At 45.8% G+C, this 283,792-nt stretch overlaps 2 protein-coding genes and 1 long non-coding RNA gene across 4 annotated transcripts; 1 reads left to right on the top strand and 2 right to left on the bottom strand.

Moving 5' to 3' along the window:
• Nucleotides 1-2,535: 2,535 nt before the first annotated feature.
• Nucleotides 2,536-132,574, bottom strand: vaspb (vasodilator stimulated phosphoprotein b). 2 transcript variants are annotated; one of them, XM_072269824.1, is made up of 14 exons: nucleotides 132,216-132,573; nucleotides 44,197-44,368; nucleotides 38,957-39,137; nucleotides 35,221-35,284; nucleotides 32,470-32,525; nucleotides 30,034-30,281; nucleotides 26,670-26,788; nucleotides 20,975-21,023; nucleotides 18,423-18,468; nucleotides 15,356-15,401; nucleotides 14,940-15,002; nucleotides 9,482-9,548; nucleotides 6,767-6,824; nucleotides 2,536-4,096 (listed from the first exon to the last, which is right to left on the bottom strand). In XM_072269824.1, the coding sequence occupies exons 1-14, from the start codon at nucleotides 132,218-132,220 to the stop codon at nucleotides 4,062-4,064; spliced, it is 1,209 nt and encodes a 402-aa protein (XP_072125925.1). In that variant the 5' UTR covers nucleotides 132,221-132,573; the 3' UTR covers nucleotides 2,536-4,061. The 2 variants fall into 2 exon arrangements, with proteins under 2 accessions (XP_072125925.1, XP_072125926.1); XM_072269825.1 differs by lacking the exon at nucleotides 14,940-15,002 and having other exon boundaries at nucleotides 132,216-132,574.
• Nucleotides 132,575-147,656: 15,082 nt separating this feature from the next.
• meiosin (meiosis initiator) lies at nucleotides 147,657-255,383 on the bottom strand. Its single transcript, XM_072271149.1, has 15 exons — nucleotides 255,341-255,383; nucleotides 248,781-248,858; nucleotides 248,238-248,368; nucleotides 240,292-240,382; nucleotides 228,489-228,594; nucleotides 225,825-225,983; nucleotides 218,536-218,778; nucleotides 213,674-213,788; nucleotides 210,715-210,809; nucleotides 189,372-189,515; nucleotides 178,339-178,460; nucleotides 166,949-167,152; nucleotides 161,452-161,702; nucleotides 158,433-158,522; nucleotides 147,657-148,171 (listed from the first exon to the last, which is right to left on the bottom strand). Exons 2-15 carry the CDS (start codon nucleotides 248,829-248,831, stop codon nucleotides 148,060-148,062), a joined length of 1,914 nt encoding a protein of 637 aa, XP_072127250.1. The 5' UTR covers nucleotides 248,832-248,858; nucleotides 255,341-255,383; the 3' UTR covers nucleotides 147,657-148,059.
• Nucleotides 241,065-271,895, top strand: LOC140204426 (uncharacterized). The gene is made up of 3 exons (XR_011887606.1): nucleotides 241,065-241,144; nucleotides 264,809-264,974; nucleotides 271,696-271,895. It is a non-coding gene; the product is annotated as an uncharacterized lncRNA (long non-coding RNA).
• Nucleotides 271,896-283,792: the final 11,897 nt, after the last annotated feature.

Genomic DNA, 283,792 nt, shown 5'->3' with positions numbered 1-283,792 from the left:
GAGTTGAGAGTTAAAGGGCAAAAGTTTAGGGGTAACATGAGGGGGAACTTCTTTACTCAGAGACTGGTAGCTGTGTGGAACGAGCTTCCAGCAGAAGTGGTTGAGGCAGGTTCGATGTTGTTGTTTAAAGTTAAATTGGATAGATATATGGACAGGAAAGGAATGGAGGGTTATGGGCTGAGTGCCGGTTGGTGGGACTAGGTGAGGGTAGGAGTTTGGCATGGACTAAAAGGGCCGAGATGGCCCGTTTCCGTGCTGTAATTGTTATCTGGTTATACAGTTATCTATTACCGGTAAGTCAGAAGCACGATTGGATCTGTTGGTGTTCTGATCCTTCCAGGAGTCAGGAATGAAGAGCAACCTTAATTCCAAGGTTTCAGTTTATTTTGGAGTACAAACAAACACGCACATACGAAGCAAAACTAAATAAAGCACTGAGGAACGATGCCAAGGGGTGAATGGATGTGAAGACAAAGGAATAAAGAAAAGAAGCCAAGATGGCATTTCTGAAGAATCCCACACTTGTATAGATAAGCCAGTTAATAGGCTACATAAACAATTACATCACATGGGTCATGTGCTAATACTGAGCCAATGAAAAGTGAGAAAGGTGATGAAACATTAGTTTAGCTGCTATACCGCTTTCTGCCAGTGTGTGGGGGTGAACCACTACATACTGTGAAAAATACACAAGTTTGTTAACAAGTACAAATCTTATAAAAAGTATTATCTTTAAAAAAAACAGTGATTTCCAACAGCACAATGGAATCCTCACCACTTGCCAGGTGAGAGTGGTACCAGCAACGTGAATCCACCCAGGAGGTAACAACCAGAACCAAATGCCCTTTCCTCCCACCACTGGTGCACTGTGTACAGATCCTCCCAGACCATAAACCCTCAACTTACGGGCAGCCCCCTAACTAAGTTCAAAGCATGCATACAATATACAACCTTGAGATTTGTCTTCTTGCAGACAGCCACAAAGAAACACCATAGAAAACGTCTGAAGAGAAACACCTGCACAACAACAGACATCAGATGTGCGGGAAAGAGAATAAATCTCACAACAAAAAGTGAACAAGTGACGCACAGAACACTTAACATCAAACTGCACAATCCCGAAAAGTGAGTCCCCAGCCGCGAGCCGCTGAGGCGGGTGAAGCAGGTCCAGGAGCCGATGGCCGAGTCATCAGGTTCAGTGCTGCGTCGATGGCCGTGGGCCGCAGCCGCGTATCCAGTTCCGTACCAAAACGAACTGGAACAAGCGAGTATTTGGCAGAGAGTGGGGTGGACGGGCATGGGGCATCACAGTCGGCCTTCTCGCCCTCCTGAGCTGCAACGTTCGGGGACCGCATAGAGCCGAGCAGGGTCAGTCGGTCAGTCACTGAGACGGTGGCTGCTCGCTCTCCCGTCACAGGACCCTCCCACCCACCCTGCTCATTCCCAACTCGACCAGGGCAGCACGGTAGCGTAGGAGTTGGCATTACACTATTACAGTGTGAGAGACCTGCGTTCAATTCCCGGCACTGCCTGTACGGAGTCCGTACGTTTTCCCAATGGCCGCGGGGGATTTCTCCCACCTTCCAAAGGTGTTTGCATCAGGAAAAGGTTAGGAAGCCGGGGGCAGGTTAAGCACAGCGACACTTGCGGATAAATCTCCGGGCTGCGTTGGTCACGATCGGAATCAGAAGGAAACGACGCTTTTCACCATACGTTTTCGAGGTACATGTGACTAATAAAGCTGATCTCCTAAAACCGCAGACTGCTCGGGCCACAAACAGTTCTCAGGGACGGAATGTTATCGTAGTCAGGAGACTGCCTGTACTACCTGCCACCATCCACTCAGCATTCCCAAACTCACGACTTCCCACCCTGGAGAAGGAAGGAGGTGGGGGGGGGGATGTGGAGGACACCACCCCCGGCAGGTTCCCCCTCCAAGTCACAGATCATCCTGACCTCTGTCACAGGTCACCCACCTGCGCGAGTACCTTCACCGTAAGGACTGCCGCGGTTCGAGGCTGGTGGCGCCTCCAGGGCTAATGCCGGCCACAGAAGCTGCAGACAAACCAAAAACGAAATTCCTCCTTGGCAACACAGTTGCTTTACTCGAGAAAAGCCCTGCCCGCAGTAAAAGGACGGGGGATGGCGGCTGGGAAGCGCGACGGTTTACAGCGTCAGCAATCCTGTTTGAATTACCGCCACTGTCGTTAAGGAGTCTGTCTGGCCGCACGGGTTTCCTCCCACACTCCAAAGGCGTGTGGGTTAGGGTTAGTGAGTTGTGGGCGTGCTACGTTGGTTTTGGACCGGAAGTGTGGTAACACTTAACGGACTGCTCTCCCCACACATCCTCAGACTGTGCCGGTCGCCAGCACAAAACGACGTGTGCTTCGATGCTCACGTCATAAAGCACTACAGCACAGACACAGGCCCTTCTGCCCATCTAGTCCCTGCTGGCCCAGTCCCGTCGACCTGCAGCCGAACCAGTGAGACAGATTCCGGAATACTGGAATGAATTCAAACAGAGCCACCTCGGAATCAAACCAAAAGCAGTTATATTTAATATAAAGGCATCCAGTGTTTACACTTTATAGAAAATAATGTAAAAAAAACACAAGCCAAAATGGACAACCTACAGATACAGCATCCCAGTTCAAGTCGGCAATCATGTACACGTACGAATCCCCCCCAATCCCAATGTGATAAGCCCGATCCTTGGGTTTTGATTCAGCTTGTTTCTCTCCTTCCCACCAACCTACCCCACCCCTTCCCAAACCCACGCGAGACTCTCAGCTAGATGGGTCTGCTCAGCAGAAGGAAATGAATCTGTCCCTCGGCCCCAGAAAGGTGCATAAGCAGTTTGGGGAGGAGACTCACTGCCCCCAGGGTCAATTTTGGGTATGACCATTCAACAAAGAGTCTTTATTTTGACCTCAGGAGGCCTGGTCCCTGAAGAGAATCCTTCATCGCCACACAAGAGCAGGATGACCCATGGAAGGTCTCCCACTCCCCCCCCCAGTACCCCAACTCATTGAAATGGGAAAGCTGGGAGAGCGAGTGGCCACTGGGGAGCCTCATTTTATCGCCCCGGGGCTGTAACGTTCCCCTGTCCAGTTACAGACGCACAGTCACTGTGATTCATGCATCTGCGTTTGCCCAGCGCCTATTTAAACAGGAGACAGCCCTACCCCCTCGCAGAGGAATATCGAGGACTGGAGACACAAGACCCAAGGGGGTGGGGGAATGGGGCAGCTCAGAGCTCCTACCTAAGCCCAGCAGTTCACTCTCTCGCTGTTGGGGGGGTATGGTGAGAGGATGGGGGGGGGGTGCGTGGTGGGTGAGGAACAGGGGGCGCAAGGGAATGGGAGGGTCGAGGGAATGGGAGAGGCAAGGGAACAGATAATGGCGACCTCAGCAGACCTCGAATGAAGCCTAACCACCCTTGACCATGGCAGATTTCAGAATCAGCTCCACACAATCACGCCAAGGCAGTTTCTCGGATGGCAACACGATTCGGACAGCTCCATTTTACACATTTGGCCACACCAGCAATTCAGTTTGGGCGAATTCGGAACCACATCCCTGGAACACTGATCAGTAAATGAATACTGGTCAAACAGCTCGAGATACAAAGGACTGCAGTCACTTTTAAGATCCATCCCTTACAACTAATGATAATAATGTCTCCCCACTTTACTTGTCTGTCTCAGTCGGTCACAAAATCAGGAAAATAAAATTAAATTGGGAAGTTTCTGTAGCTGGAAAGCTAATGAACAGTCAACAAAACCTTCACCGCTATTTTAATATGAGGAAAGTCATACATACCTTGAGTGATAATCAAGAATTCCAAAAATAAAAGGCAGAATTAATAAAGGCACAAATGAAACAAACAGAAACTCATCGTTGAAACTGGGTTAGAGGTGTGCTTATCATTCCCCATCCAGACTATTTTTTTTTTCCTTTTCAAAATTTTAAAAATAAGTCTTTGTGCTCCTTGGCCACGCAGTGGGCTCATCTCTGGTTGCTGGCAGGATCGACGCTTGCTGCTACTGACACGAAAACTCTTACGAAGTCAGGCGCCGCATCTCTTGCCGAACAGCTGGAAGGCAGACAACGGTAGAAGGGTGTTAAGGAAAGTGGCAACACCGAGCCACTCTGCCCATCGTCTTTGTGCTGGCAGAGGAAAGGAGGTGCCCCGTCTAAGCACCAACCTTACAACAGACCATAGCCTAACGCGGCCCTGCTCTTTAAGTCTATTCCCAGTACTGCATACATACAGCGAGGGCCTCTGCCTCGCCTTCAGGCAGGGGGGGTTCACCCGCCTCTGGAGAGGGGAAATATTTTCCCAATCACAAAATCTAAACCTCTGAGGTGAAACATTAACTCTGTTTCACCTGATAGGAGATCATCAGATATAGGAGCAGAATCTGGCAATCCTCACATCAAGTTAGCTCCACCATTCCATCATGGCTGATGTACTATCCCTCTCAATCCCATTCTGGTGCCTTCTCCCCGTAGCCTTTGGCACTCTGACTAATCAAGAGTCTATCAACATCCGCTTTAAATAAACCCAATGACTTGGCCTCCACAGCCGTCCCTGACAAAGAATTCCACAGATTCACCACACTGGCTAAAGAAATTCCTCCTCATCTCTGGTCTGAAGGATGTCCACGTATTCTGAGGCTGTGCCCTCTGGTCCTGAACTTCCCCACTACAGGAAGCAGCTTCTCCACATCCACTCTGTTCAGGCCTTTCAACACTTGATATGCTTCACTGAGATGTCCTCCCCCCCCCCCCCCCACTCATTCTTCTAAGCTCCAGTGAGTACAGGCCCAAAGCCTTTAATCGCTGCTCACGCACTAACCCTGTTATTCCTGGGATCACTCCCATGAACTTCCTGTTACAGATGCTGCCCGACCTGTTGACTATTTTTAAATTTTAGTTTTAATGTTCAATCTCTGCTGCTCTGCTAATGGAATTAATTGCTTTCTTGTCTCCCCTCAATGCTCCAAAGAAAATTACCCGACCTTAAGGTATAGGAGCAGAATTAGGCCATTTGGCCCATCGAGTCTGCTCCACCATTTCATCATGGCTGATCCATTCCCCTCTCAGCCCCAAACTCCTGCCTTCTCCCCCATCCCTCATGCCCTGACCAATCAAGAATCTATCAACCTCTGCCTTAAATATACAAAAAAACTTGGCCTTCACAGCTGCCTGTGCAAACAAATTCCATAGATTCACTACTCTGTGGCTAAAGAAAGTTCTCTTCATCTCCGTTCTACACGGACACCCCTCTATTCTGAGGCTGTGTCCTCTGGTCCTAGACTCCCTCACTGGAGGAAACATCCTCTCCACATCCACTCTGCCGAGGCCTTTCAGCATTCAATAGGTTTCAATGTGATCCCCCCCTCATTCTTCTGAATTCCAGTGAGTACAAGCCCAGAGCCATCAAACGCTCCTCATTTGACAAGCCATTCAATCCTAGAATCATTTTTGTGAACCTCCTTTGAACCCCCTCCAATGTCAGGCACATGCTTTCTTCGATAAGGGGGCCGGAACTGCTCACAATTGTCCAAGCGAGGACTCAATAGCGCTTTATAAAGTCTCAACATTCCATCCTTGCTTTTAGGTTCCAGTCCTCTGGAAATGAAATGGATGCTGTAAAGTCACCCCTCGGTCTCCTGTGCTCCAGGGGCTGAAGTCCTAGTCTGCCCAATCTCTCCCTGTGACCAAGGTGCTCGAGTCCTGGCAACAATTTCACAAATCTTTCCTGTGTAATGATGCCCAGATAATGGAAGTTGGACACAATACTCCAAGCACAACCTCTCCAATGTCTTGTACAACTGTAACATAACATCCCAAAGCCTGAGCTCAGTGGCCTGACTGATGAAAGCCAACCTGCCCAACACCTTCTTCACTGCCCTGCCCAGCCGGCAATGCCACTCAGCTCACCAGCAAATAGGTTCTTGATTAGTGAGGGTTACGGTTACCTCCTGTACCTATTAAGGTGGCCACTGAGTGTATGGTCATGATCTTCTGCTGCTGTGGCCCGTCCACCTCAAGGTTTGACGTGTTGTGTGTTCAGAGATGCTCTTCTGCACACCACTGTTGTAACGTGTGGTCATTTGAGTCACTGTCAGCTTGAACCAGTCTGGCCATTCTCCTCATTAACAGGGCGTTTTCACCCTCAGAACTGTCGCTCACTGGGTGTTTTTTTGTTTTTCACACCATCCTCTGTAAACTCAAGAGACTGTTGTGCATGAAAATCCTGGGAGGTCAGCAGTTTCTGAGATACTCAAACCACCCCATCTAGCACCAACAATCATTCCCTGGTCAAAGTTACTCACGTCAAATTTCTTCCCTCAGCCTGATGTTTGGTCTGAACAACAACTGAACCTCTTGACCATGTCTCACACACAAAATGCTGGAGGAACTCAGCAGGCCGGGCAGCATCCATGAAAAATAAAAGTACAGTTGACATTTTGGGCCGAGACCCTTCTTGCAAATTTTCTCTTGACCATGTCTGCATGCTTTTATGCATTGAGTTGCTGCCACAATTGGCTGATGAGATATCTGAATTGATGAGGTGTACAGGTGTACCCAATAAAGTGGCCACCGAGAGTCAATCAGCCATGATTGAATGGTGCAATAGTCTCAATGGGCCGAACAGCCTAATTCTGCTCCTATCCCTTATGGTCTGCAGCAAACCAATCTGATCCCATCAGGGCACACTTCCCCAGGCACCTGCATTAATGCACCAAGCCCCTACCTTCAATTATCTCCTCTTTGACTTTCTGCAGTTCTTTCCTCACTTCCTCCAGCAGCTCCTGGACAGGAAACACAGTGGGGGAAAAAAAAACAGAGGATTAAATCCCTGGAGTGCAGGAAAATGAGGGGACGTCTTCTGGAGGGATACAAAATTACGAAGGGTATAGATAGGGTAAATACAAGCAGGCCTTTTCCCTTCAGAATGGGAGAGACTGGAACTAGAGGTCATAGGTTAAGGTTGAAAGGTGAAATATTTAAGGGGAACCTGAGGGGTGGGGAGAGTGTGGAACGAGCTGCTGATAGAAGTGCTGGATGTGGGTTTAACATTGAAGAGAGATTTGGATAAGTACCTGGGCGGGAATGGAGGGCTATGGTGCAGGTCGATGGGACTAGGCCAAACAGCAGTTCTGGCGTGGACTAGATGGGCCGAAGGGCCTGTTTCTGCGTTGTAGTGCTCTTTCGCAAGTCAGTGGTGAAGGGGAGGGAGGGCAAGAGGGGAGGCGAAGGGGCTATGAGGGAGATGGGAGGTGGAAGTTCGGCATTTCCCGAATCCTGGTCTCCGAGGAACTGCAGTAACCACGGCAACGTGGTAGCGTAGTGGTCATCACCGCACAGGGTTCAGCTCTCGCCGCTGTCTGTAAGGAGTTTGTACGGTCGTACAGTGAGTTTCCTCCAGGTGCTCTGGTTTCCTCCCACATTCCAAAGACGGACGGGTTAGGGCTGGTGAGCCGTGGGCATGCTGTGTTGGTGGCGGAAGTGTGGCGACCCTTGGGGCTGCCCCAGGTACAACCCCTGGACTGTTGTCGTTGGATACAAACGCCACATTTCACTGCATCTCTCAAGGTATGTGCGACAAATAAAACCAATCTTTAATCTTTAACTAATTAACGCAGAGCAAGTTCCCACACTGATACTGAACCGGTCACGATAGGCTGGGATGTTGGTCGTGGGAGGAGAAAAATCCTCAAAGTATTGCGGATCCCACATTACAGGACAGACTCGATGGGCCAAACGGCCTAATTCTGCTCCTCTGTCTTATACCTTATGGAAAACAAGTAGAAAATATGCGGGCAATTTAATGTCTCCAAAATCCAAATCAGGTCTATTATCACCAACATATATCATGAAATATGTTTTGTGTGGCAGCGGGTTCCTTAAATTTGTTATAGCCGGGATTGTAGCTTCCCCTACCTATTAAATGCTCCCAGTGACGTGTACCTTACAACCAATAGCCTCTGACAACCAAACCCAGCTCCTGGACTTCACGCGTGTCTTAGCGACGAAGCCCAGCGGAACCGTTTCTAGCTACAGGAGAAGGGGCAAAGGTGGGTTACTGGCTCTTTAAAACCAGTTGTTTCAGGCACCAGCCGCGGTTGGAAACTCCTCCAGGAGAAGGAAAACTCTGATCTCAAACCTCCGCTGATTGGGGCTCTACCCACTCACAGGGAAGTCTTCGGGAGTGAACCCCGAGGGAAAAATCCGGAGCTGGAGTCCCTAAGGCAGTCCTGCGCTGACTGGCAACTCCTGTGACGCTGCTGGTCTCAACCTGTATCGGTCTCTGCCATTTCTTCAGATTCATCGGCTGCATGGAGAGGGGCAGCCCGCTACATGGGCAACAGCTTGATCTCCGTATTGTACTGCCCTGGCTTGTGTATCTAGACAGCTAGGATACAAAATCCTCACTGTGGCAGCGGTACATTATAGGACATAAAATTATTAAGTCACAAGAAGAATATTAAAAAAAATTAAATAAACAGTGGAAAACAGGGTGCAAAATCGAGATGTAGTGTTCCTGAACAACCGAGAAATCTGACGGCGGAGGGGAAGAAGCTGTTCCTGAAAGGTCTTGCTGAGAAGAGAATTTCTCTGACAGCATGGCTCAGCCAGGCTTGGTCACAGGCAGGAGCCTGTAGCCTTGTAGACCAGTGGTCCCCAACCTCCAGGCCGCGGACCAATACATTGCCGCGAAGAATGTACTGGTACAGCGGTAGCCAGAACGCACCCAGCACGTCTCTAAGAAAAAAGCCGAGAAAAACAAGCTAATTAATTAGGTGCCACCCGGCACATAAATGTCGGCCCAGATCAGAGGTGATCGTCAACTGCATCGCCTCTATTTTGGGCCAACGTTTATGTGCCGGGTGGCACCTAATCTTGGCCCGAAACGTCGACTGTACCTCTTCCTAGAGATGCTGCCTGGCCTGCTGCGTTCACCAGCAACTTTGATGTGTGTTACCTAATTAATTAGCTTGTTTATTTCGGCTTTTTTCTTAAAGATGTGCTGGGTGCATTCCGGCTATTGCTGTACCGCTGCATTCTTCGCGGCAATGTATCGGCCCGCGGCCCGGAGATTGGGGACCACTGTTGTAGACGAGCAAGACCCAGGGAGGAACAGCCCCGGGGAGACAAGACAGAGGGGGAGAAAGTTGCCAACTTCCAGTGGGCAACGTAACTTGCCCACAACATAGTAGCCCTAATCTTTGGAATGCGGCGGGAAGCGAAACATCCCGAGGACCCGTAAAGAGTTACGCTAACCCCTGCACTACCACGTTGCCACCAGAAGCATGGTGGCACTTGCAGGCTGCCCCCAGCACGTCCTCAGACTGTGCTGGTTGCTGGTGGAAACGACATGTTTCACCGTGGGCTTTGATGCACAGGTGAGAAATAAGACTAATCTTTAAGCGGGGCAGCGGGCGGCAAGCAGTGAGGGGAACTTCACCTGCTTCATCCGATCGGCATCGCCATCTTCCAAGCTCGCTTCGTTAGCGCTCTGGGCGGGCTTCGCTCTGGGGAGTGAGAGAGAGAGAGAGAGAGAAAGAGAGAGAAATGCATCTGCAAACGCCAAAGTATGACGTACGGTCCAGGGCATCACAGAGGCGCACAGAGAAACGGCGCGAGAGGCACGCGAGCAGTAGGCACAGCAGCAAACTCCACACAACTGAGCAGAGGTGATGGTTACCATGGCAACCTAGTCAATACGGCCTCGGCCTTCCCTCAGCCAAGGCAGGGCCTGGTCTTATGGTCGAGAACTAGGTCCAAACTTCGGAGTCTTGAAGAACAGTGGGGGGGGGGGGGTTGGGACGGTTGGAGAATGAGGAAAAAAACCAGGATTGAATGGTAGAACAGAGTCCATGGGCCAAATGGCCTAATTCCGCTTCTGTATCTTCGGGTCCAAATCTCTTTACCCAGAGGGCAGCAAGTGCTTGGAATTCCCTAGCCTGGAGCCTTGGTTGCTAATTGCATTCAAGAACAAGACTGACAGATTCTTGGGTATGAAGGGAATTGAGGGGCAGAATGGTCAGCTGTGATCCTATTGAATGGAGGAGGAGTGGCCTCACTCCTCCTTGAGTCTCTTACATTACCTGTCCAAGGGAGCCCCAGGAGGCAGTGCTGTGGGAGCCAGACTCTGTGCTTTAACACAATCGATCGAGGAGCAGTTTGATCACGTTTCCCACCAGTGCCAGAGGGAGAACTGGTGAAATTAGCAGACACACTCTCTCTGCCTCCTTGGTTAATTGGAGGCACAAACAGGGGGAAGGACCCCACTCGCTCTCACCCCTTCTCCTCTCCTCACCACCCTCTGGTTCCTCTCCTCCTTCCCTTCCTCTGATGGTCCACTCTCCTCTCCTATCAGATTCCTTCTTCAGCCCTTTCTCTCTCCCAGCCATCACCTCCCATCTCCGTACTTCATCCCCCTGTACCCATTCACCTTCCTCCTTACTTGGTCCAACCTATCACCTGCCAGCTTCTTCTCCTTCCCCCTCCCCACCTTGTTCCGACTTCTTCCCCTTTCCTGTCCAGCCTGCGCCCAGATGATGACTGACTAGCATTTACACAGGGAGCTGAACAGTTTACCTTCTCGCCCCTTCCCTTCCTCTCACCTGCCCATCTCATCTTCCTGATGCCTCTCCTCTTTCCTATCTCCCAGAGTCCACTCCCCTCTCAGATTCCTCTTTCTTCAGCCCTTTACCTCTTCCACCTATCACCTCCCAGCTTCTCTCTTCATCCCCTCTCCCCACTCACCCACCTTCCCCCTCACCTGGACTCCTCCATCACCTGCCAGCAGGGAGGTGTCTTCCTCAGTCCTCTACCATGCCCACCTCCATCTCCCAGCTTCTCACCTCAACCCCCCTTTCCACCCCACCCCTCACCTGGCCTCACCTATCACCGGTCACCTTCTATTCCTCCCCGCCGTCCCCCCTTCCTTTCCGGTCTGAAGAAGGGTCTCGGCCCACAATGTTGACTGTTCATTCCTCTCCATAGACGCTGCCCGACCTGCTGAGTTCCTGCAGAGTTTCGTTCAGTGCGATAGGCTTTGGGAAGGGGTTGGTGAGTTTGGGACAATTGCAATGGAGACGTTGGTGGTTCACTGCCCCATTTGTTATCCTGAACCAGGTCCTGGACAATGAAGTACGTCCAGGGTGGGGTCAACATTGTAATGTCAAAAAGAGACCCACCAATGGATGCACAGCAAGATCCCACAATGGCCGCAATGACCAGACCTCCAGTGAAGCTAACCAAGCAACAATCTCTGGACGTAAAAATGGTTCCCATCTACAGGAGAAAGCAGGAGGGAGGAAGGGGGAAGGCTTGGCTAACATTCTGGCCGAGTGGCACCTCTTCCACCAGGGGCTTGAACCCTCGAGCTTCGGAACCAGGCCCAGGGGTGTAATCTGCCGGGCCCCACCAGCAGGGGATCCCCAGGGTTGAGGAAAAGGCAGACCAAAGCCAAAGCTGTTTGTGCAGAAGCCTTAAGCCTTCCAGCAGAGAGAGACACACAACCAAGGGTGAAATGCCACGAGGGGAGGAGCGCGCCCCTGCTTGATAGCCTGCGACTGAGAAATGCACTGTGGCCTTCTTGCCAACAATAAACTGCCTGATCTGGACAGTGAGTCGTTTTCCCCCCTCCCCCCGCGTGATCTGGACAGTGATTTTCTCTCCCCCCCCCGCCCCATCTATTCTGCATAAACACAGCCCTGGGCGACGATACCAAGTCATGTAATCCCTCCTGCCTGCACCTCGTCCATATCCCCCTGTTGCATCTTCCTGTGTCTGTCTAACAGCCTCTAACACGGGAGTTCCCACCCTTTTCTATGGCATTAAGCAAAAGGGCCTGTGGTCCCCGTCAAATCCGCTTCTATCACCACACCTGGCAAAACGTTCCAAGCATCCACCATTCTCCATGCAAAAACGCTTGCCCCCACACATCTTAAAACGTTTCCCCTCTCTCCCCAAAGCTCTGCCCTCTACTGTCCCAAATTTCCACCCTGGGAAAACCGGATTCTGGCTGCCTTCCTTACTTATGCCTGTCAGAATTTCCTAAACCTCGATCAGGCCTCGCCTAGCCACAGAAAAGAACAGAGGCCTGTCCAGACACAAGAGATTTCTGCAGGTGTTGGAACCACTGAAAGACAGAGCAGGTCAGGCGGCATCTACACTTCACCCAGACCAGCTGGTGTAATTTCACCCCCAGGGCTCTGAACGAGGTGGCCGAAGAGACTGTGGGGGTAACGATCTTTCAAGAATCACTAGGTTCGGGGATGGTTCCGGAGGACTGCAAATATCACTCCACTCTTTAAGAAGGGAGGAAGGCAGAAGACAGGAAATTATAGGCCCTTTAGCCTGACTTCAGTGGTTGGGAAGACGTTGGAGTCAATTAATAAAGATGAGGTCTCGAGGTACTTGGAGGCACATGACAAAACAGGCTGTAGTCAGCATGGTTTCCTCGAGGGAAAGTCTTGCCTGACAGATCTGTTGGAATTCTTTGAGGAAATACCAGACAGGGTAGACAAAGGAGAGTCGGGGGGTGTTGCTTACTTGGATCTTCAGGCCCTTGACAAGGTGTTGCACGTGAGGCTGCTTAACAAGATAAGAGCCCATGGTATTACAGAAAAGGCACTCTCACGTGGATGGAAGACTGGATTGGTAGGAGGCAGCCAGTGGGAATAAAGGGGACCGTTCCTGGTTGGCTGCCAGTGGTAAGTGATGTTCTGCAGGGGGTGGTGTGGGGACCACTTCTTTTCATGCTGTGTGTGAATGATTTGGATGATGGATTGATGGCTCTGTGGCCAAGTTTGGGGAAGATACAAAGATAGGTGGTGGGGCAAGTGGTGTTGAGGAAGCAGGGAATCTGCAGAAGGATTAAGAGAATGGGCAAAGAAGTGGCAGATGGAATACAGCATTGAGAAGTGTTTGGTCATGCATTTTGGTAGACAAAATGAAAGGGTAGACTATTTGCTAAGTGGGGAGAAAATTCAAAAATCAGGGGTGCAAAGGGACTTGGGAGTCCTTGTGCAGGATTCCCTAAAGGTTAATTTGCAGGTTGAGGCAAATGCAATACTAACATTCATTTCAAGACGGCTAGAATATAAAGTCAAGGATATAATGCTGGTCAGACAGCACTTGGAGAATTGTGAGCAGTGTTGTGCTCCTTATGTAACAAAAGATGTACTGGCATTGGAGAGAGCCTACAGGAAGTTCATGAGAATGACCCCGGGAATGAAAGGGTTAATGTGGGAGGGCTTCTTCATGGCTCCAGGCCTGTACTCACTGGAGTTTAGAAGAATAAGGGGGCCGGGGATCTTGAAACCTATTGAATATAGAAAGGCCTGGATGGAGTGGATGTGGAGAGGATGTTTCCAATGGTGGGAGAGTCTAGGATCAAAGGACACAGCCTCAGAGTAGAGGAACATCCATTTAGAATGGAGATGAGGAGGAATTTCTTGAGGCAGAAGGTGGTTAATTTGTCATAGTCATTGGGTATTTAAGGCAGAGGTCGATGGGTTCTTGATTAGTCAGGGCATGAACGGTTACAGGGAGAGACTGGGGTTGAGAGGGATAGTAAATCTGCTGTGCTGGAATGGAAGTGCAGACTCAAAGGGCCGAATGACCTAATTCTCCTCATGTTCTGGGTCTCAGCCCAAAGCGTCGACTGTTCATTCATTTCCATAGACGCTGCCCGACCTGCCGAGTTCCTCCAGCGTTCTGTGTGTGTTGCTTTGCATTTCCAGCATCTGCAGACTCACTGGTGTTTGTGATCCTACACATCCCTCCGTCTGTCTACCATCCACGGGACGTGTTCTGTCTCCCGTGCCCCTGATGTATCCCCCCCTCGACCTCCACTCCCGGCAGGTCGTGCCACGCACCCACCACTCCCTACCTCTGACACCCCATCCCACCTCCACCAGTACTTTGAGGTTATGCTTCACAAAGTCTGCAGATACTGGGAATCCTGAGCAACACACACAAAATGCTGGAGGAACAAAGCAGGTCAGGCAGCGTCGATGGAAATGGATAGACAGTCGACATTTCGGGCTGAGACCCTTCTTTGGGTCCTGGCCCGAAACGTCACCTGTTTGTTTATTTCCAAAGACGCTGCCTGACCTGCTGAGTTTTTCCAGCATTTTGCGTGAGCTGCACAAGTTTATTCAACCTCTTAAAGCTCACACCCTCTAATCCTGACGAAGGTTCTTGGCCTGAAACGTCGACTGTACCTCTTCCTAGAGATGCTGCCTGGCCTGCTGCATTCACCAGCAACTTTGATGTGTGTTGCCTGAATTTCCAGCATCTGCAGAATTCCTGTTGTTTGCCCTCTAATCCAGGCAGCATCCTGGTAAACCTCTTCTGAACGCTCTCCACATGGGCGACCCGCGCTGCCCGCGACGAATGGAGATGTCGTCAGCTATCGTCATTTACACTGGGAGCAGGCCAGTCAGCCCCTTGGTCTGAATGAGGAACAAGTATCCAGCTTCATCCAACCCTCGGCAGCCTCACTATTACACTCGAATGTGATAAGGGATCCTGCCCTGAGTACCCGATCCCCACCACCCCCAGAGAAAAGTTCTAGACACCCACTACCCTCGAGGTGAATATATTTGTCTTCTTCTCATCTCGAAGTCAGGGACTCCCTACGTTTTTTTTGCCATCGACCCAAACCGTTGAGCAAGGTGTCCTTGGACCCCTGGTGGGAACTCCTGCTCTAAACCTTCTACTGATCACGTCAATACATCCAAAGTTGGCCATCCAGACAGGGAGCACATTAACCCGTCTGAAAGTGGGTGAAGAGGGCTTATCAGTGGTTCCCCAAGTGGTTAACCCTTGGTTGAAATGTTCCAGTCACGCTTCTACACACAGTGTCAGCCACAGACAGGGACTTGCACCCTTTAAATGCCGAGTACCTATGGGAGACCGAGCTCGGGGAGCCACCGGGCGAGTCTGCGCTCTTCACAGTGGAGTTATTTCTGAAGGTCAAGATAAAGATGGTCAAACAAGGCGGCGAATGGTGAAAAACCGAACAGATGGGGCTGGGGTGGGGAGAGAGGGGGGAAGCAGGGAGGAGGAGGGGTAGGGTGGCACAGGTGGGTGAAGGTAGAGGGGAGAGGGGAGGGGGTGAAGGTGAGGGGCGTGGGGGGGACAGTGGGGGGCGAGGGGAGGGAGTGCAGGGAGAGAGGGGAGGGGGCACGAGGGGAAGGAGGGGAGGGAGGGGAGGGGGCACGAGGGGAGGGAGCGCGGGGCACGAGGGGGAGCGTGGGGAGCACGGGGCGCGAGGGGTGTGAGGTCCTTGGCGTGAATGCAACGTGACTTTCCCACTCACCTGGGCATCGTGGAGGCATTTCGCTCCCACGGTCTCTTTACCGACTCTGAAATGGATACAACGGGAGACGGTGTTACGAAACATCTTTCTCAGGCAAAAAGAACACTAACAACCCACACCTAGTTTACATAAATTAGTAGTTCTGACAGTAGATGAAGAAAATCGTACAAAGATCAGCTGTGGGGGAGGAGCTGGTTTAAACAGAACAGAAAGGGGCCATGGCCACTCCCTTCAACTACCCAAGAAACTCCAAACTGATTTTCTTCACTCGGACGCCCTCCATCTTCGTGAACACAAACACCTGAGCCTCTAGTTAAAGAAGGATACTGTTCTGAGCCGGGTGATGGGATGGAGATACAGGCAGGGGTGCGGTGGTAGCCGGAGGCTGTCCGGCACCTCTTTAAGTAAAAAGCCCAAGTAAACAACCTAATTAATTAGGTGCCGCCCAGGATGATTTGAGTATCTCAGAAACTGCTGATCTTCTGGGATTTTTACACACAACAGACTCTGGAGTTTGCAAAGAATGGCGCCAAAAACAAAAAAACATCCAGCCAGTGGCTGTTCTGTGAGTGAAAACATCTCGTTAAATCCTCTCGCTGGATTTTTTTTTGTTTTTGGCACCATTCTTTGTAAACTCCAGAGTCTGTTGTGCATAAAAATCCCAGAAGATCAGCAGTTTCTGAGATACTCAAATCACCCTGGGCGGCACTTAATTAGTTAGCTTGTTTATTTCGGCTTTTTCCTTAAAGAGGTGCTGGATGCGCTCCAGCTAGCACTGCACCCCTGGATACGTCTCTACCAAAGGAGGTGTAAGGTGCTCCTTCTCTCCGCTAGCCTGCAGGTCTCCCTCGGGCAAGGTGTAGCACCTGCTTAGTCCCCCGACCCTGATCAGGGTCACGTGGAGCCATGGGAGCAGGTGGTGGATGGTCGTATGAGCAGCCGGTGCAGATCACAAGTCCTGGATATGTGACCACTGACGCCAGGCACACAATCTCTGAAGAGTATTGATAATGGCTGGGGTCACCCGTCTTGTAAAGACACTGCCCAGAAGAAGACGATGGCAAACCACTACAGTAGAAAAATTTGCGAAGAACAATCATGGTCGTGGGAAGAGCATGATCGCCCACGTCATACGACATGGTACATAATGATGATGTCATACGACATGGCCCATAGTGATGATGTCATACATCACGGCACATAGTGATGATGCTGACTGTTCTGAGCAAAAGCCCGGAGAAAGAGGCTGAAGCCAAGAGGGACAGAGGTGCTGCAACTGAACGGCCCTGGATAGAGTGACAGAGTTGAACAGCGTTCCGGGGTGGCACACTGGGTAGAAACGCCGCCTCATGGCACCAGTGACCCCGATTCATTCATTCCTGACCTCAGCTGCTGTCTGCGTGGAGTTTGCAGGTTCTCCGCGTTGCTCAGGATTCCACCCACATCCCAGAGACGCGCAGAATGAGGAGGTTAAAAGCAGAAAGTATAAAAGTCAGGATGTATTGCTGAGGCTTCATAAGGCATTGGTCAAACCACACAGAGAGTACTGAGAGCTATTTTGGGGGCCTCATCGGTGAAAGGATGCTCTGGCGTTGGAGAGGCTCCAGGGGAGGCTCACGAGATTGATCCCGCAAATGGAACAGTTATCACACGAGGAGTGTTTGATGGCTCTGGGCCTGTACTCGCCGGAGGTTAGAAGATTGGGGGGGTGGGATTCTCACTGAACCCTATCGAACATTGAAAGGCCGAGATAGAGTGGATGTGGGAAGAATGTTTCCTGTGGTGGGAGGTCCAGAACCAGACAGAACAGCCTTAGAATACAACAGCGTCCCTTTAGAACAGAAATGAGGAGGAAATTCTTTAGCCAGCAGGTGGCAAATCTGTGGAATTCATTGTCACAGACACTGTGGAGGCCAAGTCATTGGGCTTATTGAAAACAGAGGTTGATAGGTTCTTGATTAGTCAGGCATCAAAGGTTATGGGCAGCAGAGTGGGGTTGAGAGGGATAATAAATCAGCCATGATGGAATGGTGGAGCACTTGATGGGCTGAGTGGCCTAATTCTGTTCCTTGGTCTTGCGGTCTTAACTGGCCACCTGTAGAGAAGGGGTTCCCAACCTGGGGTCTACAGACACCTCGGTTGATGGTAGGGGTTCATGGCATAATCGTGTTGGCACGTGGCCAAGTGGTTAAGGCTTCAGTCTAGTGATCTGAAGGTTGCTAGTTCGAGCCTTGGCTGAGGCAGCGTGTGTGTCCTTGAGCAAGGCACTTAACCACACATTGCTCTGCGACGACACTGGTGCCAAGCTGTATGGGTCCTAATGCCCTTCCCTTGGACAACATCGGTGGCGTGGAGAGGGGAGACTTGCAGCATGGGCAACTGCTGGTCTTCCATACAACCTTGCCCAGGCCTGCGCCCTGGAAACCTTCCAAGGCGCAAATCCCTTGTCTCACGAGACTAATGGATACCATGGCATAAAAAAGGCTGGGAGTCTTTCCTCTCCAGTATGAGTAAGTGGTAGAACTGATGGGAATGCAGGGGGATTTTTTTTTTTAAACAAGGGAAATCCATGGAAATTGGATATCTGTGAACACAATGGGCCGAATAGCTTCCTTCTCGAGTCTGTGATTGCTTCTCACTGCGTCAAAAAAAAAACACTCCCACTTCAGCTCCTGACCAACGTGCCAGTGTGCAGAAGCCTGGCCCACAAAATCTGTCCTCGTAGTTTGAAGTCTTTCGGTCCCGGTGGTTTGGGAGTGGGGGGGTAGATACAGAGATATGAACTCTGCCACAGACGGTCCCAAGGCCGGCTGCAAAATGAGGACTGCTGGCAACCCCATTCAGTAAAACCCCAGAGCTACTGAAACACCAATGAAGCTCCAAAGGTCTCATCCTTCAGAGAGGAAGGATCTTCGAAGATAGCCTACACCTGGGGGCAACCTGAAACGCAGGCCCAGGACAGGGGACTCTGGCTGGCCGGGGAATGGGTGAAAGAGCTGGGGATGGAGATGTTAGTAAAGGAACGATTAAAGCCTCAGTTCATTCAGCACACTCGAACAGCGCTTACCAGTGCTCTGGAGAGCAGGTGCCTTAGTCACTGGGCTGGCGTCTTGCTAAAGAAAGAAAAACAAACGAGTTACACACCGAATCTTTCCACCTGCAAGGTAACAAGAGCACCAGAAAGCAGGAACAGGCCACTCAGCCCCTCAGCCCGCTCCTACCATTCACCCCCGGCACCCCTCCTCTGCCCCTGTCCCACACCCCTCCCGCGGCACTCCACCCTCACCATTCCCAACACCCTTTACAATTGACAAACTCGCTCTCCGCTCCACGTTGACAAATACAGTACTGTGCAGAAATCTTAGGCCCTCTAGCTATAGGTACGCAGCTACACAGAAGGCATGACAGCAGCTATATTTCATTAGGAATTTGAGAAGATTTGGGCTATCACCAAAAACCACCAGCAAAAGCTACCACCAGCGTCTTTACTTCCTGAGAAAACTAAAGAAATTTGGCCTGTCCCCTAAAACCCTCACTAATTTTTATAGATGCACCGTAGAAAGAATTCTTCTAGGGAGCATCACAACCTGGTTTGGAAGTTGTCCTGTCCAAGACCCGAAGAAGCTGCAGAAGATCGTGAACACGGCGCAGCACATCACACAAACCAATCTTCTGTCCTTGGACTCACTTTACACCGCACGCTGTCGGAGCAGTGCTGCCAGGATAATCAAGGACACGACCCACCCAGCCAACACACTTTTTGTCCCTCTTCCCTCCGGGAGAAGGCTCAGGAGCTTGAAGACTCGTACGGCCAGATTTGGGAACAGCTTCTTTCCAACTGTGATAAGACTGCTGAACGGATCCTGACCCGGATCTGGGCCATACCCTCCAAATATCCGGACCTGCCTCTCGGTTTTTTTGCACTACCTTACTTCCCATTTTTCTATTTTCTAGTTATGATTTATAATTTACATTTTTAATATTTACTCATTTTTACTATCTTTAATATTTAATTTTGTAATCCAGGGAGTGGGAAGCACAGAATCAAATATCGCTGTGATGATTGTACATTCTAGCATCAATTGTTTGGCGACAATAAAGTATAAAGTAAAGTAAAACACTCAAAAAGTTCTACATGTACAAACTGGCTGCATCACTGCCTGGAATGGGCGGTGGGGTGGGGTTCTACTGCTCAGGGTCGAAGGAAGCTGCAGAGAGTTGTAATCCCAGTCAGCTCCATCACGGGCACCAGCCTCCGTAGTATCCAGGACAGCTTCAAGGAGCGATGCCTCAAAAAGGCGGCGTCCATCATTAAGGACCCCAACACCCAGGACAGACCCTCTTCCCATTGTTACCATCAGGGAGGAGGTACAGGAGCCTGAAGACACACACTCAGTGATTCAGGAACAGCTTCTTCCCCTCTGCCATCCGATTTCTGAATGGCCATTGAACCCTTGGACACTACCTCACTACTTTTGTGTTTAGTGTTTCTATACTCACTGTAATTCACAGTGTTTTTTCGATTGTCATGTATTGCATTGTATTGCTGCCACAAAGTCAAAAGATTTCACGACATATGCCGGCGATATTAAACCTGATTCTGATATACATGTGTCGAAGACTTTTGCACAGTACTGTACCTTGTTTAGACCACTCAATACAAAGTCATTCCCTCGTCTGTCACACTCCAAACAACATTGATTCAAGTTATTAAGCTTTGCTTCACACAAGCGTTCAGACCATTTCACAAAGTCTTCCATCAATAGCACCATGTAAAACGCCGGAGGAACCGAGTGGTTCAAGCAGCAAATATGGAAGGAAACACACAGCCAACGTTTCTAGGTCAAGACCCTCCTGCACCTGCGGAATGTCAAACATCCACTTCCCTATAAAGCAGGTGTTCCCAACCTTTTTTACGTCACGGGCCAATAACATTAAGCAAGGGATCTGTGGACCCTAGGTTGGGAACTACTGCTTCAAAGACACTGAGTTCCTCCAGTGCTCTCTGTGTTTCTCTAGATTCCAGCATCTGCAATCTCGTGTCTCCTTCACCGCATCTGGACGTCCCTTTGGTTATCCAGTCAGTAGGCTCTTCTCTGCAGGACCGGCCAGCTCAAGGCTGTTGCAGTCAGTAACCACCAGGGGGCAGGCATGTCACACAACTTCCCCAACACCACCTCGGGGGACCGTGGAGAATTACCGGTTACTAATTAATTTATTGACCTGAAATCTTCACTATTTCTCCCTACACGGATGCCGCCTGGCCTGCCAAGCATTCCCACAGTTTTTAATTCCAGATTTTTAACATGTGCGGTAGTTTGCTTCGATCAAGGCCATCAGAACGGAATCAAGACACGGATTCTTGCTGGCAAGGAACCCTAGCCGCGAGCTGGCACAGATTCAAAGGGAGGAATGGCATCCGTCTCTGTCGCAGGGAGGCTCTGACGACGTGCCCGACGCTGCCCACGTGCCAGAGGGACGATGAATTGGGCGCATGGTGTAGGTAGGGCACAATCCAGCAATGTCCCACTGCCAGTGCTCCCACCAGTCCACCACTAGCTGGCCCCCGCGGACAGGTCGTACCAGGTCTACGTTGGCATGGCGCGCTCTCCAACTTACATTTGGTTCTTCATCCTTCTTTGGGGGGGGCTTGTCGGCCACTTTCCTCCTGCGTAGGGAAGGGAACAAGAATGAGCAGAGGGTTGAATAAGATCCCCTCCCCCCCCCCCCCCCCCCCCGGTCTCCCTCCCACCCCCACCTCAAAAGTTGACTCTTGGATCTTCCTACAACCACAAGGATGAGACTGAGATCTCGCTCTTGAGGTGCCACTGGAGTTAACGGTTCAGGGGTACACAGTGGTGGCAACACTTCTGGACTGCGGAGTCTGAAGGATGGTAATGTGCTGGAGTGAGGGGTGACTGCGATTTGTGACTCTTCGCTGTTAATATCACAGGCCCAACAGGAGCGTCATGGTAGCGTAGTGGTTAGCACAATGCCCTACAGTACCAACAGCCCCGACTTCAGTTCCCGCCGCAGCCTGTGAGGGATTTGTCCGTTCTCCCCGTGACCGCGTGGGTTTCCTCCGGGCGCTCCGGCTGGCAGGTTAGTTTCCCATGGTAAACTGTCCCACGATTAGGCTAGGGTTAAATCGGGGGATTGCTGGGGAATGCGGCTCGAAGGGCTGTCAGGGCCCGTCCCCTGATGCATCTCGATGATTTCCTCCTCTCTCCCCTCTCCCGTAAGGCAGAAGACACCGAGATCTGAAACCGCGTCCCAACTGCAACGTGTGGACGCGCTCAGCACGTCACGGAAACCAGCCTCCCCTCCACGGACTCTGTCTACACTCTTGCTGCCTCTGAAAAGCAGCCAGCATGATAATATACCCCACCCACCTTCCCCCTTCTTGTGGGCAAGCTACAATGCCACCAGAATGTGTGGCAACACTTGTGAGTAGGGCCTCGGTTGTGTGTTGGTTGTTAATGCCAACAATGCATTTCACTGTGCAGTCGTGGGTAAGAGTCTGAGGCACATATTGTAAATATATAGCTAGGGTGTCTCAGACTTTTGCACAGAACTGTAGTAATTTTTTTGTATTACACTGTACTGCTGCTGCAAAAAACAAATTTCATGACGTGTGAGTGATGATAAACCTGATTCTGATCTGGTTCTCTGTTGCAGACTGAGAGTGGGAAGGGGGCAGGGAGAGGAGAATCATGGTTGGGAAAAGGGGAAGGGAGAGGGGAGGGAGAGGGGAGGGAGAGGGGAAGGAGAGGGGAGGGAGAGGGGAGGGAGAGGGGAGGGAGTGGGAAGCACCAGAGAGACATTCTGTAATGATCAACAAACCAATTGTTTGGAATCAAATGACCTTGTCTGGTGTCTCAGGGCTGGGTGAGTCTACATCCCCGCCACCCTGCCCCCATTCCTGGCACTCCTTCGCTGCCACCTGTCCCTCAGCCCTCCCACCCCCCACCGTGGTGCCCCACCCTCACCATTCCCAATGCCCCTTCCTCCAGCCAGACTTACAAACTCGCTCTCTGCTCCACATTGACAAATACAGTACTGTACAAAGGTCTTAGGCTCCCTAGGTATATGTAAGTGTCTGAGAGTTTTGCACAGGACTGTATGTTTTGTACACGTGATAAACAAATTTGAATCTTGAATCTCCCCTCTCCCATCGGGCAGAAGATACGCAGCACCAGGCTCAAGGGCAGCTTCAACCCCACTCTTATCAGACTCTTCAGTTGCCCCCTAGTGGATTCTTCACCTCACAATCTACCTCTTTAAAGTTTGTCCTGTATTGTCTACGTGCACTGCACTCTCTCTGGAACTGCAACACTCTATTCTGCACTCTGATATTGTTTTACATTGTACTGCCGCAATGAAACGATCCCTACAGCCACAGTAACCGAGGCAGGTTATTGACAGTACCTCTGTACGTGGGAGAATAACTTATTAAGTTATAACCTTTAAGAGGACCACAACTTTGAGCATGAATCACCAAAGGTTGGTTTGCAGATGCAGCAGGCTATCAAGAAAGCAAATGGAATGTTGGCCTTCATTGCTAGAGGGATTGAATTGAAGAGCAGGGAGGTCATGCTGCAACTGTACAGGGTACTGGTGAGGCTGCACCTGGAGTACTGTGTGCAGTTCTGGTCTCCTTACTTGAGGAAGGATATACTGGCTTTGGAGGCAGTGCAGACGGGGTTCACCAGGTTGATTCCAGAGATGAGGGGGTTAGACTATGAGGAGAGATTGAGTCGCCTGGGACTGTAATCGCTGGAATTCAGAGGAATGAGAGGAGATCTTATAGAAACATATAACATTATGAAAGGGATGGATAAGATGGAGGCTGGAAAATTGTGTCCACTGGTAGATGAGACTAGAACTAGGGGACGTAGCCTCAAGATTCGGGCAGTAAATTTAGGACGGAGATGATGAGGAACTGCTTCTCCCAGAGACGGGTGAATCTGTGGAATTCTCTGCCTGATGAAGCAGTGGACGCTACCTCAGTAAATATATTTAAGACAAGGTTGGATAGATTTTTGCATAGTAGGGAATTAAGGGTTATGGGGAAAAGGCGGGTAGGTGGGGATGAGTCCATGGCCAGATCAGCCATGATCTTATTGAATGGCAGAGCAGGCTCGACGGGCCCAATGACCTACTCCTGCTCCTATTTCTTAAGTTCTTTTGTTCTTAATCTTGCCGTTGGGTTTGGAGGCTTGTGCGCCTCAATGACCCGGAGAGCTATGTTGGCTGGAGTCAAGGCTTCATGCTTTGGCTCTTGGTAGGGTCACTCATGACAAACAGGTCAAAGGGTAGAGGCCAGACTGAGAGTGGCCCACCGGTCCTCCAGGTGTGGGGGTTCAGTTCAGGATGAGCAACCCTGACTGATTAAACAAAACTGTTACAGAAGCAGCAATGAAGAACCCTTCTACATCTGATTGTGATGGTATTCCTGAGTCTCCAGCCGGGACTTGCATGACTGACAGTGGTGAAAACCAAGAGGAAGCTACTGGCATGATGAAGGAAGCCCTGAATCCGACAGAGATGGAGGACCTTCATTGCTGCCCTAAACTCCAGCAGTGTAATGGGCAGTAGGTAAGTAAGTTATCAATTTAGATGGATGGATTTGTGGATGACACAAAGATCGGTGGAATTGTGCACAGTGTAGAGAGCTGGCAAAGTCTACAGCAGGATTTACATCAATTACAGTTATGGGTGGAGAAATAGTGATGGGATTTAATCCAAGTAAGTGAAACGCGTTGCACTTTGGGAAGTCTAACGCAAGGGAAAAGTATACACTTAATGTGGGTAACACACACAAAATGCTGGTGGATGGCAGGATGGAGATACGTCGCTACCAAAAGAGATGTAAGGTGCTCCGTCCCTCCGCTAGCCAGCAGGTCACCCTCGGGCAAGGTGTAGCACCTGCTTAGCCCCCGATCAGGGTCATGTGAAGCCACGGAAGCAGGTGGCGGATGGTCGTACGAGCAGCCGGTTCAGATCACAAGTCCTGGTTATGTGACCACTGACGCCAGGGAGACAATCTCTGAAGAGTATTGATAATGGCTGGGGTCACCCGCCTCATAAAGACACTGCCCAGAAGGTGCAATGGAAAGCCACTTCTGCAGAAAAATTTGCCAAACCCAACCATGGTCAAAGACCTAATGAATGAACGATACGGTTGATGACCCTGGGAAGGAAAGGGTTAACACACAAGGAGCATTTGATGGTTTGGGGGTTGAACTCACTGGAGTTTATAACGGTGGGGGCAGGGGGGGGGGTTTGTGGGGATCTGATTGAATCGTACCAAATATTGGAAGGGCTTGACAGAGTAGATGTAGAGAGGATGAGAACAGAGATAAGCAGAAATATCTTTGATCAAAGGGTTGTGAACCTGTGGGATTCATTACCGCAGGTCGCTATGGAGGCCAGGTCACTGGGTTGATTCATAAAGGTGTCAAAGGTTACGGGGAAAGGCAGGAGTAAGGGATTGAGAAGGGAAATAAATCAGCCATGATGGAATGGTGGAACACACTGGACAGGCTGAATGGCCTAATTCTGTTCTTAAGGGCAAGAACCTTAACAGCAGGATGTACAGAGGGATCTTGGAGTCCACGTCCACAGTCCCCTGAATGTGGCCCCGCAGGTAGATAGGATGGTCCAGGCAGCTTGTGTCTTGCTTCATTGGTCAGGACACTGAGTACAAGAGTGAGGAAGTTGCGTTGCAGCTGTACAACACTTTGGTTAGGCCTAACCTGTGTCCATTTCCCGTCATCCGTTGCGAGGACGTGGAGGCTTTGGAAAGGGTGCAGAAGGGGTTTATCAGGATGCTGCCTGGTTTGGACAAACTTTGGCTGTTTTCTCTGGAGTGAGGGTTCAAAGATTCCATTTACTATCAGGGAAGGTATACAATATATAACCTGAAATTCTTACTCTACAGAGACATCTACAAAACAGGAAAAACCCCAAGAATGAATGACAGGAAATGTTAGAACTCCAAAGCACCCCTCCCACACACAAACAGCAGTAAAAGCATCAACCCTCCCCCCCCCCCACAACTTGCTCCAGCAAAAGGATCAAACCACCCCCCACCCTCCCCCACCATGCAAGCAATAGCAAAGCCCCCAAAGACCATGATAGAAGTTTATAAAATCCTGAAGGGCATTCAGCAGGGTAGAGAGTTACCCTTTCCTCAGGACGGAGATGTCAAATACGCGAGGCCCTGCATCTGAGGCGGGACAGAGGAAGCTTAAAGAAAAGCTTATGGGAGGTGAATTTTTCTTCGCGTGATGTCTGGAATGGGCTGGCGGGGTGTTGGTGGACGCAGATGCGACCGTGGTGTTTAAGAATCTGTCAGACTGACACACACGAGTGTGAGGCACGGATCACGTGCAGGCAAAGGAGATTTAGTTGAATTTCTCACTGTGCTGGGCATGTGACTGATAGGCCGAATGGCCCGTGACTGTGTTGTACTGTCCTACGTTCACCCTGTGACCTCGCAGGTTTTCCCCGGATGGTCCGGTCTCCTCTCCTGTCCCAAAGATGTGCAGGTCCTTTAACATCTGCCGGACGATGCTGAGGATGTTCTACGAGTCTGTGGTGTCCAGTGCTATCATGTTTGCTGTTGTGTGCTGGGGCAGCAGGCTGAGGGTAGCAGACACCAACAGAATCAACAAACTCATTCGTAAGGCCAGTGATGTTGTGGGGATGGAACTGGACTCTCTGACGGTGGTGTCTGAAAAGAGGATGCTGTCCAAGTTACATGCCACCTTGGACAATGTCTCCCATCCACTACATAATGTACTGGGTCGGCACAGGAGTGCATTCAGCCAGAGACTCATTCCACCGAGATGCAACACAGAGCGTCATAGGAAGTCATTCCTGCCTGTGGCCATCAAACTTTACAACTCCTCCCTTGGAGGGTCAGACGCCCTGAGCCAATAGGCTGGTCCTGGACTTATTTCCTGGCATAATTTACATATTGCTATTATGGTTTTATTTATGGTTTTATTACTATTTAATTATTTATGGTGCAACTGTAACGAAAACCAATTTCCCCCTGGATCAATAAAGTATGACTATGACTATAGGTTGGAGAGTTAATTTTCACTGTAAGTAAGGTCGGGATGTAAAGTTAGTAGGAATGTGGGGAGAAAGCGTTAGGAGAAATTTTGAGTGGGGGGCGTGGGTTTGTTCAGTGAGCTAGTACAGGCTTGACGGGTCGAAAGGATTCTTCCTGTGGAGTACCGGAAGACCAGCTACTGTTAACGCAAACCCGAGCCCGCTAACGCCACAGGAAGAGCCCCCACACCTTCGTGCGAGCATGGCACTCATCTCCTCCATGAGGCCTCCTCCTCCTCCTCCGCCTCCTCCACTCCGGCCGCTGTCAATCTTGGGGCTCGAGCTACCAGCCGACGCGTTCTCCTCGGCCTGTCGGAGAGAGGCGCACACACACCGTTATCCTCCGGTCAGTGCCGGGATGGCAGACAGGAGCCCAGGGCTCGCCCCAGAGCACCTGCTCTGGCCCGAGACCGCGGGAAACCGCAGAAAGTCGGGAATGCATTACAGTAACCAGACCCACCCCCACCACCCCACGACAAACTCTCTGCATTTCCTGCGGCTCTGGGGAAGCAGCCAACACAATTGAGGACCCAGCCCACCTGGAACGTTCTCCCCTCTCCGATCAGGTAGGAGATAAAAAGATTTGAGAGTAGGTTCCACTAAAGTCGAGGGCAGCTTCTAACCTGCCGCTGTCAGCACTTGAACAGATTCCTCACATGAAACGGTGACCTCTTGACCTCACACCAACCTCGCTGTGGCCAATGCCCTTGTCCGCCTGTTCTGCACTTTCTCAACATATCACTCTGTCTGTTTTCCTTAAACCTCCTTAGCACGCCCATGTTTGGAGGGATCAGTCCTGGATAGCAGGGTGGAGATATATCTCTGCCAAAGGGGGCGTGAGGTACTCCTTCCCTCCGCTAGCCTGCAGGTCACCCTTGGACAAGGTGTAGCACCTGATTAGCCCCCGATCAGGGTCACATGGAGCCACGGGAGCAGGTGGTGGACGGTCGTATGAGCAGCCGGTGCAGATCACAAGTCCTGGTTATGTGACCACTGACACCAGGCAGACAATCTCTAAAGAGTATTGATAATGACTGGGGGTGTTCACCCGTCTGGTAAAGATACTGCCCAGAAGAAGGCGATGGTGAACCATTTCTGTAGACAAGTTATGCCAAGAACAATCATGATCATGGAAAGGCCACGATCACCCACGTCATACAACACGGCACATAGACTATTATTTAAATGGAGAAAGAATTCAAAGTTCTGAGATGCAACGGGACTTGGGAGTCCTCGTACAGTATACCCTTAAAGTTAACCTCCAGGTTGAGTCAGTAGTGAAGAAGGCGAATGCAATGTTGGCATTCATTTCTAGAGGAATAGAGTATAGGAGCAGGGATGTGATGTTGAGGCTCTATAAGGCGCTGGTGAGACCTCACTTGGACTACTGTGGGCAGTTTTGGTCTCCTTATTTAAGAAAGGATGTGCTGACGTTGGAGAGGGTACAGAGAAGATTCACTAGAATGATTCCAGGAATGAGAGGGTTAACATATGAGGAACGTTTGTCCGCCCTTGGACTGTATTCCTTGGAGTTTAGAAGAATGAGGGGAGACCTCATAGAAACATTTCGAATGTTGAAAGGCATGGACAGAGTGGCTGTGGCAAAGTTGTTTCCCATGATGGGGGAGTCTAGGACGAAAGGGCATGATTTAAGGATTGAAGGGCGCCCATTCAGAACAAAAATGCGAAGAAATTTTTTTAGTCAGAGGGTGGTGAATTTATGGAATTTGTTGCCACGGGCAGCAGTGGAGGCCAAGTCATTGGGTGTATTTAAGGCAGAGATTGATAGGTATCTGAGTAGCCAGGGCATCAAAGGTTATGGTGAGAAGGCGGGAGAGTAGGACTAAATGGGAGAATGGATCAGCTCATGATAAAATGGCGGAGCAGACTCGATGGGTCGAATGGTCGACTTCTGCTCCTTTGTCTTACGGTCTTATAACGATGATGTCATATGACACGGTACATAATAAACAAACACCCTAGTTGGTGCAAGCGAAAAGTCACGGGTTATATCTACATACAAGTGACTATAAACCTAAACGACTACCAAAGCTCTCTGGGAGCAGTGAGATTCTGCTGTAACACAGAAACACTGTCAACAAAAGATTGCACTAACAGTGATTAATAACTGACAGTTCATTGCTGTTGGACGGAGGATAAACATCGCACAGTGGCATAGCAAATGGAGGTGTTGCACCACAGAGGGACAGTCACCCTGTATCTAACCCGTGCTGTTCCTGTCCTTTTTTTTTTTAATTTTTCCTACAAAATTCTTTATTACAAATGTCGGTGCTATACAATATTTACAAACCCAGTGACTAACACATTTACTACACTACAAACAGACAATACATGTTAAACCAATATATTGCCATCCTCATCAATGATGGCATTTACACCCCGCGGAGCCCAACGGTCCCGGAACATCTCGACGGTCGCCGTGGACTGTGCGTATTCCTTTTCAATGTTCACCCGGGCTCGAACATACCCCCTAAACATAGCCGGGCAGTCCGCCCGGGGAGAACCTCCTGCCACCCTTTTCCAGGAGCCACGGATGGCAATTTTCGCCAGCTTCCTGGGAGTGTGTGACGGGACGGTGTAGAGGGAGCTTCACTCTGTATCTAACCTGTGCTGTCCCTGTCCTGGGAGTGTGTGATGGGACAGTGTAGAGGGAGCTTCACTCTGTATCTAACTCGTGCTGTCCCTGCCCTGGGAGTGTGTGATGGGACAGTGTAGAGGGAGCTTCACTCTGTATCTAACCTGTGCTGTCCCTGTCCTGGGAGTGTGTGATGGGACAGTGTAGAGGGAGCTTCACTCTGTATCTAACTCGTGCTGTCCCTGCCCTGGGAGTGTGTGATGGGACAGTGTAGAGGGAGCTTCACTCTGTATCTAACTCGTACTGTCCCTGTCCTGGGAGTGTGTGATGGGACAGTGTAGAGGGAGCTTCACTCTGTATCTAATCCGTGCTGTCCCTGCCCTGGGAGTGTGTGATGGGACGGTATAGAGGGAGCTTGACTCTGTATCAACCCGTACTGTCCCTGTCCTGGGAGTGTGTGATGGGACGGTGTAGAGGGAGCTTCACTCTGTATCTAACCCGTACTGTCCCTGTCCTGGGAGTGTGTGATGGGACAGTGTAGAGGGAGATTCACTCCGTATCTAACCCGTGCTGTCCGTCCTGGGAGTATGTGATGGGACAGTGTAGAGGGAGATTCACTCTGTATCTAACCCATACTGTCCCTGTCCTGGGAGTGTGTGATGGGACAGTGTAGAGGGAGATTCACTCCGTATCTAACCCGTGCTGTCCGTCCTGGGAGTATGTGATGGGACAGTGTAGAGGGAGATTCACTCTGTATCTAACCCGTGCTGTCCCTGTCCTGGGAGTGTGTGATGGGACAGTGGAGAAGAAACGCCAACCACACGTACCTCACCGACCCTCCTGCTCCCCCTTCCCATCCACACACCTTCCCCCCGCTCTCTCCCCCACTTCCCCCACCCCTCGCCCCCGTCACACCTGCCCCACCCCTTCCTTCCATTTCCCAGCAGCCCCCACGCACCTTGGCAGCTTTCTTCAGCTTGGCGGCTTGCAGAGCGGCAGCTAGCCCCCCACCCGCTCCAGAACCATCCCCTCCCAAGCTGGAGGAGGGAGGGAGGGGTGGCGGCGGAGGGGGTCCTCCCCCCGAGGGTGGTGGGGGTCCGGGCGGGGGAGGCACTCCTGATTGCGGTGGTGGTCCCGGAGGCGGAGGAGGTCCCGGGGGTCCCGGGGCCCCCCCAGTAGACATGGGAGGGGCAGGTGGAATAGGCACTGTAGAAGTGAAGAGCAGAAACATTAGGGCAACTCCCCAACCCAGCAAAGGCCACTCTGCCGATTGCCCATGCTAGCACACCACCCTCTCGTCACCCGGCATCCTGTTCCCTTCCCTTCCTCCCCACCCCGTCTGCATTTCTCTTCTGGGACCCAAACACCGAAACCTTAGGTCAGGGATGGCGTACCCGTGTGAGAGCTTGGGCACAAACTGGTAATAATCTGCTTAAAACATTCTCTTGATTGGCCTGGTCATTTTGAGCAGAGATTATCATTGACCGATTAATTAAAGTAATTAAGCATTTACTTTTTCAGGAAAAATACAAGGCCTGTTGCTCTTTTAGTTGGAATTATTCTTTCAGAATTCATAAAAGTTTAAAAATGGAATTAAATGTAGTATTTTAGAAAACCTGTACAAAAGATTATTCAAACTAAATTAACCAAACTTTAAAAGGACGATTGAAAAACCATTAATTAGAACGTAGAGCCATGCGGGCTCCCTGGCCCGCAGTATCGGTTCCTGCGCGCCGCACGGTCTCATCGGCCTACGACCTTCTGCTGACCTCGCCATCAGATTTCTGAACACCCAGGAACACAATCTATTTTGTTCTTCTTTGTTGCACTATTTATTCTTCTTGTAATTTATGGTATCTGTGATGTGTTGCACTGTACTGCTGTTGCGGAACAACAGATTTCGTGACGCATGTCACCTGATTTTGATCTTTTAACCTGCTCCAAGATCAATTTAACTTTGCCCTTCCGCATTACCCTCTATCGTCCATGTGCCTATCCAAGGGTTTCTTAAATGTCCCTAATGTATCTGCCTCTACCACCACCCGAGGGAGCGATTCACACTCCCACCACTCTCTGACACTCCCCCCGATACTTTTCCCCCAAAACACCTTAAGACTCTGCCCCGTTCGTCTGAGCAATAAAGACTTCTTTGTTCTTGTCTCCTTTCCCCCGTTTGCTCTTGGAACCCTCAGTAGCAGGTATAAGCAGCTGGATTTATGCCTCAGTGCTGACTTTCCGGACTTTTGGATCACTGGAACCCAGCGCAGGTTACGTAACTCTGAAAGATCGAGCCATTGCAGCTCTGGGACAGTTAACCCGGTTACAATGCATTCTGACTTGGTCACAACCTCACAGTTGAAACTGCAACGGCCCCCCCCCTCCCCCGCCAGTAAATCACCTCTCAGCCCCTCTACCACCATCCCTTGTTGTCGTTCGGCTCCTCACCTACATCGGTGACACCCAACCCACACAGGCGGACCGCCCCGACCAGCGCCTCAGCTCCGCCCACCAAAAAGCAGAGTTTTCCGATGGCCCCAGCAACACACATCAAAGTTGCAGCAGGCCAGGCAGCAACTTTGATATGTGTTGCTTGAATTTCCAGCATCTGCAGAATTCCTGTTGTTTGCGTTTTCCGATGGCCAGCCACTTTGATTCCTGCCCCCAGTCTCGTCCCGACATGTCGGTCCACGGCCTCCACTGCTGTCACAATGGGGCCGCCCTCAGGTTGCAGGAGCAACTCCTGATATTTCATGTGGGTAGCCCCCAACCTGATGGCACGGACACCAATTTCTCCACCTTCTAGTGCTTTTCGTCCTCCCCCCCTTCCTTCTCCTTCATTTGCCCACTCTGGCCTGTTGCATCTTCCCCTGACTGGCCTATCTCCTCCTCCTCGTGCCCCCTCCTTCCTCCCTTTCTTCCATGACCCACTCCTCTCCAGACCTTGACCTTTCCTACCCACCCTGGCTTCACCTTTCACCTTCTAGCTACCCTCCTTCCCCTACCCCCATCTTTTTATTCGGGCATCTTCCCCTCCGATGAACCACTGACTGTTTATTCCCCTCCACAGGTACGGCCTGACCTGCGGTGTGTGCTTACCTCGTCCTTCCTCCCTGCCGGGAGAACTCGGTGGATCGAGCGGCATCTGCTGAGGGGGTGGGAGGAGTGCTGATCAAGCCCCTACGTTAAGACTCTGGGTCACAACGATTTGACCCGCAATATCTACAGTTCCTCCAGCAGATTGGTAGTTGCTCCGGTCTCCAGCCTCTCTCTCACCACCCAAGTCCCGAAGTCTATGCCTAAATATTCTCGTTTTTTTCTGACAGCCCCTCAGCGGAATGGTGTCCAACCCGCGAATGGTCCCCGGGTCGGAGAGAGGGCCGTCGTGACTCCCTACCTGCATTGCGCCGTTCCTGTTGCTCGCGCTCCAGCTGTTCCTGTTTCTGCTGTTGCCTGGCAACGAGACAGAGACCCTCAGACACCAGGCACGCCTGGGCTCCCACCTCCCGAACCCCCATTTCCCTCCCCTCCCCACACCCCGAGGTCAATCGGTTAACAGTCAAACCTGACTCCCTGCGACCCCATGCCGGTCGGGTGTGGTGGGAGTCGTGCTGCGGGCTTGCCTGTGATCACGGGGACCAACTGGGATTGGGAAGAGCTTTCTTTGCTGAGGGCTCAGTGGGGATTGGAGAACCCCTGGGGATCTTGACCCCTGGGCACGGGGCAGACTGAGGAGCCAGAGGAGGTTAAGGGGAAAGAGGGCCGAGGGGGAGGGAGAGGCGGGGGGCGGGGAGGGCCAAGGTGGAGGGGGAGGGAGAGGCGGGGGGAGGACCGAGGGGAAGAGAGAGGCGGAGGTTGAGGGCTGAGGACGGGGGAGAGGGCTGAGGACTGAGGGAGAGGGCCGAGGCCAGGGGGAGGGCTGACTGAGGGAGAGGGCTGAGGACAGGGGGAGGGCTGAGGACTGAGGGAGAGGGCTGAGGACTGAGGGAGAGGGCTGAGGACTGAGGGGGAGGGCTGAGGACTGAGGGAGAGGGCTGAGGACAGGGAGAGGGCTGAGGACAGGGGGAGGGCTGAGGACTGAGGGAGAGGGCTGAGGACAGGGGGAGGGCTGAGGACTGAGGGAGAGGGATGAGGACAGGGGGAGGGCTGAGGACTGAGGGAGAGGGCTGAGGACTGAGGGAGTGGGCTGAGGACAGGGGGAGGGCTGAGGACAGGGGGAGGGCTGAGGACAGGGGGAGGGCTGAGGACAGGGGAGAGCTGAGGACTGAGGGGGAGGGCTGAGGACTGAGGGAGAGGGCTGAGGACTGAGGAAGAGGGCTGAGGACTGAGGAAGAGGGCTGAGGACTGAGGGAGAGGGCTGAGGACTGAGGGAGAGGGCTGAGGACGGGGGGAGGGCTGAGGACTGAGGAAGAGGGCTGAGGACTGAGGGAGAGGGCTGAGGACAGGGGGAGGGCTGAGGACAGGGGGAGGGCTGAGGACAGGGGGAGGGCTGAGGACGGGGGAGGGCTGAGGACGGGGGGGAGGGCTGAGGACTGAGGGAGAGGGCTGAGGACGGGGGAGGGCTGAGGACGGGGGGGGGAGGGCTGAGGACGGGGGGGGAGGGCTGAGGACGGGGGGGAGGGCTGAGGACGGGGGGGAGGGCTGAGGACGGGGGGAGGGCTGAGGACGGGGGGGGGAGGGCTGAGGACGGGGGGGGAGGGCTGAGGACAGGGGGGAGGGCTGAGGACGGGGGGGAGGGCTGAGGACGGGGGGGAGGGCTGAGGACGGGGGGGGAGGGCTGAGGACGGGGGGGGAGGGCTGAGGACAGGGGGGGAGGGCTGAGGACGGGGGGGGAGGGCTGAGGACGGGGGGGGGAGGGCTGAGGACGGGGGGGGGGGAGGGCTGAGGACAGGGGGAGAGGGCCGAGGTCAGGGAGAGGGCTTAGGCAGAGGGGGAGGGTTTGGGCCAAGGGACAGGAGGCGTGTAGCAGAAGGGACACAGAGACCGGTTACTCACTGCAAGTTACGAGGAGCCTCCTTCAGCTTGGAGAGGATAATTCCCAAGATCACAAACACACACATTGACTATGGGATCAAGTGTCTGGGCACAGGGTGCCATCAAAGCTCAGGATGCAGAGCAGACAGTGCAGCCTGACTCACAAACCAGGCTGGTAATTGGATTAAATTACTAAGCAGTGCGGGCTGACAGTCTTTCCCAGCCGATTACAGGGAATTCTGAATCCCAGTCTCACCGCCACAAATTGACCGGAATTGAAACTGCCTTTATTTCTCACAGCCTTCACATACATAAGGAGTAAAAATCTTTATGTTATGTCTCCGTCTGAATGTGCAATTTATAGTAATTTGTAGTGAATAGTATGTACAACAGGACAGTCAATATAGCATAGAAATACAATTGTATCAGCGTGAGTTAATCAGTCTGATGGCCTGGTGGAAGAAGCTGTCCCGGAGCCTGTTGGTCCTGGCTTTTATGCTGCGGTACTGTTTCCTGGATGGTAGCAGCTGGAACAGTTTGTGGTTGGGATGACTCGGGTCCCCAATGATCCTTTGGGCCCTTTGCAAATGTCCTGAATAGTGGGAAGTTCACAACTACAGATGTGCTGGGCTGTCCACACCACTCTCTGCAGAGTCCTGAAGATCGAGGGAAGTACAGTTCCCATACCAGCCAGTCAAGATGCTCTCAATTGTGCCCCTGTAGAAAGTTCTTAGGATTTGGGGACTCATGCCAAACCATTAAACAAGGAAACCAGACCATCTGACGTCTGACGGGGAAGTCCAGCCTCCTCCTGACAGAGTAAAACCAGAGCAATTTGCCAAGGTTTTCCCTGCTCAGAGAGGTTTCCCAGTTCAAAACTCAAAGTTCAAAGTGAATTTGTTATTAAAGTACGGTACATGTCACCATATACCATCCTGAGATTTATTTTCTTGTGGGCATTCACAGTAAAAGCACAACAGAATCAATGAAAAACTACGTGCAAAAACTGACAAGTAACCAATGTGCAAAAGACAAACTGGGCAAATACGATAGATAAACAAACAACACTGAGAACACGAGTTTTAGAGTCCCTGTTATAGGCGGAGGTGGGAACTGAACCATGACTGGGGATTGCTGGCACCGTAATGCACGCCCCGTCTCATCATCTGCTTACCTTCTCTGCTGTTCCAACTCCTCGGCCGTTGGCCCGTTGTTGACTGCTCGAGGCGGCCCGTGCCCTGCAGAGGGAGCAGAGAGCACAAGGGGTTAATGCCCCCTCTGTCCCGGGGGGGGGGGGGGAATGACTCGCTCCTGCACAACGACGCCGAGAAGTGGTTCGAGGTTCCTCGTGGCCGTGTTCAAACACGTTCCGGTGGGGGGGGGGGGAAGACAGAGGAAGGGGCAGGGGTGGGGGTGGGCGGCAGAGGGTGAGGAAGGAGAGAGCAAGGCGGCTGGGGGGAAGCCAGAGGCAAGGACAAGAGCCAGAAAAAACTTAGAGGGAATTTCTGAGCTGGCCTCCAATAAATACTTAAAAGAATTAATGAAGGGAGGCTACGGACACTGCATTCTCCATCCACAGATGCTGCCTAACCTGCTGAGTATTCCCACTCCATTTTGTTGCTTAACGACAGGGTTCCTTGCAGACGGGGTAAGTCAGCGCTGTTTAGCAAACGGGATAACTTGTAAAAGTTGTCTTATTTGGAGATGCAGCAGAACGAGCCTGGACTGCCCAAATACAGTCACGTGACTAACCAACCTACTAACCCGTACATCTTTGGAACGTTGGAGGTAACCAGAGGACCCAGAGGGAAGGAATTGACCGGGGTCGCTGGCACTGTAAAATTGTCACGCATAAAGGGCACGCTCGCGGCCAAAACTATCGAAAGGAAGAACTCAAAAAAAAAAGTTTCTGTGAAATTCTTCCGAGGAAAAAGATCTAGTGCTTTCCTGGCACATATGATGGCTAAACTCTTCTTGGGCTTCCAGCCGGGTACAGGTATTGATCCTAACCGATGTTTTGATGACAAACTCTGCCATCTTCATCGGGGATGATGCCTGGCCACGTCTAGGCCAGTGTCAGACTAGAGACGCCCAGGCATCATCCCTGATGAAGACGACAGGGTTTGTCATCGAAATGATGGTTAAAATCAATACCTGTACCCGACTGGAGGCCTGAGAAGAGTTTATTCACTCTTCCAAGGAGTTCACAAACTCACGAGGAACTTTGCCCAGAAGATGTGCCTAGTTCAGGAGATTGAAATGAGGCTCTAATTCCGGGGTTCCCAACCTTTTATTATGCGATGGACCCCTGCAAAGAACCGAGGGGTGTGCGGGCCCCAGGTCGGGAGCCCCTGCTCCAATTCCACATCAATTGTAGCGCTGGAACTTCGAATGTCGAAGCTGGTTGGCGCAAATTGGAAGCGCAAGTCAGAGGTGTTCGGGAAATGCCAACTTTTGGACATTCCCGCAGCGAAACCTCACAAGTGAAGTTTCTCGCTTGAAATGCAGAAAGGATACCAGACAGTACGTCAACAGCGGTGTAGGGGAAATCCTCACGTTAATAGTTTGAAACAGGAAGCAGTGAGGATTGCTCTGGGATTCAGGGGGGCCAAGGGAGGAACTGGAAGGAGACTAGCTAAATGTACAGCCGAAAATGAAGCTAAATCCACACCTTCTGGTTTGTGCCAAGGAGTGATACATGTTACAACAGAGTTTAGAACCTTTGCAGCTCAATGTAACACATACAGAATGCTTGAGGAACTCAGTAGGTCAGGCAGTATCTATGGAGAAGTTCAAGTTTATTATCATTTAACAAAACGAAACAACTTTTCTCCAGACCAGGGTGCAGTCACAAAACATATATCACACACAACATATATAAAAAATATTACACAAATAAGTTCATAAAACAGTGAACATCTCGCTGTCCTAGTGATGAGACCTTGGTGGTGGAAGGGGATTCATTAGCCTCACGGCCGGAGGGGCTGGCAGTCCTAGTCCTGATACTCCTGTACCTCCTTCCTAACGGTGATACATCAGAGAGATTGCGGGATGGCTGGCAGGGATCCTCAACGATGTTTCAGGCCCTTCATATAAAAAGCTCCTGGTAAATGTCACAAATGGGGGGGTGGGGGGACCCGATCGTTCACAGATATGCAGACCAGCCATTATTCTGAGCAGGAAACTCTTACATGGTCTGAAAACTGCGTGGCACTTTTCAAATGTTTACTTTTTTTTAAACTTGCGGATCAAACAAACACAAACTACAACTCACAACGCAAATAAACAGCATCAGGCAGTCAAAACAACTGACAGGCACAATGGCAAAAGTAAAATGTTTTGATTAGATGGTGTTGACATTCAGTGGACTGGTAGTTTATTAGCAATGAACTCCCAACTTCCATTTTGTGTTTATTGTTACAATTTATAACAGTGTAACTTGAAACACTGACAATGTAACTATGTTGAAGCTCTAAGATGTTTCAAAGCAAAGGTTGTGGTATGTTTATCATTTAGAAAGTCTATAATTTAGCTTCATTAACATATAATTAATTACAGGATATTTTTCAATTATATTGACAGATATCAAAATTATATTAGCATAGAACCTAGTGCTTTCCCAGCATATGTGATGGATAAACCGTTCTCAGGCTTCCAGCCGGGTACAAGTAACGATTGTAATTGACGTTTTGATGACAAGTTCCTCAGGAATGTTGTCTAGTCCAGTGGTATTTATACCCTGTAGTCTGTCCCTCCTGATTGGTCAGTCCTCATCCAATCAGGCTTCCACTCTTCCACCCTGTTTACAACTGAATTCCTGTTCTTACTTCGAGCAAGACTTTTGACTTTGTTAAAATTCTTTTCCTCTAGTTTACAGGATGGCTACAAGGTGAAGGAAACCAATCGGGGCCTTAAGAGGGCCTACGGAGAAACCAAGAAACCTAACAAGGAGAAACCCTTTACCACAGTTTCCGGAAGGATTGCCAGGATCCTGAAGAAATACCGGATTAACACCATCCACAAACCCGTAAGGAAGCTCAAGTCACAGCTGACGCGGGTCGAAGATGACCGGGGACGCAGGAGGGCTGGTGTTTACAGGATTCCCTGTGAATGCCGAGCAGCTTACAGCAGGCATACAGGACACATGGTGGAAACCCGCATCAAGGAGCACAGGAGGTGTATCTGCTTGGGTTACGTGGTGAAACTGGAGGTAACAGAACACGGCATTCACATTAGCTACAGGATTGACTTTAGCACGAAGCTACTGTGCTGTGTCAACGGTTTCTGGGACCGCCTGGTAAAGGAAGCCATTGAAATGAAACTAGAGGAAAAGAATGCTAACAAAGACGATGGTCTCGTTCTAAGTAAGAACTGGAATTCGATTGTAAACAAGATGGGAGAGCAGAAACCTGATTGGATGAGGACTAACCATTCGGGGGAACAGACTACGGGGGTACAATTACCACTGGACTAGTCATGCCCGGGCATCACCCTCGATGAAGACGGCAGAGTTTGTCATCGAAACCTTGGTTATAATCAATACCTGTACCCAGCTGGAAGCCCAAGAAGAGTTTATCCGTCATATACACTGGGAAAGCACTAGATCCTGAGCTAATATAATTTTGAAATCTTTGCTAAAATAATTGAAAAATATTCTGTTAATTACGAATTAATGAATATAAACCATAAAATATATCAACGAAATTTCATAACTATACTAATATATTCTCAAAATTTTATTAACATAAAGATTTTTTTAGCTGCGTGGCAACAAAGGCTATGTGCGCGGGAGCATTTCAGTTACTGAGTGGCCGTGCACCCACGCAGATAGGGGGAACAGCATACCTTCGCTGATGGGCACAAGACCGAGGCTCCCTCTCTGCTCCCACCTTTGGTCTAATTTCACTCACCCGCAACCGCCGTGCTGTCGAGTATTTCGAGGGCATGCTGCATCCCGTTGGCAAACAGCACTGCGTCCTCCTTGCTCCCAAAGTTCAGCCCCCAGACCTGCCGCATGTCTCTCCACTGGTGGAAACTTGGTGTGGCCTGGTTATACTTGAGGCCTTTGACGATCGGGCAGTTTATCACTACCTAAGAAGGCACCAGAGAAGAAAGGGTTAAGACGGTAAGACAGGAGCAGAACTAGGTCATTCAGCTCATCAAGTCTGCTCCGCCTTTCGATCATGGGTGATTCATTAACCCTATCAAATCCATTCTCCTGGCTTCTCCCAGTAACCTTTGATACCCTGACTAATACAGAATTGAATTGAATTGACTTTTCTTTTTACATCCTTCACATACTTGAGTAAAAATCTTTACATTACGTCCCTGTCCGAATGTGCAATTTATAGTCATTTGTAACAAATAGTATGTGCAACAGGATAGTCAGTATAATGTAGAAATACAGTTGTGTCAGTATGAATTAATCAGTCTGTTGGCCTGGTGGAAGAAGCTGTCCTGGAGACTGTTGGTCCTGGCATTTATACTGCGGTACCGTTTCCTGGATGATAGCAGCTGGAACAGTTTGTGGTTCGGGTGATTTGGGCCCCCAATGATCCTTTGGGCCCTTTTTTCACACCTGTCTTTGTAAATGTCCTGAATCGTGGGAAGTTCACATCTACAGATGCGCTGGGCTGTCTGCACCACTCTCTGCAGAGTCCTGCGATTGAGGGAAGTACAGTTCCCATACCAGGCAGTGATGCAGCCAGTCAGGATGGTCTCTATTGCGTCCCTGTAGAAAGTCCTTAAGATTTGGGGACTCATGTCGAACTTCTTCAACCATCTGAGGTGAAAGAGGCTCTGTTGTGCTTTTTTCACCACACACCCAGTATGTACAGACCACGTGAGATCCTCGGTGATGTTTATGCCGAGGAACTTAAAGCTGTTCACCCTCTCAACCCCAGATCCATTGACATCAATAGGGATTAGCCCATCTCCATTCCTCCTGCAGTCCACAACCAGCTCCTTTGTTTTTGCGACATTGAAGGAGAGGCTGTTATCTTGACACCACTGTGTCAGGGTGATGACTTCTTTGCTGCAGGCTGCCTCATTATTATTTGAGACAAGGCCAATCAATGTCGTATCGTCAGCAAATTTAATTAGATTGGAGCTGTGGGTGGCGACATAGTCATGGGTTTACAGACACAACCCTGAGAGGCTTCTGTGTTGAGGGTCAAAGGGTGAGAGGTGAGCCTATCGTCCTCCACGTTAAATATACCCAATGATTTGGCCTTCACTGCCGTCTGTGGCAATGAATTCCACAGACTTACCACTCTCTGGCTGAAGAAATTCCTTCACATATCTGTTCTAAAGTGACATCCTTCTATTCTGAGGCTGTGCCCGCTGGTCTTAGACACTGTTGGAAACATTCTCTCCACATCTGCTCTTTCTAGTCCTTTCAATATTCGATGGACTTCAATGAGACCCCCTACTCATTCCTCTAAGCTCCAGCGAGCACAGGCCCAACAAGCACCTTGCTGGGGCCCTCAAATCTCACTAAAAAAGGACACATGCTGTGTACAATGTCGCTGCCCACTAAGAATCACGCTCAATGTCAGAAGCCAATTCGTCCAGTCACACAAAGGCTATTAACAGATGTACAAGATGTAAACAGGCATTCGGCTCACTGGGCCCACTCTAACCTCCGGGCCCACGCTAACCTCCGGGCCCACGCTAACCACCAGGCCCACACCAGTCCTATGGTGGTCCTTTTGAGAGGGTGCAGAGGAGATTTAACAGGCTGCTGCCTGGATGAGAGAGCCCATCTTATGAGGAGAACGTTAGCATGCTAGGGATTTTCTTTTTGGAGTGAAGGAAGATGAGTGGTGACTTGATAGAGGTGTGTAAGATGATAAGATTATAAGATATAGGAGCAGAATCAGGCCATTTGGCCCATCGAGTTGGCTCTGCCATTTCATCATGGCCGATCCCTTTCTCTCTCAGCCCCAATCTCCTGCCTTCTCCCCGTATCCCCTCACGCCCTGACCAAGAAGGCAAGACAGCTGGTAACTTTTTTCCCCAGGGCAGAAATTACGAAAACAAGGGGGCATAATTTTACGGTGACTGGAGGAAAGTATAGGGGAGGATGTCAGAGGTAGTTTGTTTGTTTGTTTGTTTTTTTACACACAGACAGTGGTATGTGTGAGGAACGCCTCGTCAGAGGAAGCGGTAGAGGCAAAGAAACAGAAATCTACAGCACATTACAGGCCCTTTGGTCCACAATGTTGTGCTGACCATAACCTACTCTAGAAGCTGCCTGGAATTTTCCTAATGCATTGCCCTCTATTTTTCTAAGCTCCATGTACCTATCTAAGAGTCTCTTAAAAGCCCCTGTTGTACCCATCTCCACCACCGCCACCGGCAATGTATTCCCACCATCCTTACCTCTGACATCCCCCTTGTACCTATTTCCAAGCTCCTTAAAACTATGTCCCTCGTGTTAGCCATTTCAGTCCTGGGGAAAAGCCTCTGGCTATCCACACGATCAATGCCTCTCATCATCTTGTGTTTTGTTTTTTACAGTAGTGGTTTCCTCCGTGTGTCCTTCCATGAACACCATTCTTCTTCATTGTTTTTCTTATAATGAACACATGAACAGAGACTCCAGCAAGTTCTCGAGATTCGTGATGTAACCCTTGGGTTCTTTTCCACCTCCTTCAGCATTGCATGTTGTGCTCGCGTGTGATCTTTGCAGGATGCCCACTCCGAGGGAGAGTAGCAACAGGACTGAGTTTCCTCCATTTGTAGACAATTTCTCTGATGAACACTCAGGTCTTTAGAAATGCTTTTGTAGCCTTTTCTAGCTTCATGCATCTCTACAATTCTTCTTCTAAGATCCTCTGAAAGTTGTTTTGATCGAGGCACGGTGCACATTGGCAGAACTTTCTTGAGAAGAGCAGGTTCTATCAATAACCTGACTTTGTGTGTCTTTCTTTATATAGGGCTGCAACCCACACCTCCAATCTCATCTCATTGACTGGAACACCTGACTCCAAATAGCTTTTGTAGAAGACATTACCGCCGCCCCCCGCCCCCGTTCACATACTTTTTTTGAACATTGATGGTACTCAGTATTGATGAGAAGTATAATTGTTGGCGTGTACAACAGTTGGTGTGTTTGTTATTATTGTGACAGATGAAGATCAGACCACATTTTATGAGCAATCAATGCAGTCACCCAGTAATTGCAAACATAATGCCTTTGCTCATATTTTCACTGTTATGCTGTATGTATTTCATTTTGTGCTGTTCTGTGAGAGCGACTTGTTTCAGCTTATGTTTGGGTTATCGTTGAAGGCAAAAGATGAGGAGAAATGTCTGCCATCCAGTTAGGGTGGTTGAATTGAAGGGGAGGCTTCTCTGGTGAGGGTCACTAAGGTTGGGCTTGGGGTGCTTTTTTGGTTCGCGGGGAGATGAAGAGGGAAGACGCCAGAGAGAAGAGGTTGTAGGATTTGACCCAGAGCAGGACCGTGATTTGATGAAACCCGGGGTGAGACGGATGGAGGATCGGTGACTTGGGGAAACCGTGAGCTCCAACTTGTGCACATTAGACTGTTCCATTAAACTGGGCCCTTTTCTTTTTTGTTCTTTTCTTTACTAACCCTTTAGTCAAATTAAAGAATTATAAAGATAAATCTTTTATTTGGCTGTGCTGTACTGTTTGTTATTTCATGGCACTAATTTATAACAGGATAGTGAATTACACAGCATCTACACAAACGGGGTTCAGGGTGGGCTCACGCCTCAATCCCACACATTGGCAGGGCCGGAGATCGTCCTCCCTCGACTTACGCAGCCAAGGAAACCAGGGTGTTTCACAAAGCATTCACAAACTTTTTTCTTGCAACTGTATATATACACACATAATTATTGTAATTCTCAGTCTTTATTATCATGTATTTCGCTGTATTGCTGCCGCATAACAAAAAAAATTCACAACATATGCCAGAGATATTAAACCTGATTTTGATTTTTATGAAACACGTGGATGAATGACAAATGAAGGTCTACGTGGGAGAGAACTTTAGATCGATCTTGAAGTAGGTAAAAAGATCAGCATAGCATTCCAGGCCAAAGAGCCTGAACTGTTCTATTGATCCCATTTTATCCTCCTCACTCTCTAATCAACTACCCTCACATTCTGCCCCCTCACCCACTGGCGAGGGGCAACTCACCTCCCCCTATCAGCCCGCATATCTTCAGAACATGGGAGGAAACTGGAGCACGTGAGAGGTGCAACACACATCTAAGTTGCTGGTGAACGCAGCAGGCCAGGCAGCAACTTTGATGTGTGTTGCTTGAATTTCCAGCATCTGCAGAATTCCTGTTGTTGCGCACGTCAGAGGTGGGTGGTATCTCACACATTCACGGCAAGGAACGTGCAAACTCCACAAGGTCAACATTGAAGCCGGGTCTTTGGAATGGTGAAGCTTCATGATCATTATGTGCCGTGTAGTATGACATGGTCACAGTTTGAGGATAAAGGGGAAGCCTTTTAGGACCGAGATGAGGAAAAACATCTTCACACAGAGAGTGGTGAATCTGTGGAATTCTCTGCCACAGGAAACATTTGAGGCCAGTTCATTGGCTATATTTAAGAGGGAGTTAGATATGGCCCTTGTGGCTAAAGGGATCAGGGAGTATGGAGAGAAGGCAGGTATAGGGTTCTGAGTTGGATGATCAGCCATGATCATACTAAATGGCGGTGCAGGCTTGAAGGGCCGAATGGCCTACTCCTGCACCTATTTTCTATGTTTCTATATTTCTATGTTTCTATGGCCGATCATGGTATCCATGACGATGACTGTTCTGGGCAAATTTTTCTATAGAAGTTGTCTGTCATTGTTTCCTTCTGGGCAGTGTCTTTACAAGACGGGTGACCCCAGCCATTATCAATACTCTTCAGAGATTGTCTGCCTAGCGTCAGTGGTTGCATAACCAGGACTTGTGATAGGCAGGTGCTACACCTTGCCCAAGGGTGATCTGCAGGCTAGCAGAGGGAGGTAGTGCCCTACCCCTCCTTTGGTAGAGACGCATCTCCGCCCCGCCACCCAAAGCCGTGAAGTAGCAAGGAAATTTACAGTTGAACCCAGTAGACCTTCCCTCCGTCCCTGCCTCCCACTCCCGCCCAGGCAACGGCCCAGCCCAGTACCTGCTGATCCTGCTGGATTTTACGGCCCACCACTCGGAAGGTGTTGTTGCTGGGGTTGTGGTAGATATGGACACGGCTGAAAACCTGTGGCCCGGTGCCTGCCGGAACCCACTTCTTATTGGCATCATCATAGATCATCACCGTGGCTCGAGCCTGGCATATACTGGTTTCGCTGAAACAACCAGAGGAACATAGGTCAGCACCAGAGAGAAGCTTCTGACATTAAACAGAAACAAAGAGGGTGTTCTGAGCCGTCCGGTGAACAGCTGGCTTCAGGTTAAACGGGGAGCAGACTCTCCATCTGATCAGAGTAATCTGTTCCGAGATATATTCACAAACATCTTCATTGCAGAATGGGGGGGGGGGGTGACGGAGGGCTGGGGGAGAAAGAGAAAGAGAGGGAGAAAGAGAAAGAGAGGGGGAAAGAGAAAGAGAATGAAAAAAGAGGAAGGAAAAAGAAAAATGGGGAAAAAGGAGGAAGAAGGCGAAAGAGAGTCCGGGGTGGGGCGGGGGGGAGGGAAGGGAGAGTTTCCCTCATGACCAGCTCCAGGAAGCAGGTGAAGGAGGAGTGAGAATGAGAGGGAGGAACGAGGATGAGAGGGAGGGAGGGAGGGACGGAGGGAAGGAGGGAGGATGAGGAGAGCAGACAACAGTCCCTGCTTTTCCCCCACAACCCAGTGCACTTTGCTACAGTGAGGACGGTTTTGATGTGGAAAGTCCACACAGCCGTCGCCAATATGCACACACGTCCAGTCAACCTTTACACCACGGCCTGGGGTCCCTGCCTTTTACCACAACACCCCGCCCCCCTCGCCAGTCTTGTTATTGCAGCAAACACAGATTTGCACACTGACCTACAGCAGGGCTCCGAATTGTTTCGTAGGCCCAGGTCACTGGGATTCAGAAGAACGAGGGTTGAAAACTATTGAATGGGGAAAGGCCTCGCCAGAGTGGCTGTGGAGAGGATGTTTCCTATGGTGGAGGAGTATAAGACCAGAGGACACAGCCTCAGAATAGAAGGGTGTCCTTTTAGAATGGAGATGAGGAGGAATTTCTTTTGCCAGGGAGTGGTGAATCTGTGGAATTCTTTGCCATAGGCAGCTGTGGAGGCCAGGTCATTGGGTATATTTAAGGCAGAAGTTGATTAATTGGTCAGGCCATGAAAGGATATGGGGAGAAGGCAGGAGATTGGGGCTGAGATGGAAAATGGATTAGGCATGATGAAATGGCAGAGCAGACTCGATGGGCCAAATGGCCTAATTCTGCTTCTATATCTTACGGTCTTATCAGATTCGGAATTCACAGCACCAACTGTAGACTAAATAAGGGGAACAGGAGTCACTCTTACCATTTCTCCTATACAACCGAACTCAAACTGCTTCATATTCCATTAGACACAGGAGCAGAAATAGGCCACTTGGCCCATCAAGTCCACTCCACCATTTCATCATGGCTGATTTATTTTCCCTCTCAACCCCATTCTCCTGTCTTCTCCCTGTAACCATTGACACCCTGTCTAATCAAGAACCTATCAACCTCTGCTTTAAATATACCCAATGACTTGGCCTCCACAGGTGTCTGCGGCAAGGAATTCCATAGATTCACCCTCTGGTTAAAGTTGTTTCTCAAAGGACACCCTCTATTCTGAGGCTGTGGTCTTAGACTCCCCCTCACTACAGGAAACATCCTCTCCACATCCACTCAATCCAGGCCTCTCAATATTCAATAGGTTTCTATGAGATCCCCCTCATTCTTCAACGCTTACAGCGAGTACAGCACAGAGCCATTAAACACTCCTCACACGTTAACCATTTCAATCCCAGAATCATTTTTGTGAGCTTGCTCTGGACCCTCTCCAATGCCAACATATCCTTTCTTGGATAACAGGCCCAAAACAGCTCTCGATGTTCCAAGTGCGGTCTGACCAATGCATTATAAATTCTCAACGTTACATCCTTGCTTTTGCCTTCCTCACCACTGACCTTCAGGGAATCTGCACGAGGACTCCCTTTGCACCAGTGACTTCTGAATTTGCTCCCTGTTTAGAAAATATTCTACACCTTTATTCTTTCTACAAAAGTTCACTGTAAAGATAAGCAGCCTTCACCATGCACAAGGAATACAATGTACGGTACACATGCACTGTGTGATCGTCACAGACTGAAACAGCACTTGGACAATCTTCAGGTACGTGTGAACAGTGGTACAGAGGAAGATTCTTAAAGATTGGCTTTATTTGTCCATGTACATTGAAAAATCAAAACATACAGTGAAATGCGTCGTTGGTGCCACAACAAAGGGTCAGCCTGCTGTGCAGCCATTCTTGAGCTGTAAGCAAAGCGTGCGCACAACTTTGTAATGGGGGAGGAAACCCAAGCAGCTGGCGGAAGCCTGCATGGTCACAGGGAGAACGTACAAACTCCTTACGGACGGAAGCAAGAATTGAATTGATTACTGGTGATGCAAAGCATTGCGCTAACTGCCTCACTACTGCACTGCCCTGAGCATCTCCAATAAGGCACTGAGTGCGTTGCTCTAGATTTCCAGCATCTGCAGAACCTCTTATGATCTCGATAGGTTTTGCCAGCTCTTTCTCCATCCCTTGTCTTACCTCTTTATTTGACCCACCTCCAGTCTATCTTTCTGTCCAGAAGGTCTCAGATCCAACACCACCTGGTTCAGGAACAGTTATTACCCTACAACCATCAGACTCCTGAACCAGTGTGGATAACTTCACTCACCCCAACTCTGAACTGATTCCACACATCAGACTCCTGAACCAGTGTGGATAACTTCACTCACCCCGACTCTGAACTGATTCCACACATCAGACTCCTGAACCAGTGTGGATAACTTCACTCACCCCAAAACTGAACTGATTCCACACATCAGGCTCCTGAACCAGTGTGGATAACTTCACTCACCCCAACTCTGAACTGATTCCACACATCAGACTCCTGAACCAGTGTGGATAACTTCACTCACCCCAACTCTGAACTGATTCAACACATCAGACTCCTGAACCAGTGTGGATAACTTCACTCACCCCAACTCTGAACTGATTCAACACATCAGACTCCTGAACCAGTGTGGATAACTTCACTCACCCCAACTCTGAACTGATTCCACACATCAGACTCCTGAACCAGTGTGGATAACTTCACTCACCCCAACTCTGAACTGATTCCACAACCTACAGACTCACTTTCAAAGACTTTTCAACTCATGTTCTCAGTATCATTTGTTATCATTAATATTAGTTTGTCATCTTTGGCACATTGGCTGTTTGTCATTCTTCATGGGCAATTTTTCATTGATTCCATGGTACCTCTCTGTTCAACTGTGAATGCCTGCGACAAAGCTGATCTCGAGGTAGTATGTGGTGACACGAACATACTTTAATCAATTTACTTTGAACTTTGAAGTGGTTCAGTTTTACAGTACTGTGCAAAAGACAGATACTATATAGAGTGCCTAAGACTTTCACACAGTGCTGTATTTGTCAGTGTGGAGTGGAGAGCAAGTTTTTAAATAAGGCGGGAGCAAAGGATGTTGGCAATGGTGAGGGTAGAGTGCCGTGGCGGGGGGAGGTGGTGTGGGTGCAGACACACCCAGCTCTGAGACACCAGGCAAGGTCATTTGATTCCAAACAATTGGTTTATTGATCATTACAGAATGTCTCTCTGGTGCTTCCCACTCCCTCCCCTCTCCCTTCCCCTTTTCCCAACCATGATTCCCCTCTCCCTGTCCCCTTCCCACTCTCAATCCACAATAGAGACCCACATCAGAATCAGGTTTATCATCACTCACACATCATGAAATTTGTTTTCTTTTTGTGGCAGCAGTACAGTACAATACATAAAATTACTACAGTGCTGTGCAAAAGTCAGATTTTATATATATACACGCACACACACACACATGATTCTGGGCCTTTATCCACTAGAATTCAGAAGAGGGAGGGGTGACCTCATTGAAACCTATCGAATGGTGAAAGGCCGTGATAGAGTGGAAGTAGAGTCCTACGGTGGGAGAGTCTAAGACCAGAGGACACAGCCTCAGAATAGAGGAGCATCTTTTTAGAATGGAGATGAGGACGAATTTCTTTAGCCAGAGAGTGGTGAATCTGTGAAATTTTTTGCCACAGGTGGCTGTGGAGGCCAAGTCTTTATGTATAGTTAAGGCAGGGGTTGATAGATTTGAGTGGTTTGGGCATTAAGAGATACGTGGAGAAGGCAGGAGATTGGGGCTCAAGAGGAAAATTGGATCAGCCATGATGAAATGGTGGAGCAGACTCGATGGGCCAAATGGCCTAATTCTGTTGCTATATCTTATGGTCTTATATGGTTAGTGTGCCTAAGACTTTTGCACAGTACTGTAGTACTGGATGGCAGAGCTTAGTCAAGATGGCACTAAACAGCAACTCCTTTGTTTGCATCTTTGGGAACAGCTCTATTTCCAACTTTAATATCTCTATTTTTCCCTTTCAGGGTTCTTTTGAAGACCCTAACCTGGAGTTACACACTGACTTCAGTTCTTTGTGAGAATGGAACCTGCTCTCAGGGTTTCACGACTGGCCGTTGTCCAACACGACAAGGGCTTGGCCTATGAGCTCAGCTCACCTCTGGAGGCCTAGGACCTCGGTGCTCTGGAGAAGGGCGGATCGAAGGTCAGCGTCCCGACAACACGGTGTGTCATGGGAGCCGGGAGATCTAAGGCTGTGTGCCCAGAGACCTGAGACCTTTGAGCACAGAGCTCAGAATGAGAGATGCAGCGGACTTTTAACATCGTAAACCAGCGAGTTGTTTGTTATGTCTCCCCTCTTGCTGTGAAGCAGAGACACCCCTTTCTCCCTCATTAGAGAGAGAGCCTATGGTACGTCGAACACCGGGTGAACGAGTAGTCTTTGGAGTACTGCGGGTCTGTGTCTTTGCTGTTGGGGTGCTGCACGCTGGCGTGCTCGGCGGTGGCTGCTGATGCCTCTTTTTTGCCAGTGGAGGGAGGGGGATCATTGCTTGCTGTTGCTTGCGTGTGGAAGGGAGGGCAGTTGGGGGGGGACTTTGGGGTTCTAACTGTCATTCACTCTTTGGGGCACTCCTGTTTTTGTGGATGCTTGTGAAGAAAAAACATTTCAGGATGTATATTGTATACATTTCTCGGACATTAAATGTACCTTTTGAACCTGTGAATTTTATGTGTTGCACTGTACTGCTGCCACAAAATTAAAACAAATTTCACGACACTTGTGAGTATTTATGGTATAATTTTGAGCTTTGAGATAAAGGGTCTCTACCCAAGATGTCATCTGTCATATCTCACCCCCCCACCCCATAAATGCTGCCTGACCCTGAGTTCATTTAGATTTCTCTGTCTTGTTCTTTCTGGGAAAATACGCACTGGTGAACCTGCTCCTTTCCAGTCACCTCATTGCAGATTACACCTGCATGATTGCACAGTTCCTACTCGCTCCCTCCCTCGCCCTCCCTCGCCCGTGCAAGCGCTCGCCCGATCCAGACGGGTTGCGCTGTGGCCTGCGCTCGTCCACCGGGCGAATTCCGCGGACTCGGCGACGTCGCGAGCAAGCCGTCGCCCTGATGAATCCTGGCGCCTCCTCAGCACACGGCAGGCCCTGGCTTGCCAAGGACCAAGGCCTCGGCTTCTTTGTGTGAGTGCGCGGACTTCACACACCTCGGCCAACCCAGCGTGCACAGGGATATGCAATCTCCGATTAAACCAGTCACCCAGTCCATCCAACACGGCCGCTTACAATCCTCATACAAGTGACACCACATAACTAGTCCTTAACGCTGCTCGAACATTGTCCGCATCAACACATGCCCTCCACTTCTCCCCAATCCAGAACATAGGGAGAGCATTACACACCAGAAACAGGCCCTTCAGCCCATCTAGTCCATGCTGAACCATCTAAACTGCCTAATCCCACTGTTTTGCACCCGGACCATAGCACTCCATCCCCTACCCATCCCTGTACCTATTCAAACCTCTCTTGAATGTTGCAGCCGAACCCACATCCACCACCTCCACTGGCAACTCTCACCACCCTGTGTGTGAAGAAGTTCCCTCTCAGGTTCCTCCCAAACATTCTACCGTTCACCCTTGACCTATGACCTCCAGTTCTAGCCTCACCCGACCTCCATGGAAAAGGCCCACTTACATACCCCTCATAATTTAGCATACCTCTAGCAAATCTTCCCTCCAGAAAAGAAAAATCTTAACCTAATCAGTCCATCAATCTACCGGGTGCATTACAGAACAGTACAGGCCCTTCAGCCCACCATGTTGTGCTGACCCTTTAACCCATTCCAACATCAATCGAACATTTTCCCCTCCCACGTAGCCCTCCATTTCTCTATCATCCATGTGTCTATCTAAAAGTTTTTTAAATGCCCCTAATGTATCTGCTTCAACCACCACTCGTGTAAAAAAAAAACACCTACCTCTGATATCCTCCCCTGTAATCACCTTCATATCATGTCCCCGGTTTTAGACATTCCTGCCCTGAGAAACGTCTCTGGCTGTTCACTTGATCTGTGCCTTTTATGTTCTACACACTCCTCATCCTCCCCCTCCCCAGATCCCCATCAGCACAATTCTGAGATTCACAGCTTCAGCCTGTTTTCAATCGCACAGGTGGTCACTCCCCTGGGGAGGAACCTACCTTCCCGATCCTACGTTAAGATGTAATTAACGGTGATCGGCTAGCGTGGCGGTCAGCACAATGGCTTTACAGCGCCAGTGACCACCGACTGGGTTTCAATTCCCGCTGCTGCCCGTCACGGGTCAGTACATTCCCCTCACGAGTTTCCTCCCGCCCTCCAAAGTCGTAGGGGCTCGGCGCAGTAAGTTGTGGGCATGCTAGGTTGGCGTTGGAAACACTGCAACTCTTGCGGGCTGCCCCCCACCTCCAGCACACCCTCAAACAGTGTTGGCTATTTACACAGAACTGCATTTCACTCTATGTCACAATGTACAATTGACTTAAGCACAGTCGGCCCCTCCTTATCCGCGAGTTCCGTATGCGCGAATTCAGCCAACTGCGAATCGAGAAAACCCGGAAGAGCTCTTCCAGCACTTGTTGTTTGAGCATGTAGAGACTTTTTTTTCTTGGCATTATTCCCTAAACAATGCAGTATAACAACTATTTTACATAGCATTTACATTGTATTAGATATTATAAGTAATCTAGAGATGATTTAAAGTATACGGGAGGATGTGCATAGGTTATCATGGATCGCGATCGAAAAAGAACCGGAAGTTCTCTCACTAAGTGGGAACAGGTACATCCGGTATTATTTAGCGTCAGTTAGTCAAACGTTTGTCTTAGTATATAATATATATTTTACCTTTCTATGCATATAAAACACTTAAGAAACATATGTTTCAGCGCTGGGTTCCGGAACGGAAGTTCCCGAGTTGGATCCAGTGACAGACTGCCCATTGTGCCGGGTTGATCTGGAGGATCAAAAACCCAAAACCCAATAACTAAACCACTGCGTTGCTTAGTAATAATTGTAGCTTTAATCAGGGCAGGGCCTTTCTCATTTTATCCTTTAAAATTGTTCCGATCGTTGATCGACTGTAGCCTAACACTTTTCCAATGACCGATGGCATTTCACCTCTTTCTGATCACTTTATTTTCAATCGTGATTGTGATTATTTTCACGATTATTAACAGAAACACTGCGGATTCAGAGCTCCGCCGCCAGGTCCTAATGCCCACCGCACTGAGACAGGTTAAATAAGGTCCGGGGTTCTGCTGGGTCCTAAGGTCCACCGCATTGAGACCGGTTGGATAAGGGACTTGAGCATCCGCGAGGGGTCCCGGAACCAATCCCTCGCGGATAAGGAGGGCCGAATATATATCTCCAGGGTGCCCAAGACTTTTGCACAGTACTGTGTTTGTCAACGTGGAGCGGAAAGTGAGTTTGTAAATCTCGCGGGAGCAAAGGATGCTGGGAATGGCGAGGGTGGAGCGCCGCGGGAGGGGCGTGGGGACAGGTGGCAGAGAAGGAGTGTCAGGGCAGGCAGGAGCGTGGTGGGAGTGCAGACATAACCAACCCCGAGACACAAGGCAAGGTCATTTGATGTCAAACAATTGGTTTATTGATCATTACTGATCAATCTAACATTTTCCCTCCTACGTAGGTTTATCGTCACTCACATGTCATGAAATTTGTTTTCCTTGCTGCAGCAGTACAGTACTGCACTAGCTATATGAGTGTGTCTAAGAGTTTTGCACAGTACTGTGTTTGTAACAAATAAAACTGAGCTTTAATCTTTATTATCCAGGTGTACGAGTAACCTAATTTGCACAAATTATCTCACATATTTTACAAGCATTTTTCAAGCTCATAACAATATGTTTTAAGTTATTTGTGATTGACTTGATTCTGAACATATGCCATTATTTCAGAGGACCTCAACCTCAACATCAGGTTTGGAGGCTTGCGTGCCTCAATGACCTGGAGAGCGATGTTGGCTGGAGTCAGGGCTTTATGCTTTGGCTCTTGGTGGGGTCACCCATGCCAAACAGATCAAAGGGTAGAGGCCAGACTAAGAGTGGTCCACCGGTCCTCCAGGTTCGGGGGTTCAGCTCAGGGCATGAAACCCTGACTGGTGAAACAAAACTGTTGCAGAAACAGCAAAGAAGAATCCTTCTGCATCTGAGTGTGTCGGTATTCCTGAGTCTCCACCCGGGACTGGCATGGCTGACAGTGGTGAAAACCGAGAGGAGGCTACTGACACGATGAAGGAAGCCTCGAACACCACCAGAGATGGAAGACTTTCATTCCAGACCTAAATACCAGCAGTGTAACAGGTAGTAACACAGTTTAGTTATGGGTAGTGTTGGGATAGTATAGTGTGGCAGGGTGGAGATACGTCTCTACCAAAGGAGGTGTAAGGTGCTCCTTCCCTCCGCTAGCCTGCAGGTCACCCTTGGGCAAGGTATAGCACCTGCTTAGCCCCCGATCAGGGTCATGTGAAGCCATGGGAGCAGGTGGTGGATGGTCGTACAAGCAGCCGGTGCAGATCACAAGTCCTGGTTATGTGACCACTGACACCAGGCAGAAAATCTCTGAGGAGTATTGATAATGGCCGGGGTCACCCGTCTTATAAAGACACTGCCCAGAAGAAGGCAATGGCAAACCACTTCTGTAGAAAAATTTGCCAAGAACAATCATGGCCATGGAAAGACCCCGATCGTCCATGTCATATGACATGAAACATAATGAATAAACAAGTTTCCGGGAGTGATTAGTGAATTAAATTAACAAATTACAACAAGTGTATGTGGAGCAATTCTCTGGGTAGTTATTGAAAACAAACATTTCTCTCAGAAAGCAGCTCATGGACACAGCTCTACAGAAAGACATCATGGAGAATTTCTGTAGTTGGATATAAAAACCAAAAGTCTCTGTGTTGTCTTTTTTGAACATATTTGTTACGATTCTGAGACCCTGATGGACAGTACGAACCTAAAAGTTCTGCTGGTCTACCGCATCAGCGAGTTGCTCGTTGGCAGAAAAACTGACAAGAGTCGGACCTACAGCAGTCTTAGTCATATTCATACTTTATTGATCCCGGGGGAAATTGGTTTTCGTTACAGTTGTACCATAAATAATAAATAGTAATAAATCCATAAATAGTTAAATAGTAATATGTAAATTATGCCAGTAAATTATGAAATAATTCGGCTCAGGGTGTCTGACCCTCCAAGGGAGGAGTTGTAAAGTTTGATGACCACAGGCAGGAATGACTTCCTATGACGCTCTGTGTTGCATCTCGGTGGAATGAGTCTCTGGCTGAATGTACTCCTGTGCCCAACCAGTACATTATGTAGTGGATGGGAGACATTGTCCAAGATGGCATGCAACTTGGACAGCATCCTCTTTTCAGACACCACCGTCAGAGAGTCCAGTTCCATCCCCACAACATCACTGGCCTTACGAATGAGTTTGTTGATTCTGTTGGTGTCTGCTACCCTCAGCCTGTTGCCCCAGCACACAACAGCAAACATGATAGCACTGGCCACCACAGACTCGTAGAACATCCTCAGCATCGTCCGACAGATAGTGTTATATCAGACCTCAGTTGGACCCCACTTGGAGTACTGTGTTCAGTTCTTGTCACCTCATGACAGAAAGAGTGCAGAGGAGATTTACAAGGATGTTGCCTGGATTGGGGAGCATGCCTTGTGAGAATAGGTTGAGTGAACTTGGCCTTTTCTCCTTGGAGCGATGGAGGTTGAGAGGTGACCTGATAGAGGTGTATAAGATGATGAGAGGCATTGATCGTGTGGATAGTCAGAGGTTTTCCCCAGGGCTGAAATGGCTAACACAAGGGGCACAGTTTTAAGGTGTTTGGAAGTAGGTACAAGGGGGATGTCAGAGGTTAAGTTTTTCACACAGAATGGTGGGTGTGTGGAATGCAGTGCTGGCAACGGTGGTAGAGGCAGACACAATAGAGTCTTTTAGATAGGTACATGGAGCTTAGAAAAATAGAGGGCTATGCGGTAGGGAAATTCTAGGCAGTTTCTAGAGTAGGTTACATGGTCAGCACAACATTGTGGGCCAAAGGGTCTGTAATGTGCTGTAGATTTCTATGTATCACTGATGGGCTGAAGGCCTTGGGCTATATTGTTTTGGCTGACTGTATTTTACTGACATCTTACACCTACTTTGTGCTGTGTGTGACTGTTGCTGTTTTGCATATTGGCCCGAAGTACTGTTGTTTTGTTTGACTGTATGTATGTATGTTTGAATGACAATTAAACTTGAAGCTGAAATGCTGGAAATCCAGAGTTAGACACACAAAATGCTTGCTTTTTTAAATACACACACACACACACACACACACACACACCAGCATCTTCTGGAGAGGAATAGACAACTGATGTTTCCGACAAGATGCTTCATCAGGACTGGAAAGGAAGTGTGTTGGGGGCAGAAGCCAGAATAACAGGGCGGAGGGGAGGGGGAGGAGTACAAGTTGGCTGGTGATAGGTGAGATCAGGTGAGACGGGAGGTGGGTGGGATGAAGTGAGAAACCGGGAGTTGACAGGTGGAAGAAGTAAGTGGCTGAAGGAAGAGGGATTGGTTAACCAGCGAGGCCACAGGGACACTTTTAACCCTGCTGTCTGTGTTGAAGCCAAACCACCAGGTTGCAGTTTAAAAGCAATACGACTGGGCAAATCACAGCCTTTACTTAATCCCAAAACCCACCCAACTGGACAAACCAGAAACAGGAAAGTAGAGAGAGAAACACAGCTTCCTAAATTCCGGGTATGTAGAGTCACATTACCAGAGTGTGAAGGGCTGGACAATACCTCATTAGTTTTGCTTGCTTTTTTTAAATACACACACACACCTACGTCAGCGATAATAGACTGGACTCTGAAATGGCATGGAAAGCTCGATAACCAGAGGACACGTGTGCACAAAATACAAGAGGAACTCAAGCAGGCCAAGCAGTGTCTACGGACAGGAATAAACAGTCAACGTTTTGGGCCAAGACCCTTCATCGGGACTGTTGACATCCCCTTCTGGATGCTGCCTGACCTGCTGAGTGCCCCCAGGGGAAAGAGGGAGGGAGGGAGGACTGGCCCTAAAGAACTGTAAAGAAAGGAGCAGGAATTCTGTTTACACAGTGAGAAAGTGCTCTGGAATGCAGCACTTGATGAGAAGGAGTTGCAGTTCTCAGAATACGATTTGTTGCCACTGACATATTTTATGAATTTTGTTGTTTTAAAGGTACAGCACAGACTCTTCGGCTCATGATGTGCCGACCTTTTAACCTACTCTGAGGTCGATCGATCATTCCCTCTTACATAACCTTCCACTTTTTTGCATCATCAATGCGCCTATCTACGAGTTTCTGAAATGCCCCTCCGGTCTCAGCGTCTATCACCACCCCGGCAGTGTGTTCCAAGCACCCACGCTCTCTGTGCAGACAGCCCACATCTGACATTCCCCCATTCCCTGAAAACGATGCCTTCATGTATTAGCCGTTGTCGCCCTGGGAGAAAGTCTCTGGCTGTCCACTCCGTCTCTGTCTCTCGTCACTTTGTCCACCACTATCAAGTCACCTTTCATCCTCCTCCACTGCAGGGAGAAAAGACCCAGCTCGCTCAACCTCTCATAAGGCACGTTCTCCAGTCCAGGCAGCGTCCTGGTAAACCCCCTCTGCACCCTCTCTAAAGCCTCCACATCCTTCCTACAATGAAGCGATCAGAACGGAACACAACATTCTGAGTGTGGTCCAACCAGGGTTTTATAGAGCAGCAGCTCCTCAACTCAATTCCCTGACTATGAAGACCCTAAGATATAGCAGCAGAATTAGGCTATTTGGCCCATTTAGCCATTTCATCATGGCTGATCCATTTGTCCTCTCAGCCCCAGTCTCCTGCCTTCTCTCCACATCCCTTCGTGCCCTGACCAATCAAGAATCTATCAACCTTTGCCTTAAATATACATAAAAACTTGGCCTCCACAGCTGCTACAGATTCTCCATTTTCTGGCTAAAGAAATTCCTCCTCATCTCCGTTCTAAAAGGACGCCCCTCTATTCTGAGGCTGTGTCCTCTGGTCTTAGACTCCTCTACCGTAGGAAACATCCTCTCCACATCCTCTCGATCAAGGCCTTTCACCGTTCAGTAGGTTTCAATGAGGTCACCCCTCATTCTTCTGAATCCTAGTGAATACAGGCCCAGAGACATCAAATGCTCTTCATGTGACAAGCCATTCAAATGAAGGCCAACACACCGTACACCTTGCTAACCACACTATCGACATGTGCGACAACTTCGAGGGAGCGATGGACTTGGACCTCTGTTTCTCCACACTCAAGAATCCTGCCATGAACCCTGTATCCTGCCTTCAAGTTCGATCTTTCAAAGTGAATCACTTCACACCTCTCTGAGTTGAACTCTCATCTGTCAATTCTCAGCCCAGCTCTGTATCTTTCTTATCACCTTACCCTGCAGCTCTTTAACCTTTCCCACCTCCCAGCTTCCTCTATCACCTTTTAGCTATCCTCCTCCCCCTCCCCAACCTTTTTATTCGGGCATTTTGTGTTGCACTGGATTTCCAGCATCTGTAGAAGCACTCATGTTACTGATGGTCATCATCTTCCTCTGCGTCTCCCCCCTCCTTCCTTTTCTTCCATGGTCCACTCTCCTCTCCTATCAAATTCCTCCTTCTTCACCTCTTTACCTCTTCCACCTATCACCTTCCAGCTTCTTACTTCATCCCCCCCATCCCCCACTCACCTACCTTCCCCCTCACCTATCACCTGCCAGCATTTACTCCTTCCCCTCTTCCCGCTTCCTTTCCGGTCCTGACGAAGGGTCTCGGCCCGTAGATGCTGACTAACCCGCTGAGCTCCCGCAGCACTCCCTGGGCCTTGCTCATAACTGATGTCTCTTGGTTACGTACAGCAGACTCGAGCTTGATTAGCTAATCTGATCAGACACTGAGGGGGAGGATGAAGAGGAGCCATTTCCTCTCCGCAGTGGGAATGCGAGGGCTGAGGACTGCACAAATAGCGGCCAGGCCATTTGGAACTTAGAGAGGAATTACCACAGAAGTCTAGAAGTCTCCTCCGCTGAGGTCAATAATTTGCCTGTGAGTACGTGGAGCGTGAGAATGAGTTGGGTGGATCTTTGTTGGTTGAGGAAGTTGGAAGTTAGTGAATGCTGAACATGATGTTGAATTAAACTCAATCCCTTCTGCCTGGAAGCCGGCCGGTGGTGTAGTGGCGTCTTTGAGGTGAGGGGTCCCAGGTTCGAATCTGGCCGGCTCCGTGCTGGGTCGAGCGTCGAGCTAGCAACTCGGCCTTGTAAAAACAGGAGAAAAAGCTCACGTGCCACAAGGCAGGTTGAGGAATAACACAACTTCTGCCTGTATGGGATCCAGATGCCTCTAGGTGTTGCACGTTCACACGACTCCCTCACCGCCTCTTCAACCCCACCACCGTCTCTGCTTCCAGCACTTCCCCCGGCACCCGCCACTTCTTGTGTAAATGAACTTGTCCCACCCATTGCCCCCACCCACACCTTGAGAGAAATATTCTGACGGTTTTATCGATCGATGCAGGGCACAGCAGGTCCTTTTGTCCACACTGTCTCAGCAACCCCCAACAAACCCATTGTGAGCCGTGTCGTATCACGTTGTCGATCACGGTCTTTTAATGACCATGATTGTTCTTGGCAAATATGTCTACAGAAGTGGTTTGCCATTGCCTTCTTCTGGGCAGTGTCTTTACAAGATGGGTGACCCCAGCCATTACCAATACTCTTCAGAGATTGTCTGTCTGGTGTCAGTGGTCACATCACCAGGACTTGTGATCTGCACCGGCTGCTCATACGACCATCCACCACCTGCTCCCATGGCTTCACATGACCCTGATCGAGGGGCTAAGCAGGTGCTACACCTTGTCCGAGGGTGACCTGCAGGCCAGCGGAGGGAAGGAGCACCTTACACCTCCTTTGGTAGAGACCCATCTCCATCACTCCACCCAGTTCCACCACCAATACCTCCTCCTCCTCCTCCTCCATTTTCTAATGGTAAGCCAAATCTGAAACCAAACTTTCACCTCTGGATCAGCCTATCATGAGAGACCTTATCAAACGCCTGTCTACAGTCCACATAGGCAATATCCACTGCCTACCCACATCAACCGCCTTTGTCACCTCCTCAAATAACCTTAACTTTGCAAGATATGACCGGCCATGCTGGATGAAGCTAACCAGGCCACGTTTCTTCCAAAGTGCTAGTAAATCAGACTCCATGGCAACGTAGTGGTTAGCGCAATTCTGTAACACCGCGGAGTTCAATTCCGGTGCCGTCTGCAAGGAGTCTCTGTACGTCCTCCCCATGGAACGTGTGTGTTTTCTCCCAGTGCTCTGGTGTCCTCCCACAGACCAACATTGCACCGGGTAGGTTAGGTCCACAAGAAAGAGGAGCAGAATTCGGCCACTCGGCCCATTGTGTCTGCTCCGCCACTTCATCATGGCTGAAAGTAACGCGATTGTAAAATTGTCCCATGATGTCGTTAAGGTTAATTGGGTTTGTCGTGGGTTGCTGGGGTGACGTGGCTTGAAGGGCTGAAAGGGTTAAATAAAAATTATAAATATATCCAATCCCTGAAATTACGCTCTGGCAGACTCCTCCACTATTGGAAACAGCCTCTCTCTACTCTCTCTAGGTCTTTCAATATTCGGTAAGTTTCTTTTTTTTTGGCGTCTGCCTGCGTGCATGCGCGTCTGTGCGTGTGCGTGTGTCCGTGATGATGCCTTTTTTCAAGGCGCGGAGCAACAGAGAGAGAGACTGTGTGGCACGCCACTCCTCACACAGACATTTTTGCAGTATCCGAGTTGCGATCTCGACACTCAACCCGGCACGGGCGGAAAGCGTACTCGGGAGCGGACCCGACTGGTTTCGAACCCGGGAACCTCCGATCCCGGGTCCAGCGCCGATGTCATTGCGCCACCAGCCGGCCCAGTATATTCGGTAAGTTTCAGTGAGATTTCCCCCGCCACCAAACACCCCCCAAAGTCCATGCCAAGCACAGAGCCCACCCTTTCATGAGCTTGGCCCTCATCACTCCACTCACGTATCCAAGTGCTTCTTAAATGACACCATTGTACCCAGCTCAAGCATCACTGTAGCATAGCAGCCAGCGTAATGCTTTACAGCGCTAGGGATCGGGGTTCAATTCCCGCTGCAGTCTGTAAGGACTTTGTACATCCTTCCCGTGACCACGGGTTTCCTCCAGGTGCCGCAGTTTCTTCCCACAGTCCAAAGACGTACTGGTTAGGGTTCGTGAGTTGTGTGGGCGTCCTACGTTGGTGCTGGTGATGCTTTACAATTGGGAATGCCCGCAAGAAAATGAATTGTGGTGACAATTCTTAAACGGTGATATATACGTACGATGATAATGAATTGATTTTGAACTGTGGCTTGTGTGTCATGCCCGTGTCAGTGTCCGAGCAGCTGCCTGCACGTGTCTGAGCGTTTGTCTTCAGAAATCTTACAAAAGGTACACAGTGGTAGCGTGTACCAACAACAAATTGGTATTCAGTTATGAATTTGCTGCGTGCTTTGCGGCAGATAAGGCAATTAAATTGGACTATTAAGGAGGTGAGGCATCAAGCTTTAGAAATTTTGAATGGATTGCATACCACATGTCCTTTTGCAGTAGGTTTCCAGAAAGAAGATATTCTGTTTGTGAAGTTTTAGGAGATTGGTCACGGAAATTTCAACAATTGAGATCAGCGTTGTCATTTGCTGATCACAGTAAGGATGGTAAATCACCATTTTTGCTGATTCTAATGATGCACAAAATAGTTTTAATAACATTACAACAGCAACGCTTGACCAGTTAGTGCGGCTTAATGAAGTCTATAATCGACAGATATTTGAAGCAGTATTTTGGTTAGATTGGGTTTAAATTGCGCGTTTATGCAAATGGGGAGGGTTATGAAGCTGTAATTCCACGTGAATAAATATGTGGTCGTCAATTTTGTATTGATGAGTTTAAGTTTAAATCCATTCATGAGGTAAATGAATGGTCATTGTGTGATGTAACAACAATGAATGGGGTTAGAGTTTGAATTTATTTTGGTGATGGGATGGTGATTGGTGGTTGTTGGAAATTGTAAAAAAAAAAGGAAAAAACAAAAGAAAATTAATTCAACCAACACACAAAGTTGCTGGTAAACGCAGCAGGCCAGGCAGCATCTATTGGTAGAGTTTCAGTCGACGTTTCAGGCCGAGACCCTTCGTCAGGACTAACTGAAGGAAGAGCTATAAGAGATTTGAAAGTGGGAGGGGGAGATCCAAAATGATAGGAGAAGACAGGAGGGGGAGGGATGGAGCCAAGAGCTGGACAGGTGATTGGCAAAAGGGATATGAGAGGATCATGGACAGGAGATCCGGTAACCAATTTCCCCTGGGATCAATAAAGTATGACTATGACTATGGATTTGGCCCAGTACAACACGGGTTGAAACCTTCCCAACCATTGAGCAAGTCTACATGAAAAGCTGTCGTAGGAAAGCAGCATCCATCATCAGAGATCCCCCACCCAGGTCAGGCTGTCTTCTCGCTGCTGCCATCAGGTAGAAGGTACAGGAGCCTCAGGACTCGCACCTCCAGGTTCAGGAACAGTTACTACCCCTCAACCATCAGGCTCTTGAACAAAAGAGTATAACTACACTCATCTATTGAGATGTTCCCACAACAAATGATCTCACTTTAAGGACTCTTTATCTCATGTTCTTGTTATTTATTGCCATTTATTTATATTTGCATTTGCACAGTTTGTTGTCTTCTGCGCTCTGGTTGATCTTTCATTGATCCTGTTATAGTTACTACTCTATAGATTTGCTGAGTATGCCCACAGGAAGATGAGTCAGGCTTGCATGTGGTGACACACACATACTTCGATAATCAATTGACTTTGAACTTTGAACTGGGAAGCAGTGAGAGGCAAACACTGCGGGAGAAACAGAGGACGTTACACATCCTACCCTTCCTGGCAATCCTTTCAAAGGCCCAGGAGCACAACCAGGCTGTGGTCCTGACGTCACTGGGTACAGACCAGTCAGCCCTCACGTCGGTAGTTAATGAGTTATAGGGAATTGACAGGCACCAGCTGGCCGGGAGAAGAATGCCCCAGGAGGCAGACAAAAGCGTCTGCTGTTCGCGTGAGGACCAGAAGGAACCCATGCAAACTTGTAGATCGATACTGACCAGGAGGTTATAATGCTGAGGCGTTACAAGGCATTGTTCAGACCACACTCGGAGAACTGAGAGCAGTTTCAGGCCTCTTATCTAAGAAGAGATATGCTGGGATTGCAGGAGATCCAGGGGAGGTTCAGGAGAATGATCTTGGTGATGAAAGGGTTAATGTATGAGGAGTGGTTGATGGCTCTGGGCCTGTACTCACTGCAGTTCAGAAGAATGAGAGGGGACCTCATTGAAGCCTGTCAAATACAGAAAGATCCAGACAGAGAGAGAGTGGATGTGGAGAGGATACTTCCTTTAGTGGGGGTGTTTAGGACCAGAGGGCACAGCCTCATAAGAGACATCCATTTAGAACAGATGAGGAGGAATTTCTTTAGCCACAGCGTGGAATTAATTACCACTGCCGGTTGTGGAGGCCAAGACATTGGATATATCTAAAGTAGAGGTTGATAGGTTCTTGATTAGTCAGGGTGTCAAAGGTTATGGGGAAAAGGCAGGAGAATAAGGCTCAGATGGGAAATAAATCAGCCATGATTTAACGGCAGCGCAGACTCCATGGGCTAAATGGTCTACTACCTTATGTTTTATGGAGGATATTCGGCCCATCACTCCTGCGCTGGTTTTTATTTTATTTATTTAGAGATACAGCGTGAATAGGCCCTTCAAGCCACGCCGCCTAGCAACCACCAACAACCTTCAATTTAACCCTAACCCAATCACAGGACAATTTACAATGACCAATTAACCTACTTGTTACATCTTTGGACTGTGGGAGGAAACCGGAACTCCCGGGGAAAACCCAGGCATTCCATGGGAAGGACGTACAGAGCGGCAGCAGTGTCGAGCTAACTGCCACGCTACCGAGGCGTGTTGAAACAAGTTCTCCAGTTAGTCCGACTCCCCTACTCTTCCCCTTTGGCCTGCTGTAGCAAAGAAACTCCTCTACATCAGGGTTCCCACACTGGGTCCACAGACCCCTCGGTTAACAATAGAGGTCCATGGCATAGAAATGGTTGGGAACCCCTGGGCTACATCATCTGTGATTATCTTAAGTTCCTCCTCTCCAGACAATGAGAAGTTTCTCTCTGTAACAATAAAACACCAAGGCACTGGAAGAACTCAGCAGGTCAGGCAGCATCCATGAATGGAACGAGGCAAAAAAAAAAACACTGACTGTCCATTTTCCTTTCACTCTCTACACCCATGCCTGTGTGGCTAGGTATAGCTCAAATGCCATCTATAAATTTGCTGCCATTGTTGGCAGAATCTCAGATGGAGATGAGAGGACGTACAGGAGCGAGATATATCATCTGGTTGAGTGGTGTCACAGCAACAAACTTGTACTCAATGTCTGCAAGACCAATGAGCTGATTGTGGACTTCAGGAAGGGTAAGACAATGGAATGTGAACCAATCCTCACAGAGGGATCAGAAGTGCAGGGAGTGAGCAATTTCAAGCTCCCGGGAGTCAAGATCACCGAGGATCTAACCTGGTCCCAACATATCGACGCAGCTATAAGGAGGCAAGGCAGCAGCTCTATTTCATTAGGACTCTGAGGAGATTTGGCTTGACAACTAAAACATTTGAAAACTTCTCTAAGTGTTATGTGAAGAGCATTCTGACTGGCTGCATCACCGTCTGGTATGCGGGGGGGGGGGGTTACTGAACAAGATCGAAATAAGTTGCAGAAACTCGTAAAAATAGAACACTGAGGCTGTCTACAAGAAGGGTCAGAGCCGTCTCTATTTTCTGAGGAGACTGAGGTCCTTTAACATCCGCCGGACGATGCTGAGGATGTTCTATGAGTCTGTGGTGGCCAGTGCTATCATGTTTGCTGTTGTGTGCTGGGGCAGCAGGCTGAGGGTAGCAGACACCAACAGAATCAACAAACTCATTCGTAAGGCTAGTGATGTTGTGGGGATGGAACTGGACTCTCTGACGGTGGTGTCTGAAAAGAGGATGCTGTCCAAGTTGCATGCCATCTTGGACAATGTCTCCTATCCACTACATAATGTACTGTTTGGGCACAGGAGTACATTCAGCCAGAGACTCATTCCACCGAGATGCAACACAGAGCGTCATAGGAAGTCATTCCTGCCTGTGGCCATCAAACTTTACAACTCCTCCCTTGGAGGGTGAGACACCCTGAGCCAATAGGCTGGTCCTGGACTTATTTCCTGGCATAATCTACATATTACTATTTAATTATTTATGGTGCAACTGTAACGAAAACCAATTTCCCCTGGGATCAATAAAGTATGACTATGTAGTCAGCTCCAGCATGGTACGAGCCTCTGTAGTACCCAAGACATCTTCAAGGAGCGGTGCCTTAAGAAGACTATGCCAACCACCCAGGGCATGCCTTCTTCTCATTGTTACAATCAGGGAGGAGGTGCAGAAGCCTGAAAGCACACACTCAGTGATTCAGGAACAGCTTCTTCCCCTCTGCCATCCGATTTCTAAATGGACATTGTACCCATGAACACCACCTCACTACTTCTTTATTTCTGATTTTTACTTATTTTAACTATTTAATAGACATATATACGGTTCATGCAACTCATTTTTTTCCTCTATATTTATTTTGTATTGCATTGTACGGCTGCCATAAAGTTAACAGCTTTCATGACATATGCCTGTGATATTAAATCTGATACTGATAAGCCCCTCTACTGCCCTTTGTGTATTCTTGCAGATATCCAACATCAAAGTCAAAGCTGATTTCATTGCCATCTGCATAAGTACATGCATGCCAAGATCCAATGAAAACACCTGCGTCAGCATCACACACACATAGCAACCAATACACATCATTCGCAAAGGAGCGTACATAAATTAGGCAAAAAAAAAAAACAAATTCTTTTCCAAGGAAGAAAACAATTAGAACAGATGGTTCAAAGTGGTCACGGTGCAGCTGAATGGTTGTGACCGTGCTTTCCAAATTCAAAGTAAATTTATTGTCAAGGTACGTACCTCACCCGAGATTCACTTTCTTGCAGGCATTCACAGTAGAACAAATAAATATAATGGAACCAAGGGAAAAACTGTACACAGAGACGGACAACCAATGAGCAAAAGACGAACTGTGCAAATACAAAAATAATAATAATGATGATAATAAATACTGAGTTGTAGAGTCCTTGAAAATGATTCTGTAGGTTGTGGATCAGTTCAGTGTTGAGGTGAGTGAAGTTATCCCCTCTGGTTCAGGAGCCTGATGGCTGAGGGTTACTAACTTTTCCTGAACCTGGTGGTGTGAGTCTTGTGGCTCCTCTACCTCCTACCCAATGGCAGCGGTGAGAAGAGAGCATGACGTGGACGGTGCTGGATGTTGCCGGTTGGGTCAAGAGCAGATTGGTCGAAGGGATTGTCAGCTGCAGTCTTGTCTCTCCATAGTCTCTCCTCAATTACTCTGTCAAAACTCCTCGCAAACTCCAGTAGCTCTATTTGTTCCCCTTTTGCTTCCATAAGACCGTAAGAGATAGGAGCAGAATTAGGCCATTCAGCCCATCGAGTCTGCTCCATCATTCTATCATGACTTATTAACCCTCTCAACTCTATTCTCCTGCCTTCCTCCCATGACCTTTTCTCATCAAGAGCCTATCAATTTCCACTTTGATTTTCTGCTCTGAAGTGAACAGTCACAGTGTCTGCAGAACACAGCAAGTCTCGCACAAGTGTAGGGAGTAGCTCCTCTGGGCTCCAGTAATCACTTATCCTCGAAGTTAACATCACAGTCTGGTATGGAAATACCAATGCCCTTGAATGGAAAATCCTACAAAAAAATAGTGGATATGGCCCAGTCCATCACAGAAAAAGCCTTCCTCACCACTGAATACATTAGATTAGATTAGATTCAACTTTATTGTCATTGTGCCGAGTACAGATACAAAGCCAATGAAATGCAGTTAGCATCTGACCAGAAATGCAAAGAATAGCGTTATTTACAAAATAACCCCGAATAAAAAGTAAGTGCTACAGCACGCAAATATAAAAGTACTGAGACAGTACGATATGGATGTAATACTGCTTAGCGCTGTGATGAGAGGTTCAGCAGGGTCACAGCCTCAGGGAAGAAGCTCTTCCTGTGCCTGCTGGTGCGGGAGCGGAGGCTCCTGTAGCACCTACCGGATGGGAGGAGAGTAAAAGGTCCATGGTTAGGGTGAGATGCATCCCTGATAATGCTTTTCGCCCTGCCCAGGCAGCGTTTATGGTAGATGTTCTCAATGGTGGGCAATTGGGTGCCGATAATCCGTTGGACGTCTACACAGAGCGTTGTCACAGCAAAGCAGCATCCATCATCAGGGACCCCCACCACCCAGGCCAGGCTCTCTCCTCTCTCTGCTGCCATCAGGAAGGTGGTACAGGAGCCTCAGGACCCACACCAACACGTTCAGGAACAGATTACCCCTCAACCATCAGGCTCCTGAATCCAAGGGGACAATTTCACTCATTCCATCACTGAAATGTTCCCAAAACCCATGGCCTCACTTTCAAGGACTCTCATCTCATGTTCTCAATATTTATTGCTTATTTATTTATTATTATTATTATTTCTTTCTTTTTGTACTTGCAGAGTTAGTTGTCTTTCGCATGCTGGTTGAATGCCCAAGTTGGGTGGTTTTTCACTGTTTCTTTTTATGGTCATTATTCTATAGATTCATTGAGTATGTTCACAAAAAAAAACGAATCTCATGGCTGTATATAGTAACCTATATGTACTTTGTTAGTAAATTTACTTTGAACATTGCTACTTTATAGAGAGATACAACACGGTAACGGCACTCTGCCCCAACGAGCCCGCGCCACCCAATTGCACCATGTGACCAACTGACCACCATCCTCGACGTCTTTGGAATGCAGGAGGAAATCCACGTGGTCGTGGGAGGGTGGGAAGGTATAAGGTCCTTACAGACAGGGGCAGAAATGAGCCCAGGTCACTTGTGTTACACTAACCAGCACTAACAGTTGGCTGAACTGGCTGAGAGTAATGGACCCAGCTCAGTACAGCACAGGGACACCCCCTCGCCACCATTGATAGCCTCTACGTGTACACAGGAGCTTCCACAGATGCTGGAAATCCACACACACGCACACAAAATGCTGCAGGGGCTCAGCAGGCCAGGCAGCATCAATGGCAGAGTTCCCAACTTCAGTTGATGGTAGGGGTCCCTGGCACAAAAAAAGTTTAGGAACCCCCTAATCTATGGTGATGTATAAACAGTCGAGGTTTCAAGCTGAGAGCCTGCATCAGGAGGGGTTTGGACTTAAATTGCCACTGTCTATTCTTCTCCACTGGTGTTGCCTGACCTGCTGAGTTCCTTCACCATGTGGTAGTATCGCCAGAAAGTGCCGTGTCGTGAAGGCAACACCCATCAAAGATCCCCATCGTCTGGGCCCTGCCACCATCAGGCAGGATGGTCCAGAGACCTGAGGCCCCACACCACCAGGTTCAGGAACAGCTACACACTTCCCTTCAGCCACTCGGTATTTGAACCAACCGGCACAACCCTAATCACTATGGCTTATTTATCTATTCAGATATAGTGCTGAATTGGCCCTTCCTGCCCTTTGAATCTTGTACCCAGTTTAACCCTGGCCTAATCACAGGACAATTCCCAATGACCAATTAACCTACTAACCAGCCTTTGGACTGTGGGAGGAAACCAGAGCACCTGGAGGAGACCCACGTGGTCACGAGGAAGAACGTACAGACTTCTTACAGGCAGCAGCGGGAATTGGTACTGTAAACCGTTGTGCTAACCACTACACTATCATGCCGCCCCATGTCCAAGATGGTGAGGGTCTTCAATGATGGATGCTGCTTCCCTTCAACCGTTTGGTTCTTAAACCAAATGGCACAACTCTAATCAGTACCTCAACACTACAAACATTTTGCACTGCAATGGACTTTATGGTCGATCTTCTCGTGTGTTCTCTTGTACAATTTGTCCAGATTAATCAGAGGCATTCAGTCCCAATGATATTGTACCTGCCGGCACGCTGCAAGGTGCAGACAAGGTTTGAAAAGTGTGACCATGCAGGAAGGAAACTGGGTGGTAAAACCAGCAAACGGATTTTACACTTTCCCTTACTTCAACAAAAAGAGAAACGCGACAGGCAGGCACGCTAAAGATGAAAGATTTGTCGCAAGAACATCAAAGCATACAGTGAAATGTGCCGTTCTCATCAAATCAGCGGGGATTGTGCTGGGCAATCCGCAGGGGTCACCACTCTCAGTGCCAATGTAACATGCCCACAGTCTTTGGACTGTGGGAGGAAACTGGAGCACCCGCCGTTAACCCAGGGGGTCATGGGGAGAACATACAAACTCCTTACAGACAGCAGGGGAATGGTAACCACCGCACTACCATGTTGCCTTCATCAGCATGCTTCATGCTGACAGGAAACGTCTCTGACCTCAAGACAACTTCAGTTGCACCTTACATTTCTATCTCAGAAGTAAATAGTTCTGAGTTCTCTCTCCCACCCCCCACCCCCAACAGACTCAAGTGCTTAACCTGACATTCGCGATGTGGGGTTTTTCAGACAGGGTGTTAAGTCAAGGCCCTGTTTCTCAGAAGACTGCAGAAAAGCAACATGATAGGGAGGGACAACTCACTGGGTGTATTTAAAGTGGAGGTTGATAGAGTCTTGATTAGTCAGGGCGTCAAAGGTTACGAGAAGTCAGGAGAATGGGGTTGAGAGGGATAATAAATCAGCCATGATGGAATGGTGGATCAGACTTGGTGCCTAATTGTGCTCCTATATCTTATGGCCTGACGTTGTCCACCACCGTGAATCTCCAGCAACCACCGATCAGGGTTCGCCACTGTTCGCAAGGTGTCTGCAATAACAACCTTGCACTCAACGTCAGCAAGACCAAAGAGCTGGTTGTGGGCTTCTGAAAGGGCAAAATGAGGGAACACAAACCACAAAACACTCACAGAGGCATCAGAAGTGGAGAGCGCGAGCAACTTAAAGTTCCAATGTGTCAATATCTCCGAGGATCAAACCAAGACCTAACAGAACAATGCAGTTATAAAGAAGGCAAGGCAGTGGCTATGCTTCATCAGTTTGAGCAGATTGGGTTCGTCACCCTAAAGCATCAGGAAATTTCTGCACATGGACCGTGGAGAGCTTTCTAACTGGCTGCATCCCCGCCTGGTATGGAGGGCGGGGGGCTACTGCACAGGATTGAAATAAGCTGTAAACTCAATCAGCTCCATCATGGGCACCAGCCTCCGTGGTATCATAGTCATAGTCAGACTTTACTGATCCCGGGGGAAATTGGTTTTCGTTACAGTTGCACCATAAATAATAAATAGTAATAGAACCATAAATAGTTAAATAGTAATATGTAAATTATGCCAGTAAATTATGAAATCAGTCCAGGACCAGCCTATCGGCTCAGGGTGTCTGACCCTCCAAGGGAGGAGTTGTAAAGTTTGATGGCCACAGGCAGGAATGACTTCCTATGACGCTCTGTGTTGCATCTCGGTGGAATGAGTCTCTGGCTGAATGTACACCTGTGCCCACCCAGTACATTATGTAGTGGATGGGAGACATTGACCAAGATGGCATGCAACTTAGACAGCATCCTTTTTTCAGACACCACCGTGAGAGAGTCCAGTTCCATCCCCACAACATCACTGGCCTTACGAATGAGTTTGTTGATTCTGTTGGTGTCTGCTACACTCAGCCTGCTGCCCCAGCACACAACAGCAAACATGATCGCACTGGCCACCACAGACTCGTAGAACATCCTCAGCATCGTCCGGCAGATGTTAAAGGACCTCAGTCTCCTCAGGAAATAGAGACGGCTCTGACCCTTCTTGTAGACAGCCTCAGTGTTCTTTGACCAGTCCAGTTTATTGTCAATTCGTATCCCCAGGTATTTGTAATCCTCCACCATGTCCACACTGACCCCCTGGATGGAAACAGGGGTCACCGGTACCTTAGCTCTCCTCAGGTCTACCACCAGCTCCTTAGCCTTTTCCACATTAAGCTGCAGATAATTCTGCTCACACCATGTGACAAAGTTTCCTACCGTAGCCCTGTACTCAGCCTCATCTCCCTTGCTGATGCATCCAACTACGGCAGAGTCATCCGAAAACTTCTGGGATTTCTTCCAGGAGCAATGCCTCAAAAAGACGACATCCATCAGTAAGGACTCCTAACACCCTAACAACCAGGACATGCCCTCTTCTCATCAGGGAGGAGGTACAGGAGCCTGAAGACACACACTCACCAATTCAGGAACAGCTCCTTCCCCTCTGCCATCCGATTTCTGAATGGACAATGAACCCATCAACAATACCTCATGACTTTTTTAAAATTTCTGTTCTTGCACTACTTATTTAATCTAATATACATAAATATACTCACTGTAATCCAGTACTTTTTTCTATATTTATTGTGTATTGCATTGTACTGCTGCTGCTAAGCTAACAAACTTCATGATATTAGCCGGTGATATTAAACCTGATTGTGAAGTATGTTCTCCCTGTGACTGTGGGGGTTTCCGCCGGGTGCTCTGCCTCCTCCCCCCCCACTGCGCCCCCCAACACACGCACACACACCAAAGATTTGGGTTAGCAGGTTGGGGGCACGCCACGCTGGCGCAGAAAGCTCAGCAACACCTGGCCGGCTGCCCCACGCACGTCCTGCTGGTTGGTAATGCACCTCTCTGAGATGCTCCTTCTCTCACAGGTACAAGATTAGGGAGCGATGATCATCCATAACAGAGGTGCGAGGGAAAAGCTACTCACAAAGGAAGGTATACCTCTCAAATTCTCTACCCCGGAGGCCTGTGGAGGACAGAACACCGCGACTACAGCGGAAATAGATTAAAGGTTTGATAGACTATGAGACATAGGAACAGAATTATGCCTTTTTGCTGCAGGGAATTATGGACTATGAGGAGCTGGAAGAGAAGAGATGAAGACTTCTATGGCAGATTAGCAGTCTTAAGGGGTCGAATAGCCTACTTCTGTTTTTATATTCCCGTGCTGAACAGGTACTGCAGAATAAATTGCGACAGGGAACCATGCTGGTGCGCCGTACTTTTGAAATTAAGGTACAAGCAGGCCGATTTTGTTGGGCTGAGTACCAGATGAACCTCACTCAAGCTGTTTTCCATCAAATGGGGAAGAAGCAACCTCAATTTTGAGAACTGCAAGTCTCACAACTTCCTCCATCCCGAGGGCTAATCTTGGTTGGGTTGGGGGGACGTTCCCGTTACTGAGGCAGCAGAGATCTCCGGCTCTTCTGAGAAAGGGATAAAACAGAGAACCAGCCTGAGGAGGTTGTGGGGTCAGATAAACGGCTTAGATGTCACTGGGCATAAACAGAACCAGGGAATTCTCAAGAGCCTGCTCTGGAAGTGAAACTGCCGCTGTATAACATCCATTTTGCTGACAGCAGACTTGAAATTTATCATCTTCACCCTTCTTTCAATTCAGTCCTCTTAATAACCCGCAACCCCCACCACTCTCCCATTTGGGTTCTCTTGTTTTAGAGTGGGACTCTTTCCGGTCTAGCTCCCAGATCCCAAAGAGCCCAGAACACAGATGCTGCAGTTATCAGATACAGGTTTGCTACCTCACTTTTTTAATATACAGTCTTTCTGTTTTTGCACATTTTTAAATAATTTATTCAATATATGTAATTGATTTACTTGTTTATTATTTACTTTATTATTATTTTTTTTTCTCTCTCTCTGCTAGATTATGTATTGCATTGAACTGCTGCTGCTAAGTTAACAAATTTCACGTCACAAGCCGGTGATAATAAACCTGATTCGGATTAGCCACGCATGTTGTAAAATTTGTTGTTTTGGGAACACAAGAGATTCTGCAGATGCTGGAAACCCAAAGCAACACACACAAGATGCTGGAACAGCTCAGGTCAGAAAGCAGGTATGGAGATGCACTAACAGTCAATGATTTGGGCTGAGGCCCTTCTTCAGGACTGAGAAGGAAGGGGAAAAATACCAGAATAAGAAGTTGCAGAGAGAGGGAAGGAGGACACCTGGAAGGTAACACACATAAAGGTTGCTGGTGAACGCAGCAGGCCAGGCAGCATCTCTAGGAAGAGGTACAGTCGACGTTTTGGGCTGAGACCCTTCGTCAGGACTAACTGAAAGAAGGGCTAGTAAGAGTCGGCCCAAAACGTCGACCATATCTCTTCCTAGAGATGCTGCCCGGCCTGCTGTGTTCACTAGCAACTTCTATATGTGTTGCTTGAAATCCCAGCATCTGCAGATTTCCTCGTGTTTGCGTTTTTAAATTCACCTGGAAGGTGATAGGTGAAGCTAGTTGATTTCACCCAAGATGGATTTTCTTTCAGCATAGATTCTGATGACTTTGATGATAAATTTGCTTTGAAATTAGGGGGTCAGAGAATGCAGAAAAGTTTGCATTGTCCATCAGCCACGCTGATTGAAACGCAAAATCCTTGCAAAAGTCTTGGACGTCGGCCCTCTGTCCATCAACCAGACGCCTCCGTTCCCCACCACCTCGCTCCCAACTTCACTTCCTTAACAGCTAAACCACGTCCCAGAAGCTACTCACTCTGTGGGTTACTAGAAAGAGACAAAGGGACTCGGTAGGGGACAGAGGGAGAGGGGAGAGAAGAAGAGGGGGAAGACAGAGAGGCCAGGGAGAGGCGGAGGAAACGAGAGTGGGGGTGCAGGGGAGCAGGGAGGGCGCGAGGGGGGCAGATAGAGGGCGAGGGGGCAGATAGAGGGCAAGGGGGGCAGATAGAGAGCAAGAGGGGCAGATAGAGAGAAGGGGGGTTAAAAGAGCAGAGTAGGGAGGGGGTAGAGAGACGATGGGGAGCTTCATCTTTCTCTCTAAAACCCCATTCTTTATCTGATCTGACTAGACCCAATAAAACCCAATTTCCATCTGTCCCAAACAGACCCGATAAAACCCCAGTTGCGATCTGACCCAACCATTCGTGATAAAACCACATATTCTATCTGACCCAATTCTCTTTGCTTTGCTCTTTCTGCAAAAATTCAACAGACCTGTCCTTTCCACAAAACTCAACAACAGCTCTCTCTACAAAAACTCAACTGGGCTGATTTTTTTTCCCCCAACGGACCCAATAAAACCCCAATTCTTATCTGACCCAAACTGATCATTGAAATCCCAATTCTTATCTGACTTGAACAGAGCCAATAAACCCCAAATTTTATCTGACCTGATTGATTCCCGTGCCTTAGTTCTTTCTAGAACACCTACTTCTTAGTTCTTTGTAAAAACACTCGTCTGTGGCTCCTGTTCCAGTTTATTAGTGCACATGGGCTTTAAGCACAAGCTGTATCTGCCTTGTGACTTTGTCTGTTACACTGATCCTACGACAATCCCACTGTGTAAATAAGCACCACATTTAAAAACTTCACCACTCACTTTAAATGCACGTCCTTTAGTAGTTGATATTGCGATCCTGGGGGAAAAAAGGTTTGGCTGCCCACCTTATCCCTGCCTCTTCTATCAGGTCTCCCAGCAGCTTCCAATGCCCCAAAGAAAACAGCCCAAGATTGTCCAATCTCTCATTGTGGATCACTCATGTCCTCTAAAGGTTAGCATTACTGTCACATGTACATCGAAATATTGAGTGATCATGTCATTGGCCTCAGATAAAATCAATAATGATTCTGCTGGGCAGCACACACAAAATGCTGGAGGAACTGTGTCCTGCTGAAGGGTTTCAGCCCAAGCTGCCAACTGTACTCTTTTCCATAGATGCTGCCTGGCCTGCTGAGTTCCTCCAGCATTTTGTGTGTGTTGCTCGGACTTCCAGCACCTGCAGATTTTCTCTTGTTTATGGTTCTGCGGGGGACAGCCCACCAGTGTCACCACTGCATAGCTCGTCCTCACCCACTAACGCCAACCGGATACCTCTGGGCTGCAGGCAGAAACCGGAGCACCCGGAGGAGGTCTGCCTGGTCGCAGGGAGATGTACCAGCTCCTTGCAGACAGTGGCGGGAATTGAACCCTGAACCTACACCATTAGAGTGCCACCCTAATGCAGGCAGTATCATTGCACAGAACCTCTGCATGTTTCAAGCCTCAACATCCTTCCTCTAGTGGGACGACCAGGACTGCACGCACTCATGTTCAGATAAAATCTCGTTGCTGTTTGTGGCAATGTTCTGTGAGCTACTCGACGGGTGTTCTTGATATTTCTACAGCAATGGGGTGTATGGGGTGTCCAGGGAGGGGTAGCACCTCTGGTGAGGGGGCTTGTTGTGTCCATTCCGGGGTAGCTCCCTCACCTTGGCTCCAAGTAGCTGTTTGCATGCGACAGCAGCCACACCCCGGTACACCGCTTCAACAGTGGGCTAAACCGGGTGAGGGAAGCTGGCGGCCTCATACCCCGGTGAGACAGGGACACGCCTGTCCTAGCTCTGGCAGACTGGGCGGGTGAGATATACAGTGAGGTTCAACGGCCAGGAAGGCAGTATTGCGACGCTGCGTGGAGAGCGAAGGGCATGACGAGGCACAGAAGACGTCACGGTCATCCACTGCAACCAAGGAAGACCCCAGCTCGTGACGCTTGTTCGTACCACTGGACCCGGACTTCTGAGCTGCAACACAGAGCGTCATAGGAAGTCATTCCTGCCTGTGGCCATCAAACTTTACAACTCCTCCCTTGGAGGGTCAGACACCCTGAGCCATTAGGCTGGTCCTGGACTTATTTCCTGGCATAATTTACATATTACTAATTATTTATGGTTTTATTACTTTTTAACTACTTATGGTGCAACTGTAACGAAAACTAATTTCCCTCGGGATCAATAAAGTATGACTATGACTAGGTCAGGAGACCCCAGCTTTTCCACTTTAAGAATTGTCCCACACAGGTCCCGTCACCGACGGACATGACGGACAACCACCAGCGACAACAATGGCACTCGTAAGTAGTCCATCAAACTCTCTGGGACCTCCGCAACATCCTGAGGTAAGCAAGGCTCTGCAGGAAGGCGTCTTCCTTTAGACTTAACAAGTCTTATGGCAGAGGGAGAGGCCGTTTGGCTGACCATAAACATTTCAGGTATTCCACACACACTCTTAGTAAAAATCGCACCATTACATCCGCTGTAGACGGCTGTAACCCAAGTCACCTCCAGCATGGACACTAGCCACCCCAGTATCCGGGACATCCTCAAAAACCATTGCCTCAGGAAAAGGCAGCATCCATCATTAAGGACCCCCACCACCCAGGACATGCCCTCTTCTCATTACTACCATCAGGGAGGAGGTACAGGAGCCTGACGTCACACCCTCAACACGCTGCCACGCCGCCCACCATCAAATTACTGAATGGACAACAAACCAACCCGTAAGCACCATCTCACTGCTGTCGATCTCTTTTCACACTAAGTATTTGATTTAATTTAGATACACATAGTTCTCATTACAATTTGTACTTTTTTATGGCTTGCACTGAACTGTTGCTTTAAAGCAACAAGTTTCACGACACGTGTCAGCAACATTAAATCTACTTCTGGTTTTAACTTCCGCCGCCCTTTCAGGCAGTGTCGTCCGAATCGTTCTGTGTGTTGTTGCAAAGAATGGGGAACCAAAATGAGGAATGGAGAAACAGAGAAAGAGGAGTGGGAGAGAACTCCTGGTAATTTCTCCTCACTCCCCCTTCTCCTTCTTTCCCCCCTCAGTCCCTATTCTGGTCCCCCCCCCATTCTCTTCACGTCTTTCTGGGTTCCCTACTCTTACCCTTTCTCCCATGGTCCCCTCTTCTCTCCCATTAGATTCCTCCTTCTTCAGCCCTTGACCCCGTCCAGCTTCGAACTTCATGACCCCTCCCCCACTCATTCACTCACATTTCCTTCCACCTACCAACCTGTACTTTTTAACCCCTTCATCCAACACCACCTTATTCTGGCCCAGAACATCAACTGTTTATTCCTCTCCATAGACGCTGCCTGACCTGCTGAGTTCCTCTGTGTTACTCTGGGGAAAAAAAAACAGATTGCAAGATTTCCTGACAAGTTCAGCAGTTTCCAACATGGCAGCTGAAACTAAGGGGTTACAGCAACAGAGCTGAATGCCTTTATTTAAACGAGGTTATGCTTGGCTTTACGCCTTCTCGAGCAGGAAACTCGTCTTGCAGTGAGGAAGTGTGAGGGCAATCTGAATAGTGCAGGTAGTAGAGGGGATTTGAAAGTCAAATCTTCCAATCTGAGCTCCTCAGAGGCACAAGCAAACAGCAGACAAAACATTCAAGGCTAACAATGGTGCCAGATTCAGCTGGCACTTCTGGTAAAACGGCGGCATGTGTAAACGCAGCGGCCTCTCAGGGCCACAAAAGGTGCTCTTTTCTTTGTAAAATTTGCTTTTTATGATCCAAAGAGACTCCTACTCCAAGAACGTCAGGTACTGCAGGGCTCGCTGTCAGTGACCTGCCCGTTGATCAGAGTAGCTGGACTGGTGTCGGCGGTGGAGCCGGCCGAGATGTCGAAGGAGCCCGCCGATGTGTCAGGGGAGCCGGTTTGGGTACGGGGTGGGGGGGAAGAGCCGAGCTGGCTGCAGACCGTGTTGCTGCCCGTTACTCGGAAGCATCAGAGTTGGTGCGGTATAACCGTGGGAGATTGTCTCGGACGTTTCACTTGCGATCGCAAGACTCTGTTGGTCAGTGATAGTGTTTGTTGCAGCTGGCCTGTTACCCTTGTCCGGTGGAGGGACAGTCGACATGGGGGGCTGTGTAGCCTCAGTTGTAGAGAGAACTAGGCCTCAAGCCTTGGGCTTGCCTGCTGCTGCTGACCAGGTGAGAGACAGGGAATCGCTGCAGTGCGGTCTGGTACCGCCTTCCCGTTTTCGAGTGGTGGAGATATTATATTGTACGTGTACGTGTGTGTGTGTACATGTGTGTGTACGTGTGCATGTGTGTGTACGTGTGTGTGTATAGGAGGTTGCGACTGCAAGTAGTGCTTCTCCCATAGTTATACAAACACACACACACACACACATACACACTCACTCCCCAGGGCACCACTGCTCAATACAAGGGGACATGGTTTTAAGGTAAGGAGTGGGAAGTTCAAGGGGGATATTAGAGGAAGGTTTTTTTACTCAGAGTGGTTGGTGCGTGGAATGCACTGCCTGAGTCAGTGGTGGAGGCAGATGCACTAGTGAAGTTTAAGAGACTACTGGACAGGTATATGGAGGAATTTAAGGTGGGCGCTTATATGGGAGGCAGGGTTTGAGGGTTGGCACAACATTGTGGGCTGAAGGGCCTGTACTGTACTATTCTATGTTCTCTATATATGTAAATATAAATAAATTTTAAAGTTAATTTTATTTATTGATTGATTGAGGTACATTGTGGAACTGGCCATTCGAGCCACGCCTCCCAGTTATCCCCCTGTTTAACCCTGGCCTAAACATGGGACGATTTACAATCACCCATTAACGGTACATCTTTGGACTGTGGGAGGAAACAGTAGCACCATGAGGAAACCCACATGGTCACAGGAGAAAACACACAAGCTCCTTGCAGATGGCGGTGGGAATTGAGCCCAGGTGCTGTGCTGACAACTGCGCTACCCTGCCGCGCCATCCTGGTTTTAGATTGCCATGTTCCTCCTCCCTCCACCCGACTCCCCACTTCTCTCCTCAACCAGTCAAAGGGTCAGGGAGCAGCGGTTAATGTCACCACCAGCCCCCACCTACCCGCCATCAAGGATGTACATCTGGAAAAGTGCTGGGAAAGGGCCAGCAATATCACAAAGGTTCCCACCCACCCCGCTGATGGACTGTCTGTCCCACTCCCGTCAGGGAGGCGGCTACGCAGCATCCACACCAGGACCACCAGGCTCAAAACAGTTACCATCCCCAAGCAGCAAGTCTGATCAACACCTCCACCCACTAACCCACCCTACCATCATAACCACGGTCACACACTACCATTACACACATTATATACGATCAGTATCTGTACAGTGCAGAACAATTCCTTGTCATAAACATAGACCATGTAGAATTGTGCTTTATAAGATGGCTTTTATATTTATTTTATTGTGCTCTTTAATGCTGCATCAAATCTGGAGTAACAATCATTTTGTTCTCCTTTGTGATGGGGCGGAGATACATTTTCACCAAATGAGGTGTAAGTCACTCCTTCCCTCCGCTAGCCTGCGGGTCACCCTGGGGCAAGGTGTGGCACCTGTTTAGCCCCCCAATCAGGGTCACATGAAGCCATGGGATCAGGTGGTGGATGGTCGTATGAGCAGCCGGTGCAGATCACAAGTCCTGGTTACGTGACCACTGACACCAGGCAGACAATCTCTGAAGAGTATTGATAATGGCTGGGGTCACTCATATTGTAAAGACACTGCCCAGAAGGAGGCGATGGCCAACCAGTTTGGTTAAAAAATTTGCCAAGAACAATCATGTTCATTGAAAGACCACGACGTCCATGTCATACGACACAGCACATGATGAACAGAGTGAAAGGATGGCAATAAGCAGTCTTGAATCTTGAGATAACATAGGACAAATATGTGACATTAAGAGTTTCTCTCTTTATGTCGATGCCCCTCTCCACAGAAAATGACTTAAGTTTTTTCCAACCTCTCCTTGTGGCACGTCCCCTAATCCAAGCAGAATTGGGCAGCATACACACACGTGTGCCACCTTCAATCCAGGCCCAACTGGGCAGCGTGCATGTGCCACCTCCAATCCAGGCGGAATTGGGCAGGACGTGTCCACTAATCCAGGCTGAATTGAGTCGTGCATGAACTGGTGGAATGTGATGGAATATACTGCTCAGAAGGCAGTGAGTTACCAGACAAATATTTCCATACCCGTGGGCACGTGGCCAAGTGGTTAAGGCATTGGACTAGCGATCTGAAGGTCGTGAGTTCGAGCCCCAGCCGAGGGAATGTGTTGCGTCCTTGAGCAAGGCACTTAATCACATATTGCTCTGCGTGGTTAAACCGGTGCCAAGCTGTATGGGTCCTAATGCCCTTCCCTTGGACAACATCAGTGGCATGGAGAGGGGAGACTTGTAGCATGGGCAACTGCCGGTCTTCCCTACAACCTTGCCCAGGCCTACGCCCTGGAGACTGAAGACTTTCCAGGCGCAGATCCATGGTCTCGCAAGACTAACAGATTATCTTTCAATGCAGATACACTCAGTGGCCATTTTATTAGGTACACCTGCTTGTTAATGTCAGCATCCAATCAGCCAACCACCTGGCAGCAACTCAATGCGTAAAAGCATGCAGTCAAGAGGTTCCGTTTTTGTTCAGACCAAATGAGGAAGAAATTTGATCGAAGTGACTTTGACCATTGAACGACTGTTGGTGCCAGATGGGGTGGTTTGAAACTTCTCACCTCCTGGGATTTTCACACAAAACAGTCTCTAAGGTTTCGAACCCTGAAGTGGACTGGCTCCAGCAGCAGAAGGCCATGAACATACACTCAGGAGTTACCTCATAAAATTGTCACTGAATGTGGATCAGAAAGTAAAAGCATACTGCTCGATTTCTGTAAGTTTCTGTCACATAACGATGCTGATAAACTAATTCACGCCTCCCTATCAAATAGACCGGATTACTGAAATGCACTTATTACTGGCCTTCCAAAACAACCTATTGACAAACTCCAACTCACTCAAAACACCACAGGTAGAATTTTAAACTAAAACCAGGGTGAGGAAATAGATCACTCCCATCCCACCTACGCTGCTTTGCCTTCCTGTGCCTTTTAGAATTGGTTTTAAAGTTCTCTTCATGCTTTTAAAGTTCTCAATGGTGTGGGACTAGAGGACACCCATCACAAAAGCACTTTCATTTTATAATCCTGCTTCAGCTCTCAGGTCTTCCTCCCTGGTCTCTTAATTTTAAACACTCTCTCTCAAAAAGTAATTGGCAGGTCAGCTTTTTCGAACTACGTCACTAAACTGCCGAACTCAATACCTAAAACTCAGACTCAGCTGCCGCTTTTAAACACCAGCTCAAAACCTGTTTATTTAACCTCGGTTTTAAACTAACATCTTTTTGTCTTTTATTTTCATGTTTACACTTCATCCCATCGACTTCAGGAGCAGGACACCGAAGGTCCATGAGCTGGTCCTCGTCCGGGGGGGGGGTCAGAGGTGGAGAGAGTCAGCAACTTCAAACTCCTCCGTGTTATCATTTCAGAGGACCTGTCCGGGGCCCAGCACTCCAGTGCAATTAGCAAGAAAGTATGGCAGTGTCCGTACTTCCTTAAGAGTTTGTAAAGATTCGGCATGACATCTAAAACTTTGACAAACTTCTCTAGATGTGTGGTGCAGGATATATTGACCAGCTTTTATCACATTCTGGTATGGAAAATCCTACAAAAAGTAGTGGGCATGGACCAGTCCATCACAGGTAAAGCTCTCCTCACCAGTGAGCACATCTACAGGGAGTGTTGTCACAGGAAAGCAGCATCCATCATCAGGGACCCCCACCAACCAAGCCCTGCTCTTCTCTCTCTGCTGCCATGAGGAAGGAGGTACAGGAGCCTCGGGACCCACACCACCAGGTTCAGGAACAGTTATTACCCCTCAGCCATCAGGAAGGAGGTACAGGAGCCTCAGGACCCACACCACCAGGTTCAGGAACAGTCAGTACCCCTCAACCACCAGGCTCCTGAACCCAAGGTTCACTCAACTTCACTCGCCCCATCACTGAAATGTTCCCACAACCAATGGACTCACTTTCAAGGACTCTTCATCTCATGTTCTCAATATTTATTGTTTATTTATTTAATATTATTACTTTATTTTTGTATTTGCACAGCTGGTTGTCTTATGCGCAGTGGTGGTCTGCCCTTCATGGATTCTATAACGGTTATTGGATTTATTGAGTGAAGAAAATGAACCTCAGGGTTGTATACGGTGACATAGATGTGCTTGGATAATAAAATTTGCTTTGAATTTTGTAAAGCACTTTGAACTGTAGGAAATAAGTTATGACAGGTGAACATCAGTGAAACTGTCAGCAGGGTTTTAGACTGATGTTTCACAGGTTAAACATGGGGAATTTTACTGGATCAAAGAGCATTATTAGGAGCCCTTGGACAACGAGCCAATATCTGGTGTCCACAGCTGCATTTCCGAATTGTGATCGCAGAGAGCTGAGGAGAACAGAGCTTCTGGTTTTCAACAAACAGTCAAAAGTGAAAGAGCCAGATATCAGCATTTCATACTGAGTGGACCAAACCCCAAATAAATTAGCAAGATTACGGAACCGGAAATATACAACGTGCACACTACATGTGAACCTTGTCTTGTACAGTTCATCTGACTATTACACGAAGTTCCTTCCACCAGTAGAAAATTGCTGCTCGAGATGGCACTGAGCTGATCTCCATTGAGGTCACGTCCCACACCACCAGGTTCAGGAACAGTTATTTCCCCTCAATCATCAGACTCCTGAACCAAAGGGAGTAACGCTTGCCCCATCACTGAACTGTTCCTACAACCTATAGACTCACTTTCAAGGATTCTTCAACTCGTGTTCTCAATATTTATTGCTTATTTATTATTATTTTTTTCTTCTTTGCTGTGGAGGCCAGGTTATTGGGTATATTTAAGGCAAAGGTTGATGGGTTCTTGGTTAGGCTGGGCATGATAGGATACGGGAAGGCGGCAGGAGACTGGGGCTGAGAGGAAAAATGGATCAGCCATGATGAAATGGCAGAGCAGACTCGATGGGCCGAATGACTGGTCATGATGGAACTGAGCTATGGTCTCCATTGAGGTTATGTCTTGCAGTTAGTCTGTTTTTTTAGGCCTGCAGGGATGGTTTTGGGGAGGGAGAGTGAAGTTACGAACAGGTTAGGGTTGAGGGAGAGGGAGTTGGAAGCTAGGCCTCTGCTCTGTGCCTGGATGTCAGGCTTGGAAGCGGTGTGAATGAAGACCAGCAAGGATGAAGGGGTGGTGGTCCCCCCAGGTCAGGGAGCTTCCCCAAGGTCTGTGCAGGCAGGAGGCACAAGGTCCAGGAGTCAGCAAATCAGGAGTCTGCGGTCCAGTCATCGACAAGTCCTGGGGTCAATACTGAACATTGATGTCGGAGGTCTGTCAGAAGTCCAATCTACCTCCATAGCTCAATTCCTCAAGTCCTGGCAAGATCTTCAGAAACCTTTTGTATCCTTTTCAGTTTAATACCTTTCCTTTGGCATGGTGACCAACACAGAACACACACAAAATGCTGGAAAAACCCAGCAGGTCACACAGCATCCATGGAAATGAGTAAACAGTCGACGTTTAGGGCTGAGACACTTCTTTGGGACTGGAAAGTAAGGGGATTAGTCACCAGAATTAGCAAGGGAGAGGGGAAGGAGGATAGCTAGAACATGACAGGTGAAGGCAGATGGGTTGGAAAGACCAAGAGCTGGAGAAGAGGGAATCTGACAGGAGAGGGGAGTGGACCATAGGAGAAAGGGAAGGAGGAGGGGACCCAGGTAGGTAAAACAGGTGAGAGGTCAGAGTGGGGAACAGAAGGGGGAGTGGAGATTTGTTTGGTGGAAGGAGAAATCTACATTCATGCTACCCAGATGGAATATAAGGTGTTGCTCCTCCACCCTAAGGGTGGCCTCATTTTGGCACAGGATACTTTTAAGGTTTCTATTAATATTGATGATATTAAAGTTTAGAAGAATACTGAGTTTCCACAATACATCAAGTGCAGACTCACCCACGTCCAGTGCACCATAATCCCACCAACTTGCCAAGATGCTTCTTCACAGCCCATACCTCAGTAAATTCTTCACTTCTTCACAGCCCATACCCCAGTACATTCTTCACAGCCCATACCCCCGTAAATTCTTCACTTCTTCGCAGCCCATACCCCAGTAAATTCTTCACTTCTTCGCAGCCCATACCCCAGTAAATTCTTCTTCACTTCTTCACAGCCCATACCCCAGTAAATTCTTCTTCATTCTTCACAGCCCATACCCCAGTAAATTCTTCTTCATTCTTCACAGCCCATACCCCAGTAAATTCTTCTTCACAGCCCATACCCTAGTAAATTCACTTTCAACGAACAGTTGAACAGAATACAGACTCTTCAGCCCCTGATGCCGTGCTGACCCTTTAACCTCCTCCACGATCAATCTAACTCTTCCCTTCAACACAACCCATAACCCTCCATTTCTTTCATCCATGTACCTACCGAAGAATCCATTAAATGTCCCATTGATCTGTGTGAAGCTTTTTCTGACATTAAGTTGTGGATCCAGTTATAAAGGCCCAACATTCGCCCCTAAAACACTGCAACCTGATTCAGCTGGATGTGCTGGCATTGGTGAGGGACAAGAGAGGTTGCCGAGAATGGTCCTGGAAATGAAAGGGTTAATGTATCGGGAGCGTTTAATGGCTCTGGGCCTGTTCTCGTTGTAATTTAGAAGATTGAGGTGGAGTCTCATTGAAACCCATCAAATATTGAAAGGCCTGGATAGAGTGGATGTGGAGAGGATGTTTCCTATGGCAGGCGAGTCTAAGACCAGATGACACAGCCTCAAGAATAGAGGGGCGTCCATTTAGAACAAAGTTGAGGAGGGATTTCTTTAGCCAGAGGGTGGTGAATCTGTGGAATTCACTGCCGCAGACAGCTGCAGAGGCCAAGTCATTGGGTATATTTAAAGCTGAGATTGATAGGTTCTTGATTAGTGAGGGCGATCTCTGCTTGGATCAATGGCCGGTAAGTCGTGTCCGTGTGGTCGAGGGGATGGAAAGCGTGGACGGGGCTCCCTACCAGTAACTGTACCAGGGTTCTCTCCGCTCCTCTCCTTTCTAGCCCAGGGTGTATCGGGGCAACGGGACAGGACGGGGACCGGGACAGTGGTGTGCGCTGAGCAGGCCATGGCCGCCATTGGGCAGGGGGCTGGGAGGGTTTTGGTCTGTGTGTTGGGGGACAGGCAAAGGCTCGGTTGAAGAAAGGGGAAACAAAGGAAATTAATTCCCTCCCGTCCCACGTGGCATGCATGTTTGGGAGAGGACGTGCGGGGGCGGAAGGGGTAGGAAATAACCTAAAGAAACACGGCCACATTCAATTAGGAGAATGTGATTTATTTCTTGCAGTGGGGGGGGGGGGAAGCGTTTACCATTGGGAGAGGTAGTAGAAGTTTAATGATTTATTTTCTGCATAGAGAACAAAATGGAGGGGAGGATTTTAATACAGGGTTCTGAGTCAGATGATCAGCCATGATTGTACTGAATGGCAGTGCAGGCTCGAAGGACCGAATAGCCTACTCCTGCACCTATTTTCCATGTTTCTATGTAAGAGCATCAAAGGTTACAGGGAGGTGTTGAGAGGGTTAAAGGAATGGCAGAGCAGACTCGATGGGCCAAATGGCCTAATTCTGCTGCAATGTCTCAAGGTTCTCCTGCTACAATGGCTGGTCCACAAATTCAATGCAACAATGACTGAGACAGTGCCATGTGAGCCAGCAGCCAACACACCATCGCCCTCGTCTCCATGGCATCTGGAAATGATCTGGAAGCTCGCTCCACCCTTCCTGGGTGACCAGCCTGCGCAATGTATGATTTGGTCACACTGAGGCAGGAGGAAACGCAGTGTCAAGGTCCAACAAGGAGCAGAAGTGGGTGGGGGGGGGGGTTGGGCAGGGGGAGAGTGTGCCAGGATTCAAATCACTGATGTGGGCTGTCTTTCAGCTGGCATCTCTACAGAATCCTCCAACACCCATCCCCATCTTTGAGATGCAGCGACCCCGTGACCTCCCTTCGTTCTCTCTGTCTTTCCACGTTTACGCAGCTGGGAGGTTGCCAGAATTGTGAAAAGGAACATTTTGGGATGACCCAACAGGGAAAGGGAAGAGTCTCTGGTTTGAAAGCTTGTACATTAAAATAGTGACGTATTGTAATATTGGCCTAGAGCTGGGGTTCCCAACCTGGGGTCTACAGACTCCTTGCTTAATGGTATTGGTCCACGGCATAAAGGCTGGGAACTCTTGGCCTTGAGTTACAGAGATAGAAGGAACAGAAATAGAAATAGGCTCTTTGGCCCAGCAACCTCTTATTCGCTCTTCTTTCAGTTAGTCCTGACGAAGGGTCTCGGCCCGAAACGTCGGCTGCACCTCTTCCTATATATGCTGCCTGGCCTGCTGCGTTCACTAGCAACTTTGATGTGTGTTGCACCCATGCTCACCCTGGTGCTCCGCTTCACTAATCCCATCCGTGCCTGCGACCCTGCGCCTCACTACGGTTATTCCCAGCAAACTCATCACCAACCTCCGAGAGCCGGGGAGTCGGAGCCTCCCATCCGCAGCCGGATCCTTGACTTTCCGACCAACAGATCGCAGTCGGCAAAGACACGCGCAGCCACACCTCCACGGCGATTATTCTAAACACGAGGCTGCCCCCTCAGCCCCGTGTACACTGATGACCGCAAGACTAGATTCTGCTCTGACCTCATCTATGAGGGGGCCACATCTCAAACAACAGTGTGTCAGAGTAACAGAGAGGAGATAAAGAGCTTGGAGACAATGTCAACCAAAGAATGGGCGACTGACTTCAGAAAAGGGGGTGTTGGTGGGGAATGAGCAGGGGACACGAGGTTGAGAGCTTCATGTTCCCAGGTGTGAACATCACCAGCAGCCTGTCCTGGTCAAAACACACTCATGTTACAACCAAGAAAACTCAGCAACTCCTCTACATCCTCCGAAGGCTAAAGAAATTCAGCACGCACGTCCCCGTCGACTCTTACCAATTTTAACGATGCACCATAGAAAGTATTTTGCCTGGACGGCTTTGTACAGCAACTGCTCTGAAACTACAGAGGGTTGTGGACGCAGATCGGCGCATCACAGCAACCAGTCACCCCTTCTATGGGCTCCGTCCACACCTCTCACTGCCAACATAGTCAAAGACCCAGCTCGTCGTGGGATTCTCTCTCCTCCCTGCTCCTATCTGGAGAGGATACAAAAGCACGTTCCACCAGACACAGGGGCAGCTTCAGCCCACTGTTATCAGACTCTTGAATTGACTTCATGAACAATGAAATGGACTCACAATCGGCCTCATTAAGATTTAAACCATCATTTACCTGCACTGCACTCTTTTACATTTTATTCTACACCGGAAGTTTGTCAATATTTGTGGGCTGCCCCCAACACATAGTCCTTGACACAAATGACTAATTTCACCGTCTGTTTCAATGTACATGTGACAAATAAATAACAGATCTTTAATCTTCCTCACTGGTCAGGTCATGGATTAACAGTCCAACAGCATCTCCATCTGTCCCGTGGCAAAATGTCAGTCTAGGAACCTTGGCAGACAGACCCACAATCATCTGACCAAGACGGCAAGTGTATGAATGCTCTTGCACCAGGGACAGAACATCCGATAAGGACAGGACAGGAGGTCAAACACCTCACAACTTACCTAGTGACTGGACCTACACTTACTGGAGTTTGGAAGAATGAGGGGGGTCTCACTGAAACCTACTGAATATTGAAAGGCCGAGATAGAGCGAACATGGAGATTTTCATCGTATCTCAGTACATGTGACAATAAACCGATTCCAGAAGCCAAGAATGTCCGACCCAGAAGATGATAGATTCATGGAACGAGAAACACAAACAAGAGAAAATCTGCAGATACTGGAAATTGAGTAACACACACAAAATGCTGGAGAAACTCAGTAGGCCAGGCAGCATCAATGGAAAAAAGGAAGGATTTCATCCCGAAATGTTGACAGTACTTGTTTTTAAACCACAGAAGCTGTCTGGCCTGCTGAGTTCCTCCAACATTTTGTGTTTCATGGAAAGAGGGCACTTTTCTAAAAATGGGTGAAAAGATAATATCGGGACAGAGTAGTGATTGACTTTATCTACAATGTATATCTCTCTTCACACAGCTGCCATCAGGAAGGAGGTACAAGAGCCTCTGGTCCCACACCACCAGGTTTAGGACAAGTTATTACCCCACAGCCATCAGGATCTTGAACCAGAGAGAACAATTTCACTCACTCAACACTGAAATGATCCCCCCAACCTATGGACTCAATTTTCAAGGACTCTTCAACTCATGTTCTCAATATTTATTGCTTACTTATTTATTATTACTTTTTTTCTTCTTTGCTTTGGTCAAGTCATTGGATATATTTAAGGCAGAGGTTCTTGACTGGTCAGGGCATGGAAGGTTACAGGGAAAAGGCAGGAGATGGGAGCTGAGAGGGAAATGGATCAGCCATGATGAAATGGTGGAGCAGACTCAATGGGCCAAATGGCCTAATTCTGCTCCTGTATCTTTTGGTATTTGCACGCACACGAAATGCTGGAGGAATTTGGTGGGGGGGGGGGGTCAGACAGCATCTGTGGAAAAGAGTAGACAGTTGACACGTTGGGCTGAGACCCTTCTTCAGGAATCCTGATGAAGCGTCGTGGTCTGAAACTTCAACTGCTTACTATTTTCCATAGATGCTGCCTGACTTGCTGAGCTCCTCCTGCATTGTGCGTGTTGCTCTGGATTTCCAGCATCTGCAGAATCTCTTGTGTTTATGATTTACAGTTTGTTCCCTTTTGCACATTGGATGTTGGTCTGACTTTGTTGGGTGTGGTTTTTCAATGATTCCATTGAGTTGCTTTGCATTTACTGTGAATGCCCGCAAGAAAATGAATTTGATAGATGGTGACGTGTACATACTTTGATAATAAATTCACTTTGAACTTTGACCAACACCTGATAACAGAAGTGAGAGCACGCCCATGCTCAGAGTGAAGAACCTTCCTTCTGACCAATGCAAGGTAGCAATATCACCAATGACCATTGGACAGCAACACAATTAGAATTCAAGTTCATGTTTAATTATCATTTGGATCAGGGCGCACTGCAGATAATGAATGACACCGAGCTGGATGGAAATGAGTTTATCTGAACTGAACTGAAGATGCCTGGACTCTTTCGATATTGTATTTTATATTTTGTGTTTTTCCCACATTTTGTTCATTTTTGCTGTTTGCGTGATTTGTGTTTTTTTTTACAAATGGGGGAGGTTGGTGATCTTTTTCTTTGAACAATTCTAAGGCTTTCTTTGTTTCATGGCAGACTGTGGGAAGACAAATCTGAGGGTTGTATATTGCGCACACACTTTGATAGTAAATGTAGTTTAAATCTTTGAATCATTCTAACATACATGAATACAGTCAAACAAAGTGTTCCTCCATGACCAACGTGTAAAACATACTCAACACAAGGCAATATACTGCACATTTAAGGTAACAATAAATATACACTATTAAACATTCCCAATGTCGCGCATCTCAAATCTAGCTCCTGGCCTTCACGCATGGCTTCACTACTAACCCTGGCGGAATCCCATCTACTGACAGGAGAAGGGTCAAAGCCAGGTTACTGATCTCTTAAAACTTGTCACTTCAGGCGGGTTGGACTCGTCAGCCGTGGTTGGCAGTAAACCCAGAGGGAAAAATCCGAAGGGATGAGCTGGAGTCCCTAAAGGAGTCGTACGTTGAGTTCAATGCTGACTGACAACTCCTGTGATGCTGCTGGTGCCAAACTGTATCGGTACGTGGGCAAAAGCTTGCTCTCCATATCGTACTGCCTGGGCACGTGTATCTAGACAGCTAGGACACAAAATCCACAGCCGACCCTGACCGACAGAGGCCTCTGCATCATCAGATATACACAATATAAAGCACAGGCCCCAAGTGATTTGTCCTGGAAGTTGATGGTGCATGGGTGTTATTGGCAAGAAGAGGCAATCCAGGCAATTAAGCCTCAGACGGCTCCAGGAATCTGTTCAGATGACCGATATTTGTTTCCTCCCCCACCCCCCGAGCAATATCCTTCACCCAAGCCAGACTGGTCAGTCAAGCAAAGGCACAACCAATGCAGGAACATGCTGTGCACCGGTTGGTACCAGTGTGTCTGCAAAACAAGGGCTTTTCTGGTAAAGTCAAACACAGTGCGCTCAAGGCACTCCAGATCCTTGACAAATGGGAGGGACTTCGGGGCTTGTCACTCCTCCGACTCTGACAATTGGAAAGAATGCACTGGGCTCCGCGCTCGATAACTAAAGCCAACATTCCTTCGATGCAGATAAGTTGGGCCTGTGCATTCCTTGCCCCTTCTTTCCCGAGCCAAATATAAACCAACCACAAGAATGTTGGCAGTGACACGCCTAACCACACAAGACACTCTGCAGATGCTGGAAATCCAGAGCAGCACACACACAAAATGCTGGAGGAGCTCAGCAGGTCAGGCGGTATCTACGGACGTGAATGAACAGTCCACGTTTTGGGCCGAGACCCTTCTTCAGAAATGGAAAGGAGGGGGGCAGAAGCCAGAATAAGGAGAGGCGAGGGGAGCTGGAGTGGGAGGAGGTGGCAGGCGATAGGTGAGACCGTGAGGGGGAAGGTGAATGGATGGGGAGAGGGGAAGGATGTGATGAAGTGCCTGGCACCATTACCACCTTCTACTTCAGCTCCCAGCTTTTCACATCTCCCCACCCCCTCCCCCTCACCTGAACCTACAGGCCTTAGCTGGTGAAAAGACTGTTACCTTATCGAATCCTCTCATAATTGTAAACATTCCTCACTTTCCCACATTCCAAGGAATAAAGACAGAGCCTAGCCAACCTTGCCCTCTAGCGTAGGCCCTCCAGTCTTGGCAACGTCCTCATAGATCCCTTCGGTACTCAAGTTGGGTGGCAAAGTAGAGACTAGGTTTCTACCAAAGGAGGTGTAAGGTGCTCCTTCCCTCCGCTAGCCTGCAGGTCACCCTTGGACAAGGTGTAGTACCTGCTTAGCCCCTGATCAGGGTCACGTGAAGCCACGGGAGCAGGTGGTGGATGGTCGTACGAGCAGCCGGTGCAGATCACAAGTCCTGGTGATGCGACCACTGACCCCAGGCAGACAATCTCTGAAGAGAATTGATAATGGCTGGTGGTCACCCATCTTGTAAAGACACTGCCCAGAAGAAGGGAATGGCAAACTGCTTCTGTAGAAAAATCTGCCAAGAACGATCATGGACCATGATCACCTACGTCATAAGGAACAAACTCTTTCATGTTTAATCACATCTGTCGGATATGGAAGGTGACCAAAACTGTACACGGTGATCCACTGCAGCCTCACCAATCATTTGTACAATTGCGACATACTGTCCCAACTCCAATACTCAATCCCCAGACCAATGAGGGCATAAATCATACAACAGTATACGACTTTAACCAACTCTAAATCAATTGAACAACCGTTTAAAGTGAGAGAGAAAGGAATCAATAGGAATTGTCGGCAAATCTACCCCCCCCCACCCCCCAGACAGTGGTCTGCATATGAAATGAGCTGCTGGAACAAATGGCTCAGGCAGGTACAAAAACAGCTTTTAAAACACAGTTGGGCACGGACAACAGAAGGAAGGGTTCAATGACTCTTCCTCTCATCTTCTCAATATTTATTGCATATTTATTATTATTTCTTTCTTTCTGTATCCGTGCAGTTTGTTGTCTTCTGCACACTGGTTGAACGCCCAAGTGGCGTAATCTTTTCGTTGTTTCTATTTTGGTTATTATACTTTTGATTTATTGAGTATGCCCGCAAGAAAATGGATTTCAGGATTGTACATGGTGACATACTTGTACTGATAAATAATTTACTTTGAACTTTGAAGGGTTTAGTGGAGGGGATTCCCAACTTTTTGATGACATGAACCAATACCATTAAGTATGGGGTCTGTGGAGGGGTTAGAGGGGTATGGGCCAAAGGCGGGCAAATGGGACCAGCTTGGTCGACATGAAGCTGTTGGACTGAAATCTCTGTTTCTATGTGATATGATTCCACAACCAAGGACTCTTCACACACCTCTGGTCACCTCCAACGTCCTTAAGCACCAATCAAGCAAAAGAACCAATGAAACATCATTGGCTACAAACATCAACTCTGACTTCAGGTTCATCCACTCCTTTGCAATACCCCCAGCAACATCTGAGGCATTATACGGCATTGGCCAGAGCGCACCTCCAAGTTGAAAAAGTCAAAGTAAAATTTTACCAAACATATGACTCCACATACAACCCTGAGATTCATTTTCCTGTGGGCATACTCAGCAAATCTACAGAATAGTAACTATAACAGGATCAATGAAAGATCAACCAGAGTGCAGAAGACAACAAACTGTGCAAATGTAATAAATAATAAGAACATGAGATAAGTCATAGTCATAGCCACAGTGATACTTTATTGATCCCAGGGGAAATTGGTTAGAGTCCTTAAAGTGAGATCACTGGTTGTGGGAACATCTCAATGGATGGGCAAGTGAGTGTAGTTATTGCCATTTGTTCTAAAACATGATGGTTGAGGGGTAGTAACTGTTCTTGAACCTGGTGGTGCGAGTCCTGAGACTCCTGTACCTTCCACCTGATGGCAGCAATGTGAAATTAGCACGCCCTGGGTAGTGACGGTCCCCGATAACGGATGCTGCTTTCCTATGGAAGTGTTTAGACCATAAGACCCCAAGACACAGGAGCAGAATCAGGCCATTTGGCCCATCAAGTCTGCTCCGCCATTCAATCATGGCTGATCCATTTTTCTTATCTCCTCCTCAACCCCAGTTCCTGGCCTTCTCCCTGTAACCTTTGATGCCATGCCCAATCAAGAACCTATCAATCTCTCCCTTAAAAACACCCAAAGACTGACCTCCACAGCTGCATGTGGCAACAAATTCCACAAATTCACCACCCTCTGGCTAAAGAAATTTCTACGCATCTCTGTTTTGAAAGGGCGCCCCTCTATCCTGAGGCTGTGCCCTCTTGTCCTAGACTCTCCCACCAAGGGAAACATTCTTTCCACATCTACTCTGTCTGGGCTTTTCATCATTTGAAAGGTTTCACTGAGGTGCCCTGTCATCGTTCTGAATTCTAGCAAGTACAGACCCAGAGCCATCAAATGTTCCTTGTATGACAACTCTTTCATTCCTGGAATCATCCTCGTGAACCTCCTCTGGACCCTCTCCAATGCCAGCACACCTTTTCCAAGATGAGGGGCCCAAAACTGTTCACAATACTCAAGGTGAGGCCTCACCAGTGCCTTATAAAGCCTCAGCATCACATCCCTGCTCTTGTATTCTAGACCTCTTGAAATGAATGCTAACATGGTATATGCCTTCCTCACCACTGACTCAACCTGCAAGTTAACCTCCAGGGTGTTCTGTACAGGGACTCCCAAGTCCCCCTGCATCTCAGATTGGATTTTCTCCCTATTTAGAAAATAGTCTGCACATTTATTTCTACTACCAAAGTGCATGACCATGCATTTTCCAACATTGTATTTCATTTGCCACTCTCTTGCCCATTCTCCTAATCTGTCTAAGTCCTTCTGCATCCTACCTGTTTCCTCAACACTACCTGCTCCTCCACCAATCTTCATATCATCTGCAAACCTGGCAACAAAACCATCTATTCCATCATCTAAACCATTGGTATACAGCATAAAAAGAAGCGGTCCCTACACCGACCCCAGCAGAACACCACTAGTCACTGGCAGCCAACCAGAAAAGGGTCCTTTTATTCCCAACCACTGCCTCCTACCAATCAGCCAATGTTCTAACCATGTTAGTAACTTTCCTGTGATACCATGGGCTCTTAACTTGGTAAGCAGCCTCATGTGTGTCAAAGGCCTTCTGAAAGTCTAAATATACAACATCCACTGCATCCCTTTTATCAATCCTACTTGTAATCTCAGTCTCATGCAGATACGGTCAATAAGTTGGGAGGGCTTTACCCGTGACGTACTGGGCCAAAGACATTTCCTTTTATAGGATTTTCCATTCAAAAGCATACCAAGTTGTGATGCAGTCCAGTCAATACACTCTCCACTGCACATCTATAGAAGTTTGTCAAAGTTTTAGATGTCATGCCAAATCTCTGCAAATTCCTAAGGACGTAGAGGGGTTGCCGTGCTTTTGTCACTCAGAGTACTGTGTGGAGCTTTGATTCCCTGTGTGGAGCATTGGAGAGGCTGAGGAAGTTCACAAGAATGATTCCAGGAACGAAAGGATTAACACACTGTATGAAGACGGTTCTGGGCCTGTACTCGGTGGAGTTTAGAAGAATGGGGGAAGGGGGCGTATCTCAGTGAAACCTATCGAATATTGAAAAGCCAAGATAGAGTGGACATGGAGAAACTGCTTCCTATAGTGGGGGAGAGTCTAGGACCAGAGGGCGCAGCCTCAAAATAGAAGAACGTCAATTTACAACAGAAATGAGGAAGAATTTATTTCGGGGAATTTCTTTAACCTGAGGGTAGTGAATCTGTGGAATTCATTGCCACAGGCGGCTATGGAGACCAAGTCATGGAACATACTTAAAGCGGAGGTTGATAAGTTCTTGACTAGTCGGGGCGTCAAAGGTTACAGGGAGAAAGCAGGAGCGTGGGGTTGAGGTCAATAAATCAGAGGGTCAATAATGGAATGGCGTAGCAGATTCAATAGGCCAAGTGGCCTAGTTTTGTTCTTCCCTTTTACAGAACTGAACTAAACCAAACACTACTGGTTTGATGTGCGAGATTCTGCGTGTTCACTCGCTTTTAGCGTTTGCGCAATTTGTTCTTTTTTCCCCTCTGCGGGTGTTTGAGGTTTCCTTGAACGGGTTCCATCGTGCTTCTTTGTTTCGCGGCTGCCCGCGGGAGGTCAAATCTCACAGAGCTGTAACCTGTATAAATTTACTTTGAAACAGTGAATTTCTAAAAACAGGCAATCTGCTCGTTATTGCAATGCGCTCTGTGGAAAACTATGCTCCAGTTGTATCCACTTCCCTTGCGCCTGCACTTCAAAAAGAAACTCTTTGCCCGTGAGATTAACAGGATATGCAAAGTTTTTTTTTTAAAAACGACTTTGCTGTACAAACACAGGCCATTTATTGCTGTAAAACCTGCAGTCGAGCAGAAATTACACAGTCATTATTGGGTCAGTTGTTCAATGACAGGACGCTCTGCAATACTTCCCCATTGACTAATAACTGACTAGCTCATCTGATAACATGTCAATTCCTCAGCCGCATGCACGACATTGAGAGGAACTGACTAACCTCAGGGTGATGACTAACGTTGTGTGTGCGCGCGCACGCCTACAACCGACTTGAACACTCGACAAGAGATGACTCTATATGGTAATTTCCTTTGGACAAGTCAAATCAGGTCCCCAAACCCAGGATCCTATCTCTCTGCACACTCCTTGTAGCGCCGAGTGGAAGCCGATGTCTGATCGAAATAACACTTCCCAATTCATCGAACAGCAAGTGACTGAAACACACAAAACTGCTGGAGGAGCTCAGCCAGTCAGGCAGCATCTATGGAAGTGAATGTTCAGTGTGGGCGAAAATGCCTTGTTAACGAGCGAGGTCAGAGGAGAATGGCCCAAACTGGTTCGAGCTGACACCAACTCAACCAACCACACGTTACAACAGTGGTGTGCCGAAGAGCTTCTCTGGATGCACAACACGAAGTGGGCGGGCTACAGCAGCAGAAGACCATGAACATACACTCAGTAGCCTCTTTATGAGGTACAGGAGACACTTAATAAAGTGGCCACTGAGTGTATGCCCCCAAGTCTTATTTCTTCCCCTGATGGGTGACAACTCTTTGCTGTAGAGCCCTCCTCACAATCAGTACCTTACATAGGTCTTCCCTCAGGGTCTGTCATCAAAGACCCCCACCGTGTATCAATGCCACCTTCTCACAGCTACTGTCAGGCGGGAGATATAGAAGCCTGCAGTTCCCACAACTCCGGGTTTCAGAACAGCTACTTCATTCTGTACAGCCATTCAGCTCTTGTACCAACCAGCGCAAACCCCATCACCATGGCCACCTTGACCACTTCGCACTAAAACAGACTTTGTTTTTTTTTGTTCCAGTTGTGCTGCTTGTAAAAATTCAAGTATAATTGTTATTCATCCATACATGAATAACCATGAACACAGCCAGACGAGACAGCATTACTCCTGGGCCAAGGGGCAAAACACAATACCAACAGTCACACAAAAACTATATAACCCAAGTCCCCAAGCGCATAAATGGTTTTTATTTTATTTAGTTATTAAGATACAGCAGAGTAGGCCATTCTGGCCCTTTGAGCTACACTGCCCAGCAATCCCAATTTAACGCTAGCCTAATCACAGCACAATTTGCAACGGCCAATTAGCGTACCAACCGGTACGTCTTTGGACTGTGGGAGGAAACTGAAGCACCGGGAGGAAATCTGCACGGTCATGGGGAGAACGTACAAACGCCTCGCAGGCAGCAGCAGGAACTGAACTTGAGTTGCTGGCATGGTAAAGTGTTGTGCTTACTGCCTTGCCACTGTGATGCTAACCACCACTCTCCTACGATGCCTATTGCAGCCGCCTGCAATCAAAGGTTGATAGATTCTTGAATGGTCAAGGCACGAAGGGCTAGAGGGGGAGAAGGCAGCAGATTGGGGCTGTGAGGAAAACTGGATCAGCCATGATGAAATGGTGGGGCAGACTTGATGGGCGAAATGGACTAATTCTGCTCCTGTATCTTATGGTCTCATGATCTTAAGATTGAAAGAGCACACAGAAAATTTACAAGGACATTGCCAGGACTTGGGCTATAGGGAAAGGCTGAAAAGATTAGGACTTTATACCTTGGAGTGTAGGAGAGTGAGGGGAGATTTGATAGACGCATCCAAAATTATGAGGATATGGATAGGTTCAATGCAAGCAGGTTTTTGGCACCGAGTTTGGGTGAGACTACAACCAGAGGTCATGGGTTAAGGTGAAAGGTGAAATATTTAAGGGGAATTTTCTTACTCAGAGGATGGTGCGAGCTTGGAACGAGCTGGCAGAGGGGTTCCACCGCAACGTTCAACAGAGATCTGGTAAGCACATGGATGAGAAGGCTATGGTTGAGGTGTGGGTCGATTGGTCTAGGCAGAATAATAGTTCAGCACAGGCTAGACGGGCCAAAGGGCCTGTTTCTGTGCTGCCGAGCTCTATGACTCTACACTGCTGCAAGGAGGTTGTTTTTCATTGCACCTGTGCATATGCGTCCTTGTGCAGAGGGTGTTAAACACGACTCTGAATTTCTTCCCAACCACAGAGTCAGCTCTCAACTTGGGAGCTGTGAAGTCTGAGGAACTGCAGCCTCGCTGTTCCCCCCAAGGGGAGTCCGCTCACGCGGTGCAGGCGTGCTGGAGGCTGGGCCGTGCTTGCTATCAGATCTCAGACAAGAAATTTACCCCAGAGTTTACATCTCAACCCAACATATTAACACATTGCAGGGGTGAGCAGAATGCAAGAGCTAACAAGGGCCTGACACCCACCAAGTGATTATTCACAGAGACGTGGTACAGAGAAGTTCAAAGTGAATTTATCATCAAACTACTTATGGGGGGGGGGGGAGGAGAGAAATCAGAGGTGGAGGGTGGTCAGTAACTTTAAATTTTCTGGGCAGACGATCTGTCGTGGTTGCCTTAGCCAAGGGAGTGGCAGTAGAGACAAGGTCTTACTACACATTAAACGTTCCATATGGTGTGCGTCTCAAATGGCCTGTGACAACCAGGTGCAGCTCCCTGGTCCTCATGTGTGGTTCAGGGAACTGTTTCTACTGACAGGAGAAGGGGCAAAGGCAGATTACTGGCACCTTAAAACCAGTCGCTTCAGGCAGACAGGGCTCGTCAGCCGTGGTTGGCAGCTCATCTAGGAGAAGGAAAACTCGGATCTCAAACCACCTTATATTCTGTCTGGGTAGCCTCCAACCTGATGGCATGAACATTGACTTCTCTAACTTCCGCTAAAACCCACTTCCCCCTCGTACCCCATCCGTTATTTATTTATATACACACACTCTTTTTCTCTCTCTCTCTCTCCTTTTTCTCCCTCTGGGTTTTCCCCCCTCCCGCCTTTTCCTTCTCCCTGGGCCTCCTGTCCCATGATCCTCTCATATCCCTTTTGCCAATCACCTGTCCAGCTCTTGGCTCCATCCCTCCCCCTCCTGTCTTCTCCTATCATTTTGGATCTTCCCCCTCCCCATCCCACTTTCAAATCTCTTACTAGCTCTTCCTTCAGTTAGTCCTGACGAAGGGTCTCGGCCCGAAACATTGACTGTACCTCTTCCTAGAGATGCTGCCTGGCCTGCTGCGTTCACCAGCAACTTTGATGTGTGTTTCTCAAACCTCCGCTGCCTTGCGGCTACACCCACTCATGGGGAAGGCTTTGGGAGTGAACCCCGAGGGAAAAATCCGGAGCTGGAGTCCCTAAGGCAGTCCTGCGCTGACTGGCAACTCCTGTGACGCTGCTGGTCTCAACCTGTATGGGTCTCTGCCATGCCTTTGGATTCATCAGCTGTGTGGAGAGGGGGTTCCTGCTACATGGGCACCTTTGCTCTCCATATCGTACTGCCCAGGCCTGCATATCTCAGGCAGGAAGGATGCAATAACCATGGTCAATCTTGACAAATGGACATTTGATCTGTTCCGGAGCTAGCACGCAATTGCCTTCAGGAGCATGAAAACTCACAGCCAATGTCTTAGGAACTGCTTGTTCCCCCCTGCCATCAGGTTTCTGAACAGTCCATGAATCCATAAGGACATTTATTGCAACTTAAGAGTCATTACTTTAAAAAAATTCTTGCACTGTAGTGTTGCTTCAAAACAACCAGGTTTCAGCAGTTTTTCTGATTCTGAAGATAGCAATGCAGTCAGTCACAGAGGCCTCCCTGGGGCCAACCAGAGGTGTCTTTGTCTTTTATAAATGTCATTTTTATGATCACAAGACACTGATGGGCATTAAGAACCTCAGGTATTGCAGGTCTACGTCATCAGCGAGTTGCTGGATAGCCGGGTAGCTTGTAAAGTTGGACAGTGCGGACCGTGTAGCTGTGTGCTACAGATAGGCGTCAGTGTCGGTGCACGAAGGCGGTGTGCACTCTAAAAGCCAGTGATTGTCTCGGACGTTTTTCTTGTGATTGCCAAGACCCCGGTTGGACCCTGGCAATGTAGAATGCTGCAACTCACTGGTTTATCGGTGAGATCGACGCAGGGGAGCTGTGTGGCCTCAGTTGCAGCGGGGGACCAGGCCTCAGGCCGCAGACTCACCTGTTGCAGCCGCCCAGGAAAGGGACGCCGGAGGCGGTGCGGCGCGGCATCCATGCTGGATTGGGGGCGGGGCCCTCCCATCGGTGCCATCCTCCAGAGGTCGGTCGGTGGAAGACGAAGTGGATTGCACTGCTGAAGGCTTGTTCTTGCCAAAATTTCATTCACGGTGAGAGGGCGAGGGCGGAGGGCAGGGGAGTGAGGGGGGAGGGCAAGCGCGAGGGGGGAGGTCGGCTCTATGTGTTTAATCTGCCTCTCCCAACATGCCTGAGATCCATGAATTCAGTCCAATATATTGTTAGATTCTGAACTTCTGTCCTTCTGCATTTCCAAAGCACCTATCTGTACTCAAAGAGCTCCATAACCAATGAAGTCCTGTTTAAATATAGGTGTTACAACACTGAACTGGTACAAAGGCTAATGTAGCTGACATGCAAACACAGGTGAGCCAACTGTGAATTTGCGAACAAGGAGCCTGCACTTCAACTCCAAACGTTTGAATTATATGAGATGGTTTCTCATTGAACCAGAGCAGAGAGCAAGGGTAAGAACGGACAATAGAAAAATTTGCAGATGCTAGAAATCCAAGCAACACACACAAAATACTGGAGGGGAAGAGGAGAGGTAGAGGGGCTAAGCAGGTGTTATACCTTGCCCAAGAGTAACCTGCAGGTGAGTAGAGGGAAGGAGCACCTCACACCTCCTTTGGTAGAGACGTATCTCCACCCCACCACGCAACTTGAAAGAGTGCCGGAGGGAGTTATGAGGACGTTGTCAAGACTGGAGGTCCGGAGTTTGAGGGTTCATTTGGCCAGGTTCTGCCTTTATTCCTTGGAAAGTGGGAGAGTGAAGGCTGATTTGCCGCAAACTCTACACAGTGCCTACGCGGATCCCTACGCCGTAGCCTGACGTGCACCTCTCCCAAAATGTAACTACGTGTCATGGCAACGCAGGCTGCAACAACTTGGTAGCATCGCATTTCCTCCTACGCTGCAATAGCTTCCCACTGGGCGACTGAAGGGCAGGGAAGGAATCCGGCTGCAATGCTTTCCATAAAGCTCTACAGACCTCCGAAATTATGGAGGACAAATTTCGCTTTAAGCTTGTTTACCCTGAGAAAGACTACCATGACCATGAAGCCTTGCGCGGGCAGGTGTGTGCGCATGCGTGACGTGCGCGAATTGCAGAGTGACACAGACACACCAACGCACAAGTATAAATGCTCACAACGTGTGTAGGTTACGGCGTCCATTTGACGCAGAAGTATAAATCAGCCTTGAGGTGTGATCTTAGAGGAAAAGGGTGACCTACAGGCCTTTCAGCTCGTTGACTCATCTCCACCCCGCCACCCTTCACCGTGTAGTACATATAGTAAAGCTTTCTGAAACAAATCACTACATAGTTCTATTGTAGAATGTGACAAATGAACTTTGAACTTTTGAATTGTATGCAGTTTGCTCAGGAAATAATGATTTATTCAGTTTAGAAGTTGAATGAGGTGAGGTGAGGTTAATTTTTCAGGTGTATTTCGAAACATCCACCAAATCAAATTGTTTGCGTCAACGAGGATATGTTGACACAAGTGCCACCACGCCTCCAGCACCAACACAGCATGCCCACAACTTACTAAACCTAACCTGCACATCGTTATGATACAGTACCATCAGACTGCCTTCTGCTGAATTTGTAATGAGCAGTGCCAAATATCCAAAGGAGTGTTGCTGGCTCAGAGTGCTGGATCACTGACCTTGGGCGCTGTCTGTGTGGAATATGCACATTCTCCCGGTAACCACGACCCTTTCCTCCCCGTGTGGATGTAAGGAGAATGGAGAGTTGTGGGCTGTGAAGGAGGGAAGGGTTAGATTGATTGCAGAGTAGCTTTATGTAGTTTGGCACGACATTATCGGAATCATTTTATTGCCAGTATGTGAAACATCCCAGAATTGATTGTGGTTTCGGTGCCGAGCATAAAACACAGGACAATACCATAACAGACAACAGAATAGCAAACAATAATTTACAAGACAATAGTCCAAACAGCCATGAGCAATCAACAGTTAGTGGAACAGTCACATGTGCAAACGTCAATGATCAAACTTGGATGTGAGAAGACTCAATAATCATCAACAGAACAAGGACAGCAGGAAAGACCATTTAACGGATGCTGTGCAGGGACAGTTAGGGTATTGGGCCTGAGTGAGTTTTGCTGAGAAGCTGGAGAGCGACAGGAAAGAAGCTTCAGAGCTGACGTGTGGTCCTAGTGGTGATGGATTTGCAGCGTCACCCTGATGGCAATTTGGTGAATAGGTGACTGCCAGGGTGGGTGGAGCCAGCAGTGATTCTTCCTGCTCTGGTGATGAATTTTGGGCGCTGACACCCAATGATCTTCACCGCTGAGTGGGCTACTCTCTGCAACCTGGACTCGGAGAGGAGAGAGAGGGGTCAGAGGCAAACCAAAGTGATAAAGGTGACTGTGAGCTGAAGGCGCCCGTACTGTGCCCTATGGTCTCAGTGTTCCAGTTCTCTCCAACTGCAGAGACGTGTGGGTAGGTTAAGCAGTTACTATAAATTGCCCCGGTCGAAGGGGAGTTGATGGGCACATGTGAAAAAATGAATACAAGGAAATGAGGTGGGACTTCGGATCTGGGAGCAAGGCCCAGATCGAGTGGGTGTGGAGAGGATGTTTCCTATAGTGGGGGAGCCCAGTTCCAGAGAACACAGCCTCAGATTCGAAGGGCATCCCTTTAGATCAGAGACAAGGAGGATTTTTTCCTCATGAGAGAGAAGAGTTTTGTCAGCATAAATGGCCCTGTAAGACAAAGGAGCTGAATTACGCCATTCAGCTGCTCTTACCTGGACCAGATGGGAACTGGGAGGTGACCTCTTAATGAGAAATATCACCACCCACCGCCCCCCCCAGCTCCCAGGAACAACTGTGGAAGAAACAGCATGGTCCAAGACTGCAGCAGACCAGCGGATGATCCATCCCTCGCTCCACAAGATGCCTGACCACATCTTGTTTCCTCCATTTCACATCTCCAGAACCTACAGAATTTTGCTCGTTCCTTCTTTCACAGTTTCAAGGCAGAGCAACAACTCTGCAATCAAATCTCTCCAGATGAACAAACAGGATGTGGTGCGATTAGAGTTAGATCATTCTCCCTTCAACCCCCTGAATATGAATTGCACATTCGAGGACAAGCAAACTTCTCTCTGGACTCACTTCCAAAGAGTTTACAACTCATGTTATATAACCATATAACAATTACAGCACGGAAACAGGCCATCTTGGCCCTTCTAGTCCGTGCCGAACTCTTACTCTCACCTAGTCCCACTGACCTGCACTCAGCCCATAACCCTCCATTCCTCTCCTGTCCATATATCTATCCAATTTTACTTTAAATGACAACATCGAACCTGCCTCAACCACTTCTGCTGGAAGCTCATTCCACACCGCTACCACTCTCTGAGTAAAGAAGTTCCCCCTCATGTTACCCCTAAACTTTTGCCCTTTAACTCATGTCCTCTTGTTTGAATCTCCCCCACTCTCAATGGAAAAAGCCTAACCATGTCAACTCTATCTATCCCCCTCATAATTTTAAATACCTCTATAAAGTCCCCCCTCAACCTTCTATGTTCCAAAGAATAAAGACCCAACTTGTTCAACCTTTCTCTGTAACTTAGGTGATGAACCCAGGTAACATTCTAGTAAATCTTCTCTGTACTCTCTCTATTTTGTTGACATCTTTCCTATAATTCGGTGACCAAAACTGTACACAATACTCCAAATTTGGCCTCACCAATGCCTTGTACAATTTCAACATTACATCCCAACTCCTATGCTCAATGCTCTGAAAGGCCAGCATACCAAAAGCTTTCTTCACCACCCCATCCACATGAGATTCCACCTTCAGGGAACTATGCACTATTATTCCTAGATCCCTCTGTTCTACTGCATTCTTTAATGCCCTACCATTTACCATGTATGTCCTATTTTGATTAGTCCTACCAAAATGTAGCACCTCACATTTATCAGCATTAAACTCCATCTGCCATCTTTCAGCCCACTCTTCTAACTGGCCTAAATTTCTCTGCAAGCTTTGAAAACATACTTCATTATCCACAACCCCACCTATCTTAGTATCATCTGCATACTTAATAATCCAATTTACCACCCCATCATCCAGTCATCTGTTCTCAGTATCATTTTTATATTTGCACATTGGTTGTTTGTCAGTCTTTGTGCGTAGTTTTTCGCTGGTTCTAGTGTATTTCTCTACTCTACTGTGAATGCCTGCAAGGAAATGATTCTCAGGATCGTACATGGCGATGTCAATGTCCTTTGATAATAAACAGACTTGAATTCAGGAGCATATCAAAAGTAATCAATAATTAACCGCCTCTGATTGAGGGGAGAACTCAATGGAACCTACAAATGTTGAAAGGCCTCGATAGAGTGGATGTAGGAGGGGGTTCCTATAGTGGGGGGGGGGGTCCAGAACCTGAGGACACAGCCTCAAGATAGAGGGATGTCAATTTAGAATGGAGACAAGGAGGAGTTTCTTTAGCCAGAGTGTAGTGGATCCATGTAATTTGTTGCCACAGGCAGCTAAATCTTTATGTATATTTAAGGCAGAGGTTGGTAGGTTCTTGATTGGTCAGGGCATGAAGGAGTACAAGGGGAAGACAGGAGATTGGGGCTGAGGGGAAAAGTGGTCAGCCATGATGAAATGGCAGAGTAGATGGGCCAGATGGCCTAATTCTGCTCCTATATCTCATGGTCTTATGGTTAAAGGAGGAACTCACTGCATTTAAAAAGGACTGTGAGCAATGTTTCTCGGTCTGGTACTTGTTCTTGTTTCGCAGGAACGGCACCAGTACAGCCTTGTCAAGGCTGAACCCTCTTCCTGTTCCCTATTTATCCCCACCCTCCCACGCTCCATCCCCTGGACCTGCATTCTCCCTGCCCACAGCCCAGAACAGCAAGACAGACCTCGTGCACTCACATAGAGCAACACCATGGCCACTTGGTACTACGGCAGGTTTCAGATTTTGTTCAGATTGCATTCTTTTTGTAAGAATATCCATAATGTTTTTTTGTGAATGCTGCTTATCTGATGCCTTGAGCCTGTAACGCCGCTGCAAGTCATTCCATGCACTTGTGCAAACATGTCTGAGGAGATGTGCTACGTCACCAAAGACTCTTGCAAGTTTCCAAGATGCACCGTGAAGGTCATTCTGACTGGCTGCGGAGGGGCCACTGCACTAGATCAAAAGCAGCTGCATCACGGGCACTGGCCTCTCCACCATCGAGGACAAGCTCAAAAGGTGATGCCTCAGAAAGGCAGCGTCCATCATTAAGAACCCCCACCACCCAGGACATGCCCTCTTCTCACCGCTACCATCAGGGAGGAGGTACGGGAGCCTGCAGGCACACACTCAATGATTCAGGAACAGCTTTTTCCCCTCTACCATCAGATCTCTGAACGGTCCATGAACACTACCTCAATACTTTTTCTCTGTTTGCAGACAGAGGTACTATAGTTCTTTTGCCTTTTGCCTGTCCAGCTCTTGGCTCTATCCCTCACCCTCCTGTCTTCTCCTATCATTTTGGATCTCCCCCTCCCCCTCTCAAATCCCTTACTCACTCTTCCTTCAGTTAGTCCTGACAAAGGGTCTCGGCCCGAAACGTCAACTGTACCTCTTCCTAGAGATGCTGCCTGGCCTGCTGCGTTCACCAGCAACTTTGATGTGTGTTGCTTGAATTTCCAGCATCTGCAGAATTCCTGTTGTTTACTATAGTTCTTGTTGGATTTTATATGTGATACACGTACTGCTGCCGCAACACACATTTCATAACACGTCAGTGATGTTAAACCTGATACATTTGTGCATGTGACAATAAACCTGACTTTGACAGGGAACATGTGAAACGGCAACACGCACAACACGCTGGAGGAACTCAGCAGGTCGGGCAGCATCCGTGGAAATGAACGGTCAACGTTTCGGGCCAAGACCCTTCGTCAGGGCTGCAGACGACTACGAAAGCATTGTGACCTGCTTGGCACCCAATCAAATGGACCGATTTCTTAAAAGTGGAACCCCTACCTCTGCCGAGGAGGGGCTGGGGCGGGGGCGGGGGCAGAGACAGAAGGCTCAGTTCCTCATCGAAATGGAAAAAGGGTGAGAAAAAGAAAACATTGGGTCAGCAGGCCAGGTAGCACCCGTGGAGCGAGATGAACGGGTTGACCATTTGGGTCAAGGACTCGTCCAGATGAAGAGTCTCAACCCAAAATGTTGACCGTCCATTTCCCTCCACAGGTTCAGCCTGACCCACTGAATTCCTCCAACATATTGTGCGTTATTACCGCACTGGAAAGAATCAAGTGATAACCACATCCTCCACTCGAGTCTGCAACTTTAAATTGGAAAGAGATTCGAATGCATGTGGCGGTAAAAATAAGTCACTGAAACATCTACACAGGAAACCAATAAGTCTATCTAATGAAGACCATCCTATTCCATAGACACACCGTGCAATCTCTTCAGTATGTCACCTTCTTAAGCGTCTATCTCATTTCCTTCTCTGGACCACCATCTGGTCAATGAGGAGCTAAAGGCTTCTATTTGAAGGACAGGGGTTTCTGCAGATCTACATGCCTCGAACAGCAGCAAAATAAATAAATCAGCAACCATCTACCTTAATAGTCCGTGGGTTATTTTTATGCCTGAAATAGGTACTGCACTGAGACATGTAACTGAAATACACATATTGAATAATCAGACCATGGTCATCTCTACAGTCATGATACTGCTCCACAGGGTCGAGAAGCTGCATCTCATTCTGACTGGACAGCCCCCAGCCTTACGGCATGAACAGCAATCTAACTTCTGGTAACTTCACCTCCCCTCCTCTCCCAATCCCCAATCAGGCTCCCCTTGCCCCTTCTCTTCTCCTCACCTGCCCATTACTTGCCTCTGGTGGCCCTCCTTATCCTCACCTATCACCTCCTTCTGGGGTCCCTCCTCCTTCCCTTTCTCCCACCATCCATTCTCCTCTCCTATCAGATTCCTCCTCCTTCAGACCATTACCTCTTCCCCGTCACCTCCCAGCTTCTTACTTCATCCCCCTCGCCTGCTCTCGCCAATTACCTACCAGTTTGTGCTCCGTCCCCCTCCTCACCACCTTCTTATTCTGGCTCCCCCCCCCCCCCCCCCCGTGCAGTACCGATTAAGCCCGAAGTGTCGACTGTTTATTCTCCTCCACACACACTGCCTGACCTGCTGAGTTCCTTCAGCAATTAGTGTGTGCTACTTTACTACATGTTGGAATGCTTCAGAGATTACGAAACAACATTAAGTGCATTCTATTCCATAAAAATTGATTATCTGATGCCTGACCAGGACTGTTCAGATCTCAGTTCATTCCTTCCATCTTGCTTTCTGATGAAAACATCAGAAAGTCTGCAGAGCAACACACACACAAAATGCTGCTGGAACTTAGCAGATCAAGGCAGCATCTATGGAAATTAACAGACATTTTGGGTTGAGACCCTTCTTCAGGACCGGAAAGGGAGGGGGCAGACAGCAGAATAAGGAGGGAGGAGGAAAGGAGGATAGATGGAAGGTGATTGGTGAAGCTCAGTGGGTGGGAAAAGCTAAAGGGCTGGAGAGGAAGGAATCTAATAGGAGAGGAGAGTGAATCGTAGGAGAAAGGGAAGGATGACAACCCATGGGAAGTGAGAGGCAGATGAGAAGAAAAGGTCAGAGTGGGGAATAGAGAAATAGGAGAGAAGGAGAAATTGATGTTCATGCCATCAGGTTGGCGGCTACCCAGAAGGAATACAAGGTGTTGCTCCTCCACCCTGAGGGTGGCCTCATCTTGGCACAGGAGGCGGCCGTGGACCAACACATCAGAATAGGAATGGAAATCAGAATTAAAATATTCGGGCACCGGGAAGTTCGGCTTTTGGCAGATGGAGCGGAGGTGCTCGAATCCAGCCCTGCGTGAATGCAAGTACCAGACATGGTCATTACAGGCAGGACCTTCCAACTTGGCCATAGCCACAGTCGTATTCAATAACAACTTCACTCATTTACATAACACTTTTAGCTCATAAATCACCCCAAGGTTGTTCAGTGGAGCAGGAAAGTAAAATTACACATGGCCTTGCATAATTAAGGGAGATGACCAAAACATTCCATTCTCTAGCGTAGATTAATTGTTTTTTTTTCCTCACATTGTTATCAGGATTGTTTAATGTCATTTCCAGTACACAAGTGTAAAGGAGAACAAAATAATTATTACTCCAGATCTGATCAGGTCCAGGAACAGTTACTACCCTTCAACTATCAGGATCTTGAACAAAAGAGGACAACTTCACTCAACTGTTCCCACAACCCTATGGACCTACTTTCACAGACTCCTCATCTCATAGTCTCCATATTTGTTACCCATTTAGTTATTGTCTGCTGTCTTCTGCACTCTGGTTGATCTTTCATTGACCCTGTTACAGTTACTATTTTGCTGTCCTTTGCACTCCAGTTGAACACCCAACTTGGTGTGGTCTCTTACTGATTCTGTTACAGGTTTCCCCTGTTATCCGAAGGAACAGCGTTCCTATGAAACCGTTCGTAAACTGAAATGGCGTAAAGCAAAGAGGCAATTACCATTAATTTATATGGAAAAAATAGTTGAGCGTTCCCAGAGCCAAAAAAAACCTACCAAATCATACCAAATAACACATAAAACCTAAAATAACACCAACATATAGTAAAAGCAGGAATGATATGATAAATACACAGCCTATATAAAGTAGAAATAATGTATGTACGCTGTAGTTTCACTTACTAGAATCCGGAAGGTTTAGTCAAAACCAATTTGTAGAACAAAAATTGGCACGTAAACGCATGCACACACACCTGCCCGTGCAAGGCTTCACGGTCACGGTAGTCTTTCCCGGGGTAAACACAAGTTTAAAGCAGGCGTCTTTTTTTGTAAAGGTGAAAATCCTCTTTCGGTTAGCGAAGAAAGGTTACTAATGTAGGTCTTTCGTAAAAGCGAAGGTTTGTAAAGCGGGGGACACCTGTATTTATTTATCGGGATACAGCGCGGAACAGGCCCCACCGGCCTTCAAGCCATTCCGCTTAGCAACCAGCACCCTCCCCCCCCCCCCCCGATTTAATTCTAGACTAGTCACAGGAAAATTTACAATGACCAATTAACCTAACAACCGGTATGTCTTTGGACTGTGGGGAAAAGCAGAGCACCCGGAGGAAACCCACGCGGTCAGGGGGAGAACGTACAAACTCCTTACAGACAGCAGCTGGAATTGAACCCGGGGTCGCTTGTGCTAACCACTATGCTCCTTTGGTGCCCCAATTTCTCTACAGATTTATCGAGTATGCCCGCAAATGAATCTCGGAGCTGTATATGATGACGTATACTGGATGTAGTTTGGTCATAAAATTTAGTTTGAACTTTAATGCAGCTCAGTAAAACACAATACGGCAGTCACAGAACAACACAGGACACGGACCCTTTGGCCTAACCAGTCCACGCCAACCACAGGGCCCACACACCTCATTCCAATTTCCTGTCTTCGGCCCATATCCCTCCAGGGTTCCCATCCTGGGAATCATGGACGGCTCAGTTAAAGATATTGGTCCAAGGCATGAAGGAGGCTGGGAACCCCTGCTCTTCCAAGTACTGAAGCGACCCAGATACTTTTTTAAAATAACAAACAAGAGAAAATCAGCAGATGCCGGAAATCCAAGCAACACAGCAGACCAGGCAGCATCTATGGAAAAGAGTGAACAGTCGACGGTTCGGGCTGAGACCCTTCATCAGGACTCAGGCGATGTGTGTGTTGCTTTTTAAATAATACTGTTTTCACACTCTGTGGGCTCTCATTCCATATACTCACTCCCATCTCCTTGAAAACTAAGTCCCCTGGGTCTCTTTTAAATCTGATAAAGAACACAAGAATAAAAAAACATACTAAATATTGACATTCTCTGGCTGTCCATTCGATCTTTGCCTCTTATCATCCTGTACATCTCTATCAAGTCACCTTTCATCCTCCTACGCGCTGAAGGGAACAGCCCTACAAACAGCAATTAGACTGTTGCTAGGCGTGGACTAAACACCATCCCACACCAAGTTGCATCACTGTTCTTCCAAAGTTGTAACGGGATTGTTTACACTCTCCCTAGAAGGAAAATAGTGACTCAAGTCATGGACCAATCTTCCAAGAGGACCACAACGTTGCTGTAGGGTTTGGAGGCTTGCTTGCCTCAATGACCTGGAAAAGTACGTTGGCTGGAGTCAGGGCTTGGTAACACGTCAAAGGATAGAGGCCAGTCTAAGAGTGGTCCACCAGTCCTCCTGGTTCGGGGGCTAGCAACCCTGACTGGTCAAACGAAAAATTGTTCCAGAGACAGCAATGAAGAATCCTACATCTGTTGTTGTACTTTTTCTGGCAGCATTTTTGCCATTTCCGTAGCATATGACTGTTTGCTCACGAGGCTGAGTTGCTCAACCCAGCACGGTGGATGGAAAGCGTGCAAGGAGCTGGCCAGATTCGAACCCGGGACCAATCGTCATGGAGTCCAGCGCAGGTGCCACTACTCCACCGGCCGGCACAATAATGCTACATCTGAGTGCGATGGTATTCCTGAGTCACCAGCTGGGACTTGCATTATTGACAGCAGTGAAAACCAGGAAGAACCTAACAACACAACGAAGCAAGCTCTGGACACTGCCAGAAATGGAGGACCTTCATTGCTGCCCTAAACGCCAGCAGAGTAACGGGCAGGAACGTAAGGCACATAATGACTCAAGTCTTACATCCAGTTGTGGACCAATGGTGTAAACCTCACTCCCCACTGAGCTGGGATTTAAATCCAAGTATATTATTGAGACCCGGCTGGTGGCATAGTGGCATCAGTGCCGGACTTCGGGACAAAAGGACCCGAGTTCGAATCCAGCTGGCTCCCCTGCATGCCTTCCATCTGAGCTGGTGATCTCTTTGGAAACTCACCCGGCAGAAGGCAATGGCAAACCACTGCCGTAACTTGCCTCGTACGCGGTTCCCCACTACGTCAGAGAGGCGTGGAGGGAAATCGTCCGCTAACTGGAGAAACCCCGGATGCAACGTATCTTTCCTATACAGTATTATACAGGAACTGAAAAGATAGTAATCTCAATAAAAGGTTAAATGGGACAGTTAGCACAATCACTTTACAGAACCAGTGATCACCAATTGGGGTTTGGGGCTTGATTTGACGCAAATGACATTTTTCACTCGATGTTGCAACGTACATGTGACAAATAAGGATGATTTTTTTTTTAATTTCTTATCATCTTTCAAGAACAAGAAACTGTCACCATTACTTGATCCGGGCTAAGTGACTACTGACCCTTCAAAGTCGTCGACTGTTAACTGCTCCTTACTTCAGGAGCAAACAGAGATAGGCAGTAAATGGCGCATTGTCAACATCGTACAATCAAAGTAAATGCTGAAAATCTCAAACCGAAACACATCTTTGATGCAGGAAGCAAAGATTCACTGGGATTGCTACCGTACCAGCTGTTGTAAAATTATACCTGCCCCCATCACAGCTGGGATTGTCAAAGAGCCAGTGGTGCAGGAAGACGCACGACCATACGATATAGGAGCAGAATTAGGCCATTTGGCCCATCAAGTCTGCACTGCTATTTCAACATGGCTGATCCATTTTACCCTCTCAGCCCCAGTCTCCTGCCTTCTCCCAGTCTCCCTTCGTGCCCTGAGGAATCAAGAATCTAGCAACCTCTGGCTTAAATATACATAAAGACTTGGCCTCCACAGATGCCTGAAGCAAAGAACTCCACAGATTCACCATTCTCTGGCTTAAGAAATTCCTTCTCATCCCTGTTCAAAAAGGGTACCCCTCTATTCTGAAGCTGTGCTCCCTGGTCTTAGACACCCCCACCACAGGAAACATGCACTCCACATCCACTCAATTGAGGCCTTTCACCATTCGATAGGTTATGAGGTCCACCCTCATTGTTTGAATTCCAGTGAGTAAAGACCCAGACCCATAAAACACTCCTCATATGACAAGCCTTTCATGCCTGCAATCATTTTCGTGAACCTCCTTTGAACCCTCTCCCAATGTCAACACATCCTTTCTTAGATAAGGAGCCCAAAACTGCTCACAATATTCCAAGTGAGGCCTCACCAGTGCTTTATAAAGTCTGAACATTACATCCTTGCTTTTATATTCTAGTCCTCTTGAAATTAATGCTAACATTGCATTTGCCTTCTTCATCACTGACTCAACCAGCAAATTAACCTTCATGTAATCCTGCATAAGGATTTCCCTCAGATTTTAATTTTCTCTCGAAATTATTTACCCTATTATTTTTTTCCAATCAAAGTGCATGACCATACACTGCCACCTGCAACTTCTTTGCCCATTCTGCAAATCTGTCCAAATCCTTCTGCAGCCTCTCTCCTTCCTCAAAACTGCTTGCCGTTCCACCTGCAAACTTTGCAACAAAGCTATCAGTTCCACCATCCAAATCATTGAATATAATGTAAGAAGTGGTCCCAACACAGACCCCTGTGGAACAGCAAAAGTCTCTGGCAGCCAACCAGAAAAGGAACCCTTTAACCCCATTCTTTGCCTCCTGCCAATGAGCCAATGCTTTCAACACTCCATCCACCCTGGGTTCCATCAAGCGGGCTGGTCACTCACTGCCTCCACTCTTCTATAGCACAGAGCTTCACAACAGGGATCCCCCTTTCCGCCCAACAGTAGTTACATCATCATTATGTGCCATGTTGTATGATATGGGCAATCATGGTCTTTCCATAACCAAGATTGTTCTTGGCAAATTTTTCTACAGAAGTGGTTTGCCATTGCCTTCTTCTGGTTAAGACGAGTGTCCCCCAGCCAAGATCAATACCCTTCAGAGATTGTCTGCCTGGTGTCAGTGGTCGCATAACCAGGACTTGTGATCTGCACCGGCTGCTCGTACGACCATCCACCACCTGCTCCTGTGACTTCATGTGACCCTGATCGGGGGCTAAGCAGGTGCTACACCTTGCCCAAGGGTGACCTGCAGGCTAGCAGAGGGAAGGAGCACCTTACACCCCCTTTGGCAGAGATGTTTTTCCACCCTGTTACCCAGAGTTAGAGACTATCTGAAAAAAAAACCTGTTGGAACTACGATAGACATAAATGACTCAGATTAGATCAACTCTGTCGCATGGACATCGAAACAGAGTGAAATGAGATGGTTTGCATCAACGACCAACGCATTCGAAGTATGTGCTGTGGGTAGCCCGCGAGTGTTGCCATCCTTCCAGCACCAACACAGCAGAGACACAATTTACTAAACCGTACGCCTCTGATTGCTAAGGGCGTCAAAAGGGAGAAGGCAGCAGGACGGGCTTGAGATCCACCACAATCGAATGGTGGAGCAGACTTAACGAGCCAAATGACATTAATTCTACTCCTACTCCTTTGAAGTCTTAGGAATGTGGGAGGAAACCGGGGCACCCGGAGGAAACCCACACGGTCATGGGGAGAACGTACAAACTCCTCACAGGCAGTGGAGGGAATCGAACCCTGACCGGCGACCACCGGCGCTGTGAAGCGTTACTCTATCGTTCTGCCACTCGTCTGGCATCATCATCATAAGTAAGATGAAAGCATCAGTATTTACAAACTTTTTACAGTGATTCTGTAGTCGAGGAAATTAAATTACTCAAGCTCATCTAAAACAATCAGCTTCCCATGTGCCTCTCTTACCTCATCACCTAACCCGCCCATTGCCTCCCTCTAGTCCTCCCCCCTCCCTTGTCTTCTACCCTCTCCTATAAGATTCCCCTCCTCCAGCCCATTATCTTTTCCACTAATCAACTTCCCAGCGCTTTACTTCAGCTCTCCCCCCTCCCAGTTTCACCTGTCACCTACCGCTCTGTATTTATTCCTCCCCTTCCCCCACCGTCATGTTCTGAATTCTCATCTCCCCCCACAACCCCCACAGTACTGATGAAGAGCCTCGGCCCGAAACATCGATCTACTCTTTCTCACAGATGCTGCCCTGACCTCCCCAGCTCCCCAAGAATTTCGTGTGCGTTGCTTTGGGTTTCCGCAGATTTTCTCGAATTCACTTGCACACTCTGCTTTCCGGCTCAAGGTAACAAGGGCAAGTTAATGTTCAAACAGCCTGTGAACGGGAAACCATTGGCCTGATGACGGTGACTCATTCTTTCTGTAGTGTAAAATGCAGATTACTCATTTTATTTACAAGTTGTAAGTCCAATTATCCAGCTGACTCCCATTAACCTACTGATTAAAACTGCATCAGGCTGACATTTCCTCCTCCAGTACCGACCAGTAACAAGTCAGCGACATCACGGCCACTGCAACGTATAACTCGCAACCTTCAACTGATGTACCATGGAGAATATGCCAACTGGTATGGGTGTGGGTGTGGGGGTGGGGGTGGGGGTGCGGGCTACTGCACGGGATCGAAGTAAACTGCAGAGAGATATAAACTCAGCCACCTCCAGGATGGGCACCAGCCTCCGTAGCATCCAGGACACCCTCAAGGAGCGATGCCTCAAAAAGGCAGCGTCCATCATTAAGGACCCCAACACCCAGGACAGACCCTCTTCCCATTGTTACCATCAGGGAGGAGGTACAGGAGCCTGAAGGCATACACTCAATGATTCAAGGAACAGCTTCTTCCCCTCTGCCACCCGGTTTCTGAATGGACACTGAACCCATGAACACTAGAACATAGAATAGTACAGCACAGTACAGGCCTTTCGGCCTGCAATGTTGTGCCGACCCTCAAACCCTGCTTCCCATATAACCCCCCACCTTAAATTCCTCCATACACTACCTTGCTACTTCTTTTAATTTCTATTTTTGCACTACTTATTTAACTCCATACAGTAATTCACAGTTGGCAGCGCGTAGCCAAGTGGTTAAGGTGTTCGTCTAGCGATCTGAAGGTCGTGAGTTCGAGCCCCAGCCGAGGCAGCGTGTTGTGTCCTTGAGCAAGGCACTTAATCACACATCGCTCTGCGACGACACTGGTGCCAAGCTGTATGGGTCCTAGTGCCCTTCCCTTGGACAACATCGGTGCCGTGGAGAGGGGAGACTTGCAGCATGGACAACTGCTGGTCTTCCATACAACCTTGCCCAGGCCTGCACCCTGGAAACCTTCCAAGGCGCAAATCCATGGTCTCACGACACTAACGGATGCCTGTATATGTGTGTGTGTATATATATATGTGTGTGTGTGTGTGTGTGTGTGTGTGTGTGTGTGTGTGTGTGTGTGTGTATGTATGTATTTGTATGTGTGTGTATATATATATATATATATATATAGTAATTATATAGTGTGTGTGTATATATATATTTATATGTATGTGTATGTGTGTGTGTGTATATATATATATATAGTAATTCACAGCTTTTTCCAGTTATCATGTATTGCACTGGACTGCTGCTACAAAGTTAACAAGTCTCACGGCATACGCCAGCGATATTAAACCCAATTCTGAAGTCCATATACTTGATGCTGATTTTAATGCTCCACCTGATCAGAAATCCCTCTGCTATCCTCTCACTCAGCTATACTTTCACCTTCACTCGCTGCACCCTGGCATGTTTCACCCGTGAGGTAAACTTCTGCTTCTGAATATTAAATTCATTTTGCAAGACTTCTAGAGGCAGTTTGAATGATGTTTAATTGGTTCCTTCAGCTTGCAATAGCTGGGGGTGGTAATGGGGATAAGCTCCCACTGCCTATTAGATGCTCCCAATGGCACATGCCTCAAATAGCCTCTGACAGCCAAGTCCAGCTTCTGGCCTTCATGTGTGGTTTAGCTACTAAGCCCGGCGGAACTGACAGGAGAAGGGCAAAGGCGGGTTAAAACCAGTTGCTTCGGGCAGACGGGGCTCGTCAGCCGTGGTTGGCAGCTCATCTAGGAGAAGGAAAACTCTGATCTCAAACCTCCACTGCCTTGCGGCTGTACCCACTCACGGGGAAGGCTTTGGGAGAAATGCCGAGGGAAAAATCCAGAGCAGGGTCCCTAAGGCAGACCTACGTTGAATTCCTGGCAATTCCTGCCACGCTGCTGGTACCAAACTGTATTGGTCTCTGCCGTTCCTTTGGATTCATCGGCTGTCTAGAGACAAAGAGGCTGTCCATATTGTACTGCCCTGGCTTGTGTACCCACACGCCCAACCACCAATGCTTTATTATTTCCTGTCAGAATCACCATACGTACAGACACACCTGTACCTGGCCCTCGCGTCACCTTATGGACATACAATCAATGTACTAACAATAATAAAGGCATCCGTTAGTCTTGTGAGACCATGGATCTGCGCCTGGAAAGTCTTCACTCTCCAGGGTGAGGCCTGGGCAAGGTTGTATGGAAGACGAACAGTTGCCCATGCTGCAAGTCTCCCCTCTCCACGACACCAATGTTGTCCAAGGGAAGGGCATTAGGACCCATACAGCTTGGCACCAGTGTCGTCGCAGAGCAACATGTGGTTAAGTGCCTTGCTCAAGGACACAACACGTTCCCTCGGCTGGGGCTCAAACTCACGACCTTCAGGTCACTAGTCCAATGCCTTAACCACTTGGCCACGTGCCCACTAAAAGAAAAATGAGCTACTATGTTGATTGCCCTAGATAGATCAAAGTGTCATCCACGTAAGAGGCCAATTTATGCTCTGTCCCTTTAATAGTAAAAGCTATCCGTTAGTCTTGCAAGATCATGGATCTGCACCTGGAAAGTCTTCACTCTCCAGGGCGCAGGCCTGGGCAAGGTTGTATGGAAGACTGGCAGTTGCCCATGCTGCAAGTCTCCCCTCTCCACGACACTGATGTTGTCCAAGGGAAGGGCATTAGGACCCATACAGCTTGGCACCAGTGTCGTCGCAGAGCAATGTGTGATTAAGTGCCTTGCTCAAGGACACAACACGCTGCCTCAGCTGGGGCTCGAACTCACAACCTTCAGGTCGCTAGTCCAATGCCTTAACCACTTGGCCACGTGCCCACACAGTCAATGTATACAAGCTATCTTACGTATTTATATTTATCGTGTGCTTTCACTCTTTGCATTCTTTGTCATATTGTGTTTTTCTGTGCTACATCAGATCCGAGTTACTATTATTTCACTCTCCTTCACACTTGTGTACTGGAAATTACATTGAACAATCTTTGGCTTAGACGGAAGAATTATTAAGTGGTTGCAAAGTGTCCGCCAAATACTGAGGCACCTGCAACTGGACGCGGTAAAAGATTTTTCAAAATTAGCTTTACTTGTCACACACATGTCGAAACATACAGAGAAGTGCGTCGTTTGTGCTAACAGTCCGAGGGCAGCCCGCATGCTTCTGACGCCAACACTGCGAGCCCACAACTTACTGACCCTCACCGGTACGTCTTTGGAACGTGGGAGGAAACCAGAGCACGTAGAGGAAACCCACGTGGTCACGTAGAGAGCGCACGTACTCCTTACAGAAATCGACCCCAGATCGGTGATTGTTGGTGTTCTAAAGCAACTGTGCTGACAGTTATGTTACAGAGCTGCCCCTAACCAGCAAGTCAGTCTGGGAAGCTGGGTTTAAGCTGCATCTTAGGCTGTCCTGGTGACAGGAGACAGCAATAGTGATTGAGAACACTGGATCAAATGTTGCTGAGGGGGGCATGGATACAAAATCCATACAGACGATGGTGGAATTGAATCCAGGTTACTGATAATATTGTTACAGTAACCACTGTCTTGCCTATTGATGGGCGGTTCAACAGCGCACAACGCTTCATAGTACAGGCGACCCAGGTTCGATTCCCGCGCTGCCTGTATGGAGTTTGCATGTTCTCCCCATGTGGGTTTCCTCCGGGTGCTCCGGTTTCCTCCCACAGTCCAAAGACGTACCAGTTAATAGGTTAATTGGTCATCGTAAATTGTCCAGGGATTAGCTGGGGTTAAAACAGGGGATTGCTGGGCGGTGTGGCTCGAGGGGCCGGAGCAGCCTGTTCCCCACTGATTCTCAGTAATAGATTAAATTAAAGTACTTAGATATTGAAGTGTCTGGGGGACATAGGGTTAAGCTCTCGACTGTAGTGCTGAGGCAAAAGATCATTTCTGATGTTATTCAATTGTGAAGCAGGAATGAATGGCCAAGTGGCCTCTCTGTTTCCATTTCTTAAGCCCACAGGAAACTACTCCAGCCACCCTTTCCAGTTAAGTAGATGAGCCTCTCAAGAGGGTTGAGGTGGCTCCATTGAAAGCCCGAGTGCAAGCAAGAGAGAGAGACCACAGCAAAATTATGTACACACAACGTACAGAGAGCACTAGCAGTCAGCAGGGCCACCACAGGAAAGTCTGGAGCAGCACGCACAAAATGCCGGAGGAACTCAGCAGGTCGGGTAGCATCTGTGGAGGGGAATAATCAGAAGACGTTTCGGGCTGGGACCCTTCTTCACAGCCATCACTATAGGTCAGTGTCAATGGTCATACCGTCTGCCCATGTTTAGGCAACTGGCTGGAGGAACTGCTTCCTCACTGCACCAGGCAGATGCCCGGTCAATCCCAACTCATCCTCCCTGTGACTGTGTAGATTCCCCCCTCCCACCCCAGAGTCCCGATGAAGGGTCTTAGAGTCATGGTACAGCAGAGAAACAGACTGTTCAGCCCATCTAGTCCATGCTGAACCATTTAAGCTGCCTACTCTCATTGACTTGCACTGGGACCAATAGAGATCTCGAGGTCTTGGCCTGAAACGTTGACTGTTTGTTTCTCTCTGTCAGTGCTGTCTGACCTGCTGAGTTCCTCCAGCATTCTGTGTGTTCCTCTGGAATTTTTCAGCATCTGGAGATTGTGTTTATGATTTCCCACAAGAGGGCCTCACCTCTTCCCAGGGTGATGCATCAAAGTCTCAGCATTTTCACTTCTTCCCCTCAGGCTCCCTTTCTCCAACTGTCACTGACCACACTCCCATAAGTCTCTCTCTTTCTGGGCCAGATGGCCTAATTCTGCTCCTATTCTTTATGGTCTTCTGTGCCTATCTGAACGTCTCTCAGATGCCACTATCATATCTACCTGTTGCCACCACTGTATTGAAAGACAGAGCTTTGCCTGGCATCTCGATGAAGGCTTTCACCCTGAAAGGTTGACTGCTTATTCATTTCCATTGATGCTGCCTGACGCATTGAGTTCCTCCAGCACTTTGTGTGTGTGTGTAACTCTGGACTTGGTCGTGTTGTCTGCGTTCCCAATGACCACGGATCGGCAGCTGATACAGGGAACAGGGAGGGACTGAGCTGTCACACAATTCCGGGATGTCAAGCATCCTCATAGGACACATCATCTTCAGAAAACACAAAGTTTGGAGGACATAACTCTGCTTAAATGCCCTAGTTCAACTGCCAACTTTGTGACCTTGCTAATAAGAGCATTATTCTGCTAATTTAGGATTGTTGTTTTCTAAAAAAAAAATCACTACAAGATCGTTCGTCTGTGCTACTTCCATAATAAAGGTTGCAAGTACCTTTGTCGATTTGGAAACTTACTTGGAAGCACAGCATACAGTGTTGAATACCCTGGCTTAATCGCTCAGCGGTTTTGGTTTGTTTTCAATCCCAATCTATCTCATTAGATATTCTAAAATCCGAAACAATTCCAGCCCCGATCATTTCGGACAAGGCATACTCAACATGCATCAAGCTAATCTTATGTGTTAATACTTACCGTGTTTTTTATTGCGTCCTTTATGCTTACAGTGTACTTAATGCTTCATCAGATCTGAAATAACAATCATTCCGTTCTCCTTTACACTCGTGTACTGAAGAATAGCAATAAACAATCTTAAACCTTTACCAGCAAATATAGTGACCAACATCATCCCAGTGCAAGTGGGCATTTTCTCTTACTTCACAGCTAGAACCGTTAGGGTGTATTCTGGAGTTAGGGTGTATAACAAATATTAACTTGAACAGCAGCTATTCTTCAGACATGAACATGGATTGTAGATTAAACTTAAAATGCAGCCCTGGCCTGGAGCTGTGGACATCAGTTGATCGAAAACCAGACCATGCTGATTAACATTCATTTTGGGTGTCCAGATTGTGGGTGCAAAGAATGAGGAGTGAAAACCATAGAACCATAGAAACTACAGTACAGAAACAGGCCTTTCGGCCCTTCTTGGCTGTGCCGAACCATTTTCTGCCTAGTCCCACTGACCTGCACACGGACCATATCCCTCCATACACCTCCCATCCATGTATCTGTCCAATTTATTCTTAAATGTTAAAAAAGAACCCGCATTTACCACCTCGTCTGGCAGCTCATTCCATACTCCCACCATTCTCTGTGTGAAGAAGCCCCCCCTAATGTTCCCTTTAAACTTTTCCCCCCTCACCCTTAACCATATGTAATTCAAAGGAAGTATTGTAGAGATGCTGTAACTATAGACCTGCCCTTTGATCTTCAGCATATCAAACGCCATGTAAAATTGGGCCAGGAGGCCTCTTCCTCCAAGAGTATCTCATTTTGTCAAATAAGCGAGTATCCACTAGTTTCAGTGTTTCTCGAGTGACCTCGTTCACATTACAGGCAACCATACTTCCAAAGGTTTGTTCTAAACTTGCAATTTTTCTTGTCCTCCCTCTCTTCTTCATAAATATGCTTAAAGGAGATAACGATTCACGTCATTTGTCACACGTGCCCCGAAACATATGGTGAAATGCATCTTTTATGGCAATGACGAGCACAGTCCGAGGGCGTGCTGGGGGCAGTCCTTAAGAGTCACCAGGCTTCCAGCCCGAACATAGCGCACCCACAACTCACTACCCTTAACCCGTACCTCTTTGGGATGTGGGAGGAAACCGGAGCACCCAGAGGAAACCCACACGGTCACAGAGTGAATGCATGGTTCTACCATATTTTTGTAGAACATATGGGAGAGGGTTCAGAGGAGGTTCATGAGAACAATTCGGGGAATGGAAGTGTTATCATATGAACAGTGATTGAATGGTCTGGGTCTGTACCTGCTGGAATTTAGAAGAATAGGCAGGGGTGGATGTCACTGAAGCCCACCAAATGATGAAAGGCAGAGATAAACTGGATATGAAGGTGATGTTTCCTTTGATGGGCGAGTCTAGGACCAGAGGGCACAGCCTCAAGATAGAGGGATGGCCATTTAGAACTGAGGTGAGGAGGAATTTCTTTAGCCAGAGTGCAGTGAATCTGCGGAATCACAGGCCAGGTCACTGGGGGCATTAGGCAAAGGGTGGTAGGTTCCTGATTAGACAGGGTGTGAAAGGCTACGGGAAGAAGGCAGGAGAATGGGGAAATGGATCAGCAATGATGAAATGGCAGAAAACACTCAATGAGCCCAATGGCCGAATTCTGCTCCTATGTCTTACGGTCTAACCACACTCTGTGGATTTATAATATTTTTGGAGAGAGCATGGATCTAGCATATTTTTACCATACATTTTGCTCCACTTTTGGCACAAAATACAAGGTTTTACCGTACTTTAAACACATTCATGCACTATGAGCTTTTGATGTGTTTCTGTATTGAAGGATCTGTACGAAAAAAAGCCAACAAGACATTGCTGCACCTCCAAGAGCGGTTGGGGGCGGTGGTGGGGGGGAAGCTTCAGTACGATGGCTCGACATGTTACGATAAGCGAGTTACGACTGAAGAAAAATGGCTGGAGACGCTTAGCCCTTCCACGTAGGGGTGTCTAGTCTGCGTCAAAAATCAAAGTTGGGGCGAAAAAAAAATCAGTGAAAATCGTGAAAAGAAAACTGTCAACATTTACAAAAAAAGATATTTACCAGAAAACACCATATATAGCTCTTTCAGACAGAATCGGACCTCACCTTCTTTTGTAGTTTTTTATTTTTCTATATCTACGTTATTGAATAGATTTTTAAGCGCATTTTACTGCTGCCGCAAAACAAATTTCACAAGATAGGAGGGGTACAGATAGGGTAAATGCAAGCAAGCGTTTTTCTGCAGCTGTTTGGTGGAACTACAACTAGAGGTCACGGGTTAAGGGTCAAAGGGGCAAATGTTTAAAAGGAACTTCTTCACTCAGAGGATGGTGAGAGTGTGCAATGAGCTGCCAGAGGAAGTGGTGCAACATTTAAGAGAAGTTAGTAGAAGTACACAAATGGGAGGGATATGTTCTGGCTGCGGGTCAGAGGCTATAAGCATTTTAAATGGGTCAGCATGGACTAGATGGGCCGAAGGGTCTGCTTCTGTGCTGTAATGCTCTACGATGCTGTATGTCAGTGAGAATAAACCCGGTGCCAATTCTGATCAGATTTATTATCACAGACATGTCATGAATTTTTTTTGTTTTTTGACAACACAAGACAAAAAATTACTACAAGCTACAGTAATGACCTTAAACAGAACAATCCTACAAACAATATTGGATATGGCTCAGTCCATTACAGGTACAGCTCTCCTCACCATTCAGCGTGTCCGTGTGGAGTCCATCATCAAGGACCCCTACCACCCAGGTCATGCTCTCTTCTTGCTGCTGCCATCGGGAAGGAGACAGGAGCCTCAGGACCCACACCACCAAGTTCAGGAACAGTTATTACCCCTCAGCCATCAGGAAGGAGGTACGGAAGCCTCAGGACCCACACCACCAAGTTCAGGAACAGTTATTACCCCTCAACCATCAGGCTGCTAAACAAGAGAGGATATCTTCACTCAACCCATCATTGAAGTGTTCCCACAACCAATGGACTCACTTTCAAGGGATCTCCATCTCATATTCTCAATATTTGTTGCAAATTTATTTATTATTATTTCTTCTTTTCTGTATTTGCACAGTTTGTTGCCTTCTGCAATCTGGTTGAATGTCCGATTCTTTCATTGATTCTGTTATGGTTATTATTCTATAGTTTTATTGAGTATGCCTGCAAGAAAATGAATCTCAGGCTTCTATATGGTGACATATGTGTGGGGGCACGTGGCCAAGCGGTTAAGGCATTGGACTAACAACCTGAAGCTGAGGAGTTCGAGCCCCAGCCAAGTCAGCATGTTGTGTCCTTGAGCAAGGCACTTAACCACACATTGCTCTGCGATGACACTGATGCCAAGCTGTATGGGTCCTAATGCCCTTCTCTTGGACAACATTGGTGTCGTGGAGAGGGGAGACTTGCAGCATGGGCAACTGCTGGTCTTCCATACAACCTTGTCCAGGCCTGCGCCCTGGAGAGTGAAGACTTTCCAGGAGCAGATCCATGGTCTCGCAAGACTAACGGATGCCTTTACTTTATATATGTACATTGAAATTAAATTTTCTTTGAACTTTAAATAAATAGAGCAAAAGAGGAACAGCGAGGTGGTGTTCAGAAATCTGATGGCAGAGGGGAAGAAGCTGTGGCATATTTACTGATAAAGTAAATTTATTATCAGATACGTACGTGTCACTGTACACAACCTTGAAGTGCATTTTCTTGCAGACATTCGCAGTAGAACAGAGAAATACAATAGAATCAATGAAAAGCTACACACAAGGACTGACAAACAGCCAGTGAGCAAAAGACAGACACAACTAAGAACATGAGTTGTAGAGTCCTTGAAAGTAAGTCAGTAAGTTGTAGAATCAATTCAGTGTCAAGGTGAGTGAACACAAGAAACAAGAGCAGGAGTCGGCCATCTGGCCCGTCGAGCCTGCTCCACCATTCAATAAGATCATGGCTGATCTGGCCATGGACTCATCTCCACCTACCTGCCTTTTCCCCATAACCCTTAATTCCCTACTATGCAAAAATCTATCCAACCTTGTCTTAAATATACTTACTGAGGTAGCCTCCACTGCTTCATTGGGCAGAGAATTCCACAGAAGTTATCCACACTGGTTCAGGAGCCTGATGTTTGATGGGTAATAACTGTATTTCAGTTGTTCTATTGCAAACTCTAGTCCCATGTTAGATTGCTCCCTCAAGACTGTCCGTGACGACAGGGGGATGTACTGCGTGTCCCTCAGCATGTACTCCTGCACTGCGTAATGCACCAATCGGCAGCGTCCCCTTGCAGACATCTTCTCAGACCAGAAGACCGGCAAGGTCAAGGTACACTTTCCACTGACTTAATCATCTTCCAGATAACCTTCTTCTCCTTTTCAGTGAGGTCAGATTCCCAGGACAAGTGATAAGATACCCCATAAACATGAGAGAGTCTGCAGAAGCTGGAAATCCAGAGTAACACACACAATATGCTAGAGGAACTCAGCCGGTCAGGCAGCACCTCCAGAGAGGAATAGACAATGGATGTTTCGGACTGAGACTGTCCTTCATGGCTGAATAACCCATCTTCTCTACCAACTTGTAATAGGACAGCGTGAAGCTTCAGTATGAACCTTACTGTCAAGTTAGTGGATTCACGGCTAGGAGTTTGAAACAGAATCAATGCTCTCTGTGGGTTCAAGCTCATCACCAGATCCTTGATCGACAATGTGACTGATTTTTTAAAAATTTGATAAAAATAGTTGCTAGAAAAAGTTTGTGAACTCCTTCCTGGTTTTCTGCACTAATTATTCATAAAATATGGTCTGATCTTCATCCAAGTCACAATAATAGACAAACACAATTTACTAACACACAAACAATTATACTTCTCATTAATATTGAGTACACATTTCAACAATCACAAAAAGTATGTGAACCTCTGGGGTAATGCCACCTACAAAGGCTATTTGGAGTCAGGTGATCCAATCAATGAGATAAGATTGGAGATGCGGGTTGCAGAGGTATCCTGCCTTATAAAAAAGACATACAAGGTCAGGTTACTGACAGAGCCTGCTCTTCTCAAGGTAGGTCTGTTTATGAAGCACAAGAATAAATCAACAGAATGGTTTAAAAAGAAGAATATTCGTGTTTTGGGATGGTAAAGTTAGAGTCCAGACCTTAACCCAATTGAATGCTGTGGCATGATCTGAAGAAGGCTGTTCATGCAAGATATCCCAGAAGTATTAGAACATTAGAAAGTTTTTGACAAGAACTGGCCATTCAGCCAAAAAAAAAATGCTTGCCAATTCCTATTCACATAATGTGTTGAAATAACGATCGAGTTTAGATTGGAAAGTCTCTAAGGTACAACTCTCAACTACACAACTAGGTAGTTTGTTCCATGTGTCCACAACTCACTGTGCAAAGAAATGCTTCCTGACGTTAGTCTGAAATCTCCTCTTAACCAGTCTCCACCTATGGTCCCAAGTCCTCATTGATGGATTAATTGTGAAGTAGCAGCTGGCATCCGCTTTACTTATACCCTTACTGATTTTTGAACACTTCTATTATGTCTCCTCTCATTCTTCGTCTACTTAAGCTAAAAAGATTTAAGTCTTTCAAATCTTTCTTCATAGCTCATACCCTGCAGACCTGCAATGAGTCTAGTTGCCCTTCCCTGAACTCTCTCCAGGGCCTTCACATCCCTCACACAATATGGAGACCAACTTTGTACTCAGTACTCAAGGTGTGGCCTCACAAGCACATTATACCATCTTAAGGAGAACGTCTCGACATAAGCTCCACTGAGCGCATTATATAACAATATAACTTTAACATATGCCGGACGATGCTGAGGATGTTCTACGAGTCTGTGGTGGCCAGTGCTATCATGTTTGCTGTTGTGTGCTGGGGCAGCAGGCTGAGGGTAGCAGACACCAACAGAATCAACAAACTCATTCCTAAGGCCAGTGATGTTGTGGGGATGGAACTGGACTCTCTCACAGTGGTGTCTGAAAAGAGGATGCTGTCTAAGTTGCATGCCATCTTGGACAATGTCTCCCATCCACTACATAATGTACTGGGTGGGCACAGGAGTACATTCAGCCAGAGACTCATTCCACCGAGATGCAACACAGAGCGTCATAGGAAGTCATTCCTGCCTGTGGCCATCAAACTTTACAACTCCTCCCTTGGAGGGTCAGACACCCTGAGCCGATAGGCTGGTCCTGGACTTATTTCCTGGCATAATTTACATATTATTATTTAATTATTTATGGTTTTATTACTATTTAATTATTCATGGTGCAACTGTAACAAAAACCAATTTCCCCCGGGATCAATAAAGTATGACTATGACTATAGCCCAATGTTCTATTAGCTTCCTAATCACTTCTGTACATTGTCTAGATGTTGATAGTGATGAGTCTACCAGGACACCCAAATCCTTCTCACACAGTGCACTTTTCAACTCAAGACCGCCCCCCCCCCCATTCTATATATATCTAATATTTCTACTTCCTATATGTAATACTTTACACTTACTTACGTCAAATTTCATCTGCCATTTATCTGCCCACATCTGGATTTTGTTTGGATCTAACTATATTGATTCTGCTGCCTGAATGTTATCAGGCCCTCCCCCTAATTTTGTGTCACCTGCAAACTTTACTAGTCTATTTGTCATGTGTTTATCCAAATCATTAATGTAAATTAGAAACAGCAGCAGCCCCAAAACCAATCCCTGTGGAACCCCACTTTTAACATCTTCTAGGTGTGAAAATGATCCTCTCACCATAACTCATTGTTTTCTGTTTGTGAGCCAGTTCTGCGCCCATTCGCACACATTACCCCCAATCCCTACCTCCTGTAATTTGATTGTGAACTCTAGTGGGGTACCTTGTCAAAAGCCTCTGAAAGTCCAAGTAAGTGACATCAAACACTCTATTGTTATCATAAATCTTAGTTGCCCCTTCTGAGAACTCCAGCATATTAGTGAAACCTGATTTCCACTTTCTGAACTCGTGCCAGCTTTCTGCAAACATGCCTGTTCTTATCAGCTGCTTTTCCATTTCATTCTTTATTAATGTTTCCATCGTACCTACGGTACACATTAAGCTTACTGGTCTATAGTTAACAGGGTCAGAACGGTCACCCTTCCTATATATTGGGTCAACATCAGCCCATTTCCGGTCCTCAGGGATTTCACCAGTCTTCATTGACTTTTGAAAAATACATGTTAGGGGTTCGCATTTATAACCACAGACCTCTAAGTACCATTGGTCATACGTTGTCTGGCCCTGGTTATTTATTAACTTTCAGCTATAGCAGGACCTCACTTTCTAAGATCTCTAAGTCACTTAAAACAACGTTATTTTTCTCTACCTTTACTGGCATTTTGCCAACATCTTTACAGGTAAATACTTTAGCAAAATATGAGTTAAAAGTATCCGCTATGTCCTTCTCTGCATAATTTAATGCCCCATTATTATTCCTAATACACCTAGCTTCATCCTTGACTTTTCTTTTACTACTAATGTATTGAAAAAATCTCTTAGGTTCAAACTGAACGTTATCAGCAATATCCTTCTCAACCTACCAGTGCCAGCTGTAGGGTCAGGGTTCAATTCCCGCCGCTGTCCGTAAGAGTTTGTCCGTTCTCCCCTTGACCACATTTCTTCTGGGTGCTTCAGTTTCTGTCCACTTCCCAAAGACGGACGGGTCATGGTCAGTAAATTGTGACACTTGTGGTCTGTACGGGTTAGGGTTGGAAATTGTGGGCATGCTGTGTTGGCGCCAGAGGTGTGGCATCACTTGTGGTCTGTACAGGTCATGGTTAGTAAACTGTGGGTGTGCTGTGTTGGTGCCAGAGGTGTGGTGACACTTGCCAGCTACCACCCCCCCACCTCTCAGACTGTGTTGTCTGCTGATGCATTTCACTGAATGTTTCCAAGTACGTATGACAAATAAAGCTAATCTTTGTCTTCAGAGCACCAGCGATCGCCGATCAGAGTGTAATTCCCAACGCTGCCTGTAAGCAATTCGTACGTTCTCCCCATGACCATCTGGGGGCTCCCGTTTCCTCCCGAGTCCAAAGACGTACAGATCATGATTAGAAGGTTGCGGGCATTCCACGTTGGCGCCGGAGGCGTGGCGACACTTGTGAGCTGCCCCCGGCACCTCTCGGACTACGATGGCTGCTGACGCAAACGGTGCATTTCACCCTGTGACATATAAAACTAATCTTTTAACAGGAGGAACCTGTGAGGTGTCTGAGTGACTGCGCAGCCCCTCAGTATCCAGTGGTGACAGGACTCTGGTGTGTGGTCCTTCCCTACAGCGCCACACGGAGAGTCAGCGTGTACCTCGGCACGTACTCCTGCACTGAGGAATGCGTTCCCTCGAGAACATCCCACTCCGGAAGACCAACGTACACCTTTCTTCACTGATGTAGAGGCAGGTAATAACCTGCTCCGTTTGTGACCCTGGGAACAGTCCGCAGATTGCGGAGCCCACTCAGCACGCAGCTGCTTGGAGATGAACCTCAACAACAATATTCAACTGATAAGAGGTTTATAGAACTATGAGAAACAGACGGAGTAAACAGTCAGAATGTATTTTCTAGGGTAGAAAAGCCAAGCTGACCATAAGACATTGGGCAGAATTAGGCCATTCAGCCCATCGAGTCTGCTCTGTCACTCCACCATGGCTGATCCCAGATCCCACTCAACCCCATAAACCTGCCTTCTCACCGTAACCTTTGATGCTCTGACTGATCAGGAAACTACCTCCGCTTTAAATATACCCACAGACTTGGCCTCCACCACAGTCTGTGGCAGAGCATTCCACAGATTTACTACTCTCTGGCTAAAAAAACAAACTCCTCCTCACCTTGGTTCTGACATGTCGGTCTGTGGCCTCCTCTACTACCACAATGAGGCCAAACTCAAGTTGGAGGAGCAACACGTCATATTCTGCTTGGGCAGCCTCCGACCTGATAGCATAAATATCGATTTCTCTAACTTCAGGTATTTTTTCTATTCTTCCCTTCTCTCCTTTTCTATTTCCCAATTCTGGTTCCCCTTTCTCTTCTCCTTACCTACCCATCACTTTCCTCTGGTGTCCCTCCTCCTTCCCTTTCTCCTCCAGTTCACTCGCCTCTCCTGTCAGACCCCCTCTTCTTCAGTCCTTTAACTCTTCCAGGTATCAGCTCCCAGCTCCTGACTTCTTCCCCGACCACCGACCCACCTTCCCCCTCGCCCGGCTTCAGCTTTCACTGTAACAGTAAAAGGTGTCGGGGTGGAGATAGGTCTCTACCAGAAGTGGGGTGAGGCGCTCCTTCCCTCCGCTAGCCTGCAGGTCACCCTTGGACAAGGTGTAGCACCTGCTTAGCCCCCTGATCAGGGTCACGTGAACCCATGGGAGCAGGTGGTGGATGGTCGTACGAGCAGCCAGTGCAGATCACAAGTCCTGGTTATGTGACCACTGACACCAGGCAGACAATCTCTGAAGAGTATTGATCATGGCTGGGGTCACCCGTCTTGTAAAGATACTGCCCAGAAGAAGGCGATGGCAAACCACTTCTGTAGACAAATTGGCCAAGAACAATCACGGTCATGGAAAGACCATGATCGCCCACATCATACGACACAGCACATAATGAATGAATTAACCCCCACGCTTCAACTTCTTATTCTGGCTTCTGCCCCCTTCACTTCCAGTCCTGAAGACGAGTCTTGGCCCACAGCATCAACTGTTAATTCCCCTCCATAGCCTGATCTGCTGAGCTCCTCCTGAATTTTGTGCGTGTTGCTCTGGATTTCCAGCATCTGCTGGGTCCCCTGTGCTGAAGTATTAAAGGTGGTAGTTGTGAAGTGAGGGGGGGGGGGGGAAGGTTGAAAAGGGAATGTGTGGGGTGACTGACTGGTGGGTGTCTGGACCCTGCCACCAGGGGCAGTGGTGAAAGCAGACACTTTGACACATGAATACCCAGGGAAAGATGGGATTATGGATGATGTGCTGGCAAGAGGGATTACATTAATTTGGCATCTTGTCCGGTACAGACATCATGGTCTGAAGAGCTCCACCCTATTCACTTATTTATTGAGATACTGCATGGCACAGGCCCTTCTGTCCCTTCGAGCTCCGCCACCCAGCAACCCCCGATTTAACCTCAGCCTAGTCACGGGACAATTTACAACGACCGATTAACCTACCGACGGCTAGGTCTGTGGGCTCGGGGAGGAAACCCACACGCTCGGGGGGAAAGAATGTACAAACTCCTTACAGGCAGCAGCAGGAAATGAACCCAAGACTAATTCAACCCTCGCTATCTACTTCCTCAGTCACTGCACTGTAACATTTTTAAGTAATTTTTTTAAAAATGTTGTTTGCATTGTAAATACAAGCTGGTATTTATTGCACATTCATTCCATGTCTGTTCTTCTAACGTTATTCTTTTACAATTCCTCATAACTGTTAGGTGTTATTTTTTTTTGTTGCACGTCACAACAACACACCCCAGCAAACTTCTAACAGAGGTAAATGTTGAAACTTGACCCTGACTAGAACGGTTTTAACACAGGCACAGGCCACAAGGAGGTGGCTGATCAGCTGATCAACACCACAGCGGGAAAGCTGCACTGCCACCTCTCCAGGTGACCTATTAAACCGAGGAGCATCTGCAGGCTGAGGCAGCCTCCAGCACTCCTCTCTGCCTGCTTCGCACTGACATGCCACCGGCCGGGTGAGCAAAATTCTTTGCACTTTGAATCAGAGTTTCCTTACAAACTCTTTACTGTGCTTCCTGTACTGGGCTGGAGTTTAGAAGTTTGGGGGAGGAGGGCAGGGAGAGAGTGGACGGGGACGGGATATTTCCAATAGGACCAGGAGGCACAGCCTTAGAATAGAAAAGCATCTTTAGAACAGGAATGAGGAGCAATTTCTTTAGCCAGAGAGTGGTGAATCTGTGCAATTGGTTGCCACAAACGGCTGTGAAAGCCAAGGCACTAGGTATACTTAAAGTGGAGTTCGACACATTCTTGATTAGTCGGGGCATCAAAGGTTAACAAGAAGAAGACTGGAGAATGGGGCTGAGAGGGATAGTAAATCAGCCATGATGGAATGGAAGAGCAGACTTGATGGGCTGAATGGCCTAATTCTGTTTCTATGTCTTGTGGTCAGGCTGTGCAAGATTCACAGTAAAATCGCTGTTAGAGAGACACTATGAGAGCTCGGGCTCTTTTGGAGTTTTTGGAGGTCAAATCCAGTGTCATTCTGCAGAGAATCTGTACGGCCTCCCCATGGAATGTGTGGGCCTTTTCCCGTTTCCTCTCACAGTCCAAAGACATACTAGTTAGTAGGTTAATTGGGTGTTACAAATTGTCCCGCGATAAGGTTAGGGTTAAATCGGATTTGTTAGGGGCTTCTGGGCGGTGTGGCTCGAAGGACTGGAAGGGCCTATTTTGTGCTGCATTTCTAAATGGAAATAAATCGACTGACTGTTCAGATCCCTTTGCATCTCTGAGACAAATCAATTGTTGGGAATCAGACATTAGGGGATAGAAAACGAAACTCAGCAGGTTCAGGGGTGTGTGTGTGTGGGGGGGAGGGGGGGCAGGGAGGGGAGAGGAGAAAGGAACTGTCTATCTTTCGGATCGAAACCCTGCTTCAGGAACCAGAGTTGGCTGCACAGTCGTGTAGTGGTCAACATAACGCTATTACAGCGCCAGGACCCGGCTTCAACTCCAGCCGCTGTGCGTACAGAGTTGACACCTTCTTCCCCGTGACCGTGCGGGTTCCTCCCACAGACCAAAGCGGGATGGGTTAGTCGGTTCATTGTCATTTAGGTGTGGGCTCAAAGGGCTGGGCACCATGCTGTACCTTTGAACTGAACAAACCCTCCCCCACTTCCCCTGACAGATGCTGCTCAACTCGCCGAGTTCCTCCAGCACATCGATCCCATCTCCAATCTATTGATCTCAATGACAGGGCATCCACACCCCTCCTGGCCACAGTCAACTGCAGACTTACAGAAGAAATTATTCCATATCAGCCAGCAGAGACCTTAACATGAGACTAGTTCCAGAGTTAGCAGACTTGATTCAAAGTACATTTATCATCAAAGTACGTACCTGCAAAACAAAAGAGCAAACCACACAAATGGCAAAAAAAAGTGAAAAACACCAAATCGCAGTTATCGAAAGAGTCTAAGCAGATTCAGTTCAATCTCTATCGGCAGGCTGCCCCGATCAAAATCGCACAATACAGCGACAAAAAAGGGGGGTGAGGTGGGGACAGAAACCAGAAACACATTATAACGTGAACTAGAGTCCAATCCACATGGATTAAAGCTAGCCCAAGACTCATAGACTCCTGCACCACCCTGCAGAGGGGGAGAAACCATTCACACATTGGTACCTTCCTCCGGTACACGATGCTGAACATCTACCCTCCTTCCACTCTCTTGACAAAAGCTCGCTTGCGCCTACCCTGTCAATTCCTCTCAGAACTGGGTTACCAATCCAATCCATCCTACTTTTCAAACAGCAGATCGAAACTCATGGCAGCTGAACAACTAGCAACCTTTATGCTTCAAAACTGAACGGAAGCTGTTAGAATTAACAGCAAATGAACATAGAATCACCAACACTCCTGTGCCTAGCATCACGTTATGGACCTACAGTTTGTCTTAATCATTTACATTTATTGTATCTTTATCTTATTGTGTGTTTTGTACTGCATCAGATCTGGAGTAACAATTATTTAATTCTCCTTTGCACAGGAAGTAGCATTAAACGATCATGACTTTAAGCAATCTTGAAGGATGTTTCCTACGGTGGGAGAGTCTAGGACTAGAGGGCACAACCTCAGATTAGAAGGACGTCGCTTTAGTTCAGAGAGGAGGAGGAATTTCTTTAGCCCAAGGGTGGTGAATCTGTGAAATTCAGTTACTTACCTCAAGCAGTAAGGCTGATCAGCACCATCACCCACTAACCCACTCCTCCACAATCCCCCAATACCACTACTTTATCATTTCCTGTCAGAGTCACCTTATGTACAGACACTCCTGTACCTAGCATCACTTTATGGACATACAATATATATATATCTTATGTATTATTTATCTTATTTTTTTATTATTGCTTTGTTGATCTTATTATATGTCTTATGTGCTGCATCAGATCACCCGGTTAATTGGGTCATTGGTTAATGGGGGCAGCCACTGATTTGGGACAACTCCTAAAGAACAAAAACTAATCGAGAAAATTGCCGGGAGTCCGTTTGTTTATTTGAAGCACCCTGCCGCTTGATTAGGGCAGGAGATGTCACTGACATTTGGTGAGAAATAAGCAGTAAGACAATTCCGAACCGTTTCGTTCACTGTGGTTTCAAGCATACAGGCTTGGAGAGTCCAGAAAAGGCCGGGAGTGAAAATGAAACAATTTCACGATTTCAATAAGTTAGGAACCACAAATAATTTGAAGGTATTGGCAATCACCTTGAATATTACAATGAAAATGAAGATTTGGAGGATGCAATTGTTAAGGCAGTCCATCATCTGCACTAGGAGTCTGTGATGATTTGGTTCATTGCATACACTGGATTAATTCCTCCGTCGATAACCATTAGGAACTTATACACAGTTTTATAATACTATTGGCAGTGTTCTAATTTGTTCTGTATTTCATTTAAATACATAATTTGTTACCTAGTTTGTTTTTATAAATACCCTTGCAACTACTTCGGCTAATTAGGACAACCGCTTAATTGGGCCAAAATATATTGGTCCCAATGTATCCAGAATCATTTCGTTCTCCTTTACACTTGTGTACTGGAAATAACACTAAACGATCTTCATCACAACCACCCGCTGTTCCAAGCGACCCAGGATCGATAGATCTCAAAAAGGTTTTCTTTTGTTCACATAACCAGAAACGACGATAACATCAAACACTAATCTTTCAAAGCAAACAAATCTATTAATTGAGATTTGGTGACTCTCTACCAAAGAAAGAAACTTACTACACAGCGAATTGTGAATTTGCACAATTCACTGCACAAGGTATTTTTATATAAAAAATCACTGAAGTTACAGATGGTAAAACCACACTGTATAATCAGTTTCATGGAAACTTTGAACCTCACGGTCCATTGCGCCGAAGAGAAAGATCAATCTTACACCACCAAACTTCAGAGAAAGCCCCGTTTCGTTAATCAACCCGCAGACATACGAGTGAAACATTCGCCCACTTTTTTTAACGCCAGCATTTCAAAAGTCAGACCTGGAGACTACTCAGAACTAATTCCACATTGAAACGAGCATGTTATTAGAAGCGAACAGGTCCGGAAATTGACAAAAGGTGGAATCCTACCTCATCTTCGGCTTCGGTGGGACTTGACCTTCACCGATCTATCGAGGCTAGCAGAGGTACTACAGACTAATTTCCTGGTCTTGCGTTTTCTTTTGGGTTCCACACACCGCTGATTTTTTTCTCTCTCCCTCCCTGTCTCTCCGCCTTTCTTTGCTTCCTTGCAGTGCAAAGGGAGAGTTAGAAAGCTGAAAGGGCGTGTTTTTTGGTTTTATTGGTTTCTGTGTATATCCTCCCCAGCTGCGCGGTGTACCTGTTCAACAGTGTACAGTACACCAGTCCTGTTACAACATGCTTGCTCCCCCCTGCTACACTGGAACCACTCTGACTCACTCTGCTCCCCGCATTCACACACCCGCCTAGCCCCACAATGCACAGCCTTACACTTCCGCCAGCATGATTTAAAAGGGCAATGGACACCATCCACTTAAAAAGGGAAATCCTGCAAAAGAACATTTCACACTGCACCCAAGGCTCACAGTGTGCGCGGTTCTTCCGCTACTTGGAGAGGGAGGAGCCCCTGAATTAGTGTAGTAGTGGTACTTATTGCAACACACATAATGTCTTGTGCGTGTTGCTTTAGATTTCCAGCACCTGCGGGCTTCAGTCCTGAAGAAGGGTCCCCGGCCCGAAACGTCGACTGTTTACTCTTTTCCGCAGATGCTGAGTTCTTCCAGCGCTTTGTGTGCGTTGTTTTGGCTTTCCAGCACCTGCATCATTTATCATGTTTAATAGAATTTATTTACAGGTGGGCTGGCGCGGATATGGTCTCCACTCAAGGAGGTGTGAGGCGCTCCTCCCCCCACCCACCCGCTAGCCTGCAGGTCACCTTTGGGCAAGGTGTGGCACCTGCTTAGCTGCCTTGATCAGGGTCACGTGAAGCCATGGGAGCAGGTGGTGGATGGTCATACAAGCCCCCGGTGCAGATCACAAGTCCTGGTTATGTGACCACTGATGCCAGGCAGACAATCTCTGAAGAGTATTGATAATGGCTGTGGGTCACCCGTCTTGTAAAGACACTGCCCAGAAGAAGGCAATGGCAAACCACTTCTGTAGAAAAGTTTGCAAGAATGGCCATGAGACTATAATCACCCAACATGATAATGATGATATCTATTGGCCTTTTTTGTTGTTCATTCTTTTTCCTTTCTTATTGCCCACTTAGAGCAATAGGGGATGTCAGGCAGGATAGTTGAATGCTCCTCTTGTAGGATGTGGGAAGGCAGGGAGACCTCCAGTGTCCCTGGTAACCAAACCTGTGAGAAGTGCCTCCGGCTGCAGTCTCTAACACTCCATGTTAATGAGTTGGAGCTGGCACTGGAAGAACTCCAGCCCTTTTGAGAGGCTGAAGAGTTGATAGATGGAAAATACAGGGAAGTAGTGACACCTAAGGTGCAGGAAGCAGATAACTGGGTGACTGTCAGGTGGGGGAAAAGGGATAGGCAGCTAGTGCAGAGTACCCTTGTAGCCATTCCCATTAACAACAGGTACATTGCTTTGGATAGTGCTGTAGAGGGAATGACCTAGCGGAGAAAAGCCGAGGCGGTCAGTTCTCTGGCATTGAGTTTGGCTCAGAAGGCAAGTGGGAAGAGGAAGCAAGCTGTACTGATAGGACATTCATTGGTTAGGGGAAAAGACAGAAAGTTCTATGGATGAGAACAAGATTCCCAGACGGTATGTTGCCTTCCAGGTGCCAGGGTTAAGGGCATCTCGGACCAAGTCCACGGCATTCTTAGGTGGGAGGGTGTGCAACCAGAGGTCATGGTCCATGTCAGTACCAGTGGCATGGCTCGGGAGGGTGACAAGGTCATGCAAACTGAGTTCAGGGAGTTAGGTGCAAAGTTAAAGGACAGGACCTCAGATTAGATCTCAGGATTGCTACCCAATGAAATATAGCCATTGCAGTGCCCTCTTTGTAGCTGCATCGATATGTTGGGCCCAGGATAGATCCTCTGAGATGTTGACACCCAGAAGCTTGAAATTGCTCACTCTTTCCACTTCCTGATCCCTCTATGAGAGCTGGTGTGTGTTCACTTATCTTACCCTTTCTGAAGTCCACAATCCTTGAACTTTGTTGGGCATTGATGTATTTTGGTGTACATGTGACAAAATAAGCTAGTTTTTATCTTTAAACCACATGAGGCTGCTGAAGAAGCACACAATGCTGGAAAACCATTGCTCATCACAGGCTAAGTGAATCATCTAAAGCTGTCAAAAACACACCATAAAATGTTAAACCAGCTTGAAGTGGGGAACCAACCGCCAGTCTGATTGGTCCCCTTAAATGGTATTGGCAAGGTTGGTGGGGGTGGGTGGGGGAAATAGTTGAGAAGAGGAGGGAAGTGGCTTCCCTCTGGTTAGACCCACGTCCTGCTTTGAAAATTTGAACCGAAATGATGAAGTTGAAATCCGAATATTGCAATGAGCTGCAGTTCCTGAACTTAAAGAAAATATTCTGTCCTTTTACTGATCACATTGGGGATTCCTGGCACCAAGGCATCAATTTCAACCCATAGAACTGGCTGGAAATGGATTTGCTGTCTCAGGAGCTCAGCAGCTTTTGGCAACTGAAAGATGGGTACTGCTTGCAAAACTGAGCCATTGACTTCCTGTTCCTCTAATCATGATGCTTTTAAAAACAATGCTAGCTACCTCTATAGTATGGAAACAGCAATGCCCAAGAATGGAAAAGCCACCAAAAAGCAGTGGATGCTATCCAGACCATTACAGGAAAAGCCCTCCCCGCCATTCAGCACATCTACAGGAATTGCTGCCATGAAAAAAGCAGCATTCATCACTATCTGGGCCCTGCACTCTTCTCACTACTGCCATCGGGCAGGAGATACCGGAGCCTTAGATCCCACACCACCAGGATCAGGAACAGTTATTACCCTTCAACCCTCAGGCTCCTGAACTCACCTCAGCTCAGAACAGATAAACGAACACAGCCTATGGACTCACTTTCAAGGACTCATGTTCTGTGTATTATTTTATTTACTTATTATTTTTTTATTTGCGCAGTCAGTTACTTGTCAGTCTTTGTGTGGTTTTCATTGATTCTATTGTATTTATTGGATATAGTCCTCTACCTAATAAAGTGGCCACTGAGTGTATGTCCAAATCCGAATGGTTCTGTTTATTATCAGAGAATGTACACAGTACACAACCTGAAACATTTGTCTTCGCAGACATCCATGAAAAACAGAAAAACTCCAAAAGAATGAATGACAAAAATACATTAAAACCCCAAAGCCCCCTCTCCCCCCCACCACCACACGCATGAAACAGCAAAGCATCAATGCATCAACCTCCCCCACCTGGCAAAAGCATAAGCACCCAGCACTCACCGAGCAATAGCAAAGCACCCAAAGAGAGACCATGATCTGCAGTCAACAAAAACCATTGTTTACCCTACAGTTCGACATGCTACAGGCTCCCTCTCTCTCACTAACAAGGGACAGAGAGATAGCACCCATCTCACAGCGAAATGGAAGACTGACAGTCACTGTTACAATTTTACAGCCTGCCGCGTCGCTTTTCCACACATCCGCCGCAGCGAAATCCTGATGTTCCATCTCCCGCAACGCCCCAGTTGGCAACACCAGCCTGAAATCAGTCGTCCACAGGGCCGCCATCTTCCAAGCCGTGCCTGGAGAATGTCAGAAAACGGTCGGCCAACGAGTTCCAGGTACAGGGACTCATCCGCCGTAAAAAAAACACAGTTTGAGTGCCACTTGCAGAGCAGGACCTCGACAGAACCCCAACCACCTTGAAAAGGAATAGAAGACATTAAAGAGAGGAAATAACCTGTTTTTCGCAGACAGGCTCGAAGAGGCAGCCACTTGGTGCCATCTTAACGCTCCACGTGCATGTTTGTGGTCTTCTGCCCATCCGCTTCATGGTTTGGCATGTTGTGCGTTCACAGATGCTCTTCTGCACACCACTGTTGTAACATGGGGATATTTGTGTTACTGTCGCCTTCCTGTCTGCTTAAGCCAGTCTGGCCATTCTCCTCTGACCTCTCTCATCAACAAGCTGTGTTGACCCACAGAACTGCCGCTCACCGGATTTTTTTTTTTTGTTTTTCACACCGTTCTCCGTAAACTCTAGACAGTTATGCGTGAAAATCCCAAGATATCAGCAGTTTCTGAGATAATCAAACCACCCTGTCTGGCACCAACAATCATTCCACAGTCAAAGTCACTTGGGTCACATTTCTTCCCCATTCTGATGTTTGGTCTGAAAACCTCTTGATGACGTCTGCATGTGTTTATGTATGAAGTTGCTGTGCTGCGATTGACTGATTAGATATTTGCATTAATGAGCAGGTGCACCAGTGTACCTAATAAAGTGGCCACTGTGAGAAGAGTAGGCTTGGGTTCAAAACAAACTGCAGCAAGAATCAACGTGAAAAGCTGAAGGAAAACTATGCAATAAACCAGGAATTTGTAATGAATTCCAGGTACTAATCTAGACCAGACAAGTTCAGCTGACAGCTAGATCAACTCTTCCCGTCTTTCACTCAAAACTTGAACACTTAAAAGACAATCTCCTCATGCCAGACATGGACACAGCAGCCTTTTTCCTTTTCTGAGTTGCACTTATCAAATTTTGAGAGATTAATATGCCAAACAATTGGAAGCTATCTGCAAGAGGAACTCCACTCCTCTGCTGTGGGTTGGTGAGGAGGTCCAAGTTATCTATTTTTAACCGCTTTTTTCCATGAATTTTGTGGCTCATCTTGGGCTGCGGTAGGAACTTGATTTCCATGACATTTTGCGAAGCCAATGACACCTTTCAAGGAAAAATAGCCAACCTGATCTTTTGAAAGCAGTGATCAGGCAAAGCCAGTGGGGTAGTTATCTGCCTTCTGCCTTCCTGGAACTGAGAAACAGCATTTTTGTGTAATGGAAATGTTATGATACAATTAAGTGACTTCATCACACACACACACACACACACACACATGCATGCACTTGTGACTGTGTCTCAGCACTCCTCCCCTGGAAGCACAGGAAATATCCATGGTATGCTATTCCTTAGGTAAGCAAAGCTGGAGCATATGATGCATTAGCACAGTGAAGGCACTTGCAAATTTCTACAGACGTACGGTGGAGAGCATTCTGACTGTTGCATCACTAGATAAGTCTCAACTAAAGGAGGTGTAAGGTGCTCCTTCCCTCTGCTAGCCTGCAGGTCACCCTTGGGCGAGGTGTAACACCTGCTTAGCCACCCCAGCGTTCCCCCCACCCTCCCAATCAGGGTCATGTGAAGCCATGGGGGCAGGTGGTGTATGGTCGTATGAGCAGCCAGTGCAGATCACAAGTCCTGGTGATGTGACCACCGATGCCAGGCTGAAGAGTATTGATAATGGCTAGGGGCACTCATCTTGTAAAGACACCGTCCTGAAGAAAGCAATGACAAACCCACTTCCGTAGAAAAACTGGGCAAGAAGAATCATGGTCATGGAAAGACTGTGATCGCCTACATCATACGACACGGCACATATAATGCTGGTGATAATGTCTCAAGGGTTAAAGATCCCCACCACCCAGTACATGCCCACTCCGCTTTGCTACCACTGGGGAGGAGGTAGAAACCTTTAAGAGACAAATAAACAGCCAATGTTTCAGACTGAGAGTCTTCAGCAGAATTGGAAAGGGAAGAAGATGAGGTCCTGATGAAAGGTCTCGGCCAGAAACACCAACTGTTTATTCCTCTCCATAGGTGCTGCCTGACCTACCGAGCTCCCCCAGCATTTTAAGCGTGTTACTCAAGATTTCTGAATCTCTTGTGTTGAACATTCTCGGAACAGCTTCTTCCCCTCTGCCATCAGATTTCTGAAAGGTCCATGAACACCATCACTATATTCATCTTCAACACTAATTATTTATTTTTGTAACTCACAGTAACTTTTATCTCTTACACCGTACTCCATGCCCCTGTAAAACACATTTCATTTCATATACCTCTGATAATAAACCTGATTTTGAATTCCATTTCTAAATTTTGTTCTAATAGATTATGGGCAGCGTGGTAACTTAGTGGTTAGCACAACACTTTACAGTACCAGTAATCCGGGTTCATTTCCCGCCGCTGCCCGTAAGGAGTGTGTACGTTCTCCCCGTGCCTCTGTGTGTTTCCTCCGGGTGCTCCGGTTTCCTCCCATAGTCCGAAGACGTACCGGTTGGTAGGTTAATTGGCCATTGTAAATTGTCCTGTGATTAGGCTATGATTAAATTGGGTCATGCAGGGCAGTGCACCTCAAAGGGCCGGAAGGGACTGTTCTGCCCTGATTCTATCTACCCACCCAGTTACATAAATAAATAGACAGGCAGGCAGGCAGGCAGACAGATAAATAAAATCTTTCCTTCTTAATCCAGTGAATAGTTGGTAGAGCCACTGTGTCGCCCTGCCAGAGACCCATCCTGACCCAAGTATAGAAGGGAGGTAGAGTCTGGGGGAGGTGTGATAAGAATGGGGTGAAAACATGAGATGAATGTAGGACTAGTGTAAATGGCTTGGCATGGTCTGTTTTCCTGCTCTATAATTGGGATAATGTTGGTTTAAATAACACAAATAGCAGCTGAAGAATTTTATTTCACTATAAAGGGACTTGGGAGTCCTTGTGCATGATTCCCTAAAGGTTAATTTGCTGGTTGAGTCAGTGGTGAGGAAGGCAAACGTGGTGTTAGCATTAATTTCAAGGGGACCAGAATATAAAAGTAAGGATGTAATGTTGAGGCTTTATAGGGCATTGGTGAGGCCTCACTTGGGAGTTTATGAGCAGTTCTGGGCCCCTTTTCTTAGAAAGGATGTACTGACATGGGAGAGGGTTCAAAGGAGGCTCACGAAAATTATTCCGGAATTGAACGGCTTGTCATTTGAAGAGCGTTTATGACTCTGGGCCTGTACTCACTGGAATTCAGAAGAATGAAGAGGGATTTCATAGAAACTTATCAAATGGTGAAAGGCCTTGACAGAGTGGATGTGGAGAGGATGTTTCCTAAGGCGAGGGAGTCTAAGCACAGAAGACATAGACTCAGAATAGAGGGCAGTCTTTTTAGAATGAAGATGAGGAATTTCTTTAGCCAGAGTTGTGATTCTGTGGAATTCTTTACCACAGGCAGCTGTGGAGGCCAAGTTTTTGTGTGTATACTTAAGGCAGAGGTTGCTAAGTTCTTGATCAGTCAGGGCATGAAAGGATACGGTGGGGTGTTGGGGGGGGGGTGAAGCAGGAGATTGGGGCTTAGAAGGAAATGGATGAAACAGCAGTGCAGACTCAATGGGCCAAATGGTCTAATTCTGCTCCTATATCTTATGGTCCTATAAAAATAACTCAACATCTACCTTTCAGGACATTACAAAGCATTTTACAGCTAATGAACTTTTGGACTGTGTTAATAAAGGAAACACTTGTATTTAGGAAGATTCCAGAAATAAAAAAAGTTCAAGTGACCAGACAAACTGCTCCAGAGACGTAGGTCCATGAGGTTGGGGAGAATTCTGCCGATCTCTAGAAACTCACCTGCTTCAGTCATGGCCATTTTTAGGAACACAGGTGCTGGGGTTGTATGGCTGGTTAGTATGGCACTGTTACAGCTCAGTGTGTCTGAGTTCAGAATTTGATCCCGCTATCCTCTGTAAGAAAGTTTGTACGTTCTTCCCGTGACCGTGTGACTTTCCTCAGGCTGCTCCGGTTTCCTCCCACCGTCCGAAGACGTACCGGTTACTAGGTCAATTGGTCATCCTAAGCTGTCCCGTGATGAGGCTAGAGTAAGCAGATGGGTTGCTGAGCAGCCGGTTTGTTGGGCCGGAAGGGCTCTATCTTGAAATAAATAGAGTGAAATAACAAACACCAGAGATTCTGCAGATGCTGGAAATCCAGAGCAACACGCACAAGGTGCCGGAGGAACTCAGCAGGCCAGGCAGCATCTATTGAAAAGAGTAAACAGTCAATGTTTTGGGCTGATATCCTTCAGGACTGAGAGGGAAGTGGAGAAGATACCAAAATAAAATGGTGGGAGGAGGGAAAGTGAACTAAGCCAACCTACCCTGACTGATATATTAGGAACACAGAAACTTTGCAGCATAATACAGGCCCGATGGTCCAAAATGTTGTGGCGACCTTTTAACCTACTCTAAGATCAATCTAACCCTTCCCACCCACATAGCCCTCCATTTTTCTATCAACCATGAGCCCACCGAAGAGAAATGACCCTCATATATCTGTCTCTACCATCACCCCTGGTAGGATGTTCCACGCACCCGTCACTTTCTGTGTAAATAACCTACCCACACTTTCCTCCAATCACCTTAAAATTATGCCCCCTCGTATTAGCTATTTCCACCCTGGGAAAAAGTCTCTGGCTTCTCACTCGATCTATTTGTTCTTTTCTTGTGCACTGGGTGTTTGACGTCTTCTCGAACGGGTCCATGGTGTTTCTGTTTCATGGCTGCCTGCGAGAGGACGAATCTCAGGGATGTATTCTGTATGGACACTTTGATAATAAGTGCACTTTGAATCACCTTGTACACCTCTTTCGAGTCATCTCTCATCCTTCATCGCTCCAAATCTCTCAAATCTATCCTGATAAGTCTCCTCTGCATCCTCTCTAAAGCTTCCACATCCTTCCAATAATGAGATGACCAGAACTGAACACAATACAGTATAATCCCACAGCAATTTTATTGACTCTTAGGCAGCCAATTGTAATGGGTCAGCAAACCACTCCATTAAGGGTAATTTTGGATGTACAATCATTGCTACCATTATTATTGACCAGTTACTGAGAATTCATTTGTAAGGAAAAGCCTAAGAGTTGTGAGAGGCCATATCAATGAAAGTAGTTATCTCTCTTAGCTGAATCCAACACATCCCTATGCTTTTATTTGGCATACTTCTGTGAATCCAGACTGGACCGTCAGCTTTGAAAAATTCAAATGGAGAAACCATGAAATGGGGACATCAAGGCAAATAAGACTGAGCTGTCTGGGTTTTGAGGGTATCAGCTGGCAGAGAGTGAGGTCACACATCAGCTTTGTGACAGAGGGCTCAGATGCTGACTTCACACCCCAACTACAGAAGGTTTATACTGTACTACGAACTGGGTCAGTGCATGGCACAGCAAGCCAGAGAACTTGCCCATATGTTGCAGGGCGCATAATAATTCCCCTGCCCTAATTTAAGATTTAAGATTATAGAACATAGAACATAGTATAGTACAGCACATTACAGGCCCTTCAGCCCACAATGTTGTGCCGACCCTCAAACCCTGCCTCCCATATAACCTCCCACCTTAAATTCCTCCATATACCTGTCTAGTAGTCTCTTAAACTTCACTAGTGTATCTGCCTCCACCACTGACTCAGGCAGTGCATTCCACGCACCAAAGACTCTGAGTGAAAAAACCTTCCTCTAATATCCCCCTTGAACTTCCCACCCCTTACCTTAAAGCCATGTCCTCTTGTATTGAGCAGTGGTGCCCTGGGGAAGAGGCGCTGGCTATCCACTCTATCTATTCCTCTTAATATCTTGCACATCTCTATCATGTCTCCTCTCATCCTCCTTCTCTTCAAAGAGTAAAGCCCTAGCTCCCTTAATCTCTGATCATAATCCATACTCTCTAAACCAGGCAGCATCCTGGTAAATCTCCTCTGTACCCTTTCCAATGCTTCCACATCCTTCCTATAGTGAGGCGACCAGAACTGGACACAGTACTCCAAGTGTGGCCTAACCAGAGTTTTATAGAGCTGCATCATTACATTGCGACTCTTAAACTCTATCCCTCGACTTATGAAAGCTAACACCCCATAAGCTTTAACTACCCTATCCACCTGTGAGGCAACTTTCAGTGATATGTGGACATGTATCCCCAGATCCCTCTGCTTCTCCACACTACCAAGTATCCTGCCATTTACTTTGTAATTATCTTTATTTGTCACATGTACGTCGCAACATACATTGAAATAAATCATTTGCGTCAATGACCAACACAGTCCAAGGATGTGCTGGGGGCGGTCCACAAGTGTCACCATGGTAGCAGGCCCACAACTTACTAACCCTAACCGTACACTTTGGAACGTGGGAGGAAACCGGAGCACCTGGAGATAAGCAGGAAATGAATCCCAATCGCCGGTGCTGTAAAGCACACACTAACCATTACCTTCTATACTCTTATGAAGGCTAAATAGAACGTGCATGTAGGCATTTTGGTATAGGAATTCCTTTATACTTTATTGTCACCGAACAATTGATACTAGAACGTACAATCATCACAGCAATATTTGATTCTGCGCTTCCCGCTCCCTGGATTACAAATATTAAATATTAAAAAGATTAAAAATACTTAAAATTAGTAAATATTAAAAATCTAAATTATAAATCATAGATAGAAAGTAGAAAAACGGGAAGTAAGGTAGTGCAAAAAAACCGAGAGGCAGGTCCGGATATTTGGAGGGTACGGCCCAGATCCGGGTCAGGATCTGTTCAGCAGTCTTATCACAGTTGGAAAGAAGCTGTTCCCAAATCTGGCTGTATGAGTCTTCAAGCTCCTGAACTTTCTCCCGGAGGGAAGAGGGACGAAAAGTGTATTGGCTGGGTGGGTTGTGTCCTTGATTATCCTGGCAGCACTGCTCCGACAGCGTGCGGTGTAAAGTGAGTCCACGGACGGAAGATTGGTTTGTGTGATGTGCTGGGCTGTGTTCATGATCTTCTGCAGCTTCTTTCGGTCTTGGACTAACAAAGAATTTGTTAATTTGTTAATTTATGCTAACAAAGAATTTGTGCAGACTAAATTGGCTACTCATTTAGGAGCAAGTTGTCAAGCATGTGATATCCATTTTAGGGTACTTACCTGCCTGGTTCTGAAGCTGTGGAGTCCACTGGTCAGAATTTCCTACAAGTGAGAAAGTCCTCTCCTCTTCAGGCTCCTCATCTACAGTACTGTGCAGAAGTTTTAGGCACATATTTATCGCTTGGGTGCCTAAGGCTTTTGCACAGTACTGTAGTAATTTTATGTATTGCACTGAACTGTTGCCACACAAAACAAATTTCATGATGCATGTGAGTGATGATAAAGCTGATTCTGATCTGGGTCTCTATTGTGGACTGAGAGTGGAAAAGGGGACAGGGAGAGGGGGATCATGGTTGGGAAAAGGGGAAGGGAGAGGGGAATCGTGGTTGAGAAAAGGGGACAGGGAGAGGGGAGGGAGTGGGAAGCACCAGAGAGACATTCTGTAATGATCAATAAACCAGTTGTTAGGGATCAAATGTCCTTGCCAGGTGTCTCAGGGCTGGGTGTGTCTGCACCCGCAACCCACTGCCCCCTGCCCCCCGCCCCGGCACTCCTTCTCTGCCACCTGTCCCACACCCCTCCTGCAGCATTCCACCCTCGCCATTCCCAACATCCTTTGCTCCCACCAGATTTACAAACCCGCTGTCTGCTCTGCGTTAATAAATACAGTACTGTGCAAAAGTCTGCACCCTGGCTATATTACTGAATGTGCCTAAGACTTCTGCACAGTATTGTACTTGTTGACGCTCCCCCCCAGCCACCATGATCTTGACAGGCACATCTCCACTCCAAACTAAGTCCCAATCCTGAGTCTTTCTGCTTGCTCCACAAAGGTCAATACTACCGAATGAGAAGCCTTGGGCCTCGTGGTCAATACAATTTTGTACCAAGGAGCCCCATGCACAGAACATACATTGTCTCACTGCTCATGACAGCTTCATGGACCCTACCCGTGGTAGAACGATCTGTAGACCTCAGCTAACCTAGCCATCACCCTGCTGTGATTCATCTCTGCACTTTGTACACATCGGGTGGCATTTTGTCTATTTTTTATGACGCTCAACCCAGCATAGATAGAAAGCGTGCAAGGAGCCAGCCAGATTCAAACCCAGGACCATTGACCTTGAAGTCAGGTGCCACTACACCACCAACCAGCCAACCACCACCCGACAGCAAACTCAAAATGGACTGACACAAACACATTCTTCTAAACAGGAGTCTCAATAATTTAATTTATATTATTTTTCTAAACATCCACAACAATAAATAGGAACCATAATAACATTAATAACAGTTCTGCCAAACAACCACAATGTATGACTTTATTTCCTCAACTATCTGAAGTGCAATCAAACTTCATGACTTTAACATTGAAGTCAGTGGTGGAATAGAAGGAGAACAGTCTCCCAATGGAGTGGAGTGGTAAAAGGTGGCATTAGAACTAGGCTCTCCACAACTCTGCACCTCCATAATTACTTATAGTTTCAAGTGCCATCCACTTGGGCAAGAACGTGGACGACATCTGGACCGATTGCCCCTAGCGAGGTTCTTATCGTTGCTCTGTCATTGCCCTACACAGTGATGTTAAAGGCACCCGTTGGAAGTCAAGCTACATTAGTGATTCGGTGTATGATCACACCAGAACACCACTGCACAAAGATGGGTTAAAAATACTGGTCTGAATGAGAACTGACCATAAAAAAAATCCAACTGGTTCACAGTAGCTTTTAGGAAAGGAAACCTCCTCTCCTTGCTGAGACTGGCCTTTATATGACCCCAGCACCATAACAATAGGGGGTGAATCTAAGCTACCCTCTGAAGTGGCTGTGCAGACAATTCAATCAGGGGCATCCAGGAGCAGCCAATAAATAATCTTCAAATGATAGTTATTTGACCCAGCTGAGTCCCTGTGTTAATTCAGTTAAGAGGCCAGCCCTATGCCCCATGGGAACAACCCACTTGGGTGCATTACTGAAAGTCATGCAGCCATGGGGTTCTGCTTTGTCAGAGAAGTCCCACGCATGAATTCCAAAGACTGGACTTTTTAGACCTATGTAAAAGTTACTTTCACTCTTGACTTACTAGGGTTCCTCCTCCTTGTTGGTTAAAACAAACATCTTGTTGCCAGAAAGAATCATGCTGTAGCCACAAATTGCTCAGTACACTTCATAACAACAGTGATTGCACTTCAAAATAATTAACAGGGACAGGGATGGAGGTAATTTGAAAATTAGCTTATATAAATGTGAATTTTATATTTTACATTGATGAAAATATATAAAATTCATAAACACGAGAAAATCTGCAGATGCTGGAAATTCAAAGCAACACACACAAAATGCTGGAGGAACTCAGCAGGTCAGGCAGCATCTATGGAAACGAACAAAGCATCGATGTTTCGGGCTGATATCCTTCATCAGGTCTGAGAGGGAAGGTGGGGTGAGGGGAAAGAGGCTAGCTGGAAGGTGGTAAGTGAAGCCAGGTGGGTGGGAAAGGTCATGGTTGGTAAGGAAGGAATCTGATAGGAGGGGAGAATGGATAATAGGAGAAGGGAAGGGGGACGGCCCCAGGGGGAAGTAATAGAAATATGTCCTTGGTATTACCAAATAGTTATAAAGTTTGCACTTTTTATTTTGAAGGTATAATTATAGTTGTAACACAAACTTTGATAATTTAGGAGGGGCTGAATTGATAACAAAGATGTTATATTGTTTTTGTTTCTACTTTTCAGTCAATCTGTCCTTCTACTATGTCAGTCTTGGATCCTTGCGGGACTCGCAGCAAAGTGGTGCATGGGGTGGGCCGGTAACATTAAACCACCGTGTAAAGGCAATGGGCTGATCTTAAAAGTGAAGCTGTTCTCAATAATCACTTTCTCCTGTTACAGCGTAAGTACAATAAGCCAGCAGGTCACTATGAGGGATTGGTCTTTAGGAGAATGATGCTGAGTATGCAGGACAAAGCGATTGGCATTGATCTGTGCAGCTGACGACAAGAGACACACGCAGTCGCTCCCAACTGCAGTCCTTACAAAATGAAAGTGTCTGAAAGATGACACCTATCTTCATCATGTTCTGTTTTCTGGCTTAGTTAATTAAAGCACTGAGTTACATACAGTTTTCAACATTAAATTCAAACTGCACTATTCGCAGAAAGGCTCAAGTGATGTCTTTTAATAAGAACCAGAACTGATTCTTATCAAACGATTGCTGAATTTCCTGCAGTTAGCGTTGGAGTTCAAACAATATGTTTATCTGCAAATTCTGTGTTACAATAAATATGTGAATGGAATACCTTTTTGCTTTGGTCACTCAGAGTCAGAAACAAATATTCCTGTGTGATTGAAGACTGAGTAAAACTTGCATCCTGGTTACTGACACCACAGCCCTAAACTCCAATGTGCAAGCATTTCCTGCTTTCCATTACTCTGGGGTTGCAGGCAACACCGTCCACTCCGCACAGCAGCCTCCACACATCGGTCTGCCAGTGAGATCGGAATTTACTGCCGAGCTGATATCATGCCCACTCATGTCAAGAAGCAGAAGACTGAGAAATACCCATAAGTTCCCTCAGGTTGGATCATTCAGTCATAAGGAGGATACGTCTGGTTGAAGTCCAAGAGACCACAAGGAATTTTAAGGAGATGATGTCATTACTTGTCATATAAAGAGACTGCAATTATCCAAATAGATTAGGAAGAAATCTAAATAGCGTTTCTTTAATGCCTTTCAAAATGTCTGAGAGGAGTCTAGAGCAACCCACACAAAATACTGGAGGAACTCAGCAGGTCAGGCAGCATCTAAGGAGGGAAATAAACAGTTGACTGAATCTCAGACCCGATGAAGATCTTGGCCCGAAACGGTGACTGTTTATTCATGTCCATAGATGGTGCCTGCCCTGCTGAGTTCCTCCAGCATTTTGTGTGTGTTGCTCTGCATTTCCACAACCTGGAGGACTCTAGAAAATTGCTGTCACTGTTGAAAATTAGTGGTTAATTTGTGCTTCCACGGACACCACTAAAGCACTGAGTAGATGATGTATTTTAATGATGTTAGCGGCGAATATGAATATTGGATAGGATACCAGGTTAATGGCCCCTCATTATTTCCCCCCAGAGTAAAGCCATTTATATGTTATGTGCACAGGCAGACAAGATTTCAGCTTAACCTCTCATCAAAAGTCAGCACTTCCGACAATGTAGCACTCACTCAATCTAACACTTCTTTTTAACACACGCAAAATGCAAGAGGAACTCAGCAAGTCAGGCAGCATCTATGGGGGGGGGGGAATAAACAGTTGACTGGGTGGGACCCACCCCTGATGAAGGGACTCAACACGAAATGTCAACTGTTTATTTGTTTCCATAGAGGCTTCCCGCCCTGCTGAGTTCCTCCAGCATACTCTGGATTTCCAGCATCTGCAGAATCTTTTGTGCTTAATCCTTCTTTCTTTTACTGGATTGATTAACCCTGTCAGCTTTGTTAACTGTGTCCAGGTTTCTGGAATGAGACTGGAAGCCACAACCTTCTGACTCAGAGGAAAGAATGCTGGCCACAGAGACAAAACCAGAAGTTTAATGTCAGGCTGATGACGTGAAAGTGTAAACCAGGAACAAAAGTTCTCCAATTAACATCGAAACTAGGCAAGCTTGATGTACACAGCTACTTCAAATACAAACTCAAAGTTCTACCAAATATTACTGAACATGGCTTCAAATTCAAGTTCTTCTGGACTATACACTGTCACAGCCATCCACTTCTTTGGGTGGGCCATCATTCATTTGAACTTTAGTATTATAGTCCATGTCTTCTATTTTTCCCAATATGTAGGTAGATGTTTTTTCCATAGTTAACCATTGACAAAAATTCAAATGCACAATGATTTTCCAGATTTTAAACTAGTCTTGGAGATCCACGTTGGACATACTGAGTTTGCTGAGCTTTTGAGTGAACCAGGCCCTTCCAGCTCAAGGGACTCATTTATGGTCTTGTGTTGTTCGGGTTGCTTTAGAACAGCAATGCTCCTGTTTTGCTCAAAAGAAGGGAGATGTCTTACAGGAGGTGGAGAGGTTCGGGCATCTCCACCTCTTCCTTCTCTTCACTCGACGAGCTATCCAGCTTGACGATGCGGTTATTCATTTTGCTGAATTCCCGGGCTTTGATGCTGTGAGCGAGAGACAAAGAGAAAAAGGGAGGCCATATTTAACCCATGCTAACGATCAACCTTCTTGATGTGGCAACTCAACAATAGTCAGCATCGCTGAAAATTAAGCAGCAGAACACGTAGCTCCTGAGCAACCAAAATTCAGCTGATGAAGCAGTTCTGCTGAAAACCACACTGACTACTGAGCTGCATTCCACTGCATTGAACCAGTGCAACTTTGTAGGTGTACGATTGAATTGGCCGAAAGTGTGAATTAAGGGGCGGTTGCAAATTTGTAAAATTCACCTAGATCTTTTTGCTTAGAAAATACCTTTAGGGGTGCCTTGCTTTTTCATAGAAAAGAGAATTAAAGAATTTGGTAAAGCACACAAAACATGGGAGGAACTCAGCAGGTCAGGCAGCATCAACGGAGGGAAGTGGGTGGTCGATGTGGAGTAGGCTAAAAGGTCGGCAAAACACCGTGGGCTAATGGGCCTGCGCTGTGCTCAAAGTTCAAAGTAAATTTCTTATCAAAGTACATACTATATATGTCACCATTTAGAAACTTGAGAATCAATTTCCTGCAAGCATTCAGAGAAGAACAAAGATACAAAAGAATCAATGAAAAACTACACACAAAGACTGGCAAACAACCAATGTGCAAAAGAAGAAAATCTGTGCAAACACAAAAATAAATAAATAATGAGAACATGAGTTATAAACTCCTTGAAAGTGAGTCCATAGGTTGCTGCTTTGTACTGTACGGTATCGTTCTATGATATTTTCATTTGGCATTCGAAATGCAACATTAAATTTAGGAAACTGGAAATCAGCATCTGTTTTGTTAAACCTTTTGAATGATACAAATATTGCAATTTAAGTAATATAGTGGGAACATTTGCAGACATATCACGTTGCCAGTAGTGCATGCAAGCTCGATTTCAAAGTTTAAGAGAAGTTTGGATAGGTACATGGGTGGGAGTGGTATGGAGGGCTATGGTCCCAGTGCAGATTGATGGGAGTAGGCAGTTTAAATGGTTTGGCATGGATTAAAAGGGGTGAAGGGCCTGGTTCTGTGCTGTACTTTTCTATGACTCTATTATGTAAAATTATGAGGGGTGATTGATAAGTTTGTGGCCTAAGGTAGAAGGAGATGAGTTATACAGCTCTCGTTACATGCGTGCGCAGTTCAACTCTTTGAGTGATTATGCAGAAAGTTTGAAGTTAATAACTTTTGTGGTATTTCTGTTTCAGATAATTGAAAAATGCAAGCAAGCACTGTCTGAGAAAATGGACAATTTCGGCCTTCGTGCAGTCATCTGCTACCTCGGTCTCAAGGGCTTATCACCCAAGGAGGTCCACGAGGACATGGGTGGCAACACCAAGGGAGGGTACCCCTTCTTACAGCATGGTGAAGAAGTGGGCTGCTGAATTCAAGCGCGGCAGAGAGAGCCTGGACGACGACTCCCGTCCTGGAAGGTCTGTCACCATCACCACGCAGGAGACCATTGACAAGATCCATGACATGATCTTGACAGATCAACGAATAACACAGCAGTACATTGCCACAGAGCTGGGTATCTCCCAGGAACACGTCCATGCAGTTATCCACAACGAACTCCAAATGACCAAGGTGTCAGCTCGCTGGATCCTGAAACTCCTTGGGCCTGATGAGAAGCAGATTTGGCACAACATGTCAAGGGACAATCTAGCCATTTCTGATGCAGATCCCGAGAGATTTCTCCAGCAATTTGTAACCTTGGGTGAGACTTGGATCCACCACTTCTAACCAGAGACGAAAGAACAATCGAAACAGTGGAAACACCCAGGACCTCCGGCTCCCAAGAAAGCCAAGTCGCTGATGTCTGCAGGCAAGGCGATGGCCTCGTTTTCTGGGATGCAAAGGGAGTGCTGCTGGTGGACTACCTGGAAAAGGGTTACACGATTACAGCGGCCTACAACGCTGATCTCTTGAGACAGCTACAGGAGAAAATCAGGAAGATTTGGCGTGGGAAGCTGACAAGAGGAGTGCTCTTCCACCAGGACAATGCTCCAGCCCACAAGTCCACAGTGGCGATGGCTGCCATCCAGGAATGCAGATTCAAACTCGTCAAACACCCGCCCTGTTCACCTGATTTGGCATCCTCGGACTACTACATGCTCCCTAAGATGAAGAAGGAGCTCAGTGGTCACCATTTTGACACTGATGATGACGTCATCACTGCTGTGGACCACTTTCTGGAGGTCCAAGACGCCGACTTCTACAAAGAAGGGATCCGTATGCTCCACGACCGCTGGACTAAGTGGGTAAATGTAGGAGGGGACTATGCTGAAAAATAAATGTGCCAGGAGTTCTAAAATTTACTCCTTCTACCTTAGGCCACGAACTTATCAGTCACCTCTCGTATTCTGATGCACATTGCACCCAGTAAATCGCTCTGAACCTTGACGATGGCCGTTGGGAAGATGTGGCGGACATTTTTTACCACAGACTTGGCTCAGAAATGGGATGTCTAAATAGCTTTTGGGCATCTTCTCAGCAGTCCAGGGGACTGCTTTGGGAATCTTAACATCCACCTAAGGGGCTGAGAATCCACCGAATCAACAAACCAAAATTTTTAAACTTCAGGTACAGGACTTGAATAGAACAAACACCTCCTTTAGCCTACCGTACCATTCAATAAAGTCATATTTGATTCAATCCTGGGCTCAATTCCAATTCTCAGTCCGATAACTTGAACCTCTAAGGTCCAAAAACTTATTTATCAACCTTGGATACACATAGTGACTCTCTGATTCTGATAATTCCAAAGATTCACGATCTTCTTAGAGAAGAATCCATCTTTATTTTGGTCTTAAATATGTGACCTGATGTGCCCCCTTAGTGTTACACTCACCCCCACCAGAAGGCACAGCATAGCATCATTCCCTTTTGAAAATTACAGCTGAATCTTTTCTACTATCACTTTATCCGGTGCATTCCAAATCACCAATACCTGCTGCTTAGAAAATAATCCTACATTCGCTTGCATTAGCCGGCTGGTGGCGTAGTGGCATCAGCGCCGGACTTCGGAGCGAAGGCTCCCGAGTTTGAATCCAGCCGGCTCCCTTGCACGCTTTCCATCCGTGCTGGGTTAGGCGTCGAGCTAGCAACTCGGCCTTGTAAAAATAAGAAAGTCTGCTAAAAAAGCACGTCCTGATGACTCCACCCGGAGTTAAGAGCTTTCTTCTTCTTCTTCTTTGCTGGCATGTTGTTTTAGGTTTGTGTCGTACAGTTATCAACAATGTGCTGGTGTTGGAGAGGGTCGGAAGGAGATTCACACAAATGATCATGGATATGAAAAGGTTAATGTATGAGGAGTGTTTGAAGGCTCTAGGCCTGTATTAGCTAGAGTTTAGAAAAACAAAGGGAAGTCTCATTGAAAGCTATCAAACATTGAAAGGGCTAGGTAGAGTAGGCGAGGATGCTTTCTCCAGAAGGGGAGTCTAAGATCAGAGGGGTGTTTCTTTAGAATAGAGATAAGGAGGAATGTCTTTAGCCAGAGGGTGGTGAATTCACTGCTGCAGACAGCTGTGGAGGCTAAACCACCAGGTGTATTTAAAGTGGAGGTTGATAGGTTCTTCATTGGTAAGGGTGTCAAAGATTATGGGAAGAAGACAGGAGAATAGAGCTAAGGGAGATAATGAATCAGCCATGATGGATGGTGGAGCAGACTCAATGGGTCTATTGGCTTAATTCTGTTCCTCCGTCTTATGGAAACTGTCTCCCTATCTATTTGATTCAATTGCAAAATGGTTTCTATTAAATATCCCTAGCAACACTGTTTGCCCAAGAACATTTCAGCATCACTCACCTCTCCACAATAATGAGGTACCTCATTCCAGTAGAACTCCTCGGTACCCTCTCCAAGTTTTGAAAACTTTTCTAAAAGGTGGTGAAGGGACAATGATTTAGGGATCGTTAAAGAAACATAGTTGCAGGATGGAGATGATAACCAAAGGTATCAGGAAATAAGGAAAAGTAAGCAGGAAGGTAAGTGGGGTGGGGTGCTGCTCTTAATTAAGGATGAGATCAGGGTGATATTGACAGATGATATAAGGATCAGAATGTTGAGTCCATTTGGATAGAGATTAGGAATTGGAATGGGGAATTAACATCACTGGTGGGAGTTGTCTATTGGCTACCGAATAATAAGATTACAATGGCCTGGGCAATAATCCACAAAATATCTGATGCATGTATGAATAGGATTGGAGTTTTGATGTATGATAGGGTCTTTAACTTTCACATAGATTGGGCGAATCAAGTTGACTTGAGGAGGATTTCATGAAATGTATCCATGATAGCTTTCCTGAACAGCATGTTAGTGAACCTACAAGGGAAAGTGCAATCTTAGATTTGGTCCTGTGCAATGAGACAGGTAAAATTAAAGAACTTGTTGTTAGGGATCTTGTTGGAAAGAGCAATCACAGCAGGATTGAATGTTCATACAAATGGAGGGCGCAATCATTCAATCTAAAACCGGTGTACAGTATTTTGCCTTAGACAAGGTAGACTGCAATAGGATGAAGAAGGAGAAGGCTAGTGTACAATGGGAACAAAGTCTATATAGTGGGACAGTTGAGGAACAGTGGAAGGCTTTCAAAGGGATTTTTCATGGTGCTCAACAAAAGTATATTTCAGTTAAAAGCAAGGGCGGGGAGAGCCAGCACTAAGGCAATAAAAGGCATCACAATAAAGCTGATGCATACAAAGCTGCCAAGAGCAGTGGGAAACTGGAAAACTGGGAAAACCTTCAAAAGCAACAAGAAACCACAAACCAAGCAATAAAGAAAGGAGAATGACAGATTACGAAAGGAACTAGTTCAAAGTATTAAACAGATAGTAAAAGTTTTGATAATTATATAACCCAGAAAAAGGTGGTCACAGTGAACGTAGGTCCCTTGGAAGATGAGAAGGGGGAAATTAATGTTGGGTAATATGGAAATTGCTGAGGTTTTGAATGGTATCCATCATCAAGGATCCCCATCACCCAGGACATGCTTTGTTCACATTGCTACCATCAGGAAGGAGGTACAGGAGCCTGAAGGCACACTCGTGATTCAGAAACAGCTGCATCCCCTCTGCCATCCGATTTCTGAATGGACAATGAACTCATGAATACTACCTCACTACTTTTTTATTTCTGCTTTTGCACTACTTACTTAACAATTTTATATATATATATATGTAAGGGGGTTTTGTCTTTTATGTTACTGTGTAGGCTAATTAAAATGGCTTCTTTGTTATGTTATACTTGGGAATGCTTCTTTGTTATGTTAAACGCTGAGAAAGTTCTTGCACTGGCAGTTTGTTTTGGATTATCTACTAATAAGAGGACAAATGAACCAATTGGGTTAGTTGTTATGCCTGTGGGGTGTCTGTAAGAGATTGTGCAGGGTTTGGGGGGAGAGGGCGGGAGAGAGAGACAGAGGATGGACCAGGTGCTGTGAGTCCGCTAACGGGGTCGGACCCCGAGGAGGGCGTTCGGCGAGGAGAGGAGACAGAGACGGACTCGTGTGGAGTGTCTGGTCGACCACCGTTGTTGGTCCCAGGTGGCCGGTCAAGGTGGTCCGAGGGGTCACAGGGTGAAGAAGAAGGGTCCTGAGCTCCAACTGTTTGTGCACGAAGAGATTGAACTTTTATAAGTGTGGCGCCTTTTATTTTCCTTTTATATTTTATTCTCTATTAATTATATAGTTCCAGCAATATCTATAAACTGTAAATCATTTAATCGTATCTGGTGTATTGTCTGTTATTTGGGCGGGGTGGGGTACATCACACAGCATCCACACAAACTAATTACCCAGTTTGGTGGGGTCGAGGGCTGTTTCCCTAGACGACAGCGAGCCGAGTGACCCTGAGGGTGGCCGGGAGGGCTACATATGTATTTTTTTACTGTAATTCACAGTACTTTTTTCTTGATATTATCCTGCATTGCATTATACTGCAGCCACAAAGTTAAGAAATTTCACAACGTATGCCAGTGATATTAAACCTGATTCTGATTTTGATGCTGACTATTTTGTGTTGGCCTTCACAGTGGAGGACACATCTAACTATCCAAAAAAGTGATGTTATGAATGCAACGGGAGGTGAGGACCTTGACACAATTGCTATTACTAGAGGTAGTGTTGAGCAAACTACAGTAGAAGGTCAAAAGTTGGAGAAGTCCCCTAAGATGATGCTGGCAATATTTGGCAGCATTTTCCAGACAGCTCACAAAACTACTAGATATACTTAATCTGAACTATGATCACTGCAATCAGCAACCCATAATTTCCCTTAGAAATGTACTTTTGAACCACTTAAATGAACTAGCAATTTTACAATCTCCTGAAGGAGTCCATGAACTTGACTCTTAAGAATGTGGTTCAGCACCTTGAAGACAAAGGTTGATTGGTCATTGTTGGAAGGGACTTCAGGCCCGAGTGCAGAAAATGTGTGTGTTCAACCCCACTACTCTGTGCCAGTTAAAATCCTCCACCCGAGCCCATCCAGTCTGTCTGTGTTTGACCAGTCTCTCTCTCTCTCTTCTCACTACTACCATCAGGCGGGAGGCACAGGAGTCTCTGATCCCAAACTGCCAAGCTTGGGAGAAGTTGTTGCCCTGCAGCCATCAGGCTCCTGGACCGACTCCACTCTCCTCAGTGCTGAGCTGACTCCACAGTCCGTGGATTCACTTTCAGGGCCTCTGCAGTTCATGTTCTAAGTGGTATGTTTACTTTTTTTTCTATTATTTATAGGATTTGTCCTCTTTTGCACACTGAATGTTTGCCAGTCTTGGTTGTTTCTGGTGTTTTGAGAATCCTATTGTGTTTTTTTTTGTTTTGTGACTGCCTGCAGGAAGATGAATCTCAAAGTTGTATTAGGTATACATATTTTGATAATTAGTTTGAACTTTGATCCTGATGGGATGCATCCCAGTGTATTGAAATTATACAATGTTGAAAGGACTAGATAAGGTGGATGTGGAGAGGATGTTTCCTATGGTGGGGGTATCCAAAACTGGAGGGCACAGCCTTAAAATTGAGGGGCAGCCCTTTAGAACAGGGGTAAGGAAGTATTTTTTTTAGCCAGAGAGTAGTAAATCTGTGGAATGCTCTGCCACAGACTGTGGTGGAGGCCAAGTCCGTGCATATATTTAAGGTGGAAGTTGAACATTTCCTAATCGGTTATGACATCAAAGGATACGACGAGAAGGCAGGTGTATGGGGTTGAGTGGCATCCAGGAACAGCCATGATGGAATGGCTGAGCAGACTTGATGGGCTGAATGGCCAAATTCTGCTCCAATATCTTGTGCTCTAAATGATAATTTACCAAAATACTCTGAACTCTGGGCAGGTCTCAACAGATTGGAAGACAGTGAATGTCATGCCACTATTGAAAAAAGGATGTAGGCAAGAGATTTAACATCAGGGAAAATGTTTGAAGCTGCCATTAAGGGAGAAATAGAGAGACATCTGGACAGAAGTGCTCCAGTCAGGCAGACATAGCATGGATTCATGAGGGGCAGGTCCTGTTGAGAAACGTACCGTTGTTCTTTGAGGATATAATGAGCACAGTGGATAGAGGGGAACAGGTGAATGTTGTATTCTCGGATATCCAGAAGGCGTTTGATAAGATGCCACATAAAAGACCTATCCATAAGATAAGGATTCATGGAGTTAGGAGCAATGTATTATTACGGATAGAGGATTGGTTAACCAATAGAAGGCAGAGAATTGGGATAAATGGGTGTTTCTCTGGTTGGCAGTCACTGGAGAGCAGAGTACCACAGGGGTCAGTGCCGGGCCACTAATGTTCACAATATACCTTACCGATTTAGAAAAGGAGACTGAGTGTAGTGCAATCTAAGTCTGCTGATGACACTAAGTTGAATGGGAAAGCGAATTGTATAGAGGATGCAGAGAGTCTGCAGAGAGGTATACGTAGATTGGTTATAAGTGAGCGGGTAAGAGTCTGGCAGAAGGAGTACAACACTGGTAAATGCAAGGTCACCCACTTTGGAAGGAAAATCAGAAGATTAGATTTAAATTGTGAAAGATTGCAGCATGCTATTGGACAGAAGCACTTGGGAGTGCTTGTGCATGAATCCCAAAAGGTTGGTTTGCATACAACAGATTATCAAGAAGGCAAATTAAATGTTGACCTTCATTGTTAGAGGGATTGAATTTAAGAGCAGCGAGGTCATGCTGCATCTGTATAGGGTACTGGTGGGGCTGCTCCTGGAGGACTGCCTGCAGTTCTGGTCCCCTTACTTAAGGAAAGACATACTGGCTTTGGAGATGGTGCAAAGGAAGTTCACCAGGTTGTTTCCAGAGATGAGGGGGTTAACCTATGAGGAGAAATTGAGTCATGTGGGTCTATACTCACTAAAATTCAGAAGAATAAGAGGGGAATCCTATAGACACATATAAAATCATGATAGGTAGTGGCAGTAAAGTTGTTTCCACTGGTAAATGAGACTAGGACTCAAGATTTGAGGGAATAGATTTTGGGCAGAAATAAGGAGGAACTGCTTTTCCCAGAGAATAGTAAATCTATGGAATTCTCTGACCAGGGAAGCAGTAGAGGCTACCTCATTAAAAACATTTAAGCTAAAAGTTAGATAGATTTTCGCGTAGTGGTGGAATCCTACAAAGTGGTGGATTTGGCCCAGGACACCACGGGTAAAACTGTCCCAACCATTCAACACATCTAAATGAATCACTGTTGTAGGAAAGCAGCATCCATCATCAGAGATCTCCACCACACAGGACATGTTCTTTTCTCACTGCTGCCATCAGGTAGAAGGTACAAGAGCCTCGGGACTTGCACCATCAGGTTCAAGAACAGTTACTACCCCTTAACCATCAGGCTCTTGAACTAAAGGGGATAACTACACTCATTTGCCCATCCATTAAGGTGTTCCCACAACCAATAATCTCACTTTAAGGGCTCTTTATCTTGTTAACTTATTTTCTCATTATTTATTGCTATTTATTTATATTTGCATTTGCACAGTTTGTTGTCTTCTGCAATCTTTCATTATAGTTACTATTCTATAGATTTGCTGAGTATGCCCACAGGAAAATGAATCTCAGGGTTGTATGGGGTGACAGATACGTACTTCGATGATAAAATTTACTTTGAACTTTAAGGAAGATAGGATAAAGGCAGGTAAATGGATTGGTGTCTACAGCCAGATCAGGCATGATCTTACTGAATGGCGAAGCAGGCTCGACTGGCCAGATGCCCAATTCCTGCTCCTATTTTTTATGTTCTTATGAAATTAATACAAGGCACAACCTTCACTCCATCCACCACAATAGGTGATCCTTCCTGGTGGTGACACATTTTAATTTAACTTCCCACTCCTATTCCGACATGTCAGTCCATGGCCTCATCTCGAGCCATGATGAGGCTACTCTCAGGTTGGAGCAGCAATACTTCATATTCTTTCTGGGTAGCTCCCAATCTGACAGCATGAACATCAATATCACTAACATCTGGTAATTTCTCCCCTCTTCCCTTTCTCTCTTCCTCCATTCCCTATTCTTGCTCACCTCTTAGCCTTTCTCTTCTCACCTGCCCATCAACTCCCTCTGGTTCCCCTCCTGCTTCCCTTTCTCCCATGGTCCACTCTTCTCTTCTATCAGATTCCTTCTTCTTCAGCCCTTTACCTCTTCCATCTATCAGCTCCCAGTTTCCCACTTCATCCTGTTTCCCCATCCACCCATCTTTCCCCTCACCTGGTCTCATGTATCACCTGCTGGCTTATTCTCCTCTCTCTCCCCCTACCCACTTATTCTGGCTTCACCCCTGTTTCTTTCAAGTCCTGATGAAGGGTCTCGGCCCAATACATCGACAGTTTAATCCTCTCTATAGATGCTGCCTGACTTGCTGAGTTCCTCCTGCCTGTTGTGTGTTTCGCCCTGGATTTTCAGCCTCTGCAGAACCTTTTGTGTTTACATTCCAGCTGGGCCCTAAGCAGTTATTCACAAACATTGAAGTGATGGTTGTAATTACTTTTTCTCCATATGCCTTGATCACTAAGACTAATTATATCACCCATGAGCTGAGAAGTGGCAATAAGACATATTAGCATACACTAGGCCTTTGTCCTGGTCTGTATGTATCAGATCCCCACAAAGTTACACCCTGACGAAAAGCTCCAAAGTCCTACAGAAATGTTTGAAGATTGGCTTGCTACACTGCTGTGTGCCCTGCTGGCACCACAGCTCTGATTCCTATCTTACCAGTAGGGTTGCCGTTCATTCTTCGACATGGTACGCCACACGTGTGCCAAAGCTTTAGTAGCAACAGTAGAGGCAGTTCCAGGATGGTCACTGTGGACACAACAAGGCATTATCATCACTCACTTTGAATAAAACGAGAAAACAACTTAACACAACAATACGTGGCTCCGTTGCAACCAGAAATGTTGCTTTATCCATGTTTTTCCTGCATCCCGGATCCCTGTCCTGAAGGCACAATTTGGCATTTGTTGTAAGGACTCAAAACTATGGATCTACCCCCATCTTCACTTCCACTGAAACCTGCTAGAATTTTTTTACCATCTGCTGAATTGCAACAGGAGCGTGAACAAAGGAGCAGAGCTAAAATGAGAGACGGTGGGAATGTAGTTACGGATGGAGCTGAGAGCGAGAGGGTTGAGGGTGTCAGATTCCGAGGAACTATCACCTATTGCCTGTCCTGTTCAAACCACAAAGACGTCAGATCAGGAAAGCTCATCAACACCCCTACAAGACCTCCTACCACTAACTGAGGGGTCTGTGGATGTGTAAATAAATTTGGCATGTCCCATTGATTTTTGCTAATTTTTAAAGATGTACCACAGTGGGGTGGCGGGGTGGAGATATGTCTCTACCAAAGGAGGTGTACAGCACTCCTTCACTCTGCTAGCCTGCAGGTCATCCTTGAGCAAGGCGTGGCAGCTGCTGAGCAGCACCCCCCTCACCCCGATCAGTGTCAGATGAAGTCATGGTAGCAGGTGGCAGATGGTTGGGTGAGCAGCCGTTGCATATCACATCCTGGTTATGTGACCACTGGCACCAGGCAGACAATCTCTGAAGACTATTGATAATGGCTGGGATCACCCGTCTTGTAAAGACGCTGTCCGGAAGGCGGCAATGGAAAGAAGGCAGCTGCTCTGCCCAGGAATGTAAGAAATTGCATGGAGTTGTTGTCACAATTCAACACATCACAGAAACTGGCCTCCCCTCCATGGACACTGTCTATACCTTTCGCTGCCTCAGTAATAATCAAACACCCCCCCCCCCGCCATGGACTTTTGTTCTTCTCTCTCCCATTGGGCACAGCACACCCCACCAGGCTCAAGGACAGCTTCTACCCAGCTGTAATAACAATATTAAGTTATTCCCTAATACAATAAGGCAGACTCTTGACCTCATCATCTTCCACATTATGATCTTGCACCTTATTGTCTACCTGCACTGCCCTTTCTCTGTAACAGTAACACATTATTCTGTAATTGTTTTACCTTGTACAAACTCATCGCACTGAGTAATGAGTAGACATGTATGAACAGTATGCAAGGCAAGCTTTTCGATGTTCCTCAGTACATAGAGTACTGTGCAAAAGTCTGAGGCACATATTGTATATATAGCTAGGGCGCTTAACACTCTCGCATGGTACCGTGGTAATTTTTTGTATTGCACTGTACTGCTGCCACAAAAAAATTAATGACATATGTGAGTGATGATAATCCTGGTTCTGATGTGGGTCTCTATTGTGGACTGAGAGTGGGAAGGGGGCTGGGAGAGGGGAATCATGGTTGGGAAAAAGAGAGAGGAGAGGGAAGGGAGTGGGAAGCACTAGAGAGACATTCCGTAATGATCAATAAACCAAATATTTGGGATCGAATGACCATGCCTGGTGTCTCAGGGCTGGGTGTGTCTACATCCGCTCCTGTCCCTACCCTGGGCACTCCTTCTCTGCCACCTGTCCCACATAGAACCCCACCTTCACTCCTCCCTCCCCCAGGTCCTCCACACCATCCTACCATCCTTTGCTCCCGCCACATTTACAAACTCGCTCTCTGTTCCATGTTGACAAATAAGACTACTCTGCAAAAGTCTGCGGCACGCTAGCTAAATATGTATATATGACTAAAACTTCTGCACAGTACTGTATGACAATAAACCAATTTTAATTCCAATAATAAGGCTCTAGGAGATTATTTGTGAAGTACATTAATGGGGAAGACGAGATGTTCCTCTCTGTAACTGGAACAAAGGAAGGAAAGGCAAACTTGCTGAAACAGCATCGTCTGAGGTTCCACTTTACTCCTGTACTCACTGGAGTTTAGAAGAATGTGGGGAGGGGGTCTCATTGAAACCTATCGAATATTGAAAGACCTAGATGGAGTGGATGTGGAGCGGATGTTTCCTATAGTGGGGGGCACAGTCTCAGAAAAAAAAGACGTCCCTTTAGGACAGAGCAGGGGAGGAACTTCTTTAGCTAGAGGGTAACGAACTTGCGGAATTCATTGCCACTGACCGCTGTGGAGGCCACGTCATTGGGAATATTTAAAGGGATATATTAAAGGTTCTTGACTAGTAAGGACATCAAAGGTTATAGGGAGAAGGCAGGAGAATGAAGTTGAGAGGAATAATAATGGAATGGTAGAGAAAACTTGATGAGCTGAATGGCCTACTTCAGCTCCTGAGTCTTATGATCTTATATACTGTACTACACCTTCACCCCCTTGTTGAATTACTGTACACACTTCCCCGGTAGGAAAAAAACTGTGCCATTCTCTCTCCCCAACTCAGTGAAATATGAAACTCTCCCTCCCCCATAGAACAGTACAGCATCTTACAGATATATCGTATCTCTGCCTCTTCCCTCTCACAGACATACTGTATCACACCTCTACTAAAACCCCCCACCCCCTGAATTATTGTAACACACTCTCCTTCTCACAGAAAAACTTCAAAGAGGTTAACCTTATTTCTCATGTACACTGAAACATACAGAGGAATGTGTTATTTGCGTCAACAACCAACACAGTTTGTAATTTTCTGAGGGCAGCTCACCACACTTCCGGTCCAACACAGCAAGTCCACAACTTACTAACCATAACCCATAGGTCCTTGGAATGTGGGAAGAAACTGAGTACCCGGAGGAAACCCACATGGTCACGGGGACAATAAACTTGAACTGCATCATAAACCCTCTGTGCACACTCCATGTCTCTGCTGTCTTGTACAAAGTACGACTGTGTCTCCCTACCTGATATACAGCCTCCTATTAACGCGGCAGAACATGATGAAGCCATTGACACACTTCTTCTTGAGCTGGAGCGTGCAGCACCGCTTCCTGCGCACCCTGGGCTGCTTGCCGCGGTCGATGTTCTTGTTCTGCTTCAGCTTGCTGGGAGCGGTTCGCTGTGGAAGGCTCCCCATGTAGTATGGAGTCCAGGTGAGGTCATTACTCTCAACGTCGTCGCTGGAGGAGAGGCCGTGCTCGCTCTCATTGCTGTTCTGCAGGGGGACACTCAGGAGTCATATAACAATCCAATGCACAATCCTCATACATTTAACAAGCCAATTCTGTGGAGGATTCTCTAACAGATTAATATTTTGCGAAGTTGAGCACGGTGATAGTAAAACAGTTTATTAAGGAATTAGACAAGATAGAGGCAGGAAATATGTTCCAGATGCTGGGAGAGTCCAGTACCAGAGGGCATGGTTTAAGAATAAGGGGTAGGTCATTTAGGACAGAGTTGAGGAGGAACTTCTTCTCCCAGAGAGTTGTGGAGGTGTGGAACACGCTGCCTCAAAAGTCAGTGGAGGCCAATTCTCTGAATGCTTTCAAGAAGGAGCTAGATAGGTATCTTATGGATAGGGGAATCAAGGGTTATGGGGACAAGGCAGGAACCGGGTATTGATAGTAAATGATCAGCCATGATCTCAGAATGGCGCTGCAGGCTCAAGGGGCCGAATGGTCTACTTCTGCACCTATTGTCTATTGTCTAAATAGAGTTTAAAGATAGAAAAGAGATCAAAGATTAGATTTATTTGTCACATCTACACAGAAACATACAGTGAATTGCGTCATTTACGTCAAATCATATCAGTGAAGAGGTAGTGGGGACTGCCCGCAAGAGTTGCCTTTCTTCCAGCGCCAATATAGCTTGTGCACAACTCACTAATCCTAACACATACGTCTTTAGAAAGTAGGAGGAATCCAGAGCACTCGGAGGAAATCCACACAGTCATGGGTGGAATGTACAAACTCCTCACAGATCCCAATTGGTGATCGCTGCCGCTGTGAAGTGTTTGTGCAAATCACTATGCTATTGTGCCACCAAGATTATTCAGCTAAGTGCAAAGTATTGCATTTGGGAAGACAAATCATTGTAGGTCTTTCACCATGAGTGGTAGGGCCCTGGAAGTGTTGTGAAACAGAGGGACCTAGGAGTACACATACATGGTTGTTGGGATGAGTTGTTCTCCGATCCTGGCAATTTACTTGCAAGCGTTTTGTCACCATGTGAGGACACATCGCCGGTGCGGTATTGATTGTGGTGTGTCCTCTGAATGCTTGGCTTTTATATACATTTGAATCAGTTAATTGGACATCATTTCGGAAAACCAGTTGAGATGTAGGGAGGAAATGAGGAAATCTCGTCACTGGTTGGCCCTGTGGCAAACTTTATGCATTATGGTCAGGAATTTTGCCCGCATTGGATCATAAATAGAATCAAGGTCTATGTGTTTGTTTACAGAATTGTTCATGGAAAACAAAGATGCAGACCTTGATCCTATTTATGAGCCGATGTGGGCGAAATTCCTGAGGACAGTGCATGAAGTTCACCACACAGCCAATCACCGACGAGATTTCCTCCCCACATCACAATCGAGCTTCCGAAATGACATCCGATCAGCTGAATGACAGGTATATAAAGGCCAAACGCTCGGAGGACACACCACTATCAACACCACACTGACGGTGTCTCCTCATATGGTGACCAGATATCTGTAAGTAAATTGTCAAGATTGGAGAAGAACTCAACGCAACCTGAGCTAGACATCTTCCAAATTACTTCCAACACATACATAGCTCTCTGACAATGGTGCTGCAGTTAGATAGGTTGGTCACACTGCCCTTCATCAGTCAGGGCATTGAGTTTAGAAGTTGGGATGTTATATTGCAGTTGTACGAGACGTTGATGAGGCAGCATCACTTGGAATATTGTGTTCGATTTTGGTTACTTGCTATAGGAAAGAAGCCATCAAGCTGGAAAGCGTGCAGAACAGTTTTACAAAGATTTTGCTAGAATTTGTGAGACTGGGTTAGGAAGAGAGATTATGCAGGTTGACACTTGGTTCATTGGAGCATAGGAGACTGAGGGGTGACTTTACAGAGGTGTATAAAATCATGAGGGGCATAGACAGGGTGAATGCACACAGACTTTGCCCCAGAGTGGAGGAATCAAGAACAGGGAGTGCATAGGCTAGGGCAAGAGGGGAGAATTTAATAGGAATTTGAGGGCACCATTTTCACCTAGAGGGTGGTCAGCATATAGAAAGTGCTGCCACGGGAAGTGGTTGAGGATAGTACATTAACAACAGTTAAAAGGCAAGGTAGCAAAACATCACTTTAGACTGCAGCCCGCAACCAATGATCAAGGTTCAGTTCCTGGCGCTGCCTGTAACAAATTTGTTACTTACGTGTGCTCTAAAGACCTATAGTTTGCTTATTTTTATTGTTTCTACAATTTGTTCTTTTTTCTGCACAGTGTGTGTTTGACAGTCTTCCTTTTTTAAAGTTGGTTTAAAGGGATATAGGCCAAACACAGACAAGTGGACATTTTCATGCTGAAGTAATGATGATTGTTGCTCAGGCAATGAAAATAGTGGTGAGGAACATTTTTCTCGCATAAAAGCAGGAAAAAGAATACTGCATCTGTAAAAGGGCAAACTCTGCAATGAAATTTTAAAAAGTTGAAAATATAAGCAGCTTATGAATGAAATGAATTAGGACCTGGTTTTCTTGCTCTTTCAGAGAACTCACACGTCGAACTTGCTGAACAGTTTCTGGGCTTGATGTCAGCAAGATAATTAAAATGGAAAAGTCAAATTTAAATTATTATCATGCAAAGGATTACGGACTATCGCAAATGAATGCTGAAGCTGTCAATCGTGATATTTAAGACAATGCAAAGAAAGGACAGTCAGATGTCTCCAACGTCCTTTGAAGTTTGCGAAGATTCGGCTTGACATCCGAAATTTTCACAAACTTTAATAGATTTGTGGTGGAGTGTATATTGACTGGCTGCATCAAAGCCTGGTATGGAAACATCATTGTTCTTAAATGGAAAATCCTACAAAAAGTAGTGGAAACAGCCCAGTCTATCACGGGTAAAGCCCTCCCTACCATTGAGCACATCTGTGTGAAATACTTTCGCAGGAAAGCAGCATCCATCATCAGGGAACCCTCCATCCAGGACATGCTCTCTTCTCACTGCTGCCATCAAGAAGATTGTACAGGGCCCTCAGGACTCACACCACCAGGTTTTGGAACAATTACTACCCCCAACCATCAGGCTCTTGAACTAAAGGGGACAACTTCACCTGCCCCATCATTAAAAAGGTCCCACAACCAATGGACTCACTTTCAAGGACTCTTCATCTCATGCTCTCGATATTTGTTGCTTATTTATTATTATTATTTCTTTCTTGTTGCATTTGCACAGTTTGTTGTCTTCTGCACACTGTGAATGCCCTCGTTGGGCAGTCTTTCATTGATTCTGTATGGTTATTATTTTACAGATTTACTGAGTATGCCCACAAAAAAATTAATCTCAGGGTTTAAGTGGTGACATATATGTACTTTGATAATAAATTTAGTTTGAACTTTTGGAATGAAAATAGAGGAGATGGTGCTGCTGCAGAGCTATAAGGTACAGTGAGCTCTATGCTTGAACTCCAAGGATTGAGTTAACAGCTCATGATGCAAAGTTACCCATTGAATGACATAGGACACCAATCCTACTTTTAAAAATATTCTTTACCTCTATTCTCCTTGTCTTGGCAACAATCATCTTTGCCCTACAGTTATTGATTCATTCTCACTGCTTAGAGCAGTGGTTCTCAACCTGACCCCTCAGTTAATAGTAGGGGTCCATGGCATTAAAAAGGTTGGGAGCCCCTGGCTTAGAGTTATAGAGTCATACAGCACAAAAACAGGGCCATCAGCCTAACATGTCCATGCCGATCAAAATGTCCATTTAACTGTGTTTTGATTAAACCCTTTAAACCTTTCCCATCCATGTCCTAGTCAAAGTACTTAGCTAATGGGTGAGAGAAATGCATAAAAGTGTAATTATGTGCCAATTTATATATCCCAAAGCTCTCTACAGACCAGCCTTTGAAATACAGTAAGCAAACTTCATCAGGCAGTACATCTATAATATGCAAATAATGTTACAGATGGAGAATTACTATAGACTGGTGTCGACTATCACTGTAAGTTGGGTGCTCCCGATATGGCCTTCTCTACATTGGTGAGACCCATTGTAAATTGGGGGACCACTTCGTTGAGCACCTCTGCACCATCTGCCAAAAGCAGAACTTCCAAGCGGTCAGATATTTTAATTCCCATTCCCTTTCCCGCCCTGACATGTCAGATTATGTATTGCATTGAACTGCTGCTGCAAAGTTAACAAATTTCACAACATGTGCCGGTGATAATAAACCTGATTCTCATTCCTCTTGTGCCACAATGAGGCTACCTTCAGGGTGGAAAAGCAACACCTTATATTCCGTTCGAGTAGCCTCCAACCCGCTGTCATGAACATTGATTTCTCCTTCCAGTAAAATAATTTCTCTCCCCTTCCTCTATTCCCCACTCTGACCTTTTACCTCTACTCACCTGCCTATCACCTCCCCCCGCTGCCCCTCCTCCTTCCCTTTCTCCTATGGTCCACTCTCCTCTCCTATCAGATTCCTTCCTCTTCTGCCCTTTACCTTTCTCACCCACCCGCCTCATCCTCCTTCCCCTCCCTGCCCCTTTTATTCAGGCATCTTCCCCCTTCTTTTCCAGTCCTGAAGAAGAGTCTCAGCCCGAAATGTTGACTGTTTATTTCTTTCCTTAGATGCTCCTGAACCTGCTGAGTTCCTCCAGCATTTTGTGTATGTTGCTCTGGAATTCCAGCATCTGCAGAATTTCTCATGCTTACTACGGACTTGTCTCTGACTGTGTATTTTAACTGCACTAATGTCTTGTTTTACACAGTTTTTTCTCTTCACTGACTTGTATAATTTATGTTTTGTGTGTTGTCTGAACCTACGTGCCTGGGATGCTGCTGTAAGCATGTTCTTTGTTGTACCTCACTGTGCCTGTGCACATAACAATACACTTGACATAATCTGACTTGAACCCTCTTTCAAAGTAAGAGTCCTGTGTGTCGAAAAAAGTTCAATTCACTTGAGAAGATAAAGCTGGTTTAATTAACATTTCAACTGAAAGATTACACCTTCTACTGTGCACGTCAGACTGGGTTTTAAATTTAAATCACTGAAGTGGAACATGAACCTCCAGCAATCTGATTCGCGATGCACAAGTTATATTCTTATATTCCGAAGTACCTCAGAAAAATTAGTAAGGCAGATTTTTTTAATGCTAACTCTGCAGTCACTGTGACAGCCTGAAACTATCTTTAAGAACACAAAAGGTGTACAAACACAAAAATAATAAGACCGATTATGATAGAGTAAGTAACCTCCTGCTGAAGACGTCTGTCCCACGTCTCTGCGCTTGGGCAGATCTGGCATGAATTCTCCCCTGAGGACGTACTATCGGCCTGGCTGGACTCGGATTTGCTCGTTTCACTGTATGGGAGGTAGCAGTGGTCGAAAATGAAGGTTGACTGGAAGGAGTCGGAGGTGATCAGCGGAGTTTCTGGCACAGTTTGGTCTGGATCATCCTGAAAAAACCAAAGCGAGGAGGTATTTGATTAATGACTCAGCCAACAATCTTCTGCCTATCCTCCCCTTATTTTCTCTAAAGACACTGATTTAAGCCAGTACAGTTCCTCAGCCGTGACTATTGGTAAGCCACTCAATTTTGGGTCTCACTGCCGAGAACGTAGAACACCACAACCCTACAGCCCGAACTGACATGGTGTAAAATTAAACGAAATCTATTCTGCCTACACATGATCCACATAACAACACACACATACACACACAAATGCTGGAGGTATTTCAGGGGAGCCATACCTTGAATAGACTTCATACCTTGTATATCACAGACACAAAGATTTTGCAGATGCTGGAAATCTTGAGCAACACACACAAAATGCGAAACACTAGGCAATTTTGTGTGTTACTCAAGATCTCCAGCAACAACACAATCCATATCCTTCCTTTCTCTGAATATTCATATGTCTATGTAACAGCCTCATAAACACCACTACCATATCTGCTTCCACCACTAACCCCAGAAGCCTGTTCCAAGCAAGCACCACATGTGTAAAACAACTTGCTCCACCCATCTCCTTTAAAATTTCCCCTTTCACCGTAAATGCACTCCTTCTAGTACTTGGCATCTCTAACTTGGGGAAAGGACCATAAGACATGGGAGCAGAATTAGGTCATTCAGCCCATCAAGTCTTCTCCGCCATTCCACCATTCCTGATTTATTATCCCTGTCAACCCATTCACCTGCCTTCTCCCCATAACCTTTAACACTCATACATATCAACCTCCACTTGAAAAATGACTTGGCTTCCACAGCTGTCTGTCTACATTATCTATGACTCTCATAAACTTGCATCAAGACTCTCCTCGGGCCACTAATGCCCCAGACACACCCAGGTGTGGGACTGGAGTACTTCACAGAATTGTTTTCGTTTTATAATCCTGCTCGAGCTCTCAGGTTTTCTTCCGCTAATCTCTTAAATTTAAACAATCTCCTTCAAAAGAAAATTCACAGTTCAGCTTTTTCGAACTATCCTCCAAATTGTGTAAAACTAAAAGGGATGCTGACTTAGTTGACACTTTTAAATGCCAGCTCAAAATCCATTTGTTTAACCTTGCTTTTAACTAATAATCTTTTTGACTTTAATTTTCATGTTTCTTTTTATATATTTTATTTTTACTTTTTATTTTAGTTTTCATTATATTTTGCATATTTGTACTGTTATCCCACGAAACTTCCAGTTTAAAATAGCGCTATTGAAAATGGGCAGCAGCTTACTGGTGGCTTGTAAAGCAAGAAATACAACTAAATACTTCTGTTAATACATTTTTCTGTGGAAAATTGTGGTAAATGATCACCGCAAACAATGAAAAGACAAGCGAAGGCGAGGCTGGCTCGAGGCGTGTGGGAGCAATGCAAAGTCGGAGGGAGGCTGAGGCACGGCCGAGACAGAATCGAAGTCAGAAATGGAGTTGCAGCAAGCGGAGCGGAGAAGTTTCGGAGCCCATCCACCTAAACCAAGAGGGAATAAAGTCTGATCGAGCTAAGCGCTGGGCCAATCTGGAAAGATGGATCTGAACGCCCGAACTGTGTTTGCTTCAAGATCACTGACAAGCGCAGAATGCAACTACACACAGATTAACCGAGAGGACTTTAATCTAGTATGGGAAATAAAGAAGTTCCACCACTAACTCTATGGACAAAAGGTTACACTAGTGACAGACCACCAGCCCCTTGTGTTCATTTTCAATCCCAGGAAGGGAATTCCAGTGATGACTGCTACCTGGTTACAACACTGGGCACTATTCCTAGGAGCCTACTCTTATGACTTAGAGTTCAGTGGTACCAAACAACACAGCAACGGTGATGGCCTATCAAGTCTTTCACTATTAGCAAATGAAGAAGAAAAGTCGTCGTACTGTGACCCAGCAGAAGTATTCCACACCACACTGGTGGACCAGTTGCCAGTAACAAATTCTAAAATACAAAGGGAAACAAGGAATGACCTGACTTTGTCAAATGTCACCATGCAAGGATGGCCAGCTCATGGTAACCCGATGTTTTCAGAGTTCTCAGTGAGACGAGACCAACTGCTAGGATGTCAATGAATGCTGATGTGTGAATCTCATGTTGTGGTTCCCTCTAAACTGCATACCAGAGTGTTATAAAATCTGCATGAAGGACACCTGGGTACAATCAAGATGAAGAGTCTCACCCAAAGCTACACATGGTGGCAGATAATAGATAGACAGATGAAGATTTGGTCAAAAGCTGTTCGGGATGCCGAGGTCAAAAATGCGCCCCCCCCCCCCCCCCCCCCAGGCAGCGTTACACCCGTGGGAGCCAAGACACCTACCAAACCTAATGCCATTCCACAGGTCCAGAGGCAGGACGAGAACATTATCATTGACAACACACCTGCCAAACCTGATGCTACTCCACAGGTCCAGAGGCTGTGGAGTCTTTATGGGGTCTTTCAGGTCTCTTGCTATGTGGCTGCCTGTAAGGAGATGGATCTCAAGGTTGTACTATGTATACATACTTGGATAATAAATGTACTTTTAACTTTGATTGCAAAGCACTTTGAACCACGTCATTTGTGTGGAAAGTGCTCTACAAATAAAGTTATTATTATTTAACTAAAATCCAATATCCACTTTCCCACAGGAATGAGTGTACTGGAAATCAGGGTTGACCTTCCTACTACTCCAGGGGCACAGAAACCATTTTAGTGCCCTTGCTTTTGTTATTGCCAGTATGTGAAACATCCCAGAATTGATTATGGTTCGGTGCCAAGCATAAAACACAGGACAATACCATAACAGACAACACAATAGCAACCAACAATTTACAAGAGCAATCAACAATTAGCAAAATGGTCACATGCATAAATGTCAATAATCAAACTTAACTAAATGTGAACATATGAACGGACTCAATAATTATTAACAGAAAAGGAGAGCAGGAAAGACCACTTTGTGGATGTTATGCAGGGACAGTTGGGGTATTACACCTGAGTGAGTTTTGTTGAGAACCTGGAAAGAACAGGAATGAAGCTTTGGAGATGATGTGTAGTCCTGGTGGTGATGGACTTGCAGTGTCTCCCTAATGGTAGATTGGTGAATAGGTGATACAGACTCAGTTGACACTTTTAACGGCAATATGACAATTTATCTTGTTGTTAAGAGTTATGCACTTTAAGTCACAGCTGCCTTGAAAGAGGTGTACCAAGAACATCCAGAACTGTATGACAACAGTTGTACGTTTTCCTATGTTTTATTGCCATCTTTAAGATTAGAGAAATGAGCAGGAATGCGCTGACTGCTCTCACCTGCAAATCCAGGACACTGTGGCACCAGTAAACTAACCGATAGCTTCAGCTGTAATTATACATGCTGCTAGATACATTTTGGACTGGTCCCTTTATTTCTTTGTAGAATTTTATTGGTAGTCATGTATTTTTAATGCACTGCATCTGGTTCTGGGCTAAAACAATGGTTCAGGTGGTTGCTTAGAGTGTAAATTGTGCAGATGAGAAACAATACCGTGAACATTGTATTCGTTATCTCTGACAGCCAGATCAAGCACTAGACACCTCTCTAACTTATATACTGAGATTTATATTTCGACCTACAAATAGCTGGGTGGGTGGTGGGAGAGAGGAAAGGGCAATATTTTGCTGAGGTTGTTTCATTGCTATGTTCTGTATTGTTCTGCTGAGCATTGTGGGTATGCTATGTTGGCGCTGGAATGTGTGACAACAGCTACAGGCTGCCCCCAATACATCCTTGTGTCCTGACGAAGGGTCTCGGCCTGAAACGTCGACTGCACCTCTTCCTACAGATGCTGCCTGGCCTGCTGCGTTCACCAGCAATTTTGATGTGTGTTACATCCTTGTGTCTGTTGGTTTTTCATGCAAACAACACATTTCACTTTATCTTTTGATGTACATGTGATAAATAAATAAATCTGAATATGAATATTAAAATTTGGTCTACTAATATCTTCATTTTAACTTGATTTTTGAAAGGGTAATATGTTTTAAGTTTAGTATAAATATATAAAATTATAAGTTATGTTAGATATTATGTGTATACATTTTGAAGCTCAAAGTAAATTTATTATCAGAGTACATATATGTCACCATTTACAACCCTGAGATCCATTTTCTTGTGGGCATTCACAGTAAATACAAATAAACAATCAATGAATAACTGCATACAAAGATGGACAAACAACCAGTGTGCAAGAGACAACTATCAACCAAACAAACAAACAAACATTGAGAATATGCGTTGTAGAGTCCTTGAAAGTAAGTCTGTAGGTTGTGGAATCAGTTCAGTGTGGGGTGAGTGAAGTTATCCCATCTGGTTCAACAGCTTCATAGTTGAGGGGTAATAACTGTTCCTGAACCTGGTGGTGCGGGACCTGAGACTCCTGTACTTCCTTCCTGATGGCAGTGGAGAGAAGAGAGCATGTCCTGGGCGGTGGCAATCCTTGATGATAGATGCTGCTTTCCTACAACAGCACTCTCTGTGGATTAGCTTAATGATGGGAGGGCTTCACCTGTGACCCTCGCCTTCTTTGAAATGACACTTTTGTGCCGCACACAGGACAGATCATCTGAAATGATAACATGAGTAATTTAAAGTTACTGACCCTCTTCACTTCTGATCCCCCTGATGAGGACTGGCTCATGTCTCCTCCTATAGTGAATAATCAACTCCTTGGTTTTACTGACACTGAGTGAGAGGTTGTTGTTGTGACACCACTCAGCTTGATTTTCAGTCTCCCTCCTATGTGATGATTCATCACCACCTTTGATTCGGCCAATGGTGGTGTTGTCAACCAACTTAATATGGCATTGGTGCTGTACTTAGTCACAGAGTCACAAGTGGGTGGAGCAGGGGGCTAAGCACACAATCTTCTGGTGCGCCCGTGTTGACGGAGATTTTGGAGAAGTGTTGTTGAATGGACTAAGGTCTGCAAGTGAAGAATTCGAGGGTCTAGTTGCACAAGGAGGTATTGAGGCCATGGTCTTGGAACTTATTGATTGATTTTGAAGGGATGATAGTACTGAATGCCAAGCTGTAGTCAATGAAGCACATCCTGATGTACGCACCTTCACTGTCCAGATGTTCCAGGGTTGAATGAAATGCAAATGAAATGGCACCTGCTGTTGACCTGCCGTGCCAGTAGGCAAATTGGAGTGGATCCCAGGTCAGTTCTCAGGCAGGAGTTGATGTATTTCATCAGCAACCTGTCAAAGCATTTCATCATTGTGGATTTAAGTGCTACAGATGATAGTCATTGTGTCAGGTTACCACATTCTTCTTGGGCTCTGGTATGATTGAAGTCTGCTTGAAGCAGGTAGGTCCACCAGACTGCCGAAGCAAGAGGTTAAAGCTACACAGAGAGTGGAGGGTGACTGGGGTGCACTGCTGGGCTGGTAAAAGCAAATAGAGGGAATTAAGAAGCTTTTAGATAGGCACATGCAGAGAATGGAGTGATATGGATATTATGTGGGCAGAAGGGTTTTGGTGTCATTAGCTTGTTCCTGCACTGTACTCTTCTACATTCTATTAAAAATGTAAATAATCGTGTGATCAAATAAACATAATATGGCATTAAATAAGAACAAGCATGTATGTCTTTCAATCCTATCGATTCTTCTAATCCAAGGGAGGTTAGAGGCATCAGCCAGAAATACTTTGTGGGTCTATGGGGAAAGAGGAAAATGGGTTTGCTCTACAAAGATCCACTGTGGACTAGATGGGCCTAAAGGCTTCCTCCTGTACAGTAAAGATTCAATGATATCTATGAAACATCATGGCTAGCATGAGAGGGCATAGCTTTAAGGTGCTTGGAAGTAGGTACAGGGGAGATGTCAGGGGTAAGTTTTTTACGCAGAGAGTGGTGAGTGCGTGGAGTGGGTTGCCAGCGGCAGTAGTGGAGGCGGAAACAATAGGGTCTTTTAAGAGGCTCCTGGATGGCTACATGGAGCTTAGAAAAATAGAGGGTTAGGTAGCTCTAAGGTAGGGACATGTTCGGCACAGTTTTGTGGGCCAAAGAGCCTGTATTGTGCTGTTGGTTTTCTATGTTTCTATGAAAGGAAGACATTTTAAGGACTGTTTGAAAAGAGGTGGAGATCCTTAGGGAGTGAATACCAAAAAAAAAACCTTAGACAGCATAAGGTACAGTGCGAAAGAAGGAGTGATTAAGTTCAGAAATAATTAAGTATGCTGAATTGGATGAGTGTATAAATCTTGGAAGGATGTCAGGCAGAAGGAGATCAACTCCGAGCCCTTTGGGTCCAAATGCCTCAATACTACAAGAAAATATAAACTACACAATTCAGTAACAGCTGAATCAGATCAGCCAGAAGAGTAACAGATTTAGCTGTCTGTCTTTCTGAATTTCTACTGCAGTGGATGTCAGGACAGTAACATTAATCTCAGTGTCACTAATGCACCTTCATGAAAGGTTGCCATAGAAAAGCAGCATCCATCATCAAAGATGCTCACCACCCAGGCCATGCTCTTTTCTCGCTGCTGCCACCCAGTAGAAGGTAGAAGAGCCTCAGGACTCACACCACCTGATTCAGGAACAGTTACTACCCCTCAACCATCAGACTCTCGAACAAAAGGGAATAACTACCCTCATTCTATTTCTGGGGTTCTCACAACCAATGATGTCACTTTAAGGACTCTCTATCTTGTTACTTCGTACTGCTTACTGTTACTGTTCTATAGATTTGTTAAGTGTGCCCACAGGAAAAGAATCTCAGGGCTTATGTGGTGGCATGCATGTACTCTGATAATAAATTTTACTTTGAACTTTAAACTATACTGGCAAAGAGCACAAAGCCCAGGGTAGCATCGATTATTACCCTACAACCAGGCTACATGGTACTGCAGTGGAGTGGTTAGTATAATACACCAGTGATTGCAATTGGAATTCAATACCCTTTGCTGCTGTAAGGAATTTGTATGTTCACCACACAGGTTTCCTCCAGATGCTCCTGGTTTCCTCCCACATCCCAAAGATGTACAGTTAGGGATAGTGAATTGTGGGCATGCAATGTCGGAGCCCAAAGCATGGTGACTCTTGTCGGCTGCCCTCAGCACATCCTTGGACAGTGTTGGTCATTGGCACGATGCATCCCATACATAAATAGCAAATGAAGTTAATTTTTAATCATTAATCTTTTCAACCTCTGATAGAAAGTGTAAGGTCATAAATCTGGCTGGTATTCCTTTAAAGATTTGGATAGAGGGGAGGAGCTAAGATGGCGCCAGAGGGCGACTTCTTTGAGCTCACCTGTGAAACAGCTTAAATTCTTCCTCTGCTGGAACAAGAGGGGGTGGGGGGAGGGTTGATGCTTTGCTGCTGCTTGTGCGTGGGAGGGGGTGGGGGGCTTTGGGGTTCTAACGTTTTTCTGTCATTCATTCTTTGGATTTTTCTTCTGTTTTGTGGATGTCTGGAAGAGTAAGAGTATACTGCATACATTCTCTTATATTAAATGGAACCATTGAACTACTCATGTATATAACTATAATGGGGTTTGATCATCTTTCAACTATTGTTAGCTACACTAGGAGTAAAATTAAGAAATATTTCTCATACAAAGACAATAGAATTTACAGCAAAGTAACAGATCATTCAGCCCATCTGTTCTGTGCTTTGCACAAGCCTCTCCACAGCATACTTCAACACAACCATCCGGTGGGTCATTCTGAATCTGAATTCACCCTTCCCTCCCTAAGGGCTATTAACTGTAATCTTTAAGACTGAGGATGGTATCCTGCTACTGCGCAGGAATCAAGAGAAAATACAATTAAATGGAGCAAGGCTCAGACATTATTTAAGAAAGGTGGATCAAGTGAGGAGGTCACATAAATGAAGCAACCTTAATGTCCTCTGTAGACTAACAGACTGTCAGGAGTCACTGTTAGGTCTCATTAATGAATCATGGCCAAAATACCAAAAGACAAAACATGAATGAAGGGGAAACTGAAAGACCAGCATTTATGGGGTGTTTTTAATTAACTGGAATGACCCAAAGCACTTGATAGCTAATGATGTGAAGTGCATGTTGTAAAGCAGGAAATGTTGCAGTCAATCTGTGCAGCGTAAGACTTCACACACAATGTAACGTGGCCCAGATCATCTACATTAGTAATTTTGAACGAGGGGTAAGTATTGAGTTCAATATTTCCTGTCCATCTGGAGGTGGCATGGTAGTGGACAGTTAGCCCAATGCTTTACAGCATTAGCTCTAGGATTCAGGTTCGATTCCCGCCACAGTCTATATGTTCACCCTGGGACTTCGCTGGGTTTCCTCTGGATGCTCTGGTTTCCTTCCACATTCCAAAGACATATGGTTAAGGTTAGTATGCTGTGGGCAACATCCACAGGCTGCCCAGCACAAGCCTTGCTGGTTTGATTTGATTCGATAAGTGTCAGAGCCGCATAGTAACAGGCCTTCTGAACACCTAGTCTTTGCCGAACCATTTAAACTGTCTTTTCCCTACGACCTGCACCCACAGCCCTACAGCTCTTTAAACTGCTCCTATCCATATACCAAACAAAACCTCTTTTAAACTTTGAAAACAAGCTCGAATGCACCAATTGAGCTGGTACCTCATTCCACACTCTCACCACTCTCTGAGTGAAGAAGTTTCCCCTCATGTTCCCCTTAAACTTTTCATGTTTCGCTCTTAACTCATGACCTCTGGTTGTAGTCCCACCCAATCTCAGTGGAAGAACCCTGCTTGCATTTACCCTCTATACTCCTGGCCTGGCCCTTGCACATGTAGCACACAGGCTTGCCCTGATGCTTGTGAACCAGATCCCCAGCTAATCCCATTGCCTTGTGGGCATTTGGAATATTGCGTGCAGTTTTGGTCACCTACCTACAGGAAAAATGTAAATAATGTTGAAAGAGTACAGAGAAAATTTATAAGGATGCTTCCTGGACTGGGGGACCTGAGTTATAAGGAACGATTGAGAAGGTTAGGACTTCATTCCTTGGAAAGTAGAAGATTGAGGGGAGATTTCATAAAGGTAAACAAAATTATGAGGAGTTGGTTTGTTGGCATCCATCTGTCTCGAAGGACACTGAGTGATGAACAACATCATCACAAGTCTGGGCGGAAGGTACGGAGATCCTGAGATGCCCAGTCATCAAGATCCCCCCTCTCGGCCTCATCAGTGTAGTCCAAAGGAAAACTTATGAAGCAATATGCTTGGCATCAGCCTGGCTGTAGGAGCTACCAGAAGGATGTTCAATGACGTCCAGCCGCTTGCATTCAACATTAACATCCCATCTCCTGTACTCAATACTCTGATTTATGAAGGCCAATGTGCCAAAAGCTGATATGACTCAAGATGATGCATTTCACACATGTGACAAATAAGGCTAAAACTAACCTAAGGGGCATGCAAAGTCTCAGTGTAAAGCTTCATAAAAAAAAAAAAAGCATGTCTGACAGAGCACTGGGGTATTTATTGTGCTCACATCTATGGAATGGGGCTTGAACTCACAACTGCATGCCTCAGAAGCAAGAGCACTACCTAGTTTCCTTTAGAACAGAGATGAGGAGGAATTTCTTTAGCCAGAGGGGTGGTGAATCTGTGGAATTCATTGCCACAGACGGCTGTGGAGGCCAAGTTATTGGGTACATTTAAAACAGAGGTTGATAGGTTCTTGATCAGTAAGGATGTCAAAGTTTATGGGAGAAGGCAGGAGAATGGGGTTGAGAGGGATAATAAATCAGCCACGATAGAATGGCAGAGCAGACTCAATGGGCTGAATGACCTAATTAGAACATAGAACATAGAAATTTACAGCACATTATAGGCCCTTCGGCCCACAATGTTGTGCCAACCATGTAACCTATTCTAGAGACTACCTAGCACATAGCCCTCCATTTTTGTAAGCTCCATGTTCCTATCTAAGAGGCTCTTAAAAGACCCTATTTATCTGCTTCCATCACCGCCACCAGCAGTGCATTCCACACACCCACCACTCTTTGTGTGAAAAATTTACCCCTGACATCCCCTCAGTACCTATTTCCAAACACCTTAAAATATGCCCCCTCATGTTAGCCGTTTCAGTCCTGGGAGAAAGCCTCTGTCTCTCCACACAATCAATGCCTCTCATCATCTTATACCCCTTTGTCAGGTCACTTATTATCCTCTGTCGCTCCAAGGAGAAAAAGCCAAGTTCACTCAACCTATTCTCATAAGGTACGCCCTCCAATCCAGGCAACATCCTTATAAATCTCCTCTGCACTCTCTCCATAGTACCCACATCCTTCCTGTAGTAAGGTGACCAGAAATGAACACAGTACTCCAAGTGGGATCTGACCAAGATCTTACATAGCTGTAACATTACCTCACGGCTCTTGAACTCAATCTCATGGTTGATGAATGCCAACACACCATACGTCATCTTAACAACACTGTCAACCTGTGCAGCAGCTTTGAGTGTCCTATGGACACGGACTCCAAGATCTCTCTGATCCTCCACACTGTCAAGAGACTTAACATTTACATTATATTTTGTCCTCAAATTGGACACACCAAAATGAACCACTTCACACTTATCTGGGTTGAAGTCCATCTGCCACTTCTCAGCCCATTTCTGCATCCTACCAATGTCCCAATGTAACCTCCGACAACCCTCCAGACGATCCACAACACCCCCAACCTTTGTGTCATCAGCAAATTTACTAACCCACCCTTCTACTTCTTCATCCAGGTCATTTATAAAACTCACAAAGAGGAGGGGTCCCAGAACAGATCCCTGCAGAACACTGCAGAACTCTGCTCCTACGTCTTATGATCTTAATTAAATTAAACATCAGAGCAAACTTCAGGGCAGATTGTCGACCTCAAAAGGTGCCCCTTATGTTCCTGGACAGGTAGACAAAGCAGCCTTCTTCCCTTCAGCAAAATATACCCGTACTCTATCAAAACTACATTTCAACTCCCAATTATGAGAGAGACAACAAATCAGCCATGACAGAATGGGCCAAATGCCCTAATTCTGCTCTCATCATTATGGCCTTACGGTTTCAGACACCATTACTGGGGATGGAAAGGACTGGAGAACACAGATGAACAGACAGAAGAGATTTGATAAAAACATCTACATTCTATATGCGAACTTCACAGGTTGAATACCTTTAAAGAAGCATTCCAGTAACTGCTGGGTAATTGCTGGGTTTGACAGGCATTCGAGTGCTTCGAGTCTCCAGGCCTGGTCACCGGGAACTCTGGGCTAAGGCACACCGTTCCAAATAAGGCTGCAAGGATGGAAGTACACATCTTTGGCATTGCATTTTCAGTTTGCTTGTCAGTGTGAAACTTACAAATGAATGGCAAATAGATAAAAAGAAAACTGCAGTTGTCATCAATCACAAAATCCTTTCCCATCAACACTCAGCCCAGGACTCTGCTCGAATTCCAGGGCCTTGGATTTGCAACTTACTGACTCAGAGGTGAGAGTACTATAATTAAGCTATGTCACATATCTACTGGAAAATCCAGACCTGAGTGATGGCTGGGTTATTGAAACTGTCGTGCCTGCAGTATGGTTTCATGGAGCAGCATAACTTTAAAGAAAACATTAAAATGGGTGCCACTAATCGAAGATCAAGGTAAATTTGTTATCAAAGCACATATATGTCACCATATACTACCCTGAGGTTTATTTTCTTGCGGGCATTCACTGCACAACAGAGAAATACATTCCGAAAATGTGTAGTTTGAGTGGTTGATGGTTGGGTTGAGCTGTTCTCTGATCTTGGTAATTTATTTGCAAGTGTTTTGTCACCATACCAGGAGACGTTATCAGTGCACTATTCATCATGATGTGTCTTCTGAATGCTTGGCCTTTATATACTCATCAATCAGCTGACTGATCATCATTATGGAAACTCAGTTCTGATGCAGGGAGGGAATGTCATCGCCAATTGGTTGTGTCGTGAGCTTTGTGTGTTGTGCTGTGGAATTTTGCCTGCATTGGCTCATAAATAGTATCAAGGTCTACATATCTGCTTACAGAATTGTTCGTGGAAAGCCACCTAGGAATTCTCTTGCATGCCGCCTGTTCACTTGCGCCATGAGAAATACAATAAAGTCAATGAAAAAAAGGCAGAAAGACTGACAAACAACCAATGTGCAAACAACAAACTATGCCAATGGAAACTAAATAAGTAAATGAATAATACTGAGAATCAGCTGCCATATGCAATGCCGACCATTCACCAAATCACCCTCTGTCTTCTGTGTAGTAACACCGCCTTGAAAGCAGCAACATCCAAAGGATGCAATGGTGTAGGGCAGCCCACCACCATCTTCCCTAGGACAGCAATTAAAATGCCAATCTTGCGTGTCGCCTGCAAAAATAGCTTGAAATGTTATCTGTCAGCGTATGTTTAGCAGTTGTTAGCATTCTATCAGAAGAATCATCATGAGAATCAGGTTTATTATCACCAGCATGTGACATGAAGTTTGTTATCTTAGCAGCAGCAGTTTAATGCAATACATAATACAGAAGAAAAATAAAATAAAATAAAATAATAATAATAAATAAGTAAATCAATTACAGTATATGTATATTGAATAGATAAAAAAGTGCAAAAAAACAGAAATACTGTATATTAAAAAAGTGAGGTAGTATCCAAAGATTCAATGTCCATTTAGGAATTGGATGGCAGAGGGGAAGAAGTTGTTTCTGAATTGCAGAGTGTGTGCCTTCAGGCTTCTGTATCTCCTACCTGGTGGTAACAGTGAGAAAAGGACATGCCCTGGGTGCTGGAGGTCCTTAATAATGGACGCTGCCTTTCTGAGACACCACCCCCTGAAGATGTCCTGGGTACTTTGTAGGCTAGTACCCAAGATGGAACTGACTAAATTTATAACCCTCTGCAGCTTCTTTCAGTCTTGTGCAGTAGCACCCCCCACCCCGCCCAATACCAGACAGTGACACAGTCTGTCAGAATTCTCTCCACTTTACATGAAGTTTTTGAGCATATTTGTTGACAAGCCAAATCTCTTCAAATTCCTAATGAAGTATAACCGCTATCTTGCCTTCTTTATAACTACATCGATACATTGGGACCAGGTTAGATCCTCAGAGATCTTGACACCCAGAAACTTGAAACTGCTCACTTGCTTCACTTCTTCCCTTACTAGGATGAGCTAGGGGTCAAAATGGGAAAATTCTAATTGTCAGCATCAACAGATGTGTTCAAAGTAAATTTATTATCAAAGTACGTGTATGTCGTCATATACTCACACTGAGATTCATTTTCTGGCAGGCATTCACAGTAGAGCAAAGAAGTATATTAGAATCTATGAAAAACTACACAGAAATAAAGACTGACAAACAACCATTACGCAAAAGAAGGCAAACTGTGCAACTACAAAAAAAAGTAAAATAAAACTGAGAACATGAGTTGTCCAGTCCTTGAAGGTGAGTCCACAGGTTGTGAAATCAGTTCAGAGTTGGGGTGAGTGAAGTTATCCACACTGGTTCAGGAGCCTGATGTGTTGAATCAGTTCAGAGTTGGGGTGAGTGAAGTTATCCACACTGGTTCAGGAGTCTGATGTGTTGAATCAGTTCAGAGTTGGGGTGAGTGAAGTTATCCACACTGGTTCAGGAGCCTGATGTGTTGAATCAGTTCAGAGTTGGGGTGAGTGAAATTATCCACACTGGTTCAGGAGACTATGTGGGCACGTGGCCAAGTGGCCAAGTGACCAAGTGGTTAAGGCATTGGACTAGCGACCTGAAGGTCGTGAGTTCGAGCCGCAGCCGAGGTAGCATGTTGTGTCCTTGAGCAAGGCACTTAATCACACATTGCTCTGCGACGACACTGGTACCAAGCTGTATGGGTCCTAATGCCCTTCCCTTGGACAACATTGGTGTCATGGAGAGGGGAGACTTCCATATAACCTTGCCCAGGCCTGGAGAGTGAACACTTTCCAGGCGCAGATCCATGGTCCTGCAAGACTAACGGATGCCTTTCAGGAGACTGATGTGTTGAGTCTGTTCAGAGGCGAGGTGAATGAAGTTACCCACGCTGGTTCAGGAGCCTGATGTTTGATGGGTAATAACTGTATTTCACTTGTTCTATTGCAAACTCTAGTCCCATGTTAGACTGCTCCCTCAAGACTCAGTAACGGGAGGGGGATGTAGTACCTTGTCGGTTGAATCGGATCCCCAGATCGTGATGAAATCACCCATCGTCTCTGCAAATGTGTAATAGGGTAGTGTGGAAACTTAACTTTTAATATAACCTGCATCTTGACTAATATCAAGTTAGTGGATTCACAGCTAGGAGCTTGAAATAGAATCTGTGCTCTGTGGGTCTAAAATCATCACCAGACCCTTGATTGACAATCCAGTTCTGTGTAACTGATTTTTTTTTAATTTGAAAAATAATTTATTTTATAAACAGGAAATAAAACCGGTACATCTTTCTCTGTGTTCATTATACACTGAATTAACATTTTCTCCATAGATGATGAACCTGTGTGGCACGGTAGCAGAGCAGTTAGCGTAACATGTTACAGTGCCAGCTGTACGATCAGGGTTCAATTCCCGCCGCTCTGAGCAACTTGTATGTTCTCCCATGATCACGTTTCTTCCTGCTGCGCTGGTACCCTTCCACACTTCAAAGACATACGGATTAAAGTTAGTAAAACGAGGGTATGCTGTGTTGGTGCCAGAGGCGTGGTGACACTTATGTGCTGTCCCTAGCCTGAAGGGTAATAACTGAACATGGTGGTGTTCGTTCGGTCTTTCTCCACCTGCAGGTCACACAACCAAATGACCGGATACCACAAGATATCTCAGCTAACTGAAGAAGTTGACAGATTTTCCTTTGTAGCTGTAATGTTCTCAAACTGAGTGAAAAATATACCTCTTGACCCTTTCTCTGACCAAAAGTGTTGTTTGATACTTAAACACAGTGTTATGGGAAACAGACATCACAGCATATGCTAATTAGTAAACTTTAATTAAACCACTGCTAGTTTTGGGTCTCAGTTTCACTTCATGTGGAAACTACCAGTGGAAAAGTTAAGCAACACACATCAAAGTTGCTGGTGAACGCAGCAGGCCAGGCAGCATCTGTAGGAGGAGGTACAGTCGACGTTTCAGGCCGAGACCCTTCGTCAGGACTAACTGAAGGAAGAGTGAATAAGAGATTTGAAAGTTGGAGGGGGAGGGGGAGAGGAGAAGACAGGAGGGGGAGGGATGGAGCCAAGAGCTGGACAGGTGATTGGCAAAAGGGGATACGAGAGGATCATGGGACAGGAGGTCCGGGAAGAAAGACAAGTGGGGGGGGGGGACCCAGAGGATGGGCAAGAGGTATAGTCAGAGGGACAGAGGGAGAAAAAGGAGAGTGAGAGAAAGAATGTGTGTATATAAATAAATAACAGATGGGGTACGAGGGGGAGGTGGGGCCTAGCGGAAGTTAGAGAAGTCGATGTTCATGCCATCAGGTTGGAGGCTACCCAGATGGAATATAAGGTGTTGTTCCTCCAACCTGAGTGTGGCTTCATCTTTACAGTAGAGGAGGCCGTGGATAGACATGTCAGAATGGGAATGGGATGTGGAATTAAAATGTGTGGCCACTGGGAGATCCTGCTTTCTCTGGCGGACAGAGCGTAGATGTTCAGCAAAGCGGTCTCCCAGTCTGCGTCGGGTCTCGTCAATATATAAAAGGCCACATCGGAAGCACCGGACGCAGTATATCACCCCAGTCGACTCACAGGTGAAGTGTTGCCTCACCTGGAAGGACTGTTTGGGGCCCTGAATAGTGGTAAGGGAGGAAGTGTAAGGGCATGTGTAGCACTTGTTCCGCTTACACGGATAAGTGCCAGGAGGGAGATCAGTGGGGAGGGATGGGGGGGACGAATGGACAAGGGAGTTGTCCGCCAGAGAAAGCAGGACCTCCCAGTGGCCACACATTTTAATTCCACATCCCATTCCCATTCTGACATGTCTATCCACGGCCTCCTCTACTGTAAAGATGAAGCCACACTCAGGTTGGAGGAACAACACCTTATATTCCGTCTGGGTAGCCTCCAACCTGATGGCATGAACATCGACTTCTCTAACTTCCGCTAAGGCCCCACCTCCCCCTCGTACCCCATCTGTTACTTATTTTTATGCACACAATCTTTCTCTCACTCTCCTTTTTCTCCCTCTGTCCCTCTGAATATACCTCTTGCCCATCCTTTGGGTCCCCCCGCCCCCCCCCTGTCTTTCTTTCCGGACCTCCTGTCCCATGATCCTCTCGTATCCCCTTTTGCCAATCACCTGTCCAGCTCTTGGCTCTATCCCTCCCCCTCCTGTCTTCTCCTATCATTTTGGATCTCCCCCTCCCCCTCCAACTTTCAAATCCCTTACTCACTCTTCCTTCAGTTAGTCCTGACGAAGGGTCTCAGCCTGAAACGTCGACTGCACCTCTTCCTACAGATGCTGCCTGGCCTGCTGCGTTCACCAGCAACTTTGATGTGTGTTGCTTGAATTTCCAGCATCTGCAGAATTCCTGTTGTTTGAGTGGAAAAGTTAAATTGCAACCCGCTTGGTTGTCTAATGCAATAGATGGTCCAGTTGCACAGCTAGTTTCTGTCTGCATTTGCAAGAGGAAGTCAGATTCGACAGTGACCGAGGGTCTAATACATAGGGGTTAGATGCTGAGAGACATTTTGAGAGACAATAAGCAAAGTATGTTTGTGGTCTTCTGTTGCCGTAGCCCATCCACTTCAAGGTTTGATATGTTGTGCTTTTAGAGAAGCTCGTCTGCATGCCACTGTTGTAACATGTGGTCTTTTGAGTTACTGTCGCCTTCCTGTCAGTTTGAATCAGTCTGGTCATTCCCTGACCTCTCTCAGTAACAAGGAGTTTTCTTTCACGGAACTGCCACTCACTCGATGTTTCATGTTCTTTGTAAACTCCAAGACTGTTGTGCATGAAAATCCCAGGAGATCAGCAGTTTCTGAGATACTCAAACCGCCCCATCTGGCACCAACAATCATTCCACGGTCAAAGTCACTTAGATCACATTTTTCACCATTCTGATGTTTGGTCTGAACAACACGTGAGCTTCTTGACCATGTCTGCATGCTTTTATGCATTGAGTTACTGCCACATGATTGGATATCTGCATTAAGGAGCAAGTGTACAGAATAAAGTGGCCACTGACTGTAAATTGTAAAGGCACAAAATGTCCGATTCTGGGTGGCTGGATTTCAACACTGCATGCACTGTTGCTCAAAAGTCAGTTCACATCATAAAACATGGAATAAAAGATGTTGTAATAACTCTTGTGGTACAATTTCCGCTTTGTGGTTTCCGAGTTGACAGATATTGCTGCTAGGGTCAGTAAAGCAGCCAATGTCACTGAACGCAGGTTGGGTTTGGAAATCGGGGTGGTGGGGAAGGGAAGTCTTACAAGCAAAGTACAAATCTAAAAATATAGAAGGTGTAGAAATCTCCAATACAAAAGTTCTGTTGAAGGATCTCCAAACTGAAACTTCTTTTTCTCTTTCCTCAGGGGATTACAAAGGCACAACAGTGGCTTACTTCACTGGGAGTTTGAGGAAATTCCGTATGTCACCAAAGACTCCAGCAAATTCCTACAGATGTACCATGGAGAACATTCCAACTGGTTTCATTGCTGTCTCATATGGAGGGGTTACCATACAGAATTGGAAAAAGCTGCAGAAGGTTGTAAAGTCAGCCAGCTCCATCATGGGCACTAGCCTCCCCAGCATCAATGACATCTACAAAGGGCAATGCCTCAAAAAGGCGACATCCATCATTAAGGACTCCAATCACCCAGGACATCGGGGAGGTGGTACAGGAGCTTGAAAACATGCACCTATTTCTTTAGGAACAGTTTCAAAACTTCAGCCAAGTTCAAATTATTATTATCAAAGTTCATATATGTCACTATATACAACTCTGAGATTCTTTTTGCAGGCATTCACAGTAAATATGAAGAAACACAATAGAATCAATGAAACCCGTGCTCTCTCTCTTTTCTCTTCAGTTATCCATCGAAATCCGATGATGATGTCCATTCCTTTAACGGTGAGTTCTTTGATGACTATACAGTCCTATCCTGGACCCACAAGCTCTGTTGCAGGTGGGACATGTATATGTGGCAACCATGGCTACACTTCTCCTGGCTCTCTTCTGGTTGTTCTTTCCATCACCAGAATACGAACCCCGTCCCTACACAGCTGTCACCAAGTGGTACGGTCAGCAGCAACATCTTCCAGGTCCTCGAGTCTGATCTTGCACTTCCTTGAAGCATCCTTCATCTGATCCTTATAGCACTTCTTCGGCCCTCCAGCTGAGCATCGACAACGATGTAGCTGGCCGTATAACACTCTGCGGGGTAGCTGACATGGGGGCATCCTTATCACATGCCCCAGCCACTGCAGCTGGCGCTGGGCGATCATGGCCTCAATACTCCTGCAGTTGGTCTTTACGCGTATTTCAGTGTGAGGCACCCTCTCACGCCAGGTAATTCCCAGGATGCGCTGGAGGCAGCTTATGTGGAAGCGCTCCAAGGATTTGATGTGACGGCTGTAGGTTACCCAAGCTTCACAGCTATAAAGCAGGGTGGTGACATAGACCACTTGGTATACGGCGACCTTTGTGGAGGGACGAAGCTTCCTGTTCTGAAAGACTCTACGCCGAAGTCTCCCAAAGGCAGCTGATGCCTGTTTAATGCGGCTCTGGATGTCGCTGTCAATGCCGCTATCCTCAGAGAGAATGATCCCCAGAGATTTGAAAGATGGCACTACTGACAGCTTTTCATCACCAACAGTGAAGGCAGGTAGAGTGGGTGGGACACTGGTACTCCATTGGCAAACCACAACCCGCACACAACAAGATGGACAATCAACCAATGTGCAAAAGACAACAAACTGTGCAAATACAAAAGGAAAAAAAACAAATAAAATATAAACACACAAGAAAGCCGTCAGACACTGGAAACCAAGAGCAATGCACATAAAACACTGGGGGAACTCAGCAGGTTAGGCATCATCTGCAGAAATGAATAAGCAGTTGATGTTTTGGGCCAAGACCCTTCATCAGGTCTCACACCAGCAGGTTCAACAAAATAAAACAAAGTAGTAAACAAACAAAATAATAATAATCATAAAAATAAGTAAGCAATAAATATCAAAGACGTGAGATGAAGAGTCCTTGAAAGTGAGTCCATAGTTTATTCAGTGTCGAGGTGAGTGAAGTTATCACCCCTGGTTCAGGAGCCTGGTGACTGATGGATAATAACTGTTCCTGAGCTTGGTGGAGTGGGTCCTAAGGGTCCTGTACCTTCTTCCTGATGGCAGCAGCAAGAAGAGAGCATAGCCTGATTGGCAGGGATCCATAATGATGAACGCTGCTTTCCTGTGACCACGCTCCTTGTCGATGAGCTCAGTAGCGGGGAGGGCTTTACTTGTGATGGTAAGCAGTTGCCCCAATTAATTGATGGTGTGGATTCCAGTTAATTGGGGCAGCCACTTATTTGGGACAACTCTTAAAGAACAAAAATTAATCGAGAAAGTAGCTGAGATTCCCATTGTTTATTTGGGACACTATGCTGCTTAACTGGGATAACTGACTGTTACCGAAGTTTCTAACTAGTGTCAGATGTGTGCACTTGTGTGGCTGTTAGACACTACACTGTGCTTAGAGTTAACGGTTTTTAAATAGCATCAGTTACCTGTGCTTGCGTTCAAAAAACAGTCATATCTATCATTGATGTTGGCGAGAAATGAGCAGTAACGCAATTTATATCTGTTTTGCTCACTGCAGTTTCAAGTATTCAGGCTTGGAGATGCCAGAAATGGCTGGGAGTAAAAATGAAAGAATTTCACAACTTCAACAAGTTAGGACCTATGAAGAATTTGAAGGTATCAACAAACAACTTGAGTGTTACAATGAAATTGAAGATTTGGAGGATGCAAACATCAGTAGCATTGTATAAAGGTAGTTCATTATCTACACTAGGTGTTGGCACTGATTTTGTTCATTTACAGTCAATCAAAAGGATGCGGCAGAGTACACTGGATGAATTCCTCTGTCAATAACTATTAGGAACTAATACACAGTTTTATAGTACTGTAGTAGTATTGGTGGTGTTCTAATTTGTTCAGTATTTCATTTAAATACAAAGTTGTTACTCAGTTAAACAGTAGCTTGTTCTTAGAAACATAGAAAATAGGTGCAGGAGTAGGCCATTCGGCCCTTCGAGCCTGCACCGCCATTCAGTACGATCATGGCTGATCATCCAACTCAGAACTCTGTATCTGCCTTCTCTCCATACCCCCTGATCCCTGTAGCCACAAGGGCCATATCTAACTCCCTCTTAAATATAGCCAATGAACTGGCCTCAACTGTTTCCTGTGGCAGAGAATTCCACAGATTCACCACTCTCTGTGTGAAGAAGTTTTTCGTTATCTCGGTCCTAAAAGGCTTCCCCTTTATCCCTAAACAGTGACCCCTTGTTCTGGACTTCCCCAACATCGGGAACAAACTTCCTGCATCTAGCCTGTCCAATCCCTTTAGAATTTTATATGTTTCAATAAGATCCCCCCTCAATCTTCTAAATTCCAGTGAGTATAAGCCTAGTCGATCCAGTCTTTCATCATATGAAAGTCCTGCCATCACAGGAATCAATCTGGTGAACCTTCTTTGTACTCCCTCTATAGCAAGAATGCCTTTCCTCAGATTTCCAAAACTGCACACAATACTCCAGGCCTTGTACAACTGCAGTAGAACCTCCCTGCTCCTGTACTCGAATCCTCTTGCTATAAATGCCAGCATACCATTCGCCTTTTTCACCGCCTGCTGTACCCGCATGCCCACTTTCAATGACTGGTGTACAATGACACCCAGGTCTCGTTGCACCTCCCCTTTTCCTAATCGGCTGCCATTCAGATAATAATCTGTTTTCCTGTTCTTGCCACCAAAGTGGACAACCTCACATTTACCCACATTAAATTGCATCTGCCATGAATTTGCCCACTCACCTAACTTATCCAAGTCACCCTGCATCCTTTTAGCATCCTCCTCACAGCTAACACTGCCGCCCAGCTTCGTGTCATCCACAAACTTGGAGATGCTGCATTTAATTCCCTCGTCTAAGTCATTAATATATATTGTAAACAACTGGGGTCCCAGCACTGAGCCTTGCGGTACCCCACTAGTCACTGCCTGCCATTCTGAAAAGGTCTCGTTTATTCCCACTCTTTGCTTCCTGTCTGCCAACCAATTCTCTATCCATATCAATACCTTACCCCCAATATCATGTGCTTTAAGTTTGCACACTAATCTCTTGTGTGGGACCTCGTCAAAATCCTTTTGAAAATCCCAATACACCGCATCCACTGGTCCTCCCCTATCCACTCTATAGTTACATCCTCAAAAAATTCTATGAGATTCGTCAGATATGATTTTCCTTACACAAATCCATTTTTTATTCCATTCTTTATACCTTGTTACTATTTTTATGAAACTTCAGATAATTGAGGCAGCCATTTAATTGGGCTAAAATATACTGGTCCAAATGCACCCTCTCCCCCAATTAACTGGAACCAATTCTCCACTGCATATTGATACAGTTACAAAGAAGGCACAATAGTGGCTATATTTCATTAGGAGTTTGAGGAAATTCGGTATGTCACTAACGACACTTGCAAATTTCTACAGATGTACCGTGGAGAGCATTCTAACTGGCTGCATCACTGCCTGGTATGAGGGGCACCACTGCACAGGATTGAAATAAGCTCAAAATACATTTATTATCAAAGTCTGTATGCTGTACACAGCCCTGAGATTCATCTTTCCACAGACAGCCACGAAGGAAGGAAAGGAAAACATGTAACCTGTTCAAAAATATATTATATATTATTTGTATGATTCCGGTTAATTGGGATACATCACTACAGTACATTTTAGGCCAATCAAGTGGTGTCCCAATTAGCTGAATGAATATATATATGTATATATATTCTTATTGTAATTTGTAGTGATATGAATTGCACTGTATTGCTGCAGCAAAACAACAAATTTCATGGCATATTCCAGTGACATTAAACCTGATTCTGGGCTGCTCAACCTGTTGTGTGTTCCAGCAGCTTCTGTTTTTATCCCCAGCAACTACTGTATGTCCTATTACCTTGAGTCAGGTTTTCCTTTCCGTCTTGCAGAAGTTGAACATGCCGTCCCGGAGATGAAAAGAGAGAAGGACTCAAGCCAAGTGAAGTCTGAAGCCCTGGGATCGTTAGAGAGTCACTGACTGGAGAATGAACTTCCGTTGCTCCTGTGCAAAAGGTTTAGATAGATCAGAATGAGCCAAAAAAATCCCCAAATTGAGGAAGATTATGCAGCATGATATTTAGCAAGTAACTATACTGGACTTTACAATTGATAAATATAGGGCAGCACAGTAGCATAGTGGTTAGTTCAACGCTTACAGTACATTCAGTACCGGATTCGATTCCCACTGCTGTCTGTAAGGGGTTTGTACTTCTGCCCGTGACCGCATGGGTTTCTTCCAGGTGCTCCAGTTTCCTCCCACAGTCCAAAGGTGTGCTGATAGGTTAATTGGTCATTGTAAATTGTCTCATGATTGAGCTAAGGGTGGAAGGGGCTACTCTGCACTGTATCTCAATAAATGAAAAATATAAAGACCATAAGACAATAAAATATAGGAGCAGAATTAGGCCATTTGGCCCATCATGTCTGCTCCACCATTTCATCATGGCTGATCCAATTTTTCTCTCAACCCAATCTCCTGCCTTCTCCCCGTATCCCTTCGTGTCCTGACCAATCAACAATCTATCAAACTCTGCCTTAAATATACATACAGGCTTAGCCTTCACAGCTGCCTGTGGCAAAGAATTCCACAGATTCACCACTCTTAAGTTAAAGAAATTCCTCCACATCTCTGTTCTAAAAGGATGCCCTTCTATTATGAGACTGTGTCCTCTGGCCTTAGACTCTCCCACCAGAGGAAACATCCTCTCCACATCCAACTCTATCAAGGCCTTTCAACATTCGATAGATCTCAATGAGATCACCCCTCATTCTTCTGAATTCCAGTGAATACAGGCAGGGCCACCAAATGATCTTCATGTGACAAGCCATTCAATCCTAGAATCATTTTCGTGAACCTCTTTTGAATCCTCTCCAGTTTCAGCACATCCTTTCTAAGATAAGGGGCCCAAAACTGCCCACAATACTCCAGGTGAAGCCTCACCAGTGCTTTATAAAGTCTCAACATTACATCCTTGCTTTTACATTCTAATCTGCTTGAATGAACACTAACATTACACTTGCCTTCCTCACTATAGACTCAACCTGCAAATTAACCTTTAGGGAATCTTGCACAAGGACTCCCAAGTCCCTTTGCACCTCAGTTATTTTGTATTTTCTCTCCATTTAGAAAATAGTCAACCCTTTCATTTCTCTTACTGAAGTGCATGACTATACACTTCCCAACATTGTATTCCGTCTGCCATATCTTTGCTCATTCTCCTAATCTGTCTAAGTCCTTCAGCAGCCTCCACCTATCTTTATATTGTTTGCAAACTTTGCAACAAAGTCATCAAATCCAACATCCAAATCATTGACATATAACATAAAAAGAATCGGTCCCAACATAGACCCCTGTGGAACACCACTGATCATTGGCAGCCAGTCAGAAAAGGCTCCTTTCATTTCCACTCTTTGCCTGCTGCCAATCAGCCACTGCTTTATCCATGCTAGAATCTTTCCTGTAACACCATGGATTTGTAGCTTGTTAAGCAGTCTCACTCACGTGTGGCACCTTGTCAAAGGCCTTCTGAAAATCCAAGTACACAACATCAACTGACTCTCCTTTGTTTATCCTGCCTGTTATTTCTTCAAAGAATTCCAACAGATTTGTCAGGCAAGGTTTTCCATTGAGGAAACCATGCTGACTACGGTCTATTTTGTCCTGTGCTTCCAAGAACCCCAAGACCTCAAACTTAATAATCGACTCCAACATCTTCCCAACTACTGATATTAGACTAACTGGCCTAGTTTCCTTTCTTCTGCCTCTCTCCTTTCTTGAAGAGTGGAGTGACACTTGCAATTTTCCAGTCTTCCAGAACCATTCCAGAATCTAGTGATTCTTGAAAGGTCATTACTAATACCTCCACAATCTCTTCAGCCACGTCTTTCAGAACCCTGGGGTGTACCATCTGGTTCCGGTGACTTATCTATCTTCAGACCTTTGTTTTCCAAGAACCTTCTGTCTAGTTCTGGTAACTTCACACATTTCATCCCTCCTGACACCGGGAACTTTCACCATACTGCTAGTGTCTTCCACAGTGAAAAGTGATGCAAACTACTTATTCAGTTCGTCCACCATTTCGTTTTCCCCCATTATGACCTCTCTAGCATTGTTTTCCAGCAGTCTGATATCCACTCTCACCTCTCTTTTACACTTTATGTATCCGAAGAAACTTTAATATTAATATTATTGGCTAGCTTACTTTCGTATTACCTTCTTAATGGCTTTTTTAGTTGCCTTCTTTTAAAAGCTTCTCAATTCTCTAAAACTAATCTTTGCTCTATTATAAGCCTTCTCTTTGGCTTTTATATTGGCTTTGCCTTCTCTTGTTAGCCACGGCTGTGCTCCTTTGGATTACTTCTTCCTCTTTGGGATGTATATATTCTGTGCCTTCTGAATTGCTTTCAGAAATTCCAGCCATCGCTGATCTGCCATCATCCCTGTCAGTGTTCTTTTCCAATCAATTCTGCCAACTCTCTCTCATGCCTCTGTATTTCCCTTTACTCCACTGTAATACTGAAACATCTGACTTTAGCTTCTCCTTCTCAAATTTCAGGGTGACTTTGATCATATTATAATCACTTGCTCCGAAGGGTTCTTTTAACTTAAGCTCTCTAGTCAATTCCGGTTCACTGCACAACACCCAATCCAGAATAGCTGATCCTCTAGTTGGCTCAACCACAAGCCGCTCTAAAAAGCCATCTCGTAGGCACTTTAGGAATTCCTCCTCCAGTAATCAAGCACCAACATTATTTTCCCAATCTACCTGCATATTGAAGTCAGCCAGGACTGTTGTAAAATTACCCTTTTGGCATGCATTTTTTTGATCTCTCGTTGTAATTTGTAGGCCACATCCTTTCTACTGTTTGGGGGTCTGTATACAACTCCAATCAGGGTCTTTTTACCCTTGCAGTTCCTTAGCTCTATCCACAATGTTTTAACACCTTCCAACACTATGTCACCCCTTTCTAATGATTTGATTTCATTTTTTTACCAACAGAGCAACACAACCCCCTCTGCCTTCCTGCCTATCCTTTCAGTACAATGTATATCCTTGGACATTCAGCTCCAACTATAATCTTTCGGCCCTAATTATGCCTACAATATCATACCTGCCAATTTACAACTGTGCTGCAGGTTCACCTGTCTTATTCCATGCACCGTGCGCATTCAGATACAACATCTTCAGTCCTGTATTTACCCTTTCCGATTTTGTCACACCATGCTCAACTTTTTGTTTCCTTATTTTTTTCTGAGGTCTCACCGAGATCTGCCTGTACAACCGCTCCACTAACTGCTCTGGCACTCTGGATTTCATCCCCCTGCAACTCTCGTTTAAACCCCACCGTGCAAGATTAACAAACTTTCCTGATATGGTACCAGTCCTCCTCCGGTTCAGGTGCAAACAGTCCCTTCTGTACAGGTTCCACCTTCCCTGGAAGAGGGCCTGATGATCCAAAAACCTTATGCCCTCCCATCGATACCAACTCCTTAGCCACATATGCAAACAAAGGAGTCGCCGTTAAATCTTCCTAGTTCCAGCCTCATGAGCAGGTGGCACAGGTAGCAATCCTGAGAACACAGTTGAGGAGGTCCTGCCCTTTAACTAAGCACCTAACTCCCTGAACTCACAATGCAGGACCTTGTCACTCGTCTTACCCGTGTTATTGGTACCTACATGGACCACAACATCTGGCTGTTCAGCCACCCACTTAAGAATGCTGAGGACCCGGGGGAGCAACATATCATCCAGGAGACTCATTCTCACCCACAAACCTCCTCTCTGTTCCCCTAACGAATCTCCTATCACCACAGCGTGCCTCTTCTTCCCCTTTCCCATCTGAGTCACAGAGCCACACTTAGTGCCAGAGACCCGACCACTGTGACTTTCCTCTTTTGGGTCATTCTCTCCGATGTAATTCAAAGTGATATGCCTGTTGTTGAGGGGGATGGTCACAAGGGTACTCGGCACTGGCTCCTAACCCCTTTCCCCTTCCTGACAGTCACTCAGTTTCCTGTGTCCTACACCTTGGGTGTAACTTCCTCTCTATCACCCCTTCAGCCTACTGAATGATCCAGAGTTCATCCAGTTCCAGCTACAAGTCCTTGAGCTGCAGCTGAATGCACCTCTCACAGTTGTAGTGCTCAGGGATACTGGAGGTCTCCCTGCCTTCCCACATCCCGCAAGAGGACCAATGCCCTAACCTGCCTGACATCTCTACTGTCCTAGCTGAGCAGATATAAAGAAGAGAAGGAAAAAAAAACTTGAGCTTTTCTTTCACAAACAAGAGAAAATCTGCAGATGCTGGAAATCCAAGCAACACACACAAAACACTGAGGAATAGAATTTTTTTTCTTCAGACCTGCCGAAGGGTTTCGGTCCGAAACGTCGACCGATCTTTTCCACTGATGCTGCCCGACCTGCTGAGTTCCTCCAGCGCATTGTGAGTGTTGCTTTGACCCCAGCGTCTGCAGATTATTTTGTGTTTACGATTCTATAGATGCTGCCTGGCCTGATGAGTTCCTCCAGCATTTTGTGTGTTGGTTGAGCTTTCCTTTCCTCTGCTTTCTCTGAGTGAAGCCTCAAAGAGCGGAAGCCTTAAGATCACTCTGACTCTGCCCACTCAGACGATGACCACTGTGATGATGGCCGCTGCGCTTGCCCCTGCCTTCCTTTAATTTGCTCTTACTAATCAACCCCAGACGGCAGTAGGCCGCTGGTCAAAGCTCTAATATGCTGCCAGAAACTGCTCCTGTCTTTTGTCCTCGGGCTTGAAATATTGATTACCTGCTTCCTCTTTATAGATGCTGTGCATTTTTGACAGATTAAATCTTCCATAACTTTGTGACTCGAGTTGCAAGGGAAGATTTGGCCTCATGTAGCTTTTGCAGTATCATTTTGTGCTAATTTGTTTATCTCCCTTACTTTTCTTCCCTCTCAATCACTGGCTCAGTCTGAGCTGGAAAGACCCACTCCGGAGGTCTAAGTCTAATACTTGAGCTGACTTTCCTGTGGTCTAATGACATATTAAACCGAGCACTCTCTGGTCCTCTCAGTTGGACAGAGAAAGAGTAGGGAAAATTTAACTCATTGGCCTGAGCAATACTTATCCTTAACCAAGAGATTATCTAACCACTATCTCATTGCTCTTGTGACAGTACACTAGTGGTCACCAACCAGTCGATCTTTGAGACTTTCCCAGTAGATTCCAAAATAAAATGAAAAATAAATACACAAATACATCATACTTGATAAACCTTTTGATGCAAAAGCAAATTTTACCCCTAGAGCACATATGTGAGTCATACGTAGTAACTTCTACTTTAAAAAAGGACCACTTGACAACTTCATATCCAAAGGAACAACTTTATCTGGGACGGAAAAACCAATGCGGCAGAGGGGCTTGTACACACATGCACAGAAAAGACCGGAAGTAAAACCCTGCAACCCCGGAAACAACCTCTGTGTACAAACAGCTTTCCGTAGCGGGAGTATTGCTATATTCCAGGGGTCCCCAACAATGTTCCCTCTAATTTTCAGCAGTCAGTGTGCGCAAAAATCTTATGTTGTGCAAATTTTTTTCCTGTGACAAAAGTATGTGCGCACTGAATGCACACATGGGACAGTTTATGTAGGATTACAAAATATTTGACATAAAACTGCACAGAATAACAACAAAATAACATACATATTTAAGTCACACACACAAAAAATGCTGGTGAACACAGCAGGCCAGGCAGCATCTCTAGGAAGAGGTACAGTTGACGTTTCAGGCCGAGACCCTCCGTCAGGACTAACTGCAAGAAGAGATAGTACAAGATTTGCAAGTGGGAGGGGGAGGGGGAGATCCAAAATGATAGGAGAAGACAGGAGGGGGAGGGATGGAGCCAAGAGCTGGAAAGCTGATTGGCAAAAAGGATACGAGGCTGGAGAAGGGAGAGGATCATGGGACGGGAGGCCTAGGGAGAAAGAAAGAGGGAGGGGGGGAAGCCCAGAGGATGGGCAAGGGGTTATAGTGAGAGGGACAGAGGGAGAAAAAAGAGAGGAAAAAAGGGGAAAGAAAACAATCTAAGTAGATAGATAGATAAATAAATAAATAAGGGATGGGGTACAAAGGGGAGGAGGGACATTAACGGAAGTTAGAGAAGTCAATGTTCATGCCATCAGGTTGGAGATATTTAATTTTTATCATATTTAAGTCACTCAGTTATTTTTTTCTCTCTCCTGTCTTTGGCATTTACCCATTCTTTGTAAACTCTATCTCGACTAATCGAACTTCCATCCCATTGATAGCTTTTGATTCTCATTAACACATCCAAATGACATTCACCTAAACGGTTTCTCAGCTTGTTTTTGAGTTGATTCACTAGGCTAAAACCTCGCTCACAGTCCACACTAGATGCAAGAAAGGTTCCCCCAGAGTCCATCAACTGTGCAAGGTCACACAACTGTTCATTTTGAAGTACAAATGCCACCATTTGTGCAAAGTTTAAAATCGGTTTGGATTTAATTTTTTCTTGCATGGAAAATTTGAAATCATTAAACTGTCTAACACAACATTTTCAGCTAGAAAATCATGATATTTTAGACATGAGGTATTAACCTGTTCATCGCTAAATGTGAAGTCACAATCTGCAATTGCGGAGAAATCAAAAGCTGACCATTCTTGTACCTCAACTTTGATCTCCTCTGGGTTTGATCGTTTTCACTCTCGCTCATCTGCACTCAACCGTAACATGCATAGCACTCCTGTAATGGGTAATGACGGGTTCTGTTGCCTGAGCTTTTGTACGCCGTCCAAATGCGATTTACTTGCCAAATGACGCTTCAAAAAGTCAAATTTCCAAAATATCATCCCACTTCTTTCCACTAGCAAATTCTCCAGCAACTTTCACATCACGACAATACAGATAACTTCAGTTTCCAAATGACACATAAATATTTCTCGTAGCTGAACGTTCATGACCTCATGAGCTTTCGGTGCAACAGTTTCTACTATTTTGTTAAGCCATTCAACTTTAAACAAATTTACAGTTCTTTCACGCTTCACGCCCTTCGCTTCTTTTGCATTGGACATAGTGAATCAATACTTTTTCCAATAAAAATTTAGTAAGCTATCTACAGGATTTGAAACAGATCTTTGTAAACTTTACGATATGAACACTGTCTGCCAAAGATGGCTGCCACCGTGATGCAGCTGTACAAACCGGAACAGGATAGGTGAGGTGACGTAAATTAGTGACGTGCATTGTGGTATTTGAAAAACCAACTAACTAGTTAACAGAAACAGTTAGCTAAAAGATTATTTTTAATAAGTATAATTATTAACTACTACATTATTTTAGGTAACTAACCTTTTGTACATACATTAATTTCCTTTGTGCACCACAGACCGGTTTAATATTGACAATATTCTTGCGGACTGGCCGAACGGCGGGGGGGGGGGGGGGGGAGGAGGGTGTTAATCACGACTGGAATATCGGTGATAAGTCAACTATAAGTCACTTATGTGGCTAATACACTCAATTTCATTTCTAAAAGAGTTTATCTAATGAATTTAATATTAAACACAGCGCATATTTTCCTCGTATGAATATTGATAAGTCAATTATAAGTCAATAGCATCATAACATTTTAAGTAACATTTGGATATTAAACACACAGCCCATATTTTCCTCGTATGAACATATAAAATCATTGCAACACACCAATATCGCTGAATCAGTGGGAACCCTGGGCTTGTTTTCCTTCAACAACATGGTCCCATCGCGGGGTGATGGGAGACAGCGATACTTGAAGGCTATCTTATGTCCAGTCTATTCCACAATTTAGTTTTTATTGCATTCATTGCAGAAAACTCCACTTCACAGCGATATGATGTTGGAAATGGAAGCAACGTTTTCAGTGCTTTCGTGGCTATCTCAGGATATTCTGCCTTGACTTTGATCTAGAATGCCAGCAGAGATGTTATGTCAAACATACTTTTCAGCCCACCGTCATTTGCAAGCTCGTGGAGTTGATCTTCTTCCCGCGCTGACATGGACGATTCACCGGGAACGTTCACAGATGGGTCACGGACCCATTCCTTTGCACGTCTTGGGTCACTGATAACCTTGCGTGCGTTCAAGTTCAACAGTGCGTGACAGGGAATGAGGAAAAGTGCAGCTGACTCATATCGTTTCATATCGCCAAATCATATCGTTTACTGGTCCGCGGCCCACTGGTTGGGGACCACTGCTATATTACCATTATCCTAATTAGTATTAACTTATCCCTATAATGCTCACATTACAACACCTTTAATTCTAAGTTTTATTATTTAATTTTATTTCAACACGAAAAATAAATGAATAAAAATTGACTGTTGCACTCAGTGTGATGACTGGGTCTGAATAATTTCTGCTAGTTCCCTGAAATTTGGCTCATAACTACAGACAGCCAGCCTGAGACAGTGTGTGAGGTGTCTGTCAGTAAGACAGCTCCTGTACTTAGATTTAATAATTTTCATCTGCGAAAATGCAATTTCACACAGATAAGTTGACCCGAAGTAGCCCCCAAAAGTCACCGTCCCTTGATCTTGCTTTAAGCTCGATGTCATTTTGCAAATCAATTATTTCCATTTCAATATCACTTGGCACACCAAATACTTGCTGGAATTTGGCTGGTATCTGTTCTATATCGATCGGCAGAAATGGGTTTGAAATAAATGCAGCAATATCTTTCATGACGTTTAACTCCCCAAAACGCCGATCCAGCTCTATTGCCAGTTTGTCTAGGTAAGCACAGTACTGCTCAGGGCAAAAAGCATTTTTTTTCCCTTGATGGCCTATAACAGTTTCTCCAAGTTGGGAAAGTGTGTCAGCCTCCTGTTCTTTAAATTTGAAATCCAAACACCGAGCTTGGCCTTAAGCGCATTTTCTGCACTTATCATGTGAGGCAGGTGTTGGTCTTTTCCCATGAGCTCGCTGTTAAGTGCGTTTAATTTAGCCGTTAGGTCTGTCAGAAACCCTAAATCCGGTAGCCACGCATCATCTGACAGTTCCTCGTGCTCCTTGTTTCTTTATCTCAAGCAGCAAGTCAACAAACCGTTTCAGCACAGCACCCTCGCAAACCTCCTGACAGACTGAATATTCGAATGGACAGTTTCCTTTGTTAGACTGAATGTTGAATCTGCCTTGTTTTTCAGGTGTTTAGTATTGGTAAACTGTTACTGAGACACTAGTATAAGTTTCAGGGGTACGCAAGCTAATGATACCACTGTTTTTTGTTTCCCAGTTCTTCTACATTTGGGGAATGTTGGAATTTAAAGGGGGAGAAGTGTTGTAATGTGAGCATTATAAAGATAAGTTAATACCAATTAGGATAATGGTAACATAGCAATACTCCCGCTACAGAAAGCTGTTTGTAAACAGAGGTTGTTTCCGGGGTTGCGGGGTTTTACTTCCGGTCTTTTCCCCTCCGCTGCGTTGGTTTTGCCGTCCCAGATGAAGTTGTTCCTTTGGACATGAAGTTGTCCAGTGGTCCTTTTTCAAAGTAGAAGTTACTACAAAAGGTATGAAGTATTGTAATATTCTGAAAGAAAGACAGCTAAGGCCTGTTTGATATGCTGGTTACAGTGTTTTCTTGGTTGAATTAATTTGAAAGTTTGACAAAAGTATTTTATGTAATTCAAATATAATTAGCCTAAATAAAAGGCCTCAAGTTGGAAATACAATCTGAGTTGTTTTTTCTCTAAATGATTTAGTGGGTAGATCTTGCCTTTCACTAAGGCCGAGGTAGGGGATCTTGGGCTTAAAAAGGTTGGTGACCACTACGGTACACTGTGTGGAAACTAACCGTTGTGCTTACCACGTCATTGAGTCAAAGGGGCGTACAGCTTAAACAGCCCATTCAACCCACAGCATCCACGCTGACCAGTGGGCATCAGTCAGGATTAAAGATTACAGATTAATTTTATTTGCCACATGTACATTGAAACATACAGTGAAGTGCGTCAAATCAAATCAGTGAGGATTGTGCTGGGGGCACACTTCTGGCGCCAACATAACATGCCCACAACTCACTTACCCAAAACACTAACAGAAGATCTTTGGAATGTGGGAGGAAACTGAAGCATCCACAGAAACCCATGAGATCATGGGAAGGACACACAAGCTACTTACAGACTGTGCCAGCAATTGAACTCTGATGTTCCAATCAGATAATGGAGAGACTGTGGAGACAGATGTTGTTAAGATTAGATTAGATTAGATTCAACTTTATTGTCATTGTGCCGAGTACAGATACAAAGCCAATAAAATGCATTTGGCATCTGACCAGAAATGCAAAGAATAGTGTTATTTACAAAATAACTGCGAATAAAAAAAAGCGCTACAGCACACAAATATAAAAGTACTGAGACAGTACAATACGGATGCAATACTGCTTAGCGCTGTGATGAGAGGTTCAGCAGTGTCACAGCCTCAGGGAAGAAGCTCAGACAAAGTCAGAAATCAAAAGGTTGAGCATGATGCAGTTAACATCCTGAGCTGCATATATTTCAATGCAAGAGGTATCGTAGGAAAGGCAGATGAGTCCAGGCCATGGTTCAACACCTGGAATTATGATCGTATAGCCATCAGTGAGACTTGGTTTCTGGAGGGGCAGAAATGACCACTCAATATTCCAGGATCCTGCTGTTTTAGATGTGACAGAGTGGGAGGGGTTACAGGAGAAGGGGAGCATTACTAGTCAGGGAGAATGTCATGGCAGTGCTCAGTAAGGACAGATTGGAAAGTTTGCCTAATAAGGCATTATGGGTGGAACTGAGGAATAAGAAAGGTACGACTATGTTAATGGGGCTATATTACAGACCACCCAACAGATCAAGGGATTTAAAGAACAAATTTGTAGAGAGATCGCAGACAATTGCAAGAAACATAAGAGTGTTATAGTAGGTGATACAAAGACAGAAAAATAGGTAGAGAGGTAGGGAGTGCTGAGGAAGCAATGTGATTGCAGAAGGACTTAGACCCAAACTGTAAAGGACTAGATAGGATAAAGCTTGTCAAATGTGTTCAGGCAAGTTTCCTTAATTAGTACGTAGAAGCCCCAACGAGTGTGCAATACTCAATCTGCTATTAGGGAATGAGGCAGGACAGGTGACAGAAATTTGTGTCGGGGAACACTTTGCATCATGTGTCTGCGGGTTGAGATTCTAAATTGGAAAAAGGCCAATTTTGATGGTGTAAGAGAGGATCTAGCAAGTGTGGATTGGGGCAGGCTGTGTCTGGTAAAGGTGTACTTGGTAAGTGGGAGGCTTTCAGAAGCGAAATTTTGAGAGTACAAAGCTTGTACATGCCTGTAAAAATAAAAGGTAAAGATAACAAGTTTAGGAAACTTTGGTTTTCAAGAGATATTGAGGCTCTGGTTAAGAAAAAGAAGAGGTGCGTAGCAGGTATGGGCAGATAGGAACAAATGAAGTGCTTATGTTGTATAAGAAATACAAGACAGCACTTAAGAAAGAAATCAGGAGGGCTAAAAGAAGGCATGAGGTTGCCCTGGCAGACAAGGTGAAGGAGAACCCTAAGGGATTCTACAGATATGTTAAGAGCAAAAGGATGGCAATGGACAATATTGGTCCTCTGGAAGATCAGAATGGTAATCCATGTGTGGAGGCAAAAGAGATGGGGGAGATCTTACTTTTTTTTTGCATCTGTATTTACTCAGGAGACAGACAAAGACTTGACAAGGTGTTCACTGCAGAAATTGCCAGTGCACTTCATAGGACCAACAAAGGTAGGTCTTACACAGTAAACAGCATGGCACTGAGGAGTGCTGTTTGTTACGTACCCCGTAACTGGGTTGCCAAACCAGCAGAAATAGATCACTCAGTTGGAGTCTGGATTACTAGAACTAAGAAAGTTTTATTAAAGAAACAAGCAACACAGTACTCTAATCAAAAGGATAATGAATGCAACAGTTCAGCAATGATAAACATACATATACACAGAATTAAGATAACAGGATCAATCAAGCTCTATCATTGTCTAGGGGTAAATGACCAGTTTCAAAGTGACGCAAAGTTCAGTTCAATTTAGTTCAGTTCAGTTCGCAGTAATTGCTGCCGTGGCGATGGACAGTGGGGGGAAGGAGAGAGAGAGCAAAACGAATGAATATTTAACACAGCTTCCACACAGACCTTCGCAGTCAGCTTTCGAGCGAGTTCTTTGTGATGTCATCTGAGGTCACCGACCGTGACCCCCTCCATTTCCAGATACGATCGTTTCCCTGCGGTGAATCTGGCACCCAGGCAAGGGTGGACACACACCAGGTTCCCGCCGATCGTGCCTTTCCACCCTGTGCGTTTATGGCCCGGTACTTCCCACCGACTTGTGAGAGACGCACCGCTTCCAGGGTCTCGTTACCTCTGGTGTCGTGTGTGTGTGTCCTGCCTTAGCGAACCTGTCCCTTTTTATCCCCCTGCTGGGGTATCGCCTGTCCATCACTTCATACAGTTCAGGGTTCAAAGGGGGAGTCGATCTTGACAGCTCTCCTTCCCCTTCATTAACATCTCCAAATGCTGCACCATTGTTTTCCTTATCTCTCTCTCCTGAAGACAGGTGGCAGACCAACTGCTGATTCCACTGGTGCCAGCCCAGGCCAGTTACATCTTAATCTATGTGTATTCTTGTCACATGTTGAACAAAGGAATCTAGGAATGCAGGTACATAATACATTGAAAGCGGTTTCACAGGTAGATAGGATTGTAAAGAAAGCTTTTGGCATATTGGCCTTCATAAATCAATGTACTGAGCACAGAAGATCGGATGTTATGTTGTTGTATGAGATGTTGGTGATGCCTAATTTGGAGTATTGTGTGCAGTTTTAGTCACCTGCCTGCAGAAAAGGTGTAAATAAGATTGAAAGAGTGTAGAGAAAATTTACAAGGATATTACCGGGACTGCAGGACCCGAGTTTTAAGGAAAGATTGAATAGTCTAAGACTTTATTCCTTGGAATATGGAAGAGTGATAGAGGTATTCAAAATTATGAGGGGTATATATAGGGTAAATACAATCGGGCTCTTTCCACTGAAGTTGGGTGGGATTACAACTAGAGGTCATGGGTTAAGGGTGAAAGGTAAAAAGTTTAAGGGGAAAGAGGGGACTCTTCTTCACTCAGAGGGTCGCGAGTCTGTGGAACAAGCTGTCAGCACAAGTAAAGCATGTGAGCTCAATTTCAATGTTGAAGAGAAGTTTGGATAGGTACTTGGATGGTAGAGGTATGCAGGGCTATGGACCTGGTGGAGATCAATGGGAGTAGGCAGTTTAAACTGGGGTGGCACAGGCTAGATAGACCGAAGGGCCTGTTTCTGTGATGCACTTTTCCATGACTCTACCACTCTGAGAATCGTCCTTCTGCAGTCAGTCATGACACAAAGAAACACCATGGAATCCGTTCACGAAAACATCAAATACTCAATGCACGAAAAAAGAACAAGTTGCCCAAATGGCAAAAAGCAAGTGAACACCACACAGAATATCAAACACTAAACCAGGAGTCCAGTAGTATTAAGTTCAGTTCAGTCCCATGCCGCTCCAGCAGACCACTGCAAGCCACAAGAACATTCTTCACACACTGCTCCAAACCGCATTGATCGTCCTGATCAAACCGGTCAGAAACAGTAAAATGAAGAGTAACCAGAATCCAGAAACACATGCAATGTGAACCTCAAAGTCCCTGAAAACAAGTCCACAGCCTCGCCGATCAGTCCTTGCAAACGTGGCTCCCAAAATTCCTGCACGTTTCTCTGACAGCAGCTAGTGAGAGGGAGAGGGCGACCAGTCAAATGCAGGCAGACGACGCTGAGCACTGGCCCGTCCTCCACTCTCGTCCTCATGGACTTCAACATTGGTCATTGGGGTGTAATTGTGTAGCATGACTCACTGGGCTGGAAGAGCCTGTTACCGTGCTCTAGCTCTACGTAAATAAATAAATAAATTCCCACTGCTGTCTGTAAGGACTTTGTGCATTCTCCCTGTGACTATACGAGTTTGCTCCTGTTTCCTTCCACATTTCAAAGACCTTTGGGTTAGAAGGTTAATTGGACAGCATGGGCCAGAAAGGTCGGTACTATACTGCATCTCTAAGTAAATTTAAAAATTCCCACTGCCGCCTGTAAGGAGTTTGTACATTCTCTCCATGACTATATGAGTTTCCTCCGGGTGCTCCAGATTCCTCCCACATTCCAAAGATGTATGGGTTAGTAGGTTAATTGGTCACATCGGTATAATTGGACAGTTGGGCCAGCAGAGCCTGTTGCTGTGCTGAATCTCTGAATAAAAATAGAAATAGCTGCTATATCACAGCAAGTGTCACCTTGTTGATCTGCTTTTTGCTAAAGATGACCACACAAGCAAATCAAAGGTTCACTCAGCTTGCCTTAGGCATACTTGAGTGTCAGCTTGATATGAATCTACAAAAGGATCACAGCTGACCTCATTGTTTCAGCAAACAGAACTGGAGACTGATTATGAAAGAGACTGCTAACCCCACCCCCCCCCATTAACTCAAAGGTGCAGAGGGCTGCTTGTGATCCCATCTCTGGCAACAATCTACAGAGCACATCACATTAAATATCACTTATATTTGAGTGAACCCAAGGGGGAGGGAAGAGGCTCTTCTCTGGTTGTCGATACGATAAAGGAAAAAACAATAATGGTTAAGCGTAAACTAACCTCCTACTTCAAAGGATTCAAAGTACACTTATTACCAAAGTATGTATGTAGTGTACAACCCTGAGATTCATCTTCCTCATAGACAGCCACAAAATAAAGCAAGCCATGAAACTGTTCAGAGAAAAACATCAAACCCTCTTGTCCCAACGCAAAAAAAATCACAGAAACGGCAATTAAGGAGCAAAACCACAGAACATAAAACACAAAAATGAGAGAGTCCATTTTCCGAGCTGCTCAGTGTTCATTATCTGCAGACCGTCCCAATTCAAAGTCGCCCAAAATAGCAAGAAAAAAAGGAGTGACCAGAACGAGAAAACACATCATAATGTGAACTACAGTCCGATCCACAAACCATGTCGATTAAACCTTGCTCCGGCACCGTCCTCCGACAGCTTTGAGGGACAGAGATCATTCAGACAGAGGGAGCCACGGGAGCAGTGAGTGAGAGGGAGAGAAAGACCATCACATGCAGACACTTTCTCCGGCAGCAGCGAGCTGAACACTTTCTCGCCTACTGCACTTGGCTTGATGTTTTCAATCTTCCTCAATGCTTTAATCGGTGAGGTCAGCGAGAAATGGAGTAGGTCATGGGTGTGTACCCCTTTTCCAAGCTTCTTGGCCTCAAGGAGGCCGCTCACCTCCCGGGCCTCTCTCGGAGACAGCAAAGTGCCAGATTGCTCAATCGGCCCCAAAAACACACCATTGAACTGTAGGTCACAGGATCCAACAGAACCACATTTGAAAGAAAAAGAAGACATTAAAGAAGTGAAAGAAGCAGTTTTGTAGATTATCTGGAGGATGGTAGTATTATTCGCTGGCGCCACCTTTTTCCGGACTTAGCCTCGAAAGAAAGATCTTACTTCTGTATGTCAAGGTAATCCACACATGGTTTATAAGATTAAACAGACTGCACGCATTCACCTTTATTTCGTGCTGAACCCTACATGAGAGGAAAGGTTGAGCAAGCTTGGATTTTTCGCTTTGAAGCAAAGGAGGATGAGAGTGACCTGATAGATGCATACAAGATGATTTGAGGCATAGATCAAGTAGACAGCCAGAGACCTTATATCAGGGTGGAAATGGCTAATACTAGGGAGCATAACGTTAAGGTGATTGTAGGAAAATATAGGAGGTATGTCAGAGGCAGGTGTTTTTTCTTACAGGGAGTGGAGGGTGTGTAGAACACCCTGCCAGGGTGGTGGTAGAGGCAGATACATTAGGGGCACTTAAGCGAATCTTAGATAGGCACATGGATGATGGAAAAATGGAGGGTTATGTGGGAGGGAAAGGTTAGATTGATTTTGCAGTGGGTTAAAAGGTCAGTACAACATTGCGGGCTGAAGGGCCTGTACTGTGCTCTAATGTTCTATGTTGTACAAATCCACTACGGCCCACAAGCAACAGACTTTTATTTCTTCCTCAATGTTGATTGAGGTGGGTATTTTAACCAGGACTCAAGACCTATATAGAATGGATGTAGAGATGTTTCCTTTAGTGGGAGAGTCTAGGACCAGATGGCACAGCCTCAAAATAGAAGAATGTCCCTTTAGACCTGAGATGAGGTGGAATTTCTTTAGCCAGCCAGTAACAAAACTATGGAATTCATTGCCACAGGCAGCTGTAGGCCAAGTCATTGAGTCTATTTAAAGTAGAGGTTCATATGTTCTTGATTAGGAAAGGCATCAAAGGTTACGGGGAGAAGGCAGGAGGATGAGGTTGAGAGGGAAAATAAATTAGCCACGATCGAATGACACAGCACTCAATGGGCCTAATTCTGTTGCTAAGTCTTATGGTCCTCAAGCAAATTTTAGAGTTCTATTTAAACATAGAACCTCATTTCCTGAAGCTTCTTCTCCTTGAGTTTTATAATTCTCCATCATGTTTAAAGTACCAGCGACCCGGATTCAATTCCCATCGTTGTCTGTAAGAAGTTTGTACATTCTTCCTGTGACCACATGGGTTTCCTTTGGGTGCTCCAGTTTCCTCCCAGTCCGAAGATGTACCGGTTGGTAGGTTAATTGGTCATTGTAAATTGTCCAGTGATTAAGCGAGGATTAAATTGGGGGATTGCTGGGTAGCATGGCTCTAAGAGTTGGAAAGGCCTATTCCATGCTGCATGTCAGTCATTAAGTAAGTAAATAAATAAATAGAGTAAGTATCAGCCATGTTATTCTCCCCTGCATTCATTGCAAGGTGTGAACACCTCATTTGTTTTATTTAAGGGATGGTTTGAAAGATACATTATATAACTCAGGGGCAGCATGGTAGTGTAGCAGCTAGTGCAACTTACAGTGCAAGCCCCCCGGGTCCAATTCCTGCTGTTTTCTGTAAAGAGTTCGGACATTCCCCCCATGACCTCAGGGTGCTCCAATTTCCTTCCACAATCTAAAGATGTACAGATTAGAGTTCGTGAGTGTGGGCATGCTAAGTGGAGCAGAAGCCCCCAGCACATCTTCAGAGTGAGTTGGTTGTTAACCCAAATGACACATTTCACTGTATGTTTCGATGTGCAAATGACAAATAAAGATAATTTTTTAAAAAGGCTTTAACCCAAAGCCAACTTCAGTTAATTCTGCTTTATTCTATTTACCTCATCACTTTGCCAAATACCAGGGAACGACTTGGTGTTTTGACAATTTCAACGCCGGGCCAGAGGGATTGAAAAGGCAGGGTGTCGGGACTGGAGGCGAGGGTTGGGCTGGTTCTGCTCACTACCCGCGATATTTCCTCTGCACCAAGGATGAGACTGTGAGACTGTTCCGGCTGCTCTGAGCTTCGTGTCTGCGAACTCCCTGATGATTTGCCCCACCATGTGATGAACTGAGGCTGAGGGCCTGATCCGGCTGCTCTGGACTTTGCGTCTACGGACTCACTTTCATTCCGAGTGTTGCTGTTGCTTGCTTTCATTGTTTGCACAATGTGTTTATTTCTCTCTCTCTCTCTGCACATTGGGTCTTTTTGTTGGTCTTTTTTAAATGGGTTCTTCCGGGTTCCTTGTTTTGCGACTGGCTATAAGCAGGCGAACCTCAAGGTTGTATAATTTATAAAACTTTGACAATAAATGTACTTTAAACTTTGAACAAACTAATTCTAATCAGTGTCTTTGCTGTAGTGAGTGTCTCAGCATGCTCCAAAGAGATGGAGCAGAAACCAAACATCACAAGAACCTTCCTGAGTCACTTTGCCTAATGTATTCATTGTACCTGTATGTAATACATTAACTACTCTGTCAAATGTCCAACACCTCATTTGTTTCCCCTGCCTCCTGCAGGAAGTACGTCAGTATATCTATAAGCACAAGAGATTCTGCAGATGCTGGAAATCTAGAACACACACACACACACAAACTGCTGGAGGGAATCAGCAGGTAAGGCAGCTTCCACAGAGAGTAATAAACAAACGATGTTTCAGGCTGAGATACTTAATCAGGACTCATCCCTCTTCATAGATGCTGCCTGACCTGCTGAGTCCTTCCAGCATTTTGTGTGTGCTATTCCGAACAGGCATGCAACACCTGTAATATAAACAGATACAGATGAAGACTACTGCTGAAATAAATACTCAAGAGGTTGCCAGTCTCTAAACATCTCTGTTTTAAAGTTTATTCATTTTTCTAGGTGTGATGTTTGGCTCCATTACCAAGCCAGCAAAGGGAAGCTATACTCTCCAAAGAGCTTTCTTAAAAGACCTTTCATGCCTGGGCTGACTGGACACCATCTGCATTCTATGCTTGCCTACACATTATCTTAACCCTTGTCTTGCTGCCCTCCAAGAGGACAACAACCTTGTCGAGAGTTTGGAGATTTGCGTACCTCAATGACCCGGAGAGCTGTGTTGTGTTGGCTGGAGTCAGGGCTTTATGCTTTGGCTCTTGGTAGGGGTCACCCAGGCCAAACAGGTCAAAGGGTAAGAAGAATTCTTCTACATCTGAGTGTGAAGGTATTCTTGAGTCTCCACATAGGATTTGCATGACTGACCGTCATGAAAACCATGAGGTTTCACTGACATGATGAAGGATGCCCTGAACACTGACAGAGATGAAGGACCTTCACTGCTGCCTTAAACATCAGCAGCATAATGGGCAGTAAATAGGCTGCCTTGTTGCAAGTTCCACACCTGCTGATAGAACGCCTGACAGCATTGTGTGAGGACTGTAGGGTACAATAGGAATGAGAGTTTACCTCACTGAAGCCTCCTAGTTGAGCTGCTGTTGCTGAATACAGTGTGACAGTGGGAAACAATGTGATTTCCCAATATTCAAATTCAGGAGACTCCAAATTGTAAAAATATGAAATAAAAATACAGAAAAACACTGTGAATACTCATTTCAAGAACATCTATGACAAGAGAAAACAGCATACAATTTTTGGCAAAAGGTTAACTAATGCTCTGTGACCTGACCTGCTGAGTAAGCACCTGTACTCCATCCACCACAAAAAGCAGGTTTTCCAAGTAGCTACCCATTTTAATTCCATTTCCCATTCTGTCAGTCTATGGCTTCCTCTGCTGCCACGATGAGGTCACTCTCAGGTTCAAATCTGTCTGGGTGACCTCCAACTGGATGACATGAACATTGATTTCTCCAATTTCAAGTCATTTCTAAATCCCCTTCCCTCTTCTCTCTTTTTCCATTCCCCATTCTAGCTCCCCTCTTACCCCTGCCCTTCACCTCATCTACCTATCACCTCTCCCTGGAGCTCCTTCCCTTTCTCGTACAGTCGTCTTTCCCCTGCCTAACAGATTGCTTCTTCTTCAGTCCTTTACCTCTTCTTCCTATCATCTCCCAGGTTCTTACTTCATCCATCCACTTTCGCCTTCATCTGGTCTCACATCTCTTCTGCCGGTCTGTACGCCTCCGCTCCCGCCACCTTCTATTTCTGGTTTTCAGTCCTGATGAAGAGTCTCAACCAAAACATAGACTATTTATTCCTCTCCATAGATTCTGAGCTCCTCCAGCATTTTACATTTTTGTTCAAGGTTTCTAGAATCTCTTGTATTTGTGATTCTCTGTTCTCCCCTCTCTTGTTGGGTAGAAGATACAAAAGCTTGAACGTACATACTGCCAGACTCAAGGACAGCTTCTATCAGATTCTCGTATGTTAAAGATTAATTATTGACCTCCAATCTGCACCATCGTGGCTCTTGCACTTTATTTGCCTGCACTAAATGTTCTCTGAAGGTGCAACACAACATTCTGCATTCTGATTTCCTTTCTTGATGGCTACTTAAAGCTAGCGCATTCATCTAATGATGACCAGAATGTAAAAGCTAACCTATGAGGAGCGTTTGATGGCTCTGAGCCTGCACTAACTGGAGTTCAGAAGAATGAGAGGGGATCTCATTGAAACTTATCAAATATTGAAAGGCCTAGATAGAGTGGATATGGAGAGGGCATTTCCTACAGCCTACGATCAAGGGCATAGTCTCAAAGAGACAGACGCCCATTTAAAACACTACCCTGAATACCATTCTGAGACTCATTTTCATGTGGGCAATCACAGTAAGTACAATGAAAAATTAATGAAACACTGCAAACAACAAAGATGGACAAACAAACAACGTGCAGAAGACAACAAACTGTGCAAAGACAAAAAAAAAACCCAACATATTAATAATAAATAAATAAATATTGAGAACATGAGTTCTTGAAAATGAGTCTATAGAATGTGGAATCAGTTCAGTATTGAGGTGAGTGAAGTTATCTACGCTGGTTGAGGGGTAATAATGTTCCTGAGCCTGATGGTGTGAGTCCTAAGACTCCTGTGCTTCCTTCCTGATGGCAGAAGTGAGAAGGCCTGAATGGTTGCAATCCTTGATGATGGATGCTGCTGCTTTCCTGCAACAATGCTCCTTGTCAATGTGCCTAAAGGTAGGGAGGGTTTTACTTGCTTATTTATTTATTTATTGAGTGATTGATTGATTGAGATACATCGCAGAATATGCCCTTCTGGCCCTTTGAGCCATGCCGTCCAATTTAATCCAAGCCCAATCACAGGATAACTTACAATGACCAATTAACCTACCAAACAGTACGTGTTTGGACTGTGGGAAGAGCCAGAGTACCTGGAGGAAACTGAAGCACTCGTGGGGAGAGCACACAAGCTCCTCACAGGCAGTGACAGGAGTTGAACCTGGGTCATCTATACTATAAAGCATTGTGCTAACCACTGCACTACCGTGCAGTCCCATCTGTTTGGAAAGGGCCATTTCCACTACTTTTTGTAAGCTTTACTCTTCAAGGTTCACTTGGTACATGTGATAACACGTAATAAACCAGTGCCAATACCAATATTCTACCCCCCCCCAAATGTTGTTCATTTATAGGACATACTGACCATCTAATGCACAACAATCAATAAAATTGTTCCATTATTAGAACAAGCTGATAAACAGTGGCATCGTTTTAATCTGGTCATGTAAACAATGTCCTGCTTCTTTTACTTTTCGAAGGACAAAGCAGTAATAGAAAGAAAATGCCGCACCTCGTGGGGACTCCTGTGGAAGCCAGGGACTCTGGTCAACCTCATCGTCTTCATCATGGGACGAGAGGTAGTGAACCAGTTTCTGATTCTTCAGACTGTGGAAGACAGAAAATGCAAGAAGGTAGAATTTACTAAGGTCTTTTAATTTTACAATAGATGGCACTCATTTTACTTGCCTCGTTTCCCACACATCCAAACAGTATTAGCAGACTAGTTGTTCACAAATCGTATCTTCTGTTAACATACTTTCTGGTCACACTGGAAGTCTGTAACTGATATGGCTAGTCAAAACAGACCAGACAGATGTAGCCTGAGATTGCAGCCTGGGCTGAATTGAATAATCTTAGCCACGATAGGCACAAATACTCCATAATTTAAAAAAGTACCCATTTGGTTAGAAAACTGCAAGTCAGTATTGGAATGAGGGGGTGTAACATTTCAATGTTCTGATGTAAGCACTTTAGGGCCCCTTATCTACAAAAGGATATCCTGGCACTGGAGAGGGTCCAGAGGAGGTTCATGAGAATGATCCCAGGGATGAAAGAGTTAATGTGTGAGGACTGCTAGCTCTGGGCCTGTATTTGCTGGAGTTTAGAAGAATGAGGGGGATCTCATTGAAACATATCAAATATTGAAAGGTCTAGATAGAGTGGATGTGGAGAAGGTGGCTCCTATAGCGGGAGAGTCTAGGACCAGAGGGTGCAGCCTCAGAATAGAGGGACAACCAATTAGAACAAAGATGAGGAGGTATTTCTTTAGCCAGAGGGTGGTGAATCTGTGGAGTTCATTACCAGAGACGGTAATGGAGTCCAAATCATTGGTTTAATAACGTGGAGGTTGATAGGTCCTTGATTAGTAAAAACATCAAGTGTTATGGGGAAAAGGCAGGGGAATGAGATTGAGAGGGATAATAAATCAGCCATAATCAAATAGCAGAGCAGATTCGATGGGCCAAATGGCCTAATTCTTCTCCTACGTCTTATGGTCTTTTGGCCTGTGGACAACCATTGAGAATATAATAAAATTTCCCATATACTTCACAGAAATATTATTTTGCCAAAATTTGATACACAAGCAGTTCTGCAGATGCTGGAAATCTTGAACCACACACACAAAATGCTGGAGCAATTCAGCAGGTTAAGTAGCATCAGTGGAAGAGAATGAACTGTCGACGTTTCGGTTGAAGAGTCCTGATGAGGGGGTTTTCGGCTCAAAACATTGACTGCTAATTTCCCTCTTAAGAACCTGCCCGACCCACTGAGTTCCTCAGCATTTTGTGTGTGTTAAACAAAAAGCTTGAGGATAGAGGAGAATGTATTTAAAAAAAGAAAATAATGTTCAAGGTTTAGAGAAGTTTAGCAAAGCAGTTGCAGATCTTAGCGCACAGACTGCTGATAGCATCACCATCAATGATGGACCAATTAAAATTAATGATGTTTAACAGTCCAGAATTAAAGTAGTGCAGCAACTTGAGGGCTGAAGGGTTGGAGTGGTGGTGGTTGCCCATTGTGTCTGACAATGACAGAAAACTTGTGAGGGAAAGTTCTTAAAGTGGAAAAGCCGTTGCCCTGGGGCAGTTCCACTCTCTCAACTTCAGAAGTCCGGGTCCAGTGGTACGAACAAGCGTCACAAACTGGGGTCTTCCTTGGTTGCAGTGGATGACCGTGACATCTTCTGTGCCTCGTCATGCCCTTCGCTCTCTACAGAGCATCGCAGAACCACCTTCCTGGCCGTTGGATCTCACCGTAGATATCATTCACCCAGTTCACCAGAGCCACCTTTGCATGCTAAGAAAGGCATGTCCCTATCTCACCTGGTTTAGCACACCCGTCGAAGTGGTCGAAAGGCACAGCTGCTGTCGCACGCAAATGGCTACTTGGAGCCACAGGTGAGAGCTGAGTGTCCAGCGTGACCCAAAGGTGAGTGAGCTGGCCCAGCCTAGACACAACAAGCCCCTTCACCAGAGGTGCTACCCCTCCTGGACACCTCGTACATCACAGAGAAAGGCAAAGATGAGACCCTACAGTGATTTGAAAATGAGGATGAAAATATTCAACTTGAACAACCAATATAGGCCTGCAAGCAGGTGATGATTTTGGGGTACAGGTGAGCTACTGTGACTTCACAGTATTAAATGAATCAGTATCTTTAATTGAAAAGATAGATAGAGTTAATGTCCATCTGCCAAGAACGAAATTTCCCAGTGGCTAAACATTATAATTCTAGTTCCCATTCCCGTGCTGACATGTCAGACCATGGCCTCCTCTTGTGACAAGTTGAGGCCACCTTCAAGGTGGAGAAACAACACCTTATGTTCCAATCACAAACAAGAGAAAATCTGCAGATGCTGGAAGTCCAAGCAACACACACAGAATGCTGGAGGAACTCAGCAGACAGACAACATCTATGGAAGAGAGTACAGCCGACGTTTCGGGCTGAGACTCTTCAGCTGTCTTGCCTGAAATGTCGATTGTACTCTTTTCTATAGATGCTGCCTGGCCTGCTGAGTTCCTCCAGCATTTTGTGTGTGTTACCTTATATTCCATCTGGGTAACCTCCAACCTGATGGTATGAATATCGAGTTCTTCTTCTGGTAAACAGATTTCCCACCTCCCCTCTTCTATTCTCCTCTTTGGCCTCTCACCTCTACCCACATACCTATCACTTCACTCTGAGTCCCTTCCCTTTCTCCTATGGTCAACTCTCCTCTCCTATCAGATTCCTTCCTATCCAGCCCTTGACCTTTCCCACCCACCTGGTTTCACCTATCACCTTTTAGCTACCCCATTCCCCTCCCATCAGCTTCTTATTTGGATTCTTCCCCCTCCCTTCTCAGTCCTGATGAAGGGTCTCAGCCTGAAACGTCAACTGTTTATTCATTTCCATAGATGCTGCCTGACCTGCTGAGTTCCTCCAGTGTTTTATGTGTGTTGCTTTAGAGTTAATGTTTGCTTGTTACCTTGGACATGGAGGGCTGGCTGGTGGGTCATATAAGCTGGAATCATGACTGAAATCCGTCTTCCTCTCATCGTTTTCAGAACAGTATTTTGTGCCAATACATATCTCATGTTTCCCTGTACAAGTGACAGAAAAACTCAAATGACTTCTCATTCACATTTCATTCATAAAAAAAAAACAAATTTAAATGCCATAACAGCAAAATATTGCACCCATTCAAACTCTGTAAGTTTGCTCAAACACCAAGGAAGGGAATAGTTAATCAATATGCCATCTGTTCAGCATGAGCAAATAAAAAAGGGTCATTTAGAAGGCATATAGCGTGTTAGCCTTCATTAGTTAACAGATTGAGTTCAAGACATTCATGAGGTAATATTACAGCTCTATAAAGCTATAGTTACACCACACTTGGAACTATTGTGTTCAGTTCTGCTTTGGTCGTCTCATCATAAACGTGGAAGCTTTAAAAGGGGCGCAGAGGAGATTTACCAGGATGCTGCCTGGATTAGACAGCATGATTGAGCGAGTGAGGGCTTTTTCTCTTTAGTGAGAAGGAGGATGAGAGGTAACATGTTGGAGGTGTACATAATAAGAACCAAACTTTTCCCCAGGGCAGAAATGGTTAATACGAGGGGACATAGATGGTGCCAGACAACAACTTCACAGTCCATCTGCGAAGCAGTTTAAATTCTGCTCACTAATTCCTCTTCTTTCCTTTTCAAGGTGGCTAGGGTCCTGTTGGAGTCTGTGATCTACTTCTGCGTACAAACTGCGGTTCTTCACCGAAGCCAGTGCCCACTTTTGCAGCTTGCCGAGTGGCTGTTTTTGATTATCTCCAGGAGTGGCCCGGGAGACGTGTGCCTTTGGGGTGCAGCCTTGTGTGGCTTTGCGGACCCGATTCCTCACCGGTGTCACCAACTGAAGCGTCACGGGAGATCGGAGCATCGAGGTAGCAGTGTGGCTGTCAGAGGCCTCTCGGCTCGTGATCACTCTCTCCCTCTCTCTTGACGATGAGAGAGTTTGCTGCCAATTCTCAAGTCAGGAAACTCAGAATAAGAGTGACACTGTAGACTGTAACAGCAAAACAGTGAGCTGTTGGTCTTCCCCATCACTGTGGCAAGAGTGATACCTCTGTCTCCCTCAGTGACAGAGAGAGAGAGAGAGCCTGTGGGATATTGAACTGTTAGATGAACAGTGTTTTTTGATTGGGTCTAAATCATGGCCTCTTCGGGGGCTTTGCTATGGCTTGTATGGTGGGTGGTGAAGAGGCTAATAGTTTTTCCTGGAATAAGTGGGCAGAGGAGGAGGGGAAAGGTTGATGCTTTGCTGCTGCTTGCGCATGGGAGGGTGAGCGTTGGGGTTCTAAGCTTTTCCTGTCATTCATTGTTTGGGGATTTTCTTCTGTTTCGCAGATGTCTGTGGAGAGCAAGAATTTCAGGTTGTGTTTTGTCTACGTTTTCTGATATTAAATGGAACCACTGAACAACTTTAAGGTGACTGGAGGAAAGGGGGAGTGTGAGAGGCAGGTATTTTTACACAGAGAGTGCTGAATGTGTGGAAAGTGCTGTCAAGTGGTAGAAGCAGATAAATGAGGGACATTTAAGAGACTCTTGGATCAGTACATGGGTGAAAGAAAAATGGAGGGCTTTGCGGGAGGGTTAACTGATCTTTGAGTAGGTTAAAGAATTGGCACAACATCGTGGGCCGAAGGGCCTGTAAAGTGCTGTATGGTTCTATGTTCTAATCTCAGTATGATTTTTAGTATCCGTTTGAACAAATGGATTTGAACATTTGAAAACATGGTTCATTGGTTTAGCAACACCAAGATTTTGAATATCCTTCCTAACACCTCTTTGCCTCTCTTTCCTCCTCAAGATCTCTGAATTTAACTGAATTTTTGGTCATTTTCTCCAATACCTCTTAATGCAGCTCAGAATCAAATTTTGTTCCATTGTATTCCTGTGCAGCCACTTGCTATTAAAAAGTTGACATAAAAGTTTCACCTGAAAAGACATTTCAAACAATGCAATGCAGTCTTGTGCACTGCATCTGAAATTCATTAAAGATTCCAGGTCCTGCAACAAGGCTTCAGTATAGAACTTCCCCACTCAGATTAGCATCAACTAGCAGATGAGAACAGTTGTCATAATGATATTTTACTGAAGAGAATATGCAAAGGAACAGGAGATGGCACATAGGCATAGCTAATGGAGCCACTGCCTCACAGCTCCAGATTTCAATCCTGACCTCTGGTGCTGTGTAGAGTTTGTACCGTCTCTCTGTGCCCACAAGGACTTCCACTCGGAACTCCAGTCTCCTTCCACATCCCAAAGACGTGCAGGCTGGTAGATAAATTGGTCATGAGCATGTCAGGGAGTGGTAGAATCTGGAGGAAGCTGACAGGAATGTGGGAAGAATAAAGTGTGATTAGCATCAGACCAGTGGGGATGATGAGGACTTGGTGGGCCAAAGACCTGTTTACAATGTCTCTATGACTGTAAGCTCAAGAAGCAAGAGTAGAATTTCATGTATCAAAGGAAGTCATAAAGGACCTAGTCCTGGAGTTCCCAACTTTTCTTTATGCTGTGGACCTCTACCATTAACTGAGGGGTCCATGGACACCAGATTGGGAACCCTGATCTAAAGGAATATTGAACAAGATTCAAACTTTAAATATTGGGGGGCTTTGTTCCACAATCACAGTGGTTTTCAAAAATTAATCAGAGTTGTACATACCAGAAAGGAGCCCTTTGGCCCATCATATTGGTGCTGATCATATTTTTGCATTAGTCATATTTACCCACATTAGGATGGTTTCGTGGAGGAATTATTTTGCTACACAAACACACACACACACACACTTCTTGTTACATGTCTCTGCTGCATCTGTTCCCAAGATAAGGCTTTCCTCTCTAGAACATCAGAGATGTTCTCTTTCTTCAAACACCTGGGTTTCCCTTCCTCTACCATTGATGCGCCCCTCACCCACATCTCCTCCGTTCCCAGACATCATTAATCACCCCATCTTCCCGCTGCCTTAACAGGGATAGAGTTCCTCATATCTTTACCTCCCACCCCATGAGCCTCCACATCCAGCATATCATTCTGTGCAACTTCTGTCATCTTCAATGGGATCCTATCACTAAACATCCCCCCTCTCTCTACAATTCCCTTGTCCATGTGTCATTCCCTATTATTCTTCCTCCTGGCACTTACCCTGCAAGCAGAAGAAGTGCTACACCTGCCCATACAAGTCCTCTTTCCCCTCTGTTCAGGGCCCCAAACAGTCCCTCCAGGCGAGGCAACACTTCACCTGCAAATCTGTTGGGGTTGTCTATTGTATCTGGTGCCTGTTGCAGCCTCCTCTACATTGAGGAGACCCATCGTAAATTGGGGGACAGCTTTGTTGAGCACCTTCATTCCATCTGCATCAAGCAGGGTTTTCCGATGGCCAACCATTTTAATTCCAATCCCTATTCCCATTCCAACATTTTGGTGCATGGGCACAATATTGCCACAATAAGGACACTCTCAGGTTGGAAGAGCAACACCTTACAACCATCTGGGTAGCCTCCAGCCTGATGGCACGAACATCAATTTCTTTAACTTCCAGTAATTTCTCCTCCCCCTTTGCTCTTTTTCCATTCCCCATTCTAGCCTCCCTTTTACCTCTCCTCTTCTCACCTGCCAGTCACCTCCCGAGCCCTCTCCTCCTTCCCATTCTCCCATGTTCCACTCTCTCTCCTATCAGACTCCTTCTTCAGCCCTTTACCCTTTCCACCTATCACTTCTCAACTTCTCACTTCAACCCCTCACTTCCCCACTCACCTTGTAGCTTGCCCTCCTTCCCTTCCCTCACCTTCTTATTCTGCCCTCTTCCTCCTTCCTTTCCAGTCCTGATGAAGGGTCTAGCCCGAAATAAGGACTGTTTATTCATTTCCATAGATTCTGCCTGACCTGCTGAGTTCCTCCAGCATTTTGTAAGTGTTCCTCTGGATTTGCAGTATCTGTGCTTAGGAATTATCTTGCTTCTTTTGGGAGATATTGCTACAGCTTTGGTCACTCTCCTGACTCGTTCGTTCATTATGTGCCATGTTGTATGATGTGGGCGATATGGTCTTTCCACAACTATGATTGTTCTTGGCTAATTTTTCAACAGAAGTGGTTTCCCATTGCTTCCTTCTGAGCAGCGATCTTACAAGATGGATGAATCCAGCTACTATCAATACTCCTTGGAGATTGTCTGCCTGGACAACAAAGACTTGTGATATGCACCAGTGCTACACCTTACCCAAGGGTGCCCTGCAAGCTAGCGGAGGGAAGGAGTGCCTTACACCTTCTTTAGTAGAAATGTATCTCCACCCCACTACTCCTGACAACCTCTTTAAAATGTACAGTGTTTGGCTTGATCATTGCCGCTTCACCTTTCAGGATATCAGACCGTGTCTCCTGGCCCATTTCCAAATCATACACAGTGGATGCAACAGATCATTCTCCGTCCTTTGTTTTCTTCTGTTGCGAATCACCTCGATGAAACTTCACGGTATGCAGAATAGCTTTCGAGACTGTCAACAGAACAAAAGTTGCTGCATTTTGAAGAAATGTTTCAACATGAGCAACAGTCTGAAAACACTGGAGGAACTTAGCAGGTCAGGCAGCATCATGGAAGAGAACAAACACTCAACACTCCAGACCAGGACCTTTCATCAGAACCAGAAAGGAAGGGGGAAGAAACTAGAAGAGGAGAAGGGATATTCCAATTTAATTACTGAAACATCGATTATTTCATGAATTCAATATGTCACTACAAACAGTGACCAGAAACTTCTCCCACTGAGGCTGAAAACTCTTTCAAGTAGTTACCCAAGTTGCTGAGGCTGAAACTTTCAAGATCTCCTGAATCCACCACCTCCAACAAAGTAAGGTACAAAGTGCAGCCTTGGGGGTCATCTGTGTTGTCCTGTGAACAGGAGCTGGACGACGTAGTATCTAACAACGTTCCTTGCCACATCAGGTTGTCCTCATGCTGAAACTCTGATTGCAGATAGGTCTCATGGGCTGGCTCACTGTTAAGGTAGCAGCGTGATTTCAGCATCTGTCGCCATTCTGTGGTAAGAGGAAGATGTGAGCTGACATACAACTGATAAAGTGAAATCAAATGTATTGTGTTTCTCTCAATGGTCCAGTCAAGGATACTTGTGTGCACAAGAATAAGGTTCTACTTTCTGATTCAGCCACCTTGAGACGAGTGGAGTCAGTTTAATCTTTTGATCACAACATTTGGTGAACTGAGAGAGGTACTTTATTTACATTGTATAGGGAAACTTTACTTTCTACCTACCCAAGGGGTGTTTTACGGGGAGAAAACTTTGGTCTGTTTCCCACCCATCCAGTAACTTCCCAGGAGTATTTTGTTAAATTGAGGGAGCTTATTTTGTTAACATTGATAGGAGGGATATGGTAACATAGTGGTTAGCGCAGTTGCTTTACAACGCTAGTGATCACGGATCCAGGTTCAATTCCCACCACTTCCTTGAGGAGTTTGTATATTCTCCCTGTGACAACGTGAGTTTCCTCTGGGTGCTCCGATTTCCTCCTGCATTCCAAAGATGTACAGTTAGGGTTAATGCATCATGGGCATGCTATGTTGGTGCTGGAAACACAGCGATACTTGTGGTCAGTCCCCAGTATAATCCTCGGACCTGTGTTGGTCATTGATGCCAACAAAGTATTTCACATGTATGTTCTGAGGTAGATATGACAAATAAAGCTAATCTTTTAAACCTTTCCTTTTAATCTTGTCTTTTTCTTGTCTGTCGTATATTTGGTGATAGAGGAACATGAAGATTTATTCTTTAAGTAACCTTAACTGTCTTGCCTTGGGAGTGTTTGGTGGAATAATGCAAAGGAGCTTTCTTCTGTATCTAAACCTGTGTTCTCTCAGTGTGTGATAGCACAGTGCAGATGGAAATTTATTCTTTATCTGATCTTTGCAGTATATGTCCTGGAAGTATTACAACACCACTGTTGTAGGCTGAATCAAAAGTGGTAATGAATCAGCATGTAGAAGGGAGATTGAAAATTCGGCTGAGTGGTGCATAACAACAACATCTCACTCTGTGTAGGCAAGACCAAGGAGCTGATTATTGATTTCAGGAGAAGGAAACCAGAGGTTTATGGAGAGTGCACATCAGAGAACCAGAGGTGGAGAGGATCAGCAATTTCAAATTCCTTGGTGTTATCACTTCGGAAGATCTGTCCTGGACCCAGTACATAAGTGCCATTACCAAGAAGGCACAGCGGTGCCTCTATTTCCTTAGAAGTTTGGGAAGATTTGGCATGACATCTAAAACTTTGACAGATTTCTATAGATGTGTGGTGGACAGTATATTGACTGGCCTGTATTACAGCCTGGTATGGAAACGCCAATGCCTTTGAACGGAAACTCCTACAAAAAGTAGTGGCTACGACCCAGTCCATCATGGGTAAAGTCCTTCTCAGCACTGACCACATCTACACAAAATGCTGTCATAGGAAAACAACATCCATTATCAGAGACCTCCAGCACCCAGTACATGCTCTCTTCTCACTGCTGCCATCAGGAAGAAGAAACAGGAGCCTCAGGACCCACACTGTCACGTTCAGGAACAGTTATAATCCCCCAACCATCAGCCCCTTGAACCTAAGGGGATAACTTCACTCAACTTCACCCATTATTGAAATGTTGCCATGACCTACGGACTTTCACTTTCAAGGGCTCTTCATCTCATGTTCTCTGTATTTAGTGCTCATTTATTTATTATTATTTCTTTTTAAGTGAAACCTCTTTTTACTGGGCATCTCTAGAAACACGGCTGGTTAGCCCCTCGCTAACAAGCCGATGGACTCAGTGGTGAGAAAACCACTTTTCTCAAACTCCGTTTGTCTAGGGTTGATATGACTCGGGTCCCACTAGACTGGGAGAGCAGAAACCACCCGCACCCCAATTTGAGCGAATACTGTGTAAATGCTGCTCACATGCAATTACCCTTCAGGAAGAAATAACAGATCGTACACTGAATACAATTATAAGAAATGTGTATTTATAAATATCAGCTTATTCAAATAGTTGTTAAAGAAGAAAGGGAAAAAAAGGGCCCATTATAACCAAAACAGTCAAATGTGCACAGAGTTGGAGCTCAAATCTTCCAAAAGCTGGAGGTGTCCTTTACTCATGGCACCAACTCCTATTCACCGATTACCAACAGAACTTTCCATCTTTGACTCCATCGAATCGCGCATTCCAGGTGGACCAAATCCTACTGCCAGTTTCAATCTTCTTTCTCCATCTCCCGCCGAAAAAGAGCCTTTACCCCTTTAGTGTCCATCACAAAACCTCTTCGCACAGCTTCCTCTAGAATCTCCTCCTAATTCCACCTTCCTGATTGGCAAACCCAACATTCCAAAGCTGAACATCACAATCCCTTATCGTTAATGGTAATCCAAACACTACTAGCAGAACACACTGCTTCTACAGAAAACTGTTAAATGAAATACCCTACAGCATTAGCAGCAAGATCTTAACCAGAGTGTTACACTCCCGCCCACCAAAAATAGTCATATCCTCATGGCTTTGAAATTTACTAACCCATCATTAATAACACAGTTTTAAAAGGAATTTTGTGATGTCAGGACCTCTAATCCATTTGTAAATGGTAGTGATATATCTCTCTAGGGGGATAGAAGGCACAACACTCTGTTCCCGTGTATTATAGGCCAGCCTAGCTGGGTGGTTTCCTGGCCCTTTTGAGACTTCCTTATCCCATCTTCAGCTTCTTCCGCCTCAAGCACTCTTTGGGATCTCCCTGTCTCCCTCTGTCCATTACTCGTGCTTTCCGGCGACTCAGATTTCCCATCACTTGACTGCACTCAGCTGCATCCCCAATTACATTGGAGCCCAGCTTCCCTTCATCATCTAGCATCGAGTCTGCCTGTCTACTGCAAGTCCCCCCCGCTACCTCTGAGTCAGCAAGGGGAGGTTTCAGGAATTTCATCGTCATATGAAAGGTGTATTTATGAATATCAACTTTATCAAACAGTTGTTAAAGAAGGAAGGGCCCAATATAATTAAAACAGTCAAGTGTGCACAAAGTTAGAGCTCAAATCTTCCAAAAGCTGGAGGTGTCCTTGTACTCATGGTGCCAACTCCTATTCACTGATGACCAAAAGAACTTTCCATCTTTGTTCCATTGAATTGCGCATTCCGATTGGATTGAATCCTACCGCCAGTTCTCTTGATCTTCTTCCCTCTCCATCTCCCACCAAAAAAAGAGCCTCGACCCCTTTAGCGTCCGTCACAAAACCTCTTCGCCCAGCTTTCTATAGAACCTTCTCCCAATTCCACCATCCTGAATGGCTGACCCGACATTTCAAAGCTGAACATCACAACCTCTCATCTTTAACGGTAATCCAAACACTACCAGCAGAACACACTGCTTTTACAGAAAACTATTAAGTGAAATGCCCCACAGCATTAGCAGCAAAAGCTTAACCAGGGCGTTACATAAATATGCACAGTTTATTGTCTTTTACACACAAGACAAACGCCCGAGTTGGTGCGGTCTTTCACTGATTCTGTTATGGTTATTATTCTATGGATTTCCTGAGTGTGCTTGCAAGACAAGGAATCTCAGGGTTGTATATGGTGACATATATGTACCCAGATAATAAATTTACTTTGAACTTTCCCGAGTATTGATGAGAAAGTGCAGAGATACCATAAACCTATGTCTATTTTGAGTGTGTGATATGTTACTGGGTGGAACAAAAAATGAAACCTGCATGGTACAACAGGAGCATCTGACATATTGATAAGCAGAGTTTATGATCTGGAACAGATATGCCAGCAGATTAAAACAATAGGGTCGTTGCCATGACCACAAACTTCAAATTCCCTAATATGAACTGAGACCTTCTGAAAGCAAGAGGTTTAAATGAGACAGATTTGTTCAGTTTCTTAAATCAATATGTAGATAGTCCAACACGGGAGGAGCAACACTGGACCAGATATTGAGTAATGAGCCTGGCCAAATGACAAAACTTTCAGTAGATGAACAGTTAGGGAATGGTGACCACAACCCCCTAAGTTTTAAGCTAGCTATAGATAAGCATAAGTATGGACCTTGGGGGAGAATATTAAATTGGAACAGAATAAATTAGACAACAACTCAGGAGAGTTAATTGAGAACAACTGTTCTGGGGCAAGTCCACATCTGGTTTTAAGACCATCTGTACAGAATACAGGACAGGTATGTTCCAGTAAGAATGAAGGACGAGGATAACCATGGATGGCAAACAAACTTGATGAATTTTGTCAAGCAAAAAAGGAAGAGTATGTAAAGCTTAGGAAGCTAGAATCAAACCAGCCATTGAAGATTATAAAGAAGCCAGAAAAGAACTCAAGATGGGAATTAGGAAAGTCAGGAGGGGCCATGAAAAGCCCTTGACAATGGGATTAAAGAGAATCCTAAGACATTCCATACATACATCAAGAGCAAGACAATAACTAAGGAGAGGGTGGGACCACTCAAGGATAAAGGGGGAACATTTGCGTGGTTGCGGAAGATGCAAGTGAGGTCCTAGATGAGTACTTTACATCAGTATTTACCAAGAAGAAGGACTTGGAGGATAGAATGATCAATGCTGAGAGTATCAATATGCTAGGGCATTTCGAGGTAGAGAAGGTAGTAATGGGTCTCTTAAAGAGCATTAAGGTGGATAAGTCCCCAGGGCTTGATGAGATAGACCCCGAGTTATTGAGAAAGGCAAGAGATGAGATTGCTGGGGCTTTGACTAATATCTTCATGTCCTCTCTAGCCACAGGTGGGGTCCCAGAGGACTGGCGAGTAGCTAATGTTGTTCAATTATTCAAGAAGGGAACAAGGATAATCCTGAAAACTATAGACTGGTGAATCTTACATCAGTGGTAGGGAAGTTACTGGAGAGAATTCTTAGGGCTAGGGGTTATAAGCATCTGGACAACCATGACCTAATTAGAGGGAGCCAGCATAGCTTTGTGTGGGGCAAGGTGTGTCTTACTAATACGAGAGAGTTCTTTTGAAGAGATGATGACGGTGACTGATGAAGGTAGCTGAGGACATTGTTTACTTGGATTTTAGTAAGACGCCTGACACGGTCCCTCATGGGAGGCTCATCCGGAAGATTGAGATGCATGGGATTCATGGTGAACTGGCCATTTGGATCCAGAACTGGCTTGTCCATAGGAGTAAGAGGGTAGTGGACGAAGGGACTTATTGTAGCTGGAGGTCTGTGATTAGTGGTGTTCTGCAGAGATCTATACTGGGACTGCTGGTGTTTGTGATGTATATAAATGATCTGGATAAAAATGTAGATGGGTGTATTAGTAAGTTTGCAGATGATACGAAGATCATTGGTGTGGATGGCATAGAAAAATGACAAAGAATACAACGGGATGTAGATAAGTTGCAGACATGGGCGTAAAATTGGCAGATAAAGTTAACCGGGCCAATGTGAAGCACTGCACCTTGGTGAGTCAAATGCGAAGTGACAGTACACTGTTAAGAGCAAGATCTTTAACAATGTTGATGATTGATGAGCAGAGGGATCTTGGGGTCTGAGTTCATCGCTCCCTGAAAGTGGCTACAGATTGATAGGGTGGTTAAGAAGCCATATAGCAAGCTTGATTTTATTAGTCGAGGCACTGGGTTCAAAAGTCAGGATGTTGCAGTTTTATTAAACCCTAGTTAAGCTGAATCTGGAGTATTGCATACAGTTCTTTTTGCCCCATTATAGGAAGGATGACGAGGCTTGGGATACGGTGCAGAAGAGGTTTACCAAGATGTTGTCTGGATTAGAGGGCATGTACTACAACAAGAGGTTGGGTAGACTTAGATAGTTTTCTCTGGAGCAGCGGAGGCTGAGGGGAGATCTGATGGGGGTTTATAAGATTATGAGAGGCATAGATAGAGCAGGCAGACAATATCTTTTTTCCAAAATTGAAATGTCTAATACTAGAGGGCATGCATTTAGGGTGAAGGGGGTAATTTCAAAGGAAAAGCGAAGGGTAAATTTTTTTACACAGAGAGTGGTGAGTGCCTGGAATGCATTGCCTGGAGTGGTGGGAGAGGCAGAAACATTACAGACTTTTAACAGACCTTTAAATAAGCATATGAATATGAGAAAAATGAAAAGCTATGGATATTGTGTAGGCCAAAAAGATTATTTTAATTAACCATATGACGACTAATTTAATTGGTTTGGCACAATATTGTGGGCTGAAAGGCCTATTCCTGTTCTGTAGCATTCTATGTTCTATAACACAGTGGTCTCCAACCACCGGGCCGCGGACCGGTACCGGGCCGCAAAGCATATGCTACCAGGCCGCGAGGAAATGATATAAGTCAGCTGCACCTTTCCTCATTCCCTATCACGCACTGTTGAACTTGAACATAGGGTTGCCAACTGTCCCGCATTTGCTGGGACATCCCGTATATTGGGCTAAATTGGTTTGTCCTGTATTTCCCCCGCTAAGGTAGAGCGTTCCTATGAAACCTTTCGTGCCGAAATGGCGTGAAGAGAAGAAGCAATTACCATTAATTTATATGGGAAAAATCTTTGAGCGTTCCCAGACTCAAAAAATAACCTAACAAATCATACCAAATAACACATAAAACCGAAAATAAATAACATATAGTAAAAGCAGGAATGATATGATAAATACACAGCCTATATAAAGTGGAAATAATGTATGTACAGTATAGTCGGGAAGATGAAGGCAAAAGCGATTTGTGGGGGTAAAAAAATCGGCACGTATGCGCATGCGCACATCACATGCTCAGTCATGCATGCACACACAGGTGCCTGCGCAAGGCTTCATGGTCATGGTAGTCTTTCCTGGGGTAAAGTGTCCCGGAATTTGACTGCTACTTTTGTCCCTTATTTGGGAGTGAGGAAGTTGGCAACCCTAACTGTGAAAGACATGTTGAGGTGAGTTTAACCCTACTTGAACACTCCCCACCCAGCCCCCGGTCGGCCGGTCTGCAAGAATATTATCAATATTAAACCGGTCCGCGGTACAGAAAAGGTTGGGGACACCTGCTATAACAAATGAATCCATGTCCAGAATTCCATACCTGTTTTTTCCACCCACTTCTTTTTCCTAGATTTGGGACAGATATTCCTCAACCTCATTTTCTTGAAGCTTGGAGGTGAGGAAGGACTGCTTATCCCTTCTGTATTACTCTGAATAGCCTCCTCTGTACTCGTAGACTCCACTCTGTTTAAGCAGCATTCTAGGAAAGAAAAATTACCATGGCTATTAATGAAAGAAATGTTATATGAATAATTTCCTTCTACATCATACCTTTAACATGCAAAAACATTACAAGCTGATTCAGTGCAAAAGCTATCTAACCAACTTTGACTGATATTGCAAATCAGAGTTGGCAAGGGAGAGGTGAAACAGCAAAATGACCTTGGAAGATCCTGAGGCTGTAAGAGGCTCAAGTTCACGTTTATTGGCATGGGCAAACATACCCAGGGTAGTACTAGCAGTGTGATCACTCAAGTCGAGTATGATGCTCTCCTAAGGGGTTATTCCCTTAATAGAGGATGCCAGTGTGCAACCTTGTTTAACATGGGGAGACAGCCGCCACTCGGTCCTCGACACATCGGGGTCAGGGTCCAGTGGCATGGCATCCAAACGACTGGGGACCCTTGACTGCTGCAGCCTTTCTCCCGCCTCTCACTGCCATTGTTACGTGTCATCACCTTCTGCCAGCTCCACCACTAAGATCTTGGTTGGATCGCTCTTTATCTGGAATTTCCCCCCTTGACCACGGGTCAACCAAGCGTTACGTTCCAGACAGCATTGCTCTTCGGATCTCAGCAACTCACAAGCTTCCCCACCATGACAAGGTGATAAGTGATCATTCTTGAAGAAGGTTATAAATGGGATCCAGAGTATGAATGCCATGAAAATTAACTTCTTGCAGCAGGAGTACAGTCCATTATCATGAGAAAGACGTTACAATAAACTTAAATTAACATAAATTATACATAACACGTAACAAAATAAACATAATGACACAGATGCAAATATAAGACGAGGGAATGTTAGGGTATTTCCATGTCTGATGGCAGTGGGGAAAGAACTGTTATTGAACACTGAGGTGTGGGTCTTCAGGCTTCTGTATCTCCTGCCCGAGGGCAGCATCGAGAAGAGGGTAAAGCCTGGATGGTACAGTCCCTGATGATGGTTGTAAACTTCCTGAGACATCAGCCCTTGTAGAGGTTGGAGAGGGTAGAGATAAAGGTATGGCTTATCATATGAGGAGCGTTTGATGGCTCTGGGCCTGTTACTCACTGGAACTCAGAAGAATGGGGGGGGGGGGTTGAATCTTATTGAAACCTATCAAATGTTGAAAGGCCTCAATAGAGAGGATGTTTCCTATGGTGGGGGAGTCTAAGACAAGTGGACACAGCCTCAGAATAGAAGGATGTCCCTTTAGGACAGAGATGAAGGGGAATTTCCTTACCAGAGAGCGGCGAATCTGCGGAATTTGTTGCCACAGGTGGCTGTGGAGGCCAAGTCATTGCGGATAATTAAAGCAGAGGTTAATAGATTTTTTGATTGGTTAGGACATGTAGGGATACAGAGAGAAGGCAGGAGGTTAGGTTTGACAGGGAGATGATGAAATGGCGGAGCAGACTCAATGTGCCAAATAGCCTAATTCTGCTCCTATATCTTATGTCTTACGGTCTTACGTAGGGATGGTCAATATTTAAAAAGAATATATTGAAATGAGAAAAGTTCATCTGACCCATTCACAGCTCATTAATCCAAAAGGTTATGAATATTTTGAAAGATATATCAGCAAAATTGTCGTCCATGAGTAGGGCTGCAGAGATCCATGTATTGTGGGCTTTGCTATCAATTCAAATATATCGTCTGTATGTTTTTTATAAACACAAGAGATTTTTTTTCTATATTCTATGTTCTATGTTCTATTTTTGCAGATGCTGGACATCCAGAGTAACACAAAGTGCTGGAGGAACTCCGCAGCTCAGGCAGCATCGATGGAAGGAAATAAAGTCGACATTTCAGGCCGAGTCCTAATGAAGGGTCTTGGCCTGAAATCTACTGTTTATTCTTCTCCATAGATGTTTCTCCAGCATTTTTTTTATGTTGCTCTGGTTGTTTTTTTAATTTTATTTTTCATTCTTCCATCAGAAAGGAGAGACCCCAGAGGCCAAACTTGGATTTTTAACATATTGGTACAAGAGATATTTCTATATCCTTCAAGCAGCATTTAAAGATGACAAGGAATGAACAATAAATTGTCCCTTAACTAAAATAACTCATAATGATCACACATTGCATCAGCAAGTCCCAAAACTCCCAAAAGTACCTTGGGATTCTCAGTTTCAGAATTTTACATCCCTTATTCAGGGGTGTAAGGGGAACTTCTTCATTCTGAGGGTGGGAGAGTATGGAACTGGCAGAAGTGGTGGATGCAGATATGATTTCAACATATGGATGGGAGAGGTATGAAGGTCTTGGTGAGGGTTGATGGCACTAGGTAGAATAACTGTTTCGCATGGCCCAGGTGGGCCAAAGGACCTTTGTCTGTGCCGTGGTGCTCTATGATCCTACTTATCAATGTGCTGTCAAGCGCAAGCCTGGGACGAGGAACTAACACTAGCCCACCATGCCAGGTACACATTAGATTCTGGTAACTTGCGGTCCGGTTGTAGAATGCATAGGTGGTTCTTCAACTAAGATTCGGCGTGCTCACCATTTTCATCTATCTCCACAGAATGGATCTTTAGCAGGGACTTAACATTGCTGATGTGCCTATTAAGAAATGCGATGTACAGCAAAACCTGGTCCAGAACCTCCTTCTGTAAAAGAAAAGAGAACTTACTTCTACCCATTCAACACCTCCACCCACTATCATATCCCAACACCACCACTTTATTTCTTGTCAGAGCCACCTTATCTACAGATACTCCTGTACCCAGCATCACTTTATGGACATTCAATCCATATGTATGTAAGATAATCTTATGTATTTACACTTATTGTGTTCTTTATGCTTATTGTGTTTTTATACTGCACTGGACCAGGAGTAATATTTTGTTTTCCTTTACACTTGTGTACTGAGGAATTACAATAGACAATTTTGAATCTTCAGACAACACTTCAGGATCTGTAAGAACTTTGAAATGCAGTTCACAGGCAAATAAGTATTTCTGAAGTGCAGTTCCAATTACAGAGCAGTCAAACACGCCGGCTAAATAGTAGTCATAGTCATAGCCATACTTTATTGATCCCGGGGGAAATTGGTTTTCATTACAGTTGCACCATAAATAATAAGTAGTAATAGAACCATAAATAGTTAAATAGTAATATGTAAATTATGCCAGGAAATAAGTCCAGGATCAGCCTATTGGCGCAGGGTGTCTGACCTTCCAAGGGAGGAGTTGTAAAGTTTGATGGCCACAGGCAGGAATGACTTCCTATGACGCTCTGTGCTGCATCTTGGTGGAATGAGTCTCTGGCTGAATGGTCCACAAACAGCAATAATTTATGGCTAATGAATCTATACTCCCATCCCCACCCCACCCTCGGCAAGTGGCTGTCATTTCGATGGCCATAAGAGTGGACGAGGAGATGGGCCTGTAGCTTGAGTATGCGTTGACAACCCCACCTCTGAAGACACTGCAATGAAGTATACAATTGGTTGACGGCTGCTTGCAGCGGGAGATTCTGCAAGTCTCAATCAGTGCAGCATAGCCCACAAGACCATAACACATAGGAGCCCATCAAGTCTGGTCATTCTGGATGGGGCTCATGATTGGACTCAGCATCGTTAAGTAACACTTCAACATTCTTGTGAAGCCTATCTGTCGGTTCTGTACTTAACTTGCTACCTGACCAATGACAGGAGACCCAGAGGTGGGCTGCCCTGGATGTGTGTGTGTGTGTGTGTGTGTGTGTGTGTGTGTGTGTGTGTGTGTGTGTGTGTGTGTGTGTGTGTGTGTGTGTGTGTGTGTGTGTGTGTGTGTGTGTGTAAAAGGGGGGAGATGGGAAAGGGGTTTGTTGTTGCTTGTGTTGTTCTGCTGAAGATTGAGTGCACACTACTTTGGTGTCCGAATGTGTGGCAACACTTGCGGACTGCCCCTAGCACATCCTCAGGTGTGTTGATTGTTAATGCAAATGATGCATTTCACTCTATGTTTCGATGTACACATGATAAATAACTCTGAATCTGAATTCACATTTTGTTGAAAAGTGAATAAATTGGGTTTGTTTCCCCTGGAGTGCAGGTAACTCAACAGTGACCTAATAGTGATCTTGTGCCAAGATGGGGTCACCTTCAGGTGGAGGAGCAACACCTTATATGACATCTGAGTAGCCTCCAACCTGATGGCATGAACATCGATTTCTCCTTCTGATAAACAGATTCACCCCTCGCCTCCTCTATTCCTCACTCTGAACACTTACCCCTTCTCACCTGACTATTCCTTGCCCCTGGGTCCCCTCCTCCTCCATTTTCTCCTATGGTCCACTCTCCTCTCCTATCAGATTCCTTCTTCTCCAGCCCTTGACCATTCCCACTCACCTGCCTCCACCCACCATCTTCCAGTTAGCCTCCCTCCCTTCCTCCCCCCACCTTTTTATTCCAGCATCTTCCCCCTTCCTTCTCAGTCTTGAAGAAGGGTCTCGGCCCGAAACGGTGACTGTTTATTCCCCTCCATAGGTGCTGCCTGACCTGCAGAGTTCCCCCAGCATCTTGTGTGTGTTGCTTTGAATATTAAAATACTTGTTCTAAGGTAAGAAGGTTTAAGGAGAAAGGTAGGAGGTTCAGAAGTGATCTGAGGAGATGTTTTTACACACAGAGGTGGCTGGAGGTGGAATGGGCACCCTGAAGAGTTGGTGACAACAATTACTCTTACAACACTTGAGAAACAATTCGACAGGCACAGAAGGCCTTGGACCTAATGAGGGTAAATAGGAGTGGTGTAGATAAAGACACAATGGGTGGGCATAGTGGGTCAACAGACCTGCTTCTGTGTTGCACAACTCTATGACTCTGCGGATGAAATGCCCTCACATCATGAGAATATCAATAAAGAGACAGAGTTTCGCTTAACGTCTTGTTTGAAAGGTAGGACTTCCTAGCACCTCCAACTTTTTGAGCACTCAGTTATGTGGGCCGACTGCCAATTTCTCAGCATGGAACTTGAAGCCACGACCTTTAGACAAGAGAGGAGACAACTAGTGGAAGGGAAGTGGTGACTTCATGTAAGCTCAGTGGCCACTCTATTAGGTACACCTGCTCGTTAATGAAACACCCAGTGGAGGTTCTGAGAGAAAAAAATGTCTTGTTAGTGAGAGAGGTCAGAGAGGAATGGCCAGACTGGTTCAAGCTGACAGGAAGGCAACAGCAACTCGAATAGTCACGCGTTACAACAGTTGCATGCAGAAGAGTATCTCTGAATGCACAACACATCGAACTTTGAAGTGGATGGGCTACATCAGCAGAAGATCACAAACATACACTAATAAAGTGGCTACTGGGTGTACATACACAGTATTCAGCTGTAGTCCAACTAATATTGTACCAGTAGCTCAATGCTTTTATAGTCTATATCCCAGGGTATGTAGGCTGGCCCCCCAAATGTCTTTATCAGCACTTAGCAATTCTTTAGTGTCATAGATAACATAGAGCGCATGAACAGCCCCTTTGGGTCACAATATCTGTGCCTACCCTGATGGCAAATCAATCCGCTTGCAAACACTTCAATGTTCTTCCACTCCCTGCATGTTCCTGTGTCTTTCCAAATGTCTCTTAAACTCCACTATTGTGTCCGTTTCCACTACCAAACCTGGGAGTCCATTACAGGCATCCATCGTGGAAATCATTATCTTGATCACTCCAGTGATCTGCACTCCAGTCCAAACCCCATTGGTTAATTTTATCATTTATTTTTAAAGGTACCTCCTGCACCTAATAAAGTGGGCATGAGTGTATTTAAAAGCTAAATACAGTCACTTTAGATAAATAAGTAACCAAGGTAGCAGTAAGACAGAAGTTAGAACTGGAAACACTGATTAAGCACAACATTTGATAAAGGGGGAAGACACAATTTGGGTGGAGATCAGCCCAATACAAACGGAAACCGACAACAGGACGTCCATCTATTTCCTAACTAAAGACAAATTCATTAAGTTCCTATTTATGTTTAATCTGATCAGCTGTGGGCAAATAAGCAGAAACAAAGAAGTCATAAGAAAGTGTGGTAATATCTTTGCATCCTCATATTTGGCAACAGGGTGGAATTTTGACAAGTCTAAACTCAGTCCTATTTTGCTTTTAACCGTCATTCTAACTCAGTCATAACACAGCCAGAACAAGAGGTTCTGCAGATGCTGGAAATGTTGAGCAACACACACACACACACACACACACACACACACACACACACACACACACACACACACACACACACACACACACACACACACACACAAAATGCTGAAGGAACTCAGCAGGTTAGGTAGCATCACCTGATGGCACGAACACTGATGTCTTCAACATCTGGTAATTTCTCCATCTCTCATTCTCTCTTTTTTCATTCCTCATTCAAGTTATTCTCTCAATTCTTTCTCACCTGCCTGTCATTCCCTCCTTCTTCCCATTGTTCCTCTTCTCTTCTTTCATACTTCTTCTTCAGCCCTTAACCTCTTCCACCTATCACCTCCCAGTTTCTGACCAGCCCCCCCTCCCCAAAACATACTCACCATTCCCCTCACCTGGTCACCCACCAGCTTGTCCTCCTCTCCTGACCTTCTTATTCTGGCTTCTTCCCCCTTCCTTTCTAGTCTTGATGAAGGGTCTCGGTCCAAAACGTCAACTGTTGTTTCCCTCCATAGCTGCTGTCTGACTTGCTGAGGTCTCCCAGGAGATGTAGAGCAAATGTTTTTCTTAACATTCCACTGCCCAGAAAAGCAGCATAACATTTGATGACATTTCTTAGTGTTATCACTGAGTGAATTGCAACTCAGCATCAAAGTAGTACACCAATCTCAATCAAATTGCCTATGTTCATTCATTATCTCCCATGTTGTATGACACTGGCAATCAGTTGCTTCAAGCATAGCTATACCCACTCATGAGGAAGCTTTCAGGAGAAAACCCTGAGGAAAATATGAAGCTGGAGTCTCTCGTTAAGTTCAATGTTGACTGGTGACGCCTGCAATGCCACTGGTGGCAAAATGTATTGGTATCTGCTGTTCCTTTGAATTTATCAGCTGCGTGGAGAGGGGAGCCAGTTCTCCATATTGTGCTGGCCCGGTTTACGTGTCGGCTTGTGAATCATGTAGACAGCTGGGACACAACATCTACGGTCGATCCCGACCAATCCTGATAAGTTAGGCATGTGGGCCGATGATTAACAACCAGATTTCAATCAAAATAAATGCGAGATATTACGCTGCAGTAGGACCTGTACAGTGAACGGTTGGGCCCCTGGGAAGTGTTATGGAGCAGCGTGCCTAGGAGCGCAAGTGCATAGTTCGCTAAAAGCAGCATCACAGATAGACAAGGTAATGACATCTGGGTCTGACATGCTGGTCTTCATCAGTCAGGGCACTGCATACGCTGCAGTTACATCAAAGGTAAGTGAGGCAGCACTTGGAGAATGTGCACAATTTTGGTTGTCCTGCAATAGGAAAGATGTTACTAAGGAATAAAAACTGTAGAAAAGACTTACCAGGATATTGCCTGGACCTGGGCGGGGGGGGGGGGGTGCCTGAATTACATGGAGGGGTTGCGTAGCCTAGGATCTTAATCCCTGGAATGTAGGAGATTGAGAGGTGACCTGATAGAAGTATACAAGATCATGAGAAGTGTAGATAGGATGAAAGCACATAGCGTTTTTTTTGCAGGGAGAGGTTGCTAAAAGAAAGAGGGCATAGTTTGAGACTGGGGTGGTGAAAAATTCAAGAGAGACAGATATCAGGAGCAGCTTCTTCACATAGAGGATGGTGTGTATTTGGAACGAACTGCCAGAAATAGTGATTGAGGTGAGCAGAGATCTGGATTGACATCTAAGACTTTGACAAACCTCTATGTTAGTGTAGTTGAGAGTATATCATCTGGCTGCATTACAGCCTGATATGGAAACACCAATGCCTTTGAATGGAAAACCCTACAAAAAGTAGTGGATACAGCCCCGTCCATCAGGGGTAAAGCCCTCCCCACCATTGAGCACGTCTACATGAAAACTGTCACAGGAAAGCAGCATCCATCATCAGGAACTCCCACCACACAGGACATACTCTCCTGTCGCTGTTGCCATCAGGAAGAAGATACTAGAGCCTCAGGACCTACGCCACTAGATTCAGGAACAGTTACTACCCCTCAACCATCAGGCTCTTGAACCAAAGGTGATAACTTCACTCAACCTCACTTGCCCCATCATTGAAATGTCCCCATAATCAATGGACTCACTTTCAAGGACTCTTCACCTCACGTACAATATATATAGGCATCCGTTAGTCTCATGAGACAATGGATTTGCGCCTCAGATTGTTTCCAAGGTGCAGGCCTGGGCAAGGTTGTATGGAAGACCAGCAGTTGCCCATGCTGCAAATCTCCCCTCTCCATGCCACCGATGTTGTCCAAGGGAAGGGCATTAGGACCCACTCAGCTTGGCACCGGTGTCGTTGCAGAGCAATGTGTAGTCAAGTGCCTTGCTCAAGGACACAATATGCTGCCTCAGCCAGGCTCGAACTAGCGACCTTCAGATCACTAGACGAACGCCTTAACCACTTGGCCACGCGCCAACACAATATGTATTTCTTATTAAGTTTAAGGGAAACATCAGGGGAAACTTCTTCACTCAGAGGGCTGCGAGAGTGTGGAACGAGCTGCCAGCATAAGTGGTGCACACGAGTTCAATTTCAAGATTTAAGAGAAGTTTGGATAGGTATATGGATGGTAGGGGTATGGAGGGTTATGGTTCCAGTGCAGGTCAATGGGTGTAGGCAGCTTACATGGTTTTGGCATGGACTAGATGGGCCTGTTTCTGTGCTGTACTTCTCTATAATTCTATGTATCAGTATTATTATTTCTTCTTTTTGTATTTGCACAGTTTGTTGTCTTCTGCACTCTGGTTGAATGCCAAGTTGGAGAGTCCTTCATTAATTCTGTTATGGTTAGTATTCTATAGATTTATTGAGTATGCCCACAAGAAGATGAATCTCAGGGTTGTACACGGTGGCATTTATGTACCTTGATAATAAATTTGCTTTGAACTTTGAACATTAGCAACATTCAAAGGCCATCTAGCAAAGTCCATGGATGGACAAAGATTAGAAGGCAATGGGTAAACACAGGAAGATGGGCAACACAATCATGATAGATGTTAGACTGAAGGGCCTGTTAATGTGCTGTATGAATCTATAACTCTAAGAGGACACAAAGATTAAAAGATTGCGTCTAACTAATGCCATCTAAGCATTATCCTCTAACTACTTGTGGTTTACTGGGACTGCTGACGTGGCTAGTCGCATTGCAGATTCACAGCCATTAAATGAGTAATAATGTCTGTACATGTGATCTCAGTACAAGGCACACAATGTACAGAAATACTATGTTTATGTACTTGTTAAGAAAATTATAAAGAATATGCATGTGCTAATTGCTGAATGTGCTTTCATTCTTTGCTTACTGATGGGTAAGAAGTTTGTGGAACAGTATTGTGTTAGTTTTGATTGAACAGCGAAATTAGGCTGAAATGGTATGAGTGAGATCCCAAAGTGGTTATTTTTGCTGGGTATCCCCTAAATTCTACATTTTATCAGTACCCTTCCTGCAGACACAATTCTCCATTTTTGGTATGACCACTTTATTCTGTATGTCTTGTACCTAATAAAGTGGACATTGAGTGCATGTTTGAGGTCTTCTGCTGCTGTAGCCCATCCACTTCATGGTTCATTCAGAGATGTTATTCCGCACATCACTGTTGTAACTCATGGTTACTTAAGTTACCGTCATCTTCCTGTTAGCTTGAATCACTCTGGTCATCCTCCTCTGACCTCTCTCATTAAGAGTGATGAATCTCTGGAATTCGTTGCCACAGGTGCCCGTGGAGGCCAAGTCATTGGGTATACTTAAGGCGGAGGTTGATAGATTCTTGCTTAGTCAGGGCATATAGGGATACAGGGAGAAGGCAGAAGACTGGGGCTGAGAGGGAAAATGGATCAGTCATGATGAAATGGCAGAGCAGACTCAATGGGCCAAATGGCCTAATTCCACCCCTGTATCAGGTGGTCATTAACAAAGTGTTTTCACCCACAGAACTGCAACTCATTGGAGTTCACACCATACTGTGTAAACTCTAGACACTGTTGGGTGTGAAAATCCCAGGAAATCAGCACTGTCTGAGATACATAAACCACCCTGTCTGGCACCAACAATCTCATTCCACAGTCGAAGTCACTTAAATCACATTTCTTCCCCATTCCAATGCTTGGTCTGAACAACAAATGAATCCCTTGACTACGTCCGTGTGGTTTTATGCATTGAGTTGCTGACATGATTGATTAAATATTTGTATTTGCATTTGGTATACCTAATAAAGTGGCCACTGAGTGTAACTCCAGATGATACTCAGCACACGTACAATGAGCCAAATGATACCATTTTATAACAATGAACATTCATAGAAAATGGTCAGACCATTAAACATTCTCGTTTCAACTCAATGAGGAACACTCAGACTAAGAGTGGTCCATCAGTCCTTCAGGTTTGGGGGTTCAGCTCAGGTCTGACAACCTTGACTGGTCAAACAAAAAAACAGCAATGAAGAATCCTTCTTTATCTTTGCGCAGCAGTATGGACAGACAAAGATGGAGGACCTTCATCGCTGTCCTAAACACCAGCGCCACCACGGGCAGTAAGTAAATTAAAAAATTACAATACAGAACAAAGTGTAAAAGCTACTGAAAGAGCGCAGTGCAGGTAATCGATAAAATGAAAGACCATACTGAGGTAGATCCTGAGGACAAGGGTCCATCTCGTCGTTCAATAATCTGATAAAAATGGAATGGAAGCCATCCTTGAGCCTGGTGGGGCATGCTTTCAGGCTCTTGTATCTTGTAACATCAGAACAGCAAGTTGCTGGTGTCCACTCTCGTTGTTGCAGAAGCGACCTCTCTCTCCCTTGTTGGAGAAAGAGAGAGTCTGTCTGGGATACCGAAGTGCTGGTTTGTGAACTCCGGATCAATGGACTCATTTGTGCTTCTGCTGCTGCTCACATGGTAGGGACGGGTGAGGGTGGGAGGGGGTGGGTTGGGGGTAGGGTCAGTGCTTCCGCTGAGATGGGGGTCTCAATGCCTTTTGCTGCCGCTTGAACGAAGGGAGGAAAAGGGGTCTTTGGGGCTTCAATGTTTCTGTCGTTCTATGGACTTCCTTTGTATTTGTGGATGTCCGTGAAGTGAATGAATTTCAGGTTGTATACTCTGATATTAAATGTACTTTGAACTTTGAATCTTTTGCCCTTTGGGAGGGGAAAGAAGAGAGGATGTCCAGGGTGCATAGGGTCTTTGATTACACTGGCTGCATTACTCTGGCAGTGGTAAGTGTAGACAGAGTCCATAGAGGGGAGGCAGGCTTCCGTGAAAGAAACTCTCTCCTCTGGTCACATTCACAGCAGATGCCATACCAAGCCAGACAGAATGCTTTCTATGGGGCATCGATAAAAACTGGTAAGAATCAACAGGGACAGACAAATTTCTTTAGCTTCCTGAGGAGGTCGAGGGGTTGTTAGAGGTAGTGGAGGAATGGTGGGCTGAGGAGAAACGAGTGTGATTAAGTGCCTCCTAACATCATTCTTGAACAGAGGTGAAGGCAAGTGCAGGTATTGGGAGTCTGCAACAAAAAAGAAACTGATTGCTAGAAGTACTCAGCATGACAGGCAGCATCCGTGGAGGCAACAGGGTCAGAAATGTTGATTTACAACTTTTGCCAAAAGATGTGGCTTGACCCGAAGAGTTCTTTTGGCATTCTGTTTTTTTGAATCATCCCCGAATGGCCTGGCTCTAATTCAAAGCTTTTGGTTCCCTCTTCCAGAAGATAGTTTAGCTCATATCTAATTTATAACTTGTTTTAGTCATCTCAAGCATGCTGATTATATCAACCTTCATCTTTTGTGCTCATGGAATCCAAGCGTAGATATGCAACCTATTCACATTATTTAGCCCTTTGAGAACATTACAGCACAGTGTTGAGTTCAACGCTGAGGGAGAGTGCAGAGCACACCAGGAGGCCAGCATGCAGGATACTCAACTGAACTTTATTAATAACCCTGCTTGTACAGTATGTGAACTCCTCCCATGTGAGAGCAGCTAGTGGCATAGGACTAACATTATTAACTAACACTCAGGCCCTTCAGCCCATGATGTCATACTGACCTTTTAATCTACTCTAAGATCAATCTAACCCTTTCCTCCTATATACTCCTCTATTTTTATCATTCATATTAATATTTAAGAGTTTCTCAAATGTCCCTTATGCATTTGCCTCTATCACCATCCCTGGCAGGGTGTTCAACATACCCATCACTCCCTGCACAAAAAACCTACCTCTGACATACCCCCCTATACTTTCCTCCAAATAACTTAAAGTTATGCCATCAGCCTCCAACCTGATGGCATGAACAGTGACTTCTCAAACTTCCGCTAATGCCCCACCTTCCCCTCATACCCCATCCGTTATTTATATACACACATTCTTTTTCTCTCTCTCCTTTTTCTCCGTCTGTCCCTCTCACTATACCCCTTGCCCATCCTCTGGGTCTTTCCCTCCCTCCCCTTTTTCCTTCTCCCTGGGCCTCCTGTCCAATGATCCTCTCGTATCCCTTTTGCCAATCACCTGTCCAGCTCTTGGCTCCATCCCTCCCCCTCCTGTCTTCTCCTATCATTTCGGATCTCCCCCTCCCCCTCCCACTTTCAAATCTCTTACTACTCTTCCTTCAGTTAGTCCTGGCGAAGGGTCTAGGCCTGAAACATCGACTGTACCTCTTCCTAGAGATGCTGCCTGGCCCGCTGCGTTCACCAGCAACTTTGATGTGTGATGCTTAAAGTTACGCCTCCTCATATTAGCCATTTCCACCCTGAGTAAAAGTCCCTGGCTGTCCACTCAATCTATGCCTCATCTTGTGCACTGCTATCATGTCACCTCTCATTCTTCTTTATTCCAAAGCCTGAGCTTGTTCAACGTATTCTCATAAGACATTAACTGTTATAATTCTGGTAAATCTGCATCTGTTTCAAAGCTAGCATTTCCTTCTAGGGGTATGGTGCCCGGAACTGAGCAGTTCCGACACAGTGCATACCTGAGCTTCATTCTACTTCCAAGTAACTTCACTTTATGTCAACAGTAATGAGCTCATTGAATTCTGTTTTGTACTTGTCCACACATTTCTTCCATGGTAAATTACAGAGAACTGAAAGTAATTTTCAATCTTAGCTCAGCTGAGGGAATGCATATTATGGAGAAAAAAAACCCTGAACAGCTTATGCAGAAGATGGGAAGATTGGCACCAGAGTGTGGCAACTCATTGCAAGCTGTCCTTTGCAGATCTGCCAGTTTCTTCTACTATAATTGCTCTATTCTTCCAAATCTAAATTCTATACCTTTAAAACATACATTTTATTCTGCATTCTGTTATTGTTTGTAGCTTGTAACAACTCAATGCACTGTCATAATAAATTGATCTGTATGGATGATATGCAAGACAAGTTTTTCACTGTAAACAACAGGAATTCTGCAGATGCTGGAAATTCAAGCAACACACATCAAAGTTGCTAGTGAACGCAGCAGGCCAGGCAGCATCTCTAGGAAGTGGTACAGTCAACGTTTCAGGCTGAGACCCTTCGTCAGGACTAACTGAAGGAAGAGTTAGTAAGAGATTTGAAAGTGGGAGATTTGAAAGAAGAGTTTTTCACTGTACTGTGATATATTAAGTCAGAGCCCTACAGCACAGAAACAGGCCCTTTGCCCATCTAGTCCACGCTGAACCATTCATCTGCCTGATTCCATCGAACTGCACCTGGAACAATGCCCTCCATACCCCTCCCATCCTCGTACTTATCTAAATTTCTCTGAATTGCTGAAATTAAACCTTCACCCACCTCCAGCAGCTTGCCCCACACTCTCACTGGCCCACTGAGTGAAGGCATTCCCCTTCAGGTTCCCCTTAAATATTTCAACTTTCATCCTTAACCTTTGACCTCCAGTCTCACCAACCTCAATGGGAAAAATGTGACAATAATAAGCGATTTACCAATTTAGTTTATTAGGATGAGGGAGGAGGTTAGTTTCTGCTTGCAACAACACACACAAGATGCTGGAAGAACTCAGTGGGTCAGGCCGCACCTACAGAAGGAGGCAAACCGTTGACATTTCGGGTCAGACCTTCCACTGGGACTGGAAAAGAAGGGGTCATAGGTCAGAATAAAGAGCTGGGAGGCAAAGGGTTGAAGGAGAGGAATCTGAGGAGCATGTTGGTGGAAGGTTCTCGTACCTTTGTGAGATGCTTCTCCTGTTTCTGTACAGGCAAGGGCAGAATGGCAGCCAGCTCCCGCAGTGAATCCACATTGCTGCGATACTGCTCCCTGGGAAGAGAGCACATAAATGTGTTGCTGAGAGGACGTCTGATTAGCTGCTAGAAGTAAACTGGATGGGCGGTTAAACAGAAAAAGTATCAGAAAGCAAGATGACGAAAGCAGAGATGGAGAAAATAATAATGTAGGGAGAGAAGGGAGACAAAAAGAAAGTGAACACCGTAAGTGAGTGAAAAGTCACAGGAAAAAGGCAGATATGGAGAAAGGGTGAGAGGGAGAGGGAAGAGGGGAGAGGGAAGAGGAGAGAGGGAGAAGGAGAGGGAGAGAGGGAGAAGAAAGCAAAAGGATGTCCATTTGGAACAGAGATGAGGAGGAATTTCTTTAGCTACAGGGTGGTGAAATTTGTGGAATCCATTCAGACAGATGGCAGTGGAGGTCAAGTCATTGGGAATATTTGTAGCAGAGGTTGTTAGAAAATATAGAATAGCAGATTGCAGGCACACCTTTAGTCTACTCTGTGATTAATCTAACCCTTCCCTCCTATGTCTTATGGCCTGAAAGAAAATGCACCAATTTACTTCATCTTGTGTGTGACGGAAGGACTGACATAAGAAGGGCACACAGGAAACCCATGGGGCAGAGTAGTATACAGCAGCATAGCGGTTAGCACCATGCTACTACAGCTCAGCGCATCTTGGAGTTCAGAGTTCAATTCCGGCACCATTCTGTAAGGAGTCTCCGTGTGTTGCCCCTGTGGAATGTGGGTTTTCTCCAGGTGCTCCAGTTTCCTCCCACTGTTCAAAGACCTACCAGGTAGGTTAACTGTCATTATAACTTGTCTCGTGATTAGGCTAGGGTTAATCAGGGTTGTCAGGGGTGGCTAGGGCAGCGTGGCTCGAAGAGACAGAAGTGCCCAATCTGCACTGTATTAGGAGCTGCTGGTGAGAATCCATGCTGGGAGCATATACGAGAAATTCACAGGGTGCAACATTTATGGTAACTTGGGATGAAACTACATGTTGGCAAAAACTTTGACCTCCACTAAGGAGGGAAGGGTGCTTTAAAAAAAATCCAGTTTGAAAAAAACAAGTTCCATTCCATATTCCCAAAAATAAGCTCCATTGAAACGCTCTGTTAGTTCTTGTCACCCATTAGAGTAGATTCTCTCTGAGACCTCGGAGCACCATCTGCTGGCCTGCTGTGGCAATCATATTCCAATGTCAGGACATGCCCTCTTCTCATACATATATATGAGAAGATATATATATATACACATACATACACGCCTCAAAACATCAAATTTCACAACATACAGTACTGTGCAATACTCTTTTATATACATAGCTAGGGTGCCTAAGACTCTTGCACTGTAACGTATTTGTCAATGTGGAGCGGAGAGAGAGTTTATTAATCCAGCAGGAGCCAAGGATGTTGGCAATGGCAAGGGTGAAGCACCGCAGGGGATGTGGGACAGGCGGCAGAGAAGGAGTGCTGGGGGGAGGGGGGTGGTACAGGTGCAGACACACCCAGTCCTGAGATACCAGGGAAGGTAATTTGATTCCAAACAATTGGTCTATTGATCATTACAGAATGTCTCTCTGATGCTTCCCGCTCCCTCCCCTCTCCATTCGCCTTTTCCCAACCATGATTCCCCTCACCCTGCCCCCTTCCCACTCTCAGTCCATAATAGAGACGCACATCAGAAACAGGTTTATCATCACTCACATAAATGTCATGAAATTTGTTTTGTTTTGTGGTAGCAGTATAGTGCAACACATAAAATTACTACAGCACTGTGCAAAAGTCTTAGGCACACTAGCTATTTATAATGTGCCCAAGACTTTTGCACAGTATTATATGTCAGTAATCAATCTTGATTCTGGATTCTGCTATCAGAAATGAACACAATTTACATTTATAGAGCGAGTACAACATCATGAAAAATATACTAAATGATCCCAAACTGGTCTATACTAGCTTTATCTTATTTCAACCTTTTTACATATCCTTTTGTTTATTTCTAACCTTTCACATTCTCCAATTTCCTTGTGCAAGGAAGTTCTCTGTGTCATAAGATTTACCAGTGATAGTTTCACATTAATAGATCCCTACGTTTTGACTCTTCCAGAATTTGAAATGCCTCCCAGTACTAAAACTGTTCCTTTGAAATAGGTGCTGCAGTGATTGAGAAAAACAATTCCATTTCATGAAACATGCCTCTGAACTTATTATCACAACAAATTGCTGCGTAAATTTGGACATTATGTCCAATGAAGCAAATTTACCAACAATATGAAATATCCAGACTCTGCAGTGGAATGAACCTTATCACATGGTAAATTCTATTTCCCAACCCAGGTATGAGGACAGTCCAACAGTCAATGTGAAACATGTTCATGGCTGGGATTGAGATTCATTTATTCATCAAAACATACAGTGTTGTCTGGGGGCAGCCCGTACATTTCCCCACACATTCCAGCACCAACATACAGTATTGTGCAAAAGTCTTGGGCACATATATATAACTAGTGTGCCTAATACTTTTGTACAGCACTGTAGTAATTTTATGTATTGCACTGTACTGCTGCTGCAAAAAAAATTTCATGACAGATGTGAGTGATGATAAACCTGATTCTGATCTGGGTCTCTATTGTGGACCACGAGTGAGAAGGGGGCAGGGAGAGGGGAATCATGGTTGGAAAAAGGGGGAGAGGGAAGGCAACAGAAAGCACCAGACAGACATTCTGTAATGATCAATAAACCAGTTGTTTGGAATCAAATGACCTTGCCTGGTGTCTCAGGGCTGGGTGTGTTTGCATTTGTGCCAACCCCCACCCCGGCACCCCTGTGCCACCTGTCGCACACTCCTCCTGCGGTGCGCCACCCTTGCCATTCCCAAAATCCTTTGCTCTAGCCAGATTTACAAACTTGGTCTCCACTCCACGTTGATAAATGCAGCACTGTGCCAGGAGTCTTAGGCGCGCTAGCCAAATATTTGTGCCTATTACTTTTACACAGTGCCGTAGCATGCTCACAAATGTTCAGCCGAACAATACAAGTAACAAAACAAACGCCTTACTTCCCTCCCATCCACCCACCCATGCACACATAGAGTCCTCTAACCCCAGGATCAGCTACTTTCAGACTTGCAGACTTCAGCTATCAGGCCTTGACCCCAGGATTTCCAATTGACCTCCAGGCTTCAGTCTCTGGACTCACCGATGCCGAGACCTTGAACGTTAGTTCTTGAACTTCAGTCTTGCTAACTCGCGTACCTAGGAGGTCAACAGCTCTCATGCCTCCTGCCCGCACAGAGCACCATTCCCAGAACCTAGCGATGACTCACTGACTTGGGCGGGAGGGGCACCAGCCCTCGTCCTTGCTGGTCTGCCAGTCTGCCATCTGACTACAAATGTCCTTATTGCACATCCACATTGCTGGCCTTCAAACCCGGGCTGTGGACTGGTGGCACAGACTTCACCCTGCACATTCCTGTCTCTAAACCCTAACCTGATCCCTAACTCCCCTCTCTGTCCCCCAGTTTCAGGCAGTACGAATTGGGCCAGATAATTCACACCCAGCAAAGTGCCATCAACTGTGGCATGATAAATGACCAATTAGTCTATTTTATGCTGGTCAAAGGATATTGAGGGGAACAACTTTGTTCTTCATCTGGGTCATCTATGCAATATTTTACACCTACCAGAAAAGCAGAGGCAGTCTAATTCCTCCTCTGAAGCTCAGTACCTTGACTGTGCAGCTCTCTCTCAAAATGTCAAAGAGAATCTATCAACCCAGGATTACATGGTAAAATTTTGTAGAACCTGGACCTATGATAATGATTGTGACACCACAGACTGATAATATTCATTTATAATCTAAATTTATGATCATAAGATATCGAAACACAATTAGTCTATTTGGCTCACCCTGTCTGCTCTACCATTTCAACATGGCTGATCCAATTTCCCTCTCAGCCCCAGTCTCCTGCTTTCTCCCCATGCCTTCATACCCCGACTAATCAAGAATCTATCAACCTCTGCCTTAAATGTACCCAATGGCCTGATCTCCATAGCCACCTGTGGCAACGAATTCCACAGATTCACCACTCTCTGGCTAAAGAAATTCCTCCTCATCTCCATTCAAAAAGGGTGGCCCTTCTATTCTGAGACTATGCCTTCTGGTCTTAGATTCTCCCACCACAGGAAACATCCCCTCCATATCCATTCTATCAAGGCCCTTCACCATTCTATAGGTTTCAAGGAGGTCACTCCTCATTCTTCCGATTTCCAGTGAGCACAGACCCAGAGCCATCAAACGCTCTTCATATGACAAGCAATTCAATCCTGGAATCTTTTTTGTTTAGTTCCACATTGAATTATGGACCCTCCCCAGTTTACAATGCCCGAGTTATGTATAACCCATACATAGGACTGAGTGTTTGGGGATCAGTGGAATGATTTGCTTGAATTCATATAACTTAGGTTTACAATATTAATCTGGGCACACTATTTTAATGGACTCAACAACTGCAGCAGTTAAAGGTGAACCCGTCTTTCTACAAATACTTGCACACCCAGAAATACCATTTAGTGCTGACATCTCTGCATTCTAACAAAAGGCAGCAACAGCTTCCTAAATGACATCACTGCACAAATCAGCGAGATATCCACGGGACCCCTGTTGCCATAATGACCTGACATTGCAGTTTAAATGTGGTCTTTGTTCCACTACCTTTGTAAACACGTTTGTTTTAAAATTGGTACAATTTTGTTTTCCACTTGACTCACTTTCAAGGACTCTATAAATCATGTTCTCAGTACTATTTATTTATTGTTATTATTTTTTCTATTTGCATAGTTTGTCTTCTTTTGCACAATTGAATTTTTGTCATACATTTTGTGCCGTTGTGCCATTTTTCACTGATTCTATTGTATTTCTTTGTTCTACTGTGAATGCCTGCCAGAAAATGAATCGCAGGGTAATATACAGTGACATATACATACTTTGGTAATAAATATACATTAAACTTCGGTAAACAACTGACAACATCCTCTCCATGTCCACTCTACCCAGGCCTTTCCGTATCTGGTAGATTTCCATGAACTTCCCAGCCTCATTCTTTTGAACTCCATTGAGTACAGGTCCAGAGACATTAAGCACCCCTCATGCCGCAGGATTGCCTGATGCTGCAGTCCAGGTGAGAAGACACTGGAGGAGGTGTAGCGTGGCCTCCGTGCTTGGTTGGGAGCTGGGTACTGCCCTCCAGTGTTTGATTGGTGGAATGACAGGCTAGATTGCCGCAAACTGTACCATTAATTTGCTGGACATGTACTCAGGGAACTGAACTATATATGTGCTTTTTTTTTTGCATGACTATGTTTTTTTTTGGTCACTATTTTGAATATGCTGTGCATGTTTTGTCTTCGGATCATTTCCTGATCAGTATGTCTTCCGATTGCAAGAGAAGGAATTTGATGAATGCTTAGACACTAGCAATGTGCCAGAGGTCTATGAGTGGCAGAGAGCAGGAGTGAGTGACATTGTTATTACAAAGAAAAAATTGCTAGGCCAACTCAAAAGTTCTAAGGTGGATAAGAGACCTGGAACAGATGGACTACGTCCCAGAGTCCTAAGAGAAGTTGCTGAGGAGATAACAGATGCATTGGTCATGATCTTTCAAGAATCACTTGATTCTGGCATGTCCCGGAGGACTGGAAAATTGCAAGTGTTACTCCATTCTTTAAAAAGGGAGGAAAGCAAAGGAATAAGGATAAGACAAACGGAAATTATAGGCCAGTTAGCCTAACCTCAGTGGTTGGAAAGTGTTGGAGTCTATTATTAAGGATGAGGTTTCAGGGCACTTGGAAACTAATGACACAATAAGTCAAAGTCAGCATGGTTTCTGTAAAGGGAAATCTTGCCTGGCAAATCTTTTAAGAGTTTTTCGGGGAAGTAACAAGCTGCGTAGGCAAAAGAGCGGCAGTGGATGTCATTTACTTGGATTTTCAGAAGGCATTTGATAAGGTGCCACCATGATAAAAGGCGTTACAGGAAAGATACTGGCGTGGATAGAGGTATGGCTGACAGTTAGGAGGCGGCCAGTGGGAATCAAGAGGGCCTTTTTTGGTTGGCTGCCAGTGACTAGTGATGTTCCTCAAGGGTCAGTATTGGCAGTACTACTTTCCACATTGTTTCTCAATGATTTCGATAACAGAATTGATGGCTTTGTGGAAAAGTTTGCAGATAATACAAAGATAGGTGAAGGGGTAGATTGTGCTGAGAAAGCAATGCGATTGCAGCAGGACATAGATAAATTGGAAGAATGGGAAAAAAAGTGACAGATGGATTACAGTGTTGGGAAATGTATGATAATGGATGTTGGTAAAATGAACAATAGTGCAGACTGTTATCTAAATGGGGAAAAGATTCAAACATCAGAGGTGCAGACTCTCAGAAGGTTAATTTACAGGTTGAGTCTGAGGTAAAGAAGGAAAAAGCAATGCTGGCATTTATTTCAAGGGGATTAGAATATAAAAGCAAGGAGATAATGCTGAGCCTTTATAGGACACTAGTCAGACTGCACTTGAAGTATTGTCAACAGTTTTGGGCCCTGTATCTTAGAAAGGATTGGACAGAGTCCAGAGGAGGTTCTCGAGGGTTATTCCAGGAATTAAAGGGTTAACATACAAGGAGCGTTTGGCATCTTTGGGCATGTATTCACTTGAATTTAGAAGAATGCGGGGGAATCTCATTGAACCATACCGAATATTGAAAGTACTAGATGGGGTGGATGTGGAGAGGATGTTTCCTGTGGTGGGGGTACCCAGAACTAGATGGCATAGCCTCAAAATTGAGGGTCGACCTTTTAGAACAAGGGTAAGGAGGAATTTTTTTAGCCAGAGATTGGTAAATCTGAGGAATGTTCCGCCACAGACTGTGGTGGAGGCCAAATTCGTGGGTATATTTAAGGCAGAAGTTGATTGTTTCCTGATCGGTCAGGGCATCAAGGGATATGGTGAGAAGGCAGGTGTATGGGGTTAAGTGGGATCCTGGATTAGCCATGATGGAATAGCGGAACAGGTTCGATGGACTGAATGGTCTAATTTTGCTCCTGTGTCGTATGGTCTTGATGGAGTTCCTGAGGTCCCGAGAGCGATGGTGCAAAGCTCTCTGAAGCTTAGCTCCTAGTAGGATCACCTATGACAGTACGATCAAGGGAGCGGTTCCAGACAAAGGGAAATCCAACCAAGACCTCAATGGTGGAGCTAGCGGAAGATGATGACACACCACAATGGCAGTGAAGACGGAGAAAAGCTGCAAGAGCGTAGGGTTCCCAGTTGTCTTGCAGTCTTTGCCACTGGACCTTGATCCCAATCTGTCAAGGACTGTGTGGTGGTTCCCCGTGCATCAGCTTTCTCACATTAAACAAGTCAAGGCAAGTGAAGTTTATTGTCATTTAACTACATACATATATACAACGTATATAACCATATAATGTATAGAAACAAGACAACGTTTCTTCAAAGCAGGGTGCAAAGCACAGTAGTACACATAACACACAATAATTTATGAAGGATAAAACCTACAGATGAATCACATATAAATAATAAACTAAAGTGCATTAGCATTAAATATTATAACAAAGTCACATACAAGTGTTCTCTATTAATAGAATCAACATTAACATCCCGGATTAAGTCCCTCTACAGCCACCTGAGGACTCCTCCTTAGGACAGGTATTCCCAACTTTTTTATGCCATGGACCCCTACCATTAACCGAGCTGCCCGTGGACCCCAGGTTGGGAACCCCTGCCTTAGGAGAACATCACACTCAACTTGACTGATTGCAAGGAGAATTTACACACAGTTAATCTCACAACAAGTTTCAGCCTAAGTATTTTACCTTTGCTTTCGACGATGTTGCAGAGGAGACAGTTTAATTTTCTGGCTTTCTGGAGTCAGATGTTCTTTATAATTCAGAGATAGAATATCTCTCCTTGATGGAACCTCTACATCCTGTTCAAAACTCCAGTCCTGCAATAAATTAGAAAGTAAAATAGTTCTTCAGAAGGAACAATAATAAAAATGGTAATCACAGAATTACCCCACGAGAAGCCTCTTCAGAGTAGGATACAGATAAATGATATTCCTGCCAAACACCGTACAGCTTAGAAGTCCTCCAAGTGAGATTCTATGACAATAGGTAAAAGACATAGATACAGTGGACAGCCAGTATCATTTTCCCAAGGCACCTCATTAGAGAAAGGACGTAGAAGCTTCAGGGAGGGCGCACAGGAGATTTGAGTCTTGAGATCATCCATCTCCTATCCCATATTAGGGATCTATCTTTCAAAGGTCCTGTTGAAAGGCATCCAGCCTTAAAGCAGAAGTCAGTTCTATTATTTGAATCCAATTATGTGGCAGGAAGGTGCAAAAGGACACTTACCTCCATTTCATGTTTAACTTGGATTAAGGAAGACATTATTCTCAAAAGCATTCCTTTCTTTCTCTCTCATTCATGATCCTGGAAACATAAAACAAAGTTTATCCCTCCATAGCATGTGTATTGTACTTTCCATTCTAGTTATCAACATGCCACTGTTTTTAATTTTTTTTTGAGTCAAATCCTCAGAATTAGAAGTGACCATTCAGCCCTTCGAGCCTGCTCTGCTATCCAGTTATGGTACTTACACTTGCCAACGCTGTGAGAAAATGCTCTCTACTCCCTGGATGAATACAGGGCAGTGATATCCCAAAGGTCAATACCATTCTGTAAAATCTAAGCCACTTGATTGGTATCACATTCACTTCCTTCACCACCAGTGTATCTTCACCCCAGTAACATACCAATGTGTTGCAAGAGTACTTCCCAAGTCCACAACTTCTACTACAAAGTAGTTCAAGTGTAACAGGTGCACTCACCTGACTTTACCTATCATACCTTCCCCTGACTTCACTTATCACACCTTCCCCCTCACCTGGCTTCACCTGTCATAACTTATCCCTCACCTGACTTCACCTATCATGTCTTCCCCCTCACCTGGCTTTACCTATCACATCTTCCTCCTCACCTTGCTTCACCTATCACACCATCTGATTGTTTCAATTAGGTCACCCCTCATTCTTTTAAATTCCAGAGCCTAATGCCATCAATCACTCTTCATATAGCTGAGTTTCACGGCAGTTTTTCTGAGTTGAGGAGCGACCAATCAGTAGTTCAAGCTCAAGGGATGCGTGCGGCCATTCTTTTGAGTGAGCCAGAGTTCAGAGTGGCTTTGGCTCATCAGGCTTAGCCAACATTAGGTTTGGGTGAGAAAGATTGTCTCGTAAGTTACCCTCTCTCTCTCTGTTCTTAATTGTTCATTCCTCATCCATCAGGCCATAAGACATAGGAGCAGAATTAGGCCATTCAGCCCATCGAGTCTGCTCCACCATTTCATCATGGCTGATCGCAGATCCCATTCAACCCCATACACCTGCCCTCTAACCATATCCTCTGATGCCCCGACTAATCAGGAATCTATCAACTTCCCAAACACGAGGAAATCTGCAGATGCTGCAAATTCAAGCAACACACACAAAATGCTGGTGGAATGCAACAGGCCAGGCAGCATCCAGAGGAAGAAGCACAGTCGACACTTCAGGCCGAGACCTTTCGTCAGGAGTTATCTATCAACTTCCGCCTTAAATATTCCCATGGATTTGGCCGCCGCCGCAGTCTGTGGCAGAGTATTCCACAGTCACCACTCTTTGGCTAAAAAAAATCTCCTTACTTCTGTTCTAAAAGGTTGCCCTTCAATTTTGAGGCTGTGCCCTGTAGTTCTGCATACCCCCACCACAGGAAGCATCCTCTCCACATCCACCTTATCTAGTCCTTTCAACATTCGGTAGGTTTTAATAAGATCCACACCCCCGCCCCGTGTTCTTCCAAATTTCAGTGAGTACAGGCCTAAAGCTGCCAAATGCTCCTCATGTTAATCCCTTCATTTCTAGAATCACCCTTGTAAACCTCCTCTGGACTCTCTCCAATGACAATACATCCTTTCTGAGATATGGGGCCCAAACTGTTGACAATACTCCAAGTGCAGCCTGAGTAGTGTCTTACAAAATTTCAGCATTATCTCCTTGCTTTTATATTCTACTCTCCTTGAAATAAATGCCAACATTGTATTCACCTTCTTTACCCATGACCCGACTTGTAGATTAACCTACTGGGAGTCTTGCACAAGGACTCCCAACTCCCTCTGCACCTCTGATGTTTCAACCTTCTCCCCATTGAGATAACAGTCCACACTATTGTTCCTTTTACCAAAATCCATTATCATGCATTTCCCAACACTGTATTCCATCTGCCACTTTTTTTTGTCCATTCTTCCAATTTGTCTAAGTCCTACTGCAATCGCATTGCTTTCTCAGCTCTACCTACCCCTCCACCTATCTTCACATCATCTGCAAGTTTTACCACAAAGCCATCAATTCCACTATCTAAATCACTGACCATGTGAAGAGTAGCGGTCCCAATACTGACCCCTGAGGAACACCACTAGTCACTGGCAGCCAACCAGAAAAGGTCCCCTTTATTCCCACTTGCTGCCTCCTGCCTGTCAGCCATTCCTCTATCCATGCCAGTAGATTTCCTGTAACACCAGAGGATTTTATCTTGTTAAACAGCCTCGTGAGGCACCTTATCAAATGCCTTCTGAAAGTCTAAGCGACTGATGACCACTGCCTCTCCTTTGTCCACTCTGCTTGTTATTTCCTCAGAGAATTCTAACAAGATTTGTCAGTTATTAGTGAACAGTATAGTGAGAATGGGTCCAAAAGCAGTGTTTTGTACCATTTGAGGGATGTGGGACATCCGGGAGAACTCCAGTCTCATAGATAAACACATCTGCACCAGGTGCACTAGGCTGCAGCTCCTGAGAGAACGTTTTAAGGAACTGGAGCTGCAGCTCCATGACCTTCAACTCATAGATGAGACTGAGGAGGTGACAGACAGGAGCTACAGGGAGTTAGTCACTCCTAGGTTGCAGGAGACAGGTTACCTGGGTGACTATCAGGAGAAGGAAGGGAAATGCACAGCCAGTGCAGAGTACATCTGTGACCGTTCCCCTCAGTAATAGGTATATAACTTTAGATACTATTGATGGATATAACATACTGGGGGGAGCTACAGTGACTGGGTCTCCGGCACTGAGTTTGGTGCTGTGGTTCAGAAGAACAGCGAGGTGGAGAGGAGATTCCTTAGTCAGAGGAACAGAGACAAGGTTTTGAGGGCCCGCTAGAGACATCCGGATAGTATGCTGCCTCCTTGGTGCCAGGATCAGGGATGTCTCGGATCAGGTCCATGGCATTCTCAAGAGCGAGGGTAAGCAGACAGAAGACTTGGTACATATTGGCACCGATGACACGGGTATAAAAGGTGAGGAGGTCCTGAAGAGAGATTTTAGTGAGCTAATAGAAAGCTGAGAAACAGGACCTCCAGGGTAGTAATCTCTGGATTGCTACCTGTGTCACGTGCCAGTGAGGGTTAGAATAGGATGATTTGGCAGGTGATTGCATGGCTGAGGAATTATGCGATGTTAGCATTCATTTCAAGAGGACTGGAATATGAAAGCAAGCATATTATAAAGCACAGGTGAGGCCTCAGTTGGAGTACTGTGAACAGGTTTGGAAGGAAGTACTGAAACTGGAGAGGGTTCAAAGGATGTTCACAAAAATGATTCCAGGATTGAATGGCTTGTCACATGAACAGCATTTGATGGCTCCGTATCCGTATTCACTGGAATTCAGAAGAATGAGGGATGATCCCATTGAAACCTATCAAATGATGAAAGGCCTTAATGGAGTGGATGTGGAGAGAATGTTCCCTATGGTGGGAGAGTCTAAGACTACGTCCACACTACGCCGGATAATTTTGAAAGTGCCGGTTTCAAGTAAAAACGACAGGCGTCCACACTAAGCGTTTTTCAAAATATCTCCGTCCACATTAGACGGATATTTGGGCGAATCTCCTCCTACATGCGCAGGACACACAGAAAACAAGCGAAGAGGAAACTGTACACTTGGTGCGTGTTTGTCCAGTTACGGAGTAGAAGAAGTTAAAAGGAATTGCTCTTGGCTCTCGCGCAGGAGGACTTAAAACTAAAAAAAAAACAAATACTGGCGCGTATGGAGGCAACGAACAGGGAGTTCACGGACAGTATGACCTGGCTGACGACGAACACTGAAAAACTAACTCTGTTGCATTAATAAAGTACCTTGTTAAATGTATAAAAACATGTCTGCATCAGTGTTATCTTGTATACAATGTTACATTAGGCTGTTATACATCTGTTGTCAGAGAAGTACTTGCATAAATAGGTAAACCACCTTGGTTCTTGGTTCTTGATCCTCCAAAATATTCCGCATGGAATTTAAACTGGAGGTGGCGGAGAGTATCTTCTGTCCTTACCTTCATACAAGAAAGGCCAGAAAACAGGGCGAAGTGAGTATAATTATTTATTCAGTAAGCTATGGGTCAAAGTACTTGGTGAGTACATTTCTAACTCTTCTGGCTTCAGTCTCGTTGCCGTCTGTTCTGAAATTGTTAGGTTCTGCGAAGCGCAGCATCAAATATCGCTGTGATGATTGTACGCTCTAGTATCAACTGTTTGGCGACAATAAAGTAATCATAATAAAACAATGAAATGCTGCTCTGCTGTTAACTGTTGCGACACGTCATGACAGCGGTTTTAAAAAGCTCCGGTTACCCCGTACACACTGCAATGGATATTAGGCGTTTTCAGATTTAATCACTCTGGAGGTCGTTTCTGAAAATCTCTGTTTTCGGGGGCTAAAAACGCCGTTTCAGTGTGGATGGAAGGTCAAAACGAAGAGAAAAAGTTTCATTTTCAAAATTATTCGGCATAGTGGGACGTAGCCTCAGAATAGAGGGGCATCCTTTTAGAATGGAGAGGAGGAGGAATTTCCTTAGCCAGAGGGTGTAGAATCTTTGGAACTTGTTGTCATGGACAGCTGGAGGGGGCAAGTCTTTATGTATATTTAAGGCAGACATTGATAGATTCTTGATTGATCGGGGCACGAGGGGAAACGGGAGGAAGGCAGGAGATTGGGGCTGAGAGGAAAAATCAATCAGCCATGATGAAATGGTGGAGCAGACTCGATGGGCCAAATGGCCTAATGCTGCTCCTATATTTAATGGTCTTATGGTCATATATAACAAGCCATTCAATCCTGGAATCCTGCATTCCCCTCACCAGACTTCACCTATCACACCTTCCCCCTCACCTGGCTTCACCTTTCGTACCTTCCTCATCACCTGGCTTCACCTATCGCCTTCTAGCTTGCCCTTCTTCCCTTCCTCCCAACTTATTCTGGCTCTTTCCCCTTGACGAAGGAACTCGGTGCGAAACATTGACTGTTTATTCCCCTCCACAGATACTGCCTGACCTGCTGAGTTCCTCCAGCACTTTGTGTGTGTTACTCCGGGAAATATCTGAATTTCCATTGCCACTGTATCTAGATATTGGAATTCCTTGCATAATTGCAAGGAGGGAGCACTTTCACCACACAAAATTGTGTTTTCAAAAAGGGGCTCATCAGTGCTTTATCAGGCCGGTTAGTGTGGGTAATAAATGTTGCTTCGTTTGTGACACCCACATGGCACAATTAAAACTTAAGCCCGTTCTTAGCATCAGCTGCTTTTAATCCTCCAAACTTCAGACCCTTGTGTGTCATACCCCCCCCTCACTGATCAAAGAGCCTCTGTAGCTCTTCGGGGGATTGTAAATCAAACAAAAAGTCCCCTCACAGCTAATTATGCACTTCATAAACAACTGGTCACACATCAAAGAGATCTGAAAATAAGACCATAAGACATAGGAGCAGAATTAAGCCATTCAGCCCATGGATCTACACACCATTCCAGCACGGCTGACTTATTATCCCTCTTATCCCCATTCTCCTGCCTTAACACTAACCTTTGACACCCCGACTAATCAAGAACCGATCAACATCCACTTTGAATATACCCTAATGACAGCCATCTGTGGCAATGAATTCCACAGAGTAACGACCCTTCAGCTAAAGAAGTTCCTCATCTCTTTTCTAAAGGGACATCCCTCTATTGTAAATGGATGTCAACAAGTACCCCAGCCGCAATTTTTAGACTCCCTCCTCTGATCCCAAGTCCAAATGGCCGTGAAATGGTTCTCAATCACAGTGCACCTTAAGGACTTCAACACTCCAATCATATCAGCCTTAATTTTATTTATTCAGAGATAAAGCAGCCGCCCAGCAACCAACCAATTTGACCTTAGCCTAATCATCGAACAATTTACAGTGACCAATTAACTTAACCACCAGTTCATCTTTGGACTGTAAGAGGAAACCCACACACACATGGGATGAACGTACAAACCTTCTTACAGCAGACGCCAGTACTGAACTCCAGACTCTGGCGCCCAAAGCTAGAATACCACGCCCCCCCCCCCGCTATTCAACAGTGATGTATTCAACTCCGTGCATTCTAGCTGATTTCCGACAGATTGTTTCCTGAGCATGTTCTAGAATCAGGGCCATCATGCAGAGTTCCACCAGACACTGCAGTCAACCTGCCTTCCTTGACCTTCACCGGAGGTCAATAAATACGCCAAAGGGGCGGTCAATCACTTATCACTGGGTCTCCCAACTCCCATATCCGCTACCTTTGCTTTCCTGATGAGCATATTGAGAAATTTAGAGGGATTTATAAGCTTTGGCCAATCTGTGCAAACTAATCCCACTTCCCGAACAGCTGATATCCATTTCCAAGTCAGCCCAATGAAATGGCCAAGCGAAGAGCTACGGACATCATGGCCAATGGTGACAACATCATCCCATCCCAATGCCAGTCACTGCATAAGTGAAGTGTATTGCCTGCTGTGGATAATACAATAGACAAACTTAAGTTATAATGACAGCGCCCAACTGTTCTCCTCTTACGTCAGTTCTCTAGCCCTTTACCTCAGCTCCTCGCTCTGACATCCATTAAGGAAGTCACGTGTCCCTCCTCCTCCACCCCGCCCCCGGCTGAAACCGGGTCACGTGGTCATCCCCCAACAACCCTTCCCCCTCCCACTCCATTTACCCCACCTCACACGCCGCCGAGTGCGCACGCGCGCAGGTCCCCCCCCCCCCCCCCCCCACCCCCACCCCCACCGCCACCGCTTGCGGAGTGCCGAGCGTTCGAATCGAATCGACGGGCTCGCGGAGTCTGGTGCCCTGCCATTGGGCGGCGGTCTGAGGGACGTGCGCGGTGATTGGCTGACTGTTGCTAGCTGAGCGATAGCGCGCGAGTAGAGGAGAGAGAAAAAAGAGGGACCGAAAAAAAAATCTCCTCACACCGTCCGTGGATGGTGCGCGGTGCAGTGCTGCTAACTTTCCCGGAAAAAAATTCATTCCATCAGAAACAACACTTACATCAAAATCTATTTCAAAAACCCCTCTTCAAAATAATTCTTTAAAATATTCAAGGTAGTTTTCTCAAAGTCTTGGTGATTTCCGGAACTGAAACAGAATAAGTTTTCCATCGTTAAAATAAGTAAACTAAAATTTAAAATGAGTTGACATTCAGTCTGAGACCTATGATTTTTATATGTATAATAGCCATCTTCATAGTCATAGTCATACTTTATTGATCCTGGGGGAAATTGGTTTTCGTTACAGTTGCACCATAAATAATTAAATAGTAATAGAACCATAAATAATTAAATAGTAATAAAACCATAAATAGTTAAATAGTAATATGTTAATTACGCCAGGAAAATAAGTTCAGGACCAGCCTATTGGCTCAGGGTGTCTGACCCTCCAAGGGGGGAGTTGTAAAGTTTGATGGCCTAATATATATATCTAGGGTGCGTAAGACTTTTGCACAGTACCGTGGTAATTTTATATATTGCACTGTACTGCTGCTGTGAAAAAAAACACATTTCATGACATACAGTACTGTGCAAAAGTCCAAGCACATATAGATAGCTAGGGTGCATAAGACTGCTGCACAGTACAGTACTGTATTGGTCAACATGGAGCGGACAGCAAGTTGGTCAATCTGGCTGGAGCAAAGGATGTTGGGAATGGTGAGGGTGGAACATGAACTACCTAATAAAATGGCCACCGAGTGTATCTTAGGTCACTATTGAAAGAACAAATCTAACCAATGTTTTTCACTCAGTTAGCATCCCTCAGATGTGTACGTACTTAATAATTAAATGTGCGTTGCTTTGGATTTTCAGCGTCTGCAGAATTTCTCAAGTTTATTGTTTTCTGTTGTCTGCATAAATGCTTTTATTATTAAAATGACCGTATTTAGAGGGACTTTGAAAAATATGAAAATTCATTTTAAATGTAATACTTTCTCCAGATTCATTTCCTGATCAGTAATCATAAGATTATTGAAAATTGGAGTCCTGAAGGTTGTTATGGCTGGGGCCGGTGGTGGGGATAACTCCCACTACCTATTAAATGCTCCCAATGACGTGCGTCTCAAATAGCCAATGACAACCAACTCCAACTCCTGGCCTTCATGTGTAGCATAGCTACTAAGCCCAGAGGAACGGTTTCTACTGACAGCAGTGTTGTGTCTGTCCAACTACATACCAAATAAATAAAGGCATGTACTTGGAGAAGAAATTAATGTGTGTATTCACTTTGCAGAGAGGGCAACAAATCAATGCGCATGGGAAATTTATCAGTCAATAATTAGTGCTAAGGGGAGCCATTGTGCTAAAAGAAATAGATCCATACACTACTCTTACTCCCCCTTTAGATTAATGTAACATAAAATATACAGGCTATATGGTGGGATGATTGAGGAACAGTGGAAGACTTTCAAAGAGCTTTTTCATGGTGCTAAACAAAAGTATACTCCAGTTAAAAGCAAGGACAGTAAGGATGGGGAAAGCCAGCCTTGGATAACAAAGGAAATAAAATAAGGCATCAAACTAAGTAGTGGGAAACTGGAAGATTGAGAAAACTTTAAAAAGCAACAAAGAACCACTAAGCGAGCAATAAAGAAAGGGAAGATAGATTATGAAAATAAACCAGCACAAAATATAAAAACGGATAGTAATTATATAAAGCAGAAAAGGGTGGCCAAAGTGAACGTAGGTCCCTTGGAGGACAAGAAGGAGGTATTAATGTTGGGTAATGAGGAAATGGCAGAGGCTTTGAGTGACTATTTTGTGTCAGTTATCATGGTGGAGGACACGTCCAAAATGCCGAAGAGAGATGATATGGATGCGATGGGAGGTGAGGACCTCGATACATTGGCTATTACTAAAGAGGTAGTGCTGAGCAAACTTGTGGGCCTGAAGATAGACGAGTTCCCTGGTCCTGATGGAATGCATCCCAGGGTACTGAAAGCAACGGCAGAAGTTATAGTAGAGATTTTGGTGATAATTTACCAAAATTCTCTGGACTCTGGGCAGGTCCCGGTGGATTGGAAGAAGATGGATGTCACACCAATGTTCAAAAGAAGATGTAGGCAAAAGGCAGTTAACTATAGGCCAGTTAGTTTAACAGCTGTAGTTGGGAAAATGCTTGAAGCTATCATTAAAGAAGAAATAACGAGGCATCTGGAAAGAAATGGATCCATCAGGCAGATGTAGCATGGATTCAGCAAAGGCAGGTCCTGTTTGACAAACTTACTGGAGTTCTTTGAGGATATAACAAGCACAGTGGATAGAGGGGACAGATGGACTTTATTTCACCTGGATTTCCAGAAGGCATTCAAGAGAGTGCCACACAAAAGACTTACCCATAAGATAAGGATGCATGGAGTTGGGGTGATGTATTAGCATGGATAGAGAATTGGTAACCAATAGAAAGCAGAGAGCTGGGATACATGGGTATCTCTCTGGTTGGCCATCAGTGGAGAGGGGTGTGCCGCAGGAGCCAGCGCTGGGCCTGCAACTGTTCACGATATACATTAACGATCTGGAAGAAGGGGCTGAGTGCAGTGTATCTAAGTTTGCTGATGACATTAAATTGAGTGGAAAAGCAAATTGTGCAGAAGATACGGCGAGTCTGCAGAGAGATATAGATAGGTTAAGTGAGTGGGCAAGGGTCTGGCAGATAGAGTACAATGTTGGTAAATGCAAGGTCATCCACTTTGGAAGGAAAAATGGAAGATCAGATTCAATGTAAATTATCAGTCAATAACTAGTGTTAAGGGGAGTCATTTCGCTAAAAGAAATAGATCCATACATTACAAGGAGAAGGGGCAAAGGCAGGTTACTGGTGCCTTAAAACCAGTTGCTTCGGGCAGGTGGGGTTTATCAGCTGTGGTTGGCAGCTCATCTCAGAGAAGGAAAACTCTAATGTCAAACCCCCGCTACCTTGCGGCTGTACCCACTCATGGAGGGAGACTCGAGAGTGAATCCTGAGGGAAAAATCCAGAGCTGGAGTCCCTCCAGCAGTCGTATGTTGAGTTCAATGCTGACTGGCAACTCCTGTGATGCCACTGGTGCCAAACTGTATCGGTCGCTGCCATTCCTTTGGATTCATCAGCTGCGTGGCAAGGAGGGAGCCTGTTGCACGGGCAACAGCTCGCTCTCCATATCGTACTGCCCTGGCTTGTGTATCCCATAGGGAGCTAGGCCACATCATCCATAGTTGACCACAACCAATGGAGGACCTCAGGATGAATATGAGGTGACGGCAGAGGTTCCCTTATAGGAATCTCCACCTATATACTGAAGCCTAAAATATTATAAATGTTTCCTGTAATTAGCATACTTACATCCTGTTACACGCTCTTTGTTGTAATTTCTTAAGCACATAATACTTTAAGCCTGGCCAGCCTCATTGACAAAACTATGAAGAAAACCTTCTAGGTATTTTCGGTAGCTAGAGGGAATGTGCATTTTTCTAAGGTTGCATTCACCTGCTTGGAAGCTCTTGCTGACTGTTCTGGGTGTGAATGAGTATTTCTTAATATCAGATCTGATTCACTGTGCAGATTGCACACTCAGCCGAGCGGGGAAAATGAAGTCATGCAAGCATTTATCAAAAAAAGCTGTAAGCTGTAGATGCTGGAAACACTGGTGAAAATATTCAGCAGGCCAGGCGGCTTTCACGGAGGTGAAACCGGGAGAGGGGGAAGGGTGAAATAAAGAGCTGGGAGGTTGATTGGTGAAAGAGATAAAGGGCTGGAGAAGGGGGAATCTGATAGGAGAGGACAGAAGGCCATGGAAGAAAGGGAAGGGAAGGAGCACCAGGGAGAGGTGATGGGCAGGTAAGGAGATAAGGTGAGAGCGGGAAACAGGAATGGGGAATAGTGAAGGAGAAGTGGGGGGTGGGAGGCAAATACTGGAATTTTGAGAAAATGATGTTCATGCGATCAGGTTGGAGGCTACCCAGTTGGAAAGTAAAGTGTTGCTCCTCCATCTTGAGTGTGGTCTCATCGTGGCAGTCGAGGAGGCCGTGGTCTGACATGTTGGAATGGGAAGGGGAAGTAGAGGAGATCCCACTTTTCTGGCGGACTGAGCCTAGTTTCTCGGTGAAGCGGTCTCCCAATTGGGTCTCACCAATATACAGGAGGCCACACCGGGAGCACTAGACACAGTATATGACCCCTACAGACTCACAGGTGAAGTGTCGCCCCACCTGAAAGGACTGTTTGAGGCCCTGAATGGTAGTGAGGGAGGAGTGTGGGGGCAGGTAGGGCATTTGTTCCACTCGATTTTCAACATCTGCAGATTTTCTCTTGTTTGTGAAGAGAGGTATTGAGGTGGGCTGTAACTATAGGAGGGTATGTGAATCTGTGGGATAGTGGATACAACATCAATATAGGACATAGAATATTGGGAATAATATTAAGTAAATGTCGCAGTATGCTCTTGAAGGACTGGACACAGGTGCGGAAGAACGGCAGGCTTTCTCTTTTACGGAGGTCGCTGGCACCGACTCGACCCAGGAGCTGCAGACGGCAGGCTCACGACTCGACCCAGGCATGGAGGAACGGCAGACTCCCCACGAAGAGACAGAAACACGAGGTTAGACATCGGAGTACTAACAGAGCAACAGAGCAACACCGCAAGACAATTAATTCTCTCCAACACCTTGACTCCGCTGAATCCTCTTTAAATAATCATTGCATACAGGAAACACTTGCCAGCCACAGTTAACCTGAATTAAATCGAAAGTACGAGGGCTTAACGGCTCTAGTTTAGATTAGTAATTACACTTGTCCAGAACCCTAGCAGCTCAACGCTCTACGGCAAACAAAATAGAAATTGCCAGCAAGCTCACAGCAACACACATCAAAATTGCTGGTGAACGCAGCAGGCCAGGCAGCATCTCTAGGAAGAGGTACAGTCGACGTTTCAGGCTGAGTCCCTTTGTCAGGACTAACGAAGGACTAACCAGCAACTTTGATGTGTGTTGCTTGAATTTCCAGCATCTGCAGAATTCCTGCTGTGTAGCAAGCTCACAGGTTGGGCAACGGAGGGAGAACAGTGGTGCTTCAGACTTCTATACCACTGGCCTGTGGGCAGCGGTGAGAAGGGGACGTGTCCCGATGGTGGGGATCTTTGGTGATTAGCCAGATCTCTAGAGGCAGCGTCTCGTGTAGACGGGGGCGGGTGGTGTCCGTGATGGGCGAGTTGGTGTCCACAACTCTCCACAGTCACTTGCATTCCTGTGGTTTGCAATTGTCATCCCGATGATGTAACCACTAAATCAGGGAACATCATCTCTATATCCCTGCCAATTATATATAATTTATACAAAGTCTGGTAATGTTTGATTCCTCATCCATAAAGTGTGTGGCTCGGCATTTAATAAGCAGCTTTGAGCGAGACTGGTCAAACATTTATACCCAGATATCATGGAGTGACAGAGAAAAGGCCAAGGTGGGTGGTATGGCAGCATGGTGGTTAGCACAACGGTTTACACTGCAGTCAACCCCGGTTCAATTCCCACCGCTGCCTGTAAGGAGTTTGTACGTTCTCCCCATGACTGGGTGTTCCGGTTTCCACCCGCAGTCCAAGGTCATACCGGTTAGTCAATTCAAGTCCATTTATTATCAAAGAATGTATAAATTTTACAACCTTTTTACAATTATACAATGCTCCCTCAATTGCTGCTTGCCGGTTAATTGTAAATTGTCCTGTAATTAGGCTAGGGTTAAATTGGGGGTCGCTGGGCATCGCAGCTCAAAGGGCCGGAAAGGTCAATTCCACGCTGTATCTCAATACAATGAATGCTTCTGTCGTTCGACATTGAGATTATCAGAGGCCTCAACGGCGGAGCTGGCGGAAGGAAGATGATGGCACATCACAAGGGCAGCGAAGGCGGAGGAAGGCTGCAGTTGTGACAGTCCCCAGTCGTCTTGCGCTCCATGCCTCTGGACCCCAAGCCCGATCTGCCAAGCACCATGTGGTGGCTGCCCATGTATCAGCCTCCCCCCGTTAAACAAAGTCACACACAGGTGTTCTCCGTTGGGAGGACAACTCCTCGGGAGAGCATCACCACTCGACTCCAGTGATCGCCCAACAAGGCGATTTCAAAATGGCGCATGTTGGTTGGATCTCAGAAAGTGCTGCTGCACTGTTGAAGGTTTAGTTTAGATTAGATTATGAGGACACTCAGTCCTCATTTATTGTCATTTAGAAATGCATGCATTAAAAAATGATACAACGTTCCTCCAGAATGATATCACAAGAAAACACAGGACAAACCAAGACTAAAACTGACAGAACCACATAATTATAACATATAGTTACAACAGTGCAAAGCAATACCATAATTTGATAAAGAGCAGACCATGGGCATGGTAAAAAAAAGTCTCAAAGTCCCGATTGACTCATCATCTCATGCAAGCAGCAGAAGGGAGAAACTCTCCCTGCCATGAACCTCCAAGCACCGACAACTTGCTGATGCATTGGAAGCACCCGACCGCAGTGGACTCTGAGTCCGTCTGAAAACTTCAAGCCTCCGACACAGCCTCTCCGAGCACCATCCTCTGCCGAGCTCTTCGACCCCCCCCCCCCCCCCTGGCCGCTGAGCAACAAGCAAAGCTGAGGACTCGGGGCCGTCCCCTCCGGAGATTCCGGATCACACAGTAGCAGCAGCAGCGAAGCAGGCATTTCAGAAGTTTCACCAGATGTTCCTCCGTGCTTCTCACGTCTCTCTCCATCAGATCAGGATCGTGCACGGCATCCTACTTGACAAATAACAGACATCACCACCGGAGTGGCCGCTGCGAGCTGCATCGCGCCGCCATCTTCTTCTCCCGCCAACTTCAAAGGTGAGAGGTAGAGTAAAAGTTGTGTCCACTCTCCCAGGTGCTAAAATATTCTCAGATCAGATAATTGCATGTACGCCAGTGTCTAATGGAATCCACACAAAATTCCTTGTGTGAAGCTCCAAGAATCAGAATCAGAATGGGGTTAATCATCACCGGCATGTGTCGTGGAATTTGTTAACTTAGCAGCAGCAGTTCAATGCAATACATAATACAGAAGAATAAATAAATAAGTAGCAGTATATGTATATTGAATAAATTAAAAATTGTGCAAAAATAGAAATAATATATATTTTAAAAAGGGTCCTTGAAGATGTCCTGGGTACTTTGTAGGCTAGTACCCAAGATGAAGCCGACTAAATTTACAACCCTCTGCAACTTCTGTGCAGTAGCTCCCCGTCCCCGCCACCAATACCAGACAGTGATGCAGCCTGTCAGAATTCTCTCCACAGCACATCTATAGAAGTCTTTGAGTCAGCAGTTCTCGTGGTAGTAACAAATACTGTACCGCAATGAGGGGATACTCAGAATAGTGCAAAGAATGAATGATGCAAAGAAGAAGTAGTTTATCTGACGTGGAGCAAAATGAAATACCCAAGTGTCGATGGAGGACTAACTGAGTGAGGTAGAATTAACTTAAAGTGCAAGTTTATTGTTAATCAATATGTGTACAGCTAAATGAAACAACTTTCTTCAGGAACCAAGTTATAAAATAATCTTAACACGATAATATTAAGGGATTAAAAAGGAAACGTTCTGCAGATGTACAAGTTGACGTAAAGCGCGTAGAGAACATATAGTTAAATCTACAACGGAAACATGAGAAAGTAGCATGAGGTATACAACAGGATATTGTCATAGTGTGTACTGGGTGCTGACAGGGTGTTCAGAGGTCCCATGGCCTGGGGGAAGAAGCTGTTCCTCAGCCTAGCAATCCCTGTTCTTATACACAGGTACCTTCTGTCTGACAGTAGGAGGTAAAGATTCTGGGAAGGGGGACGAGAAGGAGCTGATTGGTTCAGAAGTCTGATGGCAGTGGGTAAAAGCTGTTCTTGAGTCTAGCCATCTGGGCTTCCGAGCTCCTATATCTTTTCCCTGAAGGTAGAGAAGGAAATGGCCAGGGTGGCAGGCATCCTTGATCTTACGGTTAGCGTATGTAAAGGCGAGGGCATTATTGTTGATTCTGTGAACTAATACTAGTCTTTCAGTCAGGTTTCTACAAATAGCAATCAGCACTTTGCTCTCCCTGAGAGGGGTTCCGTGAAGCTTCGAGTGAAGTGTGTGACATGGAGGCCACAAAGCCTGGAGACAGGGTGCAAGCCCATGATCAACTCCATTTCTCGTCCATCTCACTGATTAGTCATAGTCATACTTTATTGATCCCAGGGGGAAATTGGTTTTTGTTACAGTTGCACAATAAATAATAAATAGTAATAGAACCATAAATAGTTAAATAGTAATATGTAAATTATGCCAGGAAATTATGAAATAAGTCCAGGACCAGCCTATTGGCTCAGGGTGTCTGACCCTCCAAGGGAGGAGTTGTAAAGTTTGATGGCCACAGGCAGGAATGACTTCCTATGATGCTCTGTGTTGCATCCCGGTGGAATGAGTCTCTGGCTGAATGTACTCCTGTGCCCACCCAGTACATTATGTAGTGGATGGGAGACATTGTCCAAGATGGCATGCAACTTGGACAGCATCCTCTTTTCAGACACCACCGTCAGAGAGTCCAGTTCCATCCCCACAACATCACTGGCCTTACGAATGAGTTTGTTGATTCTGTTGGTGTCTGCTACCCTCAGCCTGCTGCCCCAGCACACAACAGCAAACATGATAGCACTGGCCACCACAGACTCGTAGAACATCCTCAGCATCGTCCGGCAGATGTTAAAGGACCTGAGTCTCCTCAGGAAATAGAGACGGCTCTGACCCTTCTTGTAGACAGCCTCAGTGTTCTTTGACCAGTCCAGTTTATTGTCAATCCATATCCCCAGGTATTTGTAATCCTCCACCATGTCCACACTGACCCCCTGGATGGAAACAGGGGTCACTGGTACCTTAGCTCTCCTCAGGTCTACCACCAGCTCCTTAGCCTTTTTCACATTAAGCTGCAGATAATTCTGCTCACACCATGTGACAAAGTTTCCTACCATAGCCCTGTACACAGTCTCCTCTCATTACAGCACTGGAGGAAGATTGAAATCACCGAGGACAAGAGTGGGAGTCGGGGAGTGTTCAGCGCTGTCCACTGGCTTCTCGCTCGTTGCTGCAGGAGGAAGGCATCTGCGTGTGACTGTCTCTCTCTCATTCGATGCTTTTGGAGAATAGTGCTGAAGTTCTGGGTCTGAGGTTTGTGTATTGGACTCTGTACTTCATGTTACAATGTGTTTCTGATTTCTGGTTACTCCTTTTTTGTTGCTATTTTGGGTGATTTTTCAATCGCGGCAGCCTGCAGATAACGAACCCTGAGCGGAACTGAATATGCCTAGACTCTGTTGATTTTGTATTTTCAAATCAAAATTAATTCTCATTCAACCATACATAGATACAGTGAACGAAACCGCATTCCTCTGGGGCCAACATGCAAAGAATACAAATGAACACATTTAAAATAGCGAGCAAAGAAGCATATTTACGTGAAATAGAACTGATACGTAGTCCAAGCCTCTCAGCCTGTCATTCCACCGCTTGAACACAGGAGGGCAGCACTGGCGGGAGAGCCCAGCCGAATGCAGACGCCACGCTGCACCGCCTCTAGCGTCTCCTCACCTGGTCTGCAGCTGCAGGCAAGCCCACGGCTTGAGGCGTAATTTTCATTGCAACTGAGGCTACGTAGCTTCCATGTCGTCCGTCACGCCACTAGACAAGGGTAACAGCCCTGCAGCAGGATACATTATCACTGTCTAACAGAGCCTTGTGATCATCAGCGAAAAGTCAGAGTCAATCTCCCATGGTTGTATGGCACCATGCCTTTGTGCACCAACTTCGATGCCTTTGAGGAGCAGGCAGCAAGGTGGTCTTCATCCAGGTTGCTCCTCTAAACCCAAACTGGCTCCCCCCGACACCCTGACTGGCTCCTTCAACCTTTCAGCCGGGTCCGCCGCCGACACCAGTCCAGCTACTCCAGTCAATAAGCAGCCCTGTACCACCCCGAGTCCTTAGAGTAGAATTGTCTTGCAATCATAAACAAACGCACTTAACAAAGAAAAAGGCACCTTTAGTTGGCCTGCTAGATGCAAACATGCCCCCATCTCAGACGTCCCAGCTCTACCGGAAGTTCCGGGAGTCTCCCGCATATTAATAGTGGCTCCCTGATGCCTGCAAATTATATACAATATCACGGAAATCAATTTTTTTGAGAGCGAGAGCGAGAGAGAGAGAGAGAGAGAGTGCGCCATGGGAGAGTGTTCCAAAAAAAGAAAATATAAAACGTAGACTACCCTAAAAACCCAGACTACCCTAAAGTGTACCTCTGCCTATTAGGGGTCAAAAATAATGACAGTGTTGCTCGCTGCACTGTTTGCAACAGTGACTTTTCTATTGCCCATGGTGGGTTAAGACTGTAAAAGACATGTTGAGGTGAGTTTAACAGGAGTCATTCGTTCATTAGCATAGCCAATGTTATTTAAACTAGCTGACTAGCTGCTAAAGATCTACTCTATTGCAGACATCCCACCTCTCCCGGAAGTTCCGGGAGTCTCCCGCAAATTGATGGTGCTATCTCCCTGAAATGAGTTTTTGCAGGGTGGGATGTCTGCCATCTTACCGGAAGTTTTATATTCTGTATTCTTCACTTGTTTCTTTTGTTGCCATTTGCACAATTTCTTTTTGTGTGTGTGTGTGTGTGTGTGTGTGTGTGTGTGTGTGTGTGTGGGGGGGGGGGGGGTTGCTGCTTGATGTTTTTCTTTGACGGGGTTCCAGAGTTTTCTTTGCTTTGTGGCTGTCTGTGGGAAGTCGAATCTCAGGGTTGTATACTGCAAAAATATTCTGATAATCAGTGGACTTTGAAACTTCGAATCCGCCCATTATGACGTCAATATTAATGGGAAGTAGCTATGTTCAGCCATCACCTTCATGCCTTCAGAAGTTCTCTGTTGCCTTCTAGACGTGCTGATAAGGACGTGAAGAGCATTATGTAAGTGCAATGCTTAATTTCAAGATCAAGATCTCCATCCGAAGAACATTCCTTATCTGTTTTCTCCTCACCGCCCTTTTCAAGCAGTCATGTCTCTTTCAATTTTTTGTGCTTCTTTCAATTAGACCTCGTCATGGTTTGGAGGCTAGCGTGCCTCAATGACCCAGACTGGGGTCAGGGCTTTATGCTTTGGCTCTTGGTAGGGTCACCCATGCCAAACAGGTCAAAGGGTAGAGGTCAGACTAAGAGTGGTCCACCGGTCCTCCAGGTTTGGGGGTTCAGCTCAGGGCTAACAACCCCGACTGGTCAAACACAACTGTTACAGAAACAGCAACGAAGAATCCTTCTACATCTGAGATCACGAGTCTCCACCCGGGACATGCACGGCTGACAGTAAGCCGAGAGGAAGCTACTAACACGATGTAGGAAGCCCTGCACGCTGCCAGAGGTGGAGGACCTTCACTGCTGCCTGAAGTGTAACTGGAAAAAGAAGATGAAGTATAAATTGGAAATTAGAATTAGTGAACCTGAAATGAGAATCAGAATCAGAAACAGGTTTAACATCACCAGCATTTGTTGTGAAATTTGTTTACTTTACAGTAGCAGTACCTTGCAATAGATGATAAGTATAGGAAAAAAACAGAACTACAGTATTTACACAAACACGAGGAAACCTGCAGATGCTGGAATTTCAAGCAACACACATCAAAGTTGCTGGTGAACGTAGCAGGCCAGGCAGCATCTCTAGGAAGAGGCACAGTCGACGTTTCAGGCCGAGACCCTTCGTCAGGACTAACTGAAGGAAGAGTGAGTAAGGGATTTGAAAGTAGGAGGGGGAGGGGGAGATCCAAAATGATAGAAGACAGGAGGGGGAGGGATGGAGCCAAGAGCTGGACAGTTGATGGGCAAAAGGGATATGAGAGGATCATGGGACAGGAGGTCCGGGAAGAGAGACACGAGGGGGGAGGGGGGGGAAACCCCAGAGGATGGGCAAGGGGTATAGTCAGAGGGACAGAGGAAGAAAAAGAATGTGTGTATATAAATAAATAACAGATGGGGTACAAGGGGGAGATGGGGCATTAGCGGAAGTTAGAGAAGTCGATGTTCATGCCATCAGGTTGGAGGCTACCCAGACAGAATATAAAGTGTCGTTCCTCCAACCTGAGTGTGACTTCATCTTTACAGTAGAGGAGGCTGTGGATAGACATGTCAGAATGGGAATGGGACATGTATATTAAATTGTTGTTGTTCAGTTGTTTAGTCAAGTCCAACTCTTTGTGACCTCAGGGACCATAAGGTCCATAGGGTTTTTGAAGTAGATTGCCAGGCCTTTCTTCCGCACAGATACTGCTGCTGCCCAGGTTGGGACCGGGCTGGGTCTGAACTCGGGACCGTCTGCCTTGCGCTCCAGTGCTGATGCCACTACACCACCAGCCAGCCCATTATATGAAATAGTTCAGTTAAAATAAGTGGTGCAAAACAAAACAGAAATAAAAAAAGTGAGGTGGCGTTCATGGGTTCAATGTCAATTCAGAGACCTGAAGGCAGAGGGGAAGAAGCTGTTCCTGAATCATTGAGCGTGTGCCTTCAGACTCCTGTACCTCCTCCCTGATGGTAACAGTGAGGACAAGGCATGAGGACACCCCACTTGGGTGATGGGAGTCCTTAATGATGGACACCGCCCTTCTGAGCAATCGCTCCTTGAAGATACCCTGGACACTATGGAGGCTGGTGCCCGTGATGGAGCTGGCTAATTTTACAAGTTTCTGCAACTTGCTTCGATCCTGTGCAGAGGGTGATGCAGCCAGTCAGAATGCTCTCCACCTCCATGCTACATCTGTCCCGAGAGATGAAACATAGGAAAGTGGAGTAATCATTCCCTGAGGAAGTACTGCTGTACATATTATTCATGTAGTTTAGCCAAAAAAATACGTTGTAAGCAGTAAATGGAAACCAGAGCCTCATTCGTCATCTTCACTACAAAGAAGCATAATTCTTCATATCACTATGAATTATATATTTCAAGATTATTCCAAGGATTTTCAAAATGTATCTTGCTTGTCAAATTTGATATGCACAGGAACAGCAGCAGTGTTGCATGCTACAAGGTTGTAAATTAACTAAAGTAACTAAGATAACTCTTGGAGAGAGTAATCTGCATCCTGACATTACATTCGGACCTTGTAATAGATGGAAAGAAAATTCTGTTTTAAAAGAATAATTCGATGAGCTATTAATAGACTGTAAGAAAAATTCAGTTTAAAAGAATAATTAGATGAGCTGTTAAATGACTTAATATTTTTAATTATTTTGTTTATTTTGCAAACTTAATTAACTTCCTTTTAACAAAGATTATTGCTATTTTTAACAAAGATTAATGCAATTTATTTCAAAGATTCAAATTGCATTTATTTATCAAAGTGTGCATGCAGAATACAACCCTGAAATTTGTCTTTCCCATAGACAGACACATAGAAACATAGAAAACTTACAGCACAATATGGGGCTTTCGGCCCACAAAGCTGTGCCAAACATGTCCTTACCTTAGAAATTACCTAGGGTTACCCATAGCCCCCTATTTTTTCTGAGCTCCATGTACCTGTCCAGGAGCCTCTCAAAAGACCCTATCGTATCCACCTCCACCACCATCACCGGCAGCCCATTCCATGCACTCACCACTCTCTGCGTAAAAAACTTACCCCTGACATCTCCAAAACAAGAACCATAGAATCAATTCATTCACAGAAAAATATCAAACCCTATCTACCTCCCAACGTGCAAAAAAAAGGTCACTCAAATGACAACAAAGGAAACAAGCAAAAACAGAACATAAAACACAAAGTCAAAAGGCATGCTTCAGGTCAGCTCAGTGTCCAGGCCACCCATTTTTTCCCAGCTGGTCCTGATCCTACTGCAAGGCATGGCAACCTTCCTCACTGTCCGCTACACCCCCAGTCTTGGTGTCATCCACAAATTTGCTGATCCAGTTAACCTCATTTTCATCCAGATCATTGACATAGCTGACAAACAACAATGAACCCAACACTGATCCTTACAGCACTCCACTGGTCACAGGACTCCAGTCAGAGAGGCAAGCCTCTACTGCCACTCTCTGGCTTCTCCCACAAAGCCAACATCTAATCCAGTTTACTACCTGAACGCCTAAGCCTTCTTGACCAATCTCCCATGTGGGACCATGTCAAATGCCTTGCAAAAGTCCACACAGACAATGTCCACTGCCTTGCCTTCAACTTTCCTGGTAACTTTCTCAAAAAACAATTTTCTAATATTGATTAGACATGACTTACCATGCAGAGAGCCATTCAGACTACCCCTAATCAGTCCATGTCTATCCAAATTCTCATATATCCATTCCCTTAGAATACCCTCTGACCAGATGGAGGAAGCACAGCAGCTACTGACAAAAGTGGAAATTGAGTGCAATAAAGTTGGACTTCACCTAAATGCTAAAAAGACAGAGTACATGGCGTTTAACTGCGACCAAGGTACTCTCAAGACCATAAAGAATGATGCCATTAAGAAAGTCTTTGACTACAAGTACCTCGGGTCAAGAATGATGAGTTCGGAGAAGGACATAAAGATATGGAAGGCGCTGGCGTGGAGGGCTATGAATGACATAAAGGAAATCTGGAAGTCAAACCTGACCAGAGGGCTTAAAAAGAGGATTTTCATAGCAGTCATAGAGTCCATTCTCTCGTACGGATGCGAAACGTGGACAGTCACCAAGACTAGTCGAAAGTCTCTAGATGGTTGCTATACACAAATGCTCCGGATGGCTCTTGACGTGAGTTGGCAACAGCACATGATGAACGTCGAGCTCTGTAACAACCTATCGATGCTCACCACTAAAATCGAGGTGAGAAGACTGCAACTAGCGGGGCACTGTCTATGCCACCCCGAGCTACCTGCCAGCCTAGTCATCATATGGGAGCCCAAGCACGGGAGGATGAACCCTGGGCACCCTCCCAAGACTATGGTCAACACGTTCCTAGAAGACAGCGGCGCAGCTAATGTAGATGAGCTGAACACACTGATGAGGGAGAGGGAGAAGTGGAGAGTCCATCATCGTGCCCGACGCCGGCCCCCCAGGACTGAGTCGACATAGTAGTAGTAGTATTAGTAGTAGAATACCTTCCAATAACTTTCCCACTACAGATGTCAGGCTGACTGGTCTATAAATTCCTGGTTTACCTTTAAAGCCTTTCTTAAATATTGGACCAACATTAGCCATCCTCCAATCCTCCGGTACCTGAGCTGTCGCTAAGGGTGATTTAGGTATCTCTCCTAGGGGCCCTTTAATTTTTGCACTTGCCTCCTACAGGGTTAGACGGAACACCTTGTCACGCCCTGGGGATTTATCCACCCTAATTTGCCACAAAACAACAAATACTTCCTCCTCTGTAATCTGTACAGGGTCCATGAAGTTGATGCCTCTTTGCCTCACTTCTATAGACTCTGTGTCCGTCTCCTGAGTAAATAAAGATGCAAAAAATCCATTTTTTTAATACTCTGACAGTTTCGGTTTTGAAGGCCTCCCACTTTCCCAGTACAGCTTTGCCAGAAAACAGCCTGTCCCAGTCCACACTTGCCGGATCATCTCTGATACCATCAAAATTGGCCTTTCTCCAATTTAGAATCACAACCTGCGGACTGGACCCATCTTTTTTGTATATTCACTTTGAAACTAATTGCATGAAAAGTGTTTCCCTACACAAACTTCCGTCACCTTTCCTGTCTCATTCCCTAATCGAAGATGGCAAGTATTGCACACTCTCTCGTTGGAACTTCTATGAACTGATTTAGGAAACTTTCCTGAACACATTTAATGAATGCTATCCCATCTAGTCCTTTTACAGTGTGAGAATCCCAGTCAATACATGGAAAGTTAAAATTACCTACTATGATTTATTATAGCAGGAGTGAGGAGAAGATGGCGGTGCGACACAGCGCGCGCAGCCGCTCTGGAATGATATCGTATTTGTGAAGTAGGATGCCGTGTACAATCCTGATTTCATGGAGACAGACGTGAGAAGCACGGAGAAACATCTGGAGAAACTTCTGAAATGCCTGCTTCGCTGCTGCTGCTACTGTGCAATCGAGAATCTCCGGAGGGGAAGGCCCCAAATCCTCGGCTTTGCCTGTTGCCGGGGCCGGGGTCGAAGCGCTCGGCAGAGATGGTGCTCGGTGCTCGTGTCGGAGGGCTGGTCGGAGGCTCGAAGTTTTCGGGCGGACTCAAGAGCCGGCTGTGGTCGGGTGCTTCCAGGGTGCTGCATCGGCAAGTTTGCGGCGCTGGAGGTTCACGGCAGGAAGAGTTTCTCCCTTTTACCATCTGCGTGAGATGATGGGACTTTTGAGAGACTTCGAGACTTTTTTTACCGTGCCCATGGTCTGCTCTTTATCAAATTACAGTATTGCTTTGCACTGTTGTAACTATATGTTATAATTATGTGGTTTTTCTCAGTTTTTTTTTAGTCTTGGTTTGTCTTGTGTTTCTGTGATATCATACTGGAGGAACATTAATGCATGCATTACTAAATGACAATAAAAGAGGACTGCGTGTCCTCATAATCTAATCTAACAACCTAATGTTTCTTACAACAGTCTGGGAATTCTCTACAAATTTGTTCCTCTAAATCCTGCAGAGTGTTGGGTGGTCCATAAGATTGTCACATTAACATGGTCATACCTTTCTTATTCCCCAGTGCCAGCCATAATGCTTCACAAGATGAGTTATCCAGTCTCTTCTGACTGAGCACTTCCATGACATGTTCCTTGACTAGTAATGACACTCCTCCCTGAATGATCCCTCCCGTCCTGTCACTTCTAAAACAACGGAACCTCGGAATATTGAGCTGCCAATCCTGTAAACAAGTCTCTAGGGGCTATGCATTGTGCTCTGGGAAGTACATTAGGTGCATACACAGAGCGCAGAAACCCATTACCAGAATGGTTTTAAGGACGAGACACTTCACTTATGTGAAATGATTGAAGAAGATGAGGTTTTCTCCTCAGAGCAGAGAAAGTGGAGATTTCTCAGTGGCATTTGCAATGAAAGCTTTCGAAGACATAGATTTAAGATAATTTACAAGAACTTCAGGCAGAAAATAGGTATCATTTATTACAAAGTCCACCATAATCTTGACTGAATCACCTGAGAAGGTGCTGGATTTAGTTGTAGATTTCAAAATGTAATTACACACTTATTTGGAAAGGTTAATTTTACAGGTCAGACGGTGAACAGTGAGAGAAGATAATTGTAATTGGAAAGCTAGGACAGACAAAATCAATCAAGTGCCCTGTATCACAACAATGGGAAAATCTGCAGACGCTGGAGCAACTCAGCAGGCCAGCCCAGGCAGCATCTATGGACTTCTTCCCTTCCTTTCCAGTCCTGACTAGGTCTTGGCTTGATACGTCGACTGTTCACTCTTTTCCATAGATGCTGCCTGGTCTGCTGAGTTCCTCCAGCATTTTGTGTGTGTTGCAAGTGACCTGAATTCTATGATTTAGTGCGGTTACTGATCGAAACTTAGCCGATCAATCTAAATGGTTAGGATTTACCCGCGGATGACAACAGTAAGACCATAGGATATAGAAGAGAATTAGGACATTTGGCCCAGAATCAGAATCAAGTTGGTGATTCTCTCTCACGGCGGTGTCTGAAAAGAGGATGCATGCCATCTTGGTCAATGTCTCCCATCCACTACATAATGTACTGGGTGGGCACAGGAGTACATTCAGCCAGAGACTCATTCCACCGAGATGCAGCACTGAGCGTCATAGGAAGTCATTCCTGCCTGTGGCCATCAAACTTTACAACTCCTCCCTTGGAGGGTCAGACACCCTGAGCCAATAGGCTGGTCCTGGACTTATTTCATAATTTCCTGGCATAATTTACATATTACTATTTAACTATTTATGGTTCTATTACTATTTATTATTTATGGAGCAACTGTAACGAAAACCAATTTCCCCCAGGATCAATAAAGTATGACTATGACTATGACTATGACTATGAAGTTTAATATCACCAGCATACATCATGAAGTTTGTTGACTTTGCGGCAGAAGTATAATGCAATACATAATAATGGAGGAAGAAACTGTTAATTACAGTAAATATATATATATAACCCCCCACCACCCCCCTCACTGGGCTTGTATCGAAAGCTAACTCTGCTAACAGCCATGTGACACAGTGGGGGGGAAAGCCACCCTTCATAAACAATAAACATCTAGGGTCGGTATGATTTGGGGTTCAACCAAACAGGAATGTCGTGATGTTCTGATTAAAGAAAAACCTCGATTTGAGCAACTGCTCTGTAAATACTGCCCAAACACAATTGTCGGTCGGCAAGAAATAACAGATCACACACTGCATAAAATTATAAAGTAATGTATTTACTAATTTCAGTTTTATCAAACCGTTATTAAGAGAAAGAAAAGAAAAAAAATAAAAAGGCCCATTGCAGTTAGACCAGTCTAAATCTGCACATGATTGTTGGAGCTTGTATCTTCCAGAAGCTGGTAATAAACGTTACTCGTGACACAGAACCCACAGTCTGCATGAATGCACCAGCCACAGTCCAAACTTCCCTCCAGGTCCATCTCGAGCAAACTGGCTCTCCGTCTCAGGAGTTCTGGCCCTCCTCCTTGCAACCATTCACCTGCACAAGGCACTCTTGCAACGAGGACTCTCCTTCCCATGGCATTCTGCGGCATCTTCTCATGTCCCGCTCCGCAGCTCCGTGCCAAGATGACCCCAAACCAGACTACTGTTATCACAAATATCTCTTCGCCCCACTCGCTCTAGAAGTTTCTCCAGATCCCACCATCCTGATTGGCTGACGCAACATTCCAAAGTTGAACTGCTTCTTATCTTAGCTGAAACCAAAACATTCTGCCAGCAGGTCATGCTGCTTTTGCAGAAAGCTGCTAAAATGAAATATCAACAGCATAGCAATAGAAATCTTAACTAGGCGTTAAATATATATATATAATTAAAATATTTAAATTAATTAAGTAGTGCAAAAATAGGAAATAAAAAAGTACTGAGGTAGTGTTCATGGGTTCAATGTCCATTCAGAAATCTGATGGCAGAGGGGAAGGAGCTGTTTCTGAATCACTGAGTGTGTGTCTTCAGGCTGTATTTCCTCCCTGAAATGAGAACAGGGCATGACATGGGTGGTGGGGTCCTTAATTATGGACACTGTCTTTTTAAGCCATCGCTCCTTGAAGATGTCCTGGACACTACGGGGGCTAGTGCCCATGATGGAGCTGACTGAGCTTACAAGAGGAGTCACTTCCCATCCACAAACACTAAACAGTAAAAGGCAGTAACACAAGTGTGCATTAGTATAAGGCATTTGTTGATGTTTAAGATGTTGATTTGGGAGTGTGAGACAGTGCTCTCAACATTTTTACTCAATACAGTGGTGAGAGTGTGGAATGAGTTGCCAGCACAAGTGGTGCACGCGAGCTCGATTTCAATGTTTAAGAGAGGTTTGGATAGGTACATGGATGGCTATGGTCCCGGTGCAGGTTGATGGGAGTAAGCAGTTTAAATTGTTCAACATGGACAAGATGGGCTGAAGGGCCTGTCCTTCTTCTTCGCCTTCTTCTTCCTGTTGTTTTACGGCGGTTGGCACCCAGCTTTATGGTGCATTACCGCCACCTTCTGCTCCAGAGTGTGCAATAGACTTACATTCTAAATCCCTTCACCCAATCTCTCACACACACATACCCTATCCTACATCTTATCCTCCTGTCTTTGACCATCCTAGTACCCTATTCCTGCTTATCCATCATATCCTATAAAAAAAACCCTGTACCCCTTAAGAAAGCTAAAAATACCCTGACCTGTGCTCTCTCACCCATGCCCAGCAACCCTTTTAATGTGAATTCCTGCACCCCCAATTCCCTTAGATTGATTATCATCATCTCTCTCTGTATCCCATACTTCCTGCAACTCAGAACTACATGTTCTACTGACTCCTCTTCCTGACATTCCTCACACAATCCTGTCTGGTGTTTCCCTATCATTTTCAATGTTTTGTTTAACGCGCAGTGCCCCAGCCTTAACCTAGTCCACACAGTTTCTTCTCTTCTGTATCCACTACCTACCCTAGTACCTGCAACACTCTCTTGTATTTGATATAAATGCCTCCCTTTCCCCTCTCTGTCCCATCTTTCTTGCCACATTTGATTGATTTTTTCCCCAGATTACACACTTAACCTCTGCTTTACTGATACTAATGGAAATATCCAGTAATGATATCTGAGGAGGAAACAGCAGTCTCCAGTAGGGATAAGGCTGAGATTATGGCCAAGTTGTTTGTACAGATACACAGTTCAGAAAATTTGTCTGAAGAAGGGAGAAGAAGTGAAAGAACAATGAGTCAACACCCAGGTGTGTTAAACAGGAGGGGAGAAACAGATGATATAATTGATGATCCATTTACGTTGGCAGAAATGGTGAGAGCAATAAAGAGATCGAGACCTACCTCCCCAGGGAAAGGTCTGATATGCTATGTGATTCTAAAAAACCTAGGAGAAGGAGCACTCTTGAAGTTGCTGCATTTTTATAAGAGAGTGTGGGAGGAGGGGAGATTACCAAGTGCATGGAAAGAAGCAGTAGTAATTCCAATAAGGAAACCCGGCAAGAATCCGTCAAAACCCACTAGCTACAGACCAACAGCATTAACATCAAATATATGTAAGGTAATGGAGAGGATGATAACAGAAAGGTTATTGTATGAGCTAGAGAAGAGGGGAATGCTGGCAAGTTATCAGAGTGGTTTTAGGAAGGGAAGGAATTCCATGGGCTGTAGTTTTCTATGACTCTATGACTATATTCCAAAACAAGTAATTGAGTCAGGTTGTAGAGTGAGAGAGAAGTAATTTAAAAGGGACAAGAGAGGCATAACTTTTCCCCTCGGAGGTCTGTGAGTGTATGGACTGAGCTGTTAGACAAATTCCTCCAAGAGGACTACAGCCTCGCCGTAGGGTTTGGAGGCTTGTGCCTCAGTGACCCAAAGAGCTGTGTTGGCTGGAGTCAGGGGTTTATAGAACATAGAACATAGAAATCTACAGCACATTACCGGCCCTTCAGCCCACAATGTTGTGCTGACCATGTAACCAACTCTAGAAACTGCCTAGAATTTCCCTACCGGGTAGCCCTCTATTTTTCTAAGCTCCATGTACCTATCTAAGAGTTCCTTAAAAGACCCTATTGTATCCGCTTCCACCGCCACCACCGTTGCCAGCAGTGCATTCCGTGCACCCACCACTCTCTGTGTGAAAAACTTACCTCTGACATCCCCCTTAAAACTGCTTCCAAGCACCTTAAAACTGTGCCCCCTCATGTTATCCCTTTCAACCCTGGGAAAAAGCCTCTGGCTATCCACACGATCAATGCCTCTCATCGTCTTATACATCTCTATCAGGTCACCTCTCATCCTCTATCGCTCCAAGGAGAAAAGGCCAAGTTCACTCAACCAATGCCTTGGCTCTTGGTAGGGTCACCCATGTCAAACAGGTCAAAAGATAGAGGACAAAAAAAAAGGGTAGTGGTCCACCGGTCCTCCAGGTGTGGGGGTAAAGCTCAGGGCTAACAACCCTGACTGGTCAAACAAAACCGTTACAGAAACAGCAACGACGAATCCTTCTACATCTGAGTGGCCAAGGTCAGACAGAGATGGAGGAATTTTGTTGCTGCCCTAAACACTAGGGGCATCATGGGCTGCAGGTAAGCCAGACAAAGTGGTTGAGACAGGTTTCATTGAAGAAGCACTTGGCAGGTACGTGGATGGGTGGGGCTTAGAGGGATCTAAGGCAGACACAGGAAATCAGGACTAGCTGTGCGCACTGCGGTCAGCATGGACTGATGGGCTGAAAGGCCTCTATCCCTGCTATATTGTTCTATGACTCTCTAAACCAGGGGTTCCCAACATGGGGTCCACAGACCCCTTGCTTAATGGTATTGGTCCATGGCATCAAAAACGGTGGGGAGTCCCTGACTTAACTGGAGAGCAAGAGTCCTGTCTAAATCATGATTACTATGCAGTCGATGCTTCAATTACTTTTCTTTCGCCCCTTCCTGCTCAAGCAATGGGCAGGGAAGTTATCCCGCGATGAATTCTCTCCTCTGCATACTTTGGAGCGCTGACGGTGCTATAGTGGTGGGCTGCCAAGCGGGGGGAGGGGGGGGATGAGTTCCACACATCAACAGTGCGATGGGGCTGTAACAAAACCGATAGCGGGGGAGAGAGAGAAAAAAAAAAAGCCGGCAGTCATCATTCAGTCCTCCTGCCCCGGTTCCTCAGTTCAATGGTTTCTGTCAGTTCAGCAGCCTTGCACTGCCAGAACCACTAACTATTCAAATTCATTTCTGTCAGCGTTGTCAACAAACAGGAGAGAAACAGCAAAGTATGAGCAGAAATTAACGCTAATCGCCATCATTTCTTACTGACTCCTAACGATGATGAGATTACCTCTGTAGGCCTGGGCTTGCAGTGGTTAACCCTTGAAACCCTAGAGGGAAAAAAGATTTCAGCCCAAACATTTGTTGGGCTGTACATTGTCATGAAATACCATTTATCAAGCTGCCCTGGTTTAATTCGATTTCACGCCTAGTTTATCAGCTATTTTGCTGCGTACGAGGAGAGTGAGAATTCATTGGCTGACGCAAGGTGAAGTAAGTTACGATCTCATTAATAAATAAGCCTCAGATGGAGGTAGTGGGCCAATAAACTCTCTGGGATGGCTGGAGCAATGAGGACTGGAGTTTGGGACAGAGTATCACATCCCTAGGTGTGCTGTTACAAGCCTATTTAAATGGAATAAGATTCAATGATTAATCCTTAATTGTTTTTTTAGGGACAAAAAGGTAGGGTTGATGCCTAAAGAAGAGAGCTATAGGAAATGCATCTGCATGAATTTTTCAGTGTGAGAGACATCAAGGATTTTTTTCCCCCCATTCAAAGGCATGTGAAGGAGCTGGAGTGAACTGGTTGCTATGGTAATGGGAGGCTGCAGAAGGAGCCTGAGAAAGTGAAATAAGGGCGAAGAAAAGCTTTTGTTTGGGTATTTTTCTTTTTGAAAAGATTGGAAGAAAAGGGGGGAATGGCAGATCGAATCCCTGGCTATGCTGGGCTGTATGACACCAGCTCTCTGCTGCAGTTTTGCACTGGTAAGTTCTTGGACTCTGAGGCTTTCGGCTTTCGGGAAGGCCTACACGCCAGAAGCTAAATATAGAGCTCTCTGCTGCAGCAGGACGGTTCGAAATGCATTACTGTTAAATTAATATCTCAATCTGATTGCTTCTGTATAGATAACCAAATAGATCATTAAATGTTTCATTCAGAAGAAAGCTTTCCTGTTTCACCTGTTTTTCACCCCCTTGCATAGTTCCTTACTGCTTGCATCAGGAGACTGGGCTAGCTGAAGGATATGTAGTGGCACATAGTAACCCTGTTTTAACTGCTGCTTTAATGTTAGTAGTTTATAGAGAAAATGAACAGTATAGACGTGCTGGTAGTTATTGTGACATCCTCGAGTGAAACAGGAATCAGGAACAGTTCCATTTCAGTTGTGTTGTGATGTGAGTATCATAGTACTACCAATTTGATTGAGAACAAGCTGTTGCATCGTATGGATTCTTAAAGAAGTGCAGTTGTGAATATGAACTTTATATATTTATAAAACAGAAATCTGTCACTTTGCAGAAAGTGTGTGTGTGTTTGTATAACTATAGATGTTCATGAGAGAGATCATGGAAGTCATATAATGTTTTTAAAATCATGATTATACTTAAACCTTTGCATCTTTTTGAAGTAGATTTCTAATTGACAAAGTTACCCTTGGCTTCTCGTTTGCAAATTATTTCAAAATGTTTAGGTGTCCCCTTTAGTGGATTGTATTGAAAATGCACTGATATGGCTGGCTTTTAAATGTTACAACTCTCCTGTGGTCATGTATGGATTAGAGCCTGATGGACGGACCAGCACCAACTTTAAATCACCCTCAGTGTGTTTCCTATATCCTGCTGGCTTGCAGTGTATTTGAACTGATGAAACAATTCAAATCAGAATCAGGTTTAGTATCACTGGCACATGTCGTGAAATTTGCTGTTTTTGCAGCAGTAGTACAATGCAATACAAAATAACAGAGGAAAAAACTGCAAATTACACCAAGTATATATGTCCATTAAATAGTTAACTTTAAAAAAAAACGTAGTGAGGTGGTGTCTATGGGTTCAATGTCCATTCTGAAATCGGACGGCAGAGGGGAAGAAGCTGTTCCTGAATCGTTGAGTCTGTGCTTTCAGGCCCCTGTACCTCCTTCCTGACGGCAGCAATGAGAACAAGGCCTGTCCTGGGTGATGGGGCTCCCTTGTGATATACGCTGCCTTTTTGAGACATAGCTCCTTGGAGATGTCCTGGATATTATGGAGACCAGTGCCCATGGAGCTGACTAAGTTTAAACTCTCTGCAGCTTTGGTCCTGTGCAGTAGCCACCTCCCCCACCCACCCTGCCCTTGTACCAGACGATGATGCAGCCAGTTAGAATGCTCTCTATGGTACATCTGTAGAAATTTGCCAGTGTTTTTGGTGACATACCAAATTTCTTCTAACTCCTCGTGAAATATAGCTGCTCTCAGGCCTTATTTGTTGCTGCACCGATATGTTGGCCCAGGATAGATCCTCAGATTTGTTGCATCCAGGAACTTGATTTTGCTTATCCTCAGCACTTTTGTGAGGACTGGTGTGTGTTCCCCTGTCTCACCCTTTCTGAAACCCACAATCAGTTCCTTGGTCTTACTGACATTGAGTGGAAGATTGCTGCTGCAACACAGCTTAACCAGCTGACCTGGCTCACTCCTGTACACCCTGTCATCACCATCTGAAATTCTGCCAACCACAGTTGTGTCATCAGCAAATTTACGTGTCCTGCCAAAGGGTCTCGGCCCGAAAATGTCGACTGTACTTTTTTTCACGGATGCTGCCTGGCCACGGCAGCGTTCCTCCAGCGTTTTGTGTGTGTTGCTCGGATTTCCGGCATCTGCAGACTTTCCCTTGTTAGCAAATTCACAGATGCTGTTTGAGCTGTGCCTGGCCACACAGTCCTGGGCTTAGAGAGAGCAGAGCGGTGGGCTAGGTGCTGAGGTGCACCAGCGTTGATTGTCAGCGAGGTGTCAGAGAGAATTATCAACATTTGTGTTATGTCTGACTTTCCTGAGCAGTACTGAATTTGCACATGTTGGATATCAGGATAAGGCGTTCGCTGGTTGGAAGTAATTTGGAAAATGTTTAGCTGTTTGGGTTAAGTTGCTCTCCGATCTTGGCAATTTACCTACAAATGTTTTGTCACCATACGAGGAGATTTTGTCAGTGTGCTGATGATTGTGGCGAGTCGTCAGAATGCTCAGCCTTTATAAACTTATCAATCAGCTGATTGGTCATCATTTCAGAAACTTAGTTGTGATATGGGGAGGAGGTCTCGTGGCTGATTGGCTGTTTGACAAACTTTGTGCGTTGTGGTCAGGAATTTTGCCCGCATCAGCTCATTTATAGGATTGGGCTCTGCATGCCTATTTACAGAGTTGTCTGTGGAGAACCGTGCCTCTAGGAATTCTCTTGCATGCCACGTATTTGCTTGTGCCATGACTTTCACTGATGCCCGGTCAAATTTGTGCCCCTCTCAGTCTTCATGGGTAGAGACGAGGGGGAGCTGGTCGTGCTGCTTTACAGCCGGTTAATGTTCATGGATCCTTGTGGAGAGATTTCTCCCAGTTGATGGCTGATGTAATATTTGCTGCAGCCCCTACATTGGATTCTGCAGACCACGATCCTATTTATGAGGCATTGCAGGCAAAATTCTAATTCTAATTCTAATTCAATCCAATCTAAAAAATTGCAGACGGCCACGCACAAAGGTCACCACACAACCAATCAGCCACCAGACTTTCTCCCTACATCACAACTGAGCTTCAGTAAGGGCGACCAGTCAGAATCATGCTTAATATCACCGACATATGTTGTGAAATTTGGTAAGTTTGCGGCAGCAGCACAATGCAATACATATAGTAATAATAGAAAGGAAAAGAACTGTGAATGACAGTAAGTGTATATAGTTATACAGTGAGTGTATATAGTTATATGAAATAAGTACTGCAAAAAATTGGAAATAAAAAAAAGTAGTGAGGTGGTGTTCACGGGTTCAATGTCAATTCAGAAATCGGACGGCGGAGGGGAAGAAGCTGTTTCTGAATCACTGAGTGTGTGTCTTCAGGCTCCTGTACTCCTCCCTGATGGTAGCAATGAGACGAGGGCATGTCCTGGGTGATGGGGTCCTTAACCTTGGACCCGATCTTCTTGAGGCATCGCTCCTTGGGGATGTCTTGGAGGGTACTGCCCGTGATGGAGATGACTGTCTGCAGCTCATTTCGATCCTGCGCGGTAGACCCGCCCCCCCCAACATCCCCTTACCAGACGCCGATGCAGCCAGTTAAAATGCTCTCCACTGTACGTCTGTAGAGATTTGGGAGAGTTTTCATTGATAAGTATGTAAAGGCTAAGCATTTGTAGGACGCCACAGTTAGCAGCATACTGATGATGTCTCCTCGTATCGTGTTCCCCTGTATTTTTATTTTTCAGGAACAGGGTTTTGGTGTGCCTGTAAAATCAACAGAGGGAAGCAGTACTGCACAGCACGGGCCCTTTGGTCCACAGAGTTTATGCTGAATACTGTGCCATGTTTTTGAAAACTTTCACATACTTTACAATTTGTGAATTCCCAGCCAATATACATGGGAGTGATAAGTTTCAGCACATTTAACACCATAAGACATAGGAGCAGAATTAGGCCATTTGGCCCATCAAATCTGCTCCGCCATTCAATCATGGCTGATCCATTTGTCCCCTCCTGAATCCCACTCCCCAGCCTTCTCCCCACAACCTTTGATCCCATGTCCAATCAAGTATTTCCTTGTTTTTGGAGTACATCTATCCTGCACCTTACTCATTTTCCCAGAAACTCATGCCATTGCTGCTCTGCTGTCGTCCCTGCCAGCATCTCCTTCCAATTTACTTTGGCCAACTCCTCTCTCATACCACTGTAATTTCCTTTACTCCACTGAAATATTGCGATTTCGCACTAACATATTTCAAGTTGAACGCAGTCATATTGTGATCACTGCCTCCTTTAAAGGCATCCGTTAGTCTTGCGAGACCATGGATCTGTGCCTGGAAAGTCTTCACTCTCCAGGGCGCAGGCCTGGGCAAGGTTGTATGGAAGACCGGCAGTTGCCCATGCTGCAAGTCTCCCCTCTCCATGACACCAATGTTGTTCAAGGGAAGGGCATTAGGACCCATACAGCTTGGCACCAGTGTCGTCGCAGAGCAATGTGTGATTAAGTGCCTTGCTCAAGGACACAACACATTGCCTTGGCTGGGGCTTGAACTCACAACCTTCAGGTCGCTAGTCCAATGCCTTAACCACTTGGTCACTGCCTCATAAGGGTTCTTTTATCTTAAGCTCCCTAATCACCTCTGGTTCATTACATAACACCCAGTCTAGTATAGCTGATCCCCTAATAGGCTCAACGATGAACTGCTCCAAAAAGCCATCTCGTAGGCATTCAACAAACTCACTCTCTTGAGATCAATTTCCAATGTGATTTTCCCAATCGGCCTGCATGTTGAAATCTCCCATGACGATCATAACATTGCCCTTTGGACTTGCCTTTTCTATTTCCTGTTATAATCTGTGCTCCACATCCCAGATACTGTCGGGAGGCCTGTATTTAACTACCATCAGGCTCCTTTTACCTTCACGGTTTCTTACGTCAACCCACAAGGATTCAACATCTTCCGATCCTATGTCACATCTTTCTACTGATTTGCTGCCGTTCTTTACCAGCAGAGCCACATCACCCTCGCAATTTCTCTGCACACTCTTAGGAACACACGAGCAGTTTTTTCTTTCACCCTGTGAGGTGCAGGAGGAGGGGA

The sequence above is a fragment of the Mobula birostris genome, chromosome 10 (assembly GCF_030028105.1).
Source record: "Mobula birostris isolate sMobBir1 chromosome 10, sMobBir1.hap1, whole genome shotgun sequence".
NCBI lineage: Eukaryota > Metazoa > Chordata > Chondrichthyes > Myliobatiformes > Myliobatidae > Mobula > Mobula birostris.
This window is presented reverse-complemented; position numbering and strand designations above follow the sequence as displayed.

Bases quoted from the DNA above. Each gene is read 5' to 3' on its own strand.
- vaspb (XM_072269824.1), bottom strand. The intron at 21,024-26,669 runs GTGTGGGGGCTC...TTCCCTACGCAG, and splicing joins AGTGCCATGCTCGCACGAAG to GAGGAAAGTGGCCGACAAGC. The intron at 6,825-9,481 runs GTGAAGTTCCCC...TTTCCTGTCCAG, and splicing joins ATGCCGATCGGATGAAGCAG to GAGCTGCTGGAGGAAGTGAG.
- meiosin (XM_072271149.1), bottom strand. From the start codon at position 248,831: ATGCTTTTGAGAATAATGTCTTCCTTAATCCAAGTTAAACATGAAATG. The intron at 210,810-213,673 runs GTAACAAGCAAA...TGTCTTCCACAG, and splicing joins GCCAGCCCTCCATGTCCAAG to TCTGAAGAATCAGAAACTGG. The intron at 161,703-166,948 runs GTTACTTACTCT...GTCCCCCTGCAG, and splicing joins ACAGACGTCTTCAGCAGGAG to AACAGCAATGAGAGCGAGCA.